Source organism: Sylvia atricapilla, chromosome 23, assembly GCF_009819655.1.
Source record: "Sylvia atricapilla isolate bSylAtr1 chromosome 23, bSylAtr1.pri, whole genome shotgun sequence".
In the NCBI taxonomy this organism is placed as follows: Eukaryota; Metazoa; Chordata; class Aves; order Passeriformes; family Sylviidae; genus Sylvia; species Sylvia atricapilla.
The window spans coordinates 6,245,944-6,513,792 of NC_089162.1; the positions used below are offsets into that span (position 1 = coordinate 6,245,944).

At 58.5% G+C, this 267,849-nt stretch overlaps 15 protein-coding genes and 1 long non-coding RNA gene across 23 annotated transcripts; 9 read left to right on the forward strand and 7 right to left on the reverse strand.

The window, feature by feature from the left end:
* Positions 1 to 4,344: 4,344 nt before the first annotated feature.
* Positions 4,345 to 6,118, forward strand: SCN4B (sodium voltage-gated channel beta subunit 4). The gene is made up of 4 exons (XM_066334987.1): positions 4,345 to 4,503; positions 5,130 to 5,355; positions 5,555 to 5,684; positions 5,773 to 6,118. The coding sequence occupies exons 1-4, from the start codon at positions 4,402 to 4,404 to the stop codon at positions 5,864 to 5,866; spliced, it is 552 nt and encodes a 183-aa protein (XP_066191084.1). The 5' UTR covers positions 4,345 to 4,401; the 3' UTR covers positions 5,867 to 6,118.
* Positions 6,119 to 8,479: 2,361 nt separating this feature from the next.
* TMPRSS4 (transmembrane serine protease 4) lies at positions 8,480 to 15,587 on the reverse strand. Its single transcript, XM_066334979.1, is given in 14 exon segments — positions 8,480 to 8,533; positions 8,656 to 8,805; positions 8,933 to 9,072; positions 9,180 to 9,275; positions 9,464 to 9,630; positions 9,760 to 9,919; positions 10,358 to 10,398; positions 10,487 to 10,588; positions 11,280 to 11,409; positions 11,486 to 11,638; positions 11,779 to 11,892; positions 11,974 to 12,004; positions 15,319 to 15,392; positions 15,395 to 15,587. Coding segments are annotated over 14 exon segments (1,563 nt in total). The 3' UTR covers positions 8,480 to 8,521.
* Positions 15,588 to 18,857: 3,270 nt separating this feature from the next.
* SMIM35 (small integral membrane protein 35) lies at positions 18,858 to 19,878 on the forward strand. Its single transcript, XM_066334645.1, has 4 exons — positions 18,858 to 18,869; positions 19,121 to 19,262; positions 19,565 to 19,598; positions 19,768 to 19,878. Exons 1-4 carry the CDS (start codon positions 18,858 to 18,860, stop codon positions 19,871 to 19,873), a joined length of 294 nt encoding a protein of 97 aa, XP_066190742.1. The 3' UTR covers positions 19,874 to 19,878.
* Positions 19,879 to 22,216: 2,338 nt separating this feature from the next.
* Positions 22,217 to 26,327, reverse strand: IL10RA (interleukin 10 receptor subunit alpha). The gene is made up of 7 exons (XM_066334647.1): positions 26,264 to 26,327; positions 25,423 to 25,543; positions 25,154 to 25,332; positions 24,732 to 24,898; positions 24,286 to 24,436; positions 24,006 to 24,130; positions 22,217 to 23,889 (listed from the first exon to the last, which is right to left on the reverse strand). The coding sequence occupies exons 1-7, from the start codon at positions 26,325 to 26,327 to the stop codon at positions 22,954 to 22,956; spliced, it is 1,743 nt and encodes a 580-aa protein (XP_066190744.1). The 3' UTR covers positions 22,217 to 22,953.
* A 3,043-nt stretch (positions 26,328 to 29,370) lies between these two features.
* TMPRSS13 (transmembrane serine protease 13) lies at positions 29,371 to 38,122 on the forward strand. Its single transcript, XM_066334648.1, has 13 exons — positions 29,371 to 29,640; positions 33,839 to 34,013; positions 34,242 to 34,343; positions 35,011 to 35,133; positions 35,212 to 35,341; positions 35,540 to 35,632; positions 35,717 to 35,760; positions 36,027 to 36,186; positions 36,259 to 36,431; positions 36,781 to 36,879; positions 37,102 to 37,244; positions 37,342 to 37,494; positions 37,629 to 38,122. Exons 1-13 carry the CDS (start codon positions 29,371 to 29,373, stop codon positions 37,641 to 37,643), a joined length of 1,680 nt encoding a protein of 559 aa, XP_066190745.1. The 3' UTR covers positions 37,644 to 38,122.
* Positions 38,123 to 42,868: 4,746 nt separating this feature from the next.
* Positions 42,869 to 52,357, forward strand: FXYD6 (FXYD domain containing ion transport regulator 6). The gene is made up of 8 exons (XM_066334990.1): positions 42,869 to 42,910; positions 49,205 to 49,267; positions 49,452 to 49,493; positions 49,582 to 49,656; positions 49,790 to 49,826; positions 50,047 to 50,096; positions 50,174 to 50,217; positions 50,656 to 52,357. Exons 2-7 carry the CDS (start codon positions 49,210 to 49,212, stop codon positions 50,200 to 50,202), a joined length of 291 nt encoding a protein of 96 aa, XP_066191087.1. The 5' UTR covers positions 42,869 to 42,910; positions 49,205 to 49,209; the 3' UTR covers positions 50,203 to 50,217; positions 50,656 to 52,357.
* Positions 52,358 to 53,129: 772 nt separating this feature from the next.
* On the forward strand, positions 53,130 to 55,404 carry FXYD2 (FXYD domain containing ion transport regulator 2). 2 transcript variants are annotated; one of them, XM_066334992.1, is made up of 5 exons: positions 53,130 to 53,264; positions 54,080 to 54,118; positions 54,244 to 54,318; positions 54,870 to 54,906; positions 55,032 to 55,404. In XM_066334992.1, exons 1-5 carry the CDS (start codon positions 53,192 to 53,194, stop codon positions 55,054 to 55,056), a joined length of 249 nt encoding a protein of 82 aa, XP_066191089.1. In that variant the 5' UTR covers positions 53,130 to 53,191; the 3' UTR covers positions 55,057 to 55,404. The 2 variants fall into 2 exon arrangements, with proteins under 2 accessions (XP_066191089.1, XP_066191088.1); XM_066334991.1 differs by lacking the exon at positions 53,130 to 53,264 and adding an exon at positions 53,344 to 53,470.
* A 7,649-nt stretch (positions 55,405 to 63,053) lies between these two features.
* On the forward strand, positions 63,054 to 157,689 carry DSCAML1 (DS cell adhesion molecule like 1). 3 transcript variants are annotated; one of them, XM_066334975.1, is made up of 33 exons: positions 63,054 to 63,176; positions 71,380 to 71,697; positions 73,962 to 74,108; positions 127,814 to 127,960; positions 129,246 to 129,524; positions 130,194 to 130,469; positions 130,970 to 131,266; positions 133,217 to 133,489; positions 136,475 to 136,753; positions 136,964 to 137,083; positions 137,206 to 137,382; positions 141,763 to 141,962; positions 142,258 to 142,354; positions 142,466 to 142,594; positions 142,982 to 143,149; positions 143,303 to 143,373; positions 144,238 to 144,478; positions 145,359 to 145,505; positions 145,580 to 145,735; positions 146,267 to 146,406; positions 147,573 to 147,726; positions 147,911 to 148,028; positions 148,120 to 148,283; positions 148,477 to 148,575; positions 150,233 to 150,421; positions 150,509 to 150,796; positions 150,884 to 151,039; positions 151,169 to 151,199; positions 151,538 to 151,656; positions 151,787 to 151,939; positions 152,124 to 152,318; positions 152,685 to 152,996; positions 156,819 to 157,689. In XM_066334975.1, exons 1-33 carry the CDS (start codon positions 63,134 to 63,136, stop codon positions 157,271 to 157,273), a joined length of 6,138 nt encoding a protein of 2,045 aa, XP_066191072.1. In that variant the 5' UTR covers positions 63,054 to 63,133; the 3' UTR covers positions 157,274 to 157,689. The 3 variants fall into 3 exon arrangements, with proteins under 3 accessions (XP_066191072.1, XP_066191071.1, XP_066191073.1); XM_066334974.1 differs by having other exon boundaries at positions 150,233 to 150,796; XM_066334976.1 differs by lacking the exons at positions 136,475 to 136,753; positions 136,964 to 137,083; positions 137,206 to 137,382; ... (20 more) ...; positions 152,685 to 152,996; positions 156,819 to 157,689 and having other exon boundaries at positions 130,970 to 131,259; positions 133,217 to 133,323.
* A 6,790-nt stretch (positions 157,690 to 164,479) lies between these two features.
* CEP164 (centrosomal protein 164) lies at positions 164,480 to 192,290 on the reverse strand. The gene is made up of 34 exons (XM_066334951.1): positions 192,027 to 192,290; positions 191,595 to 191,649; positions 191,094 to 191,180; positions 190,686 to 190,797; positions 190,130 to 190,361; positions 189,628 to 189,780; positions 188,855 to 188,983; positions 188,475 to 188,552; positions 186,611 to 186,721; positions 184,447 to 184,854; positions 183,037 to 183,120; positions 182,102 to 182,185; positions 179,055 to 179,140; positions 177,575 to 177,715; positions 175,706 to 175,921; positions 174,460 to 174,588; positions 174,072 to 174,288; positions 173,424 to 173,501; positions 173,059 to 173,190; positions 172,668 to 172,790; positions 172,427 to 172,570; positions 172,154 to 172,237; positions 171,741 to 171,809; positions 171,346 to 171,524; positions 170,732 to 170,858; positions 170,301 to 170,365; positions 169,923 to 170,142; positions 169,468 to 169,575; positions 168,683 to 168,797; positions 167,872 to 168,216; positions 167,484 to 167,550; positions 166,938 to 167,054; positions 166,064 to 166,166; positions 164,480 to 164,965 (listed from the first exon to the last, which is right to left on the reverse strand). Exons 2-33 carry the CDS (start codon positions 191,614 to 191,616, stop codon positions 166,067 to 166,069), a joined length of 4,362 nt encoding a protein of 1,453 aa, XP_066191048.1. The 5' UTR covers positions 191,617 to 191,649; positions 192,027 to 192,290; the 3' UTR covers positions 164,480 to 164,965; positions 166,064 to 166,066.
* A 980-nt stretch (positions 192,291 to 193,270) lies between these two features.
* LOC136371129 (beta-secretase 1) lies at positions 193,271 to 201,904 on the forward strand. The gene is made up of 9 exons (XM_066334995.1): positions 193,271 to 193,531; positions 197,367 to 197,455; positions 197,608 to 197,824; positions 198,009 to 198,146; positions 198,229 to 198,363; positions 198,485 to 198,586; positions 198,705 to 198,854; positions 198,931 to 199,102; positions 199,183 to 201,904. The coding sequence occupies exons 1-9, from the start codon at positions 193,286 to 193,288 to the stop codon at positions 199,422 to 199,424; spliced, it is 1,491 nt and encodes a 496-aa protein (XP_066191092.1). The 5' UTR covers positions 193,271 to 193,285; the 3' UTR covers positions 199,425 to 201,904.
* Positions 201,905 to 202,125: 221 nt separating this feature from the next.
* On the reverse strand, positions 202,126 to 209,038 carry LOC136370978 (RING finger protein 214-like). The gene is made up of 14 exons (XM_066334706.1): positions 208,868 to 209,038; positions 208,176 to 208,235; positions 207,842 to 207,982; positions 207,434 to 207,573; positions 206,851 to 206,919; positions 205,984 to 206,080; positions 205,668 to 205,756; positions 205,180 to 205,282; positions 204,887 to 204,985; positions 204,253 to 204,629; positions 203,751 to 203,886; positions 203,413 to 203,520; positions 203,000 to 203,095; positions 202,126 to 202,381 (listed from the first exon to the last, which is right to left on the reverse strand). Exons 3-14 carry the CDS (start codon positions 207,974 to 207,976, stop codon positions 202,316 to 202,318), a joined length of 1,515 nt encoding a protein of 504 aa, XP_066190803.1. The 5' UTR covers positions 207,977 to 207,982; positions 208,176 to 208,235; positions 208,868 to 209,038; the 3' UTR covers positions 202,126 to 202,315.
* A 1,197-nt stretch (positions 209,039 to 210,235) lies between these two features.
* On the forward strand, positions 210,236 to 223,094 carry LOC136370976 (proprotein convertase subtilisin/kexin type 7-like). The gene is made up of 15 exons (XM_066334704.1): positions 210,236 to 211,243; positions 211,642 to 211,776; positions 212,169 to 212,334; positions 213,155 to 213,245; positions 213,797 to 213,851; positions 214,898 to 215,036; positions 215,604 to 215,704; positions 217,555 to 217,722; positions 219,012 to 219,119; positions 220,005 to 220,107; positions 220,830 to 220,986; positions 221,079 to 221,173; positions 221,288 to 221,381; positions 221,626 to 221,743; positions 221,867 to 223,094. Exons 1-15 carry the CDS (start codon positions 210,785 to 210,787, stop codon positions 222,269 to 222,271), a joined length of 2,394 nt encoding a protein of 797 aa, XP_066190801.1. The 5' UTR covers positions 210,236 to 210,784; the 3' UTR covers positions 222,272 to 223,094.
* Positions 223,095 to 223,493: 399 nt separating this feature from the next.
* Positions 223,494 to 226,826, reverse strand: LOC136370979 (transgelin). The gene is made up of 5 exons (XM_066334707.1): positions 226,725 to 226,826; positions 225,100 to 225,298; positions 224,446 to 224,623; positions 224,262 to 224,364; positions 223,494 to 224,040 (listed from the first exon to the last, which is right to left on the reverse strand). The coding sequence occupies exons 2-5, from the start codon at positions 225,277 to 225,279 to the stop codon at positions 223,899 to 223,901; spliced, it is 603 nt and encodes a 200-aa protein (XP_066190804.1). The 5' UTR covers positions 225,280 to 225,298; positions 226,725 to 226,826; the 3' UTR covers positions 223,494 to 223,898.
* On the forward strand, positions 225,298 to 226,020 carry LOC136370980 (uncharacterized). The gene is made up of 3 exons (XR_010745261.1): positions 225,298 to 225,605; positions 225,660 to 225,808; positions 225,855 to 226,020. It is a non-coding gene; the product is annotated as an uncharacterized lncRNA (long non-coding RNA).
* A 652-nt stretch (positions 226,827 to 227,478) lies between the features above and the next one.
* LOC136370993 (SID1 transmembrane family member 2-like) lies at positions 227,479 to 234,373 on the reverse strand. 5 transcript variants are annotated; one of them, XM_066334735.1, is made up of 28 exons: positions 233,937 to 234,367; positions 233,637 to 233,758; positions 233,331 to 233,492; positions 233,186 to 233,231; positions 232,990 to 233,091; positions 232,831 to 232,914; positions 232,546 to 232,657; positions 232,391 to 232,456; positions 232,197 to 232,290; positions 232,034 to 232,089; positions 231,769 to 231,780; positions 231,558 to 231,629; positions 231,402 to 231,476; positions 231,148 to 231,210; positions 230,653 to 230,774; positions 230,505 to 230,578; positions 230,347 to 230,413; positions 230,166 to 230,239; positions 229,921 to 230,044; positions 229,704 to 229,821; positions 229,492 to 229,628; positions 229,306 to 229,414; positions 229,152 to 229,228; positions 229,017 to 229,063; positions 228,637 to 228,742; positions 228,415 to 228,525; positions 228,219 to 228,332; positions 227,479 to 228,131 (listed from the first exon to the last, which is right to left on the reverse strand). In XM_066334735.1, the coding sequence occupies exons 1-28, from the start codon at positions 234,132 to 234,134 to the stop codon at positions 228,069 to 228,071; spliced, it is 2,607 nt and encodes an 868-aa protein (XP_066190832.1). In that variant the 5' UTR covers positions 234,135 to 234,367; the 3' UTR covers positions 227,479 to 228,068. The 5 variants fall into 5 exon arrangements, 4 of the variants coding, with proteins under 4 accessions (XP_066190832.1, XP_066190833.1, XP_066190834.1 ...); XM_066334736.1 differs by lacking the exon at positions 231,769 to 231,780; XM_066334737.1 differs by lacking the exon at positions 231,148 to 231,210 and having other exon boundaries at positions 233,937 to 234,366.
* A 1,300-nt stretch (positions 234,374 to 235,673) lies between these two features.
* On the reverse strand, positions 235,674 to 243,039 carry LOC136370994 (platelet-activating factor acetylhydrolase IB subunit alpha2). The gene is made up of 6 exons (XM_066334739.1): positions 242,852 to 243,039; positions 241,713 to 241,800; positions 241,132 to 241,221; positions 240,182 to 240,298; positions 239,817 to 239,939; positions 235,674 to 239,251 (listed from the first exon to the last, which is right to left on the reverse strand). The coding sequence occupies exons 1-6, from the start codon at positions 243,028 to 243,030 to the stop codon at positions 238,973 to 238,975; spliced, it is 876 nt and encodes a 291-aa protein (XP_066190836.1). The 5' UTR covers positions 243,031 to 243,039; the 3' UTR covers positions 235,674 to 238,972.
* Positions 243,040 to 267,849: the final 24,810 nt, after the last annotated feature.

Consider the following 267,849-nt stretch of genomic DNA (forward strand, 5'->3'; position numbering starts at 1 on the left):
CCCCTTCCCGCTCGGCTCTTTTGGGATGCGTCACCTCCCGCAAACGCCGCTCTGTGCGCGGGGCTCGCTGTCTAATGGGCCTGGGCACAGAGGTGAAGCTCTGCCTGCCCACACCACGCCCCGGGGGCTTCCATTAGTTGGGCCCCGCCGCCGCCTTTGGGATGCGGCGTGCCGAGGGCGGGCTTAATGGATGCCACGGCGAGGGAAAGGTTGCTGAGACATGACCCTTTGTGCAGCCAATTATCCCGGAACGAGATCACGGTGAGAAAAGTGAGTTCTCAGAGTGTTCCCTTTGGCGCCGGGCTCGTCCCCCTGCAGCCATCGGGGCCCGGCTTTGTACCCGCGCTGTGTCTGCTGCCTGCCTTGGGGCTGGGGGGCCGTGGTGTCACACTGCTGAGGTGCCCCGAATGGCAGCTGAGCCCCAGCCTTGTCCTGTTTTGTTGTCCTGGGAAGCCACCAGCCTGTCTTTGGCCTCTTCCCAGTGTTTCCAGGCCACCACAGAATCACTGAGGTTGGAAAAAGCCTCTAAGACCAAGTTCAACGATTAACCCGGCACTGCCAAGGCCATCACTAAACCATGTCCCCGAGTGCCACGGCCATACGTTTTTTGAACTCTTCCAGGATTGGTGACTCCACCGCTGCCCTTGGGCAGTCAGTGCCAGGCCTGGACAACCCTTTCAGGGAAGAAATCTTCCCTAATACCCAACCCAAACCTCCCCTGGCACAGCCTGAGGCCGTTTCCTTTTGTCCTGTCATTTGTTACCTGAGAGAAAAGCCCGACCCCCACCGGGCTCCACCCTCCTGTCAGGGAGTTGACGGGAGCGAGAAGGTCCCCTCGAGCCTCCTTTTCTCCGGTTTAACCCCCCCAGTTCCCCCGGCCTCTCCTCATCCCACTGGTTCTCCAGCCCCTTCTCTGGACACACTCGGGCACCTCAATGTCCTTCTTTCGAGAGGCCCAAAAGTGCACCCAGGGTTGGGGATGCGGCTTCACCAGTGCCGAGCACAGGGGGACGGTCACTGTCCCGGTGCGGGGAGCGATCCCCCGGGCGGGCGGAGGCGCGGGGGGATGCGGAGGAGCGCGGAGGAGCGCGGAGGAGCGCGGAGGAGGGCTCAGCGCAGCCCCGCCCGGCTCGGCCCCGCCCGGCGCCGCTGCCCTCCGCGGGGGCGGCCAGAGCCGGGCTCTGCGGGCAGCAGGGACCGCTCGGCTCCGCACCGCCCCGCGCTGCCCAGCGCTGCAGCCATGGCCCCGGGCTCGCCCGCCGCTCGCCGCCGCGCCGCGCCGCGCCTGCTGGCCGCGCTCCTGGGTAAGGGGCGCGGGGGGCTGCGGGGACCCCTCCGGGCACCGCCCGACTCCTGTGTCCCCCCCAAGCCCGGCTCCCCGGCCTCGGGGACCCTGCCCCGGGGCCCCGCGGCAGCCCCAGGCGGGGGTCCCCGCTCCGCGCGCAGCCCCCGCACCCCGCCCGCCGCGCCCGGGGATGCTAACGCCGCTCTCCGCTCTGCAGACGGACGGTCCGGAGCGCCGGGGATAAGTCACTCGGCCAAGGTGACTTCGCAGCCGAACCCCAGCTCCGAAGTCCCGGCTCCAGCCCCCGCCCTGCCCGCACCGGCGCTCCCGTGGCCAGCGCTTCTCCTGCGAGCACTGCGGCTGCACCCCGCTTTGCCCCGCTCCTGCGCTGCCCGGCCGGCGGGGACCGCGCTGCCTGCCCGCCCGGGACCGGGGGAGGCCATGCACTGCTTCAGCGCCAGCACGCCCGCCGACAGGTCATTGTCTTACGGTTCATTCGGTACAACGACCGTATATCCGCATGTGCTTGTCCCCGCCGCGGGGACCGACCCGCGCTGCTTGGAGCATGCTGCCCAGCCCTGCGTGCGGGGACGCCCGGGAATCCCCCCAGGCCACAGGGTGCGGGGAGGGGCTGGCAGCCGTTCTCTGCCCGCGGCACACCTGGGGCAGGCTGCAGGCACCCGCACCGGCCTCACGCACCCGCTGCACTCCCGCTCCCGTGGGTCGTCCCCGTGTCAGCCCGGAGCCGAGGGCTGGCCGCGCAGCGCTTGCTGCTGGGGCACTCCCGTGGGAGGCGTTTTAGAGGGCAAAGTTCTTAAGTTAAAGGATGCTGGAGACACAAAAAAAGCATGTAAGTACCTGACCCCCTGCAAGATTTGGGTGCCAGCACCTGAGCCGGCGCTGGGGTGGTAGGACAGACCCGGAGATGCTTGACTCGGGGCTCTGGGGTCCGGGGCGTGGAGGTGGGAACCTGGTCCCACAAGTCGCTCAGGTGGGCTGGGAGCAGGAGGGGGCTGTGGGCAGGGGAGTGCAGGGCGGGTCTCTCCGTCCGTAGGTTTTGGGGGTGCTGTGCCCCGCAGGGAGAGGCAGCGGGCTCCTGGCTGCCCCACGGAGCCGCCCCTGCCCCAGGAGAGCTGAGGGCCGTGTGTCCTGCCCCGGAGCGCACCGCCCCTGGCCTCGGGCTGGCCAAAGGAGCTCCTGTCTCTGAGCCCCGCTGGAGAGGAGCCCGGCCAGCCTGCCAGGCATGGCTTGCTGCCTGCGCCAGCATGTCACGCTGACTTTTCTGGGCAGTGAAAGTTTTTCTTCAGCGGCTTTCCCACAGATGGCAGGCCGGGGCGAGCGCGGTGCCCAGCGAGCCCCCGCACCGTGAGGGGCTCTCCCGCTGCAGGAGCAAAGCGCAGGCAGCCCAGGAGCGGCTGCTCCCCGCTTCCCCGGGCTGGCTCTTGGGAAACGCTGCAGCGATCCTGGAGCCCCCAGGGAGCGGCCCCGGAGGCTGAGGGTCTGGTGCTGCCAAGTGCAGCAGCTTTGGGAGGGGTGGGAAAGCAGCGCTGGGAGCTGACGTGCGGCAGGTTCAGGCAGCGCTCCCCCCTCGGCGTGTTTTCCTCTGCGCTTTCTTTAGTGGTAACGTATCAATTTTGTCTTCCGGAGAGCACAGGATGACAGCAGCAAGGTCAGCCTCGATTTCCCCCACCCGCTCAATTCAGATTTCACTCTAAGGGTGGCAGACAGGTTTTAAAGTGTTACAAGCTGCGAGGAATCATCTTTCCTGCGAGTGAGTGTCCGCTTGCAGCACGCTGCAGGGTCACACGTACCTGCAGAGCCACGCGTCCCTCTGCCAAGCCCTGCTCCAGGGGGACAGCTCCTGTCCCCCGGGACACTCCTGCCTGTCAAGTCCCCGCTGTAGCATCCCCTGGGCTGCTCCAGGAGCCTGACAGCTGCAGGAGATTCCATCCGCCGGGAACCACTCCCTGACGTTAGCTCCGGCCTCTCGAGCAAAATGAGGAGTGCTTCTGTGTAAAGTTAAATAACTCCTCGCCTGCAGTGCTTGCAATGCAGCACTGCAGCAGGGCCCGGAGCCCAGGATGCAGGGCTCTCAGGCTTGGCTCCGGCTGCGACGTGCCTGGGGAGTTGTTAGCACCGGCTTGTGTGGGAGAATAAATCAGCAGCTGAGGCGGCTGCAGAGAGGCGAGTCCCAGGCTGAGGGCAGCGTGTCCGAGTTGAGGTGTTGGGGCAGCTGGGGGTCGGCTCGTGGCCCTGGGAAGAGCTGTGTCCCCCGGACTGTGTGCTCAGGGATGGCTCTGCAGGGGCGGCTGAGGTCTGGGAGAGGGCAGGACAGTGCTTTGCTGGGCCGTGTCACATCTCAGCCAGGCCGGGACGGGGCCGTGGTGAGATGGGGATGGGGCGTGGGGCTGCTCCTCTCGCCATGACCAGAGCATCCCCGTGCTCCCAGAAAGGATCTGTGGGGTCACTGGAGGCCCAGGGCAGTGCCAGTCCCCGTACTCCAGGAGCGTTCAGCTGCAGCTGGGCTCCTACCTGCTCCTCTCCCCCTGCTCTCGGGGAGGCGAGGAGCGGGAGGAGAGCTGCATCCTGCGGTTTGAAGGTCATCTGGCAGCTCCGGAGGGAGCCGGGGCTCTCTCTGGCTGCTGGGCCGAGGGGGCTGCTCCGGAGGCCGGGCAGGGCGGCGGGAGGGCGGGCGGGTGGCAGGCGGCCAGGACGGCCACGCTAATTGCTGCTCCAGCTCCCGCCTGAAGAACAGAGCTCGGCTTCGCCTTGGCTTTTTTCTCCCACTTTAAGGTCTGGCTGGAGGCCTGTGGATAACATGCAAATCAGGGCTCTCATTTGCACGCTTTCTTTGTGGGGATATTCTGGTTCCCTTTGAGCCTCTGCTGTCTCTGACCCAGCCCCAGTTCCTGCAGGAGCAGGTCCCCTCTGTCACCGAGCCCTTCTAGGGCTGGGGACAGGCGCCTTTGCCCCTGCCATGGCCGCCTGGTATGCCGAAGGGGACGAGGGGTGACAAAGCCTTGGCCTCACTCTCTCCTCCCCTCTCCCTGCCAGGTTTGCACATCTTTGCCATCACCTTGGCCTTGGAGGTGTCGGTGGGGAAGACCAACACGGTGATGGCTCTGAATAACTCCAATGTCCTGCTGCCCTGTGTCTTCACCACCTGCATAGGCTTCCAGGACCTGGTCTTCTCATGGTATTTCAACACGACAGAGCTGGTGGGTGGCTCTCTGGGCTCTGCTCTCCCGGCAGGTCCCGTTGTGCTTCCCCCCTGCAGTCCTTTCTCCTGGTGCAGGATGTCCTTCACTGCGAGTGTCACAGCTCTGGGGGGGACAAGGCTGTGCAAAGGGAGTGACTCAAATACCCCAGAACGTCGTGCTTTTGGCACAAAGCTGTTCTAGACCTGCCGCTGCCCACAGGCTCATTTGTCTTCATAAACGGGCTGTTTAGGTGCAAATCTGCACTTAGGGCAAAATATGGTTCATTTCCTCCTCCTTCGCTTGCTTTGAAATGTGAAAGTTCCTGTACAGATTTGCTTCCTGCTGGGAATATTTGGCTCCTCAATTCCTCAGCAGAGGGCTGGCTTGGAGCAGCTCTGGCCAGCAAAGGAGCTGGCTTTCCCTGGGGATCTCCCATGGTCTGTTCCATCACGTCAGGGCAGGTCAGATCTGCTGCTCCGCTGCAGGATGTGCCTCAGGGTCCTCTCCAGGGACAGTCCTGCTTTAATGGGGTGCCATGGGACCTTTGGTGGGGCGGTCTGTGCGTGCAGAGCTGAGTGTGGGCACGGTCAGGAGAACGTGAGCCTTTCCCTCACCCCGCTGATCCTGCCCCGCTGCCTCCGCAGATTTACCAGGGCAAGATAAAGAACAAAGCCACGGAGCCCACGCCCATCTGGCACAACCCGCGGGTGGAGTTTGTCGGCTCCACCACCAAGAAGGACAACAACATCTCCATCGTGCTGAACGGCGTGGAGTTCAGCGACGCTGGCAAGTACACCTGCCACGTCAAGAACCCCAAGGAGAGGAACGCCCAGCACAATGCCACCATCGTCCTCACCGTGGTCCACAAGAGTGAGTGCTGGCCGCCGGGGTGGCCCTGGGCTGGTGGACGTGCCAGCACACGGTGACAGGCTCCTTGCTTGGCTGTGGTGGTGGGGCATGGGGGTGGCTGACCGCTCTGGAAGCCTCGGGTGGAGGAGGTGGTGGGGTTTTGGGGTGGGACAAAAACCCCGCTGCCCTCCCGAGCCCCTCAGCAGCTTCTCTCCCGCAGTGGTGAAGACGGACAACACTGTGACGCTCATCATCGTGGGCGTAGTGGGGGGCCTCATCGGCCTCCTCATCCTCTTCATGCTCATCAAGAGGGTGGTCCTGTTCATCATCAAGAAGACGCAGGATGGGAAGTGAGTGCGGGGGTCTGCCGGGGGGTCTCGGTGAGCGGGGCCGGGCTCGGGGGGGCTCTCAGCTGCCCTGTGCTCTCCCCGTGTGCAGGAAGGAGTGTCTGGTGAGCTCGTCAGGGAACGACAACACCGAGAACGGCCTGGCCGGCTCCAAGGCAGAACAAAAAGCACCACCAAAGGCATGAACGAAGCGGCGGCGCCCCGCGCCCTGCCCGCCCCGCCGCGGGAGCCCGGGCTCGGGACGAGCCTTCCCCTTTTGTTTTCTTTCCGAACTGCCAGCGCTTGAGACATGTTTCTATTACACACGTGCCTGCAACCTGCACTGCTTCTCGGACAAGGCTGCGGCTGCCGGGGGGACTGGGAGCTTCTCGCGGACTCGGACTGGGAGGCTGCTGGGGCGGAGGGAGCCGCCGGCTCCGCTCTGAGCACAGGCAAGCGGAGGCCGGGCCGGGGGTGGGCACCGGGGGTCCCGGTGTGCCCGGAGAGGGGACCGTGGGGTGACACGCCGGGTGCTGGAGGTGCTGAGCCGCGGTGGCCGGGAGCCGCCTGCCGCGCCCAGAAGGTTTCTGGAGCAGGGCAAGGATGCTCAGAGGTGGCCGTGCAGATGGAGCGGCGCAGGAGGACGGCAGGAAGCAGGGCTCTGATAAGCACACTGGAGAACCGAATCACTGACAGGCCCCTGGCTGTGCTGGGGGCTCTGGCCGTGTCCCAGGGGCGCTGCTGGCCCGTGGTGGGCTGGGGTGCCTCATTCACCCGGCTCTGTCCCCGCGCAGGGAGCTCCTCGGCAGGGGCCGCTCCCGGGCTTTGCGCTGCCCCTTCCCCTCCCTCTGGAGCTCGGCACTGCGAACAGCGACGCTTTTGATGCTGGTGCCAGGGCTGAACTCGTTCCGTGGATGGTTTTGTGTGAGATTCCAAGGGGAAAGCAGCCAGTTGCCTTTCCCTCTTGCCGTGGTGTCCTTGGCCGTGCAGGGAGGGAGCAGAGCCGAGCCCCGGTGAGGGGAGCCGGGCCAGGGCTGTGCCACCGGGCCGCTGGGCAACCCCGGGCAAGGTGCTCTGCCTCTCCATGCCTCAGTTTCCCCATCTGTAAAATGGGGGCAATAATACTGCTCTACCTCACGGGGTGGGTGGGAGGCTCCCTTGGCTGTGACGGTGAAGTGCTCTGGGGTGAGGGGTGCCACAGAAAACCAGGGGGTCCTTGTGACTGCACTCCCAAGGATGTGAGACAGGAAGTGAGCGAGCTACAACTGAGGTTGACAATCTCCTTTAAAATATGATTTGTTCCTTAATTCTCCAGTTTACGGGTGTCTGAGAGGGAAGCTGCAGGACGGGCAGCTCCCCTGTCCCCACAGTAAATTGTGGCTCCCGGCTGAGCCGTGACTTGCTGGGGGGGCTCGTGCCCTGGCAGAGGTGCTGGAGTGGGAAGTAGGTGAGGATTTGGTGGACAAGGAAAGGCTGGGTGCCCTTTCTCTGGAGGTGCTGGTGCACAGAGGGCTGGTGACCCCAGGCTGGGCTCGGGGACACCCACCGGAGCAGGACCGAGCTCAGCACAGGGGACAGGTACTGGCACCTGGCCCCGGGCAGGTTCCCTGGGCTGTTGAGGAGACAGACGAGTGGGAGTCAGGATCTTTTCTCTGAGGCTCTGTGGGACCCTCAGGCCAATCCCTTGACCTCTCCGTGCTTCAGCGTCCCCACCTGGGAGCTGGGGACAGCGACTCTGAGCTGCCTCTCCGGAGGCGTGAGGGGCCCTGCACGGCTCTGCCGCAGCCCCGCGGTGCCGGGTGTTGTGACACGCCACCGCCACCCGTGACAGCCCGGGAGGAGGGTGAGACCTCCCAGTCACCCCGAGAGACCCCCGGCCCGCCCTTGGAGGAGCCCTCCCGCAGGGGGAGGAAGGGAGTTTTTTAAAGAACTGTTTTTAGCTGTCCTAACCTGTTGGCCTTTTTTTAGCCGGCGCGTGGACGCAGCTCCACTTCCCGCCGGATATGCAATGCTGCACTATGCATGGATTAACTCCTGTGGCTCGACGGGAAAAGCGCACAGCAGCGGTTTTAGGAATGTAATGACTCCACGTGCACACGCGTGCTCCGGGGCTGCTCGGGGGCTTGTGCCAGCACCGGCGGGGTCCCTGCTGTCCCCGGGGCTTTGGGGGGCTGCAGAGGCTTTCGGGGGTCCCCCTGGGTGGGGTGTGCTGCCACAGACACGTGTGTGTCCGAGCAGAGGTGAAGCTGCGTGTAAGCACAGGGGGTGTGTGCGCCGGGCTGTGGGATGACTTAGAGCACATCTTTGCACTCTGTCTAGAGGTTTAGTTAGCTTTGCCTTGAATGAAATAAAGTTTACGTTTACTAGAGAACTTCGCCGTGCTTTGGGGTTGCTGTGGGCCTCTGTTTAGGTCTGAGGGGCGGGATTGGGTAAAAAGGAGCCCGTGAGCAAGCAGGACAAAGGCTCCTTGGGAAGCCGTGTGAAAAAAACCAAATCTTTTCATTTAATGGGAATAGGGCGACGCTCTAGAGCACAAGCATCATTTTTCTCTGTACAACACGAGCGAGCTGACAGCAGCTTGGCCCCCCAGGAGCCATCCTGCCACAGCGGGGTCAGCACAGGGCAATAAATTAATCTCTCTCCGGAAGGGAGCCTGAGCCGGTGAGATTCCTTCACGGGATCAGTGGCCGTCACTCCGAGTCACCCTTTGCCTCCTTGGCTGTGCTCTGGCACCCTAAATCACAGCTGCCAGCGAGGCTTTGGGAGCCTCTGCTCACCTTCCGTGCCTGGAGATCCATGTCCCTGTTGCTGCCAGAGCAGAAGGGAGGCTCGGGGTGAGGAGGGACCTGTTCCGGCAGGTCTCAGAGCTCCGACTGCGGGGACACAGAGGCACAGAAGGAATTGAAAGCTTTGAGAAGGAAGCAAGAGGAAAGCAGCTGTGTCTTTCAGGAGGCAGCTCGGCCTCAGGGAGCTGCCTGTCGCCTCGGGCACTGACCGTGCGCACGGCGTAGATCCAGTCGAGGTAAGCGCGGACACTGGTGTAGACGCCGGGTGTGCTGGGGGTCCCGCAGCCCTGGCCCCAGCTGACGATGCCCACGACCTGCCAATGCCCCCCCGAGTACAGGAGGGGCCCGCCGCTGTCCCCCTGCGAAGGACAGACACTCAGGATGGTCCCGCCGAGTGACAGCGCTGCCAGCAGCTGTCCCCAAAGAGCTCTTCCCTCGGGGATGGGACCGGACCCGCCCAGCCCCGAGTCCGGCCCAGGTCCGCACCTGGCAGGTGTCCACACCGCCCTGGGGCAGGCCGGCACACAGCATCCTGTCGGTGACATCGCCGTGGTAGGCGGCCAGGTTGCAGCTCCGCTTGTCGATGAGCTCCACCTCGGCCTGCTGCAGGCGCTCCGACAGCTTCCCTGGGTGACACACGGCCTCTCAGAGGGAGCCCTGTGCCCGCCCTGCGCCTGCCAGCAGTGCCGGGGGGCTGTGCCTTGTCCCTGTCACCCCCACACGGGTCACTCACCGTGCTCCTCCGTGTAGCCCCAGCCGATCACCCACAGCGGTGTGCCGGGCACCAGCTCCTCATCGAAATAGGGCAGGCAGATGGGCCTGGTGCTGTCTGCAGAGCAGATGTGAGGGGGTCACGGGGAGGGGGCGCAGAGCGGCTGGGGACAGCCCCCAGCGGGGCACCCGCTCCCTGCTCCAGCTCTCGGTGCCCGTGGAACGCTGCCAGGCCGAGCATCACCAGCCCAGTGCCCGGTGCCAGCAGGGGACACCTGTGACTGCTGCCCCCAGCTCGGGGCTCACCTGAGTCATGCACGGGGGAGCGCAGCTTCACCAGGGCGATGTCATTGTCCTTGGGGGACGCGGGTGTCACCTCCGCCAGGAACACCTTCTCCACGGCGATGGTGGCGGCTCCTGACAGGAGGTCGGAGCCGGCCTTCACACGCCAGCTCTGGATGATGGGGTTGTTCCTGCGCGCAGACAGCGCTGTCACCGCGTGTCCCCCCCGCGGAGACGGACACGGAGGCCTGTGCGACGCGTTAATTACAGGGCAATTAAGCAGCGCGCAGCTCGAGCCCGGCGGGGAGGTGCCCACTCACTTGAAGCAGTGCGCGGCCGTCAGCACCCAGCCGGGCGCGATGATGCTGCCCCCGCAGATGTGCTCCTTCCTGTACTGCAGGCTGACCTGCCAGGGCCACGCCTCGATGGCGGCCGGGCTGCCCCCCAGCACCCGCGGGGTCCGCACGCTCTGCCCGCAGTCTGTGAGGGGACACCTTGGCTGGCACAGGGACAGAGCAAACGGAGGCTCCCAGGGGCAGCGGCGTGGCGAGGGTGCCCCATCCCCAGTGTCACCCCAGTGTCACCCCGCTGCCTCGCTTGTCTGCTCCCCAGGCCGCTGGAAGGGGTCCAGCCACCCCCTGCCTGCTCCAGCCCCCTGGGATAATTACTTTAATCAGGGTAATTCGCCTGATTGGGTTTACTTCGTTAAAAGTAAACCTCCCTGAGGTGTTTCATTTCTGGGAGGTTTGTGCCGGCTTAACGAGGCTGGCAGTAATTAAATCCACCTTTCCTCGTGCACACGCCGCGAAACGGGCTTGGGATGGAGGCACGCTCCCACGGGCCCGTGCCAGGAGCCGGGAGCGGGAGCGGGAAGAGGCCCCGGTGCCCACAAGGTCCGGCCACCACCGCGGTACTTACTGGAACAAAAGAGCGACACAACCAGCCCCGAGAGGCATTTCCTGCAAGAGGGAGGAGAAGAGCTGGATTTGGCTCTCCTGCTGGGCACCACAGGCTCCTGCTGCTCGGCTCCACGCGGTCCCCACTCACCTGCCCGGCTCCAGCACCTGGAGGCTCCCGTTGCTCAGCGCGACCTCTCGGGGAGGCAGCGGCTGCCCCGCGCTCACCTCCACGCCCTGGAAGGTTGGGATGCTGGAAGACACGGGGGGTAGGTCCTTCAGGGCTGGGGGAGGACAGGAACCGCTGCCTCAGCACCTCGGGAGCCTGGATCCCACAGGGAAAAGGGACGGGGATGCCCAAGTGGGGATGCCACAGCCCTGGAGGGACAGGACACCAAGCCCAGGAGCAACTGAAGGAGGGGAGAGTGTTCCCTGCTATGCAGAGGAGTGAGCAGGAGGCTCTGGGAAAACTCAGGGGGGTCCTTGCTGTTGTGACATTTGGGGTCTGTGTTCAAAGCCTCAATCACTGACTTTTTGGGCCTGGAAAATGCCAGGTTTGACTCAGTCTGGGCTCCTACCGTGGCTCAAACACCAGAACCCATCTTAAAAGGGAAGTGCAGGGCCCTGAGCCTCTCTCCCCAGGTGAGTTGTGTTGGCAGGGAGACCCTGGGCTGCTCTGGGGCGGGCAGGGCTGCAGGTAGGGGGTTGGAGGCAGAGCAGGAGCAGGGCAGGATGGCCCTGGGCTGTGACAGAGCAGGGCACAGCACTCTGCTCTCATGGGAGGCTGCCCAGGCTCCGAGCCAGCTCCTGGGCACTCACAGAGCGCTCTGCGTGCTGGGGATGGACTGAAACCAGCAGTGCAGAGCTCTGAGTGCTCCACAGCTGAGCAGAGCCCCTCTCCAGAGGAGCTTTTAAGGCCGAGGGAAGGGGGAGCAGCCGGGTACCTGCTGTAGCCCATCTGCTCACAGGCAGCTCTGGCCAGCTCCGGGGTGAAGTGGTCGTGGCACACACAGGACCAGGCTCCAGTGTGGCTGTGGAGCACCTGCAGGATGGATCTGTCTTTGGAAACGCGGGCTGGAGGCACACACAAAGTCAGCTTTGGCCGCAGCAGCCCAGCCCCCGGAGCTCTGGCGGGGTGTCCTGCACTCACCCCCGGCTGGTGGCCCCTCGGGGACCCACTGGGGACAGTTGGCCTCGTCCTCGCCCTGCAGACAGTCCAGCTGCCCGTCACACACCTGCTTCAGCGGCACCAGCTTCAGGGGCTGCTTGCAGAACAGGTAGTGGTTGTCCAGGTAAATCTTCACTGAAGGGAGAGGGGGGCTCAGGGCAGAGCGGCAGCCCTGGGCAGGCTCGGGGCTGCACCGGGGAGCAGCAGGGAGCTGCCTCTGTGTTTGCTGAGCCGCGGCCAGGGGAAAGGAGGGGGCCAGAGATCAGGAGCCGTACCCAGGAACCCGATGGCCACCAGGCAGGCGAGGGTGAGCACCACGGCCAGGACAAGGATCCCCACCCGCTTGAAGGACTCCGGCGCCCTGGAGGATTTGGGTCTCATGGAGGGACCTGCAACACAGAGGAGGGTGGCCCTGCATGGCCGGGCTCAGCCTGGCACCACTCATCTCTCCCAGCTCCCAGCGGTGTTACCTCTGCCATTGAGCCGCTCCGAGGCCGAGTCCTGCAAACCAGAGAGGAAAGCGGGTTACGGGCTGAACTGCAGGAAAAAAGCAGCTGGAAGGTGGGAGAATCACTGTAGTGAGGGTAGCTGGGCCCGTGGGGGGCTCACAGCCCGGGGATGAGCAGGGAAACGGCCCCGACCTTCACCTGAGGTGGCCTCAGAGCTGCTGGGAATGGGGGTGGCAGGTCCTGTGCTGACAACGCCCGGCTCTGCGGTCACCCAGGGTCACCTGCCGCCTTGTTCCCATAGCCACCACCTGTGCAATGCCGGTATCTGGCTCTCAATGGTGTAGTTACCGTCATTAACGCGCCAGAGGCTTAAAAACTCACAGACGTTGCGAAAGATGCGCAGAGAAACCCTGACTCAAAATACACACGCCTGCGGGGCTGCGGCTCACGGGCAGGTCCCGACGAGGGGCTGTGCCTGCAGCAGGGTCAGAGGCGCGGTGGCACAGCCCCGGTGCTCCCCACGGGGCTGCAGGAGCACCGGAGGAAGCAGCCCGAGCCAGGGGAACCAGCACTCCCAGGGCGGGGAGGAGGGAGGGCTGTGCCGCTGCTAAGACACGGGATAAACACAGCCAGGGCTGGAGCGGGGATGACTCAGGCATCGATCCGCTTGAGCTCCTCAGAATTATGCTGCTGTAACAACTCCTTGTAGGAGAAAGGCCCGGCTATGGGAGGGCAGGTGCTGTGAGCTGGGCTGAAGCCCCTTTAGGAGGGTTCAGGTGGGCGCTGGAGCTGTCTGATCCATGTTTTCCAGGCGTGGTTGTGCCGTGCCACAGAGCAGCCCTTTGGAAAGGTGTTCCTGCTCCGCTGAGCCTGGTCCCTTCCATGCCCTGCCAGCCCCAGCGAGATCTCCTCTTTTGCTGCTGCTTCTGGACTCTGCCGCCACAGGTAAGAGAAGATTTTTTGCACGAACACAGGTAAGGAAGGTTAAACGGGCTGTGATAAACCCACAGGTCCAGGTGCACAGTCCAGGAGGGGTTGGAAGCCTTTGCTCCAAGTGCTGAAGTGCAAGAGCAGCACAGGTGTGGAGAGGACGGTGTTTGTCACATCAGATGAGAGCAGAGGTCCCTGTGCCACCGCAGGGCTCAGCGGCTGGCAGAGCAATGAGGGGACACTGGGGATGTGGCGCAGGTGGAAGGGGCTGTGTGCCAAGGGCAGAGGAGAGGTGACCCTCCCTGCCCGGGCCACTGTGCCAGAGCACGTTTAGCCACCACACTCTGTCCTTCCAGCGGGGTTTTACAGCAAGGGCCAAGCCATTATCCCTGGGTTGGCTCACAGGCAGGTTGGCCCCGTGAGCCTCCCTGGCTGGGGCTGCCAGCTCTGGGAACAAGAGGTGACCTGTGCAGGGGAGGACTGGATCCTGCCTGGGGTTGTGTGGCCGTGTCCCAGCATGTTGGTGTCTGGGCCTCGGAGGAAATGCCAGCAGCCTTTTCCCCAAAGCCAGGCTCAGCTGGCACCAAGTGCAGGCAGCCTGTGCCAAATCCCTCACCCCTGGGCGGGCTCTGCTCAGCTCCTGGGGTGCAGAGGCTGTTTCCTGGTGGCAGGGAGCTGCTGGGAGCAGGAGGGTGGGATGGGAAGGGGAACCTGGGTCCTGCATCTCCCACCTCGGCTGCCCTTCCTGAGCCTCTTCCCTGCAGAGGAGGGAAGAGCCCCCAGAGGCCTGGGAGTTCTGTAGTGCTGCACCAACATCTGCCAGCACAGGCAGCCCAGGGCACGTGGGGCTGGTCCTTCCTCATGCTGACCTCCTGTGTCACCGTGGGCCTGGGCAGGCACCACCTGGATAATGGGATCCTAACGGTTCCCTGCGGGAACAGTCCCAGGCCGTGATGGATCCTCCAGGCCCCACTGCAGCAGCACGGTGTCCCCTCTGTCCCCACACTGCCCATGTTGTCCCCATCACGTCACCCACTGCTGGGCTCCTTTCCAAGGCACTGGGTCTGGTGTGGATGCAGACGAGATTGGTGATTTTGGAGTTTTTGGGGTTGGTTTCCTTCTCTTTTTGCAGTTTCTTCAGTCCATGAGCCTCTTCTGTTTCAAAGGGGTTCAGAGCTTGGAGCTGCCTCTCCATGACTCCTCTCAAACCCACACTATGAGCAAGAGCTGCACTGGTTCAATCCAAGGCGAGGGCCATGCCCGCTCCTGCGAGGAGTGGAGCCCAGGAGCTCCTGCAGGACTCAATGCTACCGTAACTAATTGAGCTCCCTTGCTGTGCCCTCCCCGGAGCACTTGAAGTCACCAGGACATTCCAGGCTCCACTGTGGGAGTGCCAGCCCGAGAGCCGTGGAGTTCTGATCAGTCTCTTCACCCGTTTCCACGGGGGCTCCGTGCTGGGGGCTGCAGCTGCACTCAGCTGGCCTCTGCCCCTCCCTCAGGAGCAGGTGGGACGTTCCTCCACCAAACCAAGCTTGCAGGGTGATCAGATCCCGAGGGTGGCTCCTTGGCTGCGGGGATTTAACCCGTGGGTGTGCGTAGGCATGGCAGGGAGTGAGCTCCCCACCCTGGAGGGGCTGATGTCCCGGAGTGCTGCTGGTGGAGGCTTTCACAGTGCCTGGCGAGCTTGGTCAGACGTGTCTGCCCTCCTGGGGACGTGTCTGCCCTCCTGGGGACGTGTCTGCCTCCCAGGGAGGGACTGTGTGCCAGGCTGGGCTTTGGTGGCCATGGCTGGGGGTTGGTGGCCATGGCTGGGCGTTGGTGGCCATGGCTGGGGCTTGGTGGCCATGGCTGGGCGTTGGTGGCCAGGCTGGGGTCTGGTGGCCAGGCTGGGGTCTGGTGGCCAGGCTGGGGGTTGGTGGCCATGGCTGGGGTTGGTGGCCATGGCTGGGGGTTGGTGGCCAGGCTGGGGGTTGGTGGCCAGGCTGGGGGTTGGTGGCCATGGCTGGGGTTGGTGGCCATGGCTTTTCCTGCAGGTGTGTCCTCTGTGCTGAGCAGAAGACAGTGCCGCAGTGGGAGCTCTGCTGGGGGCTGGCTCTCACCCAGGTGGTGCCCAGGAGAGGGACAAGACCTACAGAAGGTCCAGTGCCCCTTGGCATGTGGGTCCCTGCCTTGCCTGTCTGCTCCCCGGGCCAGGAGGAGGACAGGCAGCCCCAGAAATGTGGGAGCGAGAGTTCATGGGGGCACCCAGCACCCTGCCCAGCCACGAGGGCTGTGAGCACCAGGACAAAACCTTTCCTTGGTGCTGCCGGGGAGCAGCAGCTCCTTGGCCGTGCGCTGCCCCATCCCCTCGGGCTCTCCCCAGGCTGTGAGAGCGGCCGTGCGGGGCCGGTGCCCATCCCGGGGCCGGTGCCCATCCCGGGGCCGCCCGTGACTCACCATGTCGGTCCAGCTCCGGCGCGGCCCCTCCGCCCGCGGAAAGCCGGCAGATGTCCCCGGTGCGGGACACGGCGGGGCTGCGGCTGCCGCGATGCTCCCGCAGCCCTGTGCCTGCGCTCCGTGCCCACGCCGCTCTCGCACTGGGGCAGCACCGCCCCGGCCCTCCTTAAAACCCACGGGGGGAGTTGTGAAACAGGGATGATGGTTTGTACTGTAATACAACACCTGTCTATCAGCGCCACCGCCACCTGCCGTAATCTCCCCAGCATCTGCCGCGGGGGGTGACTCACCTGCGGGGCTGCTGTCACCAAAGAGCTTATCAGGAGTGAACGGACTGATTTTTCCTGCTCCTCCTGATGATAAGGGGATCCTCTGCCATCCCGCTCTTTGTCCGGCTCTTCCGCGTTGCGCTGCGTTGTTGTCAAAGCGAGGTTTGAGTAGGCGGAGGAGGAAAGGAGGAGAGTTTGTGCTCTGGGGTCACTCGGTCTGTGTGTCCCCGCCGGCCCCAGGTCACGGCTGGCACTCCTGGCGGAAGGTCACCCCCAGCTGCAAGGTGGGACCGTGGGGTGACCTCGGGGGTGGCTGCCGAGGGTCAGGGGTCTGTGATTATCCAGGAAGGATCAATCCCTCCGGGATGGAGCGGTTTGCTTTAGCCTGGGAGGGTGGCAGGGAGGTTGGGGTGGGCAGGAGGCAGTGCCCCAGCGGGGTGAGAGTGGCCCAGGGAGCAGGCTGGGGTCGGGGAGGCTGCTGGCCGCCCTCTGCACACTCACGCTGGAGCTGCTGGGTGTGCAGGATGTGCCCAGCAGATAATTACCCCCTTCTCCTGTGGAAATCCGCCTTTCCCAACGGTGCTGCTGCTGCTGCCAGGTGTGTGGCTGTGCCAGCGGGACACTGCTGATCACCCACGACCTGCAATTCCTCAGGGAGCTGTGCCATCGTTGTGCCAGCTCACCCCTGCCAGCAGGGATCCGGCTCCCAGAGCCTGGCCAGGGATCCACCTGTGCCTCTGCAGGTAAGGGGCACCCTCCCCACAGCCACACTGAGGATCCAGCCCCTTTGGGAGCTGTGGGGACCTCGTCCTCAGCCCTCGTGGTCCACGTGATCCCAGAGAATGTGGGATGTGGGGCCCAGCCAGAGGCTGCCCGTGCTACTGTGGCAGATTGCAGCTTGAAAAATGTTTTAGGGGCTGCAGCAGCGAGAGCTGGGCAGGGCTTGGGCTCCCTGGTGCACCTCCCCAGAGCATCCCAGTGCCAGCCCCGCTGCCGTGGAAGGGAGAGCAGCCCAGGAGGCAGGAGCAGCTCTTCCTCCTCTCAGAGGAGGCCCTGAGGAAGCAGCTCAGGTTGGCAGCTGTTGTGTCACAGCCCCGCGCGCCTCCGGGCCTTTGCTTCCTGGAGTGCGGCTGCCTGCCGCCCTTGCCCGCTCCCAGAGCCCGGCATGACACAGGTTTCCAGGCATCCGGCCCCACTGGGGTCAGGCAGGGGTCAGGCCGGGCTGACCCGGGGCTCTGAGTGACCACCAGCCCCCCCGAGGCACTCGGACACTGCCCCGTCCCCACCCTCTGCACTGCCCGGCAAGGAGCGCTCCCAGCCCCCGGGGGGCTGCAGTTCCCCTTGTCCCCTCGGTGTCCTGCTGGCTCTGTCCCCTGCAGGCCCCCGGCATCGCCCCTGCGCTGGGCACCGAGGTGCTGCCCCTGGGCGGGGCTGCTCGGGGCTTGGCTCCTGCCCTGGCACCCACTGCCACTGACGGGGGCTGTGCCCGCCAAAGCAGCCCAGAGTGGGCAGGGATTTTGGCCCTGGATGCCCCGTTTCCAACCGTTCAGGGTTATACCCGTTTGTCACTTTTCCCTGCAGCCACAGGAGGTGGTTTTCCCTCTTTCCACAAGCAGGAGTTGGTTCCCAAGCGACGCTCTGGTTTGGGACTTGGAGAAGGTGATCAAATAGAGCTGTAAGTGCATCATTCTGGGGCGTGTCTGACTGGGGGCAGCTGGTGAGGGTCACCCCTGTCCCTCCCTGTCCCCTGAGGTCCTGCCTGAGGACCTGAGAGGTGGGCCTCTGCCACCTCCTGGCTGCTGCTCTTTGCTGGGGAGCGGCAGTGGGAGGCCACGGCCACTAGGGCACCTCGGCAGAGCCGGACACACCTGTGTCCAGGGTGTCACACACCCGTGTCCCTGCCCTCCCAGCGCTCCCAGTTCAGCCTCCTCCAGCAGTGGGAGGGCAGAGCTGCCCACGCGGGCGCGCTGGGCACGGCCATGTGTGTCTGCTGCAGCTCCTCTCCTTTCTCCCTGCAGAGCAGCCGGAGCAGTGGGTCAGGACTGTGCCCAGCCTCGCTGCAGTGAGGCAGCCGTGTCACCAGGAGACGGGGGACAGGCAGGACGTGCCAGGCTCCGGCACAGGGCTCTGCAGCAGCCTCCTGCCCGGGATAACCGAGAGCAGCTCCCGTGGCACAGCGCCGGGACATGGACGCCCGGCCAGGTGAGTGGGTGGCCTTTTCCTCCCCATTGGGGACACAGGTGGGATGTTCAGGCGTGGGCAGTGGTTTGGTGACCTCCCTCCCCTCTGCTGGTGAGCTGGGGCTGGTGAGGCTCAGAGCCATGCCCTGGGATGTGGGATCTCAGCTCCCGAGGGTGCCAGGGCAGGGATCCCTCCCACACGGGGCACGGGGCAGGGCCCGGGCACGCCGCCGTCAGCCTCCCACGGGCCGTGGGCGTGGGGACGGGGCAGTTTCGGCAGCGGCTGATTCAGGGAGGCTGTTGCACCACGTTCCTCCTGCCCCGCAGCTCCCGCCGTGAGTCACGGCCGCCGCAGCTCCCCGACCTCGCCCGTCCCGGGGGTCCCGGGGCCGCAGCTCGCCCCTGCCCCAGCAGAGACACCGGCCACCCGCGTGTCCTGCCGGGAGAAGGGAAAGGAAGGGACAGGGCAGGTCCTGCGGCCGGTGCTCCGCGGCCCCGGCTCTGGGCGCATCCCGTCAGGTGGAGCGAGCGCCGCGGGTCTCTGGACGCGCTGGGACCGTGCTCACTGTGTAAACACTGTGACCACAGGGGAAATGTTCTCACCTCTCTGGCATCTGCCTAAATTTAGCCGCTCTTAGGTCATCCCTTTCCGCTGTCTCCTCGCTCCCGGTGCCGCAGTGAAGCCGGTCCCTGTGCCCCCAAACCCCCGGTGCCCTCCCGGCACGGCCCCGGCAGGGCTGCCAGCGGGAATCGGTGCTCGGGGGCTCTGCTGGTGTCCCCACAGTCCCGGCAGCCTTGGAGGGTGCTGGGTTTTGCCGGACCCTGCGGCACGGACGGGAGCGATGGAGCGGGGCAGAGCCCGCCGAGGTCCCGCACAGCCCCGTCCGTGTCCCCGTCCGTGTCCCCGTCCGTGTCCCCGTCCGTGTCCCCGTCCGTGTCCCCGTCCGTGTCCCCGTCCCCGCCGGGCGCCGGCGGCAGCAGCCGCTGGTCCTGACCAAAAGCATCCTCTAGAGGGAACTGCCAGCCCAGAAATGGCTCCAGCGCCACCAGGAGACGAGCGTCACCCCACGAGGGCGTGAGCGGGACCGGGATGGAGATCACGGTCAGGGTGGCCACGTCCCTTCCCAGGCACCATGCCACCTGCCAGCTCACCTGGGGACAGCGGCGGGGCCCTTCACGGGGCTTTGGGGGCAGCAAAAATCCCTGTGCCACAGTCCTGGCAGCCCTGCCGGGGGCGGTCCCTGCCCGCCCTGGGGACAGCCCCTGCCCGAGAGCTGTACCCCCGCTGCCAGGTGTCCTGTCCCCTGCTGGGGACAATCGGGACCCCTCAAGCTCCCAGAGGTGTCTCTGCAGAGCCCCTCCTCCCTCTGCTCTCCAGGACAGGAGTCCATCAAGGTGATCTGGGTGGTCTTGGGCATCGGGCTGGCGCTGCTGATCCTGGCCAGTTTCAGCTACACCTTCATCCGCTGGTACCGGAGGGGCCACGCCCGGCGCCGTGAGTACGGGCAGGGGACAGGGCAGGGGACAGTGGGACAGGGCAGGGGACAGGGCAGGGGACAGTGGGACAGGGCAGGGGGGCTCAGAGCACGGGGCTGCAGGGACTGGGGTGTGGGGAACACGGGAGGTGGTGAAAAGCTGGTGCAGGGGAGCCCTGGGCCAAGCTGGGGGCACAGCCATGTCCTGGTCCCTGTCCTGCCTGTCCCCACCCTGTCACACAGACTCACAGCAAAGCAAAGGTGGGTTCATGGCAACACATGGCTGTGACACCTCTCCCTCCTCTTCCTCCTGCCTCCCCAGGGCCTGACTTTGTCTTCAGCCTCTACCACTCGCGGTGAGTGACGCCCTGAGGGGACATGGGGTGGGCTGGGGCACCCTCTGTGCGGTGCCAAGGTGTCACACGCCCCTCCCCAGTCCCAAATCCACCCCACTCTGCTGTGGCAGGGGGCTGGCAGCGGCTGGAGGGGACAGGCAGCTTGGTGACCTCTCTGCTTTCCCTGCAGCGGGTTGGGGTCGGTGGCACTGGAGCTGGTGCCACCTTTCAGCATCAGCGGCTCGCTGGGCACCTCGGGCAGTGGCTACGAGCCCTTCCACAGCCAGGGGCCATGAGAGGGGAGAGCAGCTGGGTGAGAGCTGGGCAGGTGACAGGTAGGACATCCCCTTGTCCCCTCTTGTCCCCCAGTGCTGTGCCCCAAAGCCTCCGTGCTGCCCTGCAGCCCCTGGGAATCCCAGATTTCCTCAGGACAGCCCCAAGGTTTTTCCAGCAGAAGTCCTGTCTGTGGCTGTGGGGCTTCAGAGGCTTTCTGGTTTTGGTTTCTCCCCGCACAGGCTTTGGTTTGCATTTCCTTTCCCCTGTGCCTGGGATGGGACATGTGGCCAGTGACAAGGGATGGGGCTGGAGCCTGAGCGCTCTTCCTCTCCCTGCCTCACACTCTCAGCCCAGCACCAACACAAAAAGCAACCGAAACTGGCCAGGGGGAATTCCTGCGTTTTCACTTCTGCAAGAAACAGCCCCTGAATGTGCTGGACTTCAACTGAAATGGCATCAGCACAGTTTCTGTTGTTAAAAATGCTTCACAGAATCCTTTGGGTTGGAAGAGACCTCTGGAGACCATCTGGTCCAACCCCCCCTGCCCAAGGTCACCCGGGGCAGGTGACACAGGAACGCACCCAGGTGGGTTTGGAATGTCTCCAGAGAGGGAAACACCATGAATTCCCCAGGCATCTCCTCCATCTGCCCTTCTCTCACTGCCCTCTGCAGCCAGGAGGGGCCTGGGCCAGCGCTCCTGCAGCCTCCCCCTGCTTGGGATGGAGGAAGAGGACGCAGCCCCACTTGGGATTCCTCAGCACTCATCCTGGGGAGAACAGGCACGTCCCCCACAGCTCAGAGACCTCCCAGAGACCTGGCAGCAGCCTGTTCCTTAGGGAAGCAGCTGAGGAGGAGGGCCAGGATTGGGTGACTGGATCTGTGCAGCTGCAGAAAACGCCGTGAGGAAATGAGGAATCTGTCCCACACCTCCTCCTCCTCCTCCTCCTCCTCCTCCTCCATCCAATACCTGCACCGACATGGAAGCTGGCTCTCCACTGCCAGTGCAAGGAAACGCCTCAGAAAGCCCCTGTGGATTTCCTGCTGGGTTTTCTGTGCCAGCTGCCCTCGGTGTCAGCAGAACAAGTGGCTGTGGAAGCGCCTGGAGCACAGGAGCAGCCGTGGGGGGACTCTGTGGCCATGGAGAGGGGCTCTGCTTGGGCAGTGGGAGAAGAAAAACAAAGAGAAACTCAGGAGAGCCCCGTGGTTGTGTGTAGGGAAAACCACTGAGGACAGAGTGGGATTTCCAGAGAGTCACAGGGAGCATCTGTGCTCTTGGCCATCAGAGCTAAACCCTGTGGTCTGCGGCTTTCTCCTGGCTGAAAGGAGATCTCTGACTGCTCGTGGGGAGGGGGAAATGCCACCTCCTGGGGCTGGGAGCCCTCCGTGGGGAGCAGGATCCAGCACGACGCAGGAGCCGGCTGTGGGGTGTGACATCAGTGGTGTTTAAGAGAAAAACAACCAAAAAAAAGTCACACTTTTGATGACTCGGTTTTCCAGAGGAAGCTGAAAAAAAATAAAAAAAGAAAGCAGAAAGCTCTAACCCCCAAAATATGCAGAGGCAGAAGAGGTGAGGCTAGTGGAGGGGCAGGAGGAGGCTCTCAGTGCCCTCCACATCCCTGTGGGACGCAGGGATGGATCTCACGTGTCAGCAGTGCCACGGGAGATGCAAGAGAAGGAAACACAGCACGGGTCAACCCCCTCCTCCTGCCTGCAGTGGAAAAGCCGAAAACAAAACCAAGAAACCCTCCACCTGAAAACCGCATTCCCCCAGGAGGGTTTCTGCCAGCGGTTTTACTTCCCACCGTGAAGGTTCCTGGAAATGGAGCGACTTTTGGAAAATCTTCCCTGTGGCCTGGCAGGTGACCCGGGGTGAGCTGCTGGGTCTCATCCTGTTTCCATTCTGACGACAGCTGCTCCCAGCATCACAGAATCTGTTCGTTTGGAAAAGGCCTCTGAGGTCACCGAGCCCAGCCTATGGCTGAGCGCCACGTTGCAGAGCAGAGCCCTTTTTTGTCCTTCCTCCACTCCTGGGGCTGACTCGTTCTGCTCCTGCCCTTCCCAGGTGATGCCCCGTGGGATGTGCATCCCTGTGGAATCACCGGGAGCAGCCCAACTCCTTTTCCCTGCTGCTCCTCTGCTGATAGCTCCCAAAAATTCCCCAGGGACAATCTCCCAGGAGCTCAGGTGGGTGAGGAGCTCTTGGGGAGCTGCCCTGGTTCCCCTTTTCCCCGGCTGGGATGTGGAAATGCTCTTCCCCACGTGAGGCAAAGGCGTGTTGCCTCTCGCTGACGGGGAACGTCCAAATCTGGAAACAGAAAGCTCAGCTTGTCCTTAGGAGAAGACGAACAAACAAATGGACTGGATAAATAACACCACATCCTTTCTGTATTTACAAAGGAATCGCAATAAATAACGTCTGTATCCGACAGTGGCAGAACACAGACCATAGTGTGGGTAGGACTGCCCTGGCTCACCCCGGGCTCGTAGGCACATCCCACACCCTGTCCTGGGGCTCTCCCAGGGGGGCTGGGTGCCCAAGGGTGCCCATGGGTGCCCAAGGGGCTCTGTAGGGTCAGGAAAGTCCCTCTGTCCATCCGTGTGAGGTCAGGCAGGGCAGGAGTGCTGCCAGCAGCAGGGGGCTGATGTCAGGCTGACGTCTGTTCCCGGTGTCTGTGTTGTGAAAGGCCGGGATGGCCTCAGCAGTGTGGACACCAGCAGGGGAGCCCAGCTGGCCCGGGAAGGGGGGAAGTGGAAGCACAGACTGCTCCAGGCCCCGAGGGTGGCCCTGCACCCTGAGCTGGGCTGCTGAGGAGGACAAGGCAGAGGCGCCCCGGTGTGATCCCTTGGTGGCCCGAGGAGGTCGGGATGAGCCACTCCAGGACAGCCCATCCCTGTCTCCCGTCAGCTGGACTGTCTGCAGGATGCACTGGGGGCTGCCCACAGCAGGACTGGGGCCGAGCAGCCCCACCAGTGGCTGAGCTGGTGCTCCCGGGCCATGGCTGGGCTGGGCACTGTGAACATTCAGGGTCAAGGTAGCTTATCCAGTGGCAGACGAGGTAGTTGGGTCAGAGGGCAGGGCTGGTGGCCCCCAGGGGACAGGTCACAGGCGGCTGTCCTTGCTGTCCCCACCCAGCTGGCTCAGGGGACTGATGGGAGGCATGATCCAGTTGGAGCTGAGGCTGGAGATGAGAGGAAGGGTCCCCAGGAAGGCAGTGTTGTTGAAGATGTTCAGGTCGAAGGGAGTTTTCAGATCAGGGCTGGCTTTGGAGGTCAGTGGGGCACCTGGAGCTGCCCAGCTCAGCAGAGTGGGGGCTTGGGGCCCCACCTGGCCGGAGAAATCCCAGGCAGGGTCCCCCCGTGGAGCGAGGCCCTGTGTGAGGGGGTGCTCAGGAGAAGACTGCTTCAAATACCCTTTGGACACAGGCAGCTCGGAGCACTCCATGTCCAGCGCGGTGTCGGTGCTGCCCACGCTCTGCACGGACCCTGCACAGCCCGAGGGGGGCTCCCCCTTGTCCGGGGGCTGCTCTGGCCCCACGGTGCCCTTGGACTGCTGCAGGTACCCCCGGAACTGCACATCGTCCTGGCCGGGGGCAGCGGAGAGCCCGGGATCACCTGGGCCGGCATTCCCGCTGCCAGGGGGGCAGCCAGGAGCAGGGCAGGGGCTCCCCAAGCCCACCCCACTGTCCTCAGCCACGGGCAGCTGCTGCCTGTAGCCCTGGGGCTCGGGGCCCGCAGAGCAGCTCGAGGAGGAGGAGGAGGAGGAGGACGAGGAGGGGATGTGCAGGCAGATGCCGCTGTCGGTGCTGGTGCCGCTGCTGTCCCTGCTCCTCGTGGGCCCCAGCAGGTCCTTGGGCCACGCTGGGAGCTTCCAGCCCTGCTCCAGGGGCGGCTGGACTGTGCTGCTGCTGCTGCCCTCGGGGCTGCTGTCCGGCTCCTTCTGGCACAGGAAGAGCTGCTGCGTGGGGTCTGCATCCAGGCCCCCCGAGGACGGGGGCTCATGCTCCACCCGGAGAGAGCTCTGCTTCATGAAGGACTTCTGGGAGGGAGAGGAAGAGGGCAGTGAGCTGTGCTTCATCCCTGCTTGGTGCCTGCCTCCCCCAGCACTGCCCAAGCCTGCACCCAAAGGGTGGCGTGGCACTGTCCCTGCCTTACCAGGACAGACGGTGTCCTCACGGGGCTCCTGATGTACGTACAGGCCAGCAGAGCCCCCAGGAGGCCCAGCAGCAGCAGCGTGATGAGGGAGGAGCTGAGGATGGTCGGAAGAAGCTCTGTGCTGCCTGCAGGAGAGGACGTGACCAGGTGAGGGGGGAGAGAGGATTCCTAAGTGCACTCAGCACCCAGAGGCTGCCCTGGTGTGGACCCCCACACCCAGGGCCAGGAGGCTGGGGGGGGGTCTGTATCCCGTGGTTCCCCCTCCCTGGGTCCCACTTACTGTCCCCGTGGCCGGTGGTGACACACTGCTCCTCGGTGCGCCTGGTGGGGACAGGCCTGTTGGCCAGGCTGGGCTCCACGCTCAGGCAGTACTCAGTGAGCCAGAACAGCTCCCTGATGGTGAACTCTGGGCTCTCCTCCACCACCGTCAGCTGCAAAACAACACAGGCTGGTACCTGGGAGCCCCCAGCTCCTGCTTTCCTCCCTCCTCCCCCGCTGTCCCCTGGGGTAAGTCCCCAGGGTGTGTTGTGATAATGATGGCAGCAGCTAGATCCAAAATCCCCCAAAGAGCTGGAAAACTCTGCCTTAAAACACGCAGAGAAACCTCTCTGTGCTGCTGTGGCTGTGAGAAAAGCCAACATTTACTCCTACAGCAGACCGTGCCTTAACAATCTGATTTTCCACTTGAGCAGATGGGGACAACACAGGAACAGCAACTCCTCTCACCGTGTGGTTGTCCCGCGTCCTCCTGAGGTACACGTGGTAGCGGGTCATTGTCCTCTGGAGCTCTCTGTCCTCCAGGCTGATGTTCCCGGGAGGTAGGAGCAGCTGCAGCCGCACCTGGATGGAGTTGCCCACCACGGAGAGGCTCTGCCCCGCCAGGCGCAGGCCAGCTGGAAGCAAACCGGTCACAAACACAGGGTCAGGGCTGTTTCCTGTTCACAGCCCTTAGCCTCTGCAGCACCAGATGGAGCTGTGACCGTCCCACCCATCCTGGGGCTGTCCCATCCCCCTGGGCAGCCCATCTGCCTTCCAGGGAGGTGTGGAGCGAAATCTCCCTGCTCTCATCCATCCCACAGTCCTTTCCGAGCAGGTTGGCACCCTGAGCCCAGCACTCCAGCAGAGGGTGGAGGAAGATCCCAACCCACCTTCCTGTGGGGAGAAGGAGCCAGTCCTTTTCCAGGGGGACTTTTGGTCCCCGAACACGGCCCTGACCCGCGCGAAGTAGCGCTGCTCCGGGTCCAGGGTGTAGTTGGTGAGGTCACAGGAGAGCTTCGAGGTCTTCCCGCAGCCTGGGACGGCCGTCCAGGCGGTATTTGAGCCATAGCTGTGGGGAGAAGCACCGGGAGTGAGCAGAGAGCTGGAATCAGGCCCCGGGCAGGGCAGGAGCCCCGCGTTCCCCGCGGCTCTTACTCACACTTTGTACTCCACGTTGTAGCGGGCGTTGCTGGGGCACCCGTGGCCTGGCTCCCACCTCAGCAGGTGCCATCCCACCTCGGCGGTGAAGCGCACACTGCGGGGGCTCGGCAGCCCCTCACCTGTGGGGCACAGCGGAGCTCAGCTGGGGCTGCCCAGCCCGGCCCCACCAGCCCCACTGCAGCCCCGGGGTGAGTGAGGTGTCAGCACTGACCACCCGAAACGGGCAAGCCTCTGCCCGGATTTCTCTTCCCAGCTTCCAGGATTTGCTCAGCCCCCTCTTCTCCTTCCTCTTTCTTTGGGGACAGCCCAGCCGAGGCTGTTCAGCGCTTCCCTGCCCCAAGAAAGGAGCTGTATTTGCATCCCCCATCCCCTGCCGTTGGCCACCAGCTCTGTTTGGACTCGGCTTTCCTGTTTTGCTCATCTGCTGCCTGGGTGAAACCAGACTTTTCACACCTCCCGCCTGCTCTCGGCGTTGTCACCTGGCAGAAAAGCCGCGCTGACAACATCTGCCACCTTTGCCTTACAGGTTTCCCTGGCAGCTGCTGCCTGCTGGCGAACGCCCAGCCCGGCACTGTGTCCCCAGTGACCGTGGTCACACCACTGAGGGGACAAGAGAGGCCGGTGCCCCTTGCTGAGCCCTTGGGCTCTTAACCAGCAGCGAGAGGCAAGCGGCGAGCAGAGATCCCTGGCTGTGCCCTGCCCCAAAACGCTGATCTGGGGGGCTGAGCGTCCAGCAAAGGCGCCCAGGCTGCGGCTCCTGTGTTATCCCCCACCCCAAGGAGCCCACCCGGAGCCGTGAGCAGCCAGCAGGGAGCTGAGACCCGGCACAGGAGACTCACCGTGGGTCAGGCAGGCCAGGAGCAGGGCCAGCCAGGGCGCCAGGGCGGTGGCAGAGGGGACCATGGTCGCTCAGCATCCTCCGTGGTGGCGGGGCCGGGCTGTGCCCCGGCGGGAGCTGAGCACCCGATTTTCCCCCGGGGGCTGGCTCAGTGACGTCGGGGAGGCGTTCGGAGAGCGCAGGAAAGTCACCGAGCAGCCACTTCCACTTCTCTGCGCTGTCCACCCACTCACCCCCAGCCTGGGCTGGGCTTTTCCGACAGAGCTTGAAAGGAAGGATTCTGAGGGCTTTTCTGAGCAAAGCGGGGCCGTGCTGAGAAAGGCGAGTACGAGTGAGTGATGCCTCTGCCTTTGCTGCTTTCTTGTGAAAAGAGGTGTTAAGAGCACAGCGAAGGTGAGCCTTGGCACCGAGGGTGACCTGTCACGGGGGTTTTCCTGAGCACAGCACCGCGTCCTGCAGCAGATAAACCCAGCCAGGTTCTAGGCAGCCCTGGAGCCCCAGGAGGGGGTTGTGGCTTTCCCTTCCTTTTGTGCCCAGCCTCCTGCCTCAGCCTGCAATTCCCCTTTCTCTGTTTCTGGGGGTGAGTGAAAACCTCTGGGCTGCCCTTTGTCCTGCAAACACCCTCACACGGGAGTGACTTCGGAGATCCGGTGTGACACAGGGGCTGCCACTGTCCCCAGGGCTCTGGCAGCCCCCCAGGAGTGTCTGTGCTCCCACGGCTGTGGGGTCTGGCCCCACGGCGATGTCCTGCCTGTCTGGTGATGCTGGGACCTGACTCACCACCCAGCAGACTGTGTGTGAGTGCTCTGCTTTGCCTCAGAGCTTGCTCGAGGGCTTTCCTGGGCCCTTCATGTGATGGAGGGTGATTTTCCTCAGAAAGAGGAATTTCCCACTGGGGAATTAGTGGAAAGGACACAGATATAAAGAGCAAGAGAAACCAGAAGTGCTCTGGACAGGCTCAGAGCATCATGGTGGGCACAAACATGCAAGTTCCTCTTTGAAGAACCGTCTTAAAGGCCTGAAGTGGGAGATTTCTCCTGTTTTCCCTGGCTTATCCCTCCTAATGAAGGCCAAGGTTTTCCATAAACTCGCAGCCTGGCCAGAGCAGCAGATCCCCTCCCTGCTCTGGGTTTATTCCCACCCAGGGCTCACCAGCTGATGTCCTGCCACTCTGCTCTCGGCCCCTGAGTCAGATCTGGCAGCCACAGAGCTGAGGAGTCCTGAGATGAAGCACAGCCAGTCCCACACAAAGCCACAGGCTGTGTTTTGTGTCAGGTAATGACAATGAAAACCAGCAGGAGCAAAACCCCGGGAAGTGGGAGTTGTGTGGAAGAGCCACCGAGGGGCTGGCCCTGTGGTGAGGCAGCTCAGTGCCTGGGAGAAGTGGTTGGCAATTTAGAGGAAAATGAGAGAGGCTGAGGAGGAACGAGAGTTCTGCAGAACGCTCGGATGGTGGGAGGGCTCAGGCTGGGACTGAGCTCTGCAGGCAGGGCACGGGACAGGCTGCTGAGGGGACAGCGGGAGCTGGGGGTGACGTGGCTGACCCCGAAATGACGTGGCTGTCCCTGTGGACACAGCGCTGAGAAACCCAGCCCGGGAGCACCTGGGTCTGTGCATTTCCCTCCCCGCAGTCCCTCAGGAAGCCTCCCCAGGGTGACAGCAGGGTCAGGCAGGTGCTGCTGCACCCAGCAGGGCAGGGATGGGGCCGGAGGCTGGCTCTGCACAGCCCCGCCGCAGGACAGTGATCCTCATCCCAATTCCCTCGTGCCTGGAGCTGGGAGCAGCTCTCCCGGGCCGGTGGAGCCGGCTCTGGCCGTGTGGTTTAGCTGCTGTTTCATGGCTGGGAGGGCAGGAGGCTGCAGGGAGGGCTCCCAGCAGCGTTACCAGCAGGAAAGGTGAGGATTTCACCCGGGAGCTGTGTGCAGGCTGACATTTACCATCAGGCTGCTGGGTCAGGCCACACACACCCTGTTCTCTGGAACTCGCTCTCTGCAGGCAGCAATGCAGTGAACGATTCCTGGAGCTGTTCTCTGAGAATGCCTTTCGGAAGTGGATGCAGCAGCTGTCTGGGGATGCAGCTCAGCGCTCGGCCACCCCAGGCACTCAGCAGGCATAGCCCGAAGAGGAACAAAAGGCAAACAAAACAGCCCCAAACCCACTCCTGCCTGTGAAAACTACAGAGGAGTGCCCTGTGCAGTGAGGGCTGGCTCAGAACCCCTTTGTGACTGGGGTCCTGAGAGCAGGGGGGCTCAGAGGGATCCAGCCCCAAAAGGAAGGGGCTTTGCAGCAGGGCTCCTCCAAACTTGGATGTCCCTGCTTGTCTCTTGATGAGCAGGTGTGGGTGGGGAGCTGGATGAATAAGGGACTTCCACTATGAATAATGCCAGGAGAAACGTGTGACACCGAGGGCCAGAAAGCACAGGATGAAGCCAGGCTTTTCTCCTTTAATCTGCGTATTTTCACCTGTTTCTACCCGAGTTCTTGGTTCAGCAGAGCATCCCCCGGGCTGTGCCTGCAGGGGAGGCAGGAAGCCGGCTCCTGGAAGAAGCATTGCTCCGTTAGCAAAGGAATAAAAAGGCCTGCAGAGAAACTAGGGAGAAAACAGAGTTTTATTTCCTTTGGAACAGGGAACTCCTGACTTCTGGGTCCCACCAGTGAGGGTCCCCCGGGGTCGGGCATGGCCGTGCATCCCCTCCTCTGTGCCTGGCCGGGCAGGAGAGCAGCGGCTGAGCGAGTGGGGGGCACAGAGGGGAGGAACGGGGGCGCGGGTGGGCAGGCAGCCTGGAGAGCAGCAGGGAACCCCTGGGGCCAGGTGTCTCCTGCTCGCAGGTTTTCGGAGCCCCTCTGGCCCTGCCCCGCATCCCCGAGCCGACCGGCCCTGGGCAGGTGTTTTGGAGGCTGTGCCTGGAGCAGTTGGGAAACCGGCGGCGTCGGAGCCGGGCGGCAGGTCCGACAGGTTTGCTCCTGGCGCTGGCACTGACGTACGAACCCGCTCGCCAAACACCTCCCGGCCCGGCCCCGCCGAGCTGGCTCCGCTCGGCAGCGCGCTGCTGGCACTGGCATGGCCGTGCCGCGGCTCTGAGCCCAGCGCAGCCCCGAGCCCGGCCCATGGACGGCAAAACCTCCCCGGTAAGTGCCGGCGGCGCCGGGGACCCGCTCCCCTCGGCCTTTGGGGGAGGGACCCGTCTCTCCCGCCTGCTCCCCGGGGTGCTCCTTCCCAGCGGCAGGAGGCAGAAGGAGCCGGGGGAGCCGCCGGAGGCGGCCCTTGGCACACGGAGGGAGAGCGGCCAGCAGCATCCCGGTGCCTGCCCTGCGCTGGCTGAGGTGTCGAGGCTCTCGGGTGCTTTGCCACACTGGAGCTGTGAACCGAGGGGACCGGTTGGTGCCGTCAGAGGGGTCTGGTGGTACTCGGCACGTTCCTGAGCCCTCGGGCTCTTTCCAGCAGCACTGCGCTGGTGGGCACAGCCCCCGCTGCTCCTCTCTCCTGCTCTCCAGGCAGTTTTCCCTGCGCGTTTTTTGGGCTGGGCTGTCTGGGACCTGCTCAGCCTTGGATGTGGGGCTTTGCTGAGCATCCTGTCATGAGGAAAACATCCATCCCGGCCGGGCACCGGGCGAGGCAGCGAATAATTACCGTGCTGAGCAGCGCCGGCCGTGCCAGCGACATCCGGAACAAAGGCGGCGGTGGCGGCGGGATGGGGCTCCAGGGGAGGCAGGGCCACCTCTGACACCGTCCCCTTCCTGCCCTTTGGCGTGGGGGTCCCGGCCAGGGGCAGGGGCGCGCTGGGCTCAGGCTGGCTCCAAGGAGATGCAGAGTGGTGCCAGCTCCGGGTGTCCCCTGAGCAGGGTGGCATCGCTGCATCTTGGGGACGGTGGGGCAGGAACAGGGATGGCCACACGCAGAGACAATTGCTCAATACTGGACAGCCCCACTGGGTCACCTTGGCGTTGTCACTGGGGTTAAATGGGCCATCAGGGGTGCCAGGAGCCACCCTCGGCTCTGCAATGGGTGAGCAGTGCTCTTTGTCTGCCCAGGCCTCTGTTTGTCCCTCTGTGGAGGAGGTGAGCGGTGGTTTCTCAGCCCCTGGAACATTTTGTGGTCCGTCCCCGAAGGGTGCTCACACTGGCACAGGCGATGACCTGTCCCTGGCCACATCGGGCTGCCTCAGTCAGTCACCTGCGTCTGCAAGTGCCCCTGGCTGGCTTTGGGATTTCCCTCTGCTGTGTGCATCAGGGCCTTGGCAGTGTCCTCTCACCCTCCCAGGTAGGCCCCACTCAGCAGTGGCACTTAGGCAGGATTGTTGTCACCCAGAGGGACCAGGGGCTCTCACAGGCTGGGGACACCTTTGTCCCTGGCGAGGACAATGTCTCCGTTGTGTGCTGGCTGAGCTGCTCTGACAGACAATCGGTGTTCACAAGCAGCTGAAGGAGTTCCCAGCCTGGACACGGGGCTCTGAGCACCTGTGAGGGCAGGGGCCGAGCTCAGCTGGGGAGGAGCATCTGAGGCAGCTCCTTCCAGCTTATTTAAGCCAGGCTGCCTCTCTCTTTCCCCTCTTGATGCCCTGGAGTTTTGGGGGTTCCTGGGTCCTTCTGCTCCTCCAGGACACGGCTGGGCCCTGGCTCTGGTTACAACACCCAGGTGCTCCCTGGCTTCCGCTTCCCCTCCCACTCCGAAACTGCGGGCGACTGCTGGCTGCTTTCCCTGGATGCTGAGCCTCCAGCCCGGCCTGGATTACCTTTCCCCTGGTGATTGTCCTCCCCTGCCGTGGGTTTGGGGGCCTGCCCTCCACAGCAGGGTGTGGAGCTGCAGGTCAGTGCAGGTGACAAAGGGGACAGGCACCTGAGTGCTGCTGTCCTCGGTGTGGGTGCCTTGCCCAGCTCTGCTCCGAGCCCTGGAGCAGGGACAGGGAGTGAGGGGCTGTTTGCACTCCTGGCAGCTTTAGCCGAGGCCTCACGCTGCAGACAGGCAGTGCCTGCTCTCTGCAAGGTGAGCAAAGCTGCCCAGAGGTCCCTGAGTGTCCCCAGTGTCCCTCCTGGATGCATGGGACAGCAAACCAGAGGCAGGGGCTGGCTGTGCCCCTCTGCCCACGGCGGCCCCTGGCACGGGGCACTCTTGTGGCCGGTGGAGCATTTGCAGGGAGGCCGTGGGGGAAAGGGCTCAGACCGCAGCGGCACGTGTGATCTGGGCTGGGCTCTGACTTTTACTCAAAAGCCAGTGAAGGATGAGTAAAGGTTTTGTGGGCAGGAGCCGTCGCTCACTCACCGGGGTCAGGCGCTCTACAGAAACATCTCTGCAAAACCACCACTTGTTTTCTCAGCTGCACAGGCCCTACGCTGCTCACCCTTGCAAGAGCTCTGCCACCTTTTATGACAGGCCCCCAAAATTATTTAGACTTTAGACTTTTAAGGAAACAAGCGGCTGAAAATTCAGCTGAGTGTAAGAACGCGCTTCCTGCTGAGCAGTGCTCAGAGCAGCCTGACCTATGGCACGTTTGGGTGTTAATTTGATATATTTGCACACTGGAGGTGGGAGTGCTGTGGCATCCAGCACTGCTGCCTCCCTGGGGAAGCCGGGCTGTGTTTTCTGTGTGTGGTGGAGAGGTTTCTCCTTTGGAGGATTGTGGTTCTGCTGGTCTGATAAGCAAAGGGTTACAGCTGCTGCGGGGTGAGATGTGACACACAGACGCATGGAGATGGCACACAAATGGCAGGGGAAATGGTATTTACAGAAACCTCATTTCTGTGTAGGCAGGAGAAATTCTTTTTGATGAAGGGCTCCTGGCATCCCCACACTGCTCTGCTCAGGACCTGCCACAGCTCTGGCTGTCACCAGAGGGGGTACCCAGGGATGCCCCACGATGTGAGTGTGTGAGAACTGAGATCCCATCAGTGTTGGGACTGCTCAGGATCATTAGGACACTGCAGGGCACCCTCCAGCCCTCCCAGCCTCGAGGAGAAAACTGAGGGGCTCTCCCTGGCACCTTTGGGAGAAGGCAAGAGCTGCAGCACAAATCCCGGGGTAGGGAAACCTTGTCCCGCACTCCGGCGGGGAAGGGGTGACAGTGGGGCTGGTGCATGAAACAGAAAGTGCCTCTCTCGGCTCCTCCCCGCGCACAGGAGCCCGGGGAGCTCCACACCAGTGGGGAGGTGACTCTCCATGGCCAGGGGACATCGGTGCCTGCGCCAAGGGCCCGCGGGGCCGGGAGGAGCTTTGTGCCGGGGGGTGACCCAGCACACGCCGCCGCTGCTGGCCGGAGCCCGGGGGATGAGCTCGGCAGGCACAGCCCGAGCAGCGCGGTGTGCCCGCGGTGTGCCCGCGGTGTGCCCGCGGTGTGCCCGCGGTGTGCCCGCGGTGTGCCCGTGCTGTGCCCGCGGTGTGCCCGCGGTGCGGAGCCGCGCTCGCAGCCTGCGGTGCGGGACGCGGCCGTGACTCACAGATAATGCCCAGGAAGTTACAGCAGCGCTCCAAAAGCGCCAACCCCGGCAGCATCGCGACCTGCTCATTAGGGCTGCTGGTTCCCGGCAGGAAGGGCCAGGGGACAGAGCTGGAAGGGCGAGGGGCGTTCCCCGCCGTGTCCCCGCTGTGCCCGTGTCCCCGTCCTGCCCGTTCCGGAGCTCCAGCTCCAGCGCTCCCCTCTGGCCTGGCAGGGAAAGGGATGATTTCTGGTCATGCAGAAAGGTGATCTCCAGCAGTGCAGGGCCGAAAATCAGAGACAGGCTCCCAGGGGGATGTGTTGGAGCCCATCTCTGGGTGGTAAGTGGTCCCTGCACTTTGCCCTGAGTTCCCCTTCAGAGTTCCTGTTACAGAATCCTGGAATGGTTTGGATGGAAAGGGACTGAAAGCCCACTGGGAAATTCCAGCCCCCTTCCCTAGGAAGTTTCCAGCCCCTTCCATAGGCAGGGACACCTTCTAGTGGACCAAGTTGCTCCAAGCCCCATCCATCCTATAAAAGGTGTAAAGGAAGCAGCATTTATTTGGGGATTTGTTTGCAGATCCTCTCTGGATTAAAATGAGAGGCTCTGGCTTCTGTCACCAAAGGAGCATTTGGAAGAGTGTATTTTAAGGGAAGGAAACAGATACATATTCTTTTGTGAATTCATGGATCAGGAGTGACACAACTGCAGAGCAGCATTCCAGGGTGCAGGACGTTTCAGGGCTTGGAAAACACCGATTATTAAGTATTACTAAATGACAGCTGGAAATTGCACTGTATTTTTCAAATGGCTAATTAAGGATAGATGCATAAATTGGGGCACTGGCCCCGTGGAACTGGGCCACAGCGTGACTGTCACGGTGCCAAATACCCGGCTGATTGCTCGGCTCACGGTGATGGCTTTAGGAAGTTCAGCTGCCTGAAGGGGAGAAACCCAGCGACAATGAGGGGGTTTGCCCATCCTGGGTGGGACATGGCTCAGGTTCTGGCACAGAGAGAGGCACTGGCGTGGTGACTCCCCATGAAGTTCATGGTTTTGTGAGGAACAGGCTCGCTGTGCTGCCAGAGGGGCTCAGCTCCCTCCTGCACAGCCGGCAGGGTGGCAGCTGGGGGACTCTGCTGGTGACAGTCCCCTCTGCCCGCAGACCACTGCCTCGCCCAGCAGTGTCCCCCCCAGCCTCCTCCATGTCTCCAAGGTCAGCAGCATCTTCGGTGCCCGACCTCCGCAGCCTCGAGAGAACGTCCTGGGCATCAGCTTCAAACCCTACAGCCCCGAGTCCGGCCCGGCGCCGAGCCCCTGCTCCGCCTGTGAGAGCACACGTAAGGACGGGGGACCCATGGCCCTGGTCCCTCCCGGGACGGGGAGGGATGGAGAGAGGCAGGGATGTCACAGGCTGGTGTTTCCCTGGGGTGTGAGGGGCAAGGGAGAGGACGGTGACCACAGGACAGGTTGTGGCCCTGCTCTCCCACAGCCCAGAGGGGGACAGCAGGGTCTGGGTGCCCCCAGGAGGCAGCTGCCCCCTGACCCTGCCTCTGCCCTGCCCCCAGGATCCTCCATGTTCAGAGCTCCCTGCATGAGCCAGCGGCGGCTTGCGCTCATCTTCTGCGTCTCCGTCCTCATCGTGCTGCTCGTCGCCCTCATCCTGCTGTGTGAGTGGGGACCCGGCACGGGGTGGCTCCTGGAGGGGACCCCAGAGGAGCTGGGGCTCAGCAGAGTCTGGGGATACCCAGGCTGGGAAGTGCCAGAGGGAAACCGCTGGCTCCGAGACAGGGATGTGCTCTTCCCATTCCCTGAGTGTTCCTGACATCTGGTGGAGAGACAGGAGCTGCAGAAAGGACAAATGGAGATCTGCTGCCTGGGCTGGTGGCAGTGTTTGGGGGCTCGGGGGTGCAGAGCGCTTTCCTTTAGCTGGGCTTGCTCTGGTGGGCAGCAGGGCACCCAGCAGCGCCCACCATTGCCCTCCCCAAGGTAAATCATTGTCTGTAGGCAGAACAGGCACCACCACCAGGGAATCCCTTTAATCCTGGTGACATCCAGCTGCCGCTCTCCAGCTGGTGAAGCATTCACAGGCTGAATGCACTTCCTGTGGGTGAAGGGAGAGGGGCTTGCAGCACAGAGGGGTGCTCAGGGTGGTCAGAACTCCCCCAGCCCTGTGTCCAGCAGCTCCTCCCTCTTGCCTCAAACCTACCTCACGCTCACACCCAGTGACTGGGAATGCTCCTGTGCCTGGCACGCCTCCAGATGCCCACCCAGGTGGGTCACAGCCCTTCAGCCACGGCCAGCCCTGGCCTCAGCGTGGTGTTCTCCCGCTTCCAGTCATGTTCTGGCGGTCGCAGACGGGAATCCTGTACAAGGAACCAGCAGAGAGCTGCAAGGACAGCGCCGTGCGCTGCGACGGCGTCGTCGACTGCTCCCAGAGGAGCGACGAGCTGGGCTGTGGTGAGGCACCAGGATTTGGGTTGCGGGGGATGAGGGGAGCCCCGGGAGCACCCCTGACCCTCCTGCTCCATCCCACAGTGCGCTTCTCCTCCGACGAGTCCTTGCTCCACGTCTACTCCAGCACCGAGAACCAGTGGCTGCCCGTGTGCAGCAGTGACTGGGACGAGTCCTTCTCCAGGAAAACCTGCCGGCAGCTGGGATTTCAGAAGTAATTCCTGCAGGATGGGTTGTTCTACTGGGCTGCGGGGGCCCTGCCAGACCCCGCCCTGACTCTGTGCAGGGTCTGCTGTGCTGCCTCCCCCAGTGTGGTGTTTTCCCGCTGGAAGGTGGATCTGGGCATAACGCAGGGACCAAGGGGCCAGTGCCTGCCTCGGGGTCCCTCACCGCCTGTCCTCTCCCCTCCCAGTGCGTCACAGACAGAGTACATCCCCCTGCACGTCTCTGGCAAGAGCCTCACGGTGACTGATGAGCGAGAGACCATCCAGCAGAGCCTCAACAGGTACCAGGGTCACCTCCCGCCCTGCCCCTGCCCTGGTGCCGCAGGAAAGGGGCTGAGGCCGGGTCTCCCTCCTCTCTCCTGCAGCTCCCAGTGTCTCACGGGAAAGTACGTGTCCCTGCGGTGCACAAGTAAGGAGCTGGCTGGGTCACAGCCCAGGGTGGGCCCATTTTCACAGGCTTGGGAGCGTTTTCCCCCTTCCCAGCACGGGGTTGGGCAAACGGGACATCTTCCAGGAGATTTCCGGGCTGATGGCAAACTACCAGCACTGCATTCCCCGCACTAAGTGTGGTGCCTGTGGGTGGTGGGGGTGTTGTCTGTGGTGGGGAAGGTGTGTGTGTCCCCCTCCACGCCCCCCTTGCCCCCAGCCTTTCTCCCAGCCCTGCTCTCCCCCCAGCCTGCGGGCAGAGGATTTCCGGCCGGATCATCGGCGGGAAGGAGACGTCGGTGAACAAATGGCCCTGGCAGGTCAGCGTGCAGTACGGGCCCATCCACATCTGCGGGGGCACCATCATCGACGCCCAGTGGGTGCTCACGGCTGCCCACTGCTTCTTCATGTGAGTGCTGCTGCCAGCCCGGGCCCCAGCCCAGCCCCAGGCCCGGCTCTCACCCCTCTGCCCCTCCTGCAGGAACAGCATGAAGATCCTGGATGACTGGAAGGTGTACGGAGGGGTGTCGGACCTGAAGCAGCCCATGGAGGGCATCGCCGTGTCCCAGGTCATCATCAACTCCAACTACAGCGACGACCACGACGACTACGACATCGCCCTCATGAAGCTCTCCAGGCCACTGACACTCTCAGGTGAGGTCTCTCAGCTCACCTGGCCTTGGCTGGGTGGTGTCTGGGGGACAGGGACATGGACAGGACCGAGAGGCCACTTGGGTCCCCTGGGAACCAGAGGCTGTGTGGGGCTGCTGCCAGCTGGAGCATCCGACTCTGCTGTGGCCACCTTGCTTGTCCCACGGCCAGGAGGGGCCTGGCACTCACAGCCGCGGGCTCAGCTGCCCCACCAGCCCCACATGGGGCCGGGGAGACCCGGGATGGGCAGAGAGAGGAGCCTTTCCTGCGCCCCACGTTCCTCCCCGGCTGCGGGGCTGTGACAATTCCTCTCCCGGTGACTCATCCCTCGCTCCCGTCCCGTCTCCTCCAGCCCAGGTGCGCCCCGCCTGCCTGCCCATGTACGGCCAGCGATTCCAGACCGGCAGGTCCTGCTTCATCACCGGCTTCGGGAAGACCAGGGAGAATGAAGGTGAGGGAGGAGCGCGGCTGCCCGCAGGCAGCTCCTGCCCACCAGCGCAGCCCTCGAGGCTTTTCCCGCAGGGATAACCCTGGGGATTGCCCTCCCGGCTGCGGGGCTTTGCAGAAACGAGGCCGCTGAGAAACACCCGCTTCCTCCCGCGCTGCGGAGGGGCCGGGGGCGGTGGGGGATGACGAGGTCCCCCCCTGCCCCACAGCTCTTCTTGCTTTGCAGATAACACGTCCCCGAAGCTGCGGGAGGCCGAGGTGAAGCTGATCGACTACAAGATCTGCAACAGCGACAAGGTGTACGAGGGTTACCTGACGCCCCGCATGATGTGCGCCGGCTACCTGCAGGGAGGGAAGGACGCCTGCCAGGTGAGCTGGGGGCGCACCGGGGCGCAGCTGCCCCATTGTGGGCGCCCACAGAGGGTCTCCTGCCTCCCCTCCTCACTGCTCTGCCCCCCTGAGCCAGGGTGACAGCGGAGGGCCGCTGGTCTGCGAGGACGATGGCCGCTGGTATGTGGCCGGGGTGACGAGCTGGGGGACAGGATGTGGCCAGAAGAACAAGCCCGGGGTGTACACACGTGTGACAAAGCTCCTCAGCTGGATATACAGCAAAATGGAGGTGAGGTGGCAGGGCCGTGCCTGGGCAGGGCGGCCCCGGAGAGGGGCTGTACCCCCAGGGCGGCCCCGGAGAGGGGCTGTACCCCCAGGACAGCCCCTGGCACCTCACCCTGCTCTCCTCTCTGTCCCCTGCAGAGCGAGAACGACTAAGAGCGGGATGGACACTCGCCTGGGCTGTGCCTCCCCGGCTGGCACTGCCCCCTGCCCCGGGTGCTGCCAGGGCACGATGGCACCAGCCAACCCCCCGCCTCTCTCGGGACTGTCCGTGCAGCCAGGGACCCGTGGCCGCCCCAGAACTCTGAAAACAGCCCCTGCAAAGTGCCCCTGCCCTCGCCTGCTGCCAGGCGTGACATGGTGGTGGCTGGGCACAGCAGGAGGGACACAGCCCATGCCAGCAGCTGGCCGTGCTGGCTGGGGGACACCTCCTCGCCCCGTGTCTGTGGCTCTTCTCCTGTAAATAGACCTGTCTGGACAGGGTGTGTGAGTGCTTCGTGGCAGGGCCGTGGCACACTCCGAGGGGCCACCAGCAGTGCCCGTGGAGAGGGAACTCTCTCCTTCTGCCAGGTCACAGCTGTGCCACCCCAGGGTGCGGGGGGTGGCAGCAGCGTCCACACTGCCCACACCTCCACCTGCAGCCAAGGGGAGCCCCGAGGTGTGGACTTCCCAGCCTCTGGGAGGGGCGGCCGCTGCTCCCGTGTTTGCGGAGGGATTTAGGAAGTCCCTTTTGAGGGTTGTCCCTCCCTGCCGGAGAAATGCCTCTTGGTTATTTTTCCATGCCGCGGCTCTGGTCCGAGCACTCTCCAGGAGCGCAGCCGCTCTCAGTCTGCTCCGGGGAGGGTTTTTTGGGGCAGCTCTGCTCCCTGGGGGTGCTGTGGGAGGTGTGACAGAAGCCAGAGGCAACCCGAGTGTGGCTCAGAGCAATCACCCCGTGCCCAGCGTGAGGCAGCCGCGGATCTCCCTGCTGTGAGCTCTGCAGTGCCCGAGCGCTGCCTCCCGCCCGCGGGGATGGCACAGCCCGCCTGTCCTCCCCAGCAGGGACACTTTTCCCTCCAGGAAATCAGTGCCTGCATCTCCTGGGGCACACAGGGAGATCCCCGGGGTGAGCAGAGGCTGCCTGCTCCCCTCCCCAGCCCTGTGCTCAGCTGCAGGGGGGTCCTGTGGAGCCTGGCCACCCTGCACTCTTCTAATAAAGGTTTTGGTAGTGCCCCACGTGGAGATGGCTCTTTGGGATGGGCTGGAAGGGAGGCAGGGATGGAAAGGAGGCAGGGATGTGCCCAGGTGCCCCAAGGATCCCTGGGGAGTGATGGAGTGGCCCTTCCTGCCCGTCACCCTCATGGCTGGGAGAAAAGGGAGGTTTTAGGCTGCTCAGGTCCTGGGAACATCCCCTGGGTTCCCAGCACTGACCACTTCCCCTGGAGAAGGTTATGGGCAGCCGTGGTTTGTGTTGGGATTTTGGGCCAGCAGGTCTGGTCGGGTTCGGGGTGTGCAGAAAGCACCTGCCTGTCCCTGGGGCTGTCACCTGCCTGCCGCTGGGGAGGGCTGGGTGGATTCCTGGCCTTGCTTGGCTCCTCCTGGCTGTGGAGCAGCGCTGGGTGACTGCCCCGGACCCGAACTGAAACAAAGGGAGGGAGTCGGTGCCTTTGGGGAAGCTCCAAGTCAGCCTGACCTCAAATCCCTTTTCAGAGCAGCAGCCCAGAAACCTCCCACGGATGCAGGAGCTGCCAGTGAAGAACAGAGTGTGCAGGGCCCAGGGACTGTCCCCACCCCACAGCCTGTGACAGGGCCCTTGGGCAGCCCTGCCGAGCTCCAGGGAGGAGTGGGGGGCTCTGCTCCCCCAGCACTGAGGCTGGACAAGCTGCAGTGACAAGGCAACACAATTTTCCACAACAGAAGCAGCTGATCGTGAGTTAGAGATGGGGCCTTGACTTCCCTGTTTTGTTCTGGTCTGGGTAAAGTGGGAATTCAGTGGGCCTTAAGTCACAGACCCAGCTCAGGTCTGTTCAGAGGTGATCTGGGGGTTTTTGTGGGTAGGTCAGAGCAGAGCAGCACTCACAGTGGTTCATTACTGGAGAAATGGATCTTTTGAGAAGGAATAACCCAAAAATTGGAACCCACTAAGAGCTGATCTGGCTGGAGCTGTGTCCCTGGGACCAGTGTTGGTGTGGGACCTGTTCCTCTGCTGAGGATTTCTCCTCCCTGGGGGCTATTGCCCTTCTGGAAGTCTGTCACAGCAGAGAAACGCTTTCAGCCCCTAATACCAATTTAATTTATTTCTTCTAAACCTGCCATGCAGCAGTGTGTCCCCCCAGGCCCACAGGCAGGTATGCTGTGCTTTCCCAAGGGATGAAGTTCCCTAAGCAGATTATGAGTGATTATTTTCCTGGCCACGGCTGCTGTGCTGTCCCCAGATGCTGTGCAGATGACACAGACACCTTGGACACCGCTGTGCCTCCACCCCTGGGGGAGCAGAGCTGTGCTGGGTTCCAGCCCAGCCCCGAGGAGCTCCTGGGACAGTCCAGGCCACCGCCTATGGCTCGTGTAAAGCCCTTTGCTTGCTCAATGTCCTGCTCCACAGCATCTTCCTGAGGTGCTGAGTGTGGCCCCACATCTGCCTGGGCTGTTCCCGAGTCCCTCTGTGCTCTGGAAATCGTAGGCCAGCACCCCAAAGGGACACGGATCACAAAAATACAGCCCGGCAGGCACCACGTGAATTACCGCCCATTAGCGGCGGTTTTCCCCGTCTCTCTCCTTTTATAGCTCTTTGTTCTGCTGGGTCAAAACAGATTTGTTTAGAAGGTTTCAGCGATGATGTTTCTCTGCAAAAATGCTTTTCCTCTAGCTGGGGATTGGTTCCCTCCCGTGGCCAGTAACATCAGCACTTGGCACGGAGTGGCTGGACTTCAGTGGAGCTGTGCTCGACGGGGCAGTGCAGGAGCCTGAGCACAGCCCCTGCTCCCTCCCCGCTCCTGCAGGGATTCAGGGCACAGGGAGCGGCTTGGACCTGATGGAAATGATGTTCTTGGGGTAAACACACAGCTTTTGTCACTGCTCCGCTCCCCTGTGTCCCTGCTGGGGCCAGGGGCTGTGCTGACACCGAACAGGCACTTTCCAAACTTGGCATTACAGGGAGAGATCTCAAAGCTGGAGGGGAAAGTTCTGGAGAGTGAGTGGCTCCATCCCTGCCCCAAGCCCCCAGGGAGGAGATGCCTGCTCCAGGGTAAGGACACGGGCCCAGATGAACTCAGGAGTGACTGGCAGTGCTCCCGTTCCCTCAGACAGCTGAGGAGACCAGCCCAGCCCCTGTTAGCATAAATCAGCGTCTCCTGCCTGGCCTCTGCATTACTTTTGGCCCAGTTTCTCCAGAAGAGAAGCTGGGGCTCAGTGCAGCTTCTGGAGGACCAGATGTTTACCATGAGCTGCTTTTCCTCTTCCCTCCCCACAGTCACACTGGGGTCTCTGTTTTACCTAAGTTTGTACAGAGGAAAAAAAAAAAAAACCCTCTGCTGATTTTTTTGATTCTACTCACTTTGGGCAGCGCCTTGGGAATTTGTGAATAACCAAGGGAAGGGGAGCACGGAGCACATCCAGCCACATCCAGCTGTGTCCTGGCTGCTGCTGCACGGGGCATCCGTGCTCAGGGCTCTGCAGAACCCCACCGTGCTCGCTGCAGCCCCCAGGGCACGGTGACACCTGAATGTTTTACTGTGTGCTGTGGATAATGACAGCCCAGAAGCAGATAAGGTCAGAGGAGCCCAAAACCTGATTATAATGGCTTGATCCCTGCCTCTCTCCCTGCAGGGTAACTGACAGCCTTATCCTGTTATCCTTCTGCATTAGAGGGACTTGATGTTTTCCAGCTCCTCAGTGTTGGTCTGTATCTCTTGACCCTTTGAATAATTGCCTTGAAATGCCAGTGCTGGTTTATTTTCTTTGTATGGTTTACTGGAAGCGGGGAGCCGGCTGTGGAGCGGCGCCGTCACTGCCTGATTTCCATCTCAGATGGAGTGAAGAGGGATGAGCCAGCCCGGCGGTGACAGCATGGCTGAGGTGTTTTTCCGAGAAGGAATGGCTGCCCAGGGCAGCAGCAGGAGGCAGGCACACAGAGGTTTGGGATGGAGTGGTGCCCATGGCTCTCAGCACTGCCTGGCAGTGCCCCCTGCTCCCATCTGACATCCTCTACCGAGCAAGGACCTCCCTGCCCGTCCTGCTCCTCCCAACACGCCTGGCTGGCTGATGGGGCTTGCCACAAAGCCCTGTGACAGCGCTTTCAGAGCTATTCACCGGGCTGTTTGTCCAGCCCTTGTGTCACACGGCGTTTTGTCCTGGCTGCCTGAAGCGTGCCCTGGGTCCTGACCTGCTCTGGGTGACTCCCAGCTCGGGGTCTGGTTTCCTGCAGCTGCCAAAGGCTGCTGGATCCAGGTACCAGGGTGTGCTGAAACTGAGCCAGGCCAGGCTGGAAGTGGTCCTGCTGCCCACCCTGACCTGGGCGGCCCCTGAGATGGGCTGAGTGACGTGACTGAAGCCCTGTGAGCTGGCCCACCTGGCCTGGCAGCCCCTGTCCCAGCCCTCAGGAGGCAGCAGGGCACCTGTGAGTGTTTGCCAGGTCATCTCTGTGTGTGTTTTCTGCTGCTCCAGAGGAGCTCCCAGCCTGTTCCTCGCTCCCCCCAGGCCCAGAGCACAGCTCAGGGCAGAGTCCAGGCCTGCTCAGCCATGGGAAGGGAGGTTTCCCAGCCAGGTGAGCATTTTCCCTCCACACCTGCACCCAGCAGGCGCCCTGAGTTTTGCAGAACCACAGAATGGTTTGGGTTGGAAGGGATCCTCAAGGCCATCAAGTTCCAAATCCCTGACACACTTTCCACTATTCCAAGTTGCTCCAAGGCCCGTCCAGCCTGGCCTTGGACACTTCCAGGGATCCTGGGGCAGCCACAGCTTCTCTGGGCACCCTGTACCAGAGCCTCACCGCCCACATAGGGAAGAATTTCTTTCACATGTCCCATCTAACCCTGCCCACTGGCACTGGAGGCCATTCCCTCTTGTCTTCCCAATCCATCCCTTCTCCAAAGTCCGTCTCCAGCTCTCCTGGAGCCCCTTGAGGCGCTGCAAGGGGCTCTAAGCTCTCCCTGGAGCTTCCCCTCTCCAGGCTGAACACCCGCAGCGGCGTGCGGAGCAGAGGGGCTCCATCCCCCTGAGCATCCCCGCGCCTTCCTCTGGGGGGATCTGGGAGCCGCCGGGGCCGGGCCGTGCTGGCCGCGCCCCCGCCGCTGCCCGCGCCCCCCGGCCCGCAGGCGCCGCCCCCGCCCCGCCCGCCCGCTCCCCTTTGTGCTGCAGCCCCGCTCGGCGCTCCGCTCCGCTCCCCCGGCACCGCCCGGAGCCGCGGGGCCAGCCCGGCTCTGCCCGGCTCCGCCCGGCCAGCGCAGGTGGGTCCGGCCGCCGAGGGCTCTGGGGGGCCGGCGGGGGGGAAGGACGGACCCGGGGGCTCGGGGGGCTCGGGGTGCCCGCCCGGGGGTCCTTTCCCCGTTCCGGGGTGCGGTACCGAGCGCAGCCCGCTCCCGCCGGGGAGGGACCCGCCCCGCTGCCCCGGGGCATCGCCCGTGCCCCGAGCCGCCCCATCCCGGCCCCGGCGGTTGCCGTGGCGACGCCGGGTACCGCGATTTCCCTTCCCCACCGTTGCCCTGGTTACCAGCCCCCCGAGCCGGGGACGATGCCCCGACGGAGCCGCCGCAGGGCGCCGCGGGGACACCCGGAGCGCGGCCGGAGCTCCGCGGGCTGGCCGGGCTGTGCGGAGCCGGGGATCGCGGGGAGCGGGGGCGTCCCGGGGAGCCGGGGGATCCCTCTCTGGCAGCCCTCGGCAGCGCTCGGGCTCCTGCTGCTCAGTACTGTAGTAACGCCGTGCGTAAACAGCCGAGCGCCTCATCCCGGGAAGGCGTACGGAGGAAGGGAAGAGCGCGTCTCTCGGGGTGTGTAATTAATGCTTCCAAAGGAACGGCTTTTGGAGTCCGTGTGGTGGAACTCGGATCTTGCAGGGACGTTTCTGTGGGAGGGAAAGTGACAGGTGGTTTGTGTGGATGTGAAGGAGCAGCGTGAAGGAGCAGCCTCTCGGGGAAAGCCGTGCGTGGATTAGAACGGAGCGCCCATTTTGGCAAGCCCACGGCGCTCCCAGATGCTGCTGGGTCCCGCTGGGATCTTCAGTCCCGCTGGGTGGTTTTGCTCCCAGTTGGAAGCAAAGGCACACCCGGAGAGTCCCTGCTCGTGCACGGCTGGACCGCGGTTCCGAGGCGGAGAGAATGGAAAGCTGCCAGCATGAAGCGCCATGGCTGCCAAGCCAGGCCACCTGTTAGAGCGGGTTTGGGACCTGCTGGAGGATATGCTGTGCCTGCAAGGTGTGAGTCTGCCCGCACCTTCCTCCCAGCAGCCTCACGGCTCACGCTCACCTGGAAATTTTATCTGCTTTGTCTCAACGTCCCTGTTCAGGTAAAACATGGTGTGGAGCCACGGCTTGGCCAGGGGTGGAGGACGCTCCCTGGCACAGCGAAGCAGCAGCTCTGCGTGCAGCTGTTCCCCCGTGTTTGCCTTCCAGGCTGTTTGTGTGTTTGCAAGGTGTAAAGAGGCTGCTGAGCTCTGCAGCTGCTGTGTCCCCGAGCAGGGACAAGGCACCTTTGGCACTGGCAGCATGGAGCTGTCCTGTCCTGTCCTGTCCTGTGCCACCTGCCCATCACTCTGTGCCTGGGGCAGTGTTGGTGGGGACCACAGCCGTGCTCCTGGGGACTGCTGGCTCCCTCGTGCTCATGGTGGTCGCAGCTGATGGTGACAGCAGAGGAGAGAAGGGAGAAAATGTCTGCTCTGATGTGCTGCGGAGCGTGGCAGCGCTGTGGTGCCCAGCAGGCTCAGGAGCCTCAACCAGCTCCTCGCACGCTGCTCTCTCAGGGTGTTCTGGGGTACTCTCACCACCAGGATCCTCCAGGGAACATCTCCTTTGTGGGATTCTCGTGGCTGATGCCCCTGCAGAGCCCGGGCTCATTCAGCTGGTGTGTGGCCAAACAAGGGTGTGGTGGGAGGATGGGATGGTCCAGGCAGCTGCACGCTCAGGTTTACAGCCCCTGGTTATCTGGTAGTCAAATAAGGAGGGATCAGGAGCGGCAGACTCCCGTGGGAGGTGCTGGTGGTGTTTACTGCCTGCTGGAGCCCGGGCTGGGCTCTCTGGCCAGGCGGCCTTTAGCTCTGCAGGGCCTGCACTGGAGGTTTGCCCCGGTGAAGGACTGGCCTCGCTGCCTCATTGGGGTGTCACTGGGGGGCTGGGGTCTGTGCTGAGCCACACGTGGCCGGGCAGTGCTGGCTGAGGCTCCTCGATGTTTTAGGGTCAGTTCCATGGGGCTGGAAGAAGCCCTGCGGGAGGCAAGTGGAATTCTGGAGTCCAGGTGAGGGCTGGAGTGCTCAGAGACACCCCAACCCAGCCAAAGAGACAATGAGACTGTAGCAAAGCCAGGTCTGTGTCTCCCATCCAGTCAGCCCCTGAAGCAGCACCGGATTTGGGAAGGGCCATCCATACCAGGATGGCGAGGGCTGGAAATCTCCTCTCCTCTCTCATTTAGAAGCACGAGGCACAACAACAGGCACATTAATAGCCAGATTGATGCTGACGTGGCAGAAGAGCACATCTATGCAGAGCTGGAAATGTCCATTCACACATGCTCTTAAACGCCCCGGGCAACGGAGCGCTGCTGTCACGGTCTGGGGGGCTTTGCACAGAAACCAGAGATTTTAACTAGGTCTGATCTTCAGGAGATGCCCTGAGGACTCCTGACGGAAGGCGGAGGCTGCCTGGAATTGCGCTGTGATGGCTGAGACTTGACAGGGCAGATCTACGCAAAACAATGGAAGGGAAAAGGGGACTGGGAGATCCAGCAGCATTAGAGATTCACCTGCCTTGCTCCGGCAGGATTTGCTGTGCTGCAGAGAGCTGAGCCAGGCAGGGGAGACTGGGTCTGTCTGCCCGGATTTGCCCACTCCTCTCCCTCACCCGGGCTCCATGCACGCACACACACCAAGCCAGTGGTGTGGCAATGGGCAAGGAGGGATTATCCAGGAGGAAGAGGCTCAGGAGGAGCTGTGGCCTTGCTCTGCATGGAGGGAGTGTTGGCTGTGTGCGTGGCAGGGCGGCGGCAGCGCTGTGAATCATCCAGCGGCTGGCGTGGGTGCAGGTGGCTCCCAGCTCCTGGTGCCAGGGTGGCCCTGCCACTGTCACTTCACCTTGGTGTCACCTCTGGCTGTGCTGGGCAGCAGGAGCTGACCCTCACCATGGGGCAGGTCCAGCCCTGGGTTAATCCCCCAGCCCACTCTCATCCACATCCTCCCAGAGAACAGCAAACTCCGTGTACTTCCTCACTCTGTGTCGCTGCTTCCTCCCCTCCTGAGCCTCTCACAAATTCCTCCTCCTGTGGAGACAGGGATGGCGGGCAGATATCTGGTTTGTCTCATCAAGCAGCAGGTTGAGCTGGGATGAGAGGAAAGGGGAGTTCTGGACGCTGCTGCTCGGCTCCCGTGCCGCTCCGCCTCTCTCTGTGTTTTTCCGGACCTCGCAGTTTTAACAGGAAACCCCCGTGTTTTGGTTCACGTCACGGACATTGCCACTGCCCGCGGTGGTGGCTCCAAACTTTGTGTCACCAATGGGGAGAGAACAGGAAGAGATTTGAGCTGTGGGACGTGGCAGCTGCTGGATTTCCTCTCCTTTCCTGTGCCAAGGCACAGCTGGATTCAGCAAGGGGGAAGGCAGGAGCAGGAGAACGGCAAACCCTCGGCAGCGCTCGCTCTTCTCACTTTATTTCAGCTTCAGGAAGAAGTGGGTGGGCCAGCTTGGAGCAACCCAAACCAAAAAAACCTGTGGCTCTTTGCGAGGCATATGCTCCCTTGGAGGAAAGCTGGGCTGGTTTGCACTGAGAGCTCCGTGTTTGCCTTTGGAGCAGGGACACTGCCAACCCCGGCGGCTCACTCGTGCAGAGATAAGTTCGAGCGCGCGGAAGTGTGTGAATTCTAGGAATTGAGACAGAAAAACAAAGAGCATATGTGTGCTGCGTGCTTGGCTCGGCCCAGCGGTGAACTCTGCCGCGCTACGTGCGAGGAGCCAAACGCTGAGCAAAGGGTTGGAGGGTGTGTGAGTGTGTGTGTGTGGCTGGGCAGGGCCCAGTGCCACGTGCAGGGGCTCAGGGCAGGGAATAATGCGAAATTCCCTGAGAGGGAATGAGCCGGCAGCAGGCAAACAGCGGCAAAACAGTGAAAACCCGATGAATGATTTGTTTGAGAAATACGGGAGCCAATTAATATTGATCACGGCACGAGAGCATGAGCTGGGTCACAGCCCTTGTGCACGCACAGAGCCCTCGCAGGGGTGAAATGACTGATTCTGCAGCCTCGTGGTGAAGGGATAAAGAACGCGAGAGAAAAGGACGCGTGCAGCTCGAAGTGACTGTGTCACCAGCTGCGCGTTCTTTGTGGGCGCTTCTAAACCGGCTAATTACCCCGAAATCTGCGCCTCAGCAAACGAGCGGGTTTGTCTGAGCCCCGCTCGGCTGCACAATGGCCCAGCAGCTGCAGAGGAGGGGAATGAAACCCTCCAGTGATGGGGTAAACACATCGAATTGCAGAATGGCAGATCGTGGCGGGGATGGGAGTTCCCTGCGGTGCCGCTCGCTGTGATGGACGAGGCGGGCGCTGGGAATGTCGCTGGGGCCGGCTGCTCCGTGGGTGCAGTGGGGACAGCAGTGGGGACAGCAGTCAGGACTGGCTCCCAGGGACAGCAGTGGGGACAGCAGTCAGGACTGGCTCCCAGGGCCAGCCCTGGGCAAGGACGCGGAGCCGAGCGCTGCGGGGGCCGGCACTGGTGGGCACGGCTGAGCCTGTCCGTGCCTGCCAGCCCTGGGAGCGTGGAGCACAGCCTGCAGAAGGGGCCGTGGCAGGGTCTGGGGGGACCTCGGTGTCCCTGGGAGCCGGCCTGGGGCGGCTGAGCCTCCCCCGTGGCTGCCCGCGGGGGTGGGCTGGGATGGAGGCTGCTTCGGAATCAGGTCAGGCTCTGGAGGGGCTGAATAGCGGCACGCCGGGCTCTGCATCCATCAGCGAGCTGAATTCCTGCTGTGCCGAGGGCCCCTTCCTTATCGGCACTAATCCAGCGCAGCAGCTGCAGCAGCTCCGTGGCACTCGGCGCTATCAGGGCTCCCGATAACCCGCCTCCCCCTGGGCTCCCGGTCACCCCCCTTCCCCTGCCGAACCCTCTCCGTGCTCCCGGCCATGTATGGCCACCCAGCCCGGCGCCGGGGCACGGCGTGACCCCCCGGCACCGCTGACACCGACAGGCAGACAGAGCCTGCGGGGACAGGGCGGCAGCAGCCAGCCTGCCACCAACCCCCTCGGAGGTGCTGCACCAGCCAAGCCCTCTCCTCCCGGCACGAGGTGTCCCCCCGCGCCAGCCGGCAGGACGGGGAGCATCTCTCCCGTGTCCCCTGGGGGCTGCAGGAGGGATGCTGGCGGCGGGTCGTGGGTAGCGATGCGCTCCTGGCAGAGCAGCGCTGCCGGGTCGGTCCCAAACGCACTTGGGGATTTGGGGATTTGTCCCCCTGCCCGAGCTGGCAGGGAGCGTCACAGGCCGGCCACAGCGCCCTGACACCCGGGGAGAAAGGGCCGCGCTCCCGGGGAAGGGCCAGGGCCAGGCTCCGCTGGGAGGGGACGCCAAGATTATTTCTGGTCTCTCCTTGCTGCTGCGGGGAGCCCGGAGGGCAAGAGTGTCTCTGAGCTCACGTCCCACCAGGGCCACTGGCCTCATTGCGGGAGTGTAATTGCTACGCTAATTGGGACAAATCATCATCAGGGGCCGGGCCGGGGGCTGATGGCCTGACCCGGGCCGTGCCGTGCTGAGAGGAGCCCTGGGATGCTCGAAACCAATGAAGTTCGAAGAGCAGATGTAGAAAGAGCAAACTAAAATTGTTCTTCTTGCCTCTTCTTCCGTGGGGTCGCTTAAATCTTCTTGAGAAAGTTTTTAATTGGAAGGCACCACATTAAAAAAAATGATGCCAAGTGCGAATGGAGTCTGTCCCAGTTTAGGAGGCTGGGAATATTCAGCAAACTGGTTATGTCAGCTTCTCCCAAAGACAGCGGGATTTAGGCTGGAGCGTTTTAGCAAACTAGGGTAACTGTAAACCCAGCCTCTTCTTTTCATTATTTTTTTGTCTCTGTGGAGGTTTAGGTTGAATATGATGAAAAGGTTCATCCCCCAGAGGGTTCAGGCACTGCCCAGGCTCCCCAGGGAATGGGCACGGCCCCGAGGCTGCCAGAGCTCCGGGAGCCTTTGGACAGCGCTGCCAGGGATGCCCAGGGGGGATTGTTGGGGTGTTGGCCCCATTGCCTGCAGAGCACACTTGAGACTGCCCTGAGATTTGTGCCAAGTGGAAATGGTGGAAAATACATCACAGAACCCTAAAAAAAAAAAAAAAAAAAAAGCCTTTCTGGCTGCTCAAACCGCTCCCTTCCTGCCTCTGAACTGCTGGGCTGGGCACAGCGATGGCACCGGGTGCCCTGGGTGTTTCCTAGCCTGGCTCCTTCTCCCACGGCATGGGCTGGCCCTGCCTGCCCACAGCGGCAGCCACGGGCTGTGTGTAGCTCCCCCGTGCTCCCTCCCTGAGGCATCTGGGTGCTGACGGCCTCCTCTCCTCTCCCCTCTCTCACAGCGGCCATGGAGGCAGCGCTCATCTTCCTGTGCTCCCTGCTGGTACCAGCGGCCGTGGCAGACGGTAGGTGCCCGCTGCTTCCCACACAGCTCGGGAGCAGGCTGGGGAACCCCGGGGAGCAGCCTCCACCCGGACCCGCGGGGCTGGAGAGGGGTGTGGGGCAGCAGCCGTGAGAGCCCCAGAGTTTGTGGGGAGCTGCCAGGGCTCAGCCCACTCCCCTCACAGCCCCTCGTCTGCTCGTTTCCAGTGGCCACCCAGGAGAAGGAGGAGGAGGATCCCTTTAACTATGGTGAGTGAGGATGGCTGAGGAGGGTGTGGGTGTGCCATGGCCCTGCCCTGGAGCCAGCAGGAACGAGCCCTGTGTCTCCCCATCCCAGATTACCAGAGCCTGAGGATCGGGGGGCTGGTGTTCGCCGTGGTCCTGTTCACCGTGGGCATTCTCCTCATCCTCAGTAAGCTGCGGTGTGGTGGGTGCTGGGCTGGCAGCCTGGGGCACCAGGGGCTGTTCCCGTGCTGGGGGGCACTGGGAAAGGCCTCATCCCATTCCCCTTGGGCCAGGCTCACCGAGTTTCTCTCCCCTTGCAGGCAGGAGGTGCAGGTGCAGTTTCAAGCAGAAGCCCAGGTGAGTGAGGGCACCTGGTGGGGAATATCCCCCTTGGAAACCCCCTCTGCTCCGATCCTCCCCGATCCTCTCACAGCCGGCAGAGGGGCCGCGCTCTGGGCGTCCCTTTGGGGTGCCCGAAAGCGGGGGATCAGCTCTGCCTGCTCCCAGCGCACCTTCCCGGCCATCCCACCGCCCAGGCACAGCCCCCGGTGCCCTCACCGTGCTCCTCTCCCCGCAGGGCTCCCGGGGACGAGGAGGCTCAGGCGGAGAACCTGATCACCTCGAACGGTAAGGTCACTGCTGGGCTCACCGTGCCAGCGCCCCGTGTCACACAGACACAAACCCCTCTGCTCTTCCCTTCGCAGCGACGGCGGCACAGAAAGCAGAGAACTGAGCAGGAGCCGATGCTGTGAGTGCCAGGCCGGGCTGGGGGGGGGCATCGGCACGGGAGGGACAGCTGGGGCTGTGTGTGGGGGTGGCTGCGGGGCTCTGAGCAGACCGGTGGGACTGGGCAGCTCTCCATTCCTGGGATGGGGTGGGGGCGAGCGCTGGGGTCTGCAGCAAGGAAACTCAGCACTGACAAGGTCCTGAGTGTCCACAGGCAGCCCAGCAGGAAAAGGAAGCATCTGTCCGGATTTTCCCGTGTGTTACACTTCCTTTTCGGGTGCTCCTCCACCCGCGAGTGGTTTTGGGTTTAGGGTGTGGACCCCTTGCGGTGTCTCTCCAACCTCCTGGGCTGTGCCCTGGTTTAGAGGGGGGAAAGCTGGAGCCCGTGCAGGCAGTTTGTGCTGCTGGGGTACAACGCCAGTGTGGGCAGAGCCTGACCCCTGCTCTGCCCCCCTCGCAGACCCAGAGACCCGAGGACAGACGCTGGGAGCGCCCGTGCCCGCGGCCTGTGAGGAAACTGAAAGCCCAGCAGCAGGTCCCTCTCAGGAGGCGCGGAGCCACCGTGTCCGTGTCCCCCCGGTTCTCCGTCTCCTAACCCGACTAAACTCCGCTCACCGTCCTCTCTGCCTCCCGTGGTGTGTAATGTTGCTGTGAGATGATCATTACCTCTAGGGCTAGTTGTTGCTGATGTTGTAATCGTGACTTTCTCTTCACCTTTCTCGTGCTGTGCGTGTGATTCGGGCTCTGCAGGACTGGCAGGCTGCTGCCCTTTGGGCTGCCCTCCAAGCCTGGGAACAGGAGTGTGGGCTGTGGGGCCGAGACCCCCGTCCCCTGCCCAGTGCCAGCAGCACAGCCACCCTGGCTTTGGGCAGGGCTTGGGGACCTGCAGTGCCCTGGGGACCTGCCCAGCCTTTTCAGGGCCACCCGTCCCCATTTCAGCAATAACCCCCTGCGTGCCCCCAGCCTAAAACCAGCCATGGTGGGGGGTGAGTCAGGCAGGGACATCCCATGGCTCAGCCCCCCTCGCTGGGGTCACTGGGGTGCTGGATTCCAGGCTGAAGGGAGCTCTCCCGCCTCTCCTGCTCGGCACTCCCCATTTCTGTCCCTGGTTAAACCTGTGGGACGCTGCTTTGAGTGTGAGGCAAGGCTGTGGTGGCAGAGAAGCCCGTGAGGTCCCCAGCACGGTGACACTGTGGAGGAGGGCAGCAGCACAGCACAAACCAGCTCCTGCCCACGAGCCACAGCTGGGTGGGTGTCACAGGCAGAGGGCTGAAGAGAAGCAGAGATCCTGTCTGTGCCTGTTTCTGGCAGGGAAAGGGCAGTGGCGTCTCCTCCTGGTGCTCCCTGCCCCTCCTGATGCCTTGTCACTCCCTGTGCCACCGGTGTCACTGCTGTGTGTTGTCCCATGGCGGTTCCGTGTCACCCCCGGTGCCAGCTGTCCCTTCTCCCCATGGAGCAGCAGCGAGTGGCACTGAGCGATCCTCGGGGCTTTTGCACACCTGAGCTTTCACTGTGACAACGTGCTGAGCCCAGAGATCATCGTCACCCTGTGTCCTCTCCTGGGCCAGAGGCAAACCCGTGAGTTTTGGCTCTTCCCCAAGTCCATGGGCAGGCAAAACCTTGGCTGGGGCTGGGGACTGGGGTGGTGGCAGCAGTGGGGGGGTCCCAGGGCTTCTCTGGAACACCTCAGGGTGCCATCCCCACACCGGGAAGAGGGTCTTGTCCTCCAGGATGGTTTCGAGAGGAGTTTCTGCTGTATCCATCCCGCTGTGGTGGCCCAGCCTCCAGCGTGGGCTGTGTCCCTGCATGCTTGGCGTCACTTGGTGGCACCGGGAAGCTCTGTCCCATCTGTGCCAGGCAGAGGGACCGTGTCTCTCGTGTTGTGTCCCTTCCCTCCGTCCTGGCTGTTGCGGAGAGCTCCTGGGCAGAGCAGACCCCCGAGTGTCACGGTGTGTGTCCCGTCGGAGTGCCCGTGCTGTCCCTAGTGTGCCGTCGGTGTTACCACGAAACAAAGAGCTCCCTGTGGTGTGTAAAATGGCCCAACCCTGACTGTTGTAAAATAAACTGAGCTATTGTGTCTCCTTTTAAATAGGCGAGTGTGCTGGAGGGCTGGTGTGCTCCGTGCTGTGACCTAAGGGGAAAGGAATAAAATCTCGTTTCTATCGGTGCCTGCCTGCGTTGTCTCGAGGGCCGTTCCCAGGGCACCCGGCAGCTCCCCACGCCGTCCCTTTGTCGGGGCCAGGGGAGCGGGGGAGCGCCCTGGGCAGCACAGCCGGCCTCTGTGCCGGCCGAGCCCCCTCCTGCTCCCTCCTGCAGCTCAGCAAGAGCCAGAGCCCGTGGGAAGGGAGCGCGGGGGCGCGGCCACGGGCACTTTTGTCCCTCGGCTTTTTGGGAGCCGCGGTGTGGGGCTGCTGGCGCGCCGCTCCGGCGGCTGCTGAGCGCTGCCAGGGCACAGGGACGGCGGTGACAGCAGAGCCACCGTGACGGCCCCACGCTGCACCCTCCCGGGGCTTGGCCGCAGCCCGTGGCCCCGGGGCCGGGCCGCCGAGGGCTCCGGTGTCCGCGCTCCTCAGCGCTGCCAGGGCAGCGTCCCCCGGGCCCCGCTGTCCCCTTCCCCGGCCAGCCCCGCGTCCATCGGCCCGTGCTCGTGACTGCCGCCGGCCGATGGCGAGATTAGAGCAGAGCGGATTGCACAGCCTTCCCGGCAGCCGGCCCCGCGGGGCCCGGGGCTGGCACGGCCCGGGGAGGGGGCAGCATCCCGGTGCCCACCGCCCGCTGCCGGCGGGATGCGCCGCGGGCACGGCCGTGCCACGGAGCTGCTGCTGCGGCCCGGAATGGCGCGGTGCTGGGCAGAGCCGGCCGAGGGACACCACCCTCGGTGCCAGGCTGGCAGGACGGGGCGTGCTGCCTCTCCAGCAAAAGGCAGTCACAGCCTGTGTGGGAGCCCAGCCCCGGGCTCGCCACCGCCGCGGGAGGTGAAGCCCGGGGGGCTGACAATGGCGAGGAGAGGGAGCGCTGGGACAAGGACACGCAGCTCGGGGTGCCCTGCCCTCCCCGGCGGCTGGCACGGTGGGTGCTGCCCCTGCCCTTGCCTCTCCCCCCTCTTCCCCAAAGGCGGGCGGGAGCGCTGTGCCTCCCCTCGTGACTGCGATAAACATTACACCGAGGCCATTAATGTTTAATGAGGTTTGTCTCCCAATTAATGCGCCTTCCCGTGGGTGCCCACTCGCAGAGCGAGGCGCCCGCAGGACGACACGCCGAAGCCATGGGTGACGGTAAGGACAGACACTTCCCCGGGGACATCTCCGTGCCAGGAGCAGCGCTGGTCCCTCCCACAGCAGAGGAAGCTCTGGCTGAGGATTTGGGGTGGGCAGACGTGGGGATGGATCCTCAGAGCTCCGCAGCCCTGTGGCACATCGGGGCCGGCTGGTGTTGGGCTTCTTGGGGCGATTTCTCCTTCCAGACCGCTCCCTGCAGAGGGCTGTGCAGTCAGGTAAGGTGGCTGCAGAGGTGACACGGGGACCAGCTCGCTGTCGTGGAGTTTTGGGGTGTGTCTGGTGCGAGGTGTGAGCCTCGGGGGTTGGTTCAGTGCCCTGAGGGGACAGAGCCATTGCTGGAGTCTGCCCTTCCCGAGGGCGGTGGAGCTGGGTCCCTGCAGCTTCACCTGGAGCTCGGAGGCTCCCGAGCATCCTGCAAATGCAGCCTGCAAGAGCATCCCGTGAATTTACCACGGATGTGAAACCTCCTGGGGTGAGACCAGGAGTTTCCTGACTCAGCCGAGTGCCAAGGAAGTCACAGCACTCTCACTTGCAGTCCTCGATCCTGGTCTCTCCCGTTTCACATTGTGAGGACGTGGCTTTCACTGGAATTTCTCGTTTTTTCAGGCCAAGTGCCCGAGCAGGGCCAGGACAGGTTCAGCTACGGTGAGTGTGTGGCCCTGCAGGCCGGGGGCAGCGGGCAGGGGTCGGGCAGCCCCCTGCACTCTGCCGTGGGCTCTGTGCTGCGGGCTGGGGCTGGGCTGAGCCCTCCTGGCTCTCCTCCTCCCCAGACTATGACACCATCCGCAACGGGGGACTGATCTTCGCCGTCGTGGCTTTTGTCATCGGGCTCCTCATCATCCTCAGTAAGTGCCTGGGTGGGCCGGATCCCCCTGGGCGCTGCTCTCAGGGGACGGGCTGGGGGTCACCAACGCTGCCCCCACAGCACCGCGGTGGGCACAGCCTGCCCCCGGGGCGGCCTGGGAACTTTCCATCCAGGCACGCTCCCAGCACAGGGCGAGTTGGGAAGGAGACCACGTAAATATTTAGTGTTTCCCTGCCAGCGCCAGGGCTTCAGAGGGAAGGTCACTCCTTAAAAATAGCAGAGAAAACTCTGACATTTGCAGAGAGAGGAACCAGCAGTCCCTGAGCCCTCGAACCTCGGCAGCTCCCTGGCTGACCCAATGCTAAGTGTGACCCTGGCTGGGTGTTCTGGCACCACTTCGTGCGGGGTCGGTGTAGTCACAGCTGCTCCAGGACGGTGCCCGCCAATTTTTGGGAGAAAACCATGGAAACCATCAGCATTTGCAGTGAGGGGGCAGCTGGAGCAGGAGCCTGTGGCTGGGCAGTGCCGGGGCTGTGGGGTGGCTGTGATGGGTGTGAGAGGCTCGGCCTCAGTCGCTGCTCTCGCCCTCAGGCCAGCGGTTCCACTGCAGAGGGAGGAAGAAGAGGAGGTGGGTATTGCACGGTGCCTGTTCCAGTCCTGCCGGCTGACAGCGCCAGCGTCCAGCCCACGTCCCCCCTTCTCTCAGCCACATTACCCAGCCTAACTCTTCTCCCTTTGCTTTTTGCTCCACAGACAAGGGAACGAGGACGAGCTGTAGGTGCAGGTAGGAGGCTGCAGCTCCTGTAGGCTCCCTGTGCTGGGCAGGGATGCTTTGGGGTACTCCTGCTTCAGGGAAACACTTCTGGGGGGTCTGTCCCAGGAGGCGAGGGGCTGGGACACGCTGGCCATGTCACCCTCTCTCTCTCCAGTTCCAGAGCTGCAATGCCACTGCGGAGGCAGAGCTCCAGCCCAAGCCCAGGAGTCCTGGCCAGCGGCCACCCCTCACCCCGCTCCAGTGGATCCATTACCCCGCAAGGCCAGAACGCAAATTACCCTCGTGCTTTCGCCTCTCTTAGACCCAGCAAGAGTTTCTTGGCTAATAAAGTTCAGGTTCCTTGAGGTTAAACAGTGTGCCCGAGGCGTTTGAATCGCCCACTCTCCTGGCCCGGCGCCAATGGCTTTTCTGCCCTGCAGGCGTCTTCCACCACAGACCCAGGAGAGGTTCCCGCAGGCTCCTCCGCAGCCCGAGGCACAGCCGCCTCCACCTCGGGTTTGCTCCGGAGGTTTCTTCTCCCAGCCGCACGTCCCGGATCCTGCGGCACTCGCCTTTCCCTTGGGATGCCCAGGAAGGCGCTGGGGCTCTTTGTGTGTTCGTGTCTGGCTGGGATGGGTTAATTGTCTCCCTGGCAGCTGGGAAGGTGTTGGGAACACTCCAGGTCTGGCTCCTGCTGCTCTCCCTTCAATACCCCCATCAGCAGCACCTCGGGGTGGGCAGGACCCCGGCAGGGGACTCGGCCAGGACAGCCCCAAACCGACCAAAGAGATGTCCCAGGCCAGGGGACACCTGCTCAGGTACAGAAGGAAAGGGAAAGGAGGCGAAAGAGGGATGTTCGTGAGTTACAACATCCTGACTTCCCGGGAACGGGGCTGGGCATCACCTGGGATGGCAACTGAGGAATTTCAGCCTTCTGGATTTCTTCTCTTCCCCTTTTCTTGTGCTCACGCTCCCTCTGCTTTCGCTTTATAAACTGCCTTTATCTTGACCCACGCCTTTGGGGGATTTTCCCTCTTTTTAATCCCTCCCTGCCCTGCTGGGAGCTCAGTGGGCAACTGGTGTGCAGCCAAGGTCACCCCGGCACAGCCCCAGAGCGCCAGCCAGGCGTCCTTCTCGGCCAGGAACGGGGCTGGGATGGAGCACGGAGCTCTTTGTGAGCTCTCGACCGCTCTCGGCTTCGGATCCAGCCAGAAACGCCTCTTTCAAAAAAACAAAAGAGCGAAACTCTCCGGCAATTGGGCCGTGAGTGAGGAGGGAGGTTCGCTCTGCGCGCCGAGAGCTGGCCCGACACAGACACCTAGTGACGGGAGGGCACAGGGCCGCCTGTCCCCCACCCTGCCCCAGCTCCTCGCCCCTTGCCCTGCAGCCCTGGGGCCAAAGGGGACCTCGGGGCACCCCAAAAAAGCGAGGAAGGAGGGTTCAGGGAGGGATGCAGCGAGGAGCTCGCTCCCAGCCTCGTCAGTCTGGGGATTGCATGACCAGGGAATGGTTTGGATGGGAAATCCCAACTCAGGGAGGTTTCCTCCCCTCACCTCAACCTCACGGTGGTTGTTTGGGTGTGCAAGGGGCTGCCCTCAGTGACCCCGACGGTCCCAGCACAAGCGGGATGGAGAAACCAAACCCCTGGGTCCGTTTGGGCTTCGATCGAGGTCAGACATTGACAGGAAAATAGGATTAGCTGGGGGGAGGTTATTAGGCAAAATCCGTGCAATTTGTCTAATCTGAGGTGCTTATTTAACACAGTAAGGAGATTATTTTGGAATATAATTTTGACTTGAGAGTGACCCACTAATAAAGACTCGTTGCAGATTTGCACAGCTCAAGCAGGGACAGGAGTCCTTCAACCAAGGAAGAAAATGGTTAATGGTTAAACTTGATGGTCTTAGAGGTGTTTTTCAAACTAAATGATCCTGGGGTCATTTCAAACGAAATGATTTTCAAACTAAATGATCCTTCTGTGAGAAGTGCCTGTTGAAGAGCAGAGAAGGGTTTGGCCTCCCCAGAACTGCCCTGCCCACACCTCACTGAACGTGGTGGGGCTGTGCCCCCCAAAAGCAGGAGCTGAAGGTCCCACAGAAGGCAGGAAGGCAGCAGGGAGTAAAGTGAGCCCGTCCTCAGCAAGGTTCCACACCCCTGAGGCTGCCTCCCTGCCGGCTCCTGAGCCTCTGGGGCTGCCCTTCACAGCCCCGCAGACAGAACCCCCGCGGCTCTGGGCCCGGGGATTACAGGGAGTGAAAAGCCGTGTCTGGCTCCCGTGTGGGATCTCTGTCTCGGCACCAGATGGCATTAATGGCATTATTCTGCACGGCTCGGGGACACCCACGTGTGCCCACACCCGCACAGCCCCACAGCCCAGCCAGGGCTGGGGACACTGACAGGGGGACAGAGGCAGGCCACACCCCACACCCAAACCCAGTGACATTTGGAGGGCAGGGTCCTCTCAGAGCTCAGCTGTGAGCAGCCCCAGCATGGAGCCGGGAGCAGAGGACAGGCACAAACCAAGGACAGGGTGCAGAGGAAGTGTGACCCCTCTGAGCTGGGCTGGAGGGGCTCTCTAAGCCTCCACAGTCACTTGTTTTGGGTGTTGAGCCCTGGAGCTTTGCGAGAGGGAAGCTGGGGACACCCCAGCTGGGGACACCCCAGGCCAAGGCCACCGTGTGTCCTTTCCCCTGCCACTGCCCCGATGAGAGGGTCCTGCTCTCGCCAGGGTGAGTCAGTGTCCCCATCAAAGGGTGTCCCACGGACAAGCCCAGCCCCTCAGCCCTTTCCTGCTGCTCCCTGTGCCCCCCGGCCTTGCCCAGGAGGTGTTGGCCTTCTCCCCTGAACCAGGCAATCTCGGAGGATTTCTCTCACAGTCCCTTGAGCCATTAATCTTCTCAGAGTAAATCTTTTCTGCGGCACAAAGGGGATTGGGTAAATAATACAGTGGGCAACTGGAGTGCCCTTTTCCTCTGGGAAGGCTTCCAGGTCCAAACAGCTTCCCCTCGGCGCTGGTTATTCCCTGTTCGCTCTGCCGGCCCCTGGATGGACACACGGAGGGAGAGGGGCTCTGCCTGGCTGTGGCTTGGCCTGTCGCTGTGTTTCCTCCCTGACTGAGTGTGGGGAGATGAGGCAGCGGGGCCGGAGCCGGAGCAGCAGCTGCCAGCACAGCTCCGCGGTGCCAGGGACGCATTTCGCCCATGAGGGAACACGAAACGCAAAATGTCTCCTCGTTAGTTTAAAGAGGAGAGCAGCAAATGGTGACTCAGGGAGCCAGAGAGGAACACTGGAGAGAGGAGAGATGGGCCGGGCTGGCGGGGAGCCAGCCACGTGCCTCAGCCTCCCTCTGCTCAGCTCCCGAAAAGGCAGCAGCAGCACCTCTGCAAAAGCAGCACTGCTCCACGGGAATTATCCTGGGCTGGAATGATCCTCCGGCCCCAGGAAACGACATTCCAGCCCCATTTCCACATTGCCCCAAAGCGGAGGCGATTAGTGAGTAACTGCTCACAGGCAGACGGCCGGGGGCAGTGATGCTGTGGGAGTGCAGCCCGGGCATGGACAGGCTGCGGGGGCCCTCCCGGTGGGATTCACAGCGGGATTCACAGCGGGATGGGGCTGGAAGCAAACGTGGGTCCCCATGAACCCAGTCCGTGCGTGTCAGGGCCGTGCCTTGGGATCCCAGAGGCTGGAAAACACCTCTGAGACCATCCAAGCCCATTAACCAACGCTGCCAAGGCCAGCACTAAACCATATCCCCAGGGGTCACATCTGTACACATCTGTCTTTTAAATCCCTGGTTTAAATCCCTCCGCCGCTGTCCCGGGCAGCCTGTTTAGCCCCTGGGGCTTGCTAAAACTGTGCTAAGCCCCTGGAGGCGGCGAGGACAGGGACCGCGCTCTCCTCCGCGCACGGAGCTCCCCTCGCAGAAGTCCCCTCGCCCCTGTCGCCGCTGCCCCGGTCCCCGCTCAGCAACGGAGCGCTACGACACTAGAGGGAACCAAATCCCAGCTTCTTGCCGGGAAAGAAGCTTTTCCTTGGGAAGATACGAGCGTCCCGGCTGCCCGGCGAGCGATTCGGGCTGTGGGCACGGGGGAGCCCTTGGCAGAGAACAGAAGCACAGGATGGTTTGGGCTGGGAGTTTAAAATTGTTCCCCCTTTTTTTGTCCACAGTCACAGGCGCCAGGGATCCCTTATGGAAACGCCGCTGTTCCTGTAGTGCACGACCCAAAGCGCTTGAGTAGAATGTCATTTTTGGGTACCTTGACCCGCTGGCACCTGTTTGTCCGAGGGTTTGCAGCCTTTTATTGATGCACAGGCCCCTCGCCACCCCCAAGGCGTTCATCCTCCACACTCCACGTGGCAGCGGCCTGCTCCCCTCTGCACTGGGGAAACTGAGTCACTGGGGGCTGCAGCCACAGGAAAGCTGGGGTCCTTCCCCCCTCAGCACCCACACAGGGCCACCCTTGGGGCTGGGGGCAGCTGGGGACGAGGGGCAAGAGGGTCCAGGACAGGTTTTGCTGGAAGGAATCCTAGTGGGCGTGCCCAGCACTTTCGCACCCAGGTGTACCCAGCAATTAGCTGACACCCACTCTGCAATTACCCTGCAATTACCGGCAGAGCTGCCCACCGTGTGAGCGCTGGGCCGGCAGCGGTGGCTCTGCAGGACTGTCTTTGTCGCCGTGGGACGCGGTGTGCGCTGCGGGGTCACGGCGGGCTGGCCCTGCCCGGAGAGGTGCTGCCGGGGTAAGTTGGCGACGCGTGGGAAGCGCTTTGTGGCAATCGGCTCTCCGCAGATAAGTAGCCCTGTTGTTTCAATGATCGCTTCCTGCGGGGATTTGTCTGCTAGGGCGGCCGAGGCCACGGGCCGGGGGCCCGGCGGGAGGTGAGGTGTGCCCCGGCCAGAGGGACGCGGGGAGCAGCGCCTCTGCCCCGCCCGGGGCACAACCTGCGGCTGGGGCCGAGCCCCGGAGCTCTGGGGGTGCTGTGACCTCCTCTCGGCTGTTTGACTCCGTGTGCCTGCATGAGGAGTGGGTTTGTCGAGTATTAGTGGAAGAATTGCCTTCAGGGGGAAATACCTCGCTGGCTAACGGGGTGTGTGAGCGCGGGACACTGCGGTAATCCCCAGAGCGCTGGGGTAGCCGGGAGCGGAGTGTAATTCTGCCCAGGGGCAGGACAAATGCCAGGGACGGGGGAAATTGAAGGGAGAGGCTGTTCTCAAAGGGCTGTGGGATGGCCAGGGCCCTCAGGAGAAGCACAAGAACCCCCCTGTGCAATTTCTCCCGAAGCCTGTTGGGGCTCAGAGCTGTGCGTGGGCATGCGTTGCTGTAATTCCTCCTGTGTCTTGTGCGGAGTTTGGGCCAGGGAACTAATTCCTCAGCGTGAGCTTCACCTTTGACCCGTGCAGCTGGGCTGGCTGCTGCCTCTGGCTGGCTGCTGGCTGCCCGTGAGCGGGGCAGTGGCTCCAGGGAGCGTGAGACGGGCTCCTCCTCACGAGTCACCGCTGGCCTGGCCTCCTGTGAGCCGCCTGTGCTGCCGAGGCGCAGGTCAGCGCTGCCCAAACAATTCCTGTGGAGATTTCCTGCCTTTCCTCAGCACAGCCACACGAAGCACACGAGGCAGTTCTGGTTGGGAGCAGGCCACCAGCTTGGCGGGCTCAGCGTGCGTGCAAAGGACACACAAACGCTCCCTGCGCACATCCAAACACGGAGCTGTGCAGGGCCCGATGTGCCCGGACTGCGGCTGGCTGCCGGGCACGAGTCGAGCCCCAGGTGTGGGCTGGCAGCAGCTCCGGGAGCTCTGGCTGCCCGCCCAGCCCTGCCAGCCCTGCACGTGTGCCCGGCCTCAGCGAGCTGGCACAGGGCCTGGCCTCAGCCGTTCCTGGAGCAAACGGGGCAGGAGCGAACGGCACCGGCGGCTCACGGACCGGCCAGGGCTCCCCGAGCGTGCCCTGGGCTGAGTGCTCGCCCTGCCAGCCTCAAGGTTTGGCTCTGGGGCTGCTCCCTGCCCGGCCAGCAGCTCCTGCCCTGGAGGAAGGAGCATTTCGAGGGGGAGGTCAGTGTGCTGGGTTGATTCCCTGAGCTGGGCATGGTGAGGAAACTCACGAGAGCTGCCGAACAGTGAAGGGAGCTAAAAATGAACGGGTGAGCAGCATTTACTCCCCCTGCTCACATGCCTCACACAGAGATCCGTGGGGCCTCGTGGGCGCTGTGCCAGCGAGTGCCCTGCCAGCCCACGCTCCCTTCACTCCCGAGTGTAGGAGGGTACCAATCCCACCTGAGCCCGATGCTCTGTGCGCCGCTTTGCCAAGCGCTGTGGCAGGTTCCGGGCTGGCAGCTCGCTGTGAGCAGCCTGGGCAGGGCTGTGCTGCCATCCTGCAGCAGCTGCCGGGGAGGGAAGGGGGCAGATGCCTGGCATGTGGCTGGGGCTCCCCAGAGCCCGGGCTGTGCCGGCTGCCTGGGCATGGGCCTGCATACCAATTTCCCTGCCAAGTACCGGCGAACATCTGCACGGCGATGTAGGTGGCGATTGAAATGCACCCTCGGCTCCTTGGAGGGGTTTGCGTGGGCACCGCGTGTGCATCAGCTGCCGCCTCCCGGGACGCCGGCGGCGCGCCCAGGGGTGCGAGCGACACGTGCCCGCGTGGGACGGCCGTGACACCCACGGGCCGCTGAGGTGGCCTGGGAACGGGCTGGGGAGGGGGCGGTGACGGCGCTACCGAGCGCCGAGGAAGAGGAAGCACATCCCTGGGGAGGAGGAGGAGGAGGAGGAGGGAAGGCTGTGGTGTGTCAGGCCCGCACAGCACGGGCACAGCGTTGGCCCCTGGTCCTGCTGCTGGCACTGAGCGTGGCAGTGGCCTCACTGAAATGACAACTGGTGTGGGTGGCCTGGAGCAGGGAGGGGACACGGGGTGCGCATGGAGGACTCAGCGTCCTGGCAGCTTCTCTGCGTCCTTTGGCGGTGTCCCCTCTGAAATGGGGACCTGCCACCCACGGGGACGCCCTCGGCGAGCTCTTCAGGGGGCTCCCAGGTGGGAAGGTTTGCAGTGAATCCTCGAGGGCTGGAAATGGCCGAGGGGCTGTTGTTTTCCCAATTTCCGTGACGATAGTTGCGTTCTCAATTAAATCTAAACAGTGCTTTTTAAAAAATCCGAACGTAATGTTTTTCCTGCTGGTTGTTTTGTTTGAAATCTGAATGCTTTAATCTTTCTTTCTGTTTATTTTCCAACAAATTGGGCTTGTAAAGGCTGTTTTGGAAAGCAAAGAAAACCTGCTATAATCACTTCAAGAAAAGACACTCTGAATGCTCTAACGGTCCAGACAAATTGGCTTTGGTGCGACTAAGTCTTGGGGAGTACAAGGCTCGGCTTGGGCTAAGCCGTGGATAAATACACCCCAAAGTCAAGCATTAGCTGGTATTTGTTTGTTATTTGCTGGCTGGAGGGATGAATGTGTAATGAATCTGCTGGCCCCGTCTTGCTCGTGTCCCCCCTCACGGGAGCAGCACGGGCTGCCCAAATCCTCATCTCCCATCCCTACAAGTGTCCAAAACCGGGCTGGACAAGGCTTGGACCAACCTGGTCTACTGAAAGGTGTCCCCATGGTCTGCAAGGTCCCTTCCAACCCAAAGCACTGTATTATTTTTGTCCCTTGGATGCCGGACCAGTGTGCGGGAGGCTCGGGGATCAGGAGCAGTGCCAGCTGCGCGTCCCGGGGGCTGCACCGCCAGGACAGGGCTCACCTGGGCCAAGGCTCCGCCGCGATGGGGATGCGGGAGCGCGAACCGATGGATGGCCCGGGGCCGGGCGCGGCTCGGGGGCGGCCGTGGGGGCCGGGGGCTCGGGCTGCCCCGGCGCACGGCGAGGAGGAGGAGGAGGAGGAAGGGGCTCGGCCGGCGGGGGCCGAGGCCGCCCCCAGCCCTGCGCGGCGCGGGGGGGGCGGGCGCGGGCGGGAGCCCGGCCCACGGGCGGGAGCGGAGCGGGGCGGAGCGGGAGCGGCGCTGGGCACCTCAGCCGGGCTGGCAGCGGCGGCAGGAGCGCGGCACGCCGGGGCACCGCACCTCCGCAATTGCGCCGCAGCCCGGGGCCAGAGCTGCTCTGTATGGCATGTGGCTGGTAACTTTTCTCCTGCTGTACTCTTTGCCGAAAGGTACGTGGGCAGCGGCGCGGGGGCGGCGGGGGTCCCCGGCAGCGGGACCGGCTGGGCGGCACGGGCTGCGCCCTCCCCGGGGCTCTCGGCGCTCCGCTTCTCGGTCCCACGTCTCTCGGTGCGTCCTCCCCGGGGGTCCCGGGGCTCTCGGTGCGTCCTCCCCGGGGTCCCGAGGGTCCCGGTGAGCCCTGGTGGGATGTGGATACACCATCCCCGGGGTCCCTGGGCGCTGGGTACGACCTTCCCCGGGGTCCCGGGGCTCTGGTCGCGCCGTCCCGGGCTCTCGGTGCGCCCTCCCCGGGGTTCCGCGGCTGTCGGTGCCGCGCTCTGGCTGCGCCCTCGCCGAGTGCCCGCGATTGTCGGAGCGCTCTCCCCGGACGGCGCGGCGGAGCGCGGGGCTCGGGGCGCGCAGCGGGGCCGCTCCGTGCCGGCGCATCCCGGAGCGGCTCCGCGGCGGTGGCAGCGGCGGCCGGGACCCCGCACCGATCCCCGGGACCCCGCACCGATCCCCGGGACCCCGCACCGATCCCCGGGACCCCGCACCGACGGGCGCAGCATCCTCCGGCGGGGCCGCGCCGGGACCGAGCGCTGCGCGTCCCCCGAGCGCTTCTCAGTCCGATCCCGTCAGCGGGAGAAACCCAGCGATGCCTTAAAATTCGCCTCGTTCCCCCTAGGAATGCTGTGTGAAGTGTAACCCCGCGGCTTGACATCAATCAGATTATAGATAAATCATATATGTGTGTGGGGGGGGATGGGGAGAATCATGGAACAAGCGTGTCAAGGAGACACACGCTGGAAGATTGCAGATTAATTTAAAGTTGGGCATTAAGTGGATGCTGCCCACATCCAGCGAGGTGATACTCTAACCGAGTCTCTGCTCCCGATGCAATTAAAGAGAGGCAGGAGCTGCGTGGAGCACGGGCACTTAAATCCCACTGCGTTTGTTACAACAATCGATCCATGTTACATAAAGGAATTGCCCATTTCCGGATCTGCGGGAATTTTTAATTATGTTTCTGTAACAAATTACCTCTTTGCCCACGACTCGACCTGCGGATGCCGTGCTGGAAGCGCCCACCCCTCGGAAAATTGTCTGCTCGGAGGATGTAAAATGACATTTGCCCTAATTATCGTCTCTGACATTTGAGAACAGCAAGGGGGAAATTTTAGGAAATGAGGGAAGTGAAAGAAAGGGGACGGAGCTGCTTCCTCGTATGAGACCTCTCTTGCTGCCCACTACATTACCCCGTTAGCTGAATGTTAATCCAATGAAAAATATTTACTGAGGTTTAATAGGGCGCCCTGTCCAGTTGTGCGGTGATGATCAATTATTCCATCAATTATTAATTATGGAATAGCTGCTTTAGTCGAGCTGGGGTGAAGCCGCTTTTGGGAGCTTTACCCAAAATCGCTATTGTGCTTCAGATCTGCTGAGCTGAACGTGCCAGCGTCTGCTTTGCTTACATTTGCATTTTTTACTGGGCTGAAAGGAAAAAAAAAAACCAAACCTGGAAACAAATAACCGTCGAGGATGCCATGATTCCTTTCGACCCCCAATAGTCAAAATAATAGAGAGCTGCAATGGTTTATTGCTTTTTGCATCTTTTCAGCCCCAGCTTCTTGGAAAAGGGATCTCTTCCCACAGAGCTATCTCTTCGGAGAAGAGCAAATTAAAAGCCTCCATTAGCACAACTCCTCGTGGCCTCATTTTACATTTTATTTCTTGAAAAAAAAGAAAAAAAAAAAAGAGAGATATCTTCAGCATCTAGCAGTCCTGCTGCTGCAAAGTGTTAACGTGAAGCGGTTCCAGAGAGAGGACAGCAATACAATGGAAGTTTCATTAGAATAATAGGATAAAAAAAATGAATTGCTTAATGCATGATAAACCTTTCAGATACTTAATATTTCTGGGCATCGAAGCACATCCTTTTAACGTGCTCCTGCTGTAGAACAAGAGCTCGAGTAGAAACTGAAAGCAGATAAACATTTGATCCAAGGGACCCCTGAAGTTTAGAAATCCCTCGATGGGCTGCAGCTGCTGATTTCCGCCCCTGTTTGTGGAATAAACAGAAAGAGGTGGTCGGCGAGCGGAGAGTTGAGCAGCGAGGTGGTCTGGCAGGGCGAGGGCGAGCAGCCAGGCAGAGGGGAAGGCGAGTGGTGTGATGAGGAACGGGCTGGTCACAACTGAGAGGCTGGGAGCCAGGGAAGCGTCTTCCCTGCGCGGTGTTGCTGGCTGCCTCTGCCGCCTGATTTATATTGGCATTATATTTACATGATGTTCCCGCGCTGGGCGCAGCGAACGGTGCAGCTCGCGGCTTTCTAATCTCTCCCATCTCGGCCCCCCAGTGTGGCACGGCGCTCGTTTGTCTCTGAAATGAAACATGGAAACCTCATTAAATGCACGGAGGAGAAGCCCGCAGTGCTCAGCCTCTCGCCGTGCCCGGCGCTTGTTTATCCTGCCAAAATTTCCCAGCCCCAGGAGCCACCAGGGCGCCTTTACCTGCGCCTGGCGTGGCCTTTGCCTGGGGATGGGGAGCGGGTAAAGGCACCCCTGATGTTCCCGGCGTTTGTCCTCTGCGGGAAGAGGCTGTGCCAGGGGCGAGCGCCAGGGATGTGCTGGGGAATGGCCCTTCCTGGAGCTGGGGGCTGCCCGGGAGCTCGGGGCATGGCTTGGGGCACGTACCTCGGTGTTGGGGTGTTGGGGTGCCGGGAGCTCTGCCCACGGGTGGCCCCGTGCCGAGGGGCTTGGATGGGCATTGCTCCGTCCTTCTCTGGAGCAGCTGGCGAGCCGAGGGCAGGAACGGAGCTGGAAGTCTTTGTGGCAGGGATTCTGACATGGCAGCACGCGAGGCTGAGCCGCGCCTCGGGTGACATGGAGGCACCTGGCAGCACGTTAATGGGTGCCACCTCCATGGTGGGCACCAAGGAGGAAGGCTCCTCGCAGTCCTTGCCGGGCTGCTGTTCGGGGAGGACGTGCAGTGGCAGCTCTGGGTGCAGAGCGTGTTCCTCGCCTCTGGAATCTCGGTTAGAGCCGGCTCCTCGTCTTTACATAACCGTGGGGTTGGGAGTCACCCTCTCGCTGCTGCTGGATCCAGCAGAAATATCCCCCATCGCACACAGGGCTGCGTGTTTGCCGCCATCAGCCGCCATCAGAGCCACACCAAACGTTCAGGAATTCCATCCCCAGGCTGGTGCTCCTGCCTGCTCCCAGCAGTGCCTGGGAAAGGCTGCGGCGGCTCCCGGCCCTGAGAGGGGACTGAGCGCGGCCTGGAGGGGATGGGGAGGTGAGGAGCTGGCAGAGCTTGCCCAGAGGTGTTCTCCTGTTGGCTTGGAGGGAGCCCCGGTCTCGGCCTCACCAAGCCGCCGGGTGTGTTGTGATGCATCGGGAGCGTGGCCCGGCCACTGTGGAGGGAGCCCAGGGCCAGGCGTGTGTGGCCTCTGCTGTGACCCCTTGCCCACCCTCGTGCTCGATCCTTTGACCTCCCCGGGGACACTGCATTGTCACTCCGGCTGGGTAATGTCACCAGATGTCCCCTTGGGGCCTCAGGCGTTGTGTTCAAGGCATGGAGGTGGGCTCTGGAAGGGGAGGGAGAGGCCCAGCCTGTGGTCCCAGGGTGAGGGTGACATCCCAGGGGGATGTCCAGCTCTGGCTCAGCCCCTGTGTGGATGGTGTGGTGGGGCTGGTGCCTCTCAGGAGCTCCCACGGGAGGTTCAGGAAGGAGGAATCCAGCCTGGGGAATGGTTTTTTCGCAGGCAAGGGTTACAGCCTCAGCCTGGGTGCTGTCGTAATCGCTGGAGGTGGTTCAGGCCTTAATTTCCATGCAGATGCATTATGGAGCAAATGCTTGGAGCACGTTTGAGCCGTGCCCTTACCCACGGAGGACCAGAGGCAGGTTCTCCTTTGCTCCCTCTTGGCCTTGTCAGGTCGGCAAGGTGCTCGGGCTGTGCCACCAGGGTGGGACTCGTGTGGCAGCCAAACTCCAGTGCCAGGGCAGGGAAGATGCTGTGGCAGGTACCTGCCGTGGCCGCTGCTGTGCTGGGCACCAGCTGAACGCCCCCAGGCCCTGCCTGGCATTTCCTGACACCATTTCTCCCCCCTGAGACCTGTCTCTGGGGGGCACAGGGTGCGGGAGTCACGGTCTAACCCTCTGGGCTGGGGAGGTGACATCCTGGAGGCCGTGCTGCTTTCCCTGGCACCTCTGAGCTCCCCTTGGAAGGGACCAGCCTCGGCCGCTTCCCTCCTCATCCCTTCCACGGCGCCTGGAAGTGCCACTTCTCGCTCCATCAACTCCAAGGTCACTCCCTTCGTTAGCACAAAGGCTGTTAAGGGTGTCCTGGCGATGAGGGCTTGGAGGAGGCTGGTTCCTTCCGAGGGGAAGGCCGGAGGCTGCTCCAGCGTTCCGACCCCGCAGGCGGTGTGCCCTGGAATTGCTGTCCTCTCTCCAGCGCGGAGGAACGACCGGGACCTGCCACCTCCCTGTAATTCCGGTGCGTGCCGGGCTTCGGTTGGCTTTCTCCTTGAGCAGGGCAGGTGTCAAACACCCTTAATGAGGATAATAGATGAGCTGCGAGGTGGCCATTAGCCTGCTGCTCTCCTCAGCATCCCTGCAGCCCGGCTCAGCCCGGCTCAGCGGGAACCCTGGCGGCTTCCCCGGCCCCTTTGGAGCCCCAGGGATGGGTTTTTTCCCTGGGGGAGCCTCGGCAGGTTCTCCCCAGCCTTGCAGGAGGGTTGGGGTGGGCACCTAGACCACCAGGAGCGGGAAGGGGAAAAGCTGCTGCCAGCGGGGTATGGTGAACTCCAGTCCGGTGTCTGCCCAGGGGATGGCATGAGCCCCCTCAAAACACCAATTCTTCAGCGTTTTCCCGGTTTCCACCCAGCTAAAGGGCCGCGCTCGGCTCTGGGGGATTTGGTGGCTTTGGGTGGGCTCGGGGCTGGCTGTGTGCTGCCAGCTCAGGTGATGGACGTGCGCGGAGAGCAGGAAAAGCCTCTTATCTCAGGAGGAAGAGCCCTGGCTGGCACGAAGCCGGTCCTTGTCTGAGAGCGCTCCTAAATCTGCTTCTTAGAAAAGGACGGGCTCTCCCCTGGGGGGTTTTGTGCTGCTGGGGAGGTGATGGCTTTGCTGGGCTGCAGGACTCACACCTGCACCTCTCCCAGAGACGGTGACAGATCCCGGGGACAATCTGTGGCCCCTCTCTGGAGCAGGCAGGTGCTGGAGAACAGCCCAGCGCTTTGCTGTGTCACTGAAGAAGCTGGAGTTTGGGAAGTCCAGCCACCGAGACTGGTAAATATTCCGAAGGGATGATAGCAAAATGACTTGCTTCTCCCAGCTCGAATGGAGATATTAATATTTCAATACCTCTAGGTTGTAATTTACCTCAATTTAGGAAGATTGAGCTCTGATAACTTAAAACACCTGCCTTTCAGAGGCAGCCCGAGTGTCCAGCCCTGCTCTGGGCTCAGTGCAGCTCCCAGCTGGAGCCAGGCTGGGCTCCAGGCTGCATTCCCAGCAGAAACTGTTCCATCTCGGCTCCCCCGGCCTCCTCTATTAATGCCCTCGATATGTAGGTTAGGGTCAGCACATCTGACCAGATGTGAGCCAGTGATTTCTGGTTTAAAAATATTGCTGTGCTATTTCTAAATTTTTAATCTCTCCCAGTGATTTGGAGACAGTTTTATGAAACATGGAATTAGGATGGTGCTCAATGCTAAATGGTAAAGGAGATTATGGGGATTTAACTCTATACGTCTGTCACATAACTATTGCCAATCCCATAACCTCCATTTTCTATTAAAAATCCCTTTCCCCCTTTGACCCGAAAAAGCTTTATGGGTAATCTGAATTTCTCTGTTTATGAGGTATTTTTCCACTCCTGGCCCCAGCCCCTCACCCAGCCAGCTCTGAGCCCTCCTGGTGCTGCTGAGGATGAGGATGTTTCCCTGGCAGGCTCTGGGTGCTCCAGGAGCCTTCCCAAGCTGTAATGTGGGATCTGGGGAGAGATCCTGGATGGAGCACGGGGCACAGCCAGATGTCCTTGGTCCAGAGCCAGGCTGAAGGTGGCTTTTGCTGTGCCCTGGCTCCAGCCATCTTCTGCTCAGCTCAGGCTCAGCCACAAATAGCCCTGTGCTGCTCGTGCAGGCTTTGTTTCCCTTCCTCAGCCTGCAAACGTGTGGTTTTTTTCCCCCTTTCATGTATTTGGGAGAAGCACCGCGCTGCTGGGATGAAGGGAAATGCTGAATCATGACGACAAACCAGCCTGGAGATGTCACAAAATGACATCTGCAGGGCCCAGCCGTGGCCCCGTGGCTCTGCAAAGGCTCGGCTGGAGCTTTGCTCCTCAGTCCGTCTGTCTTTGGTGCTTGTCAGCCAGGGAGGGAAAAACAAATGGCTTTGTCTCCTTCCACCTGCGTGTGGACACAGGGAATTGGTGCGTGGGGAGACAAGGAGATGGTTTCGTGGCCTCTAAATTGGTTGTCTCGTGTGGTGGCACAGCTGGAGCTCATTCAGCTCATCCCTCCCGTGGCACAGGGGGCTCTGAGGGGGCACAGGAGGAAACCTGGTCATTTTGGGGGATGATCCTGTGCAGTGCACACAGAGCACAAGAGTGAGATGCTGAAAGAGGCCCAAGGTTGTGCATCCTGCTGGGAGACGGATAGAGAGGACTCCAAGGAGGGCTGAGGTGTCTCGGGATGTCCATCCTGAGCCTGTTGAGGACAGTGTGGACAGGGCTGGTGGCTCAGCTCTGGGGCAGGACGGGCAGCACCTGGCTGGAGAAGCTTTGGCACAGAGATGGAGCAGGACATGTCACACTTGAGTGTCCCCGGCCACTCAAGCAGCCCTTCCTTGGGCGAGCGGCCACCTCCGGAGCCGAGGCGTGTGGGTGAGGCTTTCCTTCTCCCCCCTGCTGCCATCCCCTCCTCCCCAAGTTGAGGAATCGAGGTCAGGGAGGGTCCCCCGTGGCTCGTTCTGAACCGGCGGCACGGTGCTGATCTGCTTATTGGCTCTGCGGCACCACGGGCGTGCGCTCAGCCGCAGCTATTAATACACCCGCCGAGGGCCCTTCCAGATCCCTGTCCTTCCGCCCACTTGGAAAGAGTGTGGCTAAAAAAAGAAAGCGGATCTAAGTGACTGGGGCCCTCCTCATCCTTATTTATAGCCAATTTCGCCGGCGTGGGTTGGGAAGGGGGAGCTCGTGGTCCCGGAGAGTGGGAAGGAAGGAGTTGGGTGCAGAGGTCCATTCCCTGCTTCCCAAGATGGGAAGTTCTGTTCTCCAGCGGTGAGAGCTGCTCCTGGCCATGCAGGAGGCCACAAGTTCTGCCTGGACTGTGTTCCTGAACCCACCTCAGTCCTCGTTTGGGTGGTGCAGGGATGCCCAGGAGAAGCTCAGGCTGAGGGCAGGGTGGGTCTGGCCTTCCCTCCCTGTGGCTCTGGGAGAGGGGAGCAGCTCTGCTCCCGGTTTTCCAGCCCCTCTCCTGGTTTGGAAGCAGTGGTGGGGTGGCAGGGGAGGTCTCTGCCCTGCCTAGCAGTGATGTGCACGGGGTGTGTTGGCACAGCTATGCCGGGGGGCACCCAGGGGTGCTGCATGGGGGATCCCGGGAATGTTGGGGTTGGCAGAGGAGCAGCGCTGGTGGTTGTGCTCAGCGTGGTGTCCTCAGGGATGTGGGTGCTCGGAGCCAGCCGGGCACCCTGGGGAAGCCTTGGGGGCTGGCTAGGGTGTCCATCCCCGCCTGCACAGCCCCCGGCTGCCCTGCCGAGGCGCCTGTGATCCCTGATCCGTGCTGGCAGCAGGAGCGCTGGCCTGTGAAGGTGGCCTGTGTGCTCCCAGCCGTGTGTGGATGCTCCTGCTCTCCCCTGCTCCACGGCACGCAGGGCTCAGGGGGCTGTGCTGGGAGGGTCTCTGTGCCAGGAATGTCTCTGCCAGGGGACTCTCTGTGCTGGGGGATTCTCTGTGCCAGGGGAGATCTCTGCTGGTGGGGACCTCTGTGCTCGAGGGTCTCTGTGCTGGGGGATTCTCTGTGCCAGGGGAGATCTCTGTTGCCACGGGGTATGTCTGTGCCAGGGGGTCTCTGTGTCAGGGGGTTCTCTGTGCTGGGAGGGTGTGTGTGCCAGAGGATTCTCTGTGTCAGGAGGGTCTCTGTGCCACCAGGACTGGCGATCCCTGCAGTGACACCCCCCTGCCATTGTGGCCTCTGCTTTGTCCACAGCACGCGCTGAAGATGTTGGAACCAGCCTCTACTTTGTGAACGACTCCTTGCAGCAGGTCACCTTCTCCAGCACAGTGGGGGTGGTGATCCCCTGCCCGGCAGCAGGGTCACCCAGCGCCGTCCTTCGGTGGTACCTGGCCACAGGTGACGACATCTACGATGTGCCCCACATCCGGCATGTCCATGCCAATGGGACTTTGCAGCTCTACCCCTTCTCGCCATCAGCCTTCAATAGCTTTATCCACGACAACGACTACTTCTGCACCGCAGAGAACTCGGCTGGCAAAATCAGGAGCCCCAATATCCGTGTTAAAGCAGGTAGGAACTCCCTGGGGGCGCTGGGGCTGGTTTCTCCCTGCTCTGCTCCGTGGCCTGGCGTTGGCCCACCAAGTGCAGGACCAAGGGCTGCTGCGTTGGGATGGAGCAGGGAGAAGGGCAGAGCGTTGGGTGGGATGTGCAGCTTGGAGGTCTCCAGAGAGTGTCTGCGGAATGTGGTGTGGCTGCAGCCTGGCGGCAGGAGAGTTTCTCTCCCTTTGAACTGGGATTGTCTCACCCAGTCACTCACAGAGGCTTTTCCCAGCTGTGGGAGGGGCTGGGCCACATCTGTCCATGCTGGGGGCCCCCTCAGTGTCCCACAGCCCGGTTCCACTGCAGCACCCAGCCTCAGCCTACCGAGGCTTTTTAAGACCCCCCAAAAAATTTAAATAAATAAAATAAAAAGGAGGAATATGGCAAAGAGCTGATTCCTAAAGCCATTATAGTAAATTATTGACCAGGCTGAGGAGGGCTAATAGCCCAGGAATGGCTTCATTATGTAACCTATTAAAAGTGGGGCTAGCAGAGGGAACGTGACAGAAGTGACTACAGGGTTTTTTATTTTAATACCTTGTACCAGGGAGTAAATTGGTATTAACCCCCTTCTGCAGAGTGAATTATTTACCAGCACTCTCGGGTTACCTATAAACCACAGCGTGGTGGAGGAGCAGATGGGGTGTAGTAAATGTGGAGCTGCTGCTCTCCTCGTGTGGGCACGGCAGGGTTGGCTCTGCTGGGATCCCAGAACCACCCTGGGATCACACAGAGGGAATCCTGGCTCTCATCCCCCTCTCCATCCAGGGCTGAATTCGGCCCTGCTTTTGGGCTGGGGGCTCAGCTTCCCTCGCTGTTAGCAGCAGACGTGGAGGTCCACTGGGGCCACCAGGACATCTCCAGCTCCTGGAGCTGCTCTGCCTTTCTGGCCGTGGAAATGGCTGTGGAACATTCTCCAGCTGCTGCTCCCTCCTGGCCATCCCACATCCCAGTCACTCTCCAGTGCTTCCTAATGGCAGTGCAGCACAGAGAGCCAATTACAGCTGGAGAAAGCAAGCAATTAAATAAAACGCAGTGGGAACTGAAAATACGAGGGGGGGAAAAAAAAATCTCTGGAAATCTTGGTAAAAGCTGTTGGCCAGCACATGGAGCAGATTTCTGCAGCCAGGGGAGAGGTTTGAGGGGGCTGGGTGTGGCTGGGGGGTTATTCCTGCCGGCAGGAAAAGCCTGGCACAGGCCCAGGGTCTGTTCCCAGCTGGGGAGCCCGTGGTGGCAGGCAGCATTCGGGATGCTCCTCGCGGTCCCTGCTGGCCTTTAAAGCCTGTGAATAAACCTCAGCTCCAGGTGATTAAGGAAGCTTTTGCTGGTTAATCTGCTTTGGCTCTTTCCGTGGCGGCTTCTCCCCGTGCCCTGGTGGCACATCTCAGAGCAGGGAGCCCTGAAAGGCCGGGAAGCCAGGGTGGGAATGCTGCCACCCTGTCACTGCTGGCCTGGCTGTGCCAGCTGGGGGATGCTGTGCCCACAGGGATGTCCCACTCCGGGAAAACGCCTTCCCTTAGGGGCTGCCGAGGGCTTTGTGGGGCTGCTCCTGCTCCAGCCTTGACAAAGTGAACGTGCATTTGTCATGATGGCAGCCGTGTCCGTGTCCCGCAGGGCACAATTATTGTCACAGTAAGGAGGGAACTGCCCTCAGCTGCCTCAAATTTCAGGAGTCCGTGTTGCTGGAGAGGCTGAAGTGGGTCCACCTGACCCAGCAGGTGCTCCTGGAGCATTGCTGCTGCTCCAGGGAGCAGCACGGGGCTGTCAAAGGGATGGGCATCTCCCTGAGAAATAGGGCACATGCTGGGGACATGTGGCACGGCCTGGAAAATTGTCATCTGCTTGCCTCAAATACTCCTGCAGTGGGTTTAGGAGGGTGCCAGGCTCCGTGTCACGGGCTGTCTGTCCCAGGGAGCATTTTCAGCACCCAGAGGTGAAATGCACAGTGCAATTGCAGAATGTCATTGGTGCCCACACCGAGTCTGGCACGCTCAGGTGACACTGGGGACCGTGGCAGGTCCCAGCAGCAGGAGCTGGGCCTGATGTCCCTCTGCCCCAAACCCAGCAGGGTGTTCCCCAGCAGAGAATCCCTCACTTCCCCGGGAAGGTGTTTGGGAAGGAAGCAGCGTGTGGCTGGGTGGGCTGGTTTGTTTGGGAAACGTGGGATTCTAGCAAAAGGAAGTGTGTTTTCCTCCAGCACTGTCATGCTACCAACCATCTGCTTTCCTCCACAGTTTTCAGGGAACCGTACACCGTTCGGGTGGAGGACCAAAGGTCGATGCGTGGAAACGTGGCTGTTTTCAAGTGCCTCATCCCCTCTTCAGTGCAGGAATATGTTAGCGTTGTATCCTGGGAGAAAGACACCGTTTCTATCATCCCAGGTAAGACAGGAGCACCTGTTCTCTTGGAAATGTGACCTGCTTTGCCATGTGTGACTTTTGCTGTCGTGGAGGGTCTGGTTTTGGCTTGTTGGTCTGTGCCTGTGCTGCCCAGCAGAGGTTTTTATTGGAGATTTTGCAGCCCCAGACTGGAAAGCGCTGCTGGTGTGAGCAGAGGTGTGGTGTCCGGGCTCCCCTGGGTGCTCTGGCCGCGTGTCCCATGGGTGAGGGACGCTCAGTGTGATTTTGGCAGCATTCATGCCTTGTCCTGGTTTCTGCAGGGTGTGTTGGGTACCTGGCACTTGGACAGCAGGGACAGCACCTGCCTGTGCTGCCCATGTCTGACCCCTGCACTCAGGGCTGCTGTTTGTCTTGTCAGGATGGTGCTCCAGCCAAAATTCCGCCTTTTCTTGTGAATTTTCACGAATGATTCTACCACTGGGAAAGGAAGGTGGTAAAAATGCCATCATCTCCCTTGTCCCCGGGATGGAACCTGCTTGTCCTGGCCGTGCCACGTCCCTGCCCCATAGCCTGGGCCGTGTCCCACTCCGAGCTGAGATGGGGAAGGGCTGTGGGAGGGACAGCATCACTCCCCTCTACCCAGGGATCGTGCAGGTGTTTCTCCCTGGGTATTTCCCTGCGATTTTTTGGCAAGTGTTCCTGCCTGGCTGTGGCAGCGTGGGGCCAGCCCCGTGTCCCCGTGCTCCGGAGTGACCTGGTGGCTCCTGGGCGGGGCCGCTATTGATGGCAGCGCTGCTCTGCCCGGCGCAGCGTGTGTGAGCTGGTAGTAAAGCCATCAATAACTGCTTCCCCCGGGGGATCCAGAGGGAATTAAAGGATTTCGCCCAAAGTGAGCGCTCAGCGCTTGATATTTGCTCACAGGTCAGGAAGTGCCGGCGCTGCCGTGGGGAGCAGAGGCCAGGGGCAGCGGGGCTGGGGCTGGCAGGGGGAGCTGAAGGAGCAAAGTGCTTCACCTGGAGGGGAGTGACCTGTTCTCCTGGGGCTCTGGCGGCTCTTGCTGGTGGGCTGTGCCTCCTGAGTGCCGCCAAGGTGCTGACCCAGCACAGCCCCCGTGCCCAGAGCTTACCTGGGCTGGTGGTACCTGCGCAGGCGCCCTTTGGCAGGGGACACAGTGGCACCGTGCCCTTGCCAGCCTCGCTGTGGATTTCTGTGTGGTGGGTGGGAACCAGGAGCTGGTGGTGCCCAAGCCCTGGCGCACTGAGGTGCTCAGGTGATGCTCTTGGTGCATTTTGGGCAATGCAGGTGATGCTCTGCCTGCCGTGGGCTGGTGCCTTCGGTGAGTAGGACACGAGGTCCATCAGCAGGACAACCTGGGCTGTTGTTTCCTCCGTGGTTTGGGAATGCTTTGGTCTGGGATTCTGGAGGCTGGAGCCCGTGTGGCCGGCGGGCTCAGCAGCGGGTTTGCCAACTGAGCATCCGTGCACTCGCGTGATCTTAACCAGACTTGTTCCCAAGTTTGCTGTGGCAGTGGATTTTTTAATATGATGATTTAATTAGGGTGGAACGATTTTAACATTCTAAAGCAATAATTACCCTAAAGACAGAACATATAAATTGTGTTACAGTGCAGAGTCAACACAAGCAAACATGTTTTGCCGTTGGATTACAAATATAGTATCTGCCTGAAGCCTATTTTTTTTGTTGTTGCTGGTGTGTTAGAGCTAAAACTGGCTTTGCTGTTACCAAAAATATGTTTTTCCCTGACCTCTGCTGAACTTCTGCGTCTGCCCTGATTCTGAGTGAGGAGGAGGAGGGGAGGGGATGGGGTGGAGGTGAGGAGGGCTGGGAGGTGGTGCTGATGCCCCGTGGTCGCTGTTGGTGTGGGCTCTGCTGTGCAGGAGGTCAGGGCTGTGCAAGGGCTGCAGCTCTGCCCCTGAGCTGCGGCCACAGCTGCCTGTGGATCGTGCTGGTCTCTCCTGGCTCCAGCGGGCCAAACCCACCACTCTCCCCAAAACTTTGCTCTAGTGCTCCCTGTGGAAGGCTGGGCACCTTCCCAGCAGCTCGAGGTGCATCAGGGGAGGAACAGAGCGGGGAAAACCTCCATCCAGACTTCTCGGTGGCACAGAGCTCTTTTTAAGCAATGTTGTCTCAGTAAATGTCTTTTCCCCAACCAAACCAAAACACCTGCAGCTGAGAAATAGGGGCAGCGAGTGTTTCCCCTGGGGCTGCTCTTGTGAACTCTGCCTCCATATGTGCTGGGGGGAGCCTCTTGTGAGCTTTCTCGGGTTCTAGGAAGAAATTCCTCTCTGGCACAGCTTGTCCAGGGAAGCTGTGGCTGCCCCATCCCTGGCAGGGTCCAAGGCCAGCTTGGACAGGGCCTGGGACAGTGGAAGGGGAAGAACAAGGTGGACTTTAAGGTCTCTTCCAAGGCAAATTGTTCTTTAATTCTATGACTGAGTCATCTTTTATATATATATATTAATTGGGATTACAGGGCTCCCAACCTCTCATATCTTTTCAGCCAAACCTTGTTGCTCTTTTGGTGGGAGCAGAACCTTGGTGGATGAGAGCCCAGCTGGAGAGCTGCTGCCTCCCTCATCGGGATTTGGGTGACGAGTTGTGCTGTTTGGTTAACTTGGCAACACCGTAACATATCTCGTAATCAGAGATAAACTCTCCATGGCAGGTTATCCCGCACATAAATCATCATTAGTGCAGCTCATTTCTGTTCAGTGCCCACCTGACTGTGCTGCTGTGTGTTTAGAGAAGTCAGGGGTCGAGGAGAAATTACAGGGTTTTCAAAAACCCATTTGCCTTGATGGTGCTCGCATCAGAATCAATCTTGCCTCGTGTTCCAGCCCAGCCCCAGACACAGCCCCACTCCCAGGGCTCTGCTGCTCTGTCTGTGACAGGACAGGGCTGGGGGGACAGTCACACCTCAAACTCAGCTGTTCCTGGTGCATCTTGGTGTGTATTCGAGGTGCTGGGTGGGAGCAGAGAGTTTTACACACCCTTCACCCCCTTTCCACGGAGTGACAGTGAGAAAACCCTGCTGCAAGGTGCTGTAAGAACCCAACGGTGTAAACAGCTTTTCTTTAATGATTTTAGCGTTATTTCCTGTGGCAGTGGTGGCAGTGTGGAGCCCAGGTGTGCGGGCAGCCCTGGGGTGCCTGTCCAGCTGCAGTTTGCAGAAACACCACGGGGAGCTATTCCTGACACCACAAAGTGCGGGTTGAGCAACTTCAGCCCCTTCTCAGCAGCTGCAAGGTGTTCATTTGGACACTGCTTGGCTTTTGCACCCTCCACGTGCCCCTGGACTCACACCCAAACCCTTCCTCAGCTGGCTCAGGGGTGTCCCTGTGTCCAGCTTTGCCTTGCTGGGCACAAATGTCACCTGTCCAGGCTGTGCCAGTGGGAAAAACAGCACCGGGGCTGGCGAGGGCAGTGGGATTTGGAGGCAGTGAGCGTTACCAGCCTGGCAAGCCCAGAGCTGAGCTGTTATTTGCTGCTTCAGTTGTTGTGTACTTGATAGGTTGTGTTGGAAAAAAAAATCTAAATAGAGCACTTGTCAAGGTACCAGCGTTTCTAAGGGTGCTGCCTTTGTCACCAGCCTAATGCAAATCCTCCGAGGGCTGCGCAGATGAGGATGTACTTAGTCACTGGTTATCCACAAAGCCTTTTCTCTGGAAAGCAAAACGTAAAGCTTGCCAGAAGGAAGGAGCTGAAAAAAAAAAAAAAAAAATGAGTTCTGTGAAGTTTTAGAGGTGTTTTTGTGTGCGCTGTGGGCTGAGCAGTTTAGGAGTTTCCAAAATATCTCTGCCTGAGTTAATCCGTTTGTGGTGCCGCGGCTGTGAGCTTCACTTGACCTGCGTGGCCCTTTGTGTCCACCCTCAGGTGTCCCCAAGGCTGGCTCTGGGGTCCTTAAACTCCTCTCAGCAGCTCTTTAGTGGTGTGGGCAATGAGAGCAGCAGCTTCCTCGGGGTTCCATGGGGTCAACCCCCCAAAAAATGTTTGCTGTCCTCTGCTGAATTCTTTCCCTCTGAAATTGCAGAAGTGGAAGTGCACACAAATCACACTGTAATCCATCCCAGGATGTGGTGAGCCCAGGGACGAGGCACGAGGCTGGTTTCTGAGATTTCTGGGATTTGATTTCTGGGATTTCTGGGCATGCCCCCCTGGGCAGGTGCTGCGTGCCGAGGGGCACGGGGGGGATGATCCAGGGGGCAGAGGAGCCAGGACCCGGATAATTCAGCATTGTCCTTGTGTCAATGGGCTCATTCTGGGGGACATCAGGCTCCTGTCACTGGGAGAAAGCTGGAAGCTGGGACAGAATAAACACGGCGAGGCCAAAGGCCGCCCTTGTTTGTGCATTGGCGCCGTGCAGAGGTTCGGGGCAGAGAGGACTTGCTGAAGGTTGGTGGTTTGGGTTGGTTTGGCCCGAATTTGGGATGACCCCGGCTGGTTTCAGGCAGGAGGCTGTGAGCTGGAGCGTGCCAGGCGTGAGGCCACCACTGCCGTGTCCCTGGTGTCCCCGTGGCCCAGCACCGCGCTGGTGGTGGCTGTGACCCGCTCCGGGACAGGAGGGACCGGCTGCCCCCAGCTGCCCTGATCCCTGCCGGCGTGTGCAGGGAGAAATCCCCCACACAGGCACAGAAATCCCTCCGAGAGGCTTGGCCTTTTCACAGGGATTTTGTCACCCGTGCCCGGGCCGGGCAGCGCGGAGCCGCCTGATGTGCTCGGAGCGAGCGGCGTCCTGTCCTCCCCTGACTGCGGGTGCTGCAAAACCTTTTCCCCTGTCGGCCCCGAGATCTCCAAAGGTGTCCTGGCTTCTCCCCCACCCCTTGCCACCCTCTCTGGCTGTGACATGTGCCCAGACCTGTTACAGAGGGAAGTAGCTCCAGGCGTTATTCTCACCAAGTGGGGTGAGATTCTGTCTGAAATCATTTCATCCTTCCCCAGAGACTTGGCGTGAATTTTATCTAATCGCCATGGCAACAGATAAAAAAAGGTGTGAGCACATCTCCTTTTGCTGTGATAATTCAGATTTATATATTCAGATCAGATTGGAGTTAGAGATTTTAAAAGGAGCAGATGCAGCAGAAGGTGTGACTGCAAATAATGTGGCGAGAACGTTTGATGATCCTGCCCTTTAAGAGGGGAGAGCGCCTTCCCGCAGGTTTTTTTGGAATATAATTATTCCATCAAATCCACTTTAACAAGGACTCATTATAGCCCTGATAATGCAGAGTCACGTTGGAGACAATCTCCACACGCATGCACACACGGCACACGCAGGGACCACAACAAGTAAACAGCAGCCTGAGAGCAGCCCGGGCACTGCCAGAGCCCAGGTGCCTGTCCCAGTCCCCGTGTCACCTCCTGGTGCCCTGATCCCGCAGGATCCCGGCCTCCCCAGCCCTGCAGAGGGACCTGGGAGGGGATTTGGTGGCACTGAGCTCAGGCTGTCCCAAACCAAAGCAGCTTCTGCTGTGCTGTGGCAGCGTCTGCAGGAAAGGGGAGCTTTGGCTGAGAGCAGAGAGAGGGATCACAGGCTCACGGGATGGTTTGGGATAGATGTGACCTCAGACCACCCCTGCCATGAGCAGGGACACCTCCCACTGTCCCAGGCTGCCCCAAGCACTGTCCAGCCTGACCTTGGGCACTGCCAGGGATCCAGGGGCACCCACAACTGCTCTGGGCACCCTGTGCCAGGGCCATTTTTTAGTGCCCCTCCAGCACCCTGGGGAGCAGCCGTGCCCTAGGGCAGGGAGGAACAGCGAGTACAGGGTGGGATGGATGCCTGAGGGTCTGGACATCCCACGGGAGGCAGGTGGGCTGTAAATCTCTTCCCGGAGTGCAGAGAACAGGAGGAGGAGGAGGAAATCAGCTGGAGGAGATGTGTGGAGGAAGGCTCTGCTGGCCCTCCTGAGTCGCAGGGTGACTCTTCATGCTGGGACACACCGTTCCAGTCACACTGAGGCTTTTCAGGCACTGGCCAGGAAGTTGGGGACAAGAGGGAATTCTCCTGGAGCAGCCCACTGGTGGCCTGGGGAGAAGGGGAATGACCTGGCCAGGAGGGGCTTGGGGATGATGAACCTTGGAGGTGTCTGGGCTTCCCTGGGGTCACTCAGGGGCTCTTGGAGCGTGTGCCACATGTGAGAGGATTCTGTGCTCAGCAGCAGCCCGCAGAGAAGGCTGCTGGGCACAGCCCACAGTGGAGCTGTGCTCTACCATGAAACCTGGTTCCTCACGTGCTGAGCCCAGCACCCTCCTGCCTGCCCCTGGACTGAGCCTGGAGCACCCAGTCCTTGCTAAATCACACAGGCCGTGCTCTTGTCTCCCTGTTCACAGGGCACTTGCTAAATTCTAAAGCTTTTGTGCACTTTAAAGACTTTCCTGTTGGCAGAGAGGTGAAATCCTCTGGGGTGGGAGTTTCTGTAAGGCACTGGAGCAGCTGGAGCTGAGGCTGTGGTCAGCACTCCCTGCACTGGGCAGGACAATGTGGGTGCAGGGGACTGGGGGGCTCTGTGAGGGGGTGCAGCCCATGATCAGCCATGGGCCTGAGGGGTTCTGGGGAGTGACCCCTCTGCCCAGAGGGCTCCGTGGGCTGCCACAAGCCTCATGGGCTTGGAATGCTCCAAAATCCACTTGGAAATCCAAGGACAGAATAGAAACAGAATATCCTGAGCTGCAAGGGACCCACTGAAATTCAGCTCATTGCTCTGCACAGGACAGAGCATCACCCCAAGAACCATCCCAGTGAAACGCCAGAGCCAGCCCTGAGAAATGGGTTTATTGGCATGTGCAGGTTCTCCACCCAGCCCCAGCCTCTGTCCTTTTCCACCTCTGTTTAAATGTCATCCAGGAGAGAGAAGCCGCTGCTGGCTCCTGTCCTGCTGCCCCGGGTCTCCCCCGGGAGCGGAGCCTGTCCGGGCAGTAATTACTACAGCAAAGCCAAGTGATGTGAGAGCTGTGCAGGTCAAACCTCTTCCCAAACCACACGTTTGTGTGAGCCTGAGCCACCTGCCCCTGGGGCCTGCGCCGGGCTGGGAGGGAAGGAGGGAGGAGAGGAGCTGCAGCAGAGCTGAACTCACCACATCTCATGGTGTGCCCTGTCCAGCTCATCCCAAACGGGGCTGGGGGCTCCTGGACAGGGCTGGGGGCTCACAGACAGGGCTGGGGGTCATGGACAGGGCTGGGGGATCATGGAAAGGGCTGGAGGCTCCTGGACAGGGCTAGGGGCTCAGGGACAGGGCTGGGGGCTCAGGGGCAGGGCTGGGGGCTCATGGGCAGGGTTGGGGGTCATGGGCAGGGTTGGGGGGTCGTGGACAGGGCTGGGGGGTCGTGGACAGGGCTGTGGGCTCGTGGGCAGGGCTGGGGAGGTGTGGGTGTGCATCGTCCTCCCCCTCCTCCCCGTGCAGCCGCGCACATCCCCAGATGCAGAAACAATCACGGTCATTATTCCTGCCATGGTGACAGTGACAGTGGCAGAGATGCCAGCTTCCTCACACAGACGGCTTTATTTCATCTCCTCTGTTTTTCAAAGCCTCTTTCATTTTGTATGAGGAGACAGATGTGAAGGGCTGCAGGCTGATAAATTCTGCTGTCTTATGAAAAGAGAGGGTGGGTTTTTGTTGTGGTTGCTGCTCTTCCTCCCTCCCCAGCTCCCTCCCAGCCTCCTCTTGCTGTCGAGGGTGCTCCCTGCTCTGGGCATGGCAGGCTGGCTGCTGGTCGCCTCTCTGGGGCAGGCAGGGCTGGGTCTGGGGTGCAGAACCTGGGGCTGTGGTGATGGGCACCTGGCTGGAAAAGAAACGAGCCCGTGGTTGGAAGGAAAGGAGCCCAGTGGTGCAGATGTCACCCCAAAGCCCTCACCCATCAGGTGGGGAGGAGCTGATCCTGGCTGTGGAGCTACAGGAGCTACAACCCAAATCCTCATCCCTCATGTGACAGCGCTGGGACTGTGAGGTCAGGGATGGGCTGTGCCAGTGAGGGGCAGCTGTGGGGTGGGGAGGGAGCAGCCAGTACCCCTCTGCGGGGCTCTTGGAAGTCTCTGCTCTGCTCCTCTGCCTTCCTCCTCGGAGCAGTGTGGCTGCAGTGGCCGGTGCAATGTGGCCCGTGTGGCACCGGGGGTCCCAGTGCAGCCCCCCGCCTCCCCCCTGCTCTGCTGACGGTAGTTCAAGTTTAAAAATAAATTGCTTCATCTTTAATTGCGGTTTAAATAACTGCTTCATTTTTATTTAAATGTGGCTCTGCAAGGCTTGGAGAACAATTAGGAGAAAATACAGGGCATTGCTCTGGTGCATGTGTTCAAGCATATAATTAATTTTTTTTATTATACTGATGTTTGCCGAATCTGGAAAAAGATCTTATTGTTCCTCTTGATTCAGTCACGCAGAGGATCTACAAATACACCAGCCATTTCAGGACTCCATTTCATAAGCCGTGGAGGCCTGGTGCTGGCACACTCCGGGGGGCTCCTGGGGTCCCTGCCCTTGGTGTGACAGTCCCCAGGCCATGGGCTGCGCTGCTCTGGGCTCTGCAGGACCTCCCCAGTGCCAGGCTCTGGGCACAGCCCGGCCTGGGGCTGCTGATTGTGTCCTCAGCCCCTTCCTGAAGGATTTGGGTGCTGTTTCAGAGCCCCGAGCCAGCCTTGGGGGCTCGGCCGGGTGAGGCTTTGCGCTTTTTGTTAATGAGCGGTGTTAATTAGCCAATGCACGGCTGGGGGACGTGGAGTGAAACCTCGGCGTGACCCAGGGACCTCTCGAAAGCGAGCTGGCCATTCAGGACTGTAAATCTCATTCCGAGTCGATAGGGATTAGGTTCCTAAGTGCCCGACATTGCTAAAGTGCTTCTCAAAGTGCGGCTGGTCGAGGGCTGGGAGGAAGCTGCGTGTGATCTGGCGGGCTCTGAGCTTATCAGTCAAAGGTGCTTTGCTTGGTGACAGGAGCCACTTGTGGTAAACAAGCTGCTGGCCCTTTGGACCCCTGACAATCTTTTAACCATTTATTAAAGCAGCTATGAGCTCTTCTTGGAAATGAAATCTTAATAGCGAGCGTGGCAGAGATTTTTCACAGATGGCAGCACTGCCAAAAGCAGGCATTCAAGAAAACATTCATCAAAAACATTCATTTCTTTCAAAAAGAAATTGACGTTTATAGCGTAGACAAATTTGGGACTCATTTGCTTTGCCTTTCAGTTTCGGGATTTTTAGAGGTCACGTTTTTCTGCACCTTCGAGGGTTAGAAACTGGTGTTATTTTTAACTGGGAACTGAGATTCTCGTGTAGCATGTCACCAGGAAATGGGGCATGTGGAGAGGCTGGGGCATGGCAGGACCCGTACAGCGCTGGGGGAATCACAGAATTCTGGAATATTCTGATTTGGAAGGGACCCACAAGGACTATCAAAGTCCTGGCCCTGCACAGGCACCCCAACAATCCCACCCTGTGCTGGGAGCATTGTCCAAACAGCTCTGGAGCTCTGGCACCTTGGGGCTGTGACTCCAGGGGCTCCAGGCTCTGTCCTGACTCCTGTCCCCGGGGGTTTTTTGCATGCAGACCCTCCCCGGGGTGGGATGGTGCCCGCTGGCTCTCCCGGTGATGGAGAGGATGGCAGGGCCCGCTGGGAGCTGTATTCCCTGGCATGGTGATGCAGGGAGCTTCCACATGCCCTGGAGAGCATCTCTGGGCCCCACCCTCACCCCTCGGCGAGGCCGGGAAGGACGGGAGCGCCCTCCCTCCTTAAAAAGCCAGAAATTCCCTTAAGAGGGAGCAATTCATTCGCAGCTCATCTCCATTTCATCTGAAGGCTGCACCACGCTGGGTTTCAGCCTTGTTATGTTTTCTCTTGAGCAATACCTTTTATTTCTGCAGTGTTTAATATTCCTTTCCAGAGCCTCCATTGCCTGTTCTGGGTCTTTCCACCGAAAGCAGCTTTAAAACTATAATTTTTCGTGGCTGAGCATGTCACAAGCAGCTGGGTCCTCTTTGCTTGAGTGCCGTCGCCCCTCCCCATCCTCCCCGTGCCCGCTCTTCCCTCCGTGCCAGGCATCCCTAGTGAGGGGCACCCTTCCCAGGCGGCCTCAGCTTGAGGAGAGGTGGTTTCTCCTGCCCAAACCAGCCCGTGCAGGGCTGAAAACGCCGTCACGGGGCTGGGGAGGCAAATGGTGGTGCAGGCACGGAGATCTTCCCTGCGCTGGTGGAGGGGAAGGACGGGATGGGGAAGGATGGGATGAGTTTCCCCATCCCTGGGGAGTAAAGGAAGGACATCTCTGTGTTTTCCCATCCCTGGGGAGTAAAGGAAGGACATCTCTGTGTTTTCCCATCCCTGGGGGGTAAGGGAAGGACAGGTCTGTGTTTCCCCATCCCTGGGGGGACAGGTCTGTGTTTCCCCATCCCTGGGGGGTAAGGGAAGGACAGGTCTGTATTTCCCCATCCCTAGGGAGTTTTGCTGGTGGCTGAGATGAAAACTCGGTGCTGGCCGTGCCTTTGCATTCCCCAGCCCCTGCTTCAGCCCCGGACTGAGGGCTTGGAGCTGCTTCCCCCCGCAAGGCAGCTCTCCTGTGCAGAGGGCAGGAGCAGCGTGCTGCAGGCAGCAGGAGCTGGGGCCGGCCCCGGAGGTGTCCCTGGCGTGTCACTCGGTGTCCCTGTGCCTGGCCCGTGTGCTGTGCGTGCAGCCCTGCGCTCTCAGCTCGGGCTGCCGGAGCCTGGCGCCGCAGCCGCGTTTTGGCGCTGCGGTTTCACAGCCGCCCCCCCGAGCAGCGCTGATGTTTCTACAGCTTGTTTCACACCCGTGCGGATCCCGGGAGCAAAGCTGTGCCACGCTGCCAGCGCTCACGAAGCAGCAGGGCTCGGGAAGCACCCCCTGGGCCAGGGATGGCCGTCAGGTGCCCGGCTGTGGGTGCCAGGGTGGGATTTCCCCGTGCCAGGGGGTTCACGGAGCTCCTTCCAGGGAGGTGATTTCTGCCTTCCCCAGGTGAGCTCTGTCTGCACCTTGGCCCGTGTCCATGTGCTCAGCGCTGCTGCCTGCGCTCTGCTGCTGGATAATGGATCCCACATCCTGGCACGTCCCGCTGTTTGAACAGGAGCTATGGCCATTGCGTCCGCTGGATGTACGACACGCGCCCGCCGGTGTCAGGAATTAACTCCGTAATCATCTCCGTGATCTTTCTTGGCAGAGCTCTGGCATAACCTGTCGTGTCTTATCTGGGAATTGCCTGTGAGTTATAGTTGACTCCGGCCTGGCGCTCTCTGGGTGAGCCAGGTTTTGGCTCCTCCAGCGCTCTGGGTGCCGAGGGCTCTGGCTCCAGTTTGCAGCTGTGTAAGCACAGCTGGAAATGTGGTGGGGGATCTCCTGCCCGGGGCTGGGGAAGGGAAGGGCATGGACCACACTCCTGTGTGCCCCCACTGGGCATCGTTTCTGCACCTCAGCTCTGCAGATCTGCTGGGCTCATTTCCCGAAGCTGCTAAAAGCACACACGTGTTCCTCTTTCCTGCAGAGTTCTTTGGAGATTACACTTTTGTTCTAGTCGAGAGCAGATTTAACCAAATGCCGGTCTTGCAATGCCAGGTCCTACGAAATGGGAATGGCTGAGTTCCTTCTTTATTTATCCATATATACACAATGCCCAAAACAAGCTAAAAATGATGAATTGTGGCTAATGCTGCTGTGTGATGGAGATAAGGCCATAATTATTTGTTTGGGCAGCTTAAATCAACACTGAAAGCCTGATGGAAAACAAAGTGATGATTTCAATCTCTTTGTGTGGGTCTCGTGGGCTGTGTGACCAAGCGTGAACCTGCAGCAGGGGCTGTGTGAGTTTTGCACCGGCGCGTGGCTAAAGCGGGTCATTGTGGTGTCACGCTTCACGTGCCACCCTCTGAGCGTGCCAGGGCCTGTGCCGGGGGACAGACACGCTCTGGGCTCCTTTCTGGCAGGGTTTAGCACCTCATTTTTAGGGTTTAGCATCAGTTTTGGCAGCTTGCTCTTATTAGGAGCGTTATTTGTGCTTCAGGTAGGAGTGCAGTGTATCCTGCCCATTCCAGAGCGCGGCCTGGGTCTCCCTCAGAAGCCCAGCCTGCCCTGGCTTGTTAGGAGAGAAGATGGGTGGGTTGAGCTCCAGCTGCACCTGAACCCACGGCAGGAGCTGTAAATTTTTGCGTTCATTATGTTTGTTTTGCTTGGGTTTAATTAACTGATCGATGAAAGCCTATCAAGCTCTGACCTCTCCTGCAGCTGCCGTAAATCAGCCCTGGCCACGCTGGAGAGGGATTTGTGCACAGTCCCAGCTCCTGAGCTGTGCTGGGCCATCCTCAGAGCTGGGATGGCCTGGGTGAGGGCCAGCACAGTCCACAGGGACACCTTCCACCACCCCAGGGTGCCCCAAGCCCATCCACACCCCTTGGCCTTGGACACTCCCAGGAATGGGGCAGCCACAGCTTCTCTGGGCACCCTGTGCCAGGGCTCCCCACCCTCACAGGGAAGGATTTCTTCTGCCTGTTTTGTTTTCCTGGTGACCTTGGGGACATGTTGTTTCCTTGGGAGGGAGATTTGGAAGCCCCAGTTCCGCTCTGTCCTGCCAAGTCTTTCCTCTCCAGCTTCCACACCCTCGTGTTCAGCTCGTTCTTTTGTGATCCTCTTTTTTGGGTTCAAAATAACCAAGTTGGTTGGAAGTGGGACCATGAGACGTATCCCTGTCATCATCAGACCCCTCCTCACCACCAGCCCTCTGCCAGGGCCACCTCAGCCTGCCCTGCCCAGCGCTGTCCCTTGGGGCTTTCCTTCCCTGCTAATCCAGGGAGTCAGCTCCCATGCCCTGGGCTTTTCTCCTTTTTCAGAAATATTTTTGCCAAAATCAGGAAAAATTGAACTGTTTGGTCTTCAGAGTTATTTCCTTTTGATCCCTGCTTTCATTACAATAACTTTGCTGAAGAAAAGTGTTGGAGGGACAGTGAGGGTCAGATCAGAGGGTCCTTGTTGGATCACTGAAGAGGAGGAACAGCTTTTGCATCTTACATTACCTCCATGTATTTATATTTCAGTGTAAAGGGGAAAAAACACACGTATTATCGAATGATGCACGTTTTTATCTTCTTTATGGCTTCTAATGCTATAGCTGGTTTTTTCAAACCACTAAAAGCATAAGCATTAAAGCAATTTTCCAGAGTAATATAGCAAGAGGTCTGCAGCAGCTCTGCAACATTTGATAATAGTTGCCATCTTCAGCTGAAGATAATGATGTTAACAAATGTAATGGGAGTAATGAGTGGAGATTCAAAAAAGCAGCTTTTGTTTAATTTTTTTGTAATGCAAATGAGTTGGGGAATAAAGAAGGAGAGCAGAAAATAATGAAAACTTCATTGGAAATGAGTCTTAATCCTTGCAACCAAGCGCTGGAGGGTAGGAAGGAAGGAGAGGGGTAGAAGTTGTGGATCCTCTTTCCCAGGAAGTGTTGGATGGGGCTTGGAGTAACCTGTCTGGGGGGTGTTGCATTGCAAGGGGTGGAGCTGGATGTTTTTTAAGGTCCTTTCTATCCCAAACCAATCTCTGGGGGTGGCTGGGCTCTGTGGCAGAGGGGAATGAGGTGACATTTGCTGTCCTGGCAGGGCTGGCCCGGGTGAGCAGGAGGAGCCAGCCACGTGCCAGGCTTTGCTCCAGTCTCACCTCTGGCACATGGATAGGGCTGTCCAGGGAGGTTTGGAGTCCCCAGCCCTGGAGGTGTCCAAGGAAGGACTGGAGGTGGCACTCAGGGGGTGACAAGGTGGGGACAGGTCACAGGCTGGACTCGATGATCTCAGAGGGCTTTTCCAGCCCCAGTGATCCTGGGATTCTGTGACTCCACAGCCCAGCTCCTCCCAGCCTGGGCCTGGGGCTGATGGTTTCTCCTGGCTCAGCTGCTTTCAGGCCAAGCAAAACCCCCTTCCTGTCACTCCCGGGAGGTTGGAAACCCTCTGCTTTCTGCTCCTGCAGCACCTTCCACTTTAGAATGATGCCAGCTGAGTTCAACCTTATGACAGCCCAGCGACTCCCTCTCCCCCTCAGAACAAGTGAATTTGCTTTATTTAGATTGACTCCCGGCCCAAGTGATAGGTATGAGGCTGGCAAATGAGCATCCTTGTGATGAGGACTGGCACTTATGCATGTGCAGAAGACTCAGGTCTGTCAGCTTGTGTCAGCTCGCCTTCTACGGAGTGTTTAATCTCCTCACCCTTGGCCAAGAAATGCATTAAGAGATCTGCAGTGAGTGGGAGCTCGGCGAGGGAAGGGATGCCGCTGCCTGCCCCGCTCCTGGAGCGCCCAGCGCTGATGGGATGAGGGCAGCGGGAGCAGCACCACTCGATCCAGCCTGCAGGAGAGCTGTGGGCAGCTGGAAACCGCGGCCAACAGGAGCAAACAGCTCCTCTGGCTCCTCGCAGGGCGGTTTTAGGGATGTGAGCGCAGCGCAGGGAAGGTGGTGTTTGGAGCAGGGGTGACCCCGGTGCCTGCGCTCAGGCGATGCCACGGCTCCGGAGCCCGAGTTGGCAGCGCTGCCAGCGAGCAGATGGTGGGCACGGCTGCGTGAATGTCCTTGGGCACGGGGAGAGCGTCCCCGGCCCCGGGGGGATGGCGTCTGTCCCCTCTCGGCGCTGCCACAGCTGCGGGGCCGGTGGGGCTGGAGCCGCTCCCGGCATCGCCCCGGCCCCGGGGGACAGCGGAGAGTGCTCGGGTGGAATTTTGGGTGGCCTCGCGGCTCCCCTCTGCCCGGGGGGCTTTTGGCACGGAGCCCTCCCCAGGGTGGCCTCTCCCTGCGCTCTGAGCGGCACCGGCCCGGTTGGGTGGCACCGGAGAGGGACACCCGGGATGTGCCTGTCACTCCCTGCCACGTGCCAGGTGTCCCTGGGGACCCTCGGTGGCAGCGCCGGCTGGGTCACAGCGAGGATGTGACTCACAGTGGCTTTGGTCTGAACCCATCTCAGGGGACAGCTGCGCTCTAAACCAAGGGACTTTTACGCTTTTCTCATTTTCCTGGATTTTGGTTGGTTTGGGGGGTTTTTTTGGTTCTTGTTTTGTTTTTGTTTTTTTGAAGGGTGAAGATGTGAGTTATCGCATCTGGCTTTGCAATTTACAGCTTTTAATTAATCTGAAATTTCAGCATAGAGTTTTACGATAAGCAGAGGCATCTGTGCAAGCTGGGGAGGGACCTTAGCCATGATCCGAGATGAATCTGCAGGATGAGATATCAGTGCAATAAACAGGGCTGTATAAAACAGAATTGTGAAGTAAAAAAGCGCTTAGATATAAAGGCAATGATCTAAAAGTGAGATTGCTTTTTGGAGCCCGTCCCTGTTTCAAGAGTGTTCCTTTCCTGTCAGAATTTGTCAGCTGTCCTTTGGTGGTTCCAGCACCTACTGATGGTAAGTGGACACTCAGTCCACCATCAGAGCACCTTTAGCCCAAGGAGGGGTTTTTTCAGTAAGGATGGTCTGGCATGGCTTGGGTGAGGTGCTCCAGCCTGGGGAAACATCCAGCCGGAGCAGCCCTGGTGGTTTTGGGCCAGTCAAGGTGTCCGTGGCTGTGACACTTCGCTGTTCTTTCTTGGCACAAAGAGCCAGAATCACTCTTCCTCTCCTGCTCTGGGTGCAGGAGCTGTGCTGGCTCTGCATGGTCAGTGCCCACCGCATGGGCCTGATGTCACTGGGTTGCTTGGGCTTCCTTCTGCCCCAGTTTAATTTCCTGCAGCTTTGTGAGCAGTGCATTACTCTGTGTTTTCCGTCTCCAGCCACCTAAAGCCTGGGAAATTGCAATAATGAAGGGTAATGATACGGTATGGGGAGCAGGCTTCCATTTGAAGTCTCTCAAAGTTGGATAAACACAAGCAGGAAGCATTTGTTTACAAATATTTTCTTGTGAACGAGTGAGGGGGAGAGCAAGCTCCTTTTGTCTCTGACAGACACATCCTTTCACTCCCCGAGCCTTCCTCCCTGCTCCTTCAGCTGGGCTGACTCCCTTGGGAGCAGGATGGGATGTCCCCCATCCCTCGGGGTTTCTTGTCCCACCCTGAAGTGCAGACCCCAGCCCCAATGCCAGCAGACCTCGCTGGTGGCAGTGAAGGTCCCCCAACGTGTCCCTGCCCCTGGTGGCTCCTCAGGAACGTGGGTCCTTGTGGCATCAAAGTCCCTCTGGAGGTGCAGGCGAGGGGCAAGCCGGGAATTTGCTTTTAACATCAATATTCAGAAAAAGTGTGTGTGAATTATTGATGGTCCTGAGAGCCGGGGCTCGTCTGTCTGTCACAGCAAAGCAGAGGTGACAGAGTGACAGCCTGGGGTCGGGGGGTTCTCCCATCCCTCCTGGGGCAGCACCAGAGTGGCTGCACAGGGTGGGACTTGCCCTTGCTGGGCTTCTCTGGCTGCTGTTGGTGTGAGGGTGACCCCAGCATGGGGCAGGGCTCTGCTCACGGTCCTGAGCAGGGACAGGCCTGTCCCGTCCTCCAGCCTGGGCCAGGACACTTCCAGCAGCTCCTCCAGCTGTTCCCCAGCTCCTGCTGTGATGTGGTGGCTGAGCCACCGATCTGAACGTTTTAGGTGAAAAATAATCTGCCAGCAGGATTTGCCTGACCTTAAATTAGCTCTCACAAGAAGAGCTTAACCCTCATTGCTGGGTCAGTGTCTTTTCCCTCCCCAAGTCAACATGGCTGGCCCCTCTCTGGTTTAATGTCATTTTTTACTTTTTCATTCGGGCATCCTTTGTCTTCAGCGTGGTTCCACGGCTCTGTTCCGAGCACAGGCTGCCATGTTTGCAGTGAACTGCTGGCAATTAGACCAGAATAGCTGTCTCCCTAACGATGCTGTGCTGTGCAGCATCGCTGCGGTGCCTGCCGCAGCACGGACACCGTGCCCGGGGAATTGGGGTGCTGCTCCACGCGGTGGCCCTGGGATGGGCGCTGTGCTGTGGTGTTGGAGGCAGTCTGGGCCGTGCAGGTGGGATGGACAGGTCACTCCATGGGGCTCAGCCTCCCGCCAGCCTTGGGCTGCAGCGAAGTTCCTCCTTTCAAAGCCTCCAGCACTCACTGCGCGGAGCAGGGGGGAAGAAAAGGCCGCCCCCAGCCAAAACTGCAAAGGAAAGCGAGAGCTGGAGCCTTTAGAGCCAGAACCCTGAGCGGGAGGGAGGAGCAGGGCTGAGCTCCCGCCGCTGCCTCTGAGCCGCTCTACAAAGCCGCTCCCAGCTTGGCGAGCGAGATACAGCGAGAGGTTCGCCAGTTGTGACCTCAGCAAATGTATTAGACGGGAGAAAAGAGCTTTTTTCCTTCCCCTCGTTCTGGTGTCAGCGTAGCCGTGGCTTTTAAACCACATTATACAGGCTTGTCATCCAAGATAAAATGTTATTAAGATAAAATGCTACACAGGGAGCAGTAGGGGACTTCCCACCGCCGTATTTCAGCGCTGCCGTAGGACCACGCTCTGCCGCTGGCACGGAGCCGTCGCCTGGAGCTGGGGCTGCCTGGGACGGAGCAGGACGGGGATGTGGTGTCCCCTGTGTGTCCCCAGGCCGGTGGGCACGGGGAGGTGCTGCCCAGAGTGTGCCACTGTGCCCGAGCATCGCCCTGCATCCCCCGCGGGCAGCCTGGCGAGGGGGAGGCGAAGGCATCAGGGCTGTGGCCTGCGTGGAGCTGACAGCGAGCATGTGGGTGGCCGAGGGGCCTTCCTGGGGCCGCTCCTTCACGGGTCAGGGCACTCACAGGCTGCCTCCCTCTCCTGCGGCCCCTCTGCCGTGTGTCCCCACAGCCCCGCTCCCAAGGCCACTGTCTTTGTGTGCTGCCACCGCTCCCCTCCTGCCCAGCACCCTGTGGTCTCTATCCACAGGCAGTGCACTCACTGTTGTGTGTCCCCACACCACTGTCATGTCCCCACACCACTATCGTGTCCCCACATAACCATGTGTGTCCCCACACCACTGTCGTGTCCCCACACCACTGTTGTGTCCCCACACCACTGTTGTGTGTCCCCATACTACTATTGTGTGTCCCCACACCACTATCATGTCCCCACACAACCATGTGTGTCCCCATACCACTGTCATGTGTCCCCACACCACTATCGTGTGCCCACAGCACTGTCGTGCATCCCCACAGCACTATTGGGTGTCCCCACACCACTGTCATGTGTTCCAACACTACTATTGTGTCCCCACACAACCATGTGTGTCCCCACACCACTGTCGTGTGTCCCCACTCCTCTGCCGTGCCTCCATCCCCTGCTCGAGGCTGGCACAGCCTCTCCAGCCTTGCTGACAGCCCGTCGATAATATTAATGTACTCCAGCCCCTGTTAATGTCCATGCGAAGTCTCCTCCTGCCCTTTGCCATCACTTTTCCATCAGCAGACGTTTGTGCGGCGTGGCGGTGACATTAATCTGCTGAGCTGTGCTGGCAGTGTCAGCACGAGTGGCTCTGGAGCAGGTGCAGGATTTTGGGGGAGCTTTCCCGACCCATTGGGAAATGGGAAATGTTTAGGTGAATCCTTTAAAAGGACTTGAAAAGAGCGGAGATGTGCACCCCGCTCCTCGGCAGCTACAAAAGGAGAGGGCAGGAGCATCTCACCTGGGGCAGGTGTGTGATCTGCAGGCAGAGCACACACCAAAACATGGAGAGGGAAGAGCTGTTTGACCTGACACCGAGGCAGAACAGAGAGAAGGAAGAAAGGGGAGAGGAGTGAGCTGTAGCTACAAGGCTGGGTAATCCCTCAGTTGAGCCCGGCGAGTGCTGTAGCTGGAACATGAACTTGTCCTGGGCATGTTCAGCTTGTAAGAGGGATGAATGTAAAAGCAATGCTGTTAGCTGCCTTATTAAAGGCTTGGGTCTAAGTCAATACGCACGCGTCCCAGGTGGCTCAGGGCTGTAATTCCTGAGGCTTCACACTTCTCTGCCAGGGCTGTGTGCTCGGGGCTTCTCCCCGTCCATTGAATCACCTCTTTGGCATCCTGGGTTTGTGTGGGGAGAGGACTGACCTGGGGCTGGAGAGAGGCTGAGAAGCCCCCCTGAGCTGCCTTTGCCCTGAGACTCACCCCAGCCCCGGGTGCTGCTGGAGGTGGCAGTGCCAGGTGCCCTGTGTTGTCACACCTGCTGAGACACCTCGAGGTCCTGCCCGCAGTGCCAGTGTCATTGCCAGCAGCGCTCCCTCCTGCTCTGGCCTTGTGTGTGTGAAATGGGGCTGGGGCTCGTGGCCCTGACCCCAGTGTGTGGCACCCGTTGGCTGGTGGCCACAAGCAGCTGCCACAGCCTCTGGCCGTCACAGGGCTCCTGGTGCCACTGGGGTGCGTGTGATTGAACGTGTAGGGCTGAACCTCCGAGCATCTGCTGTGTCTGCTCTGCTGAGCAAATGTGTGCAGGCAGAAGGAGACAGTCTTTGCTGGTACAGGTATTTTCCCACCCTGTGCAGCTCCTCTCTGTCTCTCTGAGTGACAGCCTGAGCAGGGACCCACTCAGGAAATGTGCTCGTGCTGCCAGAGAGGTCCCCAGGTGAGCAATCTCAGAACTGCCACAGTCTGGGTGTTTTCCACACTTTTCTTCCCTCTCCTGTCCTCTTCCACCCCAGAGCAGCTGTGGCTGTCCCATCTTGGGAATTGTTCCAGGCCAGATTATTCAGGGCTTGGAGCAACCTGGGATATGGGAAGATGTTCCTGCCTGTGGCAGGGACTAGAACTGGATGATATTTAAGGTCCAAACCGTTGTGGGGTGACTTTGTGATGCTGTGTGGGTTTGCCCCACCTCTCTGAGCCCTGAAGAACCAACACTGGGGTCTAGAGGGGACAGATGAGCCTGACATGGGACACGTTGCCCCATCAGTACCTCTGAGCACTCACAACACAGGCAGTCAGCACCAGACACACCGTTCTCCTAAGTAATGGGATTTGGTTTTAACCCAGGGACATCCCTTAAAGCTAATGAAAACCTGTGCTGGTGGAGGTGCTTCCTTATCAGTGGGATCTGTGCTTGTCCCTGTGCCAGATGCACACGTGGGTGTCAAAGCCCTGCCCCGGAGCAGCCCCTGGCCCGAGCTTTGGGCAGCTGGGGCGGATGCAGCCCGGGCGCTCTCAGGGCTGATTGCACACAGGCACAGCTGGTGCCAGGCAGCTGAACAATAAAGTAGCCACTCTGGGCTGATTGGGCTAATCCGTGCTGCAGACCAGGGCCTGTTTTCATTAGTTTTCCTCGATCAAATTAGATTGCCAGACGACAGATCCTATTAAAGCAGAGGGGAGAGCTCCAGCATGGTGTGTCCTGCTGGTCCTGGGACGCCGGCCATCGCTGGCACCCGGGCGGGAGGAGGCTGCTGAGGATGCTGGCAGTGCAGCTTCTGGGCACAGGGATCCCTTTGCCCTTGTCCTGGCAGTGCAGCAGGGACTGTCACTCGAGGGCACGTGGCTCTGGTGCTGCCTGGCACCACGGCACAGCCCCGTGTCCTTCAGGAGGGAACCGTCCTCTCTCACAGGTGCGTCGCTCCCCACATCCCTCATTTCCAGCACCCTCCCTGAGCTGCCTCCTGGCCTGGATTGATTTAATTTCATTTCTAACTCTGCTCCTGGCAGGCAGGGCAGGCCCAGCTGTGAGCTCTGGCACGAGGCTGCTCTGCTGTGCACCCCAAAGAGCAGATCACACTGCCCTGCCTTTGGGGACCCAGCACTGGGGTCTGACCCGAGACACCAGTAATGGGATTTGGGCCTCCTTGGGGCACAGCTCCTAGCAGAGGTGACTGATTGGCCTGTTGGTGACCTGCTATTGATTAGCCTTACTCTGAGACAGTCGGGCTCCAGCCTGCCCATAACCCATCAGTAATTAATTGCTTCATCCTGCCCTGAAATCCATGGCCACAAAAAGGTGTTTGTGGGGAAGGGGGTGAAGCTCTTTGTACTGACAGGAGCATGGCAGTGCCACCAGGCTTTGCCAAGAGCCACTGGCAGCTTTTCCTGGCCTTTGAGATGGGATGGGTCAGGCTCAATGGGAAAAATCTTAGTTGTGAGGGACCTCCTGTCCCTATGAACCAACTCCCTACAAGTGCTGAGGGTCTGGGACTGGCTGGTTTGGGATATCAACTTCTGGAACTTGATGTCTTTGACTTTGAAACTAATTTCCTGCCAGCGCTCAGGATGGGGTTTATTTTATGCAGCCAACGTTTCTTCTCCTTGATTGAAGAAAGAGGCAGTGCTGGGGCGGGACAGAGTTCGCAGCAAGCATAATTAATAGCAATTTTACTGCCTTGCTTATTGATTTGCTGTGGAGTTACCTCTTCCAGGAGGATTTCCATGGAGTTGCCTCTTCCAGGAGGATTTCCACTGTTACCTTCCCCGGCACGCCGGCTAGTTCCGTGTAGGAATAAATGTTTCAGTTGCCCTATAAATAATGGAGCGAGTAAAGATGTTGTGTAAGCGGCGCTCTGGGTTTTGCCAGGAGGGACGTAGTTTGTTGTGAGGCTTTTTTGTTTCGTTTTGTTGTGGGATTTTTCTGTGTTTGTGTTTTACCTTTTTCTCTCCCCATTTTTTTTTCAAATCCCTGGAGTCCGACACGGGAAGCTTCACAGGGGGGACTTGAGGGAAGGGAAGAAGATGGAAACTGTTGAATCTAAAGGAATTCTTGTGGGTGTGCAGAGGTGTGAAACCCCTGGTGATGCTGGGGGGCACCCTGTGAAGGCTGGAGCAGCTGGGCTCCCAGGAGAGGTGTGCCTGGACACAGGGAATGGCCACGGATTCAGGGAATATCAGCTTTTCTCTCTGGAAGTGTTAAAGCTCTAAAGCTGTGTTTTAATCATGGATTTAAGGAAGTAGCAGAGGCAGCAGGTCTGGAGTTTGTGAGCCCATGGCACGTGTAGAAGTCCAAGATTGAGGCTGCTTCCCAAAACCTGGCATGTTGAGACCCCCCTCGCCGTGCCCAGGTGCACGGCTGGTTTTGGCACCTCCAGGTTGGCACGGGCACCACACCAGGCACCGTGTGACTCTGGGTCTTTTTGTTCTGCTTTAGCACAACTCAAGAGCATTAATGAGGGAGAGGGTGCCCCGCAGGGGAGATGTGTGTGGGGTGTGGAAGCCAAAGGCACCCGAGTGCCCTGAGCTCGGCGCTGGTGTGAGCAGCAGCTGGTTTGCAGGAGTCCAGGGAAACTGGGGAGGGGGTCTTCATGTGCTGTGCCTGTGGAGAGCCAGCAAGCTCCACCTGAGGATTGATTTCCAGTCCACCTGCATCTTAATTTCTCCTGGTCTCCAGCAGTGATGAGCAGTCCCGGGTACCACAAGGGGTTCATGTTGGCAGCTGCAGTGCCAGCCCAGCTTCCAGGGGCTGAGCAGGTTTGTTCCCTGCCTGGGATGACCCCTTCAGCGCTTTGTGATGCTCTGAGCAGCATCCAGACGTGCCAAAGTGCTGCTTTGGCAAAGTGCTGGCTGGAGGCAAAGGGTGCTCAGGGCAGCTGGATGAACTGCAGGTTCCAAAGGAAACCCTGCTGGATGAGAGGGGCATCTCTCCCCTCTCCCTCCAGTTCCCACTGCTCCTCCTCCTCCTCTCCCCGTGGGCAGCAGGCTGTCCTCCCCTCTTCTGGGGGCCAGCAGCCCCACGTTCAGCAGGGGAGTGGATTAGGAAGGGGCTTTACTCCTCTGGTAGATGAGTGCTTTTAAGCACCCGTGTGTTGTTGTGTGTCCTGCTGAGAAGAAGCCAAATGTTCCGACAGCTGGCCAGACCCTGGATCAGGGGGACTTGAGCTGTAGGTGTTGCAAACAAGGTCTTAATTGATTTATCTGGACACACGACTTTTAATTTTATGGTGGAGTTAAGAGCTTTGCCCCAAATCAGGGGGAGGGGGAGAGAAATGAGCTGATGTGGTGTGTCTGCGTTTGTAGGCTGGGATCTGGGTTTGTAGGGGACTGTGTAAGGCAGGAACGCCCCAAACCCCCTGCACACCTGGAGTTTCTGCTTCAGGGTGGAGCTGAAAAGCCTGAAAGGACCAGGGACAGGTAGTGGCACCTGGATGCAAAGGGCACAGAGATGGCAGCCCTCCCTCCCCACTTCCCTCCCTGACTCTGCTCCGAGGTGCTGGGGAGAGGAGGGGAAGCACTGAGGGGACCTTCTCCTGTGAGTGGCAGAACCATGAATATTTCACAGCTCTCCGCGGGCCCGGCAGGAGCCGATGGATGTGGGGATATAATTTTGCTTGACAAGTGCCACGATCCCGGGGCCTCCCGCTCCCTGCTGCCCTTCCTGAAACGCCTGGGGAGGGAGAGTGTCACCTGGGCATCCCCTGGCAGCGTGCCGGGCTTTTCCCGGTGCCTGCGCCGGGCTTTTCCCGGTGCCTGTGCCGGGCTTTTCCCGGTGCCTGTGCCGGGCTTTTCCCAGTTCCTGTTCCGGGCTTTTCCTAGTGCTTATGCTGGGCTTTTCCCAATGCCCGTGCTGGGTTTTTCCCAGTTCCTGTGCCGGGCTTTTCCAGTGCCCGTGTTGGGGTTTTCCCAGCGCTCAGCCAAGGGGCTGCACGCTGAGGATGCTCAGGATGCCTGAAGGCTCCGGCGTGGTGCGGGGAAGGAATTTGGAAGGAGAAGCGCAGGGAGCTCGGCAGGAAAATGCGTTTGCTTTGTTTTCTGATGCTTAGTCTGGACTAAGCAACTTCCTTGGCGGTTGTCCCGGCAGGTCCCGGGGCTGTGTCACCTCCGTCGCTCCCGGCGTGGTGGCTCGGCCGGGCACAGGGCGCTGCTGGCCGCGCTGTCTGGTCGGGGGCGGCGGTGGCACAGCGGGCACAGGGGGCTCGTCAGGCGGAGACAACCCTGGCCTCGACTGGGGTCTGGCCTCCATCACTTCCTGTAGGAAATCACTTCACTTAGGCAGATGTGAGTGTACAGCCGCGCTGCCCGCGGGCTGCCCCGCTCTCCCCAGCCAAGCCCCAGCCTCTTACGCAAATCGCTTTTCACGCTTCCTTAATTGAAACTGTCAGATGGGCTTTACCTTTTTTTTTCCTTTTTTTTTCCTTTTTTTTATTTTTTTTTCCTGTGGTGATACCGACGTATTAATTCCACTATGGATATCCCGGCAGCTAGGAGAGATCAATAAAATGAGGTTGCATCTGTGACATATATATTACAGGAGCAGCAGCAGCAATATTTCATGGGGAAAGCCGAGGCAAACACGCGTGTGCAGAGCCCTGGAGAGAACATTTGGCCACGCAGGAGGCTGAGTTGTCACCTGGCTGCAGTGGCACTGGATTTCTGTGCCCTCCTGCCACCCACCTGGCATGGGAAGGGCGTGAGGAGCAGCTCCCAGCCCTCACTTTGCTCGTGTCTCTGCACATCTCATGTCCAGGGTCGCAGTGTGGGTTATTTTTTGGCGTGCTCTGAGTTGCTGTCACTCTGCACCTGTGGGTGCCCTGGCGCAGTGTCTGGGTGCTGGTGGCACCAGCTCCTGCCGCCTCCCGCCCCCCACTCACCTCCCTCCAGAAATCCCCACGGCGGGGATTTGCGCTTTGATTATTTTCAAATACCGGTTTGTGTAAAATTTGATTTGAGGAAACATTTTTCTCCCACATGCTGTAGGATTGAGGGCGTGTAATCCCTCCTAAATCGCCCGGACGAGGTTTGTATTGCAATGCCGGTATCAGAGCTAACAAAAGGGGATTAGGCGGGAAAATTCCGCGTGAAAACCTGCCGCTCTTCCAGGGCTTTTAGTACAAAGAAGATAAGATAGGTAGAGCAGAGCCATTTTTAACCCAGATTTTAATGCACTCAGTGCCTCTCCTTCCAAGGCAAAGGAGAGGGGAGATGGCATTCCTTTTAACCCCTTCCTTTCCTCTGGCTTTTTGGGGCAGCTGATGCTTCCTCGTAGGTGCAGCAGTGCAGAGTGAGTGCTCCGAGAGGTGCTGGGCAGGAAAAGCTGCCAGGGAATGGCCAGGGCAGGGTTTTATTCCCTTTCCAAGCAGATGGTGGGGAGGTGTGGAGCTCCATGGAGCGCCAGTGCTGGGCTGCGCTGAGTGCTGCAGTGATCCTCACCGGGCCGCTCAGCCAGGGAGTGAAACCCATTCCCATCTCACTGCCCGGAGCCAGGCACGGGATCTGCGTGTCCTAGGGACAGCTGTGCCATCGGGGACGGCTCTGTCCCGCCGGGGATGGAGAATGCCCTGTCTGGGCCGTGTCACAGTGCCTGTCACATCGGCGTCAGTCAGGAGGCGGCACGGTGACCGAGACAGCTGTCAACCTTTGCGGGCAGCCCTCCGCCCGCCAGCGACTTCCAGGAGCTCAGCGAGTGCCAAGGCACATCAGGCCAGGGGAAGAGATGCTCCAGGGGGAGATGAAAGGATCCCTTCAGTGGAATTCATGTGGAATAAGCTTTCCACGGGAGATATTTCCCGCTAATCCTCCTTAGCGCTCAGCTGATGCCTTGAAGCATCAGGGGTTTATGTGCCTTTTAAAAATTCATTCTCTCTGCTCTAACAGCAGGTGTGTGTGTGTTATCAGCTGCCCTGCCGAGGCCCCTCTGGTGCAGGGCTGTGCCCTCAGACCCGCCGAGTGTCCTGTGACAGCGAGGTCCCCGTGTCACCTGAGCCAGGTGAAGGCAGCCCGCCGCTCCGCTGGCTCCCCTGGCAAGGCGCTGGGTGTCAGCTTACCGCAGCCACGGGGCTTGATGGCGAATTGATGGGGGGAAAGCATCGTGGGCGCTGAGCAGCTGGTGGGATGGGAAAACACCCGGAGTGCTGCTTCAGCCCCCATCCATCTGCCCCTGCTAATTGCAGCTGGACTTATAATATTCCACTTATCTGGTCAAGGGATCCATGTTAGTTATTACAATTGATTATCACTAAAACCCGTCTGATACCCAGATTTACAGCGTGGCTGGAGAGGCAGGGTCTGGCACACTCCTGCAGCCAGAGCTGTCTCTCCACAGGTGTTTGGCCAAGGAGAAGCTGCTTTTCCCTTGCCACTCCTTGACTCCCATGGGAGCAGATCCCGCAGCTCCTGCACCCTGCAGGGTTTGACTGCCGTGGTTAACAGTCCTGGGCAGGGTGAGGATGATGAAGCTGCTGGAGCCAGGTTGTTTTTATTGCTCTGTCTGTGTGTGGGGGGCGGTGGCTGCCCCTCCACCGAGCCCTGGGGTGCAGTGAGGTCCTGCAGATGTTCTGCTCCCAGGCTGAGTTCGGTAACGAGCGCTGCACCGGGAGAACCATCATCAATCTGCTGCAGATTAATCATCAGCAGCAAGTCAGGCTCTTGGAGGGGACTTTTCCAACCAACAGAACAGTTTTCCTGCTGTTGATGTGCCCTCCTTGGCTGCTGGAGAAGTCTCAATGGCTCTGGGAGGTGTGTGGCCTCTCCCGCATCCAGCACGTGGCTGGAAGGGAGTATGATCTTGCTGGGATCCCCCTGTGGTGGCCAAGGAATAGGCTGAGGGTCCGTTTGAGGCAGAGAGGAGGTTCTGCAGCACACCCAGAGCTCTCGTGGTCCCTGCGGTGGGGTGGGAGGCAGAGAGGAGCCCCTGCGCCTCCTCAGCTTCACAACAGCTCCGTGGCTGCATGATAAACAACTTGACAACGTGTTGAAATCCTGAAGGAGGGGCTGGCAGGGGAAGGAGAGGGAGGTCACAATTGCATGGGAAAATAATGAACAGCACTCTTCTTGGAATATGCAGTGGCCTAACAAGAATCGGAAAATTAATTATCTTCTGTAATTAGCGTAATGACCTACGCTATTAGAGGTTATTTACAGCAGGAATAAAACTTCCCCCTGTAAATGTCAGGCTGTGCTGTTGGAATACAAAGGCTGGATCAAACCTGTGCTTGGTGCAGCAAGGGTCTGCAGGCAGGGCAGCGTGCTGCCACTTCTGCTCATCCAGCCCCTGACCCTCCCAGGAGCCTGGCACGGGACCTGCTGGCAGTGTCCCTTCATCCCTGGCACTGGTTCTGTCCTCCCCTTGCTTTGTGTCACCTGGGCTTGGCCGCTGGCTCCGCTGCTCCGTGGGGATTCACCCCTGAGGTGGATCAGAGCCCGTCTCAGGTGAGCTCTCCCACCCTGGGCTGCCCCTGCCAGCCGTGCCCACCTCCCCCTGCAGTGCTGCCCATGTCCAGAGCTTTGCTGTTCCCTTCCTGAGCACATCGTGCTTCCCGCACAATCCCTCCCCGTGCCGCCTCTGGAGAGGCCCTTTCCCTCCCGGAGGCAGGCGCCAGCTGCGTGTGCACGGCTCAAAATGGAGACATTAGCCAGCTATTGTTCCTCAGCTGGAGCCTTGGTGGCTCTGGAGCTGTCCCTTCTGGTGGCCGGGCTGTGTGAAATGGCTCCGTTTGCAGCGTGGGGCACAGGCAGGCCTCGTGCCCTCCTTGGCCAGGGTTTCCCTGCTCCAGCAGCGCGTTTGGGGTTGGTTTTCAGAGGTGCCGAGCTCCACTCATCCCTTCTCTCCCTTGCCCGCCTTCCTGCTGTCGCTCCCGGCAGCAGGCTCCTGATGAGGTGGGGATGGGCCCCACAGGGTGGCAGAGGGACCAGGGGGCTGCAGGTGCCGTCTGGTGAGGAGCAGGTGGGCGCTGTGCCGAGCCCTCGGCTCTCCCCAGGACGGGGAACGTGGTCGGCGTGGAGAGGGCAACCTGAGAATTGGCTGACATTTTAGCGCCGAGGATCATGACTCCTGCATTATTAAAGGCGCGGTGATAAAATGCCTTACCTGTCACTGAGAACCGACATCAATAATTTAGTTTGGCACCTGGTGATTAAAATGAAATAAGCACTGGTCCGACTCTCTTCCCGGAGCGGTGTCGGTGCTGTGGTGTCCGTGAGAGCCAAGGGGATGCTTTCCCTGGATCCTGGGCCCCACCACCCAGAGAAACCGGGGCTCTGAGCACTGTTCTCCCTGTGGGATCCGTGTGTGCCCAAGCTTTGAATGAGGATGGGGACAGGGCTGCTGCTGCAACATCTGATGTAAGCTCATTGTATAAACAGAACAGAGTGGGGCTCTTGAAACTTGAGAGTGTATTCCTTCCAACAGACCCTTAATGTAATTTGAATGTACAATTGAGGGTTTTTATAGCTTAATATTCCAGTGTTTGTGGTGCATCCTGGAATTTAAGTGTCTTAAACGTAATTATTGTTAATTGCTCGCACAGTTCTATAAACTCATCCAATTAAAAAAAAGTTATTAACTTTATAAAATATCACAGGCATCCCACAGTGCAATATATTTGCAGGAAATAACGGCTGCAGCAGGCAGAGCTGGGATGCAGCAAGGTAAATCGGTGACACCTTCTATCCCTCCCTCTGCTGGAAGCCCTTTGGGAATGTGTTGTCTCCTTGGCTGGGGCTGGTGCAGGGATGTGAGGACAAGGCCGTGGCCAGCAGGACACCCCAGGAGCTCTGGTTGGAAAGGGAATTCAGTCTGTTTGCTATGGGGCTGAGCAGAGCTTCTCTCCCTGTTTGTGCTGAAACCAGCCCAGGGAGCAGCTGGGGATGTTTGAGGGTCTTTGAGTGGGGCACAAAGTGAGCAGCAGCCCCCGGGGAGGGTGAGTGGGGTGGGAGGCTCTCAGTGGAGCAAACATTCCTCCCTCTCCCCGAGCCAGGACCAGTTGTGGCCGGCCAGGGATGATGATTTTCATCTCAGTCTAGTGCCAGAATTTATAACCAGGGATTTATTGTCCCCTGATTGCTCTGTGCTGCCATTTAACTCATGCCCTGGAAGAGTTATTTAACACAGAGTGAGTGGAGTTGTGCTAACAGTGCCTGATGCACATACATCTTCTCCAGCCTCCTCTTCCTGTTCTCCTCGTGGGATTAGAATCCTGGGCGCCCGTCCGTGTGGGTACAAGCTCAGTCTGGCTCAGTGGGATTTCAGCTGGAGCTGCCTGGCTTCGGGAGGATTGACCACCTCCATTCCTGGGTGTCCTCTGCTTCTCCCATTGGCTCTGCCCAAAGCTCCCGTGGGTGGGAGCTGATGGAATCCTCCCAGGAAGGGGGGAGCTGAAGGTGTGCGTTGGGCAGGATCCACCTGATCCCGGTGTCTTTTTTCCCTTTCCATCTCACTGCTTTTCCAGTAGAGAAACAAACAGTCTGTGGGCAGGGGAGGTTTGAAGAGAGGAAACTTTCTCTCAGATGGAGACAAAATTGAATTCAGTGCGTGACTGAAATGAGAAGTTTCCACAAAAGCTTCATTTTGGCAAAGAAGCATTTCCTATGGGATTCCTTCTATAGAAAAGCCTTGGTAAGGAGCTATTACAGCCGGTCAAATGCTTTCTCTGAGAGCTGTCTGTGATACCTGCCTTCCCCATCTCCCTTCCCATCCCTTGCTGGAGTCGCTGTCCCCCGTGCAGAGGTCCCGGCCCCGGGGCAGGAGCAGCAGCCACCACCCAGGACAGCTCCAGCTGCCACGTGAGGATCAGACGCAATTAATCCAGCCTCTAAACAGCAGGCTTTGCAGGTAGATTTTCCATCTGAAGTAGCTGCTGATCTAGTGGCTTCTGGGACAGTGACGGGCTGACGGAGAGCACGCATGAGGCGGCATTTGTCAAATTAATGAGGCATTATAAATTATATCCACAATTTTCTCTTCCATTTCCCGCCACCCCCTCCTGTCGCTGGCAGGGAGAGGGGACCTTGAGGAGCCACTCCCAAGGTCTGTGGGGGCCAGGCCTTCCTGGCAGAGCTCCCACCCGGGCCTGGGATGCAAGCTCAGCCCACCTGGCTGGATCAGGAGGAGAAAAATGCCAGCAGTTCCTTGTTTTCAGGAGGAAACTCGACGTAACTAGTATTGATCTCTCTATTACCTCCGTGAAGGGCAGCTTCATTTTTCAAGCAAAATAACCTTTGTATCTGAAATACAGAAATTGATTTTGAGCAGGGGCTGCTGGCACCGGCAGAAGGGGCTGGGCAGGGGCAGGGAGGATGAGGATGAGGATGAGGATGAGGATGAGGATGAGGATGAGGATGAGGAGCAGAAGGAGGAGAGAGTCCCTCCAAAGGCAGGAGACACGTCAGGCTTGTCTGCTCGTGTTACCTTGATCCAGAATGGAAATAAAAGGGTTTAAAAGTCAGCAAATAAACTTTGCTGAAGGTGCTGGAAAAAAAAGAGCAAGGAGGCAGAGAGCTGGAGGGTTTGGGGAGAGCCTCATCGCTGGCAGGGAGGTGCCGATAACCCGGGTAGTGGTGTCTGTTCTGGGCGGATTTGGGGCAGGTTTGGGGGCGCCCAGGGCGCTGTGGGGAGAGCCCCCGCACCGGCTCCGCCAAATGCTTGGAACCCAAGGAGGCACGGCTTCGTTTTAGGCTTGGTACGGTCCTGTTTAATTGGCTCTCGGGCTCCCTGTGCAAGGCGTCCAGCGCATCTTAATGAGGGATTCTCAAAGACTGGCTTTTTTTTTTTTTTTTTTTTTCCTTGGGACTAGAACGCGCTGGTGTTTAATATTCATGTGTAGCTCTGCTCATTTGAAAGGTAACAAGGGAGTTGGATTCCCTGCTGGCAATGAATCGTAATGGGATCTGGGCTCCTAAATCACCTGCGCATGGCGGAGCTGCCCCCTCCCGGAGTGGGCTGGGCTGGCGGCGGAGAGGTCTCCTCCGGTGGGGCAGCACGGGGCTCAGCACGGACACGGGCCATCCCAGGCCAGCGCTGGCACCGGGAAATGCTTTTCCATAGCACTTGTGGTGGGGATCTGAAGTGTCTCGCCACGAGCAGTCACGGAGGTCGAGTTGTTAGCCAAAAGCAATTGGATGTTGACATGACAGGGAGACGCTGCGGAGCGAGAACAGTTCCTGACAGACGTTGTGACAGAGCTGTTAAAGCCTTGGCTACAGGCAGGGCATGAGCTGCTCTTTGACCATTCGGGCTGGTCCGCGTCTGCCAAGGCTGGGATTTTTTGTGCTTTTGTGCCTGGTGTCGGGTGCTGGATCGGGGAGAGGCAGGAGGTGTTGAGAGGCTGGTGCTGGCACCGTCCGGAACGCAGATGGCCACAAATATCAGCATACGTGGGGGGGTCTGGAGTGTTTGCTGATGAAGGGGCTGGGGGCTGGGGCTGCCTGGCAGTGTCCCCCGCTGTCCCCCAGGCCTCTCCAGGGTGTCAGCAGTCCCATCCCTGTTCCCTGGCAGCCCTGCCCTCAGCAAAGGAGGGCACTGCCCCCTCCCCACACACTGCAGCAGCGTGGCCTTGGTGGGGAATCATTTGTGATCCTTGCTTGTTGGGAAGAGACGGGAAATAGCCGTGGGGAGCGGAGCTTTGGAGGGGTTTTTGCTTTCCATCTGCTCCCCTGCCTTGATCGCCACCCCCATCTCTCTGTGCCCGGGGACAGCAGAGGGGAGGCTGCATTGGGTGTGTGACAGCGAGGACCCCCGGGCACCTCCTGCTTGGGCACAGGGTGCTGTACAGCAAAATGGTGGCTCCTGGAGCCTTCCTGGGGGCCAGTCCTGCTGGCGAGATGACAGCAGTGCAGAGGGGACCACACCAATGTCACCTGCATGCCCTGGCACTGGGGGGGCCCCTCGCTTTCAGCCCGGCCACGATCATCCCTGGACAAACCTTTGGATCTCTGCTTGCAGTACCCGTGTGTGGCTTGTCAGAGAACCGCTCCTGTTTGTGGAAACGATGCCTTCCCCACTCTCGTCTTCCTCCCTCCCTCCCTTCTGCTTCTCCTCATTGTCATTTTAGCCTAGATTAAAGAAAATAGGGTGCAGCGCTGTGCGCATGTTCCGAGCGGTGTCTTTTCACAGCACTGTACTGATGCCAAGCAATAATGACAGGTTCAAGCTTTTCTGCATCACAAATGAACTGCATGCAAATGGCTAGTCCTGAATGGAGAATAATTGTCAGCACGGAGAGTCCTGCCTCCGCCGAGCCAGCTCCACCTTGCTTCCAGGGGGAGAAGGCTTCAAACAGTTAACGGGGATGGAGACGTGGAAATAGCGGGGAGCTGCAGTTTCCACTCTGCTAGAGCCCAACCTGTTAGTGCAGAGCTGTGTGAAGAATGTCAGGGATTTGTTCCAAGCGTTATCGAGATGTGGCTTTACATCTGTAAATCCTTTTACGCATCGCAGCTCAGCCGTGAGGCTTCCCCACGTGACGGGCAGCGCTGCCTGGCCCGGCCACACCGGGCACGGGCCGTGCCACTCCTGGCCATGGCAGAGCTTGCAGGGCCTGTTTGGGGTGAAGCACCCACAAAACGTTGAGGTTTTGTTCTCATTCCGGCTGCAGATCGGTCACGATGTGCTTGTTCTCCCGTGCGGAACCGTCTCTTCTCTCTCTCTCTCTCTCTCTCTCTGAGCCTTTTCAGTGTTTTCACATCGCCCATTTGTGCTGTCGCCCTGTCTCCTGCACCCTGATTACCCTCAGGATGCTGTCTGTGGAAAGCCAAGAGTTGGGAGCCCCTCAGCTGCTTTTGGCTGACCCCTGGGGAGCTTTTCCAGCTTATGCCAGCTGAGGATTTGACTTAGCGCCACTTTACTCTCCTGCCACAGCGTTACCGGCAGAACCGGATTTAGCAAATGATTGTGACAATCTCCAGCACCATCAGGAAAACATGCTCCATCATTCACTGTGATGTGCGCTGATGAGGGGAAAAAAAAGGCTTGTTCATCCATCAGAAATTCACTGATGCTGTCTCTAGGTGAGCAATTTGCCAGCGTTACCTGGTGTCACTCATTAGACACAAGATGTAACAGTCTCATTTACTCTTCGGGCTTCCTGTCACTTACTTACTTTTGCATTTGACTTTGCACATGAAACTTAAGCTCGTTTCTAGCCTCTCTCGAAGTCAGCTTTCAAATTCCTGCTCATTAAGCCCAGTCCCAGTGTGTGGGCTGCATGCACAGGAGAGGGGTTTTGGAAGCCAGAAAAGTCCCCTGGTGCCTGTTGCCATTAGGCTTTGCGGAACAGCGTGTGTGTGTTTCAGAAAGCCAGCAGAGGAAGCAGTTTCTGCCCTCCCATCACTAGGTCTGAACTTCCCAAAACGCCTGGGCTTTGGCTACGTTTTAGTTGTATTTTTTTATGGACTTGTGGGCTTGTAACCTTTTAAGACATCTACATTTTTACATCGGATTTGATTGATGCTTGTAGCCCGTTCAGGGTTTTCCTGCTCGGACATAAAAGCAGAGCAGAAAGCGCCAGAATTTGGTTTCCTTTGAGGAAGCAGGACCAGGGCTTGAGTGGGTGTTTCATGGCCAGAGCTTTGCTGGTGTCTGGAGCAGAGGCACCAGAAAATGCAGGTGGGGGAAGTTCCAGTACTGAACCCGAATTTTCCCCTTCTCTGTTTGTCTCTGCTGCTGGATTTACACAGTTTTAGCTGCTCCTCTTGCTGGGCAGAAGGTGTGAGAGCAGGGGGAAAGTGAAGCTGTGGGTGCTGCTGCCTCAGGGACTCAGGACATGCAGAGATGGGGCGGCTGCTGCCTTTCCCTGAGCTCCCAGAATTTCCTGCAGCCACCCAGGGGCTGTGGTGGGCACTGGAGTGGCCGTCCCTCACAGCAGAGCTCGTTGGTGTCTGTCCCTTTCCACCCTCTTTCTGTGGACAGGAATGGCCCTCTTTGTTTTGAAGAGAGTCCCTCCCATTCGTCTGTCCCTCGCTGCGTCATCCAAACTTCATCCTATCCTCGTGGTTTGCATGCGCTGGATGAATTTAGGATGAATTTCATCCTTGACACAGGCAAAGGACCAAGTAAATCGGGTGATGCTGAACTGAGCTGCGGGATGTGGAAGAAAAAGGATTGGGAGTGATTCTGCAAGATGCAGGCTGGGAAACTGGCGTTCGAGAGGGTTTGGCTTTGTGCTGAGACAAAAACATCCTGTTAGGAGCAGTGTTTATATCTCTGCATCATTGCTCTAGTTGTCACAGCTCAGCTCCTCGGCAGGCAGAGGGTGAGGAGCAGTTGTCTGCAGCCTGATGGGAGGGAAGGTGGTAATCCTTGGGATGTCTCTGCACGTGGTGCTGGAAAATCATTGTCTCAGGCAGCATGGAAGGGGCTGATTTCTTTACTGGTGGTGTTTAATGTGGTGTAGAGCTTGTATGAACCACAGTGGAGGGGCCGGTGTTGAGATATGCACTCCAGTGATAATGCTGCAAATTCCAGAGCATTAGTGTTATTAAAATGTCAGCCTGATATCTTCCTCGGCATTAAAACTCTTAATGTACTTTGTCCTTTCAAACTCGTGGTGCTTCAGGTGAAAGCATGAGGGGAAAAAAAAAAAAAGGTGGTTACAGAGCAAAGGATTAACGAGAAAGAAAAGGGGGATGCCCTGATCCAAGGCTGCTGTGAAAATTGCTTCCTTGAGCACTTGTGCCTTTCAGTCGGGTTCAAATGCAGCAAGACGTGTTCACCTCTGTGACAACAGCCTGAAACTTGCTCGTGTTGCCCAAAGCGAGCATTAGCAGCAGTGCTGAGCTTTTAATGTTGTTGGAAAAGAGCTGATGCGGTCACAGTGGGTGGGTAATCCCAGGTGCCTGCACAAAGCCGGTGGAGTGACAGCAGGGAAGGTCCTGCAGGTGCAGAGCTGCCCTGGGGCTTGTGGCCATCGGAGGGCTTTTGGAATCACGGAGTTGTTTCATTTAGAAGAGACATTTAAAGGCCATTTAGTCCAGCCCACCACAATGAGTGGGGACACCTTCAACTAGGCCAGGCTGCTCCTGTCCAATCTGGACCTTAAACGTTTCCAGGGACGAGGCATCTGCCACCTCTCTGGGCAACTTGTGCCAGCGTTTTGCCACCCTCACTGCAAAAAAAATCTCTTCCTTCCATCTACTCTAAATTGACCCTGTTCTGGTTTAAAAGCATTTCTCCTCATCCCTTTGTGCATATCCTGGTGATACCTGGGGGGACAGGCTCTTTGGGGAGAATGAGAAGCGCCGGTCCGCTCACATCCACGTGCGTGTTCCGGGCGGTTGTACGCTTCCCCGGGCCACCTCGGATGGCACTGCCTACTCCTCGGAGCTTCCCGGGGAAGTCACCAGATCTGTGGGTGGGAACACACGCTGGCAGCTGAAAGGTTTCTGCGGGGAGGAGGAGATGAGGAGCCGGATCCTTCCTGCGCCGCGCCGGCACGCTCGGAGCCCACGGCGTTTGGGGCACGGAGCGCCCGCTCCCCACCCTCTTGGAAAGAAATAAGCCCAAAATAATGAAATTAATAAGGCCAAAATGAGATTTTTTTTTAATGGGCTAAGGAGAGGAGCGGGCCGGGCTGGGCGCTGTCCGCGGTGCTGACCAGTCCATGGTGATGACCAGTCCATGGTGATGACCAGTCTGTGGTTATGACCAGTCCATGGTGCTGACCAGTCTGTGGTTATGACCAGTCTGTGGTTATGACCAGTCCGTGGTGATGACCAGTCCGTGGTGATGACCAGTCCGTGGTGATGACCAGTCCGTGGTGATGACCAGTCCAAGAGTCCTCCTCAATCTCCACAACTCCCTGACAGGAAGGTGCAGCTACAAGGGGTCAGGGACAAGAGGAAACGAGCCTCAAGCTGTGCCAGAATAGGTTTAGATGGGTATTAGGGGAAATTCCCTTACCAGAGAGGTTGTCAGGCACTGGCGCAGATGCCCGGGGCAGTGTTGGAGTCATCATCTCCAGAAGTGTTTAAAAGATGTGGCACTTGGGGAAATGGTTTGGGCTGGGCTTGGCAGTGCTGGGTTATTCCAGATGGTTTTAGATGGATTTTCCAACCTCAACAACTCTGTGTTTCTACATTCTAAGCACAGCCCTGGGCTTTCTGCTGCCCTCAGTACATGCACTTTACACCAGGTTACTGTTTTTCCCCTCTTTTCCCACAATGGAACAGGCTCTTCCCCAGTATAACTCATTTCCTGCTCAGTGCTGCTTCCAGTGCCTCTCCTCAAATGGCAGCGGAGAGGAATCCAGTCCCCAGGCAGTGAATTAGGAGGTGGTAGCTGCTCATTTTTCATCTCTGTGATATATAAAAAAAAAAAAATCTAATGCAATCATCAAAAAATAAAGCTGCGTTTTTCATGTTCTTCACCATTAGGAATGTCTCTTGCTACTGCTCTCTTTTCCCTCCTACTCCCAAATTACTGAGGTCTCAGCAGTGTTTAAAATCTCGTGGAAATTTACTTTTGGATGCCAGCAAAGGGGTGGGAGTTTGAGTAATCTCTAGGGCAATAACATTCCAGAAGTGTTGTGTTCCCTTAATAAAAACACTTCTGATTCAGAAACATAAACGTTATTTTTCCAAAGACACCCTCCTGAACGGGGCTATTCTTTCCTATCCTCTCACTTAAGGCATTACAACTCTTGGGAGATGTTCTGCTGCTTCAGTGGCCATAACCTTACATTTATTGCACGTGTGGCCACAGCAGCCCCCCTCTGATGATTTTGTTTAGGGCTGTGAAATTTGCCTTCAGCCCCGAAATTGAATCCATTCTGTGCTCTCAGCAGCGTGATGGGTTCCTGCATGTCTCTCTTTCCCAAGGATGTTTGTGGTTATTGATGCTGAGTGTGGCTATTTATCACAGACAATACAGAACAAAGAAGAATTTATTAATAAGTCTCCTGGTCCCATATGCTTCCCCGAGGAACCTGAAGCGTGCTATTTTCTCCTTGCCCCATTTATATCTACATGGTTTTGCTGCTGTCCACTCGGATTAAATGCTGGCTGAGGAGAAGGAGTTGCTCTGTAGCATAAGGCCGGGTTAGAGCGAGCGCTGGGGGAAAGCTTTTTGGGTTATTGGATGGCAGCAAGCAGGGAAATAATGCAGAATTCCATGGGAATGACACCAAGATGTGACCCCGGGGTGGGGGTGAGGGTGCTGCCGGCCCCAAGCAGCTCCCGGGCTGTCGAGGGTTTCTCCATTCAGCTTTTGGTGTGGGTCAGTTTGTGTCAAATGGGGACAATACCCACAGGCAGGAGCTGTGCTGTGTCCTGCTGGGTGACAGGGGACACGTGGGGACAAGCAGCACCTGCTGGGTGCCTGTGGCCCTTCTCTTATCACCCTTACAATAGGATCACAGAATCATTTTGTTTGGAAACAACCTCCAAGGTCAAGTCCAACCTGTGACCAGTCCCAAACTTGTCACCCAGCCCAGAGCACTGAGTGCCACATCCAGTCATTCCCTGGACACCTCCAGGGATGGGGACTCCAAATCTCCCTGGGCAGCCCCTCCTGAGGTTGTACTCTTTCATTCTTCTTGATGCCCACCCTGAACCTCCCCAGTGCAGCTTGAGGCTGTGTGCTCTTGTCCTGTGAGTCACAGGAACCCCATGTTCCTGCAATGAGACCCTGCAGGCACCCCTGGTGGGAGCCTGGGACCTCTGTTTGCCCAGCCCTCACCCTCCTCTTGGCCCTCCTGGGACATTGGCTCAGCAGCAGAGCAGGCAGAGACAAGGGAGGATGTTCTGTGGGAGCTCCTGCCTGGAAAATCAAAGCCTCTGCTGTGGGGACGCAGTGATTCCTGCTGTGCTTGAGAAAGGAAAGGTGCCTAGGGAAGTTCTGGTGGCTTTTCCCCGTCTTGTGCCTCCTTATGCACTAATTAAAGGTCAGTCCCATTTGCATTCAGCGCGTTTCTCTCCTTCCCTGGGCATTTGCATTGGCAGAGGGTTGTTTTCCATTTGACCAAGCCGTGGCTGGAGCCTTCGCCCGGGGCTGAGAGTCTCTGCCCCCACCTTTGCAGAGCCAGCAGAGCCCATCGTGGCTCAGCCAGCATCTGCAGGGGAGAGGAACAGAGCCCCCCTTGTGCTGCTCCCTCTCCCCAGCCCCACAAGACGAACATTAGGCATTTATAGGTTTTTCTCCATGGATACATAGCCGGGCACGTTGGTAAAAATATACTCGTGCACGAGTATATTTATGTGTAGTGCAGTGAAAGCAGCACAGGCTGAGAGCTGATTCCCTCGGGTGAAACACCAGCCTTCCCTCCGAGCGCTTTCAAAGGGGAGCTGTGCTGATAATTAGTGCAAATATTTTGAATACAGAACTCATCACGGGCCTTTGTCGCAGTGACAGGCAGTGACCTGAGATACATTTCTCCTTTCTTAATGCACCCGGAATATGTAATTAAGAGGTGACTAAAAGATTCTTTATCACTCTTTGTTTTCTAACGTGGCAGGCTGTTATGAAATGCTGCCCCCTCCTTCCGTGGCGTTCGGTTCCCCGTGACAAACGCAGGGATGGAGATTTGTTCTGCTCCTCAAATCACTCTGAGCTCCCCCACTTCCAAGGTGTTGTGCCTGCCTTCTGCCTGGCCCAGGGTTTTAGGAGTCAGAATTTGGAGGGAAAGGCAGTTGGAACTCGCCTGAGAGGGTGCAGGGGTGCTGCTGGAAGGGTGGGCACGGCGCTGCCGTCACAAGTGCCCAGCAGCTTGGGGGCTGCTGAAGGAAATTTGTGGCAATAAGCCCGAGAGCAGGACGGAGGTGTCAGTGCTGAGGGTGTCAGGGCTCAGGGCCCCGCTGAGCACAGGCAGCCAGGCTGTGATACGCTGCAGTAAATGCGGCGTGACAGCACCTGAGCGGGGCTACGTGCAGAACAGATGTCTCCTGGCTGGGGCTGGGGCCGTGGCACAGCGTCACTCCATCAATTATAGATCGCTGCCCTCGCCATCAGCAGGCGCCCGGAACGGGACTGGTAAAGGAGACATTAAAGGGGTTGAGAGCAGAAGAGAAACTTGTGAGGGGAGAGCTTGATCTTTGGGCTTTTTCTCCATCTGGGAGATAGTGGAGTGTCATTCCCTGGCTCCTCATCACCTCTGTGCCCTCAGAACCCACAGCACCTTCCCTGACGGGACCCTCAGCCCTCACATGGGTGATGGGAAGGGACCCAGGCTGCTTCTTCCACTCTTCCTCCTCTCTGAAACTCCATCCGTGGGGTCCTGGGATGGCTGCAGCAGTCTGAGAACCTCCCAACCCCAGCAGCTTTCACTGGCCTGTTGACTTATTTGTTTGTTTAATTGTTCCAGCTCGCCGCCTTTACCTGGCAATCCCACTTCATTACAGGAAACACGGGGCCTTTATTAGGACTGTGGAGTGTCATCCAGTGTTTTCGCTGAATGTATAATTTGCCATGTATGAAAACCATTTCCAGAATTAATTTACCTACTGCAAACAGTTTGTATTAATGAAAATGCATTTTTCATGTGGGCTTGCTGGCAAAGCTGGCTGGAGCTCAAGAGCTCACTTTATCCATCCGGCGTGAGTAGGAGATGGAATTTGTTTAAAAATTAAATAAATAACACACCCACCCCCCATTTTTTAATACAATATGGCCCAGCAATAATCTCCGAGGCAGACTGCAAAGGCTGCAGAAAGCTCCATCTGTGGCATTTTAATATGCAGCATTGTCTCCTGTTTTAATATCCCCCCTTGCCCAGCTCGTGTTTGTGTAAGTGAGACGCGAGATGCTGTCATCTTCCCGGGTCACATTTTGCTGCTCAAAATGAACAGAAGTGGAGATGGATGCAGCCATGGAGCCCTTCCCATATTAACACGCATATTTTAGAATAATTGATGCTGAATTCATTTTGCAGCCTCGTTTCTCCTCAGCCTTCCCCCACCCCCTCTTTCATATTTGCATGGAAAAAAAATCCTGTGATCCGTCCAGATGGCAGCTGGAGGCTCTCAGCTGAGCTGGGCCGTGCGCTGGCTTTGGGAGGCTCCTCCTGGCCGGGCTGGGATCAGGGGCTGGAGGTGGGATGCTGATGGCTCTGGCAGTGTCTGGAAGGCAGGAAGAGTCCCTTGCTTAGATGTCACCCCAAAGAAGCTCAGCTGGATTTGGGGTGTCCTTCTCTGCTCCTTGGCCAGAGCTGCTAAAGCCAAGCTTTGTGGATGGCCAGGCCTGAGCTCTCTCTCAGCAGAGGGGACATCAGGTGATAAAACCTGGGGCAGGTTACTTTAAAATAATAAGGTTTGAAATACATTGTGAGGCTAGATCAGGAAAACTTGCTCCTGTTTGGGGATTGTCTTCAGTTCCTGCGTGCTACCAGAAAACCCACACCAAGCTCTTTCTGTCCTCTAAGTGAAAATCAATACAGGCTCGTGGAATTTTTCTTAAGAGAATCAAGGAAAGCGTTTGAGAACGTGCAGGTGTGTTTGAGAAGGTGGTCTGCAGTGCCCACAGTGCTCCTGGCCTCTGTGAGGAGCCCTGGAGCAGCTCAGTGTCCAGCCCCAGTGAGTGTCCCCAGGCTGGGCACCCTCTGTCATTTTGGTCACATGCCCTTCGCAGGGTTTGTCTCTGCCCTTTGTCCCAGGAGGTGACACTGAGCCTCCCAGCCCTGCGCCTGCTGAGCCCCTGGTGTGTGCAGCTGAGCCCACGAATAATCCTTTGGAGATCAGTGGACATTTCATGCACTTAAAGTTAAGCCTGTGCTTAAATTTAAGCCTGTGCTTAAGCACAAGCAGGGCTCAGGCTGGCGAGCTGGGCACCCATGGGTGACGGTGGGCACCAGGAAAGGGGGGACACCCTGGGCAGGGACACCTGGGGTGAGGCTGACTGGGGCAGTGGGCCCTCAGCAGAGGCTGCAGAGCCTGCTCTGGGTGTGCACTGGTGCCCTGAGCCTTCCAGTGTGCAGCGTTTCAGACATTTCCTGGTGCTCTCCCCACGTCTGGGGACTCCCTAATCAAGGACATTCCTGAGCACACGTGTCACCTGCCACTCAGCACACAGCTTAACCTCATGCCATGTGTTTATCTCATTCCAGGACTACTGTCAGCAATGCCACTCTAAGCATAAACTTAATTATATCTCCTCGGGTAGCAGCAGGGAAGTGATTTATTGCTGCTTTTTGTTTCCTCCCTCCCCTCACCTCTCTGTGATTACTCTCCCGTTTGCTGCTGTGGAGATGCTGATGCTTGACTGCAACTTTGCTGCAGTTGCAGAGCCCGTGTCTAAAGCCAGTGCTGGCCAAAGGAGGCCTCTCAGTGGCCACAGAGCTCCCTCTTGGTGGCCCCGTCACCAAACCAACGGGGTGCCACAGCACATTGGCATTTTTGTGTGAGCAAGTGGGAACTTCCAGGGCCAATGCTCCGTCATGCCTTTTCAGAGGATAATTTTATTTTTAAGCAATTTCTGTGCCAAGGCAGGAGTCCCCTGGCTGAAGTGGCTCCTCGGGAGCAGATGTGCTGGCTCCTCAGTGCTCCTTCAGCTAAAAGCCTGAGATTCCCCGTGCAGCCCCGTGGTGCTGGCTGCTTTTCCCTGGCTCCATCCCCTGTTCTGGGGTGCTGACGGAAACATCCCCGCAGGAAACCCCTCACTGCTCTGCCCCGCCGCCTGCTCTGCTCCTGAGGAGAGCAGAGAACTTTGGGAAATGGTTCCTCTTCCCGGTGCCATCCACTAAGGCTCCTGCTCTCGTTCTCCAGGGAGAGGGAAGGTGCTTTAATTATTCCTGCCTTCTGGAAAGCTGTGGTAATTAGCAGCGCTGCAGAGAGCAAGGCCTGGCTGGGCTTCTGAGCGCTCTGAGGAGCTCCTCGATGCTTTTTAAAGACATTTCTCCTCTGAGGTGCAGCTGTGACAGCCCCTGGAGCAGCTGGAAATGCCCGTGGCTGTGCGGGACAGGATGGGATTTGTCTGGGGGTGCACGGGAGCAGTGGTTACTTTGGGGTCCCTTTGGTGAGTGGCCCATGGAATTTTACAGCCTCACACCAGCGCCAGGTTTCAGTATGCAGAGCACAGCCCTGCCACGGCGCACTCGGAATTTCTCCATGTGGTTTTGAACAAATTGCTGATTATTTTTCCCCTCATTATTCACCTGACAGAGGAGCAGGTTGAGTAATTAGTGAACGCGCGTGAACTTTGCAGTGTTTTTATGAATAAAACATGTGTGAATTGGCTGGGTGCTGGCCCTGCTGCTTTAGCCCGTGCACCCACTAATGTCTGTCAGCGAGGAGTATCCCTGGCCCGGCCTGTGCCACTGTCCCCGTGTCACCCTCCCTGGGACAGCTCAGCTTTTTGCGGTGAAAGCTCCTCCAGCCCGACAGCGCTCAGCCCTCTGCTGCGCTCCTGGAGCAGGCTGGGTTCCTTCCTCGGCGCTGCCGGGTGAGGAGCTTCTTTGTGTGGCTGTGATGGAGGCGGCTCCGAGCGCTCCCCAAATCCGCCCGTGCCCGCGCCTGGGGGCGAGCAGCAGCTGCTGGGAGCGGCGGCCAGAGCGGCCTGAAGAGCAGCTGAAAGGGAGGAATCATTTGCATCCCGTCAGTTTTGAGAGGCACTTGGAGGCGGGATCTGGCTGCAGCGCTGAGGGGACAGAGGGACCCGGGGTGGGGAGGGATGCTGAGCGTTCCCAGGCTGGTGCTGGGGGAGATCTGGGTGCCTGCCCTAGACAGAAGGGCTGCATCCCGGGAGTCTGTCACCTTTGGAGCTGGCCGTGTGAGGCTGGATGCTGCGTGCCAGCCAGGGAGGCACTCCCCAGCCCGTGCCAAGCTGTCCCTTTGCACCTCCGTGTCCCTTGCTGCCCTCTGTGCCCGCCCTCCGAGGGCACCCAGCCGTGGTGGCTCCCTGGGCTGGGTGCTGCCCGTCCCTGAGCCCAGCCGTGCCCGCTGAAGCTGGCACTGAGGCCTCGGGCTGTCCTGGCACAGCCGATGCTGTAAAGGCACCACTGAACCGTGCAGAGCAGGAGGGAGCCCTGGGCAGGAGGCCAGGGGCTGAGGAGGTGTCCCCCGGGCTGGCCGTGGCAGTGTCCACACTGTCCTCACGTCCCTTGCCCTGAGCCATGCTCCGACCTGGCAGGGTCGGGGGGGGCACCTCCAGAGCCCCCAGTGCTCGCACGAGATGAAGGGAATTCATCCTGAACGGCACTGCAGGGAAGCGGAGAGGAGGCAGGAGCAGCACTCGGTGAGCCTCACATAAAACTGTGAGACAGGTGAGCGGGATCCAGGTCACACCTTCTGAGCCAGGGGACAGTCACGGGGCCCAGGTCCCCCTGATCACCCCAAACTGAGCGGATTGCAGCGAGGGGGCCATGTGCATGTCTGTGCCACTGTGGTGACAAATGGATATTCCCCCTCCAAAAAGGATGGGTGGCGATGCCCAAGGGTGCCAACCCCTCGTGTTCTGCTCCATGTTTTCCCCAGGACAGGCTCAGAGCAGTGCTGGGAGCCAGGGCAGCCCGCTGTGTTCCCTGGACACCTGGCAGGCAGGTGAAACCCTGGTGTGACAAGATCTCATCTCATTTAAGGACCTGGAGTCATGTGGAGGCCGCCTGCCTCCTGGTGAGCTGCCCCAGCATCTCGTTGCCTGTTGCTAGGAAATCACACCTGATCTCAGGGTGGGCTTTGCCCAGGTCGAGCTCCTGGGCCAGGGATGTTGTGCCAGTGTCGGGAGGACACAGGATCTCTCTTCTGTGGTGTCCAAGGAGCTGCTCAGAGCTGGGTCCAGGGGTTTGTGCCACATCCCACGGCACCTGAGTAATTCTCCCGGCCCAGAATGATTTTTGTGGTCACATTGTGAACTCTCAGAGTGTTTCCCCGCCGGCTTTGAAGCCTGGACTGTTACTCACAAGTGCCCCAGTGCTCCCACGTGAGGCTCCCGATGCCGGGAGGGAATCATTTTGATGGGAGGCTCCGTGCCAGGCCTGCCTCCAGCAGGACTGCCAGGTTGCTAAACAAAGCCACCGGGGCTGGTTTTCTTCTTGGACGTCTAACTAGGTCAACATACATTGCCTTGTCTTAATAATTATTGATAAGCTGCAGCGGATCATGTGTGGTGCAGGAAGGGGCTGCTCCTCCTCCCAGCTGCCCGTGCAGCCCCCGCCCGTGACAGATGCTCTGGAGTGGATTTGTGCCCTGGCTCTGATGGAACACCAGGGTTGTTTCCCCCCTGGGAGCGTGTGCAGCTCCCCAGTCACTCTCTGAACTGTTCCAGCGCTGCAGTGTGGGTGAATGGAGGACTGGTGACACACTGGTGGCTTTTGTGGCTGCAGGGACCCGGCTCCCTTGTCACCCCTTTCCAAAGGGTCGCTGTGGCTCACCCACATTTGGGTTCGTGTTTGCTGGTTGCTGCTGGTGCTCAGGGAGCACACGGCAGGTGAGAGCAGGTGATGTCCCTGTCCCATCCCGCACCTCCCTCCTCTCCTATCACCAGCCCCCACGAGTCCTCCTGGCTGCAGGGAAAGTGAGAAGTGGTTTTCTTCCGGAGTCACCCCTCTAGAGGGTGGGAGACAGGGAGGAAGGATCAGAGTGTCCCACAGGCTGAGGAGGGTCACCGTGAGCTGTCCCAAGCTGCCTCCAGCCTCCAAGCCAGGTGCTGATGGGGCTGTGCCCACAAGTGTGGGAATCTGTGTGCCCCAGCGTGGCTCTGCAGAGCCAGCACTCAGGGTGGGTGGGTTTGGGGTCCCCTCCTCAGCCTGGGCTCCTCTCTGTGCCTCCATAATCAAAGCGTGCAGACCAACTCCCAGCGAGGTGAGAGGCAAAGAATAAACCCAACCACCCTCTCCAAGCCGCTCAGACTTCAGAGCTGAAGAGGAGGTTATGTCCTGGGGATTTTTTTTCTGTTGCTTTTCCAGCACTAATGAGCAGGGAGGAAGTTCTACTCTTTGTTCGAGTCGCGTTCAGTGAATTTTTTTCCCCAGTGAGTAGCAGGGAGGGGAGGAGGGGATGGGAGGCTCTCGTGGACACGTGGGACCACGGCAGCGAACAGCAGGGCAGGATTGTTCCACTTTACCCCTGAGCTGCAGGTGCAGAGTTCCTTTTGTGAGGCTTTTGGGTTCTCTCATCAGATCAAAACAAGGTCTTGGCTTCAGCGGGATTCTTTCAGAGCTGGTGATGTGCAGCTCTCTTGCAGTTTTCCGTCTCGCAGAGGGAGTTTCTGGCCTTGACTTTTCTTCTCGCAGTCTCTGAGTAGCTTTTTTCTGGGGAGCCTGCACCAGCCTTGCCCTTTACAGAGCTCTGTGTGCTGTCCTCGCCCTGCCAAGCACACTTCTGGCTGTAGGAACACAGCCTGTGTGAGGATGTGGCCGTGGGCTCGGCCTCTGCTCTCCTTCCTTCCAATCCGGTGTTTTTAAAGCCAGTTGAGAGCACCCTGTGTGTGAGGGCAGGTGGGAGGGCGGGGGGCTCGCTGGGTGCCCTCCTTCAGGCAGGCTCTGGTCAAACTTCACCCAGCTCTGGCCTTCCCCCTGTGACACGGCCAGGCCAGGCTCAGCCCCTGGGGACAGGGACACCACACCTGGGGGTGACAGGCCCTGCCACCCACCCCAGCACCCACTGCCCCTCCACGAGGGCTCGGCACGACTTTATCATAATGCAGCACGAATTCCACTGGCTCCTTTGCCTCTGAGCCCGGAGATAATTTAATCCCGGCGTGGTTTCGGAGGCGAAGTGCGGTTTCGTCTGCGGATCCCCACAGCCACTGTGGCCACTGCCAGCCCAGCCCAGGCGGGCTCAGGGCTCAGGGCTGGCTGGGCACAGCCGTGGGCTGCTCACGGGGAGGAGGGAGATGTGGCACTCACACCCTTCCCATCTCGTTAGGCGGATTTTGTAGCGTGAAATAACGGCGGCAGCCGCGGCGCCAGGGCTGCGCTGACCGCGGCAGCCAGAGAGGGGGTCCCTCTCCCATGCGTCTCATTTTCCTTCCATCTCATCACGGGAAGGTTTACTTAGCAAGCTGAAAAAAAAAAAAAATCATTACATATGCTGCTAGTGGCCTGGTTAATTAAGATCTACAGTTCTCTGGGTAGGAAAAGACGACCTATATTTACTGTATGTAGGAAGACATCTGTCAGCTCGAAGTGCTAGATATCCCAGCGCAGGTTTGTCCTGCTTTTGCAGGCTCTGAATTGCAACTGTTTTAAGCTCTGATGCAGACCAAGTTAATTTTAAGATGACTGTTACTATTCTAAACATAAGGAAGGGCATATTTAGCCTCTCAGTACTCAAGAAGGCAAAACCCCCTGCATGTTTCTAGTAATTTTTCCCTAACAGTTTGCACAAAACAACAACAACAAATCCTATTTGGTTTCTGCAAAAGAATATGTTCGAGGGTGATCGTAAAATAGATTATTTTTAAATCTGCAGATGGTTTCCACATATTCCTCCTCAGCTCACTGCAGCTTTCCACCTCAGTAAACTGGTTTGTAATTTAGCCGAGGGCTGTGGAGCAAGCGTTCTGTCGTCTTGTTTTTCTTGTTCGCCTCCTTTACCCCCCCCCAACACCCCCACTGCTTTCTGTCCCCTTTTCTCTCCTCTCTCCTTGCCTCTCCCCTGCTGAGGGGCTGTCGGTGTTGGGATGGGTGTGAAGGGACAGGGAGCCGTGACTGGCTTGGCTGTGGCACTCCCCACACCCCACGGGCGGCATTTGGGGGGCTCCTGGCAGAGCTGGGGGCTGGGATTAGGGCTGGGGGGTGACACCAGGGAGCCCAAACCACGCTCCCCCTTCACTCCTCAGTGAGGAGGTGGCTGCTCCCATCCTCACGACCCCCTCCAGCCGAGGGAGTTATCAGGGGGTTCAGGCCGTGGGGAAAGGGTGAGGGATGCACAGCCCTGGAAAAGATAATTAGAGGAAGGATGCACTTTGAGTTCTGCAATGGCGGCTCCCCCCTCCCCCTGCTCCCTGGAAGAAAACACTGCTTTTTTTTTTTTTTTTATTTCTTTGTTCTTTCACGGTTCGGCATTATAATTATTGAGATTTCACTGCAGGGCAAAATGATCATTTGACAATGTAAGTGGGGAAAATAATTCTCGTGTTATCCAGCAGCCTCACTCTTATTATAATTATGGCGAAACTCCTGCAGACTGAAGTGGGGGCAAAGAATTTCCTCCTATGTGGTGTTTGGCTTTTCAAGATTTCTCAAGATTTGATTGCAGATGGGAGAATTTCTTTTTCCCCTGCCATCAATAATCCGAGGTTGGTGATGGATGGCGAAGGACCAGAGTACCTGTTGTTTCCCCCTTTGTTTTCATTAGGCATTTTCCATTTCTGTCATTCTCGGCGTTGGTGATGGATTTTTATGAGCAAATATCTTGGTTCAAGCCATTCGGAATTGTTTGCACAGTAATGTCTGCAGCGGCAGCAAAACCCAATTAAAAAATCAGAGGAAAATTGATGCAAAACTGCAAATCAGCCCCTCTCGAGATGGGGACAGCGACGGCTCGTTCTGTGCTGAGGCAGGCGTTGGTGGTGTGTTCACCCTGCCTTGGGCTGGGCTTGGGGCTGGGGCTGTGGGGTTTTCTTCCTTTGGGGGCGGGCAGTCCCGTGGCGTTGGTGGTGCTGGAGAATCTCCAGATGTGTCTTTGTGAGACATCCTTCCCAGGGCGGTGTGGTCAGCACATTCCCTGTCCCATCCTGCATCCTGTGCCAACCTGCATCCCGTGTCACCCTCCATCCTATGCCATCCTCCATCCTTCCATCCCATCCTGCATCCCGTGTCACCCTGCATCCCATCCTGCATCCCGTGTCACCCTGCATCCCATCCTCCATGCTGTGCCATCCTCCATCCTCCTATCCCATCCTGCATCCCATGCAACCCTGAATCCTGTTCCACTCTGCATACCATGCCACCCTCCATCCCATCCCACACCATCCTCCATCCCGTGCCACCCTCCATCCTGTGCCACCCTCCTTCCCATGCCACCCTCCGTCCCACACCACCCTCCATCCCATTGTCCACCCACACCACCCTCCATCCCATTGTCCACCCACACCACCCTCCATCCCGCACTGCCAGCCTGGTGCCCAGCAGCCCTCACCATCCCTCTCCGGGGCTGGGAGCCGTGGCAGGGAATCACGGCGTGGTGGCAGGGAGGTCCGCTGTCCCCTGTCCCCCCCCCGGGGCTGATGGAAACGAGCTGACAGAACCCAGGCAGCATTAGCCTAATTATGGCCATACCCGCTACCTCTGCGTGGATTTTCCTTTCTTAGCGACTTCCTGTTTTCCTCTTTGAGATGCAAATTTTTGCACAGTCCTCGATCCAGATTTTCTCCTCATTAGCATGAAATCTGACTAGTTCCGCGGTTTTTTAAATAGCAAATTATAAAAAAAAAAAAAAATAAAAAAAATGCTGTGCACAAAGTAGCGGCGAAGCCCCCCCGTGATTCTCGGGGGCAGGAGATGGCGGGGCTGGTGAGGATTTTTGGGAATCACTCAGCCACAGCCGCGTTTTGCCACGCCAGGCTCAGCTTTGCTGGTGCGTGGCTGAGCGGGATGCGGGAATCAGCACGGAGGGGCCGGAGGGCAGAGCCCCTGGCCAGCTCCCCAGCACCCTGGGCTGCCTCCCAGCCCACCCATCCTGCGCTAGGGCAGGCACATCTTCAGCCTCTGGACCGCAGGATTTTGTTCGGCTTCCTCCCGTCGTAACAGGAGGTTTAAAAAAAAATGCTCAAAAAAATCCCTTTTTGAATTGAGTGTTCTCTTGGTGGATTTTATACGTTTTTATGCCTTGCCGTAATCCCAGCCCGCTGCAGCTGAGCGCTGGGAGAGGGCTGGTGATAGAGCCGGAGCAGACGGCACTATTTCGTGGTAAATGTCACTCTAGTAATACTCAGCTCTGCTCGGAAATAGAAATACAACCCTCGCGTAGTGAGCCCTGCTCGGGAGCTGCCCTGCTCCCCTGCCAGCGCCGCTGCCGACGCTTTTCCCGAGCCGGGAATGCCTTTTGCCTGGCATCGCCCTCCTCCTCCCCGGCATCCCTGCCCAGCCCCTCCCTCCCCGCTGCTTCCCGCCACATAATGAGTTTGATAAGAAATTGTCTCGTTAACAGGATTAGCCATGGAAATCTCGAGTCCCCTCCTATTCATTTTGTAATGCTCTTCATCCTGTTCTGTAATTTTCTGCTGGTATTAGGCGGCTCCGGACCACCTCGGGAGATTAATTCCTCCTCCTTTGGCAGTGCCAGCGTGGCTGGGGACAGGGGGCTGCTCCACGGGCAAGCCCCGGCCCCGGGGCCCCCACCCAGGGGATTCCTCCTCCTCCTCCTCCTCCGTGCTCTGCTTCAGTGGAAGTGTGTCACTCCCGAAGTCACTTACGCAAACAAACCCAAGTGTCCCCAAACACTGCTGGGTTTCAGTGCCAAGCGCTCCGGTGACTCAGAGGTGGATTAAAACCCGGAGAGGCAAACTGTGCTCTCCCTCATACCCGTGTGAATCCATTTCCGTGGGCAGCATAATTCCGGATTTACTTCTAGGAACATGACTTGCAAGACTGGCCCTTGGGTAAATAATGACTCTTGATTTAATAACTCCTGCCAGCCCTGCAGGATACCTCACTTCCGAGGCACTAATAGAGAGAGATCTTTCCTAACATCTGTTTTCCCAGTTTTGCCGACTCGTGAGCCTGGATCTGGGAAGCAGCACAAACTGCCCACCGCCAGTGGGTCCAGTGAGGGTGGAAAACATCAGGAGAACACGGTGCTCCCGGTGCTCCGCTCCAGCCAGGTGCTGGCTGCTCACACCCCGATGCAGGGAGCAGGATTGGCAGTGCCAGCTCCTCATTGTGCCCGTCCCTTGTTTCTTTTGGTGTGTGTTTCCCTGACAAAAAAAAACCTGGTTTTGCTGGAAAACCTCTCCACTTCCGCAGCAGTGGGTGTGCAGTGTCCCGGGCAGCCCCCAGGGCAGGGTGACAGGGTTCAGGGACACACGTCCCTGGTGGCCATCCTGTCGCAAAAATTTAATGCTCAGAAATCCCTTTAGTGCTTCCTTTTGGATTCTTTGGCTTGTCACATCCCTGGAGCACCAGGAGTGGGGACATGGCACAAGAGCTGCTGGACAGCAATGTGACATAGAGGTGACAATGACACCCTCCCTGTAAACCTTTCCTGCCTTTTGCTCCTCTCTCTTGTTTCACGTCTCCCTCTCAGAAAAGCCATTTAAATGTAATTCTGTTCTTAAACCCTCTCCCTCATGCATGCCTAATGAACAGCCGGCAGAGGTGCCGGAAACGGGCCCGAGCAGGATTCAATCTCGCCGAGTGTCGACAAGTCATTTGGAAGGAGCCCTGGGAGCGCGCCCAGTTTTATTACAGCGTAATTAGAAATAAAATCTTGTTGCGGGAGGAGAATGAGAGATGGGTGTTAATCCTGTAACGGGAGGAGATGGAGCCACGCTTATAAAGGAGATTAAGGAGGGGAGGGGGAAAGCCCGTCACCACTCCCCGATTTCCACCCCTCCTCTGCTGTTCCCTCTGCTCCGGCTCCCGCAGAAACCATCGGGCCCTTCTGCCTGGAAAAGGGGCCCTGCTCCTGGAGGAGGAGGATGAGGAGGGGAGGAGGATAAGGAGGAGAGGAGGAGCCCCTCGGTGCGGAGCCGCTGGCTCAGCTGGCGCGGCTCGTGTTACAAATGCCCGTGGCTCTTCCAGGTGGGAACCTTTGGCTGAGCTCACGGCTCTGCTGCCCCGGCTCTGCGGGAGAGCTCTGCTGCCTTTGGAAGGGCTGGGAGCAGCGACGGCTCTCCGGGCCCCCTGGGATCCTCACGGGCAGGCAAACACGTAAATAAATCTGTCAGATTTGTGCAGGTCCTATGAAATTTGCATTGGGCTCGAGTTACAGCTCCTCTTTAACATCTTCACCAGGGAGGGATGCAGGGAGCTTTAATCTCAGTGCCCGGTGCAGGCGCCCTCTGCTCTCGGCGTTTGCTGTGGCTCAGCCTGCTGAGATAAAAGGCAGCCCTGGAGCACGGCCGGCCCCGTGCCCGTGTCCCCTGCCCCGCTGGGCACGGTGTCCCAGGGCTCTGGCTGTCCCAGGGACACGGGTGGTGCTCAGCGCCGTGGGGTGGGCAGGAGTTTCCATCCTGGCTGGGTTTGCTGTGGACGCTCCTTGTCCCCAGGCGAGCTCCATGCCGGGCAAATGGCATCCTGGAACAGCAGCCACAGCAGAAAAGTGCCGCTGTGGCAGCGCTGGAAAATTACAGCCTTCGCTCTTTGGGGCTTCCCCCTCCGTGCCTTCCCCCCGGGAGGCGTTTGTCACTTTAAACGTGGCCAGGAATAGCACCAAACAGTTATTGGATTTGTCCGGGATGCCTTGGGATGCACATGCTCCGAGTGCAGCTAATTCATAAACGCTGGCACCTATTGATTCTCCGGCAGTACCGAGGGAAACTTATCTCATTACTCTTATGAACTATAAAACGTGCTCCCTCCTGAAGCCCTGACCCCGTTGTTTTGATAAATCTATACTGGATGGAGCAGGAGCTGGCAACCTGCATCGACTGTAACATTTCTCTTGGAATTGGGAGGCCCTTGGGAATGATGCTGGGGTTTCAGGGCCGCCACTGGCAGCTGGGTGCAGGAGAGGTGTGTGTGTACTCAGCAAGACCATGTAGGAGAGTCCCTCTCTCACCCTCATGTTTTTCCCCCAGTGAGGGGCCAGATCATGGGAATTTAGGTGGAATTCAGCTCACGGTGGGCTCTTTGTTGTGTTTGATCTAAGGGCTTTGGTGAGGTATCTGCAAAGGCAGCAGCTCAAATCTAACTGGAAGAGTTCTTAGAGGCACATGGCTCCAGCCTGGCCGCGGATGTGCTTAATCCTCTGCTTCCTGTAAAGCCTTTCCACCTCCTGGCAGGCAGAAAGATCTGGTTTTACTTGGTGACCCTCAGTGTTAATCTGCCTGGCAAACTCAGCAGTAAGTCACTTGGGTGAGTCTGGTGGAGCCACTTACATCAGTTACAACCCCACGTCTCCCCTGAACCAGCAGAACATTCCTCGACAGAGCCACTTGTCCTCTCCCAGAGAAAGAAAGCGAAGGAAGCTGCGCTGTCAGCTTGGGTGGATCTCACACGGGATGGGACAGTGTCACCACACCCTGCAAGGGGCAGATACCTCCTGTCACTCCGTGGTGGAGACGTGGATCCTAAACCTGCAGGAATTCTGCTCGTTCCTGCCCGTGGGGAGGTTGTTATGGCTGGAGCCCCATCCCAGAGCCTGGATTTCGGGCACGAGGCTTTGTTTCCAGCCCAGAGCACAGCAGCACAGGGCTGTGGATCCCCAGGCTCGGCCGCGCGTGAGGGTGTGGGCTGGGGCTGCCAGCACTTCGCAAAATCCAGCCCTGTCACCATGGAAACCGGCTCCCCCCATCTCAAATTCCAGTTCTCTGCTTACTGGTTTGATGGGAGATGAAAAATTAATGTTTGATTTGCATGCTATTGCGGTGCTGCGGGAGCGCCTCCCCCTGCCCTGCCGCGGGGGTCGCACACATCCCGGGGCGGCTCCCGGGCAGGTGGAGCTCAGCACCCGCCCCTCTGCACCTCTGCTCCCAGCTGCGGGGGCATGTGCTGCCACACCGGTGCTGGCACCGAGGTTTCGGCTGAGGTTTTGGCTGGTGAACCCCAGAAGCCTCCGCTGCTGGAGGTGTGGGGATGGCAGCTCCTGGGGAATGGGGCTGCCAGCTCGTGCTCCTGCTGCCCCCAGGGAGGATCAGCACGGGGTGCCAGCCCGGCGGAGCCTGTGCTCCTGTCAGCCACAGTTGACTGGCATTATGATTCGTTATTTGTTGTTTCTTTGCTGTTTGGGGGTCCCTCACTGTCTTGTATCGAGCAGTTGGAGTCAAACAGGCACATCTGGCTGAGCCACAGCTGGAAAGGGTAATGCCAGCACAGCTCGGCACTGCCGAGGCCTTGGTTGGTGCCAGAGAACCTCTCTGGTTCCCTGGGTGAGGATCTCTGCTTTCTGCTGGTCTGTCACCTGCAGGTTTTGCAGGGAATTGGGCCTGGGGTCCTGCCCAGGGTGTGGGAGTGCTCTGGGAGCATCTGCCTCTTGTCCTCTCCCACTCGTGCCTATTCTGCACTCCTGAGCTGGACCACGGCGCTTTCTTCTTGCCTAAATTGAGACCATCCAGGTGCTTCCAAAAGGTGCTGGAAGTAAAAAACAGTTGTTTAGCCTCATCAGCTAGATCCTGGCTTAGCAGGCATTGTGCAGGACTTGAGGGAGCCATTTGCAGATGTTGCTGATTTACAGGCTGGGTTTAAAGGTTTTCACTCTGAGCATTCAGCTGCACTAAATTACTTTCTGCAGTCCTGGGGTTTGGTAGGGGGCGGTTTTGCTGGCAGCACGGTGCAGCCGAGCAGATGGAGCATCCCATCCCAGCTGAGACTGCTGCTGGAATAAACCCCAAAGCCCCCCAGAGCTGGGGGTGAAAGCCTCGCTTGGCACAGAGGGGCAGGGCAAAGAGCTTTCCAGGTGGGCAGGGCGCCTCTCCAGAGCCTCAGCTTATCCTGCTCTCCATGTAGCCACTACACAGGCTTTTCTATTTGTGTTAATTACTGTTATAATTCATGATGAATTGCAGGGGTCAGGAGCCAGCCAAAGACTCCTTTCCCCCGTGCCAGGCTCCAAAACCTGCTGGCCTGAGGGGGCTGCTCCAGCAGCGCAGCCGGGGCCGTGCTGCCCTGGCTGCTCTCCTCCCAGGCCTCAAACATCAGCTCGAGCCCTTATTTGTTTTCACATGATTCCAAGTAAGTTAAGCTAATTATTAACTCAGCGGGACGGATTCACTTTTAATTGCCGCGTTGCCATGGAGCGCGTGGCAGCGCCGGCGGAGCGGCGTGTGCCGGAGCTCGGTGCCACATGCTCGGCTCACCCTCTGCGGCCACGGCCCACCCCAACCCAGCCCTGGGACCCCAGGTGTGTGTAAAGACAGCCCAGACCCACCTTTAAACCTGGGCAGGTGTGTGTGTTTGCCGGGGTGAGTGATGGAGAGAGGCGGTGCCCGCACGCACCGGGGCTGCCGTTGCACCCACGAGGTTTCTGTGCCTCACCCGTCTTCACCAGGCTGCCTGAAACTTCAGCCAGAGCTGCACCCCGATGTGGTGGAGGTGCAGGGAGGTGGAGGAAGGTCCCTCTTTCCCTGCCACAGCTCCGGTGCCAGCTCTAGGTGCAGGGGCTCTGCCTGACCCGGCTGCTCAGCCTGGGGCCAGGGGAGGGCTCGCTCACCCTTCTCCTCCCTTTGTGTCTCCAGAAAATAGGTTTTTTATTACTTCTTATGGAGGTTTGTACATATCGGACGTGCAGAAGGAAGATGCCTTGTCCACCTACAGGTGTATCACCAAGCACAAGTACAGCGGCGAGACGCGGCAGAGCAACGGCGCCAGGCTCTCCGTCTCAGGTGAGCCACTGGGGCTGCCAGCGTGGGCGAGGGGCGGCTGCTGTGCCCGGGTGGGGCCGGTCCTGTGCCCGGGAGGTGCCCGAGGAGTGCCCAACCCTGCCCGATGTCCCCTCTCCTGCTCGCTTCCCAGCACCGCCACCCCGCACGGGGAGCGATGCCATCGCCACCTCGGCTCCCGGCAGCGAGGGGACACCCCGGTGCGGGGCTGGAGGTCCCGTGGGGGCTGGCAGGGGGCTGGCAGTGGCCGGGCTGTGCCCCCCGGGCACGCAGCTCCCCCCGAGCCGGGCGCGGCGGTGGCAGTGTCGCGCGTCACCCCGAGCGGGAGGCGACGGGGCGCGCGGCGATGCGATGTGACAGCCCGCGATGTGAGCAGCCTGACGCGATGTGACGAACATGCAAGCGATACTGCGGCGGAGGCAGTGCAGTCCGGAGTGCCGGGTGTCTCGGGGCGCTCCCGGCTCCGCTGACTGCCCAAATTACTCCGCTCGGGAAGGGAGGGAAGTTCGCCCGAGTCGCCGCTCGGCGCGGCGCTCCCGCTCCCTGCCATATGCTCTTCCCATCCTCGGCTGCTCCCGCACCGGCTCCTCGAATTAAAATTAACCCCCCGGAGGGCACGGAAGGGACGCGGGGCTTGCCGAATCTTGCCTCCCCGCGGCCCCCGGGTCCCAGCCGTGCCCGTCCTGCCGCGCGTCCCAGCGGTGTGCGGGCATCGCCGGGTGTATCATCCCCGATCCACCCGCTTCGATCCGGCCCGGTCCCCTCTTGGTCGCTGTCATTATTTACACGTCACGGCGTTTTACTTCTGCTTGGGAGTAATGAAAGAGGTTTCTTTCCCCTGGAATTTAATTTCACGCCTGAGACTTAGTGATTAATTTTCTCCTTTCCCAGCTGCCTGATGGGCCCTTTTGCTTGTAAATTTTGAAATGTGCCACAAAATTTGTGTATTTTGCACCAATTAGGTGTCACCTTGAGTAATTCCTCCGGTGCTGAGTTTATTCCTCCCATCAGCTATTTAGGATGTATTTTTTCCCCACCTCCCCACGTGCCTGTTGTCCTGGCTGCCAGGGGCTGTGCTGGCCGGGGGGGACAGGGCACCCCACGCTCAGCAAGGATCGTGGGGTGCATCCTGCACTCCTGTATGGCAGAGCCAGCAGCCCAGGGCAATGGGGAGAGCCAGTCTCTCACGGATGGTGCTGACTGGTGCAGTGTCACCACGCCAGGGCGTCTCCAGTGTCCCTGAGACACCTCGCTTCCTCGGGTGAGCCCAATTCCTCTCCCCACGCAGACCCGGCAGAGTCCATCCCCACGATGTTAGACAGCTTCCAGTCCAGGGAGGTGAAGGCGGGCCGGCTGGTGGAGCTGCCCTGCATCGCCTCGGGCTACCCCAACCCGGCCGTGCGGTGGATCAAGGACGGGCGGCCGCTGCCCGCCGACAGCCGCTGGAGCAAGCGCATCACGGGGCTGACCATCAGCGACCTGCGCGTGGAGGACAGCGGCACCTACATCTGCGAGGTGACCAACACCTTCGGCTCCGCAGAGGTCACGGGGACCCTCACGGTCATAGGTGAGAGCCGGCGGGGAGCTGAGGTGTCGGGGGCTCAGTGCTGCTGCCTTCTGACACCTAAAGCCTTTATCAATCTCCAGCTTTAGGGGTTTATACAGCTGTATAAACAACAGCCTTGTATTTTGGCACAGTGTTTGGCTTGCTGGAAGCCACTGTCTTGCACGTGTCCGACGTGTTGGGTGCTTCTGTGCTTTGCTTTGTTGATTTACATAAAATTCATGTCGATTTACATAAAATAAGCTCTAGCCAAACAGTAAATACCATCTGGGCAGGCCAAGTATTTATCACGTGCTGTTTTCCTGGGGGTTCCTCCTGTCACCGGGATCCTGGCAGCACCACAGCCAGTGTGCCTGCCTTACCTGGAGCACGGCACCAACCGGGCACCGTGGTCCTGCTGGGAACCAGCCTGGTGTGTCCCTGCCACATGGATCACATCTTCCTCCAGCCATCCTGCCACCTCCCCACAGCACTCCCGCCAGGGGCCTGGGGCTGACGTTAAGAGCAGAGACTGTCAGCAGCGGGGACGGTGGCAGGGCCACCTGCCTTATTGCTTGGTGACATTTAAGGCACAGCAGCGCTGGCGCTCCAGGGGCAGGAGGAGCACAGCGGGGATGAGCTGCCTCCCGCTGCACCGCCCGGCGCCTCCAACGCCTCTCCCCTCTCTCACAGACCCTCTGCGTGTGACCCTCACACCAAAGAAGCTCAAAACAGGCATCGGCAGCACCGTCATCCTCTCTTGTGCCCTCAGCGGGTCCCCCGAGTACGTCATCCGCTGGTACCGCAACACGGACCTGGTGGCGGTGGATGATTACATCTCCATCCGGGGCATCAGCAACGAGACCCTCCTCATCACAGCCGCCCAGAAGAGCCACTCCGGCGCCTACCAGTGCTTCGCCACCCGCAAGTCCCAGACGGCACAGGATTTCTCCATCATCACGCTGGAGGGTGAGCTGGCTCCCCGGGCTGGGGGCTTCTTCCTCTGCCCCTCTCTGAGGGGATGCTTTGTGCATGGCTGGGGGGCAGGGGATGGGGGTCCTGAGGCTGCTGTCGGTCTGTTCCTGGGTTCTGTGTGCTGTCTGCAGGGACACAGCATGGCTGGGACAGGGAAGGACCAAAATAAGTGTTGACTTGCCATTCCCAGTCCCTGGGCACTCCATCCACCAGGCGGCCCTCCCTGATCCAGCCCACCGGGTGTTTGGACAAGGGATGGGCTCTGCTGACGGAGGTGTCCCCTCCAGCTGGCATCTGTATCCACCACCGTGTCCCCTCGCCCCTGTCTGCACCTCCCTGCCGCAGGGACACCAGCACAGCCCTGTGTGTGCCACCAGCCGGCCTCCTGTCCCTGCCGAGCCCGGGGTGGGAGCTCAGTGCCATCCTGCTGGCGGGTGACTGCTGCTGCCTGTGGCTGCTGCTCCCTGACCCCCGTCCCGCTGGGTGCCCCCCAGATGGGACCCCCCGCATCGTCTCCTCCTTCAGCGAGAAGGTGGTCAACCCCGGGGAGCAGTTCTCCCTGATGTGTGCCGCCAAGGGGGCCCCGCCGCCGACCGTCACCTGGGCGCTGGACGACGAGCCCATCCCGCGGGACAGCGGGCACCGCTCCAACCAGTACACCATGTCTGATGGCACCACCGTGAGCCACATGAACGTCACCAGCCCGCAGATCAAGGACGGCGGCGTGTACCGGTGCACCGCGCGGAACTCGGTGGGCAGCGCCGAATACCAAGCGCGAATAAACGTAAGAGGTGCCTGTCTACTTTTAAATATCAGAATAGGACTTTTACTGGGCTTTTTTTGTTGTTTTGGTTTGGTTTTTGGTGGTTTTTTTTGGTTTTGGTTCTGTTCCCCTGGTTGATCGCTCCTCCTCGCCTCTCCCTCTTCTTCTCAGCCCCTCACTCCCCGAGCCCTGCACTGCTCCTCGCACTCCTGCGGGGTTGGGCTTCTCTGGTGCTTAAAGCAGGGAGTTTAACAAAGCGGGAAGCAATTGAGAGGCTTGGAGAACTGGAGCTTGGCTTTGCAGGAGTCAAGGGGCAGCACGGTCCACACTGGGGTCCGCTCTCACCCTGCCAAACCCTGCCTTGGGTTCTGCACAGGGTGGGCAGGCACCCCCTGAGGGGTGACACATGGAGAAGGGGGCGACAGGCCCAAAAGTGTCCCAGGTCCCCCGTGCCCTACCTGCTGCCCCCGTTCCCTACAGGACCCCCAATCCCTGGCAGCCACCGCGCCCGGCGGCACCAGGAGCTCCGTGACAAACGATGATGAGGCAGCACGTGAAATCGTGGAAAATGAGCTTTGATTTGTCATGTCTGTATTTTCTTTGTCTGCTAAAAGCCATGGCCGCGTTAATCACCGTGTTATTACGGCTGCAGCGCGTTGCTCGGTGTGTTCCGGGGAGCACTCTCAGGCACGGGGTATGGTGTAAACCCCTGCCCATTAATAATCCCCAATTAAAGCTCCCAGGCTTACAGGTGGGAGCGAGACAAGATAAGGGAGCGTTTATTTGTCTGCTGAGAATGAGGGTTGAAGGGCTGTGTTTGTCTGTGTCTCAGGTTTGAAATGGATCTAGTGGCTTTTTGGCTGGGATCCCAGGAGTCGGAATTTTGCTGCCGTTTACTGCTGAATTTGGAGGAAGTTCATCCCTCAGCCAGGAGAAGCCAGAGCAGCGTTTTCAATGAGGATGTTCCCTTGTCTCCCTTTTCCCCCCTCTCTCAGCTCTTGATGGGCTGTCACTAGATAAGATTTGGGTTTCTTTTTCAGTGGCACAGAGCATGTCCCTCAGGCAGGTCCGAGACATGGTTACAGAGCAAGATGCTAATTCCTTTTTCCCTGCTCCTTCTCTTAACGCGTCCTAGAATGAGAAACACCGTCCATCAGCTGATCCTAAGTGCCTGTTAAGCTGTTACCCTGCTACACCCACACACGAGGAGTCAAGACAGGGTTAATCTTTAGATTACTTTGCTATTTTATGCAGCGGCTGGGAGAACAATGTAATTATTGATGCATGAAACCTCTCGTTTAAAGGCTCACCTGCAGCATTCTCCCCGTCCTCAGGCAGCTCCAAAGCCAGACTGAAACTGGTGGCTGTCTGGCTTTTCAGTGGCACACAGGTTGGCAGTGGGGGGACAGAAAAGTGGGGTTCAAGGAGGTGAAGTGTTTTTGCCAGTGGAAGTCAGGTTCCCATAGCAGCTCTTGCCAAGGGTGTTTGGCACAACGCAGGGAGCTTCCTCCTGGGAGAGGCAGAGAGAGCTGTGATGGTGGGGGAGCTCTCCCCATCTCTCCCATATCTCTGGTGCCGCCAGAGGAGCCAGGTGGGGGCACCCAGGGCAGCTACACTGCCCAGTGCAGAAACACAGACACCACCTGAGCTGCCACAGTGGGCAGCAGTGGTGTGTGGGCTCAGCCCCCGCAGCCCTGGGGTGGGATTTGCTCTTTGAAGTGCGGCTGTGCCCCAGGAGCACAGCCCTGCTGGTAGGTGAGGGAGAGTAGCTGTGGCTAGAGGTCACGCCGAGAGTGGCTGTCCCCACACGAGCGAAGAGGAGCCCGTGTCACCTCCTCACCCAAACCAGGCTGGCTCCTGGCTGTCCTGGTCACCTCTGCCTGTGAAGCTCACTCCGGAATAGCTGCAGATCTGCATGCAAGCAAATGGCCCTTCGGAATTAACCTAGCCTGCCTCTCCCTTCCTCCCGAATATGTAGGTCCCCCGAGCATCCGCGCCATGAAGAACATAACAGCGGTCGCGGGTAGGGACACTTTCATCAACTGCAGGGTCATCGGGTACCCCTATTACTCCATCAAGTGGTACAAGGACTCTCTGCTGCTGCCCGATAACCACCGCCAAGTGGTCTTTGAGAACGGCACCCTGAAGCTGATGGATGTCCAGAAAGGCATGGATGAGGGCGAGTATCTGTGCAGCGTGCTGATCCAGCCCCAGCTCTCCATCAGCCAGAGCGTCCACGTCACTGTCAAAGGTGAGAGGGCAGGGAGGCTCCCCCTGGATGGCACGGAGAGCTCATCCAGGGTGCTTTTGGGATCTCCCCGCAGTGGGATGGAGGCAGGGGAGCGCCACACGGGGAGCTGCGTGGCCGGGTGGTGGCTGTGCTCTGTAGTCACCGGGGATGGGAGCTCAGCCCTCGGGAGCTGGCTTGGCTACCTGGTCCTGCCTGCCGCCGGCAGCTGCCCCGAGCCACGCTGTATCCATTTCCCCTTACAAGTGATGGAGCAAGGATTTGTGGTGTAAACATAACGTATTAAAACACCTAACCTTTGCTTGGATCACCTTCACCGATGTTTTTCTGTGTGTGCTAGCTTTTAAAAAAATAATACTCTCGGTCTTCCGAGCGCACAGAACATCTTAAAAGCTTCTCCAGGCCATCAATTATTCAGCCCCATTGAGGGAGCTATCAGTCCTAATGAATTGAGCCGGATGCATTCCCTCCCAGTGACTGGCTGAGATTGCGCTGGGAGCCGCGGTGCTCACGGATCTCCCGTCCTCAGGAGTTGCGGGGTCGCCTCCGCCCGTCGCCCGCTCGGTGTTTGCAGTAAATCATTCAGACAAACACGGCGGCGCTGGGGACGGAGCCGGCCAATTGTCATCCCGCCTCTCAGCCAGCGGGGGATTCGTGCACTGGATTTACTCTGATCCCATTCCCTCCCCTCCCAGCCACCATTTTCTTATTAGGAATCAGGTTAGCGAGAGAGCGCATCAAGCTGATTAGAGATGCTGCCACTTGATTAGCTAATGCTCTTCTCCACGGCCTCCAAAGGAGAGAGGAGGCTGTGGGTGACCTGTGTAAGGGCAGTGCGGGGAGCTTTTCTCACCCCTGGGGTCTGCAGGGCTTGGCCAGCCCTGCTTTTCTCACCTCACATAAATCCCTGTCCGTGTGGAACCCCAGAGCTTGGGAAGAGGCCAGAGATGTTGGTCCTGTCTTGGGACAGCTGGGACAGGCAGGGCTGAAACGGGGAGATCATCTCCGGGTGTTTGTGGGCAGTTAAATAATGGGATTTGCCGGGAGGAGCCCTCAGAGGGTGCAGGATGCTGAAGTTCAGCTGAGGATTTGTGTGTCCTGGGAAGAAACTGCTACTGAACCCTACCCAGGGTGGATTTACTGCCTCGATTAGTGGCCAGTGACAGGCTGAGGAAGGCAAGCAGGCTGGAGCATGGTGCAGCACGGGCCAGACATCTTCATTCCACTGCTGGAGATTTACACCCAGCCCTGCTGGCTGAATTCCTCATTTCCTCCGGCCCCTGGATAAAAGGCCTGTGCAAAAGAATAGCAAAGGCTCTAGAAGAGAATCAGAGAGTGAATAAACATAACTGTGTAGCACAAGGAGCGGGGAGCACCATAAAGCTTTTACAGCCCCAAGTGCCTGGTGACCACATGAAATGCCACCAGTGAGTTATGCAGGTCCTTCCGATCACACAGCAGTAAAAGCTTTACAATTCCCTCTGGCACTGCTCCCTACAGGAACAGGGATGTGCAGGCAGCCTGGTCATGAGGCATCATCCCCATCTCCTGCTGAGGGAAACTCCTGCCCAGGTTTAGCTGCTGGATCCCAATTTCAAACCTCCCTGCTCTGTAGGGCTTTGTTGATCAGGGGTGCTGCTGAGGCCACTTCCCCAGCAGCACAATCCAAAATCCAGCCTCCTCCAAGGTGCCCTGAGAGCTCCTTATTCCTGTAGGCATCTTTGAAGGTTTTAATTAATCCCATGTGGGTTGGTGCTGTCCTGGGGCTCCCACACAGCTCTGCTCGGGTGGCTGCAGCGTTTTGGGGAGCACAGGGCACTGTGGGGTGATGCTTCACCCCGTGGGAAGGCAGAGGCTGCTCACAGAGTCACCTCTGGATTGGAGCTGCTGGGCTGAGCTCTGCTGTGGCACCGTGGGCAGGATGCTCCAGGCTGCAGCCAAGTGAGAGCCTGGAAGCTCTGGAGAGAGGAGAATGGCAGCGGGAAGTGATGTGTGAAGGAAAGGGGAGTTGTGAGCTGTGTCTGTGGGAAGCTGGAGCAGGGAGAGCTGGTCTGTCGTCCGGAGGGGCGTGTTTGGAGAGGCGCGGATTTACAAGCCCATCCCCGCTCTGCAATAGACTGCAGTGCATTGCCAATTAATTATTCATTAATTATGGAAAACAGGCAGCCCCGGCTCCATGGCTCTGGCAGCTCGAGCCACGTTGCTGTTGCCGGCAGAGGGACAGGCCAGCCCTGCCTGTACCTGCCTGCCCCGTGGCAGTGGCTCCCACCTGGGGACAGTGACAGCTCTGCTGGCCGTGCTCTGGATCGGGCAGCAGCGCCAAGACCTGAGTGATGGGATGGGCACAGGATGGAGGTGGGAGCCCAGGGAAGCTCGTGGGGGTGCAGGGAGCTGCCCCCGTGCCTGCGTGAGAGGGCAGCTCCCTCCTGCCAGAGGGACAATTGGCAGGCTGCTAATTTAATTATGGAGACTGCAGAACGAGGATCTCATCTACCAGGTGCTGAGCCTTGTTAAGCTAATTGTCTCCCTCTCTCCACTTTCTTCCCCCTCCCACATTGCCAGAGATGCTGCAGTTGCCTAATTAAGTTATCAGAAAGATAATGGCTGGTTCTGAATCCAGCACCTTTAAGAAAAGCATCCATCTAATAATGGCTTTTCTGGGAGTGGATAAATGCTGAGGTGGAATTTCGGGTGGCACGTGCTGGGGGTGGCCAGGGCTTTCCCCAGTGCAGGGTCAGCGTTTTCCATCCCACTCCCAGCAGGGTGGCCCTGCCAGGTGGGAGAAGCCTTCCTGCTGTTCTCTGCTTGACGGCACCTCCTGCTGTCCCCTGGCCTTGTTCCTGCCGGAATCAAAACCCTGTCTTAGCTTCTGGGCTGCTTCTTCTCCCAGGACAGCATCTTCCCCAAGCCCCACTGCAGCCCATCCCCACTGAAGGAAGGCTTTCCTGGGATGGGCTCTCCAGCATCCTCTGCCTCTCCTCTCGACAGTCCCTCCGCTGATCCAGCCCTTCGAGTTCCCTCCAGCCTCCATCGGACAGCTCCTCTACATCCCCTGCGTGGTCTCCTCCGGGGACATGCCCATCCACATCACCTGGAGGAAGGACGGGCACGTCATCCTCTCCGGCTCCGGGGTCACCATCGAGAGCAAGGAGTTCATGAGCTCCCTGCAGATCTCCAGCGTCTCCCTCAAGCACAACGGGAACTACACCTGCATCGCCAGCAACGACGCTGCCACCGTCAGCCGGGAGCGACAGCTCATCGTGCGGGGTGAGCCCGGGGGGTGACCCGGCCTCCTGCAGCCCCCAGGCCTCGGGGGACAGGGAGAGAGGGAGGGAGGGCAGCACAGCAGGGAGCAGAGGGAATTTGGGAGGGTGAGAAGCAAGGCTGAGCCACCCCTGTGCCCACAGGCAGTGGGGAGCTATAGGGATCTGATGGGGATTTTCCTGCAGTGACTGTCCTTTCTCCCAAACTCCTCAGTGCCTCCTCGTTTTGTGGTCCAACCCAACAACCAAGATGGCATTTATGGAAAAGCCGGGGTGCTGAACTGCTCCGTTGATGGGTACCCCCCTCCAAAAGTGATGTGGAAGCACGCTAAAGGTAGGCCTGGGTCACGGCAGTGTGTGGGGATGTCAGTGCAGACTGGGGAGAGCCCCATGGGCTGAGCCTCATGAGAGCTGCTCTGCCTCAGCTGAGCTCTGTGTCTCTGTGTCCCCTCCCAGGAAGTGGCAACCCCCAGCAGTACCACCCCATCCCCCTGACGGGCCGCATCCAGATCCTGCCCAACAGCTCCCTGCTCATCCGCCACGTGCTGGAGGAGGACATCGGCTACTACCTCTGCCAGGCCAGCAACGGCGTGGGCACAGACATCAGCAAGTCCATGTTCCTCACCGTCAAGAGTGAGTACCCAGGGCTGGGTTCTTCATCACAGCACAGGGACCTGCTGCTGGCACGGCCACAGCAATGACCTGGGGAGCAGAGGTGGGCACGGTGAGGGTGGCTGTGGGACACGGGGGCACCAGCAGAGCCTGGTGTGGTGCAGCCTTCTCTGTTCTGAGGGTTCACTGCACCAGCCGTGCTCCAGCCTCGGCTCCGCGCATCCCCGCGATCGATGCGGGGCACGAGAGGGCATTGATTGCTCCCCTCCAGGGACCCGCTTCCCTTTTGCTATTAAACACACTTTGTCTTTAATAAAACCAGGCAATCAATCTACATCATCCAGGAGGAAAGGAAATAGCTGGGCTGCTTTGACAGGGATGGGCTGGGAAGTGTTGTTAGACACCGTGTTTGAACTGTGTGTGTTATTGGATTGCTCTCCCGTTGCTATCAGCAGAATGTATAATTGCCAGCTCCGTGTTAGTTATTGGGCTCGTTGCTGCTGGGAGCATTCAAGCCTCCAAAAGGAGGTGGTGGAGGGGCTCCAGAGTCATCACCCTCACTCCTGGTGTCTCCAGGAGGGGCCAGGGTCAGGACTGGGCTCAGGAGGACTAAGCTTTGCCTCGACGGTGCTGGGAATGAGGCAGTGAGCGTGCTGTGCCAGAGGGGCTGGAGGCTGCTGGTGAAGCCATGGGAGCCACCAGCCCCTGGTTGTCCACCCACGGTGCTGTGGGCAGAGGGGACAGAGTGCAGCCCTCTCTGGTCACCACCCTGCCCTGGCCTCCCCTCCCCAGCCTGGTGCTTTCTTCCCTGACACCAGCAGCTGTTTCTCTCAGGGGCTTCTCCCCCTCCCCACCCAGCCTCTGCCTTCCCAGGTTCCTGTTCCCCTCCCTGTCAGCTGTTTAATTTATCCCTCCAACTGATGAATCAAACCCAGCGACTTCAAACACGGCACTTCAATGAGGTGCAGGTACAAAGTCGAGGCGATTAATCCCGAGTGAGCGTGCGAAGTCTGGGAGCCCGAACCGGTGCCGTGTCCCTGCTATCTCCTGTAATTGCATCCCAGGACAGGTTGCTTGCTGACTTGAATAGCACATAACCTTATTATGCGAGTGCTTTTGCATCTCCCGGAGCCCTCGGTGCCTTTGAAAATGTTTGGATGAATAGGTAGACGACTCGCCACAGCCAATTAAGCATTAGATGGGCTCTTTGTTTTGTTTCATTTTGGGGTTTTTGTTTGTTTAGTGAAATGTCAGCCCAATTAAAGGGAGATCAGCGCTGGCTTTCCCTGAAAGTCAGGCCACTGCGGACGGAGTTAAATGAGAGTTAATCAGAGCCCAAACAAAGCGTGCTGGCGGTCAGCAGGGGAGAGGGCAGTGCCACAGCCAGCCGGTGTCACACATCCCTCACACACCCCCCTGCCCTGGTACCGCGGCAAGGGGCTCCAGGGTGAGCAGGGACAGCCAGGGAACACTGGACAGCGTGTGCCTGAGTTCCATGGACTTGGCAGAGCCAGAGCAGACGGATGCTGCTTTTGTCAGGGGTGGTGGGTGAGGAAAGCCACCAGATTTGCTTGGGGAATGTCACCCGTGGGGTTGGGAATTTCCTGTCCCTGGATGCTGTGACCCCTGGGCTCCCACGGCGTGGCAGCCTGTCCTTCCAGCTGAAGGAGCCCACCGGGGTGGAGAGGAAGGTGGGGAGTGCTGCAGTGTCTGAGTGTGCCCGAGGCTGGGCGCAGGTGAGGGGGCCCAGCAGCGTGTGATAAATGCCATTTAGCACATGGCTGCACACCTGCCCGGGTGTCAGGAGCGTGTGGGATGGGGACAGTCACATCCCCGGGGGTCCTGCTGGCTGTGCCGGAGCGGCAGCACCCTGGGCACTGGGGAGGGGGCTTTTCTGCCTGCTCCGTGCCAACACCTCCGTGCCAGGGGTCCAGCCAGGGGGCAGGGAGAGGGGTCTCTCTGTGGTCATGGCACAGCCCTCTCTGGAAGTTCGCTGCCACACAGCACGAGCATAACTGATTGCTTCCATGCAATTTGAATTAATCTCATGCTTCAGGTGAAACTCAGCTAATCAGTGTAGAAAGGAAGCTGAGACGGGTGCAATCAAATTAACATCACAGAGCCAGCTCCAAACAAGAAAGAGGGGGGCGAGGGAGGCAGGCACAGCCCTTGTCACCCTTGTCACTGTTCTCATTCAGTTGTCACCGGCGCTCTGCGAAGCAGCTCGTGCCCCAGCCGGGTGTGGGACGGCACCACGCTGGTGGCTGTCGGCTTCCTTTGTTCCCGGGCTTATCTCTGCCCAGCCCCTGGTTGTGGCCTTGTTAACAAGGCCGTGGGCACAGGGAGAGGCTGGGCCCTGGTGGGCACGGGATGGGGGGCGCGGGAGGTGTTGGAGGTGAGCTCTCCTCAATGGAAGCCTGTCTGCCCAGAGTGCTGCCTCAGCTGATGCCACATTATTGATGCCCCTGCACCCAGGAAGGGATTACAGACTGGTCAGGAGCAGCTCTCAGCCGCCTTTGGAGGTCCCTGCAGCCAGTCCCGAGCAATGTGGTCGCTCTGCAAGCTGCAGAGCTGCTCCGGGGCAGGTGTTGGGCACCAATGCCCCAAGCTGTGCTATCCTCACAGCTGCTTGGGATTTTCTTGGGGTTTGTTGTGCTCTTTTCCTGCTCTGGACTACGTGCAGCTCCCTTGGGACCCTGGCAATTGAGAGAAGTTGATATGTTTACATCCAAGGAGCTGCTTTTAATCAAACATCAATAAGTGCATTTCAGTGAAGCAGAGCCTGAAACGGAGCTCCTCTCCCGGGGCCTCTGCTGGCTGGGAAGGGGCAGGTGCAGCCAAGGCTGCTGCAGCCCTGAGGGGCAGTCCTGCTCCTTCAGCCCCATGGCCACTCACCCTCTGCTGCTGCACTATCCTCCAGCCTGGGCTGAGTGCAGGGACCGAGTCCCCAGTGTCCCTGTCTGCCAAACTGCAGGGTGGCCCCTCGATGGCTTCCCGTGGCAGGAACAGGGGACAGTGGGCATCGTGCCAGGACTGGGTGCTGAGCCCCTCACCCAGCTGTGTGTGCCTTGTGATGTGCTGTGCAGTCAGCCCTGCTTTGGGGCAAGAGCCCCCGGCTGTCCCTGTGCCCTGTCGTCACCTCGATGGGACATGGGATGCTGGGGCTGGGACAGTCCTTCCCAGGCCTGCCTCTGTCCCGGTGTGTCCCTGACCTGGGCTGAGGCAGGCAGAGGTGTCAGAGCACAGGCAGGCAGCTGGGGATGGGACAGGGCAGAGTTAGGAGAAGTCTTGGGCTGCTTCTTTTTACCCTTGGTGCCCCAGGCTGCACTGCCACAACATCCCTGATCCTTTCCATCCCCTGCCAGCTTGGGGGTGCCATGCTCCCCTTGGGATTATCAGGATTATCAGGATTACCACGGGCACCAGGCTGGGCGCTGCATTGTCCTGCACCCCACAAACTCCAGCAGCTCTGGAGGAAAGGTTTCCTTCGCTGTTAATTGAATTACATTGCCACAGAAAGCCGAGGAGTCGTAGCTCATTAGAGCCTCTTGTGTCCCATTAGAACAGTGTGTGTTGCCTTTGCGGATTGTCATTATCATACATTACTGCAGGACTCAGCACTGCTGTTTGTTTATGCATTACATTTTTTTCTGCTTACCCAGCCTGCCCTCGGTCCCTCAGCCTGCTCCTCCTGTGTGGTGCCTGCCACAGCCAGCCCACTGCATGGCACTGGGGTGGCACAAAGGACTTGGCTCTTGGAACGGGGAAGAGCCAGGCCAGGGATCAGTGCAGCATCCTCACAGCACAGATCAGCCATCCTCGTCTGTGCTGCACCCACTGCTCGAGCACCTCTGGGTTCCACACCCCAGCCAGGTGGTGACCACAGCACAGGGTGTCCCCACTGGCCCCGTTTGCATATTGGGGTGGCTATAAAAAAAAAAAATCATCTCTGGCATCTGCAATGCAAAGGCGGCCTTGCTGATGGGAAATCACACTCTGTATTCTGCCCAGGTTTATACGAGTGAATTATGCAAATCCGTGATGGAAAACATTCTTCCTCTCATCCTCGGGAGTGTAAAACCTTAGTCAATAATTCATACCCGCACGTCTCAGACTGGAGGCTTTCTCTTCATTATAGTGTGCACTTGGTTATTTGTCTTTCACGTTTTATTGTCTACCCCGGTGTAATGCTATGCATTATAAAATTTATCTGCTTCATTATTTTATGATCCTGAGCTGTATAATGCAGCGAGACGGTTCCGCTTCGGGCTGCGGGGCCTCTCGGTGAGAGCCGCATGCGCCGTGTCCTCGCTGGGTCCGTGGGCTCTGCGGGGCCGGGCAGCCACAGGTGGCACCTGCTTGTCCCCCGGGCACACCAGTGACACTTCTCCTTCCCCACAGTCCCAGCCATGATCACCTCCCACCCCAACACCACCATCGCCATCAAGGGCCAGACCAAGGAGCTGAACTGCACGGCGCGGGGCGAGCGGCCCATCATCATCCGCTGGGAGAAGGGGGACACCGTCATCGACCCCGACCGCAACATGCGCTACGCCATCACCACCAAGGACAACGGTGACGAGGTCATCTCCACCCTCAAGGTGAGGCCTGGGGGTCCTGCACCCACCTGGGCTGCTGGGGGCCTCACTGGGTGCTGGAGAGGAGAAGGGAGGGTCTGGGGAAGGTGTGGTGGTCCCCAGTGGGTGTCACAGAGCCTGGCACTGCGCTGGGCTCCTGGAGTAGCAAAGCTGAGCCCAGAGGGTGGGATGTAAGGAGTGCCAGGGGAGGGATTGCAGCTCTGGTGAGTGGCACCGTGGGGGGAGCAGACAGTGATGGCCGGGGACAGTGCTGGGGTAGCTCAGTCTGAATTGGCTCCTCTTCCCGGGACACTGGCAGCTGAAACCAGCCGACCGTGGGGATTCCGTCTTCTTCTCCTGTCACGCCATCAACTCCTACGGCGAGGACAGAGGCCTGATCCAGCTCACTGTCCAAGGTACTCCGTCCCCCCTGTGTGAGCCTGCAGTGCAAAGCCTTGCTGAGAGGGTTCCCCTGCTCCTGGGGGCCTTCTCTGCCTGTGTCCCTAACCTGCCTGCGTGTCCCCAAGAGCCCCCTGACCCGCCGGAGCTGGAGATCCGGGAGGTGAAAGCCCGGAGTATGAATTTGCGATGGACGCAGCGATTCGACGGCAACAGCATCATCACCGGGTTTGATATCGAGTACAAAAACAAGTCAGGTGGGTGACAGTGATGTCCCCTCCCCGTGCCACAGTGGGGCTGGGGGCTGGCCTGCACAGGCAGGTGTGGGACTGCCCCACCGGTGCCTCCAAGGGAATATTCTGCATCCCACTTCCTTTGATGAAGAAAGAAGAGAGCGGCATTAATGAAATATGGTAATTTCCGCTGGATGGGAGCATTTGAAAGGGAATATTAAAAGAGACAATATTTGCAAAAAGTTGAACCTTGATGCACAACAGTGAGGGAGGGAAGCAGCACCTCTCCAGGGGTACAAAAGCTGGAGGTGCCTGGGGGCCTCACCTGCCTGAGCACAGCCCCCTCAGCACTGCAGACCCTGGACAGGATTCAGGCTCTGACCCTTCTGCCTCGCTCCGCTCCTCTTCCAGATTCCTGGGATTTTAAGCAGTCTACACGCAACATCTCCCCGACCATCAACCAGGCGAACATCGTGGACCTGCACCCCGCCTCCGTGTACAGCATCCGCATGTACTCCTTCAACAAGATCGGGCGCAGCGAGCCCAGCAAGGAGCTCACCATCAGCACCGAGGAAGCAGGTGCCGCTCTGGGCCCCTGGCGTGGGTGGTGGGGATGGTGGCCGGGGGCTGGGGGAAGCTGGCTGAGGTACAGCTCTCCTAAAGCCAAGGGTTTTGCTGGTGAAGAGCTCCTGGACCTTCTAAATGTGCTGCTTTGTGTTTGTCTCTGGGCAGCTCCCGATGGCCCTCCGATGGATGTCACCTTGCAGCCCATCACGTCCCAGAGCATCCAGGTCACGTGGAAGGTGAGTGAGGCTGGGATGGTGCGTGGGCTTTTTTGGCTATAAGGGCTTGGCCAAATGCTGTCCCAGCTTGTCCTGAGGCCCAGCAAGTCATCAACATTACAAGAATCAGGAAAAATTCCTCAGGAATAATGAAAACCCGGAGGCTGGGTAGGCAGCTCACCTTATTGCTCAGGGCTCTTATCAATCATGTTTTACAACAAGCTCATTATCTCATAGGGTGTCCATGGGGGACCATGGGGCAGAGAGGATAAATATGTAAAAACTGAGGTGCTGGCTTGCAAAGTGTTTGAGCGGAGATCAATAAAACTTAGAATCGGATTTATTTTTCCAAAGCTGCCTAATGAAAAATAAAATTGATTATAAAGTTAGGACTTGGGAATGAACTGCTAAGTCAATAAATTTAGGGTTTCAGCTTCTCCCCCCTCCTCCCCTTAAGCACTGAAAAACAAATTAATGAAAAGTAAGATTCACTTGAAAGATAAGTCACTTCGTTTAGGAGTATTTCAGCAAGATGGATCGCTCTGGCATTGTAACATAAATTTGCAATCAACCCTATTGATTTCTTAATGCTTCAGAGAAATATTGTTAAGATTGATCTCAATCTGGCCTCTCAGGCTGCCAGACTTGGGATTTCTCCTGCTCCAGTTGAGGACTGGTGCTGTTCGGGCAGCACTTCCCTCTCTGGTGCCTCTGAGGACCCGCTGGACTTTTTTTATCACTATTTTGCCACTCAGTGAAACTTTGGGAGGGAAAACCACTTGAAATCCTTGAGAAAAGCCACTGAGGAGAGGTGGTTAGGGCACAGAGCCCTGTGAGGCTCTCATCCCTGTAACACCACTCTGTCCTGCCCTCCTTGTGCCCCAGGCCCCCAAGAAGGAGCTGCAGAACGGAGTGATCCGTGGCTACCAGATTGGCTACCGGGAGAACAGCCCGGGCAGCAACGGGCAGTACAGCATCGTGGAGATGAAGGCCACGGGGGACAGCGAGGTCTACACGCTGGACAACCTCAAGAAGTTTGCGCAGTACGGGGTGGTGGTGCAGGCGTTCAACCGCGCGGGCACCGGGCCCTCGTCCAGCGAGATCAACGCCACCACGCTGGAGGACGGTGAGGATGGCCCCGTGACCAAAGCAGGCACAGGTCCCACCCGGGGGACCCTCAGTCCATCCCCATCCCGTCCCTGCGGTGGTGTGTGTGTGCCCTCACAGCTCCCTGGGAGGGAAGCGGGAGCACAGATGTCTCAGGACGCCCGTGGCACTGGGGTTGTGGCACAGCTAAAGGGCACACGGTGGATTTTGGTGCTGCTGAAGTGCCAGGGAGGTTTCCACCCTGGGGCACGGTGGCTGATGGCCTCGGTTGTTTTAAAAACAATGAGGAAAAAGTTTTGCAGTGCGTTTGCTCAGCAGTTTTTCATACTTAATTAAGGCTCTCGTTAGCCTGTCAAACTGCAATCGTTTCCTGGCTGCATTAGCACTCCTCCCGGGGTATTCAAGGGCCCCTGTTTTAGCAATAGTGTCTTTTCCATAATTATATTACCTTCATTTTGTTCAAACGGACTATCTGTATTAGTTTATTATACTCTGTCCCTAATTACATGGTGCTTATATTTTTGCACCTAAGTAATATGAAACAATAATCATTTTCAAAGAGGATCGTTACGGTGATGTATTATCATTTAAATGCTCATAAAAATTAGAGTTACCTCTTGCGGGGCAATGGGATCTAATTGCCTCGCATCCAGCCAGCTCTCCCACTCTCCCCTCGCTGGGAAGCATCCTCCCTGTCACCACCAGCGCAGGGTTCACACCCACCTCTCTGGCCCAGGAGAAGGAAAACTGCGTGTTGGAGGCAGAGCACTGCCAGGCTGAGGGCTTCCAGCAGCACCGTGGGGTCTGTGTGGGTGCAGTCAGGGTGGGTGTGTGGGACCCAGGTCCTTCAGCCTGGCGTCTCTGCCCTCCTGCTGATTGTCCTCCTCATCCCTCCCCAGTTCCCAGCCAGCCCCCCGAGAACGTGCGTGCCATCTCCATCACCTCGGATGTGGCCGTGATCTCCTGGTCAGAACCTCCTCGTAGCACCCTCAACGGGGTGCTCAAGGGGTACAGGGTCATCTTCTGGTCTCTCTACATGGACGGAGGTGAGCACACCTGGGGGGCAGGTGACACGGGGGACGTGGGGGGCTCAGGGGCTGACAGGGCCTGTCTCCCACAGAGTGGGGCGAGATGCAGAACATCACAACCACACGGGAGCGAGTGGAGCTGCGGGGCATGGAGAAATTCACCAACTACAGCGTGCAGGTGCTGGCCTACACCCAGGCGGGGGACGGCGTCCGCAGCAGCGTGCTCTACATCCAGACCAAGGAGGACAGTAAGTGCCTCTGCCACCCGAAGGGCTGGAGCGGCCACCAGGGCACGGGGAAACCCCCCGTGTACAGCCACGGGCAGGGCATTTCCCTTTCCCTTTTTTTCCTTTTCCTTAAGTGCGGATATTTAAATATTTACACCCCGCCTGCCCTACTTTAATGCCATTAGCTCGCTAGCAGAGCATCCCTGGGCCTGTGTCCTAGGAAGCGCCAGATGCTGGGAGGGAGGCGCAGCTGGGCAGGGTACGGCTGACAGATTAAGGAGATGGCCATTAGAAGCCAATCATGATTTCTAAAGCAGAGCTTGGGCCGCAATTAACCCTCCTGCCTGTGGCTCACACGGGGGCCAGAGCCACCCGTGGTGAGGTGTCCCGCAGGCAGACCCGTCCCTGTCTGTCTGTGACACCTCCACTGCAGCTGCTTCCCAGGGCGTGCTCGGGATGCCAGCCCCACAGCAGGATGCTGTCACATCTCCCCGCTGGGCAGAGACCTTGAAGCCGTCCTGGCACCAGCTCTGCCATGTTCTCCCTCCTCAGTTCCAGGTCCCCCAGCTGGGATCAAGGCTGTGCCGTCCTCTGCCAGCAGCGTGGTGGTGTCCTGGCTGCCTCCGGCCAAGCCCAACGGGATCATTCGGAAGTACACCATCTTCTGCTCCAGCCCTGGCTCGGGGCAGCCGGTACGTGACGGGAATGGGGCTGGCAGTCACCGCAGTGTGCCAGGGACTGCTGAGCTGGCCAGGCAGGAACGGGAGGGAGAGCCGATGCCAGGCAGCAGCCGCAGCAAAGACCTCTTGGGGTACACTGCGGAATTGTCCAAGGGCATCCATGGGCACTGTGCACCGGGGAATGGTCCCATCAGCTCTCTGTTCCCATCCTCTGGCATCTGCCCTGCTCAGCGCTTGCTCCAGAGGGAGAAACATGCCAGCAGCTGACCAAAAATGAAATAGAAATCCAACCTGGCCCCATCCCTCCTTGGTGAGGGAGAGGTTGATGGGAGGTCTGCAGACTAGTGCTTATCAAAAGCTCCTTCTCAAACTCATTTCACTATCTGAGCCTCTGGTTTCCAGGGCAACATAATCTTTTCATCAAAGCAACTGGTAAAACCGCTGGGATCCGATATTGTTTTCTTGGCATCTTGTCAAAACTGTCATTTGGGTAAAAAAAAAAATTATGTATACTATACAATATTCATATAGGTGTGTCTGCTTTGGGGTACACTCACGTCCATGTCCCTTCAAGGACACGCGTGTGAACACACTGGTGCCTGCCAAGTCGTGTTTAAATGCACCCATCCTGTGCCACGGGGGTGGTGGAGCCCGATCCCTGCCCGATGGTGGCACAGCCGGGAGCTGTTCCAGGCAGTCCTTCCCCTCGCGGCGTGCTTGGGACTGGGTGGCTTTGTGATGGGGACTGTCCCCGGTGTCGCACGCAGCCAGCCCTGTCCGCAGGGCCACCGCAGGGCTGGGGCAGTCGCCGTGGGTGATGCGGTGTCCCCACGTGGGTTTTGGGGACCCCTTGGCCTCTCGCTGTGACCGCCGAGGGTTGGGGCCAGCCCGGCTGGGGTTGCCTCCAGGCTGGCCCCGCTGCAGGTGCCAGGGCAGTGTCCTTCCTTTCCCGGGAACAGGGATGCCGGCGCAGCCATCTGCTCCTCGGGCTCCAGCGCGGCTCCCTGGAGGAATCACGACACCAGCCGGCTCTCCCCGGCATTGAGGGATGCGAGCGGAGCTGAGCCGCTGCTCGGGATAAACCCGGAGCACCGCGGGGAGCTGGGGGGATCTGCGCTGAGCCTGATGGGGTGAGGGTCTCACAGAGACTTCACCTTCTCCCGTGTCCCCGTCCGCAGGCTCCCAGCGAGTACGAGACCAGCCCGGACCAGCTCTTCTACCGCATCGCCCACCTGAACCGGGGGCAGCAGTACCTGCTCTGGGTGGCCGCCGTCACCTCCGCCGGCCGCGGCAACATCAGCGAGAAGGTCACCATCGAGCCCGCGGGCAAAGGTAGGGGGGGACAGCCTGAGGGGACACCTGCTGCTGTCCCCTGCCCCATGGCCGCAGGAAGCCACGGCTGGGTGACCCCAGCGCAGAGGAGGGGCGGCACTGGGGTCCCAGGTTCTCCTTACACCTCGGGGGGTTTGTGCACGGGGCCTGCCCCCCAAGGCTGACCTCCTCTTTGCCTCCCAAGCCCCTGCCAAGATCATCTCCTTCGGAGGCACCGTCACCACGCCGTGGATGAAGGACGTCAGGCTGCCGTGCAACTCCGTGGGCGAGCCGGTCCCTGCCATCAAGTGGACCAAGGACAGGTAAGGAGAGGGCTGCCAGGCGTCCTAGGGGCTGGTGCCAGCCCTGTCTGTGCCACACACACGGCTGATGTGTCCCCTGTCCTGCCGGCAGCGAGGACTCTGCCATCCCGGTGACGGTGGACGGCCACCGCCTGATCCAGGCCAACGGGACGCTGGTGCTGCGCTCGGTGAAAGCCGAGGACTCGGGCTACTACACCTGCACTGCCACCAACACCTGGGGCTTCGACACCATCATCATCAACCTGCTGGTGCAAGGTGAGGGCTCCCACCTCTGTGTCTGCCCTGCATGCACGTGCTCCATCCCACTGCCCAGTGCCCAGGGTCTGTCCTGGCCCAGGGGCTCCTGCTGGCCCACGGATGAGAGCCACGTCTCGTTGGCACTTTTGGGGGACACAGGCTGGGGCACTCTGCATGTGTGAGGTGCTCACGGGCTTTCCCTCCTCCCTAGTGCCCCCGGACCAGCCCCGCCTGACCGTCTCCAAGACCTCGGCATCGTCCATCACACTGGCCTGGATCCCCGGGGACAATGGGGGCAGCTCCATCCGAGGTAGGGCTGCTGTGAGTGATGGGGCTGGTGCCAGCAGCTCATCCCAGAACTGTGACTGGTTCCATTCTCATGGAACACGTTTCCAGGCACACCGTGCCACATTTTGTATCTGCACCTCAGTTTCCCCCTCTTCAAAATGCCTCAGAGTAAGGTGGATGCCTCTGTGCTTTAGCAGGGGCTGCCAGCCCTGATTTGGGGTTTGTCAGGTGTTTTGGACAAGCTGCAGGGACTGAGGTAGCTAATGAAAGGCACATCACTGGGTGCTAAGGTGGTGGTGGCCAGGGCCAGCCCCAGTGCTGCTCTGTGTCTCCTAGAAATGGTGGCATTCTGAACCCACCAGAGCAGGAGCTGTCCCACATCCCTGACAGGCTGGGGGCTTTGGGAAGGCTCCAGGAGCATCCCAGCTTTCCCAAGTCTCCTTTCTGCTCTGATTCATCTCATGAATTATAGGTTGAAACAGCTGCGTGTGGAGGGGGGAGCGGGGAGCGAGGAAGGAGACCTCGCTTACAATTAATTAAAAGCATGAAAGTAATTACAAGCAAATCTCCCCAGCCAGCAGCCTTTCACTCCAGCGGACTCTGTTGATAAATTTGGTTATAATTGGATTAGAAATATTAAAAACACACCGCATGTACAAAATAAATAAATAAGCAGTGGCAGGCACCAGGGTGGATGGTGTGGGGGTGTCTGAGCTGGTGTGGACACTGCTGGGAATCTTGGAAATCACTGCCTATGGCCTTGGGAAGGTCCTGGTGTCACCATCCACAGGGAATCCCTGGCGGTGGGAATGTGTGAGAAGTGTCCCCACTGCTCTGCCCGAGCTGGAGCTGGGTGTTCACAGAGCTCCTTCATGTGAACCCTCTGGCATTGCCACGGTGGTACCTGGCTGGGGTTGGCACCAGGGCCATCCTGCCAGCTCTGCCTCGTGCAGCTCATTATGCACACAGCAAGGCAGGAAGCCTACTCTTCCCTGCTATTTTTATTTGAGAATTGCCTAAATATCCTGCAAAAATAGCCAAAGCTATGAATGCACCAGGAAAGTTTGGTCGGCACGGCCAGGGCAGCAGGGACGTGCTGTCCCAAGATGCCCCCGTGCCCTTGGGGCTGTCCCTGTGTCCCTGTGCTCTCCTGGGAAGCCCAGACCAGCCATCTCCAGGCACCTTGTTGATGGCAGCGTAACAGGTTTGCTCATCTAGGACACAATGTGCTTCCTAATACTCTTCATCACGGGAGAGGAGGCGGTGTGCAATGACAGAAGCAACTTCCCTGCAGCCTCCCGAGGGAGCTGCTTAATTCCGGCTTTCCCTTTATAGCCTCACACCAGTCAATCACACCATGCACTCCCGTGTGGAAATGAGCAGTGGGGCCATCCTGGGGGTGCTGGGGGCAGCTGAGGTGTGACAGGAGCACTGGCAGAGCTCTCAGGAGGTTCTGGGCGTGCCCACGCTCCTCCTGTCTGTGGTTCCTGCCTGGCTCTGTGTGGTGGGCAGAGCAGGCAGTTTCCTGCATCCGTGAGCACAGAATAGTGCAGGAATTGGGGTGTGATGGGTGCCCTGGCACTGCAAGGCTGTGCTGGATTTGGGCACAGGCTTTGTGCCGGCCATAGACCCTTCCCCTCGCCCACGTGCCCAGAGGTGATCCCTCCTTGCTCCCACAGGTTTTGTGCTCCAGTACTCGGTGGACAACAGCGAGGAGTGGAAGGACGTGTTCATCAGCTCCTCCGAGCGCTCCTTCAAGCTGGAGAGCCTCAAGTGTGGCACCTGGTACAAGGTGAAGCTGGCGGCCAAGAACAGCGTCGGCGCCGGCCGCATCAGCGAGATCATCGAGGCCAAGACCCATGGCAGAGGTGAGCCTGGCCCGTGGTGCCCCTGCCCCAGGGGAGCACACGGGGGTCCCCTCCCCACGCTCCTGACAGCTCCTCTCTCTCCCGCAGAGCCCTCCTTCAGCAAGGACCAGCACCTCTTCACCCACATCAACTCCACGCACGCCAGGCTGAACCTGCAGGGCTGGAGCAGCGGGGGCTGCCCCATCACGGCCATCGTGCTGGAGTACCGGCCCAAGGGCAACTGGGTGTGGCAGAGCCTGCGCACCAACAGCTCCAGCGAGGTGTTCCTGACCGAGCTGCGCGAGGCCACCTGGTACGAGCTGCGCATGAAGGCCTGCAACAGCGCCGGCTGCGGCAACGAGACCACGCAGTTCGCCACGCTGGACTACGATGGCAGTGAGTGGGGACACGGCCTGGGGGAAATGCCAGCAGATGTGGGGGTCCCGCCGCGCTGAGTGCCCACCCGCCCGTGCTCTGCCCTAGGCACCATCCCCCCGATCAAGTCTGCGCAAGGAGAAGGTGATGATGTGAAGAAGCTGTTCACCATCGCCTGCCCTGTGATCCTGGCCACGCTGGGAGTGGTCCTGCTCTTCATCATCCGCAAGAAGAGGAAGGAGAAGCGGCTGAAGAGGCTTCGAGGTGAGATGGGGTTCAGAGGCACGGCTCATAGGACCCCAGATTCCTGGACTGTGTTCCTAGACTGCCTCATTGTGCACTAAACTGCTCCCTGACAAAAATCTTCTTGGTTTTTTTTTGTCTCCTGCACAGATGCAAAGAGTTTGGCAGAAATGTTGATCAGGTGAGTCACATCTACCTGTGGCTGGGGCTGGGTGGGCAGGCAGGGGAATAGGTAGTGCTGGGGGTGGTCGTGGCTGCTTTTAAGCCCAGGTGCAGCCCTCACTCGGTTTCAGACCTTCTCACGCTCACACCTGTGAAGGTTGTGGCAGTGACTGGTTGAGCCCAGTGCTCCTGGCTGCTCCTGGCTGCCCAAGGGTCCCAGCACCCACACCAGAGCTTGCCTGGGCAGAGCTGAGCCCCGGGTGGGCTGGCTGGTGGCAATCCCCAGCCCGTGCCAGGCTGGAGCCGCCGGGGCTCTGTCCGGTAATGGGCGGGTCTGCGTCCCCTCTCACCTCACAGCAAGAATAACCGCAGCTTTGACACGCCGGTGAAGGGGCCCCCACAGGGCCCCCGCCTGCACATCGACATCCCACGGGTGCAGCTCCTCATCGAGGACAAGGAGGGCATCAAGCAGCTGGGTAAGCACAGGCAAAGCTCCCATCCCCTGCTGCCCCACTGCTGGGGCCCCATGGATGGACTGAGTGTAGGCCAGCAGGTGCCTACGGTGCCTGGCCAGAGAGAGGTCTGACCTCCGGCTCCCTCCTGCAGGGGATGACAAAGCCACGATCCCGGTGACCGACACGGAGTTCAGCCAGGCAGTGAACCCTCAGAGCTTCTGCACAGGAGTGTCTCTGCATCACCCAGCCCTGATCCAGAACACGGGGCCGCTCATCGACATGTCCGACATCCGCCCCGGCACCAGTGAGTGTGTGGGGCTGTGCTGGGGGGTGGACACATGGGGCAGGTGTGGGGAAACCAGCCCTGGCTGTGCCCAAAAGAAGCTGCTGGGAAGGCAGGAGGGGCAGGCAGCGCTCCAGGGAGAGGGGACAGCATCCTGGCTGTGAGTGGAAGGACACATGGTGACTCTGACACCTCTGTGCCGCAGACCCCGTGTCGAGGAAGAGTGTGAAGTCTGCACACAGCACCCGCAACCGCTACTCCAGCCAGTGGACACTCACCAAGTGCCAGGCGTCCACCCCTGCACGGACCCTCACCTCAGACTGGAGGACAGTGGGCTCCCAGCACGGCATCACTGTCACTGAGAGTGACAGCTACAGCGCCAGCCTCTCACAGGACACAGGTATGCCACAGCCTCCCTGGCACTGCTGCTGGCAGGAGTCTGCTGCTTTGGGGAGCACAGAAACCCCAAACTGTGAGTTCAGGGTGACTGCAGAACTTATCAGTGGGACTGTGGAACCACAACTTGGTGGCTCTGAGCCATGCCCAACTATGGGGACAGATAGAATCATTAAAAAGCGAAGTGGTTTGGGTTGGAAGGGACCTTATTGCTCATCTTGTTCCACCCTTCCACGAGACTGGGTTGCTCCATGTCCCATCCACCTTGAAGGTGGCTAGCAGGGACAGCCTGGGCATTCCCATCACATGGAAAAAGGCATTCCCGTGGCAGGGAGAACTCACAGGTACATGACACATCCTGTCCCCACAGACAAGGGCCGGAACAGCATGGTGTCTACGGAGAGCGCCTCGTCCACCTACGAGGAGCTGGCGCGCGCCTACGAGCACGCCAAGCTGGAGGAGCAGCTGCAGCACGCCAAGTTCGAGATCACCGAGTGCTTCATCTCCGACAGCTCCTCGGACCAGATGACCACGGGCACCACGGACAACGCCGACAGCATGACCTCCATGAGCACCCCGTCGGAGCCCGGCATCTGCCGCTTCACCGCCTCCCCGCCCAAGCCCCAGGACAGCGAGCGGGGCAAGGGCGTGGCCGTGCCCATCCCGCACCGCGCCAGCAAGAGTAGGTTCACACGGGCTCTGTGGGTGCCCTGCCCGCCCTCAGTGCTTCCCAAAATCCTCAGGAGAACCTTCCCCACTCCCGTATTCCTTGGAATCCTTGGTATTTCTCTCCATGCTGTAATGTTCTTTCTGCGTTGTGTAACGGTGGTTCCCCATTTCTCGGTATTCTCCGTCCATTCTTTGGTATTCCATCCATTCCTTGATGTTCCACCCAATCTTCAGTATTTTTTTTCCCCAGTTCCTTGGTATTTCTCCTCATTTTTTAGTATTCCTTCCCATAGTAAAGAAGTATGTATTTTTCCCCCCTGTATTTTACTGTTCCTTCCCATTTTTTGGTATTCCTTCCTATTCCTTAGCATTCCTTACTGTTCTTTCCACCACTTGATATTTACCCAGGCTTTTTTAATTATTCTTTCCCATTTTTCAGTATCCCCTGGCTACTCTTTACTGTTCCTTCCCATTCTTTAGAATTCCTTCCCATTTTTTAGTATCCCTAGCTATTTTTTACTGTTCCTTCCCATTCTTTCCTATTTGTTAGCATTCCTTACTGTTCTTTCCTCATTCCTTGGTATTTTCATGACTTTTTTATTTTTTGTAATGCTTTTTTATTATTCTTTTCCATTCTTTAGTGTTCCATCCCGTTTTTCAATATCTCTAGCTATTCCTTACTCTTCCTTCCCTTTCCTTAGTATTCATTGCCATTTTTTAATATCCCTCAGTATTCCTTGGTTTTCCTCAGTATTCCTTGGTTTTCCTCAGTATTCCTTGGTTTTCCTCAGTATTCCTTGGTTTTCCTCAGTATTCCTTGGTTTTCCTCAGTATTCCTTGGTTTTCCTCAGTATTCCTTGGTTTTCCTCAGTATTCCTTGGTTTTCCTCAGTATTCCTTGGTTTTCCTCAGTATTCCTTGGTTTTCCTCAGTATTCCTTGGTTTTCCTCAGTATTCCTTGGTTTTCCTCAGTATTCCTTGGTTTTCCTCAGTATTCCTTGGTTTCCTCAGTATTCCTTGGTTTTCCTCAGTATTCCTTGGTTTTCCTCAGTATTCCTTGGTTTTCCTCAGTATTCCTTGGTTTTCCTCAGTATTCCTTGGTTTTCCTCAGTATTCCTTGGTTTTCCTCAGTATTCCTTGGTTTTCCTCAGTATTCCTTGGTTTTCCTCAGTATTCCTTGGTTTTCCTCAGTATTCCTTGGTTTTCCTCAGTATTCCTTGGTTTTCCTCAGTATTCCTTGGTTTTCCTCAGTATTCCTTGGTTTTCCTCAGTATTCCTTGGTTTTCCTCAGTATTCCTTGGTTTTCCTCAGTATTCCTTGGTTTTCCTCAGTATTCCTTGGTTTTCCTCAGTATTCCTTGGTTTTCCTCAGTATTCCTTGGTTTTCCTCAGTATTCCTTGGTTTTCCTCAGTATTCCTTGGTTTTCCTCAGTATTCCTTGGTTTTCCTCAGTATTCCTTGGTTTTCCTCAGTATTCCTTGGTTTTCCTCAGTATTCCTTGGTTTTCCTCAGTATTCCTTGGTTTTCCTCAGTATTCCTTGGTTTTCCTCAGTATTCCTTGGTTTTCCTCAGTATTCCTTGGTTTTCCTCAGTATTCCTTGGTTTTCCTCAGTATTTCTTCCCTACCCTTAGTGCTAAAACCCCTAAAATCTCCCACCCCCATGAGTTTTATCACCTCAAAATACAGCAATACCTGGAAGATATTTTAAAAATACATACGTGGGAATTGATAGTCAATTTATTTAGTGATTAAATAACACACAATATAATGGGATCATCTTTCTCAGCAAATTAGGCCACATATTTTTATGGCATGGTTTAAGTAGCACAGAGTGTATATGGTGTAACACCATTGTAACCTCAAAAAGAATTTCAGAAAAAGGAATTTACAGAACCTGTTATAAAGCATACAAGATTTTAAGCAAGAGTGCTTTAATAACAACAATATAACACCTGGAAGAAACAATATAATAATGCAAGGCCTTATGTACATATAAATACATTAAAATATATTTGTATTTATATATAAATACATAACTATATAAGTATCTATTATATAAATCTTTCTATATTTAACTATATAATTTTTATATGCAAATATATATGTATGTGCATTTATATAAAACATATTTATTCATAAATTTTATGTTCTTAATGCAGATTTCTATATGTGATAGAAATCACATATAGAAATGATATATAAATTTCTATATTTTATATAGCAATTGCTATACTTCTATATAAACATTTCTATATAGGTTTATGTATATACATGTAAATTTTAATATATTTATATATATAAATATATATATTTTATGTATATATCTATACAGATTTTTAAATATTTTAATCTAAAAATTTATATGTATTTATATGGAGATTTATGTACCTTTATATATATATATAGTTATATTTTAATGTAAAAATTTAAATATATATACACATACACATAACCGTAACTCCTTAAATAAGGTACCAATATATAATCCCATATATACATGTGCTGTATCCTATTGTAACACCACAGGTATTGCAATAGACTCCCTCCACATCCTGTGGAGAGAGGAACATGCCCTTACAGAACACACTGCGCGATATATACAATTAAAGGAGTAATGCTCTGAGGCTAGAGGTGTTATATAGCACAAATATAAAAGGCAAACTAATAACAGGGTTTTACATCTATGGACATATAAATCCTTAATTTAAGGCCCTACAGCTGGAGGTGATGCTGTAGAACACAAAGGGAACGGCGTAATAGAACAGAAATAAAACTCTATAACACCGATAACAGCCAATATAACAACACAGGGTCTTATCCATACATAGACATAAACCCCTTAAATTAGGGCACTAACTATAGATGATGCCATAACACGACAGAGCAGAGGCTGTTGTTTATGGCAGCACAGCCACTCACCTTGGCAGAGTAAAGCCGGGTGTAGGACACTCCACATCCCACTGCTGGGTGCTGGCACAGGCGGGACACAGAGGACAAGGATCCTTTCTTTCCCACTCTACAGAGCAGGATCTGTGCCTGTCATCCATCAGAACCTCAGGATCACATTATTACTATTATAATACCGTATTACCCTGTGCATTCAGTATTACGTCACATTATAATATTTATCACCGTACATTTAGCATTATGTTATTAACACCCTTACATCATGATACATTACAGGACATTGTGTACAGCATTGCACGCTAGACCTTGATGCATCCCAGGCACTGCAGCGCGTGGGACAGTTTTGGGATGACAATGTGACACGTTCTTTACAGCACAACGTGTTCTCTGTGGCACAACGCGTTCTCCCTCTACAGCAGGACCTATTCTGTGTAGCACAACACATTCTCTCTCAAGAAAACAACACGTTCTCTGTAGCCCAAAGCATTCTCTAACACTCAGGTTCTCCATAGCACAGCTTCTCTGTAGCCCAAGCGTTTTCCATGGCCCAAATCATTCTCTGTAAACCAGATTCTCCATAGCCCAACACACTCTCCTTAGCCCAGGTTCTTCATAGCCCAATGCATTCTCTGTAGCCCAACACATTCTCTGTAGACCAATGCATTTTCCAGAGCCCAGGTTCTCCATAGCCCAAAACACTCTCCTTAGCCCAGGTTCTCCACAGCCCAGGTTCTCCATAGCCCAAAGCATTCTCTGTAGCCCAACACACTCTCCATAGCCCAACACATTCCCTGTAGCCTAGGTTCTCCATAGCCCAACGCATTCTCCATAGCCCAATGTGTTCTCTGCTGCCCAACACCAACATGTCCAGAAGGTGGGGGACAAGAGGATCTCTCCAGAGCCTTACCTGCCTTCTCTTCCTTCGCCAGGTGACTACTGCAACCTCCCGCTGTACGTCAAGTCGGAGGCCTTCTTCCGCAAGCCCGACGCGCACGAGCCGTGCCCGGTGGTGCCGCCGCGGGAAGCCTCCATCCGTAACCTGGCCCGGGCGTACCACGCGCAGGCCCGGCACATGACGCTGGAACCCGGGGCCAAGCCCTTGGGGCTGCCTCCCCCAGCCTCCGCCGCAACCACCTTACCTCAGAGGACTCTCCCCATGCCCGGCCCGGCCGGTCCCGCACCCGCGCCCGCCGCCAGCGCCGCCCCGGCTCCCCCCGTGGCCGCCGAGCCCCCCGTGGCCGCCGCCGCCGCCGAGGCGCGGGTGCCCACGCACTCCAAAGTGGGGGGCTCCAGGGACTCGCTGCTGGAGATGAGCACGTCGGGGGTAGGCAGGTCTCAAAAACAAGGTGCCGGAGCCTACTCCAAGTCCTACACGCTGGTGTAGGGCCGCCTGCAGGATGCTGCTCGTTTTTCCCTCCACGCCGTTTATATTAAATTAACAAACTTGTACATAACGGACTCTTTTGTATAAATGAAGCTATTTTCTTCTTCTCCGAACAGAAAAAGAAACCAGGGCACAAAGAATTTGATGTTACAGATTTAAAAATATAATATATATGTAAACATATATATATATTTCACATCATTTTGAAAGGGGCACAAGGAAAGACTCAGCGACTTTTTTTTTTTTTTCTCTCCCTGATCTTGTCGGTGGTTTTAAAAAAGGAACGTCTCCGAGACATTGCATGCTATTTTACTGTTCTGAAAACAGCAGGAGTTGCTTCAATTTGCAAATGCTTATGTGTTAATACCTTTTTCTATGAAAAAAAACCCAGCGCTGTGTGCAATAAAGGTTATGTTTATACATGGGGCGTTTGTGAAGTGAGCAGGGAATGAGGCAGAGCAGGGCTGGGGCAGGAGGATGGAGAGGGGCAGCCAAAGATGGAACTACTAAGACAAGGGGTTAAATATTAAAGAACAATAAGGCGTGTACCCACCTGCAGAGCTGTGGAGCAGGAGGAAGGTCAGGAACTGGAGCAGGGTCTTGGGAATTGTTCCACGGAGCAGGACAGAGCACGACCAGCCTGTGCCACAGCGCTGAGAGAGCAGCACCAAGCCCAGGACAGACCATGGTGCCAATCAGGAATCCTGGTCCAGCTCATCCAGAGGGGTGAACCCTCGTGAGCCACAGCACAGCTCTGGCAGCTCCCGGTAAGCGCAGGGTGGCTCCAGCATCGGATCCAGCATCCAGCGAGGCACAGCAACTCCTCCAAGCAGGGTCCTGCTCCCTGGGATGTGTCACAGCCCTGCCTGGGGGCAGGAGAAGGAGCACTGCTGTCCTTGGTCACAGCTGGAACGTGTCAAGGTGAATCCAGCACAGAGCCCTGACTCGGGGTGCCTCTGCCTCCTGAATCGTGGTGAATTCCTGGCTCAGGCACTGCACAGGTGCCCCAGGACACGGGGCAGCACAGAGAGCCACAGCTGAAACCCAGCACCACTTCACCCCATAATCTGTTCTTATTTTCCCCTTAGTTTTTACCATCACCCACATCAACATCAGACCAAAGAAATGCAGATTCTCCTTTCCCCCTTTCATACAAGGCTGTGACAGCAAGGGCACTTGAGGCCCCAGGGCTGCCAGCCCTCCTTACCTGCTCCAAAGGCAAAAAATAGCTCAGGCCATTATTAACTCTTGTTTTAGTTACCCAAAGCAGAAATTCACCTTTCTGAGGAGCTTCTGGTGTTACCTGAGGTCTAATTAACTTTCATTTCTTTTTTTCCTGTAATTTATAAGCTCAAGTTTTCATTACTTTCCCATCCATGCTTGCTACCAACTGGTTCCAGCTCTTTCCTTACAAACAGATACATTTCCTATTTTAGCTCAAAGCAGTTGGAGTATCTACACAGATTTGTACCATTCTCTTTTTTTTTTTTTTCTCTTGACAGGGTTTAATTCATCAGCTATAATCAAGCACTGCAGAGGTCATTTTTTCAACCTCTCTCTCTCTCCTTGATTTTTTTTTTCTTTTTAATTGGAGTACCCAAATTAAAATGACATGCAAATACAGTGATGTTGCTGCAGCTTCCACGTGCAGCTCTGCAGTGCCCTTCCCAGCCTGCTGGCACACTGGTCAGCAGATCCTCCTTTGCCATCTGGTTCTTCCTAACTAAGGTAACTCCTGGAATCCTGCAGAGCTGGAAGTGCCTTGGCCAGAGCCTGGCAGCTGTTCACCTCTGGGGCTTGAGAAACAAGCTGCTAAGACAATTCCTCGTGCCCATTTTTTATAATTTTTGGCCATTATTCAGGTACCTCAGAGCCAACCTCTGTCAAGGAACATCCCACATGGAGAGGGGCACCCTTCCCAGCCAGGCTGCTGGGGAGGCATCAGAGCACATGAACAGTTATAAACCATTACATAATACAGATTCTAAAGAAAACCAAGCGCCCAACCCTTAAACCAGGGTCACAGCCAGGCAGCACCTCCAAAATACCAACCCCAGGCTTAGAATAGAAATAGAAGGGGAAAATAGAATTAAAATAGAAGAGGCAAGAAAAGGCAAGCGTGTTCAGCTGTGAGAGTAAGCAGATTAGCAAGATAAAAAGAGGAACAGATTAACAGAGATTAATACAACTTTATTGGAATTGGCTAGTACAGATTTCCTTCTACATCCCAGCGAGGGTTCCCCCCTTCCCTTCCCAGCAGGCACAAGCCCCTGGCAGAGTTTAACACAGCACAAGTTTCCAGCACTGCCCTTGAGCCCCCAGCACCCCCCTGCCCTTCACCACAGCAGGATGGGAAGGAGAACAGCCCATCCAGCTCTGCCTTCCAACAGCAGAGAAGCCATTTGGCTCAGAAATGCTCCAGGACACCAGGCCAGGGGGCTGGGGGGCTCCAGGGCCAACTCCAGCATTACCAGGGGGCTGCCTCGGGAAGGAAAGCAGGGTCAGCCTCAGCACAGAGCCCCACCCAGTGCCTGCTCTGGAACCAGGACACCCCAAACAGTTCCCCCAAGGTAAAACCAGCTCCCAGCTCACCTCCTGCTGCCCTGACAGCCTGCAGCACCTTCCCTGGGCAGTGTCCCACTCCAGGCTGGCCCCTGGACACCGTGCTGGTCACTCTGACAGAGCAGGGGACAAAGGCAGAGCCCAGCTTTCACCAGTTTCCACCCAGCTCCAGAGGCAGTGGAGGAGAGGCAGGCAAAGGGGAGGTTCCTGGGTGAAACAAGCCCCAGCTGGGCAGTGACCAGCTGCACAACCAGCCGCCCCTCCCACCCACAGCTGCTGGGGCTCCCAGCATCACCCAAGGCTCCCAAATGTGCTGTCACACCTGTGTCCCGTCTCCAGCAGCTGTAGCCTGTGATGCTGTCTGGGGAAGGACTGAGCAGGACAGAGAACTCCCTGTGAGCACCAACACAAGGGCACAGAACCTACACCTGCACCAGGAGCTACGGATCGGGGACAGCTTCACAGTCACCACAGCCCCAAATGTCTCTGGGGTACAGAGCAGACAAACAAAGGGACAGGGCAGGCCACAGGTGGCTGCTGTGGCTACTTCTTCTCCTGCTTCTGCTGCTGGTACCTCCTGAAGTGGGTCTGGATGGTGATGGCTGCCCTCTCAGAAGGGTCAGTGACCTTGCTGTCCTTGCTGGCATCAGGGGTCACGTCACCTGGGAGGGCAACAGAGCATCACAGTGAGCACAGAGAGTGCCAGCAGCCCTGAACAGGCTCCACAGAGCAGGGCAGGGCTCTGGCATCACCCCCACGGGGTCAGTGGCCTCCCCATTCCTCAGACAGGACACTTGTCCTTGCTGCAGAGCTCACAGCATGCCACCACAACTCCACCGGCTCACAGGGACATCCCCGGGCCAGAAGGAGCAGGGAATGGGAGGCAAAGCCAAGCCCAGCCTCCCTGGCAGTGCTAAGCCTCTATTTACACAGCTCCACTCCCCGAAGGCCGCAGCTTCCCCACCTTTAATCACCACGTATGATGCTCACTTACTTTCGCACGCACAAATAAGATTAGGAAAAAAAGCCCGGCCCCGTGCAGCAATAAAGCTCTCACGCTGACAAATGGGAGCCCTCCCCACTCCCACTTAATGTGGCATTAGGGAAGTATTGTGAAATTCAACAGGAACTGCATCAAAGCCACTCAGCAGTGCTCCTCTAAGGCAGTGTGTCAGTGCTGAGCACCCCCCAAGCAGCCGTCAGGGGTCCTGGGGCCAGATGTGCTGTACAAACCCACGCTGCCACCTGAACCCATCTCCCCTCGCTGCCTAAAAGAAGCTGCAGAGCAAAAAGATAAATAAAAGGAGGGAGTGGGCTCCCCCCTGCCCTGCTCGACAAGACACTGCCAGCTGTGAATCCTGCCCAGGGGAGAGGCTGAGGACAGGCACTGCTGGGCACGGCAGGGTGAGCCCTGGGCATGCAGCTCTGCCACAAACTCAGGGGGGCTCAGCCCCGGGCCCCCCCAGAGCTGCACCTGTTTGGGGTGGAAGCCCCAGCCCAGCAGCAGGCTGGGCAGAGCTCCTGGGCCATGAGGAGGGGTGGCACCCACAGCCCCCACCGCCCATTATCCGCTTGGCCCCGAGAATAGAACAGCTCCAATCCTCTTTGCTGAGCGCTGCAGAGCCTTGGACACAAGGCCAAAGGGAAGAGGGGGGGGATTCCAGGTGGTTTTCCCACGACAAGGAGAAGGGGCTGTTCTATGACCCCACCTGAGTCAGGGGGCAGGTTTCCTGGGAAGAGGGGAGCAGGGGTCTGCACACACATGTGGGGTTATACATCCAGCCCTGCAGCTCCGGGACCTTCACTGGCTGATGCTACACACCCTAATAAACATCTCATCATCAAATACCCCTTAATAATGTGACAGGCAGATTTGTGGAAGGAGAGGACAAGAAGGATGCAGATACTGCAATTCCTGTTCCTGTGCTACATCCAGTCCCAGCAAAGGGTTTCACTCATTACTCGTGTTGATTTGGGGTTTTTTACTGCCTCCCTGTAGTTCTGTTCCACTGTCCCACACTCACCTTTCTCTCCAGAAAGTGAGTAGATGCTGTTGTGCCGGGAGTTCCTGCCTCTCTAGAAAGGTAGAGAAATAAAATAAAAGTTAGTTCTATCCCAGGCAGAGGCAGTGAGGGCAGCCCCTTGCAGGCCAGCTGAGAGAACCTTTCCATCCTCCACTCCCTTTAAGAAATTTGAACATGCTCCCTGTTGTTCCCTTAAAGAGTACTGATTAATTAATCTGCATTAAAGAAAAGACCTCCAAGGAGAGGCAGGAAACAGCTTTGCATCCAAACTCAGAGCTGTGAGATGCTCCAGTCCATGGATGGATGTTGGCACAGGCTATCCTCACTGGGTCTGCACTTCCAACCAGTAAGGAGACAGCCCCAACACCATGAGCCTGCAGCTCCTGGGCTGCCAGCTCTTCCAGTGGATATTTCCATTGCTAAAAATTAGCTTGAATTTGTCTGCAAATACCTCTCCCAACATTTTCCAGGTTACCCTGCCCTCGTGGCATTACACTTCCCTCCAGGCTGCCTGGCTCAGAGCTGCCTCTGCAGCAGCACTGCCATCCCCAGAGCCAGCTGTCCTGGCACTGCCAGGTGCCCTCACCTCGCGGGCCCAGCACTGCCAGGTGCCCTCACCTCCCTGCCCAGGCACTGCCAGGTGCCCTCACCTTGTTCTTCTGGCACTGCCAGGTGCCCTCACCTCGCTGTCCCAGCACTGCCAGGTGCCCTCACCTCGCTGTCCCGGCACTGCCAGGTGTCCCGGCAATGCCAGGTGCCCTCACCTCCCTGCCCTGGCACTGCCAGGTGCCCTCACCTCCCTGCCCTGGCACTGCCAGCAGCCCCCACATCAGTGTCCCAGCACTGCCAGGTGCCCTCACCTCGCTGTCCCGGCTGGTGCGGCGGCTCTGGGACACGCACTGGATCTGCCAGGGCAGGGGCTGGTACACCAGGTAAGGCAGGGGCTCCTCACGGAACAGGTTGGTGCCCAGCTGCACGCGGGGAAGGTTTTTCAGAGGGAAGAGGAACAGAAAGAGCTGCTCAGCCACAATCATCACCAGACCACAACCCTCCTGTGCCCCTCACACGGACCCCAGAGCTCCCAGCCCTCGTGCCCGGGGTGGTTTAGGAGGCACAGACACCTCTCGTAGCAGAGCAAGCAGAAACTTGCCTCCTCTCCCTGCCCCAACAGAGAGCAGCCCCAGGAGGAGGGAATGGCCCTGCAGCAATAGATGCTCCCTGCTGCCCAGACTCACCTGTCTGATGGCCCTCACCACAAAGAACAGCGCTGTCATCAGGGTGCCCAGCATGGCCAGGCTGTGCAGCCTCAGCTCGGGCAGCACCACGTCAGGGTCTCCAAAGAGCCAGCACTGAGATGTCCCTCCTTGGGCAGGCAGAGGCCAAGCCCCTTAATGAGCTTACAGCCCCTGCTCAGCTTGGTGAGGTAATCAGGCAGTGCCCTTTTGCTCTCCTAATCGCAGAGTTTCTCCAACAGACGCAGCGCTGGCAGTCCAGGAAAGGCAAATCCAGGAAAGGCAAATCCAGGAAAGGCAAATCCAGAAAAGCAGGGAGCACAGACAGAGAGCCCAGCCTGGGCTCACACCTCCCCGTGGGGACCCATCCCACACCCAGGAGGATCCCACACTCCTGCTGGTGTTTGGGATGTCTCAGAACCGCCCTGGACTGTCCCCAGCAGTGCCTGCCTGGACAGCGTGTGCGGCCACCAGAGCTCCTCCAGCAGCTCTTATCCCCCTCTGCACAGGGCAAAGACACTCCAGTGCAGCTCAGGCACTGCAGGAACTGGGGCAAAAAAAGCCTGGTGGTGGCTTGTTTTCTTTTTAAGGATAAAACTACCAGCCTCCACTTGTGCACAAGCAGCTGATGTTCCCCCTGAGCCTCTCCAGCCCCCCCAGCTCCCACAGGCTGCTGGCAGGAGGTGAGCAGGGGATGGGAACAAGTCATGGGAAGAGAAGAGCACGTCCCCAACCCTCCCTAATTCCTGGTGAGAGCGTTACTCAGCGATGCCAGCAGCACCCAGCAGGCTGCTGGGGCAATTCCTGGCTGCTCCAAACCCCGGGGAAATCAGCAGCCACAGCCAATCCACAGCGAGGCGTTTCTAACAGATCCCAGGAGGCCAGAGCGACGCCTGGTTTTAATTCTGTAGGTTTGGTTTTCAGCTTCCTTCTCTCTGCCTCTGCATTTGCTACCCTGTCCAGAGACTTAAAAGGATAATGGTAACAAAGCCACAGCGGGTTTAAGTGGTCTTGGGAACTGCCAGGAACGACCTTGACAAGACAAAACACGAGAGAGCCCAGAGACAAGGGGAGATGTGAGAGGGAAGTCCAGCTGGAGATCCAGCTACAACAAAACACAGTGACAACCACCACCATCATAGAAAACAGGCTCGTGTTGATTTAATTTATACAAAACCAGATACAGCTGCTATCCCAGGTTTTCACAGGAAAAAGGAGCATGTTTCAAACCAAGTTATTGTTTAAAAAAACTGGCATTTCCCCGCACCACTAACACATGCTTCTCCCAAAACACAGAATGGACTCGGTGATATGGCTTTGGCCACAGCAACCACAACTGTGGGTCCCTTCTAGAACCCTGACTGGAAGGATTGCCATGTGTCCTCCTAATATCCAGTAAACTAAAAGCAAAATCCCTACAGAAAGGGGTTTGTGCACTCCAACAGCAGATGGGATACCCGTGGTTTGATCCCTCCTTTCCTGAGAAGGAATAAGGCTGGTTGAGCAATTACAAAAATTCTAGAAAAACAGCAAGAAAAAAAAATAAAATAAAATAAAATACATACATTCTTGAGAGCTTTAAAATTATGTTCATCAAAAATATATTTCTATTTGCATGTAAACATCCCCGTGCCAGGCTCGTGGTGTGTGGCAGCACGCTGCACCCAGGGAGCAGGGCAGGTGGGCTCTGCCAACCCCAGTGCCCACCCTCAGCCACCCGAGGGGCTCACACAGCACAGGGCTGTGGGGCAGCAGCCTCAGAGCCTCCCCCCAGCAGCTGTCTCAGGAGAGTGGCTTTGAAGATGGCTCCTCACAGATGGGCTCCCTTGAAGTGCAGCGTCCTCGTCAGCCGCAGCGGGCGAGCGGCTCGGCAGCTTTTTAAAGCATGAAATATTTACAGTCAGCTCGGAGGAAATACTGACAAAGACAACCAAATACCACGTTTCCCATCTCTGACTCCTCCCTGCTGGGTAGAGTGAAATCCCTCCCAGTTCCAAGCCTCTCAGCGGGCTGGGATACCCTCTGGAGGTGGCCTTTCCAAAGGAACATCACAGCACCTGGTGAGCAAAGCCAGGAGCCGCCGTGTCACAGCTGAGCTGCTCATCCCAACCCCTCAGCCACTCTGCAGCCTTCCCACAGCCCTGCTCTCCCAGGATCCCTGCGGAGCTGCTGCAGCAAGACCCAGCCCCGTGCATGGAAGGAGATCCCAGCGGCTGAGCCAGGCTCTGGATCCCTGTCCCCAGGGCATGGAGGGACACAGGTGGGACTGTCCCAGCACTCCGGGGAGCTGTGCCTGCCCCAGACCCTCCCTGTGACAGGGCAGAGGTGCAGCAGCTGCTCTGCTGCACAGCTCTGGCCAGCCTGGCGTGAGAGCAGCACAGAGGGCTCGGCCAGACCTACCACTCTTGGCTCAGCTCCTGTTGCTTCCACCCCAAACAAGCAGAACATTCCCCAGGAGCCAGAACGTGCCATTCCCTGATGTGATCCCCAGACTCCGCAGCCATTCCGCTGCTCCCGCGTGCCAGAGGCCAACTGACACGGCCCACCTGCCACCAAGCATTTGCTGGGCATCAGGGCAGCCTCATTTCCTGACACATTTCCTCCAGCAGAGCCTCAGCTGGATTCACATCCTCCCCCTTGACCAGTTACTCAAAGCCCTCCGTGATTCACAGCTCTGCCTCGCCATCGCTGGAATACTAATGAGGGAAATGTTGATTTATTGAAGCCCTGATATGTCACCGCTGGATTAAACAGTCTATAAAGTATATTTGGACACATTACAGGATTAGAAGAATCCACCTGGGAAGTTCTCTTCCTCCTTCCTCCACTCTCTTGCAAAAACACCCAGTTTCAAGGACGTGGCACACACACACACACGGAGTGGAGGTGCCTGGGTGGGCATCACCAAAACCCAGCCCACCGTGGGGACACTGCACAGGCCCCACCACCACCCCTGCAGAGAGAAAGCCCACCTTTCAGTAGTGGTACACCTTGATCTCCCTGTTTTCATCCAGTCCCAGCTGGAGGAGGGTGGGGCTGCTGCCTGGGGGCTTCTGTGCCTGTGGGAAGAGAGGTCTGACAGCCGGGTGAAGGAAAAGGCTGGCTTACAGCAGGAATCAGCACAGACAGGACAGGGACCAGGTACTGAGCCAGCCCAGTGCACACGGGCTGCATTCAGCCTGCTGCATCCCAGTCAAATGGAATTAGAGGGGGGATTAGGGAATTTCAGAGGCCACGGAGATTTGCTGCTAAGATCAGTGTACACTGAGGAGACACCAAGAGCCCCAGCACAAGGCTGGTACCCCACAGCCTGGGAGCATCCCTGCCCACAGCACAGAGAGCTCTCACTCTCTGGATCCAGCCCCAAGCTACAAGATTCCTCAAAACAGAGCTGGGGAGAGCTCCAGGGGCAGCCCAGCCCTCCCTGCCCCACCGTGTGCCCTCACCAGCCTGCCCCTGGCCAAGGCTCCATCCACAGCACCAGCCCTGCAAAGCCAGACCCCCTCCTTGCCCACCCCGTCCTCAATTCTGCACTATTTGGTCCGTCCTTTTAAATCCTCCCATTCCCAGCTCAAACTGCTCCTTTACAGCTGAGCAGCATCACTAAAGAAGCATCACAACACACCCGGGGAAAGGAAGGGAAATTTCCTCAGTCAAGTAGAGCCCAGGGAGCAGCACACAGATCACTCCTGCTCCACCTGCTCAACAGCACATTCCCCTGCAGAACCAGGCACTGGAATAGAGGCCAAGGCCTCGAAATTGCTGCTCAGTTCTTCATTTCACACCCCTCCTACCTTCTGCAGGGAGCAGGAATGCAATTAAAGACCAGACCCAGGTAAAAGATACATTTTGGAATCCTTCTTGAAGCCTTTCAGCCATTTCTTGTTGCTCTCAATCATTTCCTCAATATTCTTCTTCTCTGGCTCACTGAACTTGGAATGCTGGAAGAGCCGGATTTGTTCACTGTGGAGTGAGAGAGAGAGAGGGGGGTAAGTGGGGAAAAAAGAGCCCTGGGAAGAAATTATCCCAGAGATGAGAAAATGATGGGCTGCTGAAGAAAAAAAAAAAAAAACACACCTCCTCTAATATATATCCTAATATATATATTTACATATATCTCCTCTTTTTTGTATATATAACGGAATATATAAAAAATAAAAAATATTATATATATTATATACTATATATTATATAGAATATATTGAAGATAATATATATTATAATGTGTATCCTCTACTATATATATATCAGTGTATATATATATAGTGATATATAAGTAGTTTATAGTAATTATCAAACTGTTATCTACTAGTTACATGATAAGTGAGCTAATAATCGCTGCAGAGAAACAAGAGCAGCCCAGTGAACCAGCCCAAGGCAGAAGGTCCTTACTCTGCAGGGACGTATCCCAGCTGGCTGACCACAGGCCCAGGACTCCCACTGAGCGAGGGGAACCCACCTGGAAAACAGACATTAAATACAGACCCCACAAACCCCACGGATCTGGGTGTGTTTTGCTGTCCCTACAAGGACACCAAGGAAAGAGATGGAGATCCCTCTGTGCCACTGGGAGGGGGCTCCTCTTTTGATGCTTTCTCACAAAGAGCAGGATGACAGGACCAGCCACATGCTGCACTTCTGGAATGAGCTTCTCATCCCTTAGCCCCTTATCCCCCTTCCTACCAGCAGCAGCAGTGCACCCACCCCTCCCAGCACTGGAAGGGTGAGACAAAATCACAAGCTGCAGGCAGCAAAGCAGGAATAAGGCCAGGAGCCTCACCTGGGAAATACCTGTGCCATTTCTCTGTCAGCATGTTGTCCACTGACTGCCCTGAGACAGAGTAACTAGAGCTGAGCCCGTTGCTCCGGGCCCACTGGTCCAGGGGGGACGCCCTGGGGGGGTTCCCCAGGGAGCTGCCCCCACCCAGGTCTCCCAAGGAGGGATATGTGGGCAGAGGGATGCTCTCGTGGAGTGTGGAGGTGAGCAGAGGAGGCTGCTGATGGCTCAGGGAGTCCAGGAGCCCCAGGACCCCGCTGAGCTCACTGGTGATGCTCTGCACAGAGTCCCTCAAGTGCTGGATCTTGTCCTGCTGGAGCACAGGCCAGAAATCCATTCTCAAGTCAGCTGAAGGAAAAAAGGGGGAGAAAAGGATCAGACACCCAACAAGAGCAGCCTTTGTGCAAGCAACCCAACGCTCCTGTCTGCCTGCCCTTCTCCCCCCAGCACAACTCCAGCTACAGGCAACCAAAGCCCACGAAAAAGCACAAGCAGCAGGATGGAATCACAGCAGCTTGGATGTGAGGAAGGGGAAGCCCAGACTCCTGCAGAAGAGCAACACAGACCTGCAGGATCTGAGATAAATCAGAGAGATTTTATAATCCACGGAGATTTGAAAGGCAGGTTCACTAACAGATCCCATCCCTCTTATCTGCCACTACAGGCAGGAAACAAGTTTTTGCAGTCAGGTGTGGCACACAGAGCAATCCCAGACCTGCCTTGGACACAGCTGGGCACAAGTGACAACAGGGACATCAGAGGGGTGAGAGGGAAAGGCAGAACAGGCCTAGAGCCTCACACACAGGGCACTTACACCTACACTGGCCCAGATTCACACTGGACGTGCTGTTTGTGTCCTCAGAGGTGCTCAGATCAAAAGTCACCACCTTCTTGCACGCAGAACTCTTCAGTGTATCCTCATCTGAGAGCTGGTCAGGAAGAGGAAAACAATGCCAGTAAAACCTGCTGTATCATCCCTGGAACATAAAAGCGACTGGAAATCTGCCTACAGCTTGTCTACAGAGCTGGGCTGCAGTCAGACACAGGTCAAGCGAAGGCAAACTCCTCTTCAGCCCCTGACAGCAAAGTCTGAATGTCCAGAGACTGCTTTGGCTCTGGAAGTGCAGGAGGCCAAGCCCAGCAGCCATGGGAACCAGCCCTTCCTGCAGGAGTCAACGTGGGTTGTGCTGTGAATAACCTCCCAGCTCCTGCAGGGCTGGCTCCTCTGCGCCAGGGACAACAGTTTGACCATCAAAGGTCTGGTTCTCCTGCACCTGCTGCCCTGCCTAAGGCCACGTGGAGCCAGGCAGAGCCAAGGGTTCCAAGGCTGGCCCTGGTCAGCAGAGCAGGCTCCATCCTGGCTCCATCCTGGCTCACATGAGGTCACCTGCCCTTGTGTTCTCCAGGCTCAATCCAGCAGCTTTTCCAAGCTGCTTTCTGCAGCCACACACTCAGCAGTCTGGTGCTCTTGCAGAAAGTGGTTCCAAAATCCAGCTCTGCTGGCAAACACCAGCCTTTGGCCACCAACTGAACAGCCCTGACAGGGACCACGAGCTCTGGGCAGGGGGAATGCAGCTGGGAAGGGATGCTGGAGTTTACCTCCTCCAGCAGCGAGGACTCCAGCTGGTTGAGCTTCTCCTCCTTCTTCTTCAGCAGCACCCGTCCTTTCTGCACGGCTGACTTCATCTTGTTCAACTCCTTTGCCTCCTGCACACACCAATGGCCATGCCAAGGAGGGAAACGAAACAGGAATGTCAGGAAATAATCCGTGTCAGCAGCTGGGGTGACTTTCATCCCCTCGTTCTGCTCAGCACAGGAAGGGCTGCTGCAGTGAGATCCCACCCAAGTCCTCAGGAGTGTGGGAAGGGGTACAGTGAGCACAGCACACGGCTCAAAGCAGGCTCAGCCCAAGGAAAAGGAGGTTCCACTTCCAAAGCCACCCCCAGAGGGTCACCGAGGCCCCAGCCACAGGCCCCCAGAGCCAGCAGCTGCTGCCAGGGCTGCGGGAAGCCTGTGCCACCCAGCACCCGAGCACAGCCTCACCCAGGGCTCACCTCCTCCAGGTTCTGGCGCGTTCCCTGCAGGAGCTGGGAGTGGGAATGGGAGCTGCTGGGATCCTGCCCGGCCTCCTGGGCCCTGTGCAGGTTGTGGTGCCACTGCAGGCTGGCAGCTCTGAGCGCCGAGCGCCGCTGGCGCAGGGAGCGGCTCTGGCGCAGCAGGAACTCCTTGGCTCTCCTCAGGGACTGCCCCTCGGTGGAGATGTAGCTCTGCACCCTGCAGGGAACAGGCAGCGCTGTCCTGGCTCCCCGTGGCTGCTGCACACCTCACGCAGCACCCCCAAAAACGGGTGCTCAGTGCCCGGTGTGCACGGCCAAGAGAAAAGCGCAGCTTGGAAAAGCAGAGCAGGTTTCTCCTGGCACAGGGATGCTCACCGGTCAAACTGGAGCTCGCCCTCCTCGGGGCTCTGACAGCCTGGGGAAGGCTCCCTGGACGAGTGCTGAGAGGGTGACACATGGCAAAAACTAAGAAACCTTGGATTCCCAAGAATCCCATGAGGAGCAAAAGCTTGGAATGACACCAGGCACTGCCCAGATCCAAACACAGGCCAGGGGTGTTCCTGATGTGACTTTTGAAGGTAACAAAGACATTTCTATCCAGACACAAGCCCTGCTTTTGAGTGCCCCACACTCCACCCACTAATAATAGACAGACGTCTGCAAATACTACTGAACACAGCAGCAAAGAGAAATCCATCTCTGCATCTCAAATGATTTCACACGGAAGGAACAAATGCCGGGATTTTCAAGGGAGTTTCAGCCTCAGATCTCACAAGGCAAACCCCTTCACAGGCTGCTTTACTCACAGCTTGAGGAGTTCCTCTCAGGTCTTCAACACGGAGCTCAGTGTTCTTTCTTGGAGATCCCACACTTTCTTCTGCCTCCAGTTCTTTCAGAGCCTCCTGCTTGCTCCTGATTGCTTCCTCCAGCTCTCTGCCACAGCAAAAAGCAACAGCAGAGACATTTGATTGGCCTGTAATGGTGTCCAGAGGGACCTCCAGGCCACAGGTGGGAACACAACACCAGGCCTGGCTCTGTGGTGTTACACCAGTGTAAGCCCTGGCCGGGCAGGGAAACTGCTTCCCACCCTTCCCCAGCAGCTCAGCCACCTCAGGAAAACCTCTCTGCATTTCAGTGCCCCTCTCACAGCACCTCATTAACCTCCCAAGGCAGGAGTGGAGCAGACAAGTGAACATGACATGCAGAGGTGAAGGAACAAATCCAAATTCACACCCTGAGTTGATAAAAAATCTGGAAGCAGCCCCCAGCAACTCTGTGCCCTCAACGGGCAGCTCAGGATTCTGAAGGGACATGGCCCAGCACAGAGCCCAGAGGTCAGGGAGAGGCCCAGGTTAGGTTAGAGAGGTTTCTCAGGGGCACAGGGCAGATTTTTTGGTATTGGAGGAAATTTCTCACGCACCCGATGCGTTTCTGCAGCCTCTGGCTCCGGCACTGCAGCAAGTCCACCTGGGCCTCCAGCTCAGCCTTCTGGTCCTGCAGCTCCTCCAGGGTCTTCCTCAGCTGCCTGACAGACTCCAGGAGGCTGGAATGCTCCTTCCTGCTCTCCTCCAGGCACAGCTGAGAGGCCAGAGCAGCTTCCTGGAGGAAAACCAGAAAATCCCTGCCAGTCCTTTCCCCAAGAGTCAAACAAGGGGCACACAGCTCACAGGGTCCCAAGCACACACCAATCCTGGGAGAGCAGCACTGGCTCTTTTTGGGGAGCCCAGAACTAACCCACTCCCAGCACTGTGTTTTCCTGAAGCCCCAGTTCTGAGGTGCTCCCTCAGCCCCTCCCCAGAGCCCAGGTGTCCGTACATCTCTTTCGAGGTGCATCTGTCTGTCCTCATCCAGCAGCAGCTGCCTCCTCCTTTGCAGGGACTCCTCCTGTGGCACAGGGAAGGCAGGGGAGAGTCAGAGCCAGGACACTGCTGATGCTGAGCAGCACCTCAGGCCTGACTCTCAACACCGCAATACACAAGGAGCGTTGTCAGATTTGCTCCATGAGCCCTCTCCCAGCCAGTCACTGCCCCCTAAAGCACTGAGCAAACCCAGAGCTCGGACTTCCACAGGAACCAGCAATGCTCAGCCCTGCTCTGACTGTGACAAAGTTGTGGCTGTGAGTGGGATGGCAGCAGAAGCTCTGGCTGAGCTTTCCTAAACAGTTCCTATGAGGAAGCAGCCAAAGGACTGGCCGTGGGGAGCTCTGTGAGCCCAGCACGACGACTCACCTGGCTGAGCAGCTGCTCTGATCTGGCCTGGATGTTTTTCATGCGGATTTCAAGCTCGTTCTCTGAATCCTGGAGCTTTCTTTCCTGCACAGGGAGCCGAGCTCAAGAGAAAGGCACGAGCTCCTCCCTCCCCAGGAGAACACAAACTGGGAAGCATGACCTGCCCCTTGCATCTGCCACCCTGGGCTGTGCATGTGGCCGGGGGACGAGGCGTGCAGCCTCCAGGCCGTCCCTCGGGAGTGCCAAGGGCCAGAGGCAGAGCCCGCTGCTCACCTTCTCCCTGTGCCTCTGCTGCAGGGCAGTCAGCCTCCCCTCCAGCTCTGCCTGCAGCCCCTTCACGTCGGCGTCGTGGAGCTGCCGCAGGCGCGCGGCTTCGCTCCGCAGCCCCTCCAGCAGCTCCGACCTCTGCCTGTGCTCCTGCCCGGCCAGGGGACAGGGAAACACCTCTGTGAGGCACGGGGCTCTCCAAAGTGGTCTGCAAAGCCAGCCCATCACGCCTCCCCAGCGGCAGTACCTCCTCCTGGTACTGCTCCTGGATCCGCGCCAGCGCCTCGCGGTGCTCCTCCCTCATCCTCTCCATCCTCCTCTCGTGCTCCTTCTCCACTTCCCGCCGTTTGTCGCTCATCAGCTCGCTGAGCTGCAGGGAAAGAGGCTGCCCTGGATTGAAGCACTGCCCTGGAGTGGCCTCCCAAACATCAGCCTCCCACCGGATCCCAAGCCCGGAGTGGGATCAGGGATTGTGTCCTGGGGAGCACAGAGCCCTCTCCCCGCTGCGGTGGGATGCTCAGGGATGTCCTGCCCCCTAAGGCACCACTGTCACACTGGGCAGGGGATGTGGCTCTCAGAGCTCACCCCACACCTGAGCAGAGAGCGTGAAGAGCCCTCAGCACAAACCCATCACTCACCTCCCGCTCGTATTCCTTCACCTGAAGGGCTTTTTGCTGCACTTTCTGATCTGCTCCCTGCAGCTCTTCACGCAGCTGGGCCTCCTGGCTGCTCTGGGCCTCTGCCAGCCGCGCCTGCAGGCTGGAAATGACCTGCCAGGAAAGCCACCCATAGGGACTCATCACCCTTTTCTACAGGAGCCATTCCGTGCCCTCGACAGAGCACGGCACAGCCTCACCACCCCTGCCTGGAGCACAGCCAGGCACTGAGCCACACCAGACCCACAGCCAGGGAGGGGAAAATGAATTAATGCCACCCTCCCTGGCCACCGTTGGTTAAAAAAAAACTCCCAACAATTTACATTCTAAGGTCACACCATCCTCACCTCACAGTGCTTCTCTTCTGCTGCAGACTTGAGCTGCTGGAGTTCACTGGCAAACTGTTCCTCCAGCTCCTCTGCTGCCTGTGGAAACAGCAAAACAGTCTGCTGGGAAACCTCTGCGTGTGGGGACAAGGTGCATTTGCAATCAAATTCTACCCAAAAGCACCAAAAGGCACAGCAGTAACCCTCTATTCCACACAGGATCACTACAAGGTGCCTTGACTCTCTCTGTGCTTTCCCCCCCAGGGGATCCCGATGAATCCCTGTCATGCTGTGCTGGAGGGACTGGAAACTGCCCCACCAAGGGCTCCCCAGCTCCCTGCAGGGCTCAAGCAGACCCAAAGAGGTGCTGGGAGCTGATAAAGTGGCCCAGTTTAGTTCTGATCTGATAACAGCGCTCGGTTTAGTGACACACAGTGATCCTTATCTTGTCTTTGGATGCAGAGTGGCCATTGAAATAATTGTTAGTTAATCACCGCTGTAGTAACAACCAGAGGAGTTCTCCTGCCCACCCCAGTGCCTCCAAGAGCCCAGCTGGCATTTCCCCTGGTGAAGAGAGATGTCCCTAAAGCAGTGCAGGTGTGAGTTAACCCAGCACTCTGCACTGCCAGGCCAGCCAGGTGAGCAGGAAGGGATCAGTAAAGGTCTCACCTTCTTCTTCTCCCTGTCCAGCCTCTCCCTGAGCTCGCTCAGGAACTGCTCCTTCTCTTGTTCCAGCTCACTCATCTCCTTCTGCCGAGCTTCCTCCACTGCCACCTTCATTTCCTCCAAGGCAAGCTGCTGCTCCCTCTCCAGGCTCTGCTTCTCCAGCAGCTGCCGGGATTCCCACTCCTCCCGGAGCTGCTGCAGCCTGGCCTCCTGCTCTGCCCTGGGGGTTTGGGAGGAGAGCACAGCCCTCGGCATCCAGCACGGGGCTGGGACCTGCTGTCACAGCACGGAGGGGCTCAGGGGTCCCTCTGAGCAGCTGCTGGGCTCTGCACAACCCTTCCCTCCCAAACCAGCACCTCACATCCCCAGCAAGGGCAGCAGAACCTCTCACCTCATCCTCTCCTCCTCTGCCTCGATCTCTGAGGCCATTTGGGCTCGCAGCTTTTCGAGTCTCTTGGCTTTTTCCTCTCTGATAAGTAACTCCTCCTGCTCAGATGTGGCCAACTCTTCTTCTGGGGCGCTGAGACAGAAAACAGAAAGGCAGAAAACAGGTTCAGGAGGCTTCAATATCTCCCAGCCACCTCTCCAAGGGCTTCAGCTCAGCTGGGGATGTCACAGGCTGTGGTGACACATTTATTTCCCACACACACCTGCAGGACCTGCTGCTGGCACAGGAGATGCAGCCCCAGCATCAAACCTGAGCAGTGTGGGTTTAAAACTTGCTACATCATCATAGTTTACACTTCTTTGGGCTTTTTTTTGTTGTTGTTTTCTGGGGTTTTTTTTGCACAAAAGTGAAATCAACTCTCATCAAATGGATGCAGGCTCCCAGGCACGGTACCTGGATGCATTAGCACATCTGCCAGCTCCATATTTCCATATTATACCTTTTGCCTTTTTTTTTTTTTTTTTCCCCCCTTCAGGTGCCATTTCTGCATCTTTCCTCACACCCAGACTGCATCCCCACGATGCTTCATGGCAAAATGCTGTTTCTGGCTGCTCAGAACATAAGCATCAAGTCCAGCAAGATAATACAGAAAGCCTGGAGAGAAAAATTCCCCCAGGGAAAGGACACAGCTGCCAGTGCTGCTGCCCCCCCTGCACTGCTCTCAGGTCCTGCTTTCCCACAGCCATCCCTGCCCTGGTGCTAGAAGCCTTGCCTGGAAGTCCCTCTGTAAAACAGCCCCTGTCAGAGCTCCAGATAGTTCCTCTGGGGTAACCTCATCTCCTCCAACGCTCCCATTTCCAGTCCTGTCCCCACCACTCAGCCCAGGATTTGAACATCTGCCAGGTGGGAGAGCTCCAGGCACTGAGCTGGAAACTTCTCCCAGGTTAACCACAGCCAACAGCTCTGTGTGTGTGTGTGGGATCTCAGCTCATCCTGCAGGATCCACTCCTGGCAGGCTGGGAGAGCCCTTTCCTGCACTGTCCACCCCGGGCTCTGCAGATCCTCTGTGCCAAAGCCTGTCCTTCCTCCTCCTCCTCCTCCTCCTCCTCCCTGAGAGCCCTGATTTGCTCCTTTCCCCAGCTCTGCAGAGCAGCACCACTTCCCAGGTGGTGGCTGCAGTCTGTGGCCAGCAGCAGTGAAATCCCACCTTGGGAAGGTTTGGAGGAGACGGAGTAAAAAAGGAAAGTACCTGAGGGGTTTTTCTTTTTGCTGATGAAGCTTTTCAGCTTCCTCCTCCTCCTCCTTCTGCCTCATCTCCTCCTGGAATTGCTGAATTTTCTCCTCTTTTGCTTGAAATAAATGTATTTCCTCTTGCTCCAGCTCTGTCTCCACCTCCTTGACTATTTCCTCCAGGGATTCTTCATTAGGCTGGTTCAAGGACTGCTCGATTTCCTCCTCAGGTTCCCTACCAAGGAGAAAAAGCTCCTTTGGCAAGAGGGTGACAGAAAACAGAGTGACATAAAAGGAACAGGAACTCCTGCACAGAGCATCGACTCCAAACCAAAAATCTCAGAGCCACCTACTGCAGAAGCTGCACTGCTGACCTCAGTGGACCCTGAGGATCACTGGTGGATCCTCTTGGTGACTCCCAGAGAATCTCCAACTGATAAACTGAGCCCAGCCCCAGCTGCACTCCAGGCCTAAATAACTCTAATTTTGGCCCACCAGAGCTCACCTTGTGAGGTCAATAAAATCCTTTTTGACGAAAAGCCCTGGCCAGGCTGCCAGGCACAGGAGCAGATGCCATCAGTACCTGCTCCCAGCCCAGGGATTGGTGCTTCTCACAGACCAGGTATTTTTCTGCAATTGCAACCTAAAGTGTGCTGGGAATTCGCCAGCTCCAGGCAACGGAAAGCCCTTAGCACTCCAAAAATTCAAACCCAATCTGGTTTTAATTAAGCTTTTTTTTTTTTTTTTTTTTTTTTTTTTTTTTTTTTTTTTTTTCCCAGACAGACAGCAGCAAAATTGTAAGTCTGAGAGAAGCTAAAAGGGAAGGAGGGGAAAATTGAGATTAGTCTGGGAAGAAACATTTTTGTTCTTTGCTAGTGAAGGCTGGAGCAGGAAGGTCTCACCATGCTGTGAGCCTGGCAGTGCAAGGCAGAGGGACTTCTGCCAGGAATCAGGGAAATAACAGCCCTGGTTATTCAGCCTGGAGTCAGGAGAGAAAAGGTCATTTCTGCAGCCATTAGCAAAAGGAGCACGACAGAGGAAAGGAGTGGGGTTCTGGAACAATCCCCTTCACTGTGCCCCCCAAAACACCACCTGCAGCAGGTGGCCTTTATCGAGCTGCTCTGCAGAGCAATTCAGCCACTTCCACCTGGTTCTCACCTCGTTCCTCCTGCCCCAGTTTTTAGCTGGAAAGGAGACCCAGGCAGCACACAGAGTTTACACAGCTCCTCTCAGAGCAGAGATTCCTTCCCCATCACCCTGTCCCCAGAGACACGCTGCCGAATTTTTCCAGCTGCATCTGCTGATGTGTCATTTGACACGGAATGCCAAGTCAGCACGCTCCCATCCACTGAGCTCCTCTGTCTCAGGGGGCTGCAGGTAGCAATCCACAAATCCCACCAATCCACAAATCCCACCACGGAGCAGCACGGAACAGCAGCTCGGGCAGGAGCTGGGCTCTGACCTCATTATTTCAGTGCCACCAACATGCCCAGTGGCTGGAAAAGGGGGTGAATTGCTGGGTTCTGCCTTTTCCCCCCCCAGCTCAGCATCACTCAGCAGCTGTGTGTGGAATTGTTTCTCGGGGAGGACACTCACAGCCCCGGCAGCGACACCGGCACGGGGAAGCCTTTCCCAAAGACAAAGCAAACGGCTCTCCCTCATCCCACCGAGCCCTGAGCCACCACACACCCCGAGGGCTGAGCTGCTGCTCTCGCCCTGCCCACCACAGGCTGTTCACTTGGCACTGGGGCAGGGAACAGCTGCTGGCATGTGCACACGGAGCCGCCGTGCCACAAACCACAGTCCCGCTTCACACGCGAGCCCCGGCCACCACGGGGGACAAAAACTGCCACAGTCATGCCACCAGGGACTGACAGGAAGCCCTTACGCGTTGTGAGGGGCAGGGAGCTCCTCGGGATCCACCAGGATATCCAGGGCTCCCTCCTCCGGCTCCGCAGCCCCCGCCCCATCGGGATTCTCTAACCCAAAACGCTGCACTGGTGTCTCACGAGCACTGAGCTCCCTCTCACTTGGCAGCACAAAACAGGGGACAGAAGATCAGATTAGCTCAGGGCAGAGTCAAGTGGCTGCTGCAGGGGGACAAGGATGTGCAGGTGACACGGGTGGGCACCAAGCCATGCCTGCCAACGGGACCTGCCTGGCCAACACGGGGCTGCCAACGCCACAGGGGAGCTGCACACCACTCCCACCAGCTCGTGTCGGACTGAAGGCAGCTGAGGATACAGTGGATATCAGCCTCAGAGCGCTGGATCCCTTCCCTGGGTTATCCCACTCTTTCCAGGCCCTTGGAGAACGTCCCCAAGGTGCGTCAGCCCTATCAGCCATACTCACACTGCTGTCCAAATTACAGATGGAAGTGTTGGCAGGCATGCTTGTATCTACAGTCCTACTTCATCTCAGAAGCACAGAGAGGAGAGACAAGGCAAGCACGAGCAGCTTCACAGGCAGAGAGAAAGAGAGGAGGCTCAGCTGGGAAGCAGGAACCAAGTGATAAGGAGACAATTCCTGCGGGCAGAACACGTTTTTGGAGACCCTCACACAAACAGCTCCTCCAAGAACAAGGCTGCAAATCCCACAAAGCCAGTCATTAAGATGGACTGCAGCTCCTGCTCATGGATTTTCCTGGCACAGGCGGCAGCTCCTTGGTTCCCAGTGTCCTGGAGAACGTGTAACTCTGCGTGGAGGCCAAGAGCTTTGACACAACTCATCTGTAAATGCCAGGCTGGGGCTCTCCAAGGAGCAGGAGCTTGAGGGAGCACAGCTCACTGCTCACAACAGCATTCCAAACAAATCCCCACAAAGAGGCTGACAAGAGCTGCCCTAGACAGCCCAGCCCTCTGGTAACTGGGCTCTGGAAGGCAGCATTCCTCTTGGGATAACAGCTGGTGATCTGTCCACGGACCAGGATACACAACAGCTTCATGCCCACACCTCTGTGGAAGGAAGAGAGCTGCTCCCATCGCAGCTGGACTCTCCTGGCCCCAGGAACAGACACCTGAGAGCCTTCAGCCACAGGCTCAGCCCAGCAGGACCAGAAAGGCTGTCACCAGGCAATGGCCAGTGGCCACATCTGCCCTGTTTGACAGCCCGGGGCTCAGACAGTCCTGGCAAGAGCAGCGGGAGCTGTGAGGGAGGCAGAGGCCAGAGCCACAGCTGGGGCAGCCCCAGGGCAAGGAGGCAGCAGGAGAAGCAGGAGATTTAGTGGGAAAGCCCCTGGGAGGGGCTGCAGCCCCTGGGGGAGCTGCAGAGGGCACACTGGACAGGCTGCAGCGAGCACAGCAGGGAGGGCAAGGCAGGAAAGGCAGCAGGAGCTGCCCACACCTCCCCTGATTCTGTCTGGACCATACCTCTCAGCAGCTTCTGTTCCTTTCCTCTGCTCCTCCTCTACACTGGCTTCACTTTGGTCTCTGTCCTCCTCTCCCAGCTCCTGGGCCTGCAGGGAAAAGCAAACAGGTGGAGTTGGTGGCTCCTTCCCCATCAGAGATCTCAAAGGAGTTCTGCTGAAGGTCCGTGGAATCAGCTGGGCCACATGGCACCCAGAGGCTGTTCCAGAACGTTGGATGTGCCAGGCTCCTCTCCTGAGGGCATCCAAGGGTCTCCAACCATCCCAGGAGTCCTTCCAGAAGCACAGGGGGAGGCCTGGGAGCTCAGCTTTCTCAGGATAAAAGGTGAACTCCCTGCCAGCACTAAGAACTTGGGACACAGGTTTGGCTTTTCTTTCCTGAAGGTCATTTTACAATCCCAAGTCACACTGAACCCCCTGGAAAGCACAGGAGAGCAACCTCCTAAAAGAGAAATGTCCCACACACAAAGTGCTGTGGCAGTGAAGGAACGGATGCATTGTCTGGGACCCAAAATCACATCAGGACTCAGTCCTCCTCCCACCCAGCTCCAGGACAGGTGTGATGTGCTGCACAGTCACCAGTCCAGGGATTCCTGACTCCAGGAGACTTCAGCAATCCACCCTCTTGGCAGCACACCGAGCATTCATTTATGGCACAGAAAATGCTTGAAATATGAATAGAAAACATTTGAATGTGAAATAGTCAGCTGCTCCTTTCCCCACCTGCCAGATCCCCCCGTCCCTGCAGCAGGGACACCTGAGGAGGGGCAGGACTTCCCTCCTCACCTGTCAGCCCCACAGGAAGCAGGGAGAGCCCATTCATAAATTTTTGGGGCCCCCAGCAGGTGAGCTCAGCCCCTGCCCTGCAGGGCTGTGCGTGGAGCAGGGCCAGAACGGAATTAAAGGCGGAATTAAACCCGCGGTAATTTATGCAAATGTTCAGCGGAGCAAATGGCAGAAGGATTCCCTGCAAGTGCTGTCACCTTCCATCACATCAGCCTGGGCAGAGCCCCCCAGCCCTGGCCCCCTCCTGCCCCTGTAACTGATGGCTGCAATTCCCCAGAACCGAGGAGCTCAGCAAATGTTTCCTCGCTCCAAATGGGCTCTGTCACCACTGCTGCCAACGGGAAGGAGCCAGACAAATGGGGAAGGAGATCCTCCTGGAAAGAGGGTAACTCCTCTGAGCTCCAGCACAGGGCTCCTACTGCCCCCCTGCCCAAGAGGGCAGCCCCTCCCGAGGAATCCTGGCCTGCAGGAACCTCTGGAGATGTCTGGAAGGTGAAGACAGCCCCCATCCGCAGGGAACGAGGGCAGATTTTAAGCCCTGCCTGTGGAATTATCAGATCCTTGCCCCCTCCTGCTGCCCCAGGATCCCCAGGACCCCAAGCAGCTTGGTTTTCCACCCCGCTGCATCCCCGGAGGACATTTCACATGCTCAAGACACAGAACCAGCTGTGTGAACACAGGAATGACAGATAATGGGCCACCTCCTCCCTCTGCACAGCCCAGCTCCCAGGGGACCATCTCACATCAGCTCAGATCACGCTGCAAGGTGCCAGCACTGAGCACTTGGGACAGGTTTGCCTTTTTCCCGAGGGAAATGCTCACAGCCTCCAGGCTGCCAGAGCTCCAGGAGCTTTTGGACAGCACTCTCAGGCCCAGGGTGGGATTTTCAGGTGTCTGTGTGGGGCCAGGAGTTAAGACTTTGATGATGTTTGTGGGCTCCTTCCAACCGTGATTCCACAGCTCTGCATCTGGCCCTTCCAATCCCTGGGAAGGGAAGGGAAGAAGGAGCAGCCTCCCCTCTCCCAGGTCCAGCAGGACACATCCCACAGAGCCTCTGCAGCCACCAGAGCTCCTGCCAAAACACACCAACAAAACCCCTCCAATCCTGCGCTCACGGAGCTGCCAGAGGTGCCTTTTGTCTTCAGTTCTTTCTAACAACAGAATATTTTGCCAATCAGCTCCCAGCAAGGCGAGCTCCTCTCGTGGCACATCCCCACAACCCCGAGCCTCTGTGCACAGACACAAAAGAGCAGCTGCAGTTCTGCAGGGAGCACCATTTCACAGCCACCTCTCCCCAAAGAGGGCTGTGACAAACCCAAACTGGCTGCTCCAAGCAGCATTTGCATGCACAGTGCCCGTGCTGCGGGGAGGGAGAGGGGGAGCGCAGCAGGCACGTGTTTTGTTTTCTCTTCACATCTGATTATGTTCATTATTAGGCACGAGAGGACAGGTGTATTCTCCAGACACAACCTTGCAAACGGGATTGCTCCTCTCTGCTGGACAGGTGGGGACTTTGCCACTCAGGGCAAGGCTGAGTAACCCCAGCTGGATCCTGCATCCTGCCTCCAACCAACGCTGAGATGGAGCAGGAGGGCTCCAGAGGAACGTGGGGCTGAGCAAGCCAACTCAGAACCACGCTGAGAAGACAAGGATAAACCAGAGATGCACAGCAATCTTCAGGCAGAGCTGCCTGGCCACTGCTGCATCCCAGGCTGACACAGACACGTGCACACCTTCACTCCATGTGCCACAGACTCACTGAAAGGAGCCCCTTTTCCCCCCCACATTAAAGCAGGCAAGACAACCAAATGCTTAAAAATAAGCTTCCCTCTACCAAAATCTGTCAGAGGGAGTTAACCTCCTTTTCTTCCCATTGATTCTATCGTGTTCTGCCACACAAATCCTTCCCATCTGCTTAAGAGAAAGAAAAGGACAAATATACTCACAAAAGAAGAAAGGAAAATAGACTGTACTTCCTCCATTCCCCAGGAAAGCCGTTTATTGGCTCTCCTGTTGGGGCAGGGAGAGCACCCAGGGGAGCCTGCCTGTGCACACCCCTCCAGCCACCTCTGCTCAGGGTTTGTGTTCTTTGTGCAGCCACCTGCACCTCCTCTCTGCAGAAAAAACAATGCACTGGTGGTGCTGCTGTGACCCCTGGCACCTCACACATCACCCCGTGTCCACCTCTGGGAAGTCTTCACCGACAGCATCACACCACAGGACCCCTGTTCACAGGTCACCCCTGAGCCCTCCCACAGCACTGACCTTGCACTCAGGGCTGTCCAAATCAGGAGACACACTCCCCACCTCCACAACCTCCTTGAAGAGCTGCCTCTTGACGCCCAAGCCCTAAAAAAGAAAGCAGAAAGGATCAGTCTCTGATGAGCAACCAGAGATCCTGAGACCAATACCCCAAGCCAGCTCAGAATCCCTGCTCCCCACCCCACTGACAGCATTTCCCTTCCCTGGGTCCCTCCCTGTGGGACCAAGGGACATCAGTGCCACCCAGGGAGGGCACTGTCACACTCCCAGTGCACCCTCCCGTGCCACTGACCTTAGCAGGAGAGGGTGGCACAAGGAACATCCAAAGGGGGAACACTCAAACATCTCCCCCAGCCTCTACTGCTCCTGTTTGTGACACTGCTGCCCATTTCCAGGGATTTCTTTCCTCACAGGCAGCCCCCACAGGTCACCCAGCCCTGCAGAGCTCCTGGCAGCCTGCACACACGTGCCCACACAGGGCAGAGCCAGCAGCACAGGCTGCCACCACGGCACTAAATAATGATATTCTCAGCCATTTGCTGGCCACGCTGCCTCTGCTCCCACTGCCAGATGGCAATGGCAGCTTCCTGTGGAGATGAAGAGATGCTGATGGGCATCTCCCCCCAGCCCAGGGCTGCTCTCCCCCTGTGCAGAGGGGTCTCCAGCCACACACAGCCCCCTCAGCAAAAGCTGCTGAGCCCCTAAAGCACAGTTCTTACACTGCTTATTATTTTCCTTTTTTTTTTTTTTTTTGCAATTATCCAAGAACACTCTGGGCTCTACGTGACCTACTTTTGCAGGGATATTTAGCTCACCCCCAGCCCCAGTGTGTGAGGGGCAGGGCAGCACTGGCCTGGGAGAGGTGGGCACTGCACCCACGGGCTGCACCACCCCAGAGGAACCTCACCCAAGGAAAAAGGAGCTTTTTGGTGACTCACCACAGGCTGAACCACCTCGTGGTCCGAGCACTTGGAGACAGGCAAGTCCTGCTCACAGCTGCTGCCCCTGGATGCCTTGGAAAGCTGAGAGGAAAAGCACATTACAGCCTGTACATGTCCTACCCCTTCACCTGGGCACTGCCACCACTGCAATTGCTACTGGCAACACAAATGTGGCCTCTCTCTCTCTCTCTCAGGGGAGAAAAGGTGACTGAACATCATGGGGAAGACACGGAGGACGTGTGACCCACAGGACAAGCACAGAACACCACAGGAGGGCAGGAGGCAGGGCTGGGGAGGGCAAAGATGCGCTCTTTGAACACCCCTGATAAAAGGCACTTGCTTCCTCTCCATCTGCAAGGATCTCTGCAGCTCTCAGAGCTCCCAGCCCACCGCGCAGCACAGCGCTGGAGCCGTAAAAGCACTTTAAAATTCCACTTTGCTGTGCCTAAGTGCAGCGAGGGCTCCTGCATTCCCAGCCATTTGCAGCTGCAGGGAGCTGCTGGACGGGAACACCCCGTGGCCCTGCTGACTTCAGCAGAACAACTCAGGTGCACAAAGGACACAGATGAGTTGGGGAAAACAACGCCCTCAGCTCTTCAGGACAGAGCGCGTTTTCTCCAGGCTCGGTTTTGTAGTTTATCATTTCTTACAGACATTACGCATCAGTGAACTCGAGAAATCATCAAAATCAGCAGGAAGGCAGCCAGATTGGAGAGAGATCGTTCATCAGATCCCGTATTCTGGCTCGGATCCTGCTCTGGAACGTGAACACGAGCGGACAGCTGCGGGGCCAGCCCACGGGGCAGCGTGTGACACTCAGCCCAAAGCCCTGCTCCTGCAGTGTGGCCAGTCCTCCTCCCAGAGTGGGAGCACTGGAAGGCTCTGTGCTCGAGCTCCAGCTCCTGAACCAGCCCTGAGGCTCCGTCCTTCCCCGCTCCAACCTCGCGCCCGGCGCGGAGCCGCGAAGGCGGCGCCAGGCAGCTCCTCACACGTCTGCCCCAGCCCTGAGCAAGCTGAGAGAAACAACACAAGGAGAGAAACAAAGCAGCACGGACAGCTGGGCTCGGCATGAGCTTCATTATCAGCCCTGCTCGCCCAGGACAGACGGCAGCACTGGAAGCTGAGCCTGTTCCTCCTCCCAGACTCCAAACACGGGCGCAGTCCAGGGTTTTGCCTGTCGGTGGCTTTGGGCAGCATTTGGTGTGTGCAGGAGGGAATGACTGCCCAGCTCAGTCCTCAAGATGCCCATCTGGGAATTCAGAGCGCTCGTGCCCCCCCAGGAACGACTGCTGACCAGGAAAGCACTCGGACAGAAAACCAGACAGGGCTCCAAGAGCTTTCCTGAGTCAGGGCCTGACGAGACGACGGGAACAGCCAACACCAACACCACACAGGCAGGTCTCTTACTTTGCCATCATCCAGACAATCCTCTGATTTGGAATCAGCTGCTGCTCCTTCCCTCTCTTCATCCAGCACCTTTTCTGCACAGGACACAGCGTCAGCAGCCAGCTGACCTGCCCCAGCCCCTTCCAGAGGCGGAGAGGTGGCTCGGGGCTCTCCGGGAGAGCCGGGCACGTCCAGCCCTGCTGCGCTCCTTTCCCCCTCAGACTGAGGCAGCTCCTCAGCTGCAGAGGCAGCTCCTTCCACCTCAGCATCTTCTTTATCCCCAGCAAGTCCCTGCTCCTTGCTCTGGGCAGACAGGCTGCTGTCAGTGTCTCTGGGGAGGATCTGAACCGGAGACGGAGGGCACGCAGCGCCAGAATCCAAGGAAGACTCTGGCACTTCTTCAGGATGTCTCGATTTTAAAGACTCCTTCTAGGCAGCAAGTCAAACACAATTATAGACCCAATATTCTCCTGGGGGATGCAGGAGTCAGGAACAGCACAGGCTCTCCTACAGCAAGCAGCAAAATCACAAATCTTTGGGTGACTTCAAGACCTGTTTGACTTCTCTTCACACAGTCCCATTCCAAGGCAAGGGACTCCACTGACATAACCTCAGTCATTTCTTGGGCTCTGGCTTTTTTTGATCTGTTGCTTTTTTACTCGCAGGGTCTCAAGGGATAAGAGTGGCTGTGCAAAGCCACCAGCCCCTGACGTGCCCCACAGCAGCCCCATTTATGCTTCCACATTGGATCTGTTCAGTGAGAGATGGAAATTTGTAAGAGGCCACGACAGGACATTTCACTTCTGCCTTTGCCACTTCAAGCAGAGGAGAGCAGGCAGGATCTCCATCCCACCTCCCAGTGGGACACACTGGAGGGTGGGCACTGATGGAAGGCACCACTCAGAGCTCAGGAAGAGCCCGTGACTAACACAGGAGAGATGGGGGACAAAACAACCCCCAATTAAAGCTTAGTCACCCAAAGGTTCCGCTGCCTCTCCCAGCAGCAGGGAGGCCACAACACTGCCCATGGAGAGGGGAATGGCCAGGAGAAGGTTCCCTCATCAGCATGCACACAGACCTGCTCGCACGTCCCACTTCCTCACTGTTTTATTAATGCCGCGGTGTCTTGTCAAACATTCCCTGCATCCTGTGCACGGCGTGTTCTGTACACTGAGCGCATATTTTAGCGGTGTATTTTTATCAGAGTGCCTCTGGAACGCTGTCAGCTCCCAGCCCGGGGCTGCAGTGCTCCCCAGGCACGTTCTGAGTGTGTCACTGCTCTGCCAGACCTCCCCGGGGCCAAGCATCCAGCAGGACGGAGAGGACAGAGGAGTCCAACTCCGGGCACTTCCCAAAAATCCTGCAGCTCTGGGCCTCACCTGCAATTCCCTGGTCCTGACAGCTCACAGCCCCTGGCCAGAGGTTCCCAGAGTCACCAACCAGCCACGGGAGGCTCCTTGGGGACACCAGGACCAGAGAAAGGTGGGCAAGGGGAACTTCATTAGTCACCCTAGTGCTTCCATTTTTATGGGGATTAGGGTGGCTGGAAAGTTGTGTTCCTTTTGGACTATTTGCTTCAGAGTTCTCCTGAGGACATCCCACCAGGAGACCTGGCAGCATCCAGGATATCCCAAATGAGGCCAGGCAGGATCCTGATGCTTGAACAGGATCACACACACACCAAAATATATCAATACACCAGCAGTGGTGTGCACACAAAAGGACTTCTCTCCAGGCAAGTTCACCTCAGCTACTGAAATATCCCAGAATAATCTCTTTGGCTGGCAGAATCCTATTTTAATGGCAATTACAGGCAAACCTTTTGTTAGCATCACACCTTGATGATCACAAATGTAACTCTGCAGAAGAGGGAACTGTGCCAGTGACACACACAGGTGGAGCAGGAGGGAGGCTCTTCCTCCTGCAACAACAACTACAGTTTTCTAGGGATTTCAGAGCTGGACAAGTCAGTTGGGTTATAACTGGCTGTAACATTCCACCTGTCCTGGGTAACTCCTGACTCTCAAATCATTGCTTCCAGCGATCAGCACTAAACTTGAACCAACAACAGAAAGAAGCCAAGCAGCTGCAGACACACACCACAGCACCAGAAGCTGCCCTAGGGCATGCAAAGCCTGGGTGGCACCGTGCAAACAGGACGGGGATGCCAGAGAGACACTGTCACCTCTGCCAGGCTGGCAGCTTCCTCCTCAGGGCTCCCGTGGGGCTGGGGAGCAGCTTCAGCAGCAGCAGCTGATGGGCTGCCACGGTCCTCCTGCTCCTCCCTGCTGTTCTCCTAGGCGGGGGGACACAGGCACTTGCAGAATTCCCCACGCCACCTTCCCAAGCTGGAGCACTCACCCACCTGGGACAGGTGAGCACCCACCACCCCACCCCTCGAGCAGAGCTCTCCAGCTGAACAGCTTTTCCTGGAAGCTCACAGGCCCAGATTCCCAAACATCAAGCTGTTGGATGCTGCTTTTCCCGCTGGCCAGCTGCATGAACCCACTGCTCCTCCAGACTCTTCCCAGTGAGCTGTGTCTGATGCTGCCTCCTCTCCACCAACATCCTGGCTCAGCAAGCCACTAAAACCTTTTATTTCCCTTTAATACAGGCGTTCAGCGCTCACCACGGGCTACACGAAGCCGGTTTTTTCATTATTTCACCCATTACTGCTTAGATTTCCCCCTTAAGACTTGCTACACAACCCCGTCTCCTGTTTTGCTGGAGAAGGGCTCGGGAGCAGGCAGAGGCTCCTCCTAGGAACGCTTTTCTACTGCCACCTCATGGATCTACAAAAGAATTCTGTTTTCCAGTCTGAGCAGCGCTGTCTTATCGGGACTAGGCTATCACCCATCTGGGTGAACAGCCTGGCTGTTGGGCAGCAATTGCCATTCCATAATAGATTCCCCGAGCCCCATCCCCGCGGCATTGAAATGCCAAGACAGCTCTTTGTTCCTGCACACATTAACATTTCAGCGAGGAGTTGGGCCCCCACAGGCTGCTTGTTGTCTGCAGATGAGAGAGTCAGGGCTCTCTTTGTCACATCCACTTTAGCATAAGCCTTTGCAGATCCTGCCCAGCGCCGTGAATAGGTTCTCCAGCAAAGTACTTTACAGCTTAATTTTCGTGTGCGCCGTGAAAAGGATAAGGGAAATACTCTAAAACACTTTAAAAGAAATTAATTTGCCTTTCAGATACTGGGACAGGATTTTTCAAAGCGGTGAGAAAGGATTAATGTCAGCACAAACAGTCGGGCCAAATCACCAGAGCTGCTTACAACGCACTTCCCATTGTGCCCTTGTCATCTTAAGGCTGATCCCGGCTGAGGAAGCGCAGGGAAAAAAGCACAGCACAGTCTGCACAAGGCCCTGGCTGCACCGAATGCTCTGTGTCTCAGCCACGGGATTTATCAGCAGGGCAAGAAGAAAGGAAAACAGGTTTTTGTGCTGCTGCAGAAAAGCGGCCACGTGCAGCCCACGTGAAGATCCCTGTGCAAGGAGTGAGAGCCAAGAGCATCCATTCCCACAGGATCCTCTCCTCTCCCCAGAGCCAGCAGCCTCAGCTGACAAGGAGCCTTCCCTCCCCATCCCCTGACAAACCCCGTGCAGGGTGGAAGTGCCTCCTCCTCCTCCTCCCTGAGCCTTCCTCCCACACCAAGTGCAGCAGCACCTCTGGCCCGAGACCCTTCTCCTGCTGTTCCCAGGAAAAGCAGATTTCCCTGTGCCAGCTTCACCTACCTGGGTTATTTTTCCTATCTGAGGATGAAGCAAAGCTCCAGCCTGTGCAAAGATGAATCCTCAAGTCCCAGCTACCAACCCACAGCCACCCCAAACACAAACCTCCCTTCAGTGCCCACCCCAGTGTCCCCTGGGGGACACATCTGGCTGCTCACAGCCCCCCAACCCTCTGCTCTGCTCCATCCCCATCACTCTGCTCCAGGCTGCTCCTGCTCCTGACAGAAACTCATCCCTGCACTCTCATCCCCTGCCACAGCTCCTCTCCCACCTGGGCAGCCTCCCCTGCCCTGCCCATAACCCTGCTCTTACCTCAAAGTCAAAGCTGCCTGCCAGGGCTTCAACATCCAGGTACACGTTTTTTGACAGCCTTGTTGTCCCAGGGAAACTCTGAAAGAGTAAAAAAAAGCCAAATTTGAGTTTCTGAGCTGTGCAATGCCACAGGAGGGGCTCCTCAGCAGTGAAATTGGGCAGCAGAGCCATGGCAATGCACCTACAGCCAATTCACCTTCAGTGACACCGTGGCAGATGTTCATTTATAGGGTTTGCCATGAGGAAATAGGATCAGGTGCTTTTTGGGGACCAAACAGCACAAAGAAAAGAGAGCACAAATGAAAAGGCAGGGGAAAATGGAGCAGCCATTACCAGGGGAGCACCAGGAGGCTTCATCAACAGCCAGGGCACACAAATACCTCATTTTCACTTTCCTCCTCTTCGTCTCTCCATTTCTCTGGCACTGCCACGTCCAGGGAACTTTTCTCCTCACAGAGCAAGTCCAGGAGGCTCTTGGTGCGGCCGGTGGGCTTCGAGAGCTCTGCAGGCTGTGAGGGCCAGAAAAAAGGCGAGTGAGAGGTCAGAGAACAGGAAAGGGGAGATAGAGACCCACTGAGACACGGGGTTCTGGGAGGGAGATCGATTTCCTACCACTTAACGTGTTTATTTCTGAAGATGTTAAGGTCTGTGTTTTGCAAATATTTTGCTTTGCCTTCCTTTAAAGGGTCAATTTCTTACCATTGAACAAGTTTTATTGACCCCCAGGTCACTTTCTAGGGATAAATAAAGCATTTAGCATTAATGTAAACCTTACATTCATCAGGACAATAGTTCTTTTAATTTTATTCTCAAATATAAGAGTGAAAATGGTTTATGAAATTATATTGTCTGTATTGTGTGTCATGCTTCATTTGCACACCAAATGAAACTTAACACTGGTTTTTTTTTTTCCTCTGCAACAGTAATTGAAACATTTCTGTCAATCTGCTAAACGCAGCAGAAGAAAGCTCACCACTAATTTAGCACTGGGCTCCCTAGAAATAGAAGGAGGAAAGAAATACAGTTTTTTAACATCCAAAAGTATTTCCAAACTGACAGAAGAACACAAACCCTGCCATTTAAATGTCCCCACGCCTGTGACCCTTTGGAGTGTCCTTCCCAGGGCACATTCCCAGGGAAGAGGGAGCCTCACCAGAGTTTCTCCCCTGGGGGTGAGGCTGGAGTCCAGCACATTGTCCAGGTCCAGGGAGCCTCGGAGGGCGATGGATGAAGACGGGCTGAGGCCACGGAGAGGAGAGAGGGCGCCCAGGGGAGGCTGGATGGGCGCCAGGTGGGAGCCTGGGGGCTGGAGAAGCACAGGCAGGTCACTGGCAGGACAGCAGAGGTGTGCAGCTCACACTCCTCACCTTGGATCGGGACAAGGAGCTCCCCTGGGCAAAGAGGGAGCCCACACACAGGAGACACCAGCACACGGGACAGGTAAGGAAACAGGGTTTGATTTACTCGTGCATTTTGCTTCCCAAATGTCTGAATGCTCCTCTCCCTCCCACCGAGAGGGTGTGTTTACTGCAGAGTGTCTCACAGCCAGAATTCAAGGTGATTCTGTACTCAGTGCCCCCACCCGGGGCTGGGCTCACAGATCACTGCTCCCTCCTCTACCCAGCCCTCCCCAGGAGCAGGCAGAGCCCACTCACAGGCTGCTTCAGGAACTGCTTCTCCTTCTTGTCCTTCTTTTTCTTCTTCTTCTCTTTCTTGTCCTTCTTCTCTTTTTTCTCCTTCTTTTCCTTCCTCAAGCCGCCCCGTGCCAGCAGCTTCTCCCTCTCCTGGATGACCAGCTGCTTGTAGTGCTCATCACAGGGATGCTCCCACATGGAGAGGCCATTTTCAAAGTTGAAGTAATAGATGTTCCCGCCCTCGATATCTTGGCTGCACAGCAAAAACAGCAGGAAAAGGTGAAAGAGCACGTTAAAAATACAGCTGCACAGGCCAGGACATCTTTGCTGATGGTGTGAGCACTTGAAGCTCTGGGAAGAGGAGTGTGATGTCTCCAGGAGGCTAAAAATGTACCAGTGTGGGAAGCAGCTCTCCCAGGATGCTTATATCCAGCTTCCCAAAGAGTCTTTCCCCTTCTTCTGCCACCCCAAAAAAGCCCTGAACTCCTGCTACCCCATCCAACCCTGTTCTGTGCCAGCTGGCAGCCGTTCCCCTGGTGCTGTCCCTGGGAATGCCCAGCACAGGCAGAGCTCTCACCAGGCCTTCCACTGCGGGGGCAGTGGGGTCACCAGGCACTCCCTGGCCAGCCACAGCAGCTCCGACTCCTTGTCGGGGTCAATCCCGATTGTTGGCGCAAAACTCCGGATTTCTGGGAGAAACAGAAGAGGAACCTGTGAAGCTGGTCTGCCCCACAGAGCCACCCTCCACAGAGCCACCCTCCTCAGCTAAAGCTGTGGGAATCTGGGAATGCTGAGCACAAAACAAAGCTGCCCCAAGCCATCAGCAAAGCACCATGTGACACGGCACAGTGACATTCAGCCTCTGCTAAAACCCCGTGTGTTCCACCCTCTCCACAAACCAATTCCTGCTTTCTGAATACACCTAGAAGTGACCTGCATGCCCGAATTCCTTCTCCCAGCTCCTGGGAAGATGGGCCTCACTCACCGTGCTCCTTAGGAATGTATTCGCTGTCCTCTTCTTCCAGAATGAGCTGGTCCCCGATGCACACGGCTCCTGCCATGGAAGCCCCAACTGGCAGCGGGGAGGAACCGGCACAGAGTCACAACCACCCTCGGGAAAGAAAATTCCTCCTCCCCACCACGTGGCAGAGCCCTTCCACTACAGCACACGCAGCAAAACAGAACCAAAGAGCTTCCACACGCACTTCCGAGGGCTGTGGAAACAGGCAGCAGAGCTGAAGTGGCACAGAGTTATAAATCAGCCCCCCCAGGCCTTCCAGTTTCTACAGCAAAGGTGCTTTAGGCACTTTTGAACCAGAGAAAAAATAAGCTGAAATGAGAAAGAGAAGAAAGAGAAAGCAAGCAACTTTCCCAAAGCATTGCTTTGTGATTTAACTCACAGAGCACGCCTCAGCTGGGCCCCTCCAACCCACCCAGCACCGCTTTACCAGCTGGAATTCACCCACCTCACCCCAAACATCCTCACCTGTGACTCTGGGTTGCCACATTTGGCCAGCTCAAGCACTGGGGGGCCACAACTGCTGCTCAAACACATAATTGGATGCCAAGGTCAGACATTTCAGCCTAAACCCTCTCCCCCCAAATTGTCAGCGCAAAAAAGCATTCCTCTGCTCTCCTGGTGAGACCCAGGGGGGTGTGGTACCTGCCAGGTGCCCCCAGTGATAACCACCCAGAGCAGCACCACCACCTGTGACACTGCCACTTCACCTCCCTGCGTCCTCAGCCCACCCTGGATTTATAACTCTTACGTAAAGTAAGTCTCAGAAGCAGCAACTAATCCTGGCAGTTTCCAGGTGAAGATATTCTCAGGACGTCCAAATCAAACTAGCATCACAGAGCTCGAGCCACTCCCCTCCCAAAAATCCCCAGTCAGAGCATCTGGACGTGAGCAACTCACTCGGGGTTTTCTGTTCCTATTTTCCTCTCCTAAAACTATCTCAGCCCCGTCTCCCACCCCTGGCGTTGACACTGGGGGGTGAATTACGGGCTCACTCCTCTCCTGGAGACTCTGCCTCGCCACATTTGGGGACACCTTAGTGCGACACTTCAGTGCTTGAGGGGCAGCTATAACAGATGGGGACAAGAGGGAACGGCTTTAAACTAAAAGAGGAGGATTTAGGTGAGATGTGTGGAGGGAATTCTTTCCTGTGAGGGCGGCGAGACCCTGGCACAGAGCGCCCAGAGAGGCTGCGGCTGCCCCGTCCCTGGGAGGATTGAAGGCCAGGTTGGACGGGGCTCGGAGCAAGGTGGGACAGAGGAAGGCGGCCCTCCCCACGGCACGGGGGTGGAACTGGATGGTTTTCAGGCCCTTTCCAACGGAAAATACCGTTCTGCAGCTCTACGCAAAGAGAACCGAAGCCACAGCACAGCCGCCGCCGCGCCAGCCCGGAGCCACAGATAAACGCGGCTTGCAAGGAGGACAAACCGCTCCGGTTAATAGCGCAGGTTAAAAAATAGGGGGAAAAAGCCGCTTTCGCCCTTACCCCGACAGCACCCACGCGACACACGCACAGGCAGGATGCAGACCCCGCGTGGGGGCGGGAGGCCGGAAGCGCTCCCCGCAGCCTCCGCTGAGCGAGGGGAGCCTCCTCGGGCCGGGGCCCGGGTGCAGCGCTGCTGTGGGGACCGTCCCCGGCCGCCGGTGCCGGTGCCGCGGCCGACGCTCCGCGGGCGCCGCCGGTTACCCCGAGCGCGGGAGCCGGGGAGCTGCGCCAGGGCCCGCCCCCTGCCCGCCATTGGCCGGCGGGATGATGCTCGGCTTCCGATTGGTCGTCCGGGAGGCGGGATGCATGACGTCACCGCGGCGGGGCCGCCGGGGGCCGCGGTTGTCATGGCGACGCGTGGGTACCGCCCGCGGCGCATCCCGGAGTGTCCCGGCGCGTCCCGGCGTGTCCCGGTGTGTCCCGGCGGGGCGGCACCGGGCGGGGCGGCGGCACGGGGACGGGGAGGGACCGGGAAGGGGCGGGGGGCACCGGGCAGGCCCGGGGCGGGTCTCTCGGTGAGCGCTTCCGCCGGCGGGCGGCCTTTCCGGGGCGGGTCCGTGCGCCGCCATGCCCGCCGCCGCCGCGCCGCCCGCCCGCCCCGGCGCGGCCGCCCCGCCGAGGCGCGGGGCGCTGCGGGCCCGCTGAGCGCCTCCCCCGAGGGCTCCCCGCGGCCATGGCGCCCGCCTGGCCCTGGCTGCTGCTGTGGCTGGGCGTTCTGCGCGCCCTCCCGGCCCCGCCGCGCATCCGCCTGCCGCTGCGGGCCGGCGCGGCCCCGCCGTCGGGGCTCCGACAGCGCCGGGCGCCGCTGGACGCCGAGCCCGACGGCGCCGGCAGCTTCGTGGAGATGATCGACAACCTGCGGGGCAAGTCCGGGCAGGGGTACTACGTGGAGATGACGGTGGGCAGCCCTCCGCAGAAGGTGAGGTGGGAGGGGACGCGCGCGTCTCTCGCATCCCCCGCATCTCCCTCGTCCCCTGCGTTCCCCGCACCGCCGGGGGCTGCGGCTGTCCCTGTGGCCCGGTGCGGGGCTGGGGGCGCAGAGCGGAGGCGCTGCGGGTGTCACCATGGCTTCGCCCGGCTCTCGCCGCACGGCCCGGGCGGCGTTCCTGCTTCTCGTCGCTCCGGTGATGCTTTCCCCGCTGCCTTTCGGCTAAAAGTGGCCGCAGGCGCTCGCCGAAGGTGACCCCAGCTCTTCCCAGGGCTGCCCGGGCGCTCCGTGCGGGATGGCCGGTGCTGCGTGTGCCGCTCCGTGCGGGCGAGCCGGGCTGCATCCCTCCGTCCCTCCCTGCCTCCATGGCTCCATCCCTCCCTGCCTCCATGGCTCCATCCTTCCCTGCCTCCATGGCTCCATCCCTCCATCCCTCCCTGCCTCCATGGCTCCATCCCTCCATCCCTCCCTGCCTCCATGGCTCCATCCCTCCATCTATCCCTGCCTCCATGGCTCCATCCCCGCTCCCCAGCCGAAGGATGCCGCCGGAGCTGGCGGGGTGTGGGCGGCAGCCGGTGGGATGTGGCAGCGCAGCCCCGTGCCCGCCTGGAGCGGGCACATGCCGGCACGGGGAGCCCACGGCCAGCCGTGTTCGGCGGTTCTGCCAGCACAGCCCCGGGCGCAGCTGCTCCCGGCTCCGTGTGCTGCTCCCGGCTCCGTGTGCTGCTCCCGGCTCCGTGTGCTGCTCCCGGCCAGGGGACATTCTCCAGAAATCCTCCAGAAATCCTGCAGAGCTCGGTTTTCCCGGGGACCTCGTGACGGCTGTCGCTGCGCAGGAGTTGGGGAGGTGAAGTGCAGGGAAATGGGATGGCCTGGATGGGAAGGGAGCCCACGGGGCAGCAGAGCAGGCGTTGGTGCGTCACCGGCCTCTGATCCTGCTCCATCTTTTTGTCAGCATCCCTCACATGCTGCCCAGCTCATGTGGCACCGTGTGCCTGCACCCTGGGGACAGGGAATGCTGAGGGCCAGGTGCCAGTCACAGCACAGGGCGACCAGCTCCTCCCCTCTTTCATGGATGAGACCAGGGAGCTTCCCGCTGCCAAATCCTTTTGTGCCCGTCCTGATCCCGTTGTCACCAGCAACAAGTCTGGCCGGGGGTCGAGCTCGGTGATGGAGGCTCCAGGTTCCTCCCAGCACAGGGTCACATTCCCTCATGCCTGCCATCACATTTTGGGTGCTGCCAGAACAGCCAGCACCCACACAGGCTCTGAAATAAAGGCTGGCTTTTCCCCACGAGCTGGCTGTGCTCTGTGTGCGAGCTGGGAGACAGCAATGGGAGTAAGATGTAGACGGAGGAGTGATACCACTGCCATGGAAGTTGGATCTCTGGGAGCACTACTGTGTTGTCCCTGTGTGCCTGGGATTTATTCCCTGCTCTGGCAGGGTGTGTTTAGGGGAGAAAAAAAAATAAGGGAGGAGATTATTTCTGAAATCTAGTTTTAAATGTGATTTCATCATCTCCTGCCTGCCACGTGTCGCAGCTGCCAGATAATTTCCGTGTGAACCACCTGTTCCCAGGCACTCCGGAGCCAGTCACCCTTTGGGGCAGCATCTTCCAGCCTTGGATTGCTTCCAAATGCAAACGTGGTGCCTGTGCATGTGTGTGTGTGTGTGTGCTGGAGCAAAATCCCTGCAGGCGTTGCGCTGGAATGAGAGGATTCATATGAAAGAGTTTGGCTGTGCCTCTGCAGGAAATTGGGAGCGTGTTTGCCCCGGGGGGGTGTGTGCATCCTTCCCAAAGGCTCACACGGAGCAGGGAGATGGTGATCCATCTCCTCACCTTTCCTTTCACCTTCCCCATGCTGACAAGGGGGTTTCTGTATGGCCTTTATTTTAATCTCGGTTCTGAGCCGTGCTGCGCTGCCAAGTCACCGTCAGCAGCTGATTGCTCACACATTCCGTGTGTCCAGGCGTGTTGGTTTCCCTGGCTCCCAGAACGGGCTGATTCATGAGCACACAGGGGAGAGGGGTGAGCCGAGCAGCAGGAGCCGGTGCTTTGGGACAGATGGCATAGGCTGGGTGCCCCAGGAGCAGCGCACAGCTCTGGGGACACGCGTGGCACAGAGCCAGCGCCGCTGCCGAGGTCCCTGGAGGGGCTGTCACTTCCAGGGACAGGTTTCAGGCAGCGTCCCTGCCACACATGTCTTGGCCTCGCCAGTTCACGTGCCGTGTCCTGGCCTGAATGGATGGCGGGGCTGAGTCTCGAGGATCTGGGTCCTCTCCACGTGGGTCTTGTGCGTGACCCCTTCAGCAGGATGGAGCCTGTGAGAGTACAAGCCCTCCCTGCCTCCTCTCCCTGCAGCGTCAGCTCAGCAGGTCCTTCTCCAGGGAAAGCAGTCTCCTCTGGGTGCCCTGGGGATTGGAGATGAGCTGTGTGGAGCAGGTGGCCCCTAACGACCCACCCACAGCACCAGGAGCAGCCCTGGGAGTGGCTCAGGTGCAGGGTTGCCAGGCTGTGCGGTGGCTGCTGAGCTGGCACCCACCCAGGGTCGGTGCTGGGGGGTGAACGTGCTGCTCTGGTCTTTACCCACAGCCTGAAATGTTCCCCTTGGCAGGGAGGAGGAGCTGGAGCACTCAGGACATGCCAGCCCCTGTCAGGCAGCTGCAGCCGGTGCTCCTGCGATTAACACAAGCGCATTAACCTCCTTCCTCTCCCTCTGACTCCACAGATTAAGGGCCAGAGCCCCAGTGCTGCTGCCCGGGCTGGTGCTGTGAAGCAGCTCCTGGGTCTGGGGCCAGGGCTCACTCACCCTGAGCTCTGCTGCCCAGCAAAGCCAGGAGGCTCCGACTGCCCTGTTCCCACCCCGGCAATCCCACCTCACCCATCCCACCCCGGCAATCCCACCCCAGCAATCCCACCTCACCCATCCCACCCCGGCAATCCCACCCCAGCAATCCCACCCCGGCAATCCCACCCCAGCAATCCCACCCCAGCAATCCCACCCCAGCAATCCCACCTCACCCATCCCACCCCGGCAATCCCACCCCAGCAATCCTGCCCCGGCAATCCCACCCCGGCAATCCCACCCCAGCAATCCCGCCCCGGCAATCCCACCCCAGCAATCCCACCCCGGCAATCCCACCTCACCCATCCCACCCCGGCAATCCCACCCCAGCAATCCCACCTCACCCATCCCACCCCGGCAATCCTGCCCCGGCAATCCCACCCCAGCAATCCCACCCCAGCAATCCCACCTCACCCATCCCACCCCGGCAATCCCACCCCGGCAATCCCACCTCACCCATCCCACCCCGGCAATCCCACCCCAGCAATCCTGCCTCGGCAATCCCAGGCACGGGTCAGCTGAGGGCAGGGTCTGGCTGGCCCGCTCCTGGCCTTGCCAGTGGGATGTTTGCCAAACCTGGTAATCCTGCCCAGGCAGGAATGAATCAGGAGCAGGGCTCGGCAGATGGGTGGCGATTAGCGGGCACGGGGATCTGCGGGGGCTGCCCACCGGCGATCCTTCCCCCCGGCTGTGCCAGCAAATCTGCTTTCCTGGCAAGGAGAACCTGTGCGCCCTGTGTGGCTGCTGCTTCTCTCCGGCCCCGTGGCACCTGCCAGGTGCTTCCCAAATCCTGCCTGTAGGGCTGGGGGCTGAGGCCAGGCCGTGCTGAGCGAGGAGTTCATGCTCTGTTTGCACAGCACTGGATTATGTTTGCTTTTTGTGCAACTCCCTGATGTCGCTGCCTCCTGCTCCACCACCTCCTTCTCTCCTCTCTGGGCACAACAAAGCTGCACTCATGAGCCTTCCTGTCTCTCCTCCAGCTGAATATCCTGGTGGACACAGGGAGCAGTAACTTTGCTGTGGGAGCTGCACCACACCCCTTCCTCCGGAGATACTACCAGCGGCAGCTGTGAGTATTCTGGGGGGACACAGAGCACAGCCACTCACTGCTTCTCCTTGCTGGAGGTGTGGCCAGACCCTGCCAGGTATAACCTGGCCTCTGGAGTGGCTGGATCCACGGAAACCCTGCTGGTCTGACTCGTCCCTTTGCCACCACTGCAGGTCCAGCACCTACCGTGACCTGCGGAAGGGGGTGTACGTGCCCTACACCCAGGGCAAGTGGGAAGGGGAGCTGGGCACTGACCTTGTCACCATTCCCCACGGCCCCAACGTCACTGTCAGGGCCAACATCGCTGCCATCACAGAGTCTGACAAATTCTTCATCAACGGCTCCAACTGGGAGGGGATCCTGGGGCTGGCGTATGCCGAGATTGCCCGGGTGAGTCCTGGCTGAGTCCTGGATGTGTGCACAGAAACGCTTCAGTTGCCTTTTTCCTTGTCCCTGTTTGTCCCCTGGGGCACAGCAGTGCTGTTGAGGGGAAGTCCCTTGGGCACAGAGAGTTCCTGAGGAGGGGACAGCACTGACACATCCCTGTCCTGCCTCTGCTTTCTCCTCCCACCAGCCTGACGACAGCCTGGAGCCCTTCTTTGACTCCCTGGTGAAGCAGACGCGGGTGCCCAACATCTTCTCCCTGCAGCTGTGCGGGACAGGCTTCTCTCCCAATGAGACAGAGGCCGTGGCCTCGGTGGGGGGCAGCATGGTGAGCACTCCACAGGTGGCTGGGGGGCTCCCTCGTGGCACTGCCAGCGCCTGGTGGCAGCGCCCTTGTGTCCCCCCTGCAGATCATCGGTGGCATCGACCGCTCGCTGTACGTGGGGGACATCTGGTACACGCCCATCCGCAAGGAGTGGTACTACGAGGTCATCATCGTCAAGCTGGAGGTCAACGGGCAGGACCTGAACATGGACTGCAAAGAGGTGAGCAGTGCTGGACGTTCCCCACAGGCACTGGAGGCACCCACCATTGGTCAGAGGGAGCTGGGAGGGGAGCAGGACTGGGGTCCTGCACCTGGGTCACTCCTCCTCTTCTGCCCCCCAGTACAACTACGACAAGAGCATTGTGGACAGCGGGACCACCAACCTCAGGTTGCCGAAGAAGGTGTTTGAGGCTGCTGTGAAATCCATCAAAACGGCATCTTCGGTCAGTGGAACCCGTCCCTTCCCCATGGGCATGGCCCAGGGCTGTGGGCAGTGTGGCTGCCCCTCACCAGCCTGGCACGTCTCCTTGGTCCAGCTCACCTTCCCTTTCCCTCTGGTAGACGGAGAAGTTCCCAGACGGCTTCTGGCTGGGGGAGCAGCTGGTTTGCTGGCAGGTTGGCACCACCCCCTGGCACATCTTCCCGGTCCTGTCCCTCTACCTGATGGGGGAGGCCACCAACCAGTCCTTCCGGATCACCATCCTGCCCCAGGTGAGCGTTGTCCTGGCCAGACCCTGCCCCGGGAGCAGGAGAGCCCCCTTCCCTGAGGGCTCCTCTCCCCCTGCAGCAATACCTGCGCCCCGTGGAGGACGTGGCCACCTCTCAGGACGACTGCTACAAGTTTGCCATCTCCCAGTCATCCACCGGCACCGTCATGGGCGCCGTCATCATGGAGGGCTTCTACGTGGTGTTCGACCGCGCCCGCAAGCGCATCGGCTTCGCCGTCAGCGCCTGCCACGGTGAGCTGGGGACAGGGGGGACACGGGGGACACGGGGGACATGGTGAGCAGTGAGCAGAGCCTGCCTCCTCCACTCACAGTGCACGACGAGTTCCGGACGGCCGCGGTGGACGGGCCCCACCTGCACTCCAACATGGAGGACTGCGGCTACAACATCCCGCAGACGGACGAGTCCACGCTGATGACCATCGCCTACGTCATGGCGGCCATCTGCGCCCTCTTCATGCTGCCCCTCTGCCTCATGGTGTTCCAGTGGCGCTGCTTCCGCTGCCTGCGGCGGGACCACGACGACTTCGCCGACGACATCTCCTTGCTGAAGTGACGGCGGAGCGCGGGCGCAGCCCCGGGGCCGCAGGTGAGGCAGCAGGGCAGGGGCCTTGCTCCGGGGGCTGGAGTGTGGTGACAGCGTGGGGAGCTCAGAGCCTGTCCCCGGCGCCTGGGGGCTCGGTGTCCGGCAGGGCAGCAGCCAGGGGAGCCCCAGGCCCGAGCTCCATTCAGCTGGGACCTGCAGCAAGAGCGTGGCTGCTGGGCAGGGGGGAGTGCAGCAGCCTGGTCCCAGGAGCTGGGGACAACTTCTGTGCTCCAACACCAGGACAAGATGGGCTGTCCCAGACTCTCCCACCCAGCCTTGCCTGGCTTGATGGAGTGATGCTGATGAGCCATCCCCTGTCCCCTTCCATCCCTGTGCATCCCTTTCCAGATCACCCCGCCAGGAAGCTGCTGGCCCAGGCTCTCTTGTAGGGAGCTGTGCTGCAGCTGTGCTTCCCCCGTGACTCCCTGCACTGAGCCAGACTCCAGGAATCATCCTGGAGCCCTCCAGCCTCGGGCAGTTCAGAGACAGCCCTGCAGGGCCAGCCTGGGCTGCCCAGACAGGGCTTTCCCTCCTACCCTGCTGCCCATACACTGCTTACTCTGACATTTCCCCTGCATTTTCCTCCCTTCCCGAGTTCTGCTCCCACTGCTGCCAGCCCCGGGACTCCCTGCATCCTCCTGGGGCAGGCAGGAGCAGGCACCCATCCTCTCCTGGGGCAGGCAGGAGCAGGCACCCATCCTGTCCCCAGGCCACACGGGATGGGAAACTCCCTGCCCTCGCTTCCAGCATCAGCAGCGGCTGCCATGCAGAAGCCAGTGCCAGGAGTGAAGTTCCCAGCCCTGGCACCGGCTGCTCCCCAGCCCTTCAAAAGCCATAGGGGAGCCTGGGCCCCCCCTGCAGCCCCCCACTCACCGCCGGCACATCCCACGGCACAGCAGCTCCTCTCTGCTCACTCCACACCTCCAGGCCTGGCTGAGAGACACCCTGGCATCCTGGGGACAGGCGGCAGCTGCGGGAACTGCAGCATTTATTGTTTTTTTAAACACATGGTTGTATTTATTTTATTTTTTTTTTGTTTTACAAAGCGTGTCACTGGTAGCGCAGCCGCGCGTTGAGAGCGTGTACAGAGCCGGTCCCACGTGTACAGACCACGGCCGCCTCTCACCTGTACAATATATCCATATATCTCTATTTTTAATTCCAGCCCTGAAAGCCACTGTTCCAACATTAGGGGTCAGTCCTGTTTTGTTTGGGGTTTTTTTTTAATCTTTTTAGCCTTCTGCTCAGTCGTCGGCCACCGCGCAGGGCCAGGGCTCACGCCGCAGCCACGTTTGGTGGGAGCGTGTGATGGTGAGGGTTTGAGGAGGAGGTGCAGGGCTGGAGCACGCAGAGCAGGGGCTCACAAGCCCAAAGGACCCTGAGCACAGGGGGCACCTCTGTCCTCGTGGTGTCCCTGCAGCACGGGGAGGATTTTCCAGTGTGTGAGTTCAGCCCCTCCTCTGCGTGCTGCGGAGTCACCGTCCCTTCCCCAGAGCAGACACCCGTGACCTTGCAGGCAGTGGTAGTGCTGTATTCCCTGGCTTTCCTGTCTGGATAGGAAAGAGCTCAAACACGGAGATTCCACCATTAAAAGGCTTCACTCCTCCATGAACAAAGAGAGGATACCTGCAGTGCCAGGGCCAAGCTGGCAGCTGCCACCGGGTCAGGCAGGGACAAGACTGAGGACCCACAGCATAAACCACTGAGCATAAAGCTCGTTAACTAAATCCTGCAGCCCAAACGTTTCTCTGGGAAAGCAGCGAGGGAGCCAGGAAACAGGCAGCATAGGAGCCCTCGCACGGGGCACTGCCACAACAGCCCCCACACTGCCCCTGCTGACCCCCACCGCGCTCCCACGGAGCCCCCCGGCCCCAAACCTCGCCCCAAACCCACATCCAGCCACTCCCTGCGAGAGGGCAACGTTCTCCCCACACCCTCGTGCCTGCCCAGGACCCCAGAGACTCTGTTGTGGACCACTGCCTTAAAACACGCCCCGAGCATGTGTGTGCGTGCCGGAGGAGCCGGCCTGCGGCGGGCTCAGCACCCGGGGGTGCTCAGCACCCGTTCCTGCCGCAGACCGCCAGGAAGCAGGGAGGGGGGAGATTTTTAAGAGAGTCATTGCAAGATTTTTCCGTGGTGCTGAGCACCTCGCAATCCCACCGAAATCCATGGAGAAAAGGGTTGGCGTGTCAGCCCGCGCTTTGGGAGGAGGTACAGGAGAGGGGAACGCAGGAATTTTGTGACAGGTTGGTTTCTCCTGAGCTGCAGCGCAGCCGTGTCCGTCTGCTCCCTCCCCAGGGCCCGGTGACAGCAGGGGATGGGACAGGATGGGACCACGGGCTGTCGCTGGAGGCTCCAGTACTCTGTAACCCAGTGTCTATGTAAGAACAATGAATGTTAACACGGTAAATTATTATGACATTAAAAAAAAAAAAAATGACCACGAAAAATTGGCTCTTTTATCTGCACCTTGTTCATTGGCAAAAGGGGGGAAAAAAACTGGCAGGGATGTGGGGGTGGTGAGGCATCTGCTCATGAAGAACGGCCCTAGGAAAAGAGCTGTGGGATCCAAGTGGGAAGAGGTGGCTGAGGCAGTTCCCAGCAGGCAGGGAACGCTGACCCTCATTTGGAAGAAGCCAGCAAGGCCAAGAAATGAGGAGCTGCAGCAAAATCACTGCATAATATACACACTTTATTTATGAATTTGTATGTTTACAGACTTTCTATACACACATTACCTATATAATAAAAATGTACATGTGTATACATGATCGTATAAATATAGAACTGTAGAAATCTTAGAACTGATCCTGTCTATTCACAGCAACTCCTCCTGGGGGCCCACGTTGTCCCAGCAGCCGTCATTTGAGGCTTGGGCAAAAGGGGCAAGTGTCATTCGTGTTGGTTTGTGCCCAGAATTTGATGCACTGGAAAGAGAGAATTAGTCAAGAGCCACTGGCCCAACCCAAAGGTGCCACCATTGTCCACAACACTCGCTTCAGGGATGGTTTCCTTTGGCCCTCGCAGCCTCCATCACAAGGTCACCATGAGGAAGGAGCCCTTGTCACCCTTGCAGGACTGTCAGGCCCTCCTCAACATTCCATTTCCTTGAGGGGCCACTGCTGGAGGCCCCAGAGGTGTTGGGATCGGGGGGTTGTCCACACAGGTGACCCCCTGGCAGACCCATGGGATAGGAAAACTCTCCTCTTCCCAAGAGCTCCTGTGTGGCATCCCCAGCCCAGACACCTGAGCAGCAGTGGCAGCTCTCCCCTCACCCCGTGTTCCAGATCCCTCCAGACTGTCCTGCTCCAGTGTCTAACCCTCACAGACACAGCACAGGCTCAGGGACACAAGGGCAGCCTGTTCCTAAAGCCAGCACCACGCAGAGTGGCCCAGCCAAGAGTACAGAAAGGATGGGATGACAGGATGCAGGGAAGCTGTTTATTGATCGTACCCTTCTCCTGGCAAGGTGTCAGGACAACAAGGACTCAGGAAGGTCACTTGGGAGGACCAGGAGGAGGCCCCGAGCAGCAGAAGACACTCACCTCCTTGTGCAGCACATGTGAGCAGGCCATGGGGTGAAGGTCACCAGGCTGCACGAGCTTCTGGCACATCAGACACAGCTTACAGGCAGCTGGGGTCTGGGATGGGAGAGAGGGAAAGAGAGGAGCAGGCAGGGAAGTCAGACACACGGCTCTGATCACAGATTCAGCTGCAGCCTGACACCACAGGCTGCCCAGTCCCCTCCCTGCCCACAGCCATCACACCCCGAGAGCCACCATCACGTCTGGTGTCTCTCTGTTCCAACGTGAAACACAAAGGATCTGTGCCCCCAGAGCTCCCCTTCCCCTCAGCAGCCCAGGCAGCTGTGAGGAGAGCTCCCAGCTCCCCAGACTCATCCCTTCAGGCACACACATCCCACACCCTCCCCGCTCCCAGGGGAGCCAAGCAGCCTTACGTGTGACGCTGTCCCCGGGTACGCCACCTGGGCCGGGGGCAGGAACATGGGGGTGCTGATCTGAGGCAGTGGAGCAGAGAACATGGGGGCCCTGATCCGGCCCAGAGGCTGCAGCAAGGCAGAGGAGGCACATCAGAAGAGCCCCAGAGGAAAGGACAGAGGAGTCACCCCGAGTCACCTCGGGGAAAAAGCGTTCCCTGGTTACGCTGCAGTCGGCAGCACGGGGAACCCAGGGGACAGCCCTGACGCACAGCCCAAGCTCTGTGGGGATGCAGAGAGGAGGGGCAGCTCTCCCTGCTCCCCAGGCCCCCCTTCCAGCAGCCCCCACGCTGGCCCACCTGAGCGCCGGCCGCTGCCCGCTCCTGCTGCTCCGCCAGCTTGGCTGCCACCAGCTGGTTCAGCTCCTCCATGGTCAGCCCGGCCATGGTCCTGCGGGCAGTCTTGATCTGCTGCAGGATGTTGGTCAGCTGGGCCCTGCGTGGACAGCAGCCTGCTAAGAGTTCTCAGTCCTCGCAGCCTGGGATCCCTCAGCCACCATTGCCTGGGGGAAGCCGTGTGCTTCCCCTCCATCCTCCAGGTGAGAGGAGTCACTGGCTGAGGAGCTTCTCTCCCCAAAACACTGGGCAAACAGCAAGGGACCCCCCAGAGACAGGCTGACTGTGCACAGATATCCCTGCTGTCCTTCAAAGATCCCAATGATCCCCAGCACTGCAGCAAACCTGACGGAGACCACCACCTCTGCCTGCCTCACTCACACCATCAGCCCCCTTCCCCTGACCCCAGCTCCCATTCTATGCACAAGCCCTTTCCCCCCCGAAAAAACCACCACCAAACCCTTACTTGTTGCACTGTGGAAAGCGAGTGAGCAGCTTCTCCAGCAGCTTCTCCAGCTTGTCGGCCGGCTGCGGCCGGGGGAACTCGGGGGCCACGCTGACGGCGCCCAGGCCGGGAGGAGGAGGGATGGAGGCAGCGGGGGGCATGTGGGGGCTGTGTGTGCCCATCAGCGAGGCCACCACAGGGCTGTTCCTCCCTTGGGAAGCTGGCAGGGGTGGGGAGGGCTGGTTGGGCCTGGACATGGCGGGGTTGAGCAGGGGGAAGGAGAGCGCCCGAGGATCGGCGCTCGGCATGACCATGGGGACGGGGACGGGCCCGATGGGGAACGGGAGCCTGGGAGTCAGGGATGGGCTGGGCTGGAATGCCGTCAGCATGAAATCTGTCTGAGAAAGAGAAACAGGGCAAGAGGGAAAGGCTGGTTAGAGTAAGACCACCTGGAAGCAGAGACGAGTGCCCTTTTCTGCAGCCAACAAGGAGGGAGCTGCAGGAACTGGCAGCTGGAAAGGGAAGGAGACACTTCCCCTCCTCTCTAGTAAGCCCAGACAGGGAATGGGCCACCCCACACATGCACAGCACCAGGCAGGCTGTGCCAGGGCCTGGCAGCACGGAATGCCCGTGCTGGGGCTGGAGAGGCACTCACTTCTGAAGGCGGAGGAGGCAGCGTCGGCGTCGGGATCTGGGGGAGGCTGCTCAGCTTTGTGCCATTCCTCACCATCTGGATGTGGTCGTTGAACTGATCCTAGGAGAGAGGGAAGAAAACGGGCACATTTATCAGACCTGAGCAAGTCTGGGGCATTCTAAGCCAGGGGGTGGCAGGCCCTAAAGTGGCACTGTTTGGGTTCACAGAAGAATGGAAGAGGAGCTGAAGGGAGAAACACTATGTATGTGCAGACCTGCTCACTGCTGGGCTGGGAGAGGTCAGCAGGAACTTACTCGGACACTCTGCTTGGTCATTCGTATCCTGTTCAGCCTCATCTCCCACTCCTGCTTTGGCCTCATGGTCTCCAGCGTGGGCGGCGCAGACCTGCAAGCACAGCTGAACTTTCCCACTTGCAACTGTGCTCTCACTGGCAGCAAAGTGGGAGCAAGGAACCCCTCCACACCCTCCTGGCTTCCCCTCCTCCAGTGGGGTGGAAAGGGCTCACCCCCGAGTAAGGCACCCCACAGGGGAGAGGGACTGATCTGGGGACACACAGGGACACCACAGTCACGAGCAGTGGCAGATGAACAGTGACAGGGGATAAGCACAGCCCCACATCCCCTTGCTGCGTGACATTATTGAACCACATTGATCCAGTAAGAAAACCACAGGAAATCCTGAACTATTCCAGTCCAACCTCCAACGTAATCAGGAAGAGGAGATGGGACACGGGGACACCTGAGTGACCCTCCCTGCCACTTCTGACACGACACAGACTTACTTGAGGTAGGTGAGGTGTAGCTCTGCTTCTTTTTCTGCTTCTTCTAATTTCAACACCAGCAGCTCCTTCCGGCTCTCCAGGGACAGGATCTGTGGAGAGAGGCTCAGGTTTTGTACTCCTGTTCCTTGCTGCCAGACCAGGCAGTGGGCACTGCTCCCCACTAATGCTCACTGCTCTGATACTTGTTCATCTTTCCTTTTATCCCACAAAGTGGGACTTGACCTTGTCTTCAACTGCTCCGAATTTCACAGAACTGTCCATTAACCATCTGGAATCTCAAATCAACCACTCTGCAGGGAAGAAGTCAGCTGCTCACCTCTGCTTTCCAGGCCCGTTCTGTCTCCTCAAGAATGTTCCTATTGATTTCATTGTGCTGGTTCTTCAGCTTGTCCAGCTCCATCTCCCACAGCTGCCTGCACACAGAACAGAACGAGTCCCCTTAGGCTCAGGCACAGGAATGGCCACAAAGGGATGGATCTCAGGAGCTCTGGATGGGGTGGAACCACGGAAGATCAGCAGTCTCCAGACCATGAGACCAGCCCCAGGTCCCTGAGCTGTGTGAGTCACTGTCCCAGCAGTGAGCTGGTCCAGAGCACGCAAACAAGCAGTGTGCAAACACGCTGGGCCAAATGAGGGGAATTCCCCTCAGCAACATCCAGTCCAACCCCAGGGAAGATCTGAACTGGGAATCAACCCCAGCAGCAGGCAGAGCTACAGTTCTGATCCTGGAGACGTTTAAAGCTGGGCATTTCCACCTGTGCTTTGGGAACACCCAGATCTGGAGCATCCCCACCCAGCTTTAAATAGCCGAGCGTGCCAGAGTTCATCTGGACAGCTTCTGGGAACAGACAGGGAAATCAGTCTGCCCTAATTCTGGGGAAATTAAATTAGAAGTAGCAGTTACAAGCTGAGTCAATCCACCAAGCACAACCTCTAATCTTACGGGATCTTTATGTCACAAGTATCCAGGAGTCTGCTTGTGACTGGGATCAAAGAAGATTTAATCCAGAATCCTGATGCTGAAAGAGGAGATAAAACCTCTAGAGCATGTAACTGGCCAGCACTGCTGGATCATTGTTTCTCCTCTGTCCTGACCAAGAGCATGGGATTCACTCTGAGGCAAAACGACAGGAAGGAACAGTGCATTGGGCAGCAATAACCAGGTGAAGAGTAGGAGCCTTACTTCTCATCCGACTGCTCTGCGATCAGAGAGGCAATCTTGTTTTCCTTCTCCTCCTGCTCCTTCAGCAACCTGCACGGGAGGAAAGGGACAGCACAGCTGGAATCCCAGCGGGGCAGGCCCCACACTGAAACATCCCCAGGCCCCAGCACACAGCACAGGCTGGGGCTGGCTCCCTGCAATGTGTGTGGGAGAACAGCCGCCAGCAGCCTCTGGAGCACAAATCTTGCTGTCTCATGACACTGCACAAAGGCTGTGGCACAGAACCAGGCTGGCTGCAGGCAGCTGTGCTGCTCCCCCAGCACGTGCTCTGCCATGGTCACCTGGGGGAAAAGGGCTGAGCACTTGGAGCCATCCCTGGAGGAGTTTTACCCAAAACATCGCCGAGCCCCCAGAATAAAAACCAGACCTCCATAAAAGTGCCAAGCCAAATCCAGGGCCTATCCTAAATTCATCCATATACAGGTCTGACCTAAATACTTGCTGCTTTCTAAAAGCTTAAAGCTCTTTGGTCCATCAGGTTTATATCATGGTTAAGCAAGGCCTCCTTCTCCAGAAATAAACACTTCCTTTCCCGTACAAATACCTTCTGCCTTTCTCACAGAGTTTCTCAATTTCAGCTTTGAGATCCTGCTCTTTCTGCAGGAATTCTTTCTTTTCTTTCTCCATCTTTTTCTTAGTCTCTTCTCGCTTGATCGTAACATCCTGAATCGCTTTCAGGATCTCCTGGAGTAAAAGAAACATCACACAGATACAGAGCAAAATTACCAGGTCATGGTTTTGATTTAAAATCCGTTCTTTTTTCAGATTAATTGATTAATGAGATTACACAGCAAACTCTTCTTTTTTAGCAGATCCAGTCAAGATATAAATTGATTATCAAGAGGAAACTCAGGAGACTGATGCTCTGGACTGCAGATTCTCCTGCCTCTTCACAAAGGTTTTAAAATTAACTTCAGCATAGTTTAAACAAAAACAGCTCTTCACCAAATACCTGGTGGTTTTTCATCTCCTCTTCCCTGCGCTGCTGGAGCTGCTTAAGCTGGACCTGCAGCTGATTCTCCACCTGCCTCTGTTTGTCCAGCACCTCCTGGTAGCGCTCCTTCAGCAAGGCCCGCTCAGACATCATCTTGTCCTGCAAGGAGAGCAAAACTCCTCTGTAACAAGGACAGCTTAAGGTCTTCAAGGCTGGTATTTCATGGTCTAGGAGGTCTTTTCCAACCACAGTGGTTCTGTGATTCTATTTGGACATGACAAAAGTGGGAAGAACAGCTGCAGCTCCTTTGCCTGGGAGTGTGAGTGGCAGAGCTCAGGGCTTTGATACTCACCAAGTTCTTCTCGATGTCCTGGTCCGTGTTCACGTCCGCATCGGCCGCCTTGAAGTCAGTCTGTGAAGGGAGATGATGGAGATCAGCCCCTGCAGTGAGCACAGAGGGACTCCAGACCCTCCCTGGGCACCTGCTCCAGGGCTCTGCCACCCTCCACAGAAAGGAGATCTCTGTCATATTGAGATGAAACTTATCATTTTAGTAGATGGCCATTGTTCCTCACCCTATAGCTGGGCACCAACAAACAGAATCTGGCACCATCCTCTGACAGCCCCTGGAGATATTTATATGCATTAATGGGATCTCCTCTCAGTCTTGTCTAGACCACCCATGCCCAGCTTCTGCAGTCCCTCTTTACAAGAGAGATGCTGCAAACCCTTCATTATCTTCGCAGCCTCTGCTGCACCCTTCTTCAGTAGTTCCTTGTCTTCCTTGGAGTGAGGAGCCCAGACCTGAGCACAGCACTCCAGGTGTGGCCTCGTTAGGGTCGAATTTTAATTAAAGATTAATTGAAGACTATACAAAGCGGAGGACTGGGCAGACAGCAGCGGCTGCAAAGCTGCAGGTATGGATGTGTTTTACCCCCCAGTCTCGACTTATTCAGTTCTTTGTCCCCCGGGTTCTACAGGAGCCCTTCGGGCCGCTGGGGCCGCACACCACAAACGCGGCGAGCGCCGGGGAGCTGCACCCACCTGCACCGCGATGTTCTGCGACGGCCGGGCCGGGGCCGCCTCCTCCTGGGGCTCCTCGGCCGCCGCTCCGCTCTGCCCCGCGGCCTCCGCGCCGCCGGCCCCGGGCTCCGCATCGCCACCGGGGCTGGGGGCGGCCGCGGGCTCCGCGTCCCCGCCGGGGCTCTCCGCGCCGGACAGCGGGCTCCCGCTGAGAGAACGGGGACACGGCTCAGCGCTGCATCCCGGGGCCGCATCCCGGCTCCATCCCGCCTCCGTTCCCGCTCCATCCCGGCTCCATCCCGCCTCCGTTCCCGCTCCATCCCGGCACCATCTCACATCCATTCCCGCTCCATCCCAGCTCCATTCCCGCTCCATCCCGGCCCCATTCCCGCTCCATCCCGGCCCCATTCCCGCTCCATCCCATCTCCGTTCCCGCTCCATCCCGGCCCCATCCCCGCTCCATCCCAGCTCCATTCCCGCTCCATCCCGGCCCCATTCCCGCTCCATCCCAGCTCCATTCCCGCTCCATCCCGGCCCCATCCCCGCTCCATGCCAGCTCCATTCCTGCTCCATCCCATCTCCGTTCCCGCTCCATCCCCGCCCCATCCCCGCTCCATCCCAGCTCCATCCCGGCTCTATTCCCGCTCCGTTCCGGCCCCATTCCCGCTCCATTCCCATCTCCATTCCCGCTCCATTCCCATCTCCGTTCCCGGCTCCATCCCCGCCCCATCCCGCCGCCGCCGCCGCCGCTCCGGGCCCCCCCTCACCTGCCGGCCGGCGCGGCGGGGCCGGGCTCGCAGAGGCGCGGCGGGTCGGGGCCGTCGACCTGCGCCTGTTCCAGCGCCATGGGGGCGGCTGCGGGGCCGGGCCGGGCCGGCGGAGCGGCGGCGGGGGGGCAGCGAGCGGCACCGGGCGGAGCGCACGACCCGCGCCCCCGCCGCGCCGCCCCTTCCGCCCCGCGGCCCGCCGGAAGTGACGCCGCTGTCAGCGGCTCCGCGCTTCCGGCGGCGGCGGCGCCTCATGCCCGGTGAGCGCTGCGGGGCGGCAGCGGCGGGATGCGCGCCGGGCCGGGGAGCTCCGGCCTCGCCGTGTCCGGCTCCCCGCGGGGGTGGCGGAGGGCAGCCGGGGTGTCGTGGCCGCGGGTGACCTCCGCGGTGTCGCCGGTGCCGGCGGAGCGGGGAGCGCCGGGGCTGCCGTGCCCCGGGGCGCTGCGCCGTGCCGCTCCGCATCGAGGGGCGCTCCAAAGCCCGAGTTTTGGGGAGAGAAAGCTGGAGCTCGGCGTCCAGCAGCGGATGAGTTGTGTCAGAGGGGAACGGACCGGACCGAGGGAGGAAAAGGGCCCGGGGAGTGCCGAGCTCCGGGCGCGTCCCAGGGAGCGGCGTCTCGGGAGGTGTTTTCCCCGCTCTAGCGTACGGAAGGCGGGTTGAACCGGGGCTCGGTGGTGATTTCCGCCTATGGCAGGGAAAAGCAGGTTCCTCCGGCCCTGGGGCAGGTGAGGAACGAGTTCGGTGGGGCTCCTGCAGAAGAGGAACCGGCTCTCTGCTGCCCACGGAGCGTGGCCTTGCCCGTGGTGTTTGTTCCGGGGAACAGCGCATCAGGAGTTTCTTATCAGTTCCTTATCGGAGGCGAGAGGGGGAAGTGGCTTCTCCTGCCAGCCCGGCGCGGTGTTTCCTGGCCCGGGGCTGCCACCCAGCAGGCAGGGCAGGGTTGGGTTGGGTTGGGATCGCTCCCTGCCCAGCCCGGGTGCGCCTCCAGCTCCGGAGCGCCGGGAAGGAGCCGCCTCGGCTGGGGTTTCCCGGGATGTGCCGTGCGGCGGGTTGGTGGCAATCCCCGTGAGCCTTCTGTGGGACCTTCAGGTGAGATCCTGACCGTCGTGTGTCGCTGGTCAGGAGGAGTTCTCAGCGGTTTCACGTGTTGCTGTTGCAGCCCGCCTGTCTGATGCCGCACTGGAGGCGGGGAGCGCCGCTATGGAGCGCGGGGATGGAGGCCACGCTCTGCATCCACACGTGCCTTTGGCTGAGCGCCGCCTGGATGCCCCTGGCCTCTCCGGCCTGCGGCGGGCAGCGCGCTCCGGACACTGAGGGCCGCCACGGGAGGCTGACCTGGGCCGTCAGCTTGGATGCACCCGAGGAGGAGCTGGAGCAGCGGGCAGAGGAGCTGGCCAGGACTGCGGGGCTGGTGAACATGGGCCGTGTCGGGGAGCTCAAGGGCCATTACCTCTTTGCCTACCAGCCCGAGGGCCGCGCGGCGCCTGAACACGAAGCAATAAGGAGGTCGGTGGACACTTTGTTTGCACAGCACGACAGCGTGCGGTGGCACTCGGAACAGAAGCTTCTGAAGCGCTCCAAGCGCAGCCTGCACTTTAACGATCCCAAATATCCCCAGCAGTGGCACCTGGTGAGTGGTTTTCCAGCTCCTGCTGCTCTCGCAGCCTCGGGCTGTTCGTGTGGCCACGGGCGAGCTGTCGTGAGGGAGGCAGAGCAGCCTCTTTCTGTGCCTTGGAGAGGAGGGAGCTCGCTGAGGGCTCATCCTGCCTGCCACATGCTGGCTGTGGTGATGGCAGGAATCAGCTCCTGCAGCTGGTTGTGCACTGGTGGTGCTGGTGTGGGCACAGGGGTTTGCCTGGAGCACACTGTGCCCTCCACATCACGGCTGGAACAACTGCTTCTGACTATCAGCCTCAAACCATCTCCCCTGACTGTCCTGTGGCTCCTTCCTGTGCCAGCCCCACTTGTCACATGCAGTGCAGCCAGGAGGTCCCCTCAGCGCTGACCCTGTCCCCTCACTGTCCTTAGAACAACCGCAAGAGCCCCGGGAAGGACATCAACGTCACGGGCGTGTGGGAGCGGAACGTGACAGGGCGCGGGGTGACCGTGGTGGTGGTGGACGACGGTGTGGAGCACACCATCAAGGACATCCAGCCAAACTATGTGAGTGCCTGTGCAGGCTGGAGGCCGGGCAGTGTGACAGGAGCGTTCCAGAGCTCAGAGTCCAACCTGCGCCATCACCCGGGGCTCTGCCAGGGTGGAAAGTGCCAGCGGCAAACCTTTCCTGGGATTTTGCGCTTGGGGTTTGGGGTTACCTGCCTTTGTGCAGCCCGTGGGAGGCAGCTGGCATCCCCCTGACCTGCAGCAGTGCCTGGAGCTGCCTTGGTTGGTCCCTTCCTCACAGCAGCAGATAGCAGTGTTGAGCTGCAGCCCCGTGAGGAAACAGCCCTGTGACTTCCAGCCTGTGTTTCAGCCCATGTTTCATTCTCTCAACTCCTGCTTTTCCCAAAGTGAGGAGAGCAGAGCCCCGGCCCTGACTGTGGGTCTGTTCCCAGAGCCCAGAAGGCAGCTATGACTTGAACTCCAACGACCCTGACCCCATGCCTCACCCCGACGAGGAGAACGGGAACCACCACGGGACCCGCTGCGCCGGGGAGATCGCGGCCGTGCCAAACAACAGCTTCTGCACGGTGGGAGTGGCCTTCGGGAGCCGCATCGCGGGTACGTGTGGGCTGCCAGGGAGCCCCAGCCTGCCGCACCCCGGAGCCCCGAGCAGGGACACGGCTCCACGGGCCGGGCCGGCTCTGAGTCAGCACTGCCCTGCTCGGGCTGCTGCAGGGAGGGCCTGCTGCCTGCCTGAGCTCCTCTCCAAGGAGCTGGCTGCTGGCAGCTTCTCCAGAGTGTTCCCGGACTCCCTGGCTGCCAAAGTTTTGGCAGAGCAGCTGTGCCGTGCTGGCTGAGCCAGGCAGTTGTGCCGTGACGTGCCCAGGTTGTGTCTGGAGGCACTGGGGCAGCAAATCTTGGCCAGTGCCTCTCGCTGCCCTGGCCCCTGGTCTCAGCTTTGCCCTGTGGGGTGGGCAGGGTGAAGGGCCAGTGCTGTGTCTCTCCCCTGCAAGGCCAGGGAGTGTGTGCTGTGCCCCAGGTGTCTCCAGAGCTCCTGATCTGCTCCACAGAGGGAGGTGAGAGCTCTGTGCCCTGCAGGAGGTGTCCCTGCCAGGGCAGGGGACAGCGATGCTGGGACACGATTCTGTCCATCCCTGCTCACACCACACTCCCTGCGGTGTCGGGGGCAGTCAGGGCTTGCCCAGGACACAGCAGGCAGAGGCTCCCAGCTGGCAGAAGCTGGGCTGAGCTCATCCTGGACCCACAGCACAGGGTTTGCCCCAGATCCAGGCAGGATCTGGCACTGCCTCAGCCCCCCAAAGCTGGGCTGGCCCTGCAGGGTGAGCACAGTGGGGCAGCCTCGAGCCAGGAGTTTGTTTGCAGCTTGTGCAGCTCGTGTGACCCGTGTTAGCCACGCTCCTTGTCCTCTGTCCTGCAGGCATCCGAGTGCTGGACGGGCCCCTGACGGACAGCATGGAGGCCATTGCCTTCAACAAGCACTATCAGATCAATGACATCTACAGCTGCAGGTGAGCCCCCGGGGACCCTGAGCTGGCTCCAGGCTGCGGGGCTGCTCTGCCTGGGGACAGGGTCACAGCTCATGGCTGAGTGCTCACACCAGCCCCCATCCTGCTGTGGCTGCAGTTAGCCCTGAGGCACCAAAATCCTGTTCCTGGGGACCTGTCCCGGGCTCTGCACAGCACCTACAGTTGTGAGATCTCCCTCTGTGTGCTGCTGCAGCGTGTCCCCTGGGCTGGCTGTGCTGGAGGGGACACTGCTGCCCACTGTGGTCAGGCAGCCCCAGCTGAGCTGTGTGACGGGGACTGGAATGTGTGAGAAGCCTCTTGTTATATAAAAATCAAACATTTTGTCCACTGGAATCTGACCCAGGGGCACAGTGCAAACACAACAGCAGTGTCCCAGCAGCAAGGGGCCGTCCTGATGGGTGGGAAAGTGCAGTGCTCTGCAGTCCCAGTCGTGGCGCTGGGAGCAGCTGGTGGCTGCTGGGAGCTCGCTGTGATGGCAGGAAGAGCCGCCTGTGACTCCTGGGGCTGTCACCTCACCGTGTCTCTCTTTGCAGCTGGGGTCCCGACGACGACGGGAAGACTGTGGATGGCCCCCATCAACTGGGAAAGGTAAAACCCAGCCCCAGCAGCCCTGGGGGAGCCTCCAGGGCTTGTGGCTTCTTGCCTGCCCGTTCAGGCGTGGGGGGACACGTTGCTGTGACACTCAGCACGTCTGTTTGTGTCCCTTGGTGCCAGCAGAGGTTTCCCTGTCACTGCGGTGGGAGGGCAGTGTTCAGGCAGGGCAGGAGGAGCCTCCCAAGGAGAGGCTGGTTCCAGCAGGAAAAGGCTCTTTCACAACCTGTGCTGTTGCGCTGACAGCTCGTGCAGCCCACGGGATGCTCTCTGCTCAGCAGGCCAAGCTTTCCCTGTGCTCAGAGTGGTTCTCAAGGCAGGGATGGTGCCTTTGGATACCGGGAGTAAAATAAAGGGAGTGGGATTGCAGTGGGAGGAAAAGTCAGAGCTGAGGCTGCTCCTTCCCAGGCTTTCTCAGAGCTCCTGTGCTGCAGAACTGCTGCAAAACACACCCAGCCTGCCTGTGCTGCAGCAAGGGGTCACCGAGGGGCCCCAAAACCAGCAGAGGGGTGTGGTTCTGCTCCAGTGCTCTTCTGCTGTGCTTTTTCAACCACAACTCAGCAGTTCCTGCACTCCTCGCAGCAGCGCTGACAACAGAGCTGTTCGTTCACCATAACAAATGGTTTCCAGTTCTGCAAGTTAATTTATTCCCTTCCTGCCTGCAGAGACAGCTGGAACAAGCTCTGGGACACAGAGCACGGGCAGAGCTCGCTGTGCCACAGCAGTCAGGAGGGCAGAATGTGCCTTCGTCTGCCAGGGGGAGGGAGAGCAGCAGCCACTTGCAGTGGGGTTGTGTTCCTGCTCATCCCTCAGACGTGTCCTTCCCCTAGGTGGGGATGGTGTCTGGGCTGAGATGTGCCTGCAGGTGGGGCCCGTGGTGTGTGTGCCTCAGCAGAGGCAAAGCCCCAGTGTGCAGGGCTGGGCACTCACAGAGGGACAGGGGCTCTGTGCGGGCAGAGGTCACACGTGCTGGGCTGGCTGCTGTCACTGGGGTCAGTGTGGAAGGGCCTGGGAAGAGCCCCCTGCCCTGTCCCTGTCCACAGGCTGCCCTGCAGCACGGCGTGATCGCGGGTCGCCGCGGCTTCGGGAGCATCTTCGTGGTGGCCAGTGGCAACGGGGGCCAGCACAGTGACAACTGCAACTATGATGGATACGCCAACTCCATCTACACTGTCACCATAGGTGAGCCTGGCTCTTGTGTCTCCTCCCCGCCCAGCCTGGAGCAGTGAGGTCATCCCAAAAGCACAGAACCTGCCCAGCTGGGAGCTGGCTGGATGGTGGGAATCCGTGGGGAAGTGTCTGGGAACAGGCATGGCAGTGTCTGGGGTGTGCAGTGTCAGCCCCCAAGCCTGCAGCTTGCCTCTGACCAGCAGAGCAAGAGAAATTCCTGCCCGTGTCCAGGCCTCCCTCGGGGCTGTGACAGACACTGCCGTGTTCAAGGAATGAGCTGGAATGCAGCATTCCCATCATTTGTGTTAGAGGAGAAATGTGTAATCCACGTTTCTCCAGAGCAGAAGCTGCGTGTGGGGCAGAAGATCTGTGTGATACTGAGCACAGTGAGGGATTATTTCTGGTGGCTGCCCTTCCTGTAGATCATCCAGATGGGGAAAATACAGTCTTGGTTCTGATTTCCCAGGCCCTGGAAGAGCACATCTGGCAGGAGGGGCTCTTAGGGGATTAACACCTTGGAATGCCAGCAGTTGAAGCAGAACAGGTTTCACTCAGCCAGTGCCTTTCCCATTTTCCCAGGAGCCGTGGATGAGACAGGCTCCATGCCCTTCTACGCTGAGGAATGTGCCTCCATGCTGGCCGTGACCTTCAGCGGGGGGGACAAGATGATGAGGAGCATCGTGAGTACCTGTGTGTCCCCTGTGCCCTCCTGGCCACCCTGGGGACAGCCAGGACATCACTCCATCCTCTCCCATTCCCACACAGTTCCACTGTGAGCCAGGGCGTGGATGTGCCTTTTATCCAGGCCCTGCACAAACAGAGGGAGGGTCCTGTTTCTCTGGCCACAGCCAGCCCCCCTCGCTCTGCCCCCAAGGGACGCTGGAGCACAGAAGGCAGGGAGAGCACTGGGCTTTTTAAACCACTTGGCCCCAGCTTCTCCTCTGTTCTGGCACGTGGACCTCTCCCAGTTGAATTTTTAAGAATATTTTTATCAGCTTTTCCCTTCTTTTGCCAAAAAACGACTTCTTGTCAACAACGTGTCCTTTCTGCCCGAGCCAAGCAGCCAGGGCTGTTTTCCCCCTGCAGGCCTGGCCCAGCCCGTCCCTCCCTTGGTGCCAGGCTGTCCCCACCCCAGTGGTGTGACCCCTCCCTGTCCTGTGGGGCCAGCAGGGGCTGTGGAGCCCACCCAGCCCAGGGCAGCTTGGGGGAAACATCACTGGCTCCTGATACTTAGGGTTGTTTGGAGGATCTCCCACCAGCACAGGTCCTTCCCAGAAGCACTTTCCTGTGGCTCTGTGCCTGTCACAGAGCAGCTGAATCCAGGCTGGTCAAACAGGCTTCCCCACGTGCTGGGTAAACTGGGGGAACTGGGAGAGCCTGGGATCCTCAGCAAGCTCCTCCTGCAGCCCAGAGCCAGGGCAGGGATTGGTGCCCAGCCAGGGCATGGCACAATCTGCCACAGGAGACTGAAACCCAGAACAGGGCTGATTTTTGCTTTCAGAAATCACTGCAGTTGTCCCAGGCTGGTTTGGAAAGTACTGACACTGGGAAAAAAGGGAAAACAGTTAGGGCTCTGCTGCATTCCATCAGGAGCTGCAGGCTCATGGGTTGGTGTGGCTTTCCCCAGCATGGTGTGCGTGCTTTGGAGGTCACAAGTGCACGTTCATTTTAAACACTGGCTTTATGGGACACTGACAGGGGAGCTGGCACTCCATGGGGCAGCCAGGGGCGAGAGCCACACGTGCCTTGCTAAACCTCACACAGCCTTTTTCAGGAGCACAGGCTGGTCCTGGACACCCAGGAGCTTCCTGCAGTGGTGCCAGAGTTAACTTCCCTGCAGCCATCTGCTCCAGCTACTTTTTTTTTTTTTCCTTTTACCAGACCATAAACTTTGTGTGGTTTCCTTAATGGGAAGAATTTAATACAGCTTCTGGCACTGGATGTGCTTCCTACTGAAAGTTTGTGCTCTCGGGGTGTTCTATGTGGGACACTCAATGTCCCAGCATGAGCTGGAGCCACTCACAGCTGGAAAAACGGGATGGAGTCAAGCAAAAACATAAGAAACCCTTCAGATTTTGGGCCTTCTCCCCATGGGGAGCAGAGCAGATAGATGCACTTGCTTTGCAGTGAGGTGGCATAATTTGGGAGCCTCCTGATGCCTCTTCAGAGGCTCTGTGTGCTCTGCACAGTCCCATGTGGCCCCTCTGCAGCCTGTGATCAGCACTGAAGGTGAGGAAGAACCCAGACTGTATCTGCCAGGAGTTTCCCACAGAGTTGCTCAGTTAGGGGTAGTTTCTCTTTCCCTCCAAAGGGAACTGTCTCCATGCATCCTTTCCCAGCTGGGGTCACTGTCCCTGCAGTGAGGCTGTCCCAGGGTCCCCTCCTGGCTGGCTGTGAGCAGGGACAGCTGTGTCACAGGCTGAACTTGGCTGGCAGGGGCACACCTCGGGACCAGGACCAGCTGTACCTGTCCAGCCACCCCAGCGCAGCACAGTGGGCTGACAGAGGCCTGTCCCCTGTTCCTGGGCAGGTGACAACAGACTGGGACTTGCAGAAGGGCACGGGCTGCACGGAGGGTCACACGGGGACGTCGGCGGCCGCTCCGCTGGCCGCGGGAATGATCGCGCTGATGCTGCAGGTGCGGCCGTGCCTCACCTGGCGGGACGTGCAGCACGTCATCGTCTTCACTGCCACCAAGGTGAGGGGCTGGCCCTCCCCTCTCCCCTCCCTCCTTCCCCCTGCTCCCCTCGGGGCTGCTCTGGGATGGCCGGGGCCCTGCTGTGCCCCTCCTTGTTTGTGTCTGCTGCCCCTCCATAAATCTCTCCCTTCCTCTGGCTCCCAGCGCGGGGATTGGGTTTTCCCCTCAGCCCGTGTTCCTTCCAGGAATGTGGCTGAGGCATTTTCCCCTGTCATCATAATGAATGGGTTATTTGCCTCAGGAATTGCCTCTGTCTGCCAATGTAGGGTTCTTCCAGGGGCTCAGCGGGTTCCAGGGCTCAGGGGATTCCAGGGGCTCAGCAGGTTCCAGGGCTCAGCGAGTTCCAGGGGCTCAGCAGGTTCCAGGGGCTCAGCAGGTTCCAGGGGCTCAGCAGGTTCCAGGGGCTCAGGGGGTTCCAGGGGCTCAGCAGGTTCCAGGGGCTCAGTGGGTTCCAGGGGCTCAGGGGATTCCAGGGGCTCAGGGGATTCCAGGGGCTCAGGGAGTTCCAGGGCTCAGCAGGTTCCAGGGGCTCAGCAGGTTCCAGGGCTCAGGGGATTCCAGGGGCTCAGGGAGTTCCAGGGCTCAGCCCTGTGTGTGTGGTGGGGTTGGCCCAGCCCAAGGGCTGACACCTCTGCAATGTCACCTCGTGGTCCAGGCAGTGGGAAAGTGAGGAGTTCTGCCCTGCCATGGCCTTTCCTGGGCTCTCCAGAGAACTGGGCTCCTGGAAACAGGGACAGCAGAGAGCTGGGCAGCAAACACAGCCCTTCCCATCAACCAGAGCAGGAGTGGGAGCTGCCTGGAGGGATGGGGCTCCTTCCACACCCCTCTGGGGAGCAGGAGTCTATGTCCAGCTGATGCTCTGCTCTCTTTGGCATGGGACAGTGTTTTCCATAACTTCCAAGCCAGTGTTGCCAGAGCTGTACAACCCAATAAGTGATGGGACCCAGATCTGTTCTGCCCCAGCTCTGGCTGATATAAAGGACTCTGTTCCTTCTCTCCAAGGCTTCTGCTGTGCCCCGGGCAGTGGTTTGGGCAGCAGGGAGCAGCTGGGATGTTTCAGAGCAGAGGCATTTGTGCCCTTTCGTGCTGCTCCATTTCCTTTCTGAGGAGCTGGGAAGCCACTCTGTCCTGGGATTTGTTTCAAACAAAGATCAACCTGTTCCCTTCTAATAAGGCCATGTGGGTTTGCTTCCCCACCACTGTGGGATGTGTCTGGGCTCCTTCCCTTCAGGCCTGGGGGTTTCAGGTTGCTGGTGTCCCCCCAGGAGCCCCCGTGTGTGTCTTTGCAGTACGAGGACCGTCACGCCAAGTGGGACACGAACCAGGCGGGCTTCAGCCACAGCCACCAGCATGGCTTCGGCCTGCTCAACGCCTGGAGGCTGGTGAATGCTGCCAAGGTAACTCCCTGCCCTCCCACACCTGCGCTGTGGGCAGGCAGAGCAGCCCAGCCCCGCGCCAGGGACCAGTCCTGTCCTGGTGATGCCGTGGGGTGACACTGCTGCCGTTGAGGGCCAGCACTTTGGCCACCATCCTGCTGGCCCTGGCTCTGAGGCTGCTTTTGGTATGAGGTCATGAGGCTCCCAGCAGTGCCTGAAAGCTGCCCCGAGCTGCTGCTCTCCAGCACTATATATAGCCATGGTGAGGGCCCTGATTCACAGTGATGGGAGCTTCGTCAGCAGCCCCAGCACCTTGCTCCCTGCACAGTGGCTGCAGGGCAGGCGTCCTGCCCCCTGAAACAGGCTGTTCTCAGCTGGCAGCTCCGGGGGAGTGCTGTGGTCACACCAGCTCTTCCTCCTCTGGTCACACAGAGCTCAGGGCACATCCCTTTGGCACCTGCTCCCAGCTCATGTGTGGAGCTCTGTGCAGCTGTGCCAGGTCACAGCTGTGCCCTAGGGGTCACAGGGACTTCCAGGCTGCTCCCTCTTCCTGCAGGCAGTTGGGTTCTGCTGTCCCTGTCCCACTGTACCAACAGTGGGAGTGGAACTGCCTCAAGACACCACTCAAAGCCACTGTGACAAACCCAGAACTGGGGAGTCCCAAACCTTGATCAGCCCTTCTGGCTCCCAGGAAGTGACTTTTCCTCCTTTCCTGGGCATGTGGCCACCGCTGCCATCCCTGGGGTGTCCCAGCAGCCTGTGTGTCCCAGAGCATCAGCGGGAGAGGCCCCTTGGCCTGGGCTCACACCCAGCACAGGAGCAGCTTGTGAGAGCTGTGGGAGATGGAGGGATGGATGTGCAGGGACGGTGCGATCCGTGCTGAGCCCTCTCTCCTTCCCCTGGCAGATCTGGGAGTCCGTGCCATACCTGGCCTCGTACGTGAGCCCCGTGCTGAGGGAGGGCAGGAGCATCCCGCTGCTCCCGCGGGAGCTGGAGGTGGCCTGGAACGGTAAGAGCAGGTGTGCCCCGGAGAGCAGAGCCGGCCCTGCGCCTGGTGTGTGCCACAGCAGGACAGGACCAGCCCCGGGCCGCAGGAGCCAGCAAGGGGTTAAGTGCTGGGCTGCCCGGGCTTTTTCCACTGCCCATCCCCGGGGATCTGCCTGCTGCCGGTCCCCTCCCCACAATCCCATCCCATGGAGTGTTTGGGGAGGCAGCCGGGCTCAGGAGCGGGGCTGGGCAGCGGCCAGAGGCGCTCGGGCTGGCTTTGACCATTTTAGGTAATGCTGCAGCTCCCGACTTGGCCGGGCCCGTCCAGAACGGCAGCGCTGCTCCGCTGCTACCAGCGGGGAGCAGAGCCCGGCCCCAGCCCTTCCCAGCAGGGCCTGCACACAGGGGACACACGGGACACCGCTGGCTCTGTGCTGTGCCTCTCCTGGCCTGTGTCCCCTCAGCAGGGGCTGGCAGCACCCACCCACCCACCCAGGCTCGCCCCGCTGCAGAGGGGCTGTGGGTGGCAGCTCTGGGGCTGTGAGCATTCCTGGAGCTGGGGACAGCTCGGGATGGGGTGGGCCAGCCTGGACACCTGCCTTCTGCTCCCAGTCCCACACGGGGCAGTTGGGAAGAGGCAGAGACAACCTGTGTGTCCTGTTAAGTGCCACCACAGCCCCGTGGGGCTGCCTGGGAGTGGGAACTCCATCCCAAAGCCATGACTGACCCCATTCCCTTTCCCAGTCACCCCTGCCGACCTGGAGCTGTCTGGCATGAGGACGCTGGAGCACGTGGCAGTCACTGTCACCATAACCCACCCTCGCCGTGGCAACCTGGAGATCCGGCTCTTCTGCCCCAGCGGGATGATGTCCCTGATCGGCACCACCCGCAGCATGGACTCGTAAGCACCCAGGGGACACTGGAGGGCAGGACACCGGGGCCACGTCAGGCTCTGTGACCCCTCACGGGTTGTTTCCCCCCACCCCTGGGCAGGGACCCCAATGGCTTCTCTGACTGGACCTTCTCCACGGTGCGCTGCTGGGGCGAGGAGGCACAGGGCACCTACAGGCTGCTCATCAGGGACATGGGTGAGTGCTGCCTCCCAGGGGGCCCTCAGGAGTGGTGGCAGCAGCTCTGTGCCCTGTCCCAGGGAGCTGCCAGCTCAGAGAGTTCCCCACTGGACCAAGCTGCTTCCTCCCCAGGAGACAAGAGCCTGAGGCCTGGCACCTTGAAGCAGTGGCAGCTGACTCTGTACGGCTCCTCCTGGTCCCCAGCAGAGATGAAGGAACGGCAGAGGTAGGACGGCACATCCCCATCTTGCTGGGAGCCAGGACAGGGAGGCTGAGGGGTTTATACCTGTCTGGAGCTGTGCTGCTGCCGGGTGAGGCTGGGGCTGCCCTCACGCCTCACAGGGCAGCCATGGGCTGTAGAACACAACTCTGTGTGCTGAAGGAGACACTCCAGACCCTCTGTGAGCGTTTTGGAGCCTCCCTGGAGCCCCCCTACCCACGGGGCCCTCACGGGGTGTCTCTGTCCCCAGGCTGCTGGAGGAAGCCATGAGTGGGCAGTACCTGAGCAGTGACTTCTCCCTGCCCTGTCCCCCAGGGCTGGACATCCCCGAGGAGCAGCGTTACACCATCACAGCCAACACCCTGAAGGTGAGCCTGGAAACCCTGCACGCCCCAGGATGAGCTGGAAGGGCAGGACCCTGCTCAGTACTCTGTGCCCTCTCTGCTGGGCAGTGCCGAGAGCTGTGTTTCTCAAGGGCTTTCCCTCTGCAGACCCTCCTGCTCTTGGGATGCTTTGCCGTGTTCTGGACTTTCTACTACATGCTGGAGGTTTGCCTGACGAGGAACGAGGTGGGGCTGGACCTGACCTGCCCCAGCCCCAGCAGCTGCAGGTGGTACCAGCAGGGCGGGAAGCACCGAGCCCTGGAGGGCAGCCTGGAGATGGAGTCGGTGCCCCTGTACCGGGAGAAGGACGTGGAGGAGGCCGAGATGGAGTGTGAGCACCTGGAGCCTGCCCGGGACGGGGACGAGGGCTCCTGGACCCCCACCCACCCCAAACTGTGCAGCAATGGCAGAGCTGTGAGCTTCCATGAGGCAGCCCCCACTGGAACGGGATTCCTGGGCCGGGAGGCATCCTCTGAGCTCCTCGGGGAGGACAGGGAGCAGCAGCCCTGCTGACTGGGGCTGGGGCCCTCCCTTGGTACGACCTTCCTGGGCTCGGGCAGCACGGACTCGTTCCTGAGCCTCATTGCCACTGTGTCCTGTGGGAACACACTGTGTCCTGGTGTTGGAAGTGGCTCGGAAACAAGGAGACAGTGCTGGTACTGGAAAGGAGCTTCCCTTCCCTCCTCCTGGGAAACAAAGCACGCCTTAAACCCTTTCCTGACGGAGCCTGCCCTGCCGGACGCTCGGGGCTCCCCGTCGTGTGTGGGGTGCCATTCCCACAGAGCTCCACACTAAACCCCTTCCTGCCCCTGCAGCAGGGCCAGGACGTGTCACTTTGTCCCTGATTTCTGCAGAGAGAGCCTGGAAGATGAGAGAAGGCCCAGGCAGCCGCCTGTGCAGGCAGGGACCCCGCAGCACTGGCATTTTCCCGGCTGGCAGCCGGCCCCTACCCACCAGTTCTCCCAGTTTAGAAGCAGGGAGTTATTTCACTCATCTCCAACCAGCGCTTCTCCCTGCCCCCCGTGCTCCGATCCTGCGGATTCCTCCTCTGCTGTGGGCACAGAGCAGCTGTGGGGTGGGGGAGGCAGGAACCAGCCTGTTTGGGGGCAGGATGGGGCTGTCCCTGTGTCACTGGGCACAGGAGCACCTCTGGTAGCAGGTGGGCCTGGCTTGGGCTGGGGAGGGGAGCTTGAGTTGCTCTGGCAGTGGCTGCTCTGAGCAGGGTTGGCTTACTCACATGTCCTTGGGTTCGGTGGTTTATTTTTTTAAAGCTGGGGTTTGTTTTTTAATCAGCAAAGCCCTTTTGTGTAGCTTTCCAAATAAGCCTGAAAAACCCTCCTCTCCCCCATCCATCACTCTTTTCTGCCCTCCCAAAGCTTCCTCACCGTGGAAAAACGTGTCACACAACATTTCCCAGCCCCAGGGCCAGGGGGGGACCCAGCGCTGCATCTGTGGGGGCTGTGTGCCCTCTGTGCCTTGGGATAAAAGGGGCACAGGCAGGGGGAGGCAAGGGCCAGAGCATTGGAAGGAGCAAGGACAAAAGTGGGTGTCATGGTTCAGGGAGGAGAGGGCAGAATTTTCCAAGCCAGGCACGGAAAATCCAAGCTCCAGCTTTGGCTTTCCCAGCTTTGGAGGTGGCAGAAGGAGCAGCTTTAGCCTTTTAGGGAGAAGGACTTTGTCTTTCCAGGTGCCGGCGGCCAGGGCGGGCGCGAGGAAACCTCGCCAGGCCACGCTAGATGAATATAACCTTTTAATTTTGACAAAAACGAAGTACAAAACCGAGGCCGAATCCTCTCTTCTCCCCGTTGGCAGGGATCTCCGCGGCGGTGGCGCGGGGCTGGTGCGGGCGGCGGGCAGGGCGGCGGGCCCGTCCCACCCAAGGGTGCCGGCCGGGGCAGGGCCGGCTGGGCGCAAAGGGGGTGCGAGGCCGGGGGCAGGGGCTGCCGGGGGCAGGGGCTGCCCGGGGGCAGGGGCTGCCCGGGGCACGGCGCTGGGGGGCTGCGGCCGCTGGCGGGGCGATGGCGCTGGGCGGGCGGATGCTCCTCAATAAATACCAATGGACTGGCGGCGGCGCTGGGCCGGGGGGAGCGGAGACGGAGGTCCCGGCTGGGGAGGAGGGCTGGGGGCGGCGGGGCCGTGCCTAGCTGATGATCTGCCGGGGCCGGCCGTAGCTCATCCCCGCCTGTGACGCCCCCTTGTTGGTGCCCATCTGTAGCCCGATGATGTTCTTGCCCTCCTTCAGCTGGCTCTCGGTGAACTCCCGCTTGTGCTCCTGCGCTTTCCTGCGGGGCACGGGGAGAGGCCGTGGGGCAGCCGCACCCCCGGCTGCCCAGGAGCACCCCCCTGTCCCCAGGAATGTCCCAGCCACCCTCCCGCCCCAGCTGAAGGGTTGGCATCCCAATTCCCCGTGTTCCCTGGCGCTTCCAGGCAGAGGAAAGGGTCAGGTCTGAGCAGCCGCAGGACATGGGAGTCCCCGTGCCCGGCTCCGCACTCCCGCACTTACTTCATGAACCAGTTGGGGTCCCCGTGGTAGTTGCCGTCGTTCTTGGTGACTGCCAGGCTCCCCAGGGCCATCAGCGTCCTCTGCACCGCTGCCATGTCCTTGGCTGCCCAGGGAGAGAGGGGCGTGAGGACGGGCACGGCGCAGCAGCCCTGGCACCCCCAGCCCCGACTGCCCCCTCCCGCACCTTCAAACAGGTCCACGGTCTGGAAGATGTCTGTCTTGACCACCCCGTAGTCCTCGGCCGCCTTCAGGAACTGGGCAATCTGCTCCATCTGCTTGAACACCATGGTGGGCGGCGCGTCGGGGATCTTGACGGGCTTGGAGCCATCGGGGTAGAGGCTGTTCACCAGCCTGCTGAGCACCTGCCACGGAGGGGAGCCTGGGTTTGCTGTGCTGCTCTCAGAGATCCCTGTGCTGCTCTCAGAGCTCCCTGCACTGCCCTCGGAGCTCCCTGCACTGCCCTCGGAGCTCCCTGCGCTGCCCCCGGAGCTCCCTGCACTGCCCCTGGAGTTCCCTGTGCTGCCCTCGGAGCTCCCTGTGCTGCTCTCAGAGATCCCTGTCCTGCCCTCGGAGCTCCCTGCACTGCCCTCGGAGCTCCCTGTGCTGCTCTCAGAGCTCCCTGTGCTGCCCTCGGAGCTCCCTGCACTGCCCTCGGAGCTCCCTGTGCTGCTCTCAGAGCTCCCTGTGCTGCCCTCGGAGCTCCCTGCGCTGCCCTCGGAGCTCCCTGCGCTGCCCTCGGAGCTCCCTGTGCTGTTCTCAGAGTTCCCTGCACTGTCCCCGGAGCTCCCCGTGCTGCCCTCGGCTCCCCAGTGGCCACCCACCCCAGTGCCTCACTTACGATGCCGTTCTTCAGCCAGACCTGGAAGCCCAGGCGGCCTCTCTCGGGGCGCCCCACGGCAGCCCCACACTGCGCCACGATCCACTCCACCAGCCGGTCCTCCAGCTCGTCATCGTACTTCTTCTCGATCTTGGACTGCACGTCCCTGCTCATGCCATAGGCTGGCCCTTTGTTTGCCATGGCTGCGGTGCTGGGAGACCTGGTGGCATGACAGGGACAGTTAGGCTGTGGAGATGCTGTGTCCTGCCCGGGGACCCCACAGACACCACTGTGTCTTTTGCTGTCCCTCTGCTGCAGTGGGGACAAGCCCTCCTGACTCTTCCCTCGCCAGGTAAGAGCCCTTCAGCTCCATCCGGATGTGTTTGGAGGAAAATTCACCACCATGACCTCCAAAATCTGCCCAGACAGACGGTTCGTGTCCTGGTGTGACCCATGCCAGGATCCAGGTGGCGGGATGACCATGCCGAGGCTGGCTGGCTGTGCCATGGGATGGTGGCCATGGGATGGTGGCCATGGGGTGGCCATGGTATGGTGGCCATGGGGTGGCCTTGGCACAGCAGGTGGCCATGGGGTGGCCTTGGCACAGCAGGTGGCCATGAGGTGGCCTTGGCACGGCAGCTCCAGGGGCCAGGGAGGAGCACGGTGAGGGGGGAGCAGTGGGAGCCGTGCCCGTGCCCTTGTAAGGACATGCTGCGGGCAGTGATGGCAGGTAGCCGGCTGCAGGCAGGGCCCGAGGGTGCCAGGGAAGATGCCAGGGAAGATGCCAGCAGGGAGAGGCTCTGGAAGTGGCAGCCAAGCCCTTGGCGGAGCTGGCATCGCTCCTACCTGCCCGGCTCCTGCCTTGGCATGGTGCCTCCGGGTGCCTGCAGGAGCTGTGTGGATGTCCCACACCCACACCCGGCCTCCAGCGGGCTCGTCCTGACTGCTGGGCACCCTGGCAGGGCGGGCTGAGACCGGGCACGGCTCAGTGCAGGAGAGGACACCCACCCCACCTGCTGTCAGCAGTGCAGCGGTGTCCCACAAACCCCACGATTAACCCCACGAGCCCCACGGGCAGCCTGTGCTCAGACCTCACACACTGCTGGGCACATCCAGCGATGCTACAGGTGCCACAGCCAATCCTGCTGCATGCCCTGGCCCGACCTGGCACACAGGGTCACACTGTCTGCCAGCTGCCCCTGGCCCCGCCGTGCCCATCTCCCGTCCGAGCGCCGGGCAGAAACGGGCACTGGCGGCTGGAGCTGCCCCTCCATCACCGCCCTGAGCCCCGCACGGCCCCTCCGGCTACCGCGGGGACCCGCACGGCCCCTCCGGCTACCGCGGGGACCCGCAGCCCCGCCGGGAACAGGGTTCTGAGGGGTAAGAGCAGGACAGAACCCCGGCAGCGACCCCAGCCCGAGCAGGGCAGCCTGAGCCTGCTCCGGGGAGCAGCGGCGCAGTCCGAGGAGCAGCATCCCCATCCCGGGGAGCCGCATCCCACCCGGGGAATGGAATCAGCAGGTCGCAGCCCCGGCAGAGGCTCTCGCAGGTCGGGGTGCCCATGGCAGGGAGCAGCACCCCCGTGCCGGGGGCTGGCGTTCCCACCCGGGGACCCTCCCCGCCGCCCGCCCCCCGGCAGGACTTACAGGCGGCTGCGGACGGAGCGAGGGCGATGCTCGGCGAGGGACCAGCGCACTGCCCCGCGGGGACCCCGACCTTGCGCTAAAAGGCGGCCAGGGGACGGTGATGTCAGCGGGGAGCGGAGCCCGGCCCCGCAGCGCTCCGTGACTCCATCCCAGGCACCATATTTGGGGAAAGACTCCGAAAACCAGCGACGAAAGCCCGTGGCCGAGCATTCCCCGCGTGCCTCCGCCCCAGCGGGGCCGGGGCCAGGGCGGAACCGGGCCGGGGGCTGATGGACTAAATCCTTTTATAGCCAGGCGGCCGCGCCGAGGGCTCCCGCCCTGACTTCACGGCTGGTTTTCCCGTGCGCTCACCGCCGGGAGCCGGGTCCCCCCGCGGGGATGCTGCGGGGACACGGGTGACGACCGCAGGCTGCGGCATCCCGTGGGCACCGCGCCTGGGCATCCCGCAGATGCCGGCATTCCCTGCGCCCCGCGGGCACCGGCGGGAGCGGGTCAGGGCACGGCGGGGCACGCAGCGGCCCCGGCACCGCGCTGCGAGGATGCCACAGCGGGCCCAGCCGCCAGGGAACTCTGCTGCCAGTGAAGCGAGACCCCCCTGCGCATCCCTACCCACCCGTGGGGCTGCCAGTCCCCCCGTGACCCACAGGTGGCGTGTCCCTGTCCCTGCAGCATCTCCCCTGTGGTGGGAGAAGGAGCCAGCGGCGCCTGTGGCAGCTGTCCCCCGGGACCCCCGGCAGGCGGCAGCAGGCAAGGGGAAAGTGCAGACACTTTAATGCGAGTCCCTTCCCAGCAGATCCACGCGCGGGGAGCGCGGGCACCTCGATGGGCAGCGGCGACGGGGGCCCACTGCGGCCACCCCCTCCCGGGACCCCGGAGGGGACACGAGTGGGGCCTCTCCGGCCACTGCCACCACCGTGCCGGCCCCACGCACCCCCACCTCCCACCCACTCGACTCAGGCACTGAAGAGAGACCCACGCCCACGTGCTCGGGGGGCCACGGGGCCGCTGGCACGGCGCTCGCCCCCAGCCCCTCACTGTGCCCACGGGCACGCAGACACGGAGCAGCAGCACCTTTTCCAGTGTCACTTGCCACCGAGGACGGATGCTCCGGTGGCCCCCAGCCCCGTTTTTGGCTGTGACGGGCCCAGGGATGGGCACAAAGTGCCTGGAGGGACCCGGCTGTCGGGGAGGAGGCAGAGCAGGACCCCCGGGCTGTGCGGGGACGGGGACGGAGTGGTTGGCAGGAGCTGCAGCGCACACATCCCTCCCCAGGGGCGAGTCCCCCTCCCGGGGCTGCAGCCGGGCGTTTGGCACAGTCCCAGGGCAGCGGGTGGCTGCAGGCTCCTAGAAGACGTAGATCTTGTCCCGCTGGACACAGTCCAGGTCATCGTCCAGCGTCAGCAGCACCTGTGGAGCGAGGGGAGTGAGTGAGGGACACTAGGAGCCCTGGGAGCAGAGGACAGGGGCTGCTGTGCCAGCAGGACCAGCACCTACCAGGAAGGAGCCGAACATGGCGATGGAGGAGAGGAAATGCCAGATGTCGTGGTCGTCAAAGAAGTCGAGCAGGATGCAGTCACGGTTGTGCTCCCGGGATTCAGCTGGCGTTTTCTGCCGGGCACAGGGCCAGCGTCACTGTGCCTGCCCGTGGCCACCCTGCCCGCCCCGCTGCCTGTGCCACCCTCCCGCTCACCTGCCAGGTGCTGAGCCCCTGGAAGAAGAAGAAGAGGGCGAAGCCCCAGACCACGGACGTGCTGATGATGCAGAGCAGGGGGATGAGCTTGATGCGCTCGCCACTGCGGAGCTGTGGGGGAGGCCAGGGTCACCGTGTGGGCAGGAGCTGGCAGCAGCACCCATCCCTGCCCTGCCCTGCCCTCCCTGCTGGGCCCGCGGGGGCCCGGGGCTCAGCTCCCACCTTCATGATAATGTAGAAGGCGAAGTAGAGCAGGAGGTTGCAGATGCCGATGGCCAGCAGGTAGGAAGCAAAATCATTTGGGCGGACAATGAGGCCGTAGGCAGCGCTGGGGAGGCAGGGACAGGCAGTGGGGTCAGCCTGGGGGTCCCCCTGCCATGCCTGCTGTCCCCAAAGCATGTCTGCAGCCTCCAGGAGATCAGGCAGCACGTGGGGACTCCGCGGTGCCACAGCTGCAGGGGACCTGCCATGCTGGGCTCACAGCTGCCTGTCCTCAGCCCAGCCCCACGGAGGGATGGCAGGGCTGCAGGAGTGGGGTGAGGACAGCAGCAGGATGGGGAGAAGCAGGGTGGGACCTGGCACGTGCCCAGCTCTGCACTCACAGTGACCAGTTGATGATGTTCCCCATGACCAGGAGCACCATTCGGTCCTGCAGAAGAGGAGGGGGCTGTGAGGGGCTCTGGGGGGCTGCCAGGGAGGGTCTCTGCAGAGCTGGGGGCCCCGGTGCCAGCACTCACCACGTACATGGGCCCGCTGCACTGCCGGACACAGTCCGTGTACAGCACGTGCAGGATCCTGCGCAGGATGCCCGAGTCTGTGGGGAGAGGGGAGGTGACACTGAGAAGCCACCACATTGTCCCCACCCACCTCGCTCACGGCGCCCCCCCTCACCCAGCTTCCAGCGCCCCATGTAGTACAGCTGGGTGCTCAGCAGCAGCGTGGCCACGATGTGGATGACGGAGAAGACGATCCAGAAGGCCGTGTTCCCCTTCCCGAAGACCTGCAGGGCGAGCAGGGCGCCGGGCAGTGAGCTGTGGGGACAGCCAGCACCCCTCCCTCAGCGCCCACCGTACTCACCACGCCCACCACGGAGAAGAAGATGACGAGGGCCAGGCAGGCGTAGGCGCTGTAGGCGCTGGCGTTGATGTCCGGGTGACGCTTCTGGTAGAGCTTCAGCATGCAGAGCCCCGCAATCATGTACATGAAGGAGGTGTCTGAGGGGTAACACAGAGGTGAGAGGGGCGTGGGTGGCCCCGGTGTGGGTCAGGGGGGACCGGGGGGGCACTCACCAAACTGGAAGTTGGTGTAGTTGGGGCAGACATGGTAGCAGGCGCTGAGCAGCCCCTCCATCATGAGGGCAGTGCCCATGGCGTAGAAAAGCCCAAAATGCTTGGGGATGCCACACTCCTGCGGGGCAGAGGAGAGGGAGGGAGGGGAAGTGGGGGGTCCCGGGAGGCTGAGCCCCCCAGGCAGCCCGAGCCCCCCCAGGGCAGCCCTGTCCCTCACCAGGGCGTGGGCGTCGTTGCGCAGCAGCGCGCGGTTGTAGTTGATCTCGCGCTGCAGGATGATCAGCAGGAAGAGCAAACCCAGCAGGACGTAACCCAGGTTGCTGAGGATGTTGTTGAAGGCGCTGCGAGGGGCCAGTCCCGGTGTGGGTGCTGTGGACCCCACTCCCTGCCCGGGGTCCTGCTGCAGCCCAGCCCCGGGCACAGGGGACCCCCAGCCACCCTCCACCGCTCCCCCCAACCCACCTGAGGTTCCCCAGAGGGTGGGCGCACAGGAAGTTGTAGTAGCAGATGTCCTGGTTGCCAGTGACATTCACCACCTGTGGGCACGGCAGGGTGAGGGACACAGGGGTCCCAGGGATGTCCCCATCACTCTGGGGTTTGGGACTGCAGCCCCCAGAGCTCCCAGGAGCCCCTCCACACTCACTGTCTGGTAGGTGATGACGAGCTGGATGACGGGGAGGGCGTAGAACACAGCGATGGTGGCGATGTTCCTGGCAGAGAGTGGGGCTGTCAGGGGGTCCCTGCTGTGCACCCCAGGCTGGGACACGGCTTGGTGCCCCCTGCCCACCGCCCGCCACTCACCAGAAATAAATCTGGTACTTCTTCCGCAGCACCCGCTTGTCCTTGCGCGCCAGGTCAGCCACGCACAGGTATTGCTGGAGGGAGAGGGGCGTCAGGGGCTTGCCTGGCCAGCGGGGAGCAGCTGCCAGGTCTGGGGGGGGACACTCACCTTGGTGCGGATGACATTCTTGTCATAGTCGATGTCGGCCAGCGTGTCGTAGTCATCCTCCTCCACGGAGCTGAGCGAGTCCAGGCGCGGCCGGCCGGCCACGTTCTCCAGTGACCGCTCCCCTGCGGCCGGGCCGCGGCCATCAGCAGAGCCCCTGGGCCAGCCCGCCCCGCTGCCCACCCCACACAGCCCCAATCACCCCCAATTAACCGCTGGGCTGCCTCACACTGCGGCAGGTTTCAGCTCCCTACAGCCCTGCCCTGGGGACAGCTGGTGGCTGTGCCCACGTGGGCAAGCACTGCCCTGTGCCTGCTCTCCGGGGCTCTGCCAGCGGGGGAACACCGAGGGCCAGGCAGGTAAGATCCTGCCCTGCAGCCCCTCAGGTGCTGCCCTTGCTCTGACAGAGGGGAGCAGGGGCTCCGTGCCCTGGGCACAGCTTGGGGCTGGGCAGATTTCGCCCTGATTGGCCCAACCCTGCCCGGTACCAGCATCTACCCATGCCAATGCTCAGCGGCCTCGTCGGGGCGGAGGGCGTGCGCCGCTTGAACTGCTCCTGCCCTTCAAAGGAAAGCCAGAGTTACTGGAGCAGAGCTCCCTGAGGTGTGCCAGCAATGGAGACCCCGCTGGGGGCTGCACAGAGGGGTTGGCAGCCCCGGGACCCTTCCCAGAGATGGAGGGGACAGAGCCAGGATGCCACCGGGCACAAGGCTCTGCAGAGCCACAGCCACACCAATGGCCCACCAACTCACCCACGTAACTGTAGGAGACCTCTGCTGAGCCCAGGCTGTCCGTGACACCCTCGGTGCTGCTGGAGGAGCCGTTCCCTGCAAGGACAAGGACAGGGAGAGGGTGGGCACAGCCCACGGGCAGCGGGAGAGGGACAGGGGACAGCACATGACACTCACCAAAGGAGCCGTAACCATAGCTGTCGTAGGGGCCGTGGTTCAGGAAGGAGTCAGGGATGCTGCGGGAGTGACCTGTGGGACAGGAGCGTCCCTGTCACCCTTGGTGGCAGCCCTGTCCCAGGGCTGCACGGCCACTGGGCACAAAGCAGCTCCCACCACCCCTGCCCTGGCACGGGGCGAGCTCAGAGCCAAGGACAGAGGTGGCACCTACCCAGGAGCGATGCTGGGAGTCCCCGGAAAGCCACGAGAAGAAAGAGACAGACCTGGTGAGATGCAAAGCCCCAGCACAGCCCTGCCAGCCCCACAGCAGAGAAGTCTGGGACCTCCCTGTCCCCCTGACACCGGGATTTATCCCCAGGGACTCAGGGGATACTCCTGCAGCGGCAGAGGCTCTGCCACGGGCTCAAGGGGGCAGAATAAGGAGGAATTCCCCAGGCAGACACCTCCATGCTGCTGGCTGTGCCTCCAGCCCTCACCTGTGTCCAGGCTGGGCGAATCCATGGCTGCCAGGAGCCCCTTCCTCTTGTGCTGCCTGCCGAGGGAAGCAGCTCTCAGCCCGAGGGGACACAGCCCCAGGGCCCCACCAGGACTGTGCCGTGGGCTCAGCACCCAGAGGGGCAGTGGCACCCGGGCACTCACCGGCAGCTCTCCCAGCAGGCGATGAGCAGCGTGAGGATGTAGAAGGAGAGGAAGATGCCGAGGCAGAAGAGAACACTGCGCACGTAGGCCTCGGCTGTGCGGAGCCAGGACAGGTCCTCAGTGGGGGTGGCACCTCGAGGGACCTGCCATGGGTCCCCACAGAGCCCAGCACCCCCAGCCCCTCCCAGACTCACAGGTTATGGCGGGTGACACCATCACCTCCAGTGTCTTCTGCCGGTTGGGCTGATCCACGGGTTTATCTGGAAGAAGGCAGGGACAGGGCTCAGCTCTCTGCCCTGTCCCCAGCTTGTCCCCACACACGGCCCACGGTGGCAGCCCCGCTGCAAACCTGGAGAGGCATCCTTGGAGAGGGGGTAGTAGGGCAGAGCCCCGCCGCACGCCTCATCCTCCGTCTTCACCACCACCACCACATAGAAGCTGTGGCTGGGGAAATCCTTCTTCTGCAGCAAGAGACGGGGGTCAGCAGAGCCCAGCGGGGCATCCCCCATGCCAGAGCTTATCCCAGGGCCGTCCTTCGTGGGCCCCAGTAGCCAGCAGTGCCTGGCAGCACCAGGCAGGGAGCAGGAGCAGCTCAGCCCCACGGCACAGCCCCACGGCACAGCCCTGTGCCCACCTGCACCGTGATGGCCGCCTTCTTCGTCATGGTCTGGTACATCCCGATGAAGGCCACGTTGTTGTCCAGGTCGTAGACGGGGCACTGCGGGGCACGGGGGCTGTCAGCCCCAGCGGGCACCACGGGTCCCCCAGGGAGGAGAGCCACCACCACACCTACCAGGATGTCCTGGATGGAGATGACGGAGCAGGGGAAGGCCATGGCCGAGGTCACCTTCACGATCACCGAGTCCACATCCTCGGGGAACTCGTACTTGAAGTACTGTGGGGAGAAAGGGCCCGTTGATGCCATGATGGCCCTGGCTCCCCTCCTGGGTGCAGACCCCTCCGTGCCACGCTGTGCCAGCTGCCCTCACCTGTGGCTGGGCGGCCGTGGCATTGAAGCTGAACCTTTCGTTGGTCCTGCAGAGAGCACGGGAAAGGTGATGGGCGGTCAGGGGAGTCCACAGCCCCCCCAGGCAGCAGGCAGGGAAAGGGACAAGGGCAGGGGGCTCCCCTCACCGCAGCACAAAGTTCTCCACGCGGGTGACCCGCAGCTGGTAGGACGTGTTGAGGGACAGCGTGGAGACATCCACGTAGAAGTGCTGGGTCTCCACCTCGGCCTTGGTCTGCGGCTGGCAGAGCGTGCGGCTCACCTCCTGGTAGGCGTATTTCCGCTGGTACCTGGGCAGGGAGAGCCGTGTGTGCCCACCCACCCCTCCCGGGACCCCTGCAGGGGGAATCCCAGCCCTGGGAGTTCCTGCGTGGGGAATCCCAGCCCGGGGAGCTCCTGCGTGGGGCATCCCCGCCCGCCCCGCTGGTACTCACAGGCCCCGGAGGATGAGCGGCACCTGGAAGGAGACCACCGCCTCCTTCTGCCTCACCACGAAGAGGACGGGCCGGTCGTTTTGGTCCGAGAGGACATTGACGGACACCCGCACGCCCTCGGTCTGCGGGGACAGGGGCAGGTGAGGCACCGGCCGGGCAGGTCGGCCCGCGGCGGCTCCAACAGAAGGCTGGACTTTGCTCGGCCGCCGTGGCACAGGCTGCCGTGCCCCGCGCACCCCGCGGCCCCCGGGGACACTCATCCCGCGGGGGGACGTGGCGGTGCCGACCACCGCGGCTCACCCTATTCCTCCGGACGCTGTGGTTGAAGGCGTAGATGTTGAGCAGGTTGGCGTCCACCCAGTCGATGTAGGTGGTGTTGAACTGCGCTTCCTTCTCCTGCATCTTGCGCTCCCCGTGGGGCAGGGGCTGGGGCCGGGCGGGCAGCAGCGTCCCGGCCAGCAGCGCCCAGGCCAGCACGGCCGCGCCGGGGCCCGACATCCCGCCAGCATCCCCGGCCAAGGTCCGCAGGGCGGGACGGCACGGACGGGACGGGAGGGGACGGGACGGGAGGGGACGGGGCGCTCAGCCCGGCCGCGCCCGGGTGCGCTGCCCCATGGCCGGGCCGGTGCCGGGGCCGCTGCGGGAGGGGCGCGGAGCCGCCGCCGGTGCCGAGCCCGGTGCCGATCCCGGTGCCGGTTCCCTCGCCTCTTCCCGTTCCGCACCGCGGTAAACACGGACCGGCGGTGACGTCAGGCCCGTCGCACGCTGAGTGCCCGGCCGGGGAAGTGACGCGGCGGGCGGGGCGGGGGACCGGCCCCAAACCGGGGGGGAACGGCCCCACACCGGGGGGGACCGGCCCCAAACCGGGGGGGACCGGCCCGAAACCGGGGGGGACCGGCCCCAGCCCCGGGGACACCGGCCCGAGTCCGGGACACCGGCCCCAGCCCCGGGGACACCGGCCCGAGTCCGGGACACCGGCCTCAGCCCCGGGGACACCGGCCCCAGCCCCGGGGACACCGACCTGAGCCCCGGGGACACCGGCCCCAGCCCCGGGGACACCGGCCCGAGCCCCGGGGACACCGGCCCCAGCCCCGGGGACACCGGCCCCAGTCCCGGGGACACCGGCCCGAGTCCCGGGGACACCGGCCCCAGCCCCAGGGACACCGGCCCCGGGGCAGCGAGCCCCGTGCGCGACCCCGCGGGGGAAGCGCGGCTCCACACAGGGAATGCCCTGTCCTACAAGGGAGCCACTGTCCCTTCTAAGACTCCATATGGCCCTGCTCCATATGGGACCCCGTAGGGAAGTCCTGCTCTATAGGGAAGCCCCGTATAGGATCCCGGCTCCAAAGGGAAGCCCCTGCTCCATGTGGGATGCTGTGCAGGAAGCCAAATTCCCTGTGGAACCCCAACGAAAAAGCCCTGGGCTGTCGGGCAGAACGCGGTAGGGGAGCCCCGTCCTGTATTGCACCCCTAAGGAACCCCCTGCTCCATAGGAGACCCCAAAAGGGGTCCCTGCCCCAGCAGGAAAGCCCCGGTGCCCTGCGGCACCCCAGAGACCCACCCAAACCCCTGCCCCAGCCGTGAGAACAGGGAGGAATCCTGCCAGGGAAGGGGTGGGTCTGCCCCATCCCTTTCTCCTGCTGCTCTCTGGATTCCCACCGGGGTTCCCGCAGCCTCTCCTGTTTGTCGCACGCTTCACCGCCAGAGATGGAATAATTCAAAGTAACTTGGGAGTTTTCCCGTGCTTGGGGGAAGCGGGAGTGATGCTACACCGCATTTTTTGTGCGTCTCCCAAAACCCCCCTCCAGCCCAGCTGCTGCCAAGCCTTCCACTTCCAGGCCTCTCCAACAGCTCTGTGGCCTTTGTATCACATTTTATTTGCCGGCAGTTGGGAGTTTTGATTTAAAATCCCCTTTAAAGGGGCTCAGCCCCGTGTCACCTCACCCAGAGCCATTTCCCGGGCTGGCTCTGCCCTCCAGGAGCGCTGCCGCCGGCGTCCTGCTCTGCTCCACGGGACAAACGCCACACACAAGGCACTGCTGCTATTGTGCACTTTATTTCTCCGGGCCCTCCTGTCCCTGAGGATCCCACAGTTTGGACAGTCTGCCCATTGTTTTCCAGGTGCAGGTGGTGGCGCTGGCGGCAGATGGGACAACCTCAGGGACAGACATGCGGGAAGAGAAGCAGAATTCCGGCCGACTCCTCGGCTCTGATGGAACTCGAGTCGCCTCTTGCAGGATGGCTGTGAGCGGGATTGCGTGGGGATGTGCACTCCCTGGTTGTTCCAGGGCCATTAGATAGATCACTCGGGAATCGAACACAAGCCGATGTCCTGTCGAGGGCCAAAACAAACCAGTCCCCTTCACCCGCAGCTCCGTGCTCACAGGTTTGGGTGCAGCACCCAGATCTGCACGGGGAAAGGAGGAAAAACAGACAAAAACAGCCCCAGACGGGGTGGGGAAAAGCAGGAATTAAACGAGGAGCAGGGATCTGGCTGAGCACAACTCCCAGAGCTGGGGAGGACCCGCAGTGGGAGGTTTGGCAGCACCTGCCCGGCCCCACGGAGACCCCCAGGGGTGACCGAGACAGGGCAGGAGACGGCTGGGCACACACACACACACACAGGCTGCGACACGGTGGGTGAAACATTGACATTTATATCGAAATATGCGCTAACAGTGACTTCTACCAGCCGATGCATTTTTGCCAAAGCAGAATCACAATGGTTGTGTCCCGGGGAAGGCTCGAGGCAGCGAGGGGAGGTACGGGGGCCTCCCTGCTCCTGCCTCACCCTGCCCCGGCACCTCACAAGACTCTGTCATTTCACATCTTTTGTTTGTTTTCCTCTCTGCTGCATAAACACAAAACTGGACACGCTCACTCAGAGGAGGCCACAGCTCAAGCCCAGCCCAGTCCCGAGGGACATCCAGAGCTGGAACTGAAGCTTTCTCACAGGAGGTACTCGGATTTCAGCACTGGGTGAGCAGGAGGCAGAACCCCTCCTGCCCACCACACCTCTCAGGTGAGCAGGGCAGTTTCCTGCCAGGCAGCGACACGCAGAGCCAAGAGCACTGAAGCAGCACAGAGTGTGGCACCTCAGCAAGCCAAGCCTAAGCAGAGCCAGCAGAGGCTCCCCGGTGAGGCTGGAGCCTGCCAAAATCCCGGGCCACTCGGCGCCCTGCCCGCGGGCTGGCTCACGGCGAGCACAGGGTGCCGAGCACAGGGGGAGCTTTACTGCAGAGCACATTCCTGGTTAGCAGCTGTTCAGCCAAACGCAGCAGCAGCAGCAGCAGGGAGGGAAGGAAGCAGGGATGCAGAGATTAAACTAGCACACGGCCTTTTCTCGCCAGCCTGGAGAGATGGAAAGCTCCCAGGGAGCAAGAATGGATTTTATCCCGGCTTCCTGAGGGGCTGGGGATGGGATAAGCCCTTTCCCATGAACTCTCCACTGAACTGTACTTTCAACATTTGATTTTCCACTTGTCCTTCCCCACTATTTCCAGCCAGGAGCTTATGGGAAGCGTGAGCAGTGCTCCCTCAAAGCCAGCCCTGCAAGGCCGTGGAGCTCCAGGGAGCAGCACCCCTGGCCTGGATCATGGGGGTAGGATGTGATCCCTCCTCTCCCACGGCACTCTGCAACTCCCTGCATCTGATCCCGGCCAGGGGAATGCTTCACCTTTCCTTCATCTGTGTGTAGATCACATATACTGGAAACAAAACACACACTATGCATGCAATCCAGGCAGGAATCCTGCTATGATCAAATCTACAGGAGGAGGGGGATGAGGTGGGACGTTAGGGGATTCCTCAACGCTAGGTCGGGGTTACACACCAGCCCCTTGGCTACAGCAAAGGGCAGACAGACTATGTACAGTACCTATGGGCTTCAGCAAAGCCACCTGACACCTGAACACCCTCCCTTGGAGCACGGAGTGAAGCTCTCCGTTCCTCCCGGGTTTACCTGCCTGGAATCCCGTGGGAAGCGCAAACCCAGCGTGGCACCACTGAGCTCCAGCTCCGGCAGGTAAGGCAGGGAGGAACAGACTTGGTTTAAAACAGGTTCCATTTCTTTCTGGAAGAGAAGCTCTCAGTTTTAAATGCAAAGTTGTTTAACTACAACCAGCCATCTGAAATACAAACCAAACCAAAACCCCACTGAGCCACAGCCCTTTAGGAGGGCACCTGCCCCTCTGGCGCCCTTGTTAGAGGTGAGGAGCAGTGTCCAGGGCAGGAGAAGCTACATCTTAACTTCACTTTTTACTCTTAAGAGGCTGTAGTTGCTCAAATAAAATGTTTATACAAGTAAACCAGTAGTGATAAGGAAATGTACACCTTGGGATCTGTAAAGCTTAAGAGTGATTTAGGCCTTGCAGCCAGGGGCTTTCATGTGGGTTTCCTTTAGAAAAAAAAGATGTAACAGTCATACTTAATAAAAAAATAGGAAAAAAACTGCAAAGAGCCCGGGCACCACAGAGGGATGTCTGTCAGTTCCAGAGGAGCAACAAAGTGACTGCCAATTACTGGATCATTAAAATCCTACACTGAGCAACTGCTAAAAGCCAGCAACATCACGGGCAGCAGGAGCAGGGGCCAGCAGCAGCACCCAACTGGGAGCATTCCCAGGAGAGCTGCGTTGGAGGAAAGGTGACCCCGCTAGCAGGACTGGGGAAACGAGCACAAGACAAGCACTGGGGAGTGTTACACGAGTTCAGGTAACTGTTTGCTTCTTTGAATTTCTGAATTCCAGTTTCAAGCTGCTTCAGAAAGGAGTGAGAAAGCAACACGTGTCATTTAACGCCCCCAGTAAAAAAAACGAACAAACAACAAATAAACAAAAAAACCCCCCACAAAACCCAAACAAAAAACCCAAAACCGCCTAAAAGGTGGAACCGAGTTTGGAAAAATGCATCTGTTCTGGCTTTTGCAAGTGGAATGTGATTCTTGTTCCCAGGCAAATACACAGAGCACGATGCCTGCAGCCAGGAACGGTGAGCCAGGAGCGGGCTGTCGGACAGGCTACAGGGGCTCTAGGACAACCACAGGGCAACAAGACATGAGAGGGGCACAGAGTGACAGTCCTGTTCTCGCTTTAAATGAGGAATGGTTTAAAAGTAAAACTCTTCTTCAGCTAATTTCCTCCTGCAATAAAACCAACCCAGCCGGCCCTCGTATGTACAAGACCAGTTAAACATGAGCCTTCCCCCTCAAAACACTAGGTACGGACATCCGGTATCATTCTACAATGGAAAGTGCTTTAAGAAAGAAGGATTCTGTAGTGCCAGTGACAGAACTGATCTGATGGGCTGGATGATGCTCTCCCCGCCGACAGCAGCGGCTCAGGCCAGGGCAGCTCGTTTCTCCTCAGGGGTCTCCTCCAGCAGCTGCATGATCAGTTCGTGGAGGGGCTTGCAGACCTTGGCGTAGCCCCCGCCCGTCAGGTGCAGGAAGTCGAACATGTCGTGGTAGGAGATGGTGCCATCCGAGTGCACGAAGCCCACGTCCACGTCCAGCAGCTGCACGTTGGGCAGTTTGGGGAGAGAGGCTTTCAGCAGATGGTTCACCTTGGCGTTCTTCTGCCGCAGCGGGTTTGGCTTCTCTCCACGAGGTAGCAGGCCCTGGCACAAGAGGAGGCAGAAAAGAGCTTTGTGTGACTCTGATGGCATCAGGAGCCCTGCTCTCCCTTCCAGTTCGGGCTGCCTGTCAAGATTTAGGATGTCTGTGACACGAGGAACTATCCCTTGAATGAGAATTTGTCCATTCAGGCCAAATGTGAAATGCAAGTGAAGGAGCCAGATGAGCTACAAGCACTGACTGGCAGGAAAACTGCTTTCTTTTATTTTTTAAATCTATCAGCTTGTGCTCTTTCCATACACCTTCAGCTCCCCAGTATGACAGGCAGCAGCCTCCTTAGGACAAGGAAGCCAACGAGGATTCCCAATGCCAGCAGGGATTTGGGCACCTATTTTCACCTATTTTCCCCTCATGGGACTTCCTTGGAACCATTAGTAAGTGGGATAGTTACTGGGAATGAGTCCACCCAGCTCTGGAAGGGCTAAAGGGGAGCTCCTGCAAAGCCAAGCCAGCGAGGGGAGACACAAATCAGAGGACAGCTCAAGGGACTGTCCTCCCAGCAGCACCCAGTGACTCCCAGTAAGGCAGAGGCACAGCGCAGGGACGTACCAGCACAATCACTTTGGCCTGTGGCTGCTGGGTGTTTATCAGGCGCACGATGGCCTCGATTCCCCCTGCGACTTCTTCTGCTGTGTTTTCATGGTTATTTGTTCCAACCCAAACAACAATGACCTGCAAGGAGAGAAAAGTGTTGGCAGCTTTTCCAGAGCAAATGGTAACAGGGCTGACGACCCTGAAATCCCTGCATAACCACCATCTGTGGCCAGAGAGCTGCAGGGAGAGTCAGGTTTAAGAGTTCAGCCCCGGGGCTGGCACTGCCCACTGCCCTCAGGGAAGGCACCTGTGCCAGGCCTGCAGCTGCAGGTGACCTTCACTGCACACCTGGATCCCCTCGCTAACTCTGCAGCTCATACCTTGGGTTTAATGTTCTCCAGTTCACCGTTCTTCAGTCTCCATAGAACATGTCCCGTGGTGTCTCCACCAATCCCAAAATTCAGGGCATGGAGCGGTGAGAAGAGCTCTCGCCATATCTGCAAGCAGAAACCAATGTGCTGCTTCAGAGCAGCATCCTGGCTGTGAAGCAAAGACACCACACGGCGTCCTCAAGGTCACTGAGAGCAGCCACCAGCCCTTCTCTGAAAACTCACTCCACAAAGGGCATTTAGACAAGGCATTTTATCTGGAGTGGGAAGAGGTTTTATCTGGAGTCGGAAGAGATGGAGCTGCTGAGGTTCAAGCCCTCAGACCTGGCACAAAGGAAGGAAAGATCTCTGGAGCAGTGATTTGCTGAACTCATCAGAGCCCCAGAGTGCTGATGTATTGCAGACCACGGTGTCCCTAAGCACAGGGCCTTTGAAGAGGGAATCTATGACCTGATTAAATCCTTCTCATCCCCAGGTAACAAAACTAGAACAAAGGGAAGCAGCTCGTGCAGAACAAAGCTGCTCAGCTGCCACCACGGCAGAAGAGAATTCTTCTTTCCCTCAAGAACTTTAGGGAAGAAAGAGTGGACCAATACCTCTGGCAGCCTGAATTCCACAGGGCTAAGTGTGTTCTGGCCACGCCAGCTACAGCACCAGGGAATTCAGTGGCCTCAGGAGGCTGGAATCTGAGAGCTGCAGGGCTGTGCACGTGTGTGCCAAAATGCAGGCAGTTGGTCATGGCCTCAGAGAGGGAGGCAAAAGCAGCCAGGTAAAGCAGTGTCCAGGCACTGGGGAGTTCAGGAAACAGGGCAGGAACGCCTCAGGAGACAGCAAAAACGGGAACGGTGGAAATCAACGGCGTTACACGTGCCCAGGCACTACTGGGTTAGAGAGAGATGCTCCAATTGCTCTGATCCACCCCTCCCTCCCTTTATCCCTACCTCATACTGCTGTAGCAACTGCACCATGGAGTCCCCCACGAAGAGCACGTCGGGCTCCTTGTCTTTGCAGTCCAGGACAAACCGATTGTGCTGTCAAAGAGAGCAGCAAGGTGAGCTCCAGCTGACAATTGCTCCTGGGCATCCATCCCTTCCTGGGACAGGGACAGCTGCCCAACCTCCTTCCCCTGCTGCGGTGCCCTCCAGCACTCCTGCTGGACACTGCTCCCAACCCCACAGCCCCGCCAGGATCCCGGGTTGGATGAAACTTGGCATGGTTCAGTTTATGGCCATTGCTCCCTGTCCTGTCCCTGAGCATCACTGAGCAGAGTCAGGCCCCATCCCCTGACACCCCCTGGAGATTTTGTATGGGTCGATGGGATCCCCTCTCAGTCTTCTCAGGATGAACCCAGCTCAGCTCCTGCAGTCACTCCTCATCAGAAAGAGCCCTCTTCCTTTGCTCCATCATGGCAGAACACAAAGGTGTGACAGCTGCCAGCATCAGGCTGCTGTGACCTCAGGGTCCCACGTGTGGCCTGGGCAGCACTGGCCCAACATCCCCCCAGTGAAGAGGATCCACCTACCTGTGACATCCACCTGTCATCCCCCTGAATGTCCTCGGCGGCGTGTGGGACCGCTGCCGGGTTGGAGTCCCCCATGCCCATTCTGTTCCTGTGGAAAGAACAGGTCACACCCACTGCTGCCAGCAGCTCCCACAGCAGCAGGGCTGGGAAAGGGCTGGGAAAGGGCTGGGAAAGGGCTGCTGGAATCTGCTGCACCACAGTTCCTGCCTGTTCCTGTGCGTGCTGGCAGCTGGCTGAGAACAACAACACGGATGTTGCTCCATGCCAGAGTGACTCTGCAGCAGACATTCCCTGGAGCCGGGCACCCACTGACATCCCGGCACGGAGAACAAAGCACAGCTCTGAGGATGCTCTGCAGCACCACACCTGAGCCATGCGGGGCTTTAATAACTCAGCAACAACCGCTGAGGCTCTGAGGATAAGTCCCTATTAGCACCCAGAGATCCAGCTTACAGCTGCTGAGCTCCAGGTCCAGGTGGATAATCTGGCTTCGGGAGCAGAGCATCGTGGTGGGATTGATCCCAGAGTCCCAGAACCGTTAGAAATTGGGAGGGATCTCTGGACATCATCCAGTCCAACCCCCCTGCCAAGGAGGGGTCAACCTGGAGCAGGTGACACAGGAATGCCTCCAGGCAGGTTTGGAATGTGCCCAGAGAGGGAGATCCCACGATCTCCCTGGGCAGCTGCTCCAGTGCTCTGTCATCCTCCATGGAAAGAAGTTCTTTCCCACGCTGAGGTGGAATTTGTGTTTTAGTTTATGGCCACCGCTCCTTGTCCTGTTGCTGGGCACCACTAAAGAGAGTCTGAACCCCCCCTCCGACACTCCTCGGAGATATCTGTACGGATCGATGGGATTCCCTCCTCCAGACTGACCAGGCCCAGCTCCCAGCTCTCCCCATCAGCGAGATGCTCCAGCCCTTCACCATCTCTGCAGACCCCGAAAGCTCAGCAGCGGGAAGAGCAGCGGGATGACGCTCCCCGCGGCCGCCCGCAGCCCGGTGGGCGCAGCCCGCAGCCGGAGCCCACGGCGGGGGCCGGGCAGAGCGGGGCGGGTTCCCGCCGCCCCCCGCCCCTTCCCCGGCCCGTTCCCGCCCGCGGCCCGCGCCGCTGTCCCCGCGCCGCGCTGTCCCCGCACTCACGGCGCCTGCGGCTCCTTCCCCCGCGACTCCATGGCGGGCGCGTCCCCTCCGCTCGGCCCCGCGCCTGCGCCGCTTCCGCTTCCGCCGCCCCGCGCGCGCCCCGGCCGCCGCTTCCGCCCCGCGCCCGCGGAAGTGCCGCCTCCGGCCGTGACGTCACCGCACCGCTGCCGTGACGTCATGCTGCCCCGGAGAGAAGCGGGACCCGGGCGGGGAGTGATGGAGGCCGTCCCTGATGGAGTGATGGCACGAGGAAGCCTTTTGCTCTTTATCGTGGGTTTCACCCCAAAACCACAGGACCTCCAGCCCCTCGCCATGATGTCATTCTGCCCGCCCTGACGTCATTCTGCCCCCAAGATGAGGCGTGACCTACATGTGGGACGTCCCTGATGTCCCCGCAATGAGTGATGGCACAAGAACAATTACCCGTGAGTTTTGCCCCAACACCGAAGCGGCGCCCTGGCCCCGGGGGGCACCAGATGGGGCGGCCTCACCATGACGTCATTGAGCTATCCCCTCTGTGGAGTGACGTCAGACTCATCTCCCAAATCTCACTGGGTTCTCCCCAAAACCGCAGCACCAACTGCACACCGCAGCCCTCTCTGTGACGTCACTCTCCCGCCATGTGACGTCATTCTCCTCCCAAGGCGGGGCGTGGCCCCGGTGTATGTGGGCGGGGGGGCGTCCCTGACGACGTGACGTCACGGCCAGCAAGTTTCCCGTTTCCCGCGGGTTCCTCCCCAAACCCGCAGCGCCGCTCTCTCCCCGCCGCTCCGCCGCGCGGGGGCGCCCGGCGAACTCCCGGCGCCGTGACGCCAGCGGTGACGTCAGAGCGCCGCCCCCGTCGCCATGGCAGCCGCCCGCCCCCCCGGCGCCCCCCCGCGGATGAGCTCACGCGGTGCCGCAGCCCCGCGGGGGGGTTCGCTCCGCGCGACAAGATGGCGGCGGCGGCTGCGGCGGGAGGAGGCGGCGGAGCGGGGGCTGCCCCCGCGGCCCCCCGGCTCTCCCCGGCCCCGCCGCCCCCGCGGCCCCCCGGGCCCGCCCGCATCGGCTACTACGAGATCGAGCGCACCATCGGCAAGGGCAACTTCGCCGTGGTGAAGCTCGCCACGCACCTGGTGACCCGCGCCAAGGTGAGTCCCCCGCGGGGGTCGCGGCGGCGCCTCGGGGCGCGGGGAGGGAGCGGGGAGCGGCCCTCGGCCCCCCCAGCCCCCGGCGGGTGCCGCCGGGCAGCGGGGCCGCTGTCACGGGCGACGCGGGCGTCCCCGCGGGTCCCCGTGGCGCCGGGATAACGTGGAGGTGGAGCGGGGGGATGCTCCCGTGGTACCCGGGGATGCTCCCGGCGTGCCGGGGGCCGCACGGAGGGCGGGCGGGGGACGGCTCGTTTCTTACCGAAACGCTGAGAATCGATCGTGGCCGAGTCTTCGGGGCCGTGGGAAACCGCAGGGAACGGAGCGAGGAAGGGCCTCCCGAGGGAAAGGCGAATCCAGGTGGATCCAGGTGCGGCGGCGCTCCAGGTGAGCCCCGGAACATGGCAGGAGATCCGGCTGGATCCAGGCGCGGGCGAGCCCCGGAGCACGGCCGGAGATCCGTGAGGAGCGGCAGTGCCGCTGCCGCTCTCCCGAGCGTGCCGGTGACACCGGGCTCCCGGAGAGGGCCGGTCGTGCTGCGTGCCCCGGGATCTGCCCGGGAGCTGCGGCAGGAGCGGAGCTGCGGGAGGCAGGGCTGGCACGGGCAGGCAGCAGACAGGCCTGAACCAGAGCCCTGCGCCTGCCCTGCGCCCGGCTCCGCTGGCTCCTTGCAAGCGCTGCAGAGGGAGGATGGTGTTGGCTGGGCTTGTCCTTCTGTCAGTCCCTGGGATTGCCCCTCTGTCACTTCCAGGGTCACCCCTCTGTCAGTTCCTGGGGTCACCCTTGTGTCACTTTCAGGGGTCACCCCTCTGTCACTTTCGGGGGTCACCCCAGTGTCACTTTCCGGGGTCACCCCTCTGTCAGTTCCTGGGGTCACCCCTGTGTCACTTTCAGGGGTCACCCCTCTGTCACTTTCAGGGGTCTCCCCTCTGTCACTTTCGGGGGTCACCCCTGTGTCACTTTCGGGGGTCACCCCTGTGTCACTTTCAGGGGTCTCCCCTGTGTCACTTTCAGGGGTTTCCCCTGTGTCACTTTCGGGGGTCACCCCTCTGTCACTTTCGGGGGTCACCCCTGTGTCACTTTCCAGGGTCTCCCCTCTGTCACTTTCAGGGGTCACCCCTCTGTCACTTTCAGGGGTCACCCCTCTGTCACTTTCCGGTGTCACCCCTGTGTCACAGTCAGGAGCAGCGTTGTTTTGAAGCAGGAGGAGAAATCCACCATCGCCTTGGTTTGTTGGAGCTCTGGCTCTTGGCCCGGATAATAAAGTGGAATTAATTTCGGGGGCTATTTAAACATCAGTTCTAACACCTCCTGGACAGTTCTTTGCAGAGCTGGGCTGTATTTGCCTGCCCTGACGGCTGGTTTGTGCCTGCAAGGGCTCAATGCCACAATTTAACCTGCACTTGAGTTGTTCTGTGCTGTTGTTCTCGCCATGATAAACCTGAACCTTTCTGGGAGAAACAGAGTGATGGGTTCAGGTGCTTTGGGTGCAGGAGCCTGACCCCTCTGAGTGGAGATCTCTCCTGGAAAAAGAGGGATCCAGCTCCAAGTTGCTTTCCTGTTCCTGTTTCCAGACTCCCTCCTTGGGGTCAAGGTTTCTTCTCAGTGGTGCTGACTCTGAAGTTTGCAAAATACCAAAGCAGAGACCATCTTTTGTGTGGGAATAGTTGATTTTCTCCAAAGAATGGCAGAATATGCTCACAAATTTTGTCTGTGAATTGTGTTCCACCTTTACAGGGCCAAGGATGGATTTTGCACATTGGTTTTGGGTGACAGAAGGGGGTACTAAGCTTGGAAAGCTTTGCTTTATAGCAGCGTACACTCATTCCTAGTGCCCTGGAGTGACTGAGGGCGGGTTGTGGACTTCAGGAGGCGGCTTTCTGGTGACATGGTGAGGTGCTGGGGGCTGCGGAGTGGCAGGTTTGACCTGCAGCACATTCCCTGCACGGAGGAGATCCAGTCCCTGTCCCTCTGAGCTCTGGGGGCTCCCCGAGCCTGGGGAAATACCTGTGCTGGAACAACTGCCATCTGTTCGGCTGAGCTGGGATAGCTTGGAGCTGAAACTTGACCTGGAAGCTTTCTCAACTCCGAGGTCAGGTTTCCTTTCAAATCCCAGCCTCTGGAGAGGAGTGCGAGTGAATGGATTGGATTCTGCTTGCAGACCCTGAGCACTGTGGGTTCAGTACTTTTCCTTCGCTGACAGAACTGTTGCTGTTGGCTCTGGGAGAGGAGTGGGGAAGGAGAAAGGAGCTGCTTGGTTCAGGCTCCGGGACTCAGGAGATTAGAGGAGAGGTGTTGATGTGAACGCGTTGGAAAGGGCAGATCCTTACGGGGAAGCGTTTTTTTGACTGGCAGCAGAAATATAAAATAATGCTACTGCGAGCTTGTCTTCATCACGGTTACACTTTTAACACTTTGACTTAATGGAAACAACTTGGAAGCGAGTGAAACCCTCGGCAGAATGGTCCCATTTAGGGATCTGAAAGAATTCTTTGATCACAGAACGCAAGCGCAGCCCGGGTGCTGCCTGTGCTGGCAGCCCCTTCCTGAGGTGATCCCGCTCTCCCAGTAGTAGCTGCGTAAGTGAACCGGGCAGTTCAAATATAGCCACCAAATCCCTGCACAAACTTGACCCCATGTCACATTCTCTTAGAGAAAAGCGGGTTTGCTGGTCGTGGCCCCTCCTCGGGAGCCGCGCTCCTGCACCGTCCCAGACGGAATTCCGCTGTGAGTGTCTGTGTCAGCTTGGAAATAGATGGACCCCGTGATTTTGGGCCTTTTCCAGAGGGTGACATTAGCGATGGGGTCGGCTGGTGTCCACTGCTGAGCCTGGAATTAGAGGTGATCTGTGGATGAGTGTTGGATCCTGTTTTCCTTTCTGACGGACATTTACCAGGTCAAGTGGACTTTGACATGACAGCCCAAGATAACAGCCGGAGCATTCCTGGCTTGTGTCCCTTTTTCCCTAAAAAGAGAAGCGGAGGGTAGTTGAGTGTCTGGTCTGATCTTAAAGGACCGGGATTTTCCTGGCCCTTGGGAAGTTGAGCAGAGTATTTATTTAGAGAGGAGCAGAGTGCCTGGCCTTGCTGGGCTGGCACGTTCTGCTGACACTGAATGTTGCAGTTTACATAGAACTGCATTTCAGGAGCTGAATGTGGGTCAGCAGTGCTGGGGACACTGAGGAAGGGGAATGTTAATCATCCCAAAGGGCAGGAGGCCTGTATTCATAATTGTCTCTGCTGGAGCCGATGGAATAGAAGGGAACAGTCGGCAATTTACGTATTAACCAAGGCAGCAATTTACATTCAGTCCCTGCCCATGCAAAGTTGGGCTCTTGTGCTCTGTCAGAGCTGCACTGATGACTGGGCAGGAGCTGGAGCCACGGCTCTGACTGGGATGGATCGGGCACCTGTGGGATATCTTGCTGCATTTCTCCTTCTATCCCCCTTCCTTTTGTCTCTTCTCATTTTTTACAAGAATCACTTGTTTCTGTGCTAAAAATCCGCAGAGTGACCTGCTGAATGAATTGTTTTCCGCAGAATTTCCATTTATAAATCATCCAAGTGACTTCATTAGAATTCCAGCTCTGTTCAAGCGGTGGGGTTGTTTTTAATTCCACATTTTTTCACAAAGGCTGGTCAGGGAATGTTTGTGAGTGTGCCAAGGGGCACATACCTTATGTTCCCGTGCCCTTTGAGTGTTGTGTTTGAGCCTTCAGGAGCTGTTGGGGCTGAGGAGGACACAGAGGGATGCTGTGGTCACTGCTGAGAGCTCTCTGCTGTCCCGGTTCCATCCCTCCCATCAGTTCCATGTGACTGGAGGCACAGCTGGAGCACGGAGCAGTGTGTACCTGCCGTGGCTGCACTGCTCTCCTGGGGTGTTTCACTGGGAGGCAGGAGTCACTTTCACGTCCATCTTTCTCTTGGAATGGAATTGACAGTCCTGGGAGGACACAGCTCCTTCCCAAGTGCAGTGATCTTCTGCTGTGCTGCCTTAGCTTCTTGCAGGCTGGTTGTCAGCTTAGGTTTGGGTTAAATTTCAGTAATATCTGGATGGGCAAAGCTTGGGATAAATTTCACTGGCTGTGTGTCGTGGGATCCTGTTTAAGGGGTATCTGGAGTTGTTTTACTGGATAGTAACCCAAATCCATGATGCTTTAATCCTTGGCAGAGCACAGCCCTTCTACCAGCACAAGCACAACTGGAGAAATGCTAGAATTGAGCTGATTTTTCTTTAGATTTTTAAGGAGCTGAGCCTTTTCTGGAGAACAGGAGGCAGCTCTGCCCTCACTGGATGTTCCCTTCCATGAGAGAACAGGTTTAGTTTCTGTGGCTTATCTTTGGGTGAATTGGAGTCATCAATGGAACACATTTTTCACCGGAGTTCTTGGCGGTGGGCAGTGTGGCACTGGAAAGCAGGATGCAGAGCGAGCTGGCAGACTTCATGGAGAGCTGGGCTTTGCCCTGGGTGCACTCTGCTCTCCGAGCACGGGGAGCTGCAGGATTTCTTGCCTGGATTTCTGTGCTGGGGTGGAGAGGCTTGGTGGTGCTGTGTGCTGCTCCTGCCGGGGCCGTGCTGCAGCACGTGTGTCCTGGCTGCTGGGGACTGCTCCCTGCAGCCTGCCCTGACTCATCAGCCTCGTGTCAGACGGCATTGTTCAATACTGCACGTTTGGGAATGACCCACACCTGCTCCCACACCTGGGCGCCTCTCACCAGGCAGGTTTTTGGTTTTTGGTTGTTTTTTTTTTCCTTTTCTTTTGCAGTGTTTGGTGGTGCTTCACCTGTCCTGCGTCTTGTTTCTCCTGGCCATAGGGAAAGCTGTTGGCTGTGGATGGTTAATTCCTCAGGCAGCATTATCCTGCTGCTCACAGCGCCTTTGTTCTCCCCGCTCGTGTGCTGCAGGAGAGTTGTATTTTAGTTCTCATTTGGTGGGGAGATTTAGCAAAAGCCTAAAAGCTAGAAGTGAACTTTGGCTAAGCAGAGTTGCCACAGTGGGGATAAAGAGGGAATATTTCCTAAAACCTCAGAGACTCATTGCCTGTATCAACTGTGGGCTGAAGTACTGACATTTTATGTTTCATTACGATGTTTTTCTTGCTATAGCAAATAACATTTGATTACCAAGATGTTATGCCAGAGCATGATTGAATTGGAGACCAGGCTGCTTCTTGAGATGCTAACAGGTGGAAACAGGAGAGGCAGCTGACAGAGGGCAGGGTGAGCTTGGGGGCCTGTGGCATGTGTCCTGAGCCTTTCTGGGCAGGGAGAATATTAGAAGAGAGCCAGGATAATTAATACCTGCTCTCAGCTCTGTGGCTCAGCTTATTTTGGGGGGTGAGGTGGGTACAACTTCCATACCTCTTCAACCTGGCTGCTCCCTACCTCCTGTTTGGAGTCCTTTCCTCTGGAATATTTGCCGTAGCAGAGCTTTGGGGCTGCTGCAGCAGAAGGCAGTCACCACCTGATGGACGAGGTGGTGGCACCTTTGGGCAGGTACAGGGCTGCCCCTGTGAGGAAGAGCCGCTGACAGGAGCAGCAGGAAGGGCTGTGGCACAGACAGGGATCGGTGTCTCTTTTCCAGGAGGGTCTCACAGAGGTTTGGTGAATGCTGCAGAGACCTAATGAGGGTTTCTAGAAGCTGTCTCCTCATTTGTGTTTGAAGGAGGAATTACGTGAGAGGGAAATAAGGAAATGGCAGTGTGTTGCTGGGAGACTGGGCTCCTTGGGTATTAGACATTTTCACAGAGAAGCAGCTCTGAGCTCCTTTTTCCCGTGTCCTCTCACTGGGTCCTGTATCAGCCCTGTGCAGTGGCTGCCCCTTCTTGCTCTCACCAAGACGATTGCATAAGAACTCTGTCTTTTTCCCCATGAAAGTAAAGCTTTGGGAAGTTGCTCCAGCATTGCCAGCAGAGTGGAATTCACAGCTTGTGGTGGAAGTTCTCCCTGGCTGAAAAGGTTCTCCTGAGAGTTGTGACTTCCCTGTGTGACCATGGTTGGTCTCGTGCCCTGCACACCCCCAGCAAGACGCTGCATTTAGCTGTACCTGCATGAGCAAAGGTTGAACTGGCCTGGAGCTTGCACAGGTTTAAATAGAACGATTTGGAGATTCTCTAGGTAAACTATTGTACTCATTTAATGCATTCAGGGCCTTTCTGTTGATCCCAGGCCAGGGGTTTAATATGCTGTGTTAACACTTAAATGAAGAAACCACTGAAGGCTGATTCATTATTAGTCATTATGTGTCTTTTTCTAGCAATTCTGACCCCAAGTCTCTCTAGTTGAGGCTAAACCTCGCCCTCTCTGCTAAATGGCCGTCAAAAGGGTTCCATGAAAAGGGAATTATGTGGCTTCAGCCAAGATTCAAAGTAGTCGAATCATGCTATCCCACACAAACAAACTCCCACAGCCAGTGGAACTGACACATTGAGCTCAAAAATAGCCCAGCATGTGTGGGGGGAGCTGAGCTGAGCTCTGCTCTGCGCATCAGAAGATGGGCAGGAGATCCTGGGACAGCCCAGCAGCAGCAGAGCTGGATCTCACTGGGGCCTGTCAGACCCGGCCAGGTGTTATCTTGAAGCATCAGGTCCTTCTGAGCACGTGGTCTGATCCCAGAGAAATGTTGCTGATGCTTCTGGTTTATTCTGTGCATGGACAATTTCCAGCCAGGGCAGCTGCAGCTTGGAGGAGCTGTAGGGAAGAGCTGGTCCTTGTGCAGTGCAGGTGTGTTGGGAGAGACTCCAGCATCCCCCTGTGCGAGATGTGAACTTTATACTGGGGAGATGGGCTTAGGCTGCACTTTGTGCCTGTAACTCGGTGGCAAGAGTGCAGATGCTCTTCGTGGAGGTGCTTTAGCCACGAAAGGTTTGAAATGAAGGTACGAGTGCTGGCTTGTGCCCCTCAGCTGCAGTGTGTGCAGGAGTGGCTCCTCTGCAGGGTTTGTGACGGCTGTCAGAGGTGGATGCCGCACTGGGAAGCCTCCCTGTGGGATTTGGGAGCTGCAGTTCCTGAGAGCCTGTCTGAAGGAGTGGGGACCGAGGTGGGGATGCAGGTGCGGAAAGCAGAGGTGCTGTGGCACGGTGCAAAGGGCAGCAGCAGCAGCGGGCTGTGGTTCCCCTGGCCTGGGATGGCACCGCTGGGGTCAGCCTGTCCAGAGGGTGATTCAGCACAGCCTGCAGCAGGTCAGCTGAGCCACACAGACAAACTGGCCACGTCTTCCCAGGGACTGGAGTGGGAGCCCAAGCAGCTTCCCAAATCCTGCCTTGGCTGCCTGACCAGGTCCTGCTGACCTGTGTGTGCCGAGTTACCACCCTGGTTTGCAGATGGATGGAGGGACTGAGTGCTGGGTTGTGCAATGCAGGAGGTGGCTGCTCCCAACAGCCCAGTTGGGTGTTGCCATTGTCATTCGGGATCTCCTCGACGTTCGTTCACCACTCTCCTGTACGGCTTGGCTCTGCCTTCAGCTCCTTCAAGCGTCGGCTGCAGTTATAGGACATTAATTACAGTCCATTTGGGAGATGGTTTAGAAGAAAGGGAGTCTGTGGGGTATCAGCGTGCGACTGAGGCCTGGAGCTGGAGGCCAGCGTGGTTTGACAGGGAGCCAGGCTCAGGACGACTGTCAGAGCTCCATTAGCTGAGCGCACGCCTCGGCACTACTGGGAATACAGAGAATGCGGGGCCGCGGCAGCAGATTAAAGTGTTTCAATTAAAGTCTGGATTTGGAGGCTGTGTGCGTCTGCTGCCTTTCAGCAAGCAGATGGATGTTTCTTGTCTCCTTCCAATAACTTTTAAAATGTGGTTGGTCCTGTTGGAAGGAGTTCTGAATGAGAGGGACGCAGCGAGGTGTTTTTGAGCTGGGGAATGTGCATGGATTTCTGCAGCAGAAGGGAAGACACATTTTTTCCAGGTTTTTCCTTACCTACACAAGTCAGTCTCAGCTCGTCCTGGCTCTTTGACTGTCTTGGGCTTTCAGCTGTGCCTTTTCCTGCATAACCTCCGTCCATGCAGAGAGTGTTAATTGCAGGAATACCTTTGGAATGTGTGTGGAGGATGGCAGGGATGGGTGTGTGACAGACCCATACTGTGGGCACGGGGGTATTTTTAAGGCTCTGGGATCTGCAGTCATGTAACCTGAACCAGGTTTTTTGCCTGTGTTCAGGCTCATCAGGTACTTCCAGGTGTGTTTCTGGCCCCTTTCAGGGGACAGTATCTTTGGAGCCCTGGGGCTTCTTTGCTCTTGGGCGAAGGCAGCTGCACTGAAGCTGATGCCTAAAAACTAATTTGTGGCGTTTCGCAACGTGAAGTGTTCCTAATGGAAGGAGCACGTTTATGAGCTGTGTGTCATTGTGTGTGAAGTGTGATCAGATAACACGCTGAATTGCAGCACTGAGCCTAATTGGAGCTGGTTCCTGTCTGTGGAATGGAAGGATACAGTCTGTTCAGGTGTCGTGCTGCTCCTGCAGGCTCACAGGAGTCTGGAGCAGGGCTGGTGCTCAGGGTACCCTTGCCAGGTAGGCAGAGCCAGTTAGATCTTGTGTGATACAGTCTTCAGACAGTGCCAGTGAAGAAATTAGGGAAAAAAAATGCCTCTAGTCACATGTACATCTAAATTCTTAACGATGTTTGCCTGTGCCCCTCTCAACTGAAGTAATTAGTGCTGCAGGAAAGGGTTTGCTTGTCACTCACTGTGACGGTGTGATCACGTCTCTGTGTGCCCCAAATTTTCGTTTAAGCTCACAGCGCTGGCAGCAACCAAAGATGAAAAGTATTAGTCTTGGTGCTTAGTCCTTCCCCTCTGGATGTGCTTGTAGGAAATCCTCGGGCTGTGATGTTGCGAGTGGCTCTGTCAGGGTTATCAGCCCGGCTGGAGTGCTGCTGGCGGGCTCTGGGCAGCCTGAGCTGCTCTTCCCAGTCTCACAACCACTGCCGGGAGCTGTCCGGCCTCTCCCCTGCCCTGGACAGAGAAAGGATCATGTGCCAGCTGATTTATGGCAGGTCTACTCGTCCCCAGGTGGCCAGAAGACAGCGGTGCTCTTCTGGAGAGCTCCTGTTGTGTCCTCTGCACCCCGCGGATGGAGCGGCTGCTTTCAGCAGTTTTGGAGGTCGTAGGATTCCCCCAGCAAAGTGGTTATGATACTGCTTATCTCGTGCTCTATTTCTTTGCACATGTGGATGTACCATTAGTGAAATCGAGCTGCTGCCCAGCAGCCATGAAGGAGCATGTTCTCAGCTCTACAAAGCCCATCTATGTTCTCCCATCTCTCTGACACAGTGAGGGGGTTGTCAGTCGTACAGCAACTGTTTGTTTTCAAGCACAATCTCATTGGAAACCACTAAAAATCATTCTGATTCATTCTCTGTACAAGGGTTTTAATACTTGGCTTCCACAGAGGCTGTTTTTCCCCTGAGCTGCTCTGGGAAGTGTAAGATTTTAAAAAAAATCCAAAGACTTTTCCTTTCTGCTGGTTAATTCAGCTGGTTTATGTTAGAAACGAAGTGCAGAGTTGGTGGAGAAGGAAATCACGGTCGCTCCCTCCCCCTTGCTGCAGTGTGGGTGTCGTGTGCCCACTGCCCTGGCAGAGCTGAGGTACACGGGGAAACCTGTGCTTAGTCAGAACAAAATATTCATGTGTTTTTCATCCAAGCTGAGACTCCCATTACACAGTAAAATGACAAGTGAAGGCTGACTATAGGTATTTTCCCACTCAGTGGGCGCTTGTGCAGTTTCTGAGTCATCAGCTGACAGTGGGGGCCTTAGTCTCTGCTTTTCCTCGTGTGTGTGTGTGTGCTGCTGGTCCCAGTTTGGTTCCACAGACACAACTGGATCCTTGTTTTCACTTACCATTGACACAGTCGGGAATGAGCTCAGTCCCTTCATGTGAACCCAAAGGAAAATGTGGTGGTCTGGTGACTGCAGTCTGGGATTTGAAATGCACCACCTTCTTTTCAGGTAAGGTGGGATACAGCCCCTAATTATGAGATCACTGAATTGTCTAGTTCTTTTCTGAGTGACAGTCAAACGTCTTGAACTTTTTTAGGGCTTTAAAGGCAGACTGGTTTAGGATATTCAGGAGGTGTAACTGAGGTGCTGTTGGCAGTGACCAGCACGTGGCTGGATCTGTTCCCTGTTTCGGGGGTGCTGGGGTTCCTTGTTGCTGTGCCATGGCAGTGAGGTGCAGAGCAGCAATTGCTTTAGTGCAGCAGGAAATTAGTGGGAAAACTAAACGTGTCAGAGCTTTCACCATGGCAACAAAGCCCTGCTGGCTCGCAGCACACTGAGACAAAAGCGGGTCAGGTCTGCACAGAGCAAGGTGGGAGCCTTCTCCAGGCTGAGTGTCTCCAAACCTGCCTCTTTTCCTGGGGAAAGGGCTGGTAAGGTGACCAACGTCAGGATTTGGAGTTGGGGATTAGAAGTGAGCTCCACTGATCTCGTTCTTGTGTCACCAAAGCACCTGCCTTGGGAAGTGCCCAGAGCCTCAAGGCTGCAGGAGCTCAAGGAGTGTTTGGACAACGCTCTCAGGCAAACAGTGGGATTCTTGGGGCTGTCCCATGAAGGGCCAGGAGTTGGACTTCATGTGTCCCTTCTGGCTCAGGATACTCTATGATTCTGTGCTTTTTGCAGTGGATGGGAATGTTTTTTTAAAATGCCACACAGTCACTCTGATTGTTTCCCTTTCCCTGAAACTGTTTGTAAATAACAGAGAGGTTGTAAGTCTGCCTTGTGTGACAGTGCCCAGACATAGTTGCTTAATTCCTTGGCTCTTTCTCTGGGATTTGTGAGCAGCCCAGAGGTTGCACGAGCACTAAGTCACGTTCTGATGGCACACCATCGGTTTGCTTATCTGTCTTCTCGTTCCACGTTTCCATTCCAGCGTTTTCAGCTCTTTGGTGAGATCAGCACGAAAGAGGTTGAGAGCACCGACATTTCCAGTGACACATGGAAGGGCTGTGTGTGCTCTGTCCCCCTGACAGCATCTCTCAGTGTGGTTTGACCATCCCCAGCCAGCCTCAGCAGCGGGCCCTGAATGATGCTCCCGCCGTGCTGCTGCTCAGGAGTTGTTTTCCTCATAATTGAGCGGGATATTAAAAGGTTTATGGTTTACAGTTACAGGCGTTGCTCCGGCCGGAGGAACGTCGAAATCGATACGGCAATTACTGCCCGGCTCGTCACGGGTTGTGACTCTCACATGCTTGGGGAGACAAAAGTGGAAGTGGCTGGAGGAGTGCCACCAGCAGGGTGGCCACAGGCTGCCTCCAAGCCAGGGATGGGGTGCTGGGCAGCATTCCTGAGACAGGGACAGGGCGCTGGGCAGGCACCCAGCACCCACCTGCCCCGGCTCCCTCGGAGGAGCACATTGAATCCCAATTGGGCTGACAGTTTTGCAGAGCACAAATATTAAAAGAAAAAAAAAAAAAGGCAACTTTAGAAGTGCTCTAAGAGCAATAGTATTTTATACAATTTTGTTGTTCTTGTCATCTTCAGCTCGGTCATGCAGGCTGGGAGTGCCGTGGAGGAGGGCAGTGGCAGCAGTGACCAGGTCTGGGTGGCCCTGCTCGGGAAGCGCCGCTTCCTGCCGGATTTGCATCCCAAGCCCTAAGTCAGCACTCCGGGGCTGTGTGTGGTAGGGTGCCCTGGCTTGTTGGAGTGAGTCATCATTCAAATAGTCACCAGAGCAAACGTGCTTGTCCAAACAAGAGCAGCTCTGCAGAGGCAGCCGGCTGCTCCGTCGGAGGTGAGCGGCAGAAGGCTCCTTGTTTTAGCACCTGCAGGTCTCCAAAGTCCCAAACCCGGCGTGGAGTCGGTGTGGGAGCACCGCCTTCCCCTCTGCCTGCAACAAAGCTGCTTCCTGTGCTCCGAGGTCAGATCCTATCGCTCGGAGGGAGCGGTGCTTTGGGCCTGGCAGATGTTTTCCTCGCCAGGTCCCAGGACAAAGGCTGCTCTGCACAGTCTGCCATGGAGCCTCCTGCCCCTCACGCGTGGAAACCTCAGCCCTGCATCCCAGGGTTGGGATTCAGTGCTGGGATGGATGCTCCGGTGGTTTTGTTAGAATAGGAGTATCAACTCCCAATTAAAATGCTGATTAAGATACCTTTTTGGGTTTTGCTAGGCTTTTTTTTTTCTTATCTTAAATGCATCTGAAGATCTTGAACGGCAATTCCAGTACCCTGTTTGCTTCCATCCTTTGGTTTCAGGAGAGAAGGAATGGCATGTGTCACAGGAGCTTTGTCTGAGCTCTCAGAGCTCTGTGCTCCTAATTCTGGGCTGGAGTAAGAAGTGTTTATGATGTGTGACTTGAGTGAGTCACCTCGAGTTGGAGGCAGCTGTCAGGCACAGGACCTGCACAGCCCAGCCCATGTGCACTACACCTGGCTGGGGTTATCCCCAGCAGGGCACCTCGGCAGGCTCCCGGCTGGGCTCTGCTCCTTCTGTCACACAGAAACCATTAAAGCTGTGTGAGAAAAGTGCCGTGCTCCTACCTTGTCATCTTTGGAGGGATTCCTCCCCTAAATGCCCTCCCAAAGGCCAGGAAAAGAGTTGTGCCCTACATAAAGGTGCAGATCAGCTCCTGCTGGCACGGTCCTGCTGCTGTGGCCCTGGCAGCATCCATTTCGGATGGCAGCACTGGGCTCCCAGTGTGGGAATCCTTCCGTGGAGTTCATTTTCCTCGTTGTTGGCAAACTGTGAGCCAAATGTGTACACAGTTTAGAGCAACAACTTCCTATTGACAGTGCTTTCAGAGGAGCTGTTGTTTATAAAGTGAGGGATTTCCAGCTTTGTTTTGCTCTCTCTCCAGTGCAGAGTAAACTCTTGGAATGGAATGTTTCATTTTTCGACTGCTTGATAATAGTTGTTGGATTCTGCTGCTGTTGGTGAAACCCACAGGCTGAGGGGAAGGCTGAGCTCTGAATTTTGGATGTTTCTAGATCTGTATGCAGTGTCAGCCCTCACAGGATGGATGGGATCTGGGTAACAAAAGGTATGTCAAATGTGAAACACAGATGTCCAGCTGAGCATTACACCTTAGCTCTCTGTGGTATCAGTAGAAAGGTCTTGACACAGGCTCTGTCTGTGTTCTAGCTGGAAGAGGAAGAAGGGCAGGAAAGGCAGGAAAATAGGTGTATCCCTGCAGTTTGGTCTGTCTGTGTGCAGCATGGAAGGCCTAAGCAGTGCTGTGCTGCTGTCCCGTGTGCTTGGGCTCACTGCTGCATTTCTTAATCCAGCTACTGCAAGAGCTTTGCCAAAAGCTTTGAGGGGAATGAAGGAGCTGGGATCCATTTAGCTGCTATCAAGCTGATGGGTACAAAGTACCTTTTCATGCCATGGCCCAGCCAGTTCCATCTGGGTGAGCGAGGCGAGTTCCTCTCTCCGCACGCTTGGGCTTCACGCCAGGCTGTTCCATCTCTCACAACACGTATGAGAACGTTGTAAAAACATAAATCCCTAAGCCTCTCCTGGTGATATTACTGTCATTACTCTGCTGGTAGTTTTCAGAAGTTAGGGTTTAAGTGGTTCCTTGATTCTGTCCTGTGCTGTGATACGTCTCAGAGCGCCCCTGGAATTAGTGCCAGGCAGTGGTTGGGAGCCAGGTGGAGTGACGCCTTCGGCAACCAGCTCAAGATCAGCAGGAGGAGATACAAGATACTCGGGTGCTGTTCGAGCTGATAGTGCCAGCGAAATATTTAGCACATAGGTGACACTTCTAATCTTTAAAGCACTTCATAAACATTGGCTAATCCCACAGTGCAGTCTTGGTTGGCAACCTATCTGTCTTCCCTGGAGAGAACAAACGGCTGGAGGACTCTGGGAAGCTGCAGTGCAAGACTGTGATAGAGCTTGAATTTCAATTGGGTTTTTTTAAAGTATAATTCAAGCTACAAGATCCGCTGCTTCTGCGACCTGAAGCACATGAACTGCCTGCACTTCACTCACACCTGGAGTGGAGATTCCCTGTCCTCGTTCACGGGACACTGGACTGAGCCGTGCAGCCAGGTGAGGGAGGATAAGGAGAGGCTTCAGCTCACCTGTTCCCTGCAGCACACCCTGGGGCCCGGCCAGGCAGGTGCAGGAGGTGCTGCATGGTCCCAGCTGTACAGGAGAGTCATGAGCACTCAGGGTGGGAGTCCTGAAATAAAATCCCGTGGCAAAATGCTGTTGTACAGGTGCGATTTGCTGCGAGGAGGAAACCTGAATGACTTCTGCTCTTCAAGAACTTGACCTTTTCCTTCAGCATCCTGCTCTCGTGGGGAGAGCAAATCCACGGGCAGGGAAGGTCAGTGCATCTGTGGTCTTCTGCAGCCATCTCCTCGGTGGCAGATGAGCACTGTACCCTGTGGGTGAGTGAAAAGGGAGCTGGGAAAGGGCACTTAGTGTGATACCAGGTGAGGCATCTCCTCGGGCCTTGGGGCAACCCTGACTCCAGTTCTGAGAGTGCCCAAATCCTCAAGCTACCGGTTGAGAAGGGAGGAGAGGCTCTGGCTCTCATGTTGAAACCAGGGCACTGTGTAGGAAGGAACGTAAGATTTGTATCATCAAAGGGCTGAAAGCAAGAGGGAACATGATTTTGTAGCCTAGTGATGAGGGAACTCCCCTGGGAGGGGATAGGGATCAGCTTCCATCTGTGCTCCAGGGACTGTTTATGTATTTAGTGTTGAGAATTGCTGGATGAAGCACATCTCGAGCAGCAGTGAGTTACTGAGGAGTAACTGGTGGCTGTGCTGGGCTGCTGCCTGTGCCTCACCTCGTCTCTTTTAGACTGTTTTTAGGACAGGGGCCGTGGTTATTTACAGCTGAGTTACCAGAACTTAGAGAAACAATAGAACTCATCCCACTGCAGGTATTAACCAGCCACGGGAGCACTGCCAGTCTTCTACAAGAAAACGAAAGGGTGTTTGTTTGACCTCCTTCAGACACCTGAAGGTGTAAAGATAATGCAGCGTGTGAGACAGCTTGGGCCAGGAGATGGTGGTTATCAAGAGTTACGAGGTGACAAAAACCGGTGTTGTTTAGATCTGGTGATTAAGAACCTTCCTTTCGCTTCTGATTTACTACTTGAGTATCTAAATTGTTTAATGAGAGACAGCGATACGGAAAACTAGTAAAGTAGGAAGCCTGATTTCCAGGAAAGTTTAAAGGAGTTTATCAGAACCTGGTGGGGGGCATTCCTGCTGTGTATTAAAAAGAAACCAAAAGGGGTGTCTTGGCCTCAAAGCTCAGAAGACAGAATGTTTTGTTTTTTTTTTTTTTTTTTAATTGTTTCAGGCCTTAGTTGGTAAAAGATGGCAAAAGGTAGCCAGGTGAGGTGCACAGAACTAACTGCTCACTTGCTACTGGGAGTAGAAGCTACAAGGGCGTTGTTGCACCAAACAAGCCCAGTCGTGTAGCATTTTGTTTAGATAAAAGATACAGAGATCCCTGGGCAGTAACCTGCAGTTATTTCCAAGTGCTTGAGAGTTAATGAGCCGGTTCCGTGGGGCTGCCAGGTCAGGCAGTGCGGCTGGGAAGGTGCTGGGGCAGGGAATGGTGTGACCCCGGTGCCAGGAGAGGGTCACTCCATTCCCTGCCCCTGGGTTTGGGGAGAATAAGCTCTGGACTCTGCAGATCTTCTCTACAGGATCAATACGAATGATAGAATTCACCGTGAGCTGGAAGTGAGCCCGGAACGCCCAGAGTGCCCTGGGACACATCCAAGGGAGTGTGGGCAGCAGGACTGGGGAGGGGATTCTGCCCTCTGAGACCCCACCTGGAGTCCTGCACACAGCTCTGGCATCTCCAACATGAGCAGGACATGGAACTGCTGGAGCAAGTCCTGAGGAGGCCATGAACTTGATAAAAGTACCACCCCTATGGGGACAGGCTGAGAGCTGGGGCTGTTCAGCCTGGAGGAGAGAAGGTGGTTGTGTGGAGACCTCACAGCACCTTGCAGGATCTGGAAGGGTGGTGAGGTCCTGCACAGGGTGCCCAGAGCAGCTGTGGCTGCCCCAGCCCTGGAAGTGTCCAAGGCCAGGTTGGACAGGTCTTGGAGCAACCTGGGATAGTGGAAGGTGCTCCTGCCCATGGCAGGGGGAAGGAACTGGATGGTATTTAAGGTCCCCAACCCAACCCATTCTGGGATTCTGTTCCATGCTCCTGTCATTGGGTATTATGTGGCAGCACAGCTCTGGCTACAGCACGCTGCCTGTTGGCCAGGGAAGTTGTTTTGATTAGCTGCATCATCCTCGTGTGTGCAGGGATGAGTGTTTTCCTCGCAAACACCCTCACCCTGTGAGGAGACTATCAGCTCGTGTGGAAGAGGAAGGGTCTGAGCTTTATATAATCTGTTGGCTCAAAGACTTTTCAGAAACAAATCTTGCAACTGAGCTAGAGGCTAATGACAGCAATATGTCTGCTGGCAGCCAGCAGTGATTCAGAATAGCTTTGGATCCATCCATATGCTCTTTTCCTTGCGTTACTTCTCAGCAGAGCTGAGTGCAGTTGAGGAGGGGTTTGAGGAGGGTGTGTGGCATGGGAGAGATTCCAGCTCACCTCCTGTCGGGGTGAATCCACTGCCTGTCTCCCAGACTTCAGAGGAACGGGCTGTGAGAGAGTCATCTGCTTGTGTGCTGTCACCTCTTACATCATAACATGTCATGGCCTTGTAAATAAACCCCTACCCAGTGAAGAATGGGCTGTACTTAGAATTGCTGGGGTGCTTCATCTGTGTGAATTAATGTCCTTAAGCAGCCACTGCAAAACTCTGCCCTGTGACTGGATGCTCTTTAGGAGTGCAGCTTTAGGAGCCCAGGAAAGCCTGTGTGTAATGCAGAGTTGCTGCTGGTTTCAACCAAGAGTTGCATTCTTCTTTTCTTTTTCCTTAGGTAAATAGCTACAGTGCTTCAGCAAACCCTGTCAGCTCTTTGAGACAGGGAATTTTTCATAATGCCTGTGGAAGGGCAAGTCCCACCCTTCCACGAATGTCTTGGGATGCCGTGAGAGTAGGGCAGAGCTCATGTCACCCACTCAGAGCTGCAGTGGGGAGGAGGTGGCCCTGCTGCACAAAGATTCCCTACTTTAGAGGTGGTTTAGGCTTTGCTTTCTGCTTTTTATGGATCTTACCTGGTGGGTTTTTACTGCAGCTGAAAAGTTACTGATGCTGCTCATCCTCCTTCCTGCACACCTCTGCAGGGATGTGCAGCCGAGGCAGGGATGAGTAATGCCTTTGGAGAAGTGTTGCCCTAACCTTTTATTCTGGATCCGTACATCGAACACTCAGATCTCTACATTTTCCGTTGCATTGGATGACTGTACATTCCTATCAAATGATTCATTGGATTCACAAAACTTTTCTACGAACCAAAATATCTCCTCAGACCCTCAGAGCTGAAGGGTTCTTCAGCAGATGCGCTGCTGGATGCTCCATGTGTGCCCTCCCCAGCCCGGTGCTGTGGACACACAGGCTGCAGTGTGAGGCTGTCCTTTCTCTCCCCCTACAAGTGCGCTTGGTTCCCTCACATTCCATTCAGTGACGTTGGAAAGCTTTTTTTTTTCTTTCTTTCTTTTTCCCCAGAGGGACTGAGCAGAGCTGTTTACCCTCAGAGAGCAGGATGATGAACAGGAGGGGGAAGGACAGGAGGGCACAGCCAGGGGCTCGGGCTGGGAGCAGGTTGATCCTCACCTGCTCAGGTGCTGTGTTGCTGCTCATTCTGCTTCAGCAGCTGTTCTGCAGCTCTCTTTGGCCTTTCTGGTTTGGCACTGAGCTGTGGGACTGTGCTTGGGGCTCTGTAGCAGCCTGTGCCCGTTTGTGGTGGAGTGCCATCCCTGCAGTGGTTCCAGCTTCCATCCCTCGATAGCTGCTCCTTGGAGAGCTGCAGGCTGCAGAGCTGCTGCCCAGAAATGAGGCGTGTTCTGTGTGAGCAGCACATGTTCTGTGTGAGCAGCACAGCTCAGCCTCACAGCTGCCAGAATCACAGCCTGGGTGGCTGTGGTGTGACTGTGGAGATGAGTGGATCCCAGAAGGTTTGCAGGGAGATAATTCCAGGCTGTTCCTCAAGACTGCCAATGTGGGGTTGGTTTTTCTCTTGGTTGTTGTGACACTGCCCTCGGTGTACACCTTATCTCAGAGCTGCTGGCCTGTCCTGCTGGTGAGCAGCCGTGTCCTGCCCCTCCTGGAGCCCTGTGCCCACTGCCAGGCTGGTTTCCAGGGCTGTTTATCTGTGCCCTGCTGAGCTGCGCTCCTGGACGAGTTGTTCTGAGCAGTAAGCTGGGAAGGATTTCAGCTGGGCAGTGCTGGAATGCTCTGTGCCTATGGGGAGTTGTGGACTGTGAACCATTGGGGTGTTACGTGTGCAGTGACCTCGTGTCCTGCTCCTCTGGTGACATTCGGTATCTTGATGTCCCCTGGCTTTGGTCACCTCTGTGGCCATTGAACTGTTGGGCTGCATTGCCCTGTTAGCTGTGTTCACCTGTGTTAGGGCATAGAACTGTAATTTAAACACTTATCTCCTCTTAATGTGACTTTTTTTTTTTTTTTAATTTTAAGCATTTCCAAGTTGTTAATCCTGCTGGAATGATGTCCCTGTCTTTTGCAGCTCCCTGGGATACACAGGCTGTGAGCTGGGGGTGCAGCTAATGGCTTTATGGCAGCTTTTATATTTGACCTCGGAGCCTGCCAGTTGTGTCTGGGAATGAGCAGAGGAATGTGGTGCATAGAAGCTGTGGCTTGTAGGAAATATGTTTTTGTGGAGCCTTGCTGATGGCAGTGCCTTGCTCCCCAGCAGCCTTGTGGGCTCTTTACAAGGTGCACATACTGGGCCTGGACCATTGTAGTTATCTCAGATATCACATTTATTATCTGAGCCTCTGCACACATTCTGCAACCAGGGAAAAATTCTTGTTTTTCCTGAGGCAGCTGTTCCATTTATGGGATTTTCGGTGCGTGCTAGAATAGAAACTCATTTTCATTTTGTACCTGAATCATAGAAAGTCAGGCTAACACGACAGAGCTCGTTGCTGCAGAGACAAAAGTTCTCCTGCACCACACCAACCTCTGGCTGTGCTGGCTCCACTCAGCTCTTCCCTCTCCCCACTACCCCAGCTTGGCACAGCTGTGACTGCACGGGGCAGACACCCAGGGCAGATTTTCCTGTTGTCGAGGGTGATTTTCCTGGAAAAGTGGCAGCACATGCTGTGGTCTGGGCACCCCCTCACGCAGCTGGGCTGGAGCAGGAGCAAGACTCTGCATGTTCCCTGCAGGCTGTGGAGAGCAGTCCTGGCCTGAGCATTCCTCTTGCACGCTCTGAACAAAGTAAAAAGCAATCCTGGGGCGTGCAGATCTCCTGTCTGCCAGTGCCTTTTGTCTTCCTGCATCCTGGTGCAGGGATAGAACTGAAATAAGCTGATCTGGGTGCTGGCACCGAGAGCAGCCATCAGTTAGTGTGGCCAGTCCTGCAGTTGGTAAATAAGCCTTTGTTTTCATCTGCATTTGAAGAGAGAAAAAATACTAATCAGCCTGGTGAGACAGCGCCTTTAGTTTCTTGCTGCTATTGTTCAAATTAATAGAAATCTCATTTATCTCCTTCTGGTGATATATGTCCCTGGAGAGCAAGGTCATGGCAAATGATAGAAATGAATGAATAGGGGAGATGGGAAATATGATCTGAAATTCCTGCAGGCTCGCTCATCTCGCACCCTCCGTGTGTCAGGGGAGCCTGGATTTACGTCACTGGGCCTTACATAAGGATCTATAATGTGATAGCTCCCGAGGTTGTGTGGGTCTTGGGAGGCTCCTGTGTAATTGGTTCAGTATGTGCTCAGCTCTGGTGGACGGCTCTGCGGCCTCGTGCAGGGCTTGCTGCTCAGGAGCCTTTATCCAGCCCTAATTCTTTTTTTTTTTTCCCTATAACATCACCATTTTCTTTGGTGTTTCAGCTGTTGCAGGTGTCTTACATGGTTAAAAATGCTTAAGTGGGGAAGAATGCAGTTAAGGTGTAAATCAGCTCCCTAAAGCTGAGCACCCAAAATTTCACAGACTCCCAGGGTCACTGAGGATGGAAAAGCCCTCCAGGGCCATGGGGTCCCAGCTGTGCCCAGTGCCCACCTTGTCCCCAGCCCAGAGCACTGAGTGCCACCTCCAGCCCTTCCTGGGACACTCCAGGGGTGGGGATCCAATCCTCCCTGGGCAGTTCCAAGGCTGGAACACCTTTTCCATGGGGAAATTCCTGCTGCTGTCCCCCCTGAGCCTCCCCTGGCCCAGCCTGAGGCTGTTCCCTCTCCTCCTGTCCCTGTGCCCTGGGAGCAGAGCCTGACCTCCTGGCTGTCCCCTCCTGGCGGGGACTTGTGCAGAGCCACCAGGTCCCCCCTGATCCCCCTTTTCTCCAGGCTCAGCCCCTTTCCCAGCTCCTCAGCCTCTCCTGGGGCTCCAGCCCCTTCCCAGCTCCATTCCCTGGACACAAAAGCAAGGACATAATTCGGGTGGATGTTGATAGCAAGTGTGAATAAGCAAGGCAGTGGTTTTGGGTTGCTGCAGGACTGGTCAGTCACTTGTTAAATCGACTTCCCTCCTCTCCTGCTCCAGATGTGCCCTGGACGTGCCCTGACCAATGTGCATGTCCCCAGAAAGGCAGAATTGCAGACGAAGGCTCGATGCAGAAGGGCTGTGCTCAATCCCTTGCGGCTCTTGGGGCACACTCAGTGTTTTGGCTGCAGGGCTGGCTGCTGCTGGGTCTGACATTTGTGTGGTGGTCTTGTGATAGTCCAGGTTTAGAAGGCAGGCAGCTTGTTTTACTGGGCACGTCACCTGATAGCTGTACAGTATGAGCTGCTGGCTGCAGTCCCCTCTGACTGTACAGAGGGTGAGGGCAGTAAAGCTCTGGGGCTGTGTGAAAAACTGTGTGAAAAACCTGCCCTGTGCTGCCTTTGTGTTCTCAGGGATGGAGCAGGCTCGATCCCTCAAGGGACTCTCGTCATCCTTATGATAAAAAAGAGTCACTTCAAGTTGCATCTGGACTTTGAATTTTATTGTGGTTTTTGCAGATGTGCAGGAAAACAAAAAACCTGCTTTCTAAGTGACACTGAGGTGCTGGAGCACGTCCAGAGAGAGGCAATGGAGCTGGGGAAGGGTGTGGAGCCCCAGGAGCTGGGAAAGGGGCTCAGCCTGGAGAAAAGGAGGCTCAGCAGGGACCTTCTGCCTCTGCACAACTCCCTGAGGATGGTGCAGCCAGGTGGGGTCAGGCTCTGCTCCCAGGGAACAGGGACAGGACGAGAGGAAACAGCCCCGAGTTGTGCCAAGGGAAATTTAGATATTAAGGAAAATTTCTTCACTGAAAGCATTGTCCAGCTCTGGAACAGCTGCCCAGGGCAGTGGTGGAGTCCGTCTCTGGAGGTGTTTTAAAGCCATGTAGATGTCGCAGCTGGGGACATGGGTTGGTGGTGGCCTTGGCAGTGTCATTGGACTGATCTTAGAGGGCTTCTCCAACCTAAACAATTCCATGATTCCAAGGCAGCGGGAAAGCCTGAGACCATTATTTGCTGAGGCAGGGGTGGTGGTGGTCTGTCCCATACACAGCACCTTTCTGGGCTGCCATTTTCACTTAGGGATGCTTGAACAAAAAGTCCTATAAGGGAAATGAAGCCCTGCCTTGGCAGCCCTTCTGTCTGATCTTTGGTGAGTGCAGATGTGCATCTTGGAACAATTTACTCCTGGTTGTGTTTAGGGCTACCAGAGTGACTGTTTATTCCCACAAACCAGCATGGTTTCAGAAGGTAATTTAAACAAATGGAGCGCCACTTCCAATTTTTCAGGCTTCTAGTTAAGGAGCCAAAATTGTTCTCCTGGCTCCAGCTTGCCCACCCTGGCTGTATCAGTTCCCACATGGCCTGCCAAGTTTGCAGAGAACTATCTATGGTCCCTTTTCCCTTCTGAGGAGGCAAAAACTCCCTCGGCTGAGAATGGTTTGGGCTTTGCTGGGACACGGAGCAGGGCAGGGTGGGCAGGCTCTGGTGGTCAGGGAAAGCCCTGCCTGGGACTGACCCGTGCTGTGCTGAGCTCACAGGGTTTTGTGAGCCCCAGCTGTGCCTTGCCTGTGTGAGGGGTTAACAGCAGCAGTGACGTGCTCGGAAGCTCCCGCTGGATGCTGCCAAGCAGCGTTAGTTCCTGCTGCTGCACTTTGGGAAGGGTAGTCTGGATCAGAAAGTGCCGTGGGCTGTGTGCACAAGGCAAACACACCTCTGTTTTGTGGCTGTTGGCACTGGGGAGTTCCCTTAATGCGTAGTTCTTTCGCTGTTCCGTGGCTCTCGCCGGACTATTAGGTCTAGGCTAAGTGAAATGATTTAGTAGCACATCAGCTTCTGCTTGTGAAAGTAATATTTTTGTTCTAGTGAAAGCAAATGGAATAGTGTGGTCAGTGTTCTGGTGCAGCAAGTCCTGACCTGCTGCTTGGAAGAAGTAGGAAATGCTGTGGACGAGGGGGGAAAGCGACGTATTTGAGCTTGGTGTGTGTATGTGGAGGGGAGCAGTGCACTGGTGCTTCTCCCAGAGGTGCACAGCAGTTCCCCAGGCATTTGCAGTGGCATCTCCTCTGTGCTGCTGTTCCTCAGTGCCCCCATGAGCTGTGAGTACTCACTGCCTGAGCTGGGCTTTGGGACAGCTCAAATACCCAAAATCCAGACCCGCCGAGCTGCGTGCTGCAGTCTGGGTTTAAGACCCCCAAACGGATCTGTAGTGTTGCCTGTATTTGTTTGGTTTTTGTTTTCTTGTCGTTTTTCTGCACATATAAAAGAGGCTTTGGTCCTCTGTGGGCCCTGAATTTTCCCATGCACAAGGAGAGGCATTGAGAGAATTCCAGGCTGCGGCTTTGCTTCCACGTGCCCCTGCTGCATTTACCTGTATTTAGTGGTGTCTCTGACTCAGTGTTTACTCTTCAGTATTAAACATTCCCTAGAAATTAAATCTTTTAAGAACATTATTCTTCGCACCAAGTGCTTGTAGAAGCCCAGTTGTGCAATGCCTACGCTCGTGTCTTGGCTGCTGTTCACTCCCTCAGAACAGGATTTATGTGGCAAAGCAAAGCAGCAGCCACAATTAGAATTTTGGGTACTACAGCACTGAAGTGCTTTCAAAATAGCAGTGTCTGTGCTCCAAAAATACTCCATTGTCCCCTGCTTTGAGGAGAGCTGGTGCCAGCCATGGTTCCTTGTCACACGTGTTGGTGCCGAGGGCAGGATGTCCCTCTGGGCTCCTGGGCTCTTGGTGCTGCCTCTTGGCACCAGGAACACGTTTGATTTGCATAGATGGAGCAGCAGGGATCAGTGACACCCACTGCTGCTTGATCTTTGGCCCTTTGCCACGTGCTGTCACCAACCTGGGGCTAATGGCCCCGTGTGACATTTGGGAGCCTCACTGGGGTGATTAGTGGGACGCTCCATCCAGACCTGGATTCACTCCTCGGGGTGCAGCTTGCGCAGAAGGTGAGTCATGAGCCCGAGGTGCCACGGAGGGACACCCAGCCCCTGTCCCAGGCCACTGTCCTGTGTCCCCAGGCTCTGGGGTGCCTTTGCAGCCCTGGCACAAGGTCTGGGTGCCCTTCTGCTCACACCAGGCGCTGCCCTGAGAGCCCGGGGCTGGATCATGCTTTGGCTTTGAAGTAGGTTTTCAGCTCCTGAGTGCGTAATCTGTGGGTTTAAGTCATTTCTGCTGATAAGGGAAATCAGATACTTGTTGGAAGTGGCTTGTAGGCTTCTCCAGTGTTGTAATTCAGTTCCGTGCCCAAGTGAAAGGTGATTCTTTAACAAGTTGCTCTGTGCAGTTACTGCTGTGGGAGATTCTTCTGTCAAGCTGCTTTGTTATGAAACAAATTCAAATTTCAAGCAAATCTTTGTGGTTTTGGGGGGGGAGCAGAA

Bases quoted from the DNA above. Each gene is read 5' to 3' on its own strand.
- SCN4B (XM_066334987.1), top strand. From the start codon at position 4,402: ATGGCTCTGAATAACTCCAATGTCCTGCTGCCCTGTGTCTTCACCACC. The intron at 4,504-5,129 runs GTGGGTGGCTCT...CTGCCTCCGCAG, and splicing joins ATTTCAACACGACAGAGCTG to ATTTACCAGGGCAAGATAAA. The intron at 5,685-5,772 runs GTGAGTGCGGGG...CCCCGTGTGCAG, and splicing joins AAGAAGACGCAGGATGGGAA to GAAGGAGTGTCTGGTGAGCT.
- SMIM35 (XM_066334645.1), top strand. The intron at 19,263-19,564 runs GTGAGTACGGGC...CTGCCTCCCCAG, and splicing joins GAGGGGCCACGCCCGGCGCC to GGCCTGACTTTGTCTTCAGC. The intron at 19,599-19,767 runs GTGAGTGACGCC...CTTTCCCTGCAG, and splicing joins TTCAGCCTCTACCACTCGCG to CGGGTTGGGGTCGGTGGCAC.
- IL10RA (XM_066334647.1), bottom strand. From the start codon at position 26,327: ATGGTCCCCTCTGCCACCGCCCTGGCGCCCTGGCTGGCCCTGCTCCTG. The intron at 25,333-25,422 runs GTGAGTAAGAGC...TTCTCCCCACAG, and splicing joins TACAACGTGGAGTACAAAGT to CTATGGCTCAAATACCGCCT. The intron at 23,890-24,005 runs GTAAGGCAGGGA...TCTCCCTCCCAG, and splicing joins TGAGGACACCGTCTGTCCTG to AAGTCCTTCATGAAGCAGAG.
- TMPRSS13 (XM_066334648.1), top strand. From the start codon at position 29,371: ATGGACGGCAAAACCTCCCCGGTAAGTGCCGGCGGCGCCGGGGACCCG. The intron at 29,641-33,838 runs GTTGGTGCCGTC...CTCTGCCCGCAG, and splicing joins GCTGTGAACCGAGGGGACCG to ACCACTGCCTCGCCCAGCAG. The intron at 35,342-35,539 runs GTAATTCCTGCA...CTCCCCTCCCAG, and splicing joins CGGCAGCTGGGATTTCAGAA to TGCGTCACAGACAGAGTACA.
- FXYD6 (XM_066334990.1), top strand. From the start codon at position 49,210: ATGGAGGCAGCGCTCATCTTCCTGTGCTCCCTGCTGGTACCAGCGGCC. The intron at 49,268-49,451 runs GTAGGTGCCCGC...GCTCGTTTCCAG, and splicing joins ACCAGCGGCCGTGGCAGACG to TGGCCACCCAGGAGAAGGAG. The intron at 49,657-49,789 runs GTAAGCTGCGGT...CTCCCCTTGCAG, and splicing joins GGGCATTCTCCTCATCCTCA to GCAGGAGGTGCAGGTGCAGT.
- FXYD2 (XM_066334991.1), top strand. From the start codon at position 53,377: ATGAGGTTTGTCTCCCAATTAATGCGCCTTCCCGTGGGTGCCCACTCG. The intron at 53,471-54,079 runs GTAAGGACAGAC...TCGTTTTTTCAG, and splicing joins CGCCGAAGCCATGGGTGACG to GCCAAGTGCCCGAGCAGGGC. The intron at 54,319-54,869 runs GTAAGTGCCTGG...TCTCGCCCTCAG, and splicing joins CGGGCTCCTCATCATCCTCA to GCCAGCGGTTCCACTGCAGA.
- DSCAML1 (XM_066334974.1), top strand. From the start codon at position 63,134: ATGTGGCTGGTAACTTTTCTCCTGCTGTACTCTTTGCCGAAAG. The intron at 63,177-71,379 runs GTACGTGGGCAG...CTTTGTCCACAG, and splicing joins GCTGTACTCTTTGCCGAAAG to CACGCGCTGAAGATGTTGGA. The intron at 141,963-142,257 runs GTGAGGCCTGGG...GGACACTGGCAG, and splicing joins AGGTCATCTCCACCCTCAAG to CTGAAACCAGCCGACCGTGG.
- CEP164 (XM_066334951.1), bottom strand. From the start codon at position 191,616: ATGTGGCAACCCAGAGTCACAG. The intron at 173,502-174,071 runs GTGAGACCTTTA...CTGTTTCCACAG, and splicing joins TGGACAGGGAGAAGAAGAAG to GCAGCAGAGGAGCTGGAGGA. The intron at 171,525-171,740 runs GTACGGACACCT...GTTTTCCTCCAG, and splicing joins AGATGCACCTCGAAAGAGAT to GAAGCTGCTCTGGCCTCTCA.
- LOC136371129 (XM_066334995.1), top strand. From the start codon at position 193,286: ATGGCGCCCGCCTGGCCCTGGCTGCTGCTGTGGCTGGGCGTTCTGCGC. The intron at 198,147-198,228 runs GTGAGCACTCCA...TCCCCCCTGCAG, and splicing joins CCTCGGTGGGGGGCAGCATG to ATCATCGGTGGCATCGACCG. The intron at 199,103-199,182 runs GTGAGCTGGGGA...CTCCACTCACAG, and splicing joins CGCCGTCAGCGCCTGCCACG to TGCACGACGAGTTCCGGACG.
- LOC136370978 (XM_066334706.1), bottom strand. From the start codon at position 207,976: ATGATGTCTGAGCGGGCCTTGCTGAAGGAGCGCTACCAGGAGGTGCTG. The intron at 206,920-207,433 runs GTATTTGTACGG...CCTCCCGTGCAG, and splicing joins CTCTGTGAGAAAGGCAGAAG to GTTGCTGAAGGAGCAGGAGG. The intron at 203,521-203,750 runs GTGGGCCAGCGT...GCCTTGCTGCAG, and splicing joins GGGCAGCGGCCGGCGCTCAG to CCTCTGGGCCGGATCAGGGC.
- LOC136370976 (XM_066334704.1), top strand. From the start codon at position 210,785: ATGCCGCACTGGAGGCGGGGAGCGCCGCTATGGAGCGCGGGGATGGAG. The intron at 213,852-214,897 runs GTAAAACCCAGC...CCCTGTCCACAG, and splicing joins GCCCCCATCAACTGGGAAAG to GCTGCCCTGCAGCACGGCGT. The intron at 221,174-221,287 runs GTGAGTGCTGCC...CTTCCTCCCCAG, and splicing joins GCTGCTCATCAGGGACATGG to GAGACAAGAGCCTGAGGCCT.
- LOC136370979 (XM_066334707.1), bottom strand. From the start codon at position 225,279: ATGGCAAACAAAGGGCCAGCCTATGGCATGAGCAGGGACGTGCAGTCC. The intron at 224,624-225,099 runs GTAAGTGAGGCA...CCTCCGTGGCAG, and splicing joins TCTGGCTGAAGAACGGCATC to GTGCTCAGCAGGCTGGTGAA. The intron at 224,041-224,261 runs GTAAGTGCGGGA...CGTGCCCCGCAG, and splicing joins GACCCCAACTGGTTCATGAA to GAAAGCGCAGGAGCACAAGC.
- LOC136370993 (XM_066334735.1), bottom strand. From the start codon at position 234,134: ATGTCGGGCCCCGGCGCGGCCGTGCTGGCCTGGGCGCTGCTGGCCGGG. The intron at 232,291-232,390 runs GTGAGTCTGGGA...GGCTCCGCACAG, and splicing joins GGTGTCACCCGCCATAACCT to CCGAGGCCTACGTGCGCAGT. The intron at 228,333-228,414 runs GTGAGCGGGAGG...TGTGCCCGGCAG, and splicing joins AGGGGCTCAGCACCTGGCAG to AAAACGCCAGCTGAATCCCG.
- LOC136370994 (XM_066334739.1), bottom strand. From the start codon at position 243,030: ATGACGTCACGGCAGCGGTGCGGTGACGTCACGGCCGGAGGCGGCACT. The intron at 241,801-242,851 runs GTGAGTGCGGGG...TTCTTTCCACAG, and splicing joins GGGAAGGAGCCGCAGGCGCC to GAACAGAATGGGCATGGGGG. The intron at 240,299-241,131 runs GTAGGGATAAAG...TTCTGCTTGCAG, and splicing joins AGTTGCTACAGCAGTATGAG to ATATGGCGAGAGCTCTTCTC.